The sequence below is a fragment of the Aythya fuligula genome, chromosome 1 (assembly GCF_009819795.1).
Source record: "Aythya fuligula isolate bAytFul2 chromosome 1, bAytFul2.pri, whole genome shotgun sequence".
Lineage (NCBI taxonomy): Eukaryota > Metazoa > Chordata > Aves > Anseriformes > Anatidae > Aythya > Aythya fuligula.
The window spans coordinates 38,243,637-38,531,994 of record NC_045559.1 but is presented as its reverse complement, the minus strand read 5'-3'; the positions used below and the strand labels follow the sequence as shown (position 1 = coordinate 38,531,994).

General features: G+C 41.3%; 3 protein-coding genes across 4 annotated transcripts; 2 read left to right on the top strand and 1 right to left on the bottom strand.

Moving 5' to 3' along the window:
• The first annotated feature begins 59,916 nt into the window (after nucleotides 1-59,916).
• On the top strand, nucleotides 59,917-201,998 carry PTPRR (protein tyrosine phosphatase receptor type R). Its single transcript, XM_032189212.1, has 14 exons — nucleotides 59,917-59,992; nucleotides 69,783-70,087; nucleotides 130,723-130,836; nucleotides 134,002-134,157; nucleotides 140,363-140,473; nucleotides 146,814-147,076; nucleotides 168,008-168,194; nucleotides 173,619-173,703; nucleotides 180,623-180,702; nucleotides 182,817-182,954; nucleotides 189,313-189,423; nucleotides 190,648-190,805; nucleotides 194,691-194,804; nucleotides 200,782-201,998. Exons 1-14 carry the CDS (start codon nucleotides 59,932-59,934, stop codon nucleotides 200,873-200,875), a joined length of 1,977 nt encoding a protein of 658 aa, XP_032045103.1. The 5' UTR covers nucleotides 59,917-59,931; the 3' UTR covers nucleotides 200,876-201,998.
• Nucleotides 201,999-202,720: 722 nt separating this feature from the next.
• PTPRB (protein tyrosine phosphatase receptor type B) lies at nucleotides 202,721-259,536 on the top strand. 2 transcript variants are annotated; one of them, XM_032205968.1, is made up of 34 exons: nucleotides 202,721-202,775; nucleotides 204,079-204,471; nucleotides 211,996-212,234; nucleotides 217,074-217,350; nucleotides 225,508-225,786; nucleotides 226,166-226,423; nucleotides 227,943-228,206; nucleotides 229,701-229,970; nucleotides 231,702-231,962; nucleotides 234,023-234,289; nucleotides 235,568-235,831; nucleotides 236,856-237,119; nucleotides 237,629-237,892; nucleotides 238,628-238,891; nucleotides 239,782-240,051; nucleotides 240,696-240,959; nucleotides 241,825-242,088; nucleotides 242,568-242,849; nucleotides 244,084-244,362; nucleotides 246,290-246,439; nucleotides 247,354-247,597; nucleotides 248,759-248,865; nucleotides 249,402-249,501; nucleotides 250,411-250,494; nucleotides 250,608-250,625; nucleotides 250,728-250,809; nucleotides 251,298-251,388; nucleotides 252,233-252,309; nucleotides 253,123-253,257; nucleotides 255,720-255,842; nucleotides 256,069-256,232; nucleotides 256,712-256,847; nucleotides 258,543-258,663; nucleotides 259,472-259,536. In XM_032205968.1, exons 1-34 carry the CDS (start codon nucleotides 202,721-202,723, stop codon nucleotides 259,492-259,494), a joined length of 6,633 nt encoding a protein of 2,210 aa, XP_032061859.1. In that variant the 3' UTR covers nucleotides 259,495-259,536. The 2 variants fall into 2 exon arrangements, with proteins under 2 accessions (XP_032061859.1, XP_032061850.1); XM_032205959.1 differs by lacking the exons at nucleotides 202,721-202,775; nucleotides 204,079-204,471; nucleotides 211,996-212,234 and adding an exon at nucleotides 216,884-216,941.
• A 16,220-nt stretch (nucleotides 259,537-275,756) lies between these two features.
• On the bottom strand, nucleotides 275,757-287,429 carry KCNMB4 (potassium calcium-activated channel subfamily M regulatory beta subunit 4). Its single transcript, XM_032201402.1, has 3 exons — nucleotides 287,057-287,429; nucleotides 282,045-282,172; nucleotides 275,757-276,348 (listed from the first exon to the last, which is right to left on the bottom strand). Exons 1-3 carry the CDS (start codon nucleotides 287,396-287,398, stop codon nucleotides 276,180-276,182), a joined length of 639 nt encoding a protein of 212 aa, XP_032057293.1. The 5' UTR covers nucleotides 287,399-287,429; the 3' UTR covers nucleotides 275,757-276,179.
• Between the last annotated feature and the right edge of the window lie 929 nt (nucleotides 287,430-288,358).

Genomic DNA, 288,358 nt, shown 5'->3' with positions numbered 1-288,358 from the left:
CAGTTTCACAGGGGAAGAACACAAGGTAGGAGCCAGTTGCAAGAGAGTTCAGTACTTGAGACTTGACCGACCCACTATCAGAAAGCAAGTAGTTTACCAAACTGACAATAAAAATAATAAGGTCTAGGACACTTGGTGTTGGGAGAACCAAATACGGAACTATAAGTCCTTCGGGAGGCTGCAGAATAAATCCAATTCTGTGAATTTCCTCTCACATGCAGAGACACATTATTTAAATGAACACGTGTCTGTCTTATCCTCTTCCTCCCACATTTTCCCCTTCTCCCTTCACCACTATAGGTGCAACAATAAAACAGATTTGTTTCTTTGCTTTCGGAAAGCTGGACTGCACATTAGTAACTTCCCTTTTGAAATCTAAACGGGAAAGTTATGTGCACAAGCAGGCCATATTGTGCTTTTATTCCTGAAGCCAAGCTCCCCTTGGGTACCTATATATCTCGAAACAGCAGTGACAGGATATACAGCTGGACAGAGTATTTCCAGTGAGCCACTTTCCACTGGACAGTGACATTTTGGTGGAATGTGTTGATTCTGTCAGAAATTGTGCTGGGAGCCAGTCTGGTAAGCAGGTGGGTGGCCAGAACCACAAAAAGCAATTTTTTACCAAAATTCCATTATAAATTTCTTTTGTCCTTCTGACTTTTCCTTCCAATTTGAAATAAAAAATAAATAAATCTGGAAACGGTAATTTTTCTGGGGAGCAGGAATTCCTACAGCCCTAACCAAAAAAGAAACTATTTGTTTGTTTTTCCATTTGGCTCTTTTTCTCTGTTTCTCTGGCTTCTTTCACTCAGCTACCCTTCCCACTCCCCCTTTCTCTTCCTTCTGCTCATTTTTCCCCTTTCACCTCTTCATTTCTCAGCTGAATTGTTTTCTCACTCCTGGCTTTGTAATCTATTTCACAGCTGATCCTTTGCCGAGCATGAACTCAATAACACTGGAGGTGAACTTTCACGCTCATGTTGATTCACAGGATTAGGATAGACAGGTTTGCCCCTCTCTCTGCAGTACGTAAGGTTAATGTATAAACTTCCTCTCCCTCTGCTTTATATTCTGCTCATTTTTATTATCTTAACTTACTGTTTTGTTTCAAAACCCTGATCCATATCTAAACATAACCTCATGTGAACTGCCTGGCCACCACCACCACCACCACTTCACCCAGCTTTCTCTTTGAGTAGTGGAGTTGACCATGACCATGTTCAAGACCATGAGCTGGAAATGACTTTGGTGTTCAGTGCACTGCCATCAGTAATGTAGTTCGGTAATGGACTTCCTGCTATATGCACCTTTTTTCTTTCAGCCTGAGAAAAGTTTTACCTCCCTTATTAGTTTCACTAGCAGTAGCACAGGTTGTTTTAATATTCTGTGCTGCCTGTAACATATTGCAGATGTACCTGTGTGAAATGGTCTCTCGTTATTGGAATGCAATAAAAAGAAAACAAGCTTCTCAAGAGGAAAGAGGGTAAAAGAAAAAAGTTAACCCAGTTTGGGCTTGAAATTCCCCAGATTTTTATACTAACATTAACATTTTATAATACAGCTATTAAATTACCCATAGCAGTGCATATAAAAGGGCTCTGGGCCAAATTCCATAATCTTTCCTTTGCTCAGGCCCTATATCAGTTTCTGAGGCAGTAATAGAGACTGCCTGGTTAAGTCTGAAGAATAACATTTACAAAAACACCAATGTGACTCTAGGACATCTTCCCTGAAATGTTGAAGCCTAAGGATAACACTTCAGTGAGAATGACGAAGGGGTACCTGATGTAGCAGGCACAATGCTATTACCAGCAGTGAGAGGAGTTGGTGCACCTTTCCCGTGCTGTACCCCAGCTCGGGGCAGAGCACATCAGCTCAGCTGCATCTTGCTGACCTGGCTGCAGTGCTGAGGTCTGCCCTGGTATTCACACACGTTTCTGAACTGTAGCTTGGGTGAGCTCGTTTTGTCATCTCTGCACCGCATTTCCTTGCATGATGTAGTTCTGCTGTGCATCATTTTTAAATGAGACTTAGGCTCCTCAGTTAACTGGAGACTTGCAAAATGTCCAAAGAAAACATGAGGGCCAAACGCTTTCCCCTGAAGGAATGCCCTCATCTGGTATAGATCTGACACACCATGCTTCTTCTCATTAAGCATGCAGTGTGTTAGGATACTTCAAATGGGGCAAGATATATCCATGTGTTGGCTGTCCCTAAAGGGAAAGGGCCAAGTTATCCAACAGAGCAGCATTCATGTCGTTCTGAAGTTGTTAGACACAGCACAGAACTGGTAACAAGATCAAATGATTCATCTGTGCACTTGTTCTGTGCATTCATTGCCATTTCTGAAAAGTTTTTGGTCCAACTGAACTGGCAGGTTAACTCATCCTCAAAATCTGAAGGCACCTCTAGATTGCTTGCATCCATGTGTAGGGGTGTCCAGCTTGTAACCTGAAGCCAGGAAAACCTTTTAATTTGTTTTAATCTTTCCCCTTTGTGAAACAAGACCAAGACAGATTGTCTCTCTCTCCCATAGAAGAGTACAGGACTGTGCCAGTGTATTTCTCATGTCACGCTGCATTATTTCACACTAATTTACTCCAAGTTCTGCAACAGTTTCTTGCAACCCCCCAACCATTTTTTTTTTCCTTTTTTTTTTTTTTTTTTTCATCAGGTTTCCAAGTGTGTACACTACACTTGAAAACACTATAGTGTATATAGCTCATCTCTTCCAGCTTGAGTGCTTTATTGCCCATTGACTGTGGAACTAGAAATAAGAATACTTCCTTAGCATAAGAATATAATCCATGATCTGAATGGATACAGAGTACAGGTTGAATGTGAAGGTTGCTGTAATGCTGGGGTTGAAAACAAATCGGTGGTTGTTGGCCCCACACCAAAACAGACTTCACTAAAAATGAAGTCCAGGTCAGCCCAGCCTGAGATTTTCTTGTGTTTGTGTAAATCCATAAGTCTGGTGATCTAAACATAGGCAAAAACAAAACAAAACAAACAAACAAACAACAACAACAAAAGCCTGCCTTTGGCCCTCTGCACCTTGAGAGAGGGAGCACAGTAAGAAAGAAACTGAGTTACAGTGGAAAGGAAAAAAAGCCATTGTGAAGCAGTTGTTTGTAATGGGCTAGATCATCAATTGTAATTTTGGTGCAATTTGGCAAAGTTCAGCTGCCTTCAGTGAAGCTGCCCCTGTTTATACCAGCTGAAGACCTGGCTTGCTGTAATTTATCATTACTGTCAGCAGTCCTTGTAATTTTAATCTTACAGCATCTATGAAGACCAGTACATTAGAGACAGCTTCTCTTCTGGGCCAGAGGGAATCATAAGCCTTCTGGTAATCTTGGATAATCCCTGAAGCTATGAGTCACTAGAAGCAGAGGCCCTTCATGCATCATTTGAACCCCTAATTATCCAACATGTGTGGGTGAAAAGTGAGAGGCAACAGCAGGGCCAGCAGCAGGCAGAAAACACTGGATGAGCGGTTTTGAAGGGATCTTTCTGTTAATGTAAACAGCTTCTTTCCTTCCTAATAATGCACCTGTTAGCAAATATGTTCCTGGAGAGCAACTCTCATGCATCTGCTTACGACTTTGCAGAGGAAGTAGCTAATTGACATAAGGGGACTTAGAAGTGTTTCCTGGCTATAAATGTGCAGTATTTAACACTGCTTTATAGAGCACAATGCTCAAAACATTGCCAAAAACTCCAGAGCTCTGCTAGAATTGTGGAAGAAGCAAAAGGCTTCCATGTCCAGAACAGTGACCCAGAATTTAATATGTTTCTAGGTAGAATTAACAGCACTCTGGCATGCAGCCCAGTCTCTTCCACCACACAGTGTGAGTCCTGATGAGAGCTTTTTTCCTCTCTCGGGGACTAATCGCATCCCTTTGAAAAGAGATGTAGTTCCCTTGATCATCCTCTCTTCTGCAGGGTGGCAAAATCAGAGCTATTGAAGAGAAATCTGAGAAACTGCAGGAGCATTTTAGAGGCTGGGTACAGGCAGCAACAAGAGCAGAAGCAGCAGCAGTGGCAGATCTCCCTTTGTGCCAGGCTCAACACATGCTGTGCAGAAGGAAGGAGGCATTCAGCCCCTTGGTGGCCTTCTGATTTGAAATAGCTTGCTGTCTTTGCTACACAGGTGGGGTTCACGCTCTGAACTGTGGCCTAATGATAACTCAAATGAGCTTAGGGTGTCATTTGGACTGCAAGCTCTTCTTTGGGCATTATCGTTCTCAATGCAGCAAAAAGGAAACATTTTTAAACAAGTTTCTTGAAGGAACAAGGCTAATAAGCTTGCTCATTGAACATTGTTCCCTATCTGTTGAACTTTTTGGTTGATTCCAATGATAGTCAGATCCTACATATTCTGGAAAATTCACCAAAGAGAGCGACAGGGGTTTATGACCGCCCCAAGGATGTGAAATGTGGTTGTAGAACTCAAGCCTTCGTATATGGAGAAGTTGACTGGTCCAAAGGCACAATCAGAAGGAGACATTTAATTTTATACTGCTTTATGTCTTTTAATTTAAATACTGCTTCTGCTGCATGTCCAGTCAGCCACATGACAGAACTGAGGGAATTTTTCATGGGACATGTGGGGCCTTTAAAGGTAGTGATGGCTAGGGCCTTTTTTGGTCAGTGGTGTTACTTCTAGTCATTGCTCAAGGCTAAACTGGGTGTTTATGTTTTGAGTATAGACTTTAAGAGGGGAACAGGCTGGTCAAAGTTCAGCCAGAAAGAAGGTGGAGAGCACTGAGACTCTGTACTCATATGTTATGAAATTGTTGCTGGTTTTAAGGAGTATCTAAATTGGGTTTGTCTATCTGGTGTCTCAGATTAGCTGGAACTATTTGGGCATTGCACTGTCAGAGTATGCTTCTGGGGGAAATGTGGGATACAAGAACTGCTCCACCTCTCAAAGGTATTTCCAGGTTTACCCCAATGGCTGCAGAGTGCATTTGGTTTGTGAAAATCCTGTGGATTTGGCTGCTGCCTTCTTACAGAAATTAATGCAGCAGAGCACTCCCAGAAAACAATCTGCTATATCTCCAGGAACACTTTTTCTCACTATAGATGGAGCTTTTGCTCTTTTTTGCTTTTAGCTTAGCCTGCATAATCGGTTCCCCTCTTTCTTTTTTCTTTTAGGGAACTCATTTGTGAGCAACTTCAAAAATGGAAAATATTTTAAAAACTATAAACAATTTCTTTTGTTTTCTTGTGGGGGTCCGTTAGCTGGCACTGGTCAAAAGAAGAAATCCCATTGCTCTTAGAGGCAACTTGTTTTGATTTTCCCCTTTGGTTTATTTTATAGTTACACAGGCAGGATGGGTGGAGATCAGATCAGTATCATTGTGATCCCTGTTATATCTGTCATCTCACAAGTTTGTTTGCTTTCCAGAAATGATTGGTGTTGATTTCAGCAGTTCTATCAGTTTGTAAATTGTGCTAGTCAGTGTTTCTCTCGCCAAAGCACACCTACTTTTTCCATATGCAGGAAGAAGGTTACTTATCCACAGCTTGTGTGTACATCCATAAAGCTCTAGCATATCTGTGAATATTGTGAAATAGCCTCTCCTTTGCTGTGCATAAATTTTCCATTTACTAAACAGCTCTGACTTCTTTCTCACCTGCTGGTATGATTTTGTGCAGAAGCAGCCTCCAAAATTCTACTAATTTTTTAAAAAATCTTCCAAACCCCATTTTATTTTTTTTCTTTTAAAGACATTGGAAGCAATCCTGGGCTGATGGAAATCAGCCTCAATGTTGACATATATTTCACAGGGTCTAAACTTTCTTTCAGTAATATTATACCAAAGTGTAGATCTTCAAAGAATTTCTCATTAGAGAATTTCTCAACTTCTACTTTCGTACACAGAGCCAGTCTGGGAACAGATGCTTCCCTGTTAATTTAAATGGTGCTTCTCTAGATGCCATATCCTTAAATCAAGACAATATTACTCTTTCAACTGGATGATTTTGCATATGTGTCCTCTTTGTAAAGCCCCAGAAGATGCAGACACTGGCACCATATGAAAAATAGGTAACAGAAGAAATTAAGATGTTTTATGTGTCTTGCAGCTGAGAAACCAGACCAGCTGCCTTGATCTCTGTCAAGTGGGAAAAGGCATTAATCAAAATGAAAGAGAAAGAAACCTCAGTCATCTTCATTTGACCATTCTACTACTCGGATCTTAAGCAGAGGTAGGTAAAACACTTCTGGGCATATTTAAACTGTTCTGGTTTTCCATGACTTAATTTATACCCAGATTTCTTGAGAGAGAACTTGAAGACATCAGCGATATGGAACAGGTCAGGACAGGGAGAAAAAAAATACGTGTAATGGGAATCTGCAGTAGGGCAAAGATGGTGCTCAAGACTAAGATAGCTGGTGGTCAGCCCACAGAAGAATCAGGGCCAAATTTAATGTTAATTTAAATAGTACATCAATTCCAGGCAGGTATGAATCAGAAATTCTGCAGAATAGGATACTGCAGGGAAAAAAAAAAAAAAAAAAAAAAGTATAGTTTTGGTCTTCAGGAACTGTGAATAAAAACAAACAAACAAACAACATCAACAAACCAGAAGAGAATAGCAGAAAGGGGGCTGTAGCAACAAGATGATAAAAAATAGCATTAGCAAGAAATATCACCAAAGATATCTATAGCATAGCAGGTACATCCCAGCACGTGCTGTGACACATCTGAGACTGGCATTTGAGAGCAAGACACGAGTCTTATAGAGGAGTAAGGCTGGAGTTTGAGTTCACTTGCCTATGAGTATGTCTTTGGCAGAATCTGAATTCATCTTGTACTGTATTCAGGACTGTTGGTTGCATCAAAGCTGTAGATATAAAAACAAAGTTGCTTTTCACCTAGCTGGTTGGTTTAGTATTTGACTAGAGGAAATAAAGTTGTTGATCTTCTGTTATTTTTCAGTGGCACTGCATTAAAGTGTGTTCAGAAGGCTCGATAAAGTATTTTTCATAGAACCATTATTGTGTGGCTGATTTATGTGACTACTTTGATGGTAAGGAAGTTTAATTAGTAATAGCTGCAGTTCTTGAGGAGAATTTTAACAAGGTGCCTCGCATATGAAAAGCACAGAAGTGCCTTTGTTCTGAACAACCTCTAACAGGGTGTAAAGGAGACTTTTGCCCACTCTGCTCATTCTGATAAATTAGCAGGTCTCTTTGAGCAAGTAAGCGGAACAAGATCACAAATACCACTGAGCATCAAGCCTTGGCCCACTGACGGAGCATTTGGACCATTGCTAAGTTGCTGCAGAAAATGTATCCAGTCACAACATCAGTGATGGGGTATCCTTTCTTCCTTCACAGACGTGGAATTTCCAACTCCTTTTCTAGCTGTCTCTAGCTAGGTGTCTAACATCTATGCTACATCTAAGCTGCCTAACATCTTAGCTATTCCCCTGTGAATGGAGAGAAATTGGTACAGCTACAGTGAGTCACCTCAGCCAAACACAGGGTTTTAGGATAAGCCAATTAAATTACTGTAATGAAATCAGCTGAAAACAACCTTTTGTGCTTTCTGTTACGAGAAACATAGGTGGGGCTGGTGTTGCAAGGTCCCACTAATTCAGGCTGCATACCCATTTGGAGCACATAATGTATTCTCATCTTTCCGGCTATTAGGCTTTGGAAAGAAAATGGATAAACAAGTTGTTTGAAACCATAAATCTGATATAACTTTTAATAAATATTTTGCTGTTGTCTGAAAAGTGGTGCCCATGCCACTAACTAGAACAGTCCAAGGGCTCATTCTCCACGCTACGGGCCAGCTGACGTGGCACTGGTCCTGTCTGCAGCCCCGAACTCACTGCCCTCTCAACAAGGGGATGTCAGGCTGCCTGGTGGGAATGGTCTCTGGCAGGGGACGGGCTGCAAGAGCATGAATATGCACTAGCCAGGACTGGGCAAGAGCGCACTATGTGCTTCATAGTCACCTTTAACCAGATCATGATCTCTGCCCTGCCTGTTTCCTATTTACTGGCATAGACACAGGCAAGAGGCTTTATCCTGCAAAAACATTCTTACCACTGAAAACACTTTTTTTTTTTTTTTTCTTAAAGCAGCAAAAGACCAGAGACTCAAATGGGATAGTGTGTGCTCTGGCAGAACTAAGATGTGTTTGAGGCTGGGAGGGCTTCCCAGGTAGTTGGGTATAATTTCAAATGTTCTTTAAGAAAGACCTCCGAAGGGAAAGCTACATTTTCTGTATGGTCTCTAAGTGAATCCTGATCAAACTACTTTTGATTATTTCAACAACGGCAGATAGAGTACTTGGTAATGTCTCGAATCCTTTTCTAGGTGTAGAGACAGCAGGTCTCATACATTTTGGAAATACTTAGAGAGCTTACAATAGTCTGAAAAGAGAGCAGTGGAATGGAACAATCATTTATTTCTGGCATCTTAGATGTATGGCACATAAAAGAAAAAGAAGTAGGCTAAGCATTTATCAGACATGAGGATTTATAAGACTGGGAGAGGTCAAGAATACTGTCTTCAATTCTTTCTTTTTGATAAAGTGCTCTAAAATTTTAAGGTCTAAGGCAGGTCTGAAGTCCTCAGTTTAGAGGTAATAAGGAACTCGAGTGAAAAAAACCTCTTTCTGAAACATTGTTAATGAAGTACCTCTCCAGGTTTGGGAAACCTGAGGATAACTATACCAGGGAATTAATGCGGTCTCACAAGAATTGAAAAGGAGATGGATGGTCACAAGAGAGGCACTAAGACCAGAAACTGTAAATCACTTCCAGTATCTAGAGCTAAAGTGAATTTCCAAAAGCTAGTGGGATGGTTTAGAAGTTAGCTACAGTGAATAATGTCTCCCACTTGCCATAGAGATCCACTTTGAAGCTTGTGTGCATAGAATTGGGAAGTTATTTTGTAGTATTTAGTCTTCATCTTAAATCTCCAGAACATGAAATCTCGTGACTCCATACAACTCTCACATCTGAATCAAAGAAACAAATTATTAATAATAAGGATGATTGTCAACAACGGGGAAAAATGGTTGAGTTCCTAGGTTTACTTACATTAGATACAGCCATAAACAACCAAATATGCAACAGCTGGAAATGGTTTCAGAAATTCATAAAAGGATTGATTGTGGAAGAAGACCCATTTCTAATTATGCAGACCTAATGGCTATAGAAGCACAAGCTTTAAGGAAAAGAGGTATGGATTTCTGTAAGCTCTGATGGGCTTACACTCTGGGAAAAAAAAAAAATAATAATAGCATAGACTCAAGCAGAAGTTTTTGGTCTTGGGTATATAGATCTCACTGTGAAGGCTGTGGGATTCAGATGTTCCATTAAAACAAACAAACAAACAAACAAATAAACAAACAAACAAAAATACCATGTATTTATTAGGTCAAATGAGGTAAATAGCTGTATACAGTCCCTTGTATTTGCTAAGTAAGGAAGCTTGCAGTGCCTCTTATTCCTTGGCCACAGTGTCACAATATCACTACAGATGCCCATGGTGATAAAGGTTTCTTATAACGCAACTGTTATCAGCACTTCCAGTAGGAAAAGCTGTGCCAGATTCCAGATTGTGCCAGATTGGCACCCTGTGGGCACTCTGTGCTAGACCAGCTCATGTGCTGTTACCTCTGCCATGGAGAAGGAGGTTTGCACATGGGGCCAAACTGGATCCATACTGGGGAGCTGCAAGCAGTTCTGTTCTACCTAAATTCATCAGAAAGCCGAAGAATGTCACCAGCAAAGAAGGAAGAATTAAAAATAAATAAGTAGAATACGTAGGATACTCTCCATTGCATGGCGACAGTTCATGAGCTGGTTTGGAGGGACAGCACTTTGGCATGGGTCCGTAATACATGATCCGGACCTCTTGTGGTTGTCAAACCTCAGGATGTTCTTACTAGTCAGTTGGTGTGCATTTCATGAAAAATATCTGGCATACTACAGTTAGAATTGTATTTATAAGTTGAAAATTCTTTGCAGCTTGTTGGTCTTTCTCAAATATCTCTGTGTTTTTTTAAAATAGTCTCATGCACACACTTTTATTTACTTGATTTATAAACCCTGTAATTTGTGGCTTCCTGCAAATTTTTCCTTGAAAATGTAACAAATTAATCAGAGACATGAAAACCTATTAACTACAGGTCTTTGTAGTGCATTTCCTGTCATTCATACTGTGAAGGATCCCAGGGAAATCCGCTAATTGAGAGAAATCAAGAGCAATCAGAACAGATACAAGACAAACTGGGAAAATCAACAGTAATTATGTACTGAGAACAAATTAATGAATACATTAAACAGAATTCTTTTCTTTTGCAAGAAAGAGTAGACATAATTAAGAGTAGGAACCAATTAGCATCCTTCTGTGTGACAAGGAGAAACGTTAAGGTAAAGGGCAGATGGAACAATTAAATTATGCAGGTGAATCAATCTGGGAGGCAGCAAAAGCAAATGATTAACTGGATGTCCTAATCTAACCTACCAGATGACTATAGCATGAGAATTAGACAGCAATATGTGCATAGTTTTATATATATATATTACAACCTACAGTTGTGCAAGGAGTCTTGCAAACTTGGCCTCATCTCAAACAACGGTTGCTTTGGGCCATAACAGCATGTTATCAGCAAGTATTCTGTTAGTTTATTTATTAAAGCTTCTCCAGTAAAGGCCTTCCATGGGCTCCCGCACTTCACATCTTGGTGATACCTTCAGAGCCTTCCCAGTGCATTCAGTCTGGACACTGCAGTTTGTACTGCGCATCCCACAGCAGACACAATACTCCAAAATGGCCCTTTTAGTGCTTTCCTTGCCTATTTGAAACTCCTGCCTATACTGTTTCCTAGCATTGCCCAGAAGCTAGACATTTCTCCTGAACAGCCTCCCCCAAGCACCTCCAGGGTCCTCCTAGACCTGTCAACCCCTATTATATTGCTACAGGTAGCTCTCCACTGTTCATTGCACACAGTTTTTCCTTAACGAGGCTCTGGTGTGAGGCTCTTTTGTGAGACAGGTGTACCTGGACAGTGTAATGAAGCACACCAGAGGCTGAGGTATTAAGTATTTTCCCTACCAGCAATCCTATGGGGTGCTCTTATTGCTAACTCCCCTGGGGATTGTTCAAGACTAAAACATTTTCCCTCAAAGTCTTTGGGGTGACAGGGGTGTGTGGGCACTACCCGATACCTCTAGAGCATGACATATTTTTTTTTTTATACCTATTTTTTCTCTCTCTCTTTTTTTTTTTTTTTTTTTTTTTCTCCTCTGAATGATACACTCTGGGAGGGAGTATACCACACTCCCACAGATTTGCATCTGCAGGCCTGGACACCCTGCCTTCTGCAGTTTTGAGCAATTACACCAGAACCAGATGTTCAACAAACTCACTGGAGCCCGAATTAGCACTTACAAGCTTTTTTTCTATAATGCTAATGACTTTTGGCAAAATTAAATACAACCATTTCATACAGTACAGGCCATCAAAGTACATCGAGAAAGTAAATTTTTAACTGGTGACTGGTAGATGAATTCTATATTTTCTGCTGCTGATATTTGGAGCTTTCTAGTGTCCCCAGGATGGTCTTCACTAAGGAATAGATAGTGACAGTCTTAACTAAGGTACAGATTGAAGACAGTGACAAAGACAGAAGTTTTAGGCATACAAAATTTGTTACATTTTGGGTCTTCTTTTCTTTTTTCTTTCACACTTACTGTTTTACCTGTTTTTCACCACTTTTGTCAAGGGTTATTCAGCTTTTGATTGTTGAGAACTCACAACTGGTTGGTTTTATGATAAGTAATCAACAGCTTCTGCAGGGGAAAATGAACATTTCTAAGTTATCTTTCTTTGATAAGAACATGACTCTCTTAGGATCAGATAGGGTCACCAAATTCTTAGACTACTGTTGATGATATTATTCCCGCTGCTCCAAATTTCATACTGACTTTCCCTTTATTTCAGTTTGCATACTGCATCCAGAACAATGAGAAAGTACTTAGATGGCTCATGTGTGTCCATTTTCTCTAACCTCAGGCAATGTGATCAAGTCTGACAATCCAAATCTGGGTTTAAATTACATTATAATACTGCTTTTAAAGGCAGGCATGTTTTTACATGTCCTGGAAAACAGTCGTACACATTCTTTGATATCTTCTTTCTGAGAGAAAACAATGGTGTCTGCAGCCCAGACATTACTTTTGAACAACCATAACAAAAAAGGAAAAATATATGCATGTGGAAGGAAAGGAAACTGCACAAAAGAAAATCCTTTACAGAGAAATGGTAGAGTCTGCATGATATTCAAGTTTTTCCTAATAAAGAGACTACAATAAGGTTAAGTTACATCTTCTAGGAAGATCATATCTGTAGGGTAAGGTAAGTACACTGCTCTTTTTGAGCTGAACTCAGAATATAAACTGGACTACCGCACTGGGTTATCTGCATGCCTGTAATTATTCTAACTCTCCACTGGATGTCAATACTGCTTAATACAAATGTTGGCTCAGAGTTCGCTGCTTACAGCAGAGCAAGCTCTGCTATTAGAGATGATGACTGTTTAGAGTGTAACTAGGTAAGGGATGTAACTAGGAGGGCAGGTGGAACCTTTTTGGAGGCAGGCAGAGGACAGCTGTTAATAGCAAAGGTACTTCTTCCTTCCTTCCCTAAGAAGTCAGGGTTGGAATTGAGTTTCTGTTATATAGCTGATGTTCTGTACCTCTGCAAAACCTCTGCCCTGAACAGGTTGGAAGAAATGGGAACCTGGTGTCTAAGATTTCCCCCAAAGATAGATGTGGTATCCTAGAATATAGACAGCCCAAAGCCATTGCAAGGCTACCTTCCATTTTATACAGCAAGGCGACTGTCTCACAGAGCTCAGGCACTTGACACCTGTTGCATAAAAGACACAGAGTAAGTTTTCATTAAAAAATTTGTTAAGACCACATGGCTATTATTACAGCCAAGATTACTGATTGTCTTGAACAAGCCTTGTTTAAGCTCTGAACTTCCAGGAACTCCCACCCCTTTTGCTCCTACCTCACACTGCTTGCCTGGTGCATATGATGCTCTTGCCACTCTGTGTTCCTCAGCAGAGCACAGGTGTGGTGGAGATGATGAAGGGAGAGCCAGTAGCACCAAGACTGCAGAAGCAGAAAAGTTGAAAGTAAGGAGAGAGGAAGAAGAAAATTTTGCTGTCCCACAGATACAGGGATTTGGAAGATACCCTGTGTTTCCTCTGAAATCCCAGTGAACTCTTCCTTGCAAGACTTCCATTAAATAATTCTGTGGTGGTCATGCAAAAGAATTTAGTGATTCTCTGTTATCCTCCTGTTGCTGTCAGCACAGGTGAGAACGTGTTGCCTTTTGAAGAGGAGAGGGAAATTGTGCAGATTAAAAATCTGCAGATCAGAAATTGTGCAGACAAAATCTGAGTTATCAGAGTCTAATTTTTAAATTAATATATATATAATATATATAAAAAATATATGTATATTTTTTTCAAGAGACTCCAAAAGACAACCAGCTTAGAAAGATACTTTTGGCAGAACAGGTTTTTTTTTTTTTTTTTTTTTTCATGTTTTCTTCTCCCCACTACCATATGTAGCAAATAAGATGAAATAAAATGAACAGAAATGGTGTTTCAGTGATTGAGCTCCCAAAGCTGAGCTGATGCCAGTGGCACCCCATGCTTCTGTGAGTTCGCCTAACGATGCCTGTGGTATTTAACTTTCATAAGGATTTAATATTTGACACTGTGACAAGATTTTTTTCCAGGCATGCATGGACTGTTTTTTATACTCTTATTTGGCATATTTATTCAAAATGTACTATATTTAAGATTGCTGTAATCACATACATACATTGGCTACTGGCCACAATGTTCTAGCTATTAATCATACCCCGGAATCCATGGCAGATGTAAAAATTAAGTTTTATTTATCAAACTTACTCATTGGAAATGGCAGCCCAAGAAATTTACTCCTTAGGATTTTGACTTTTCTTGCATACTTCTGGCAATGGGTTCAAGGCTTTAGAAAGGTGTAAATCATTTTTTTTTTTTTTTGCTCAGTCCAGACAGTGTTGGCACAAAACTAAAATTATTTTTCCAGAAATGCAAACCCTTTTGTTTGGATGGCCTTTATATTACTGCCAAATTATACCACCAGTGCTATTTCTTTAACCTAACACTATTTTCCATTATAATCCCATCTTTCAAGAAACAAACCAAAGTTTTCTACTCTTGCAGAAGTTTCAGACCCACAGATATGACTACCTTTCAGCTGAGTTGGGAAAGTAGTCTCCACTGACAGGCCTGGAGAATTGTGGTTGCTTTTTCCATAAATAAGTAGATGAAAAGGCAACAACCTGATACAGAAAAGCGGGTTCATAAGGAAGATTGTTTCTGTGCTATGACCCACAAAATATCCACCTTTGAGAACCTTGGTATATGGGTTTGCTTACTAAAAACATTGTCTCTGAAAATAACTTGCATGAATATTGTTTAAGTTGAAGGGTCCCCAGATGATTGTGATGCTGGTTCTATTTGCCAGTATAGGAAGAGCTCCTACAGCCCAAACTTGCTCAAGTTTTCTATTAAAAAGAACAAATTAGGTACAGTAGTGCAGAAAGAAAAGAAAAAGAAAAACTCAGCAAGGCTAGCATTATGGGACAAAAATACATCCACCATATGAGTGTTCTGAGTGCTGCAGATTTGTTCCTGGTTTTGTTTGTTGGTGTTTTTTTTTTTGCTTGCAAATTGTTTTTGATTTACATGCATTCCTTTTGTATACATATATGGTATATTAAAGTATAAGAACTAAATTAATTCCAATTGTCTTATGCTTGGGCTAAATATATGTAAACCTTATAATGTCTGGGCTTTATTTTATTTGCATTCCAAATGTTGTCATAATACATCTTTCTGTTCTTTGAATGATTATAGAGCACTGCTGGTCTGTAGAGCATGTGATTGTTCAGAAATCAGTTGCTTTGCTAAGCAACTTGTAAACTAGCTCAAACGAAGAACCTATCTGAACAACAGGATGTAAGGGAGAACCCAGTGTGGACACCATGGGAGAGCATGTCACAGTGTAACAGAGACTCCTCCACTAAGATGCAGCATGGGAAGCGTTTGGGCTGTGCTCACCCAGTCCTGCCAGCTGCTTAGCTGGTGCTTCCCCATCATGCTGGTGTTTCCTCACAGACCATGGAGAGAGCAGGACTTGGGGACCAGGAGGGCTGACCTGGTGCCTGATACTAGAAGGGGTGAATGCTCTGCACCCAGGGAAGAGAAGACTGTCCCATGAACAGTAACTTGGAAAAGTTGCCCCAGTTTGCAGCAAATGTTGTTTAGAAAAATGTACTGGTTGTTTAATCCATGCAGTTCAGGCTGGTGCACCCAGTGCTTCCCAGGCAGGCAGATATTTCCATCACACAAAACTGGCTTTTCCCCCTTGCTGGTGAGATGTGGGCTTATAGGGAAGAGATGGGATGAGGAGGGGAGAAGTCAAGCAGGAGACTCAAGTCTGCATTGTATGTCCCATGGGATGGAGATGTCCTCCACCTGCCTGCCCAGGGCTGCCTTCAGTCAGGGCACGCTGGCCAGGTGGCTGCATTAAGGGATGGGTTGGTCCCAAGGGTGGTGTGGAAGCTGATAACACCCTGTGCTTTCACATCCTGTAGTCTAACTGCCTGACCATGTGTCTGTAGGAAAGGAGCCTCTGGCAGAGGATGGAACAGAAGCTGAATTTTTCTCTGTACCGCAGGGGGTCCCAATGTGTGCTGTGGTGGGTGGAAAGATGGAGGTTCATTTTTTTGTTGTTCATTTTATTTGCCTGTAAAAAAGAACTTTTCCAGTTTCTCACTTCGGTGAGAAAAGCAAGTACAAAGAAAATCTAAATTCAGTTAGCCTGAACCAAACTGGTGTATAATTTGGCCTCCCAGCTGAAATATCGACTATCTGCAAAGCCCTAAAGGAAACCATTGTGTTGATTTGAGGTAGGCTGGTATAAAGCCAACAGTTTCAGTTGACTCCTCCAGACACTAGTGTTAATATCTGTGCAGCTGTTATGAGGGGAAAGATGAGTAGTATCTACCAGGTTCTGTCCCTGACTTGAAAAGTGGTCATACAAATTAATTAGGCGTGGCACTGCTAAGCACACTCATTATTTATTTGTTCCTAAATAGTCCTCTCAGGTTTTGTTTTGTAAGTTTTCCTACATTCCTCCTGCTTCAATGTCATGTTTTTTGCCAGCATCCTACTTGTGCTCAAAATGGCTAGATTTGTTTTCCGAAATGTCAGCATTTCCAGGTGTCAATTTTCCTCCCTTTTCAGATGTAGAAGTGCCAGTGGAAGGTTGGCTGTCTTTTTCTGGCTCTGCTGTGAATTAAGTTCAACCTTTCCTTAAGAAGGTTTGTGTTTCAGAACAGCACATTAAGAAAAAACTTGACCCAAGCCCCCAAACAAGATAGCTGATGGAAGAAGAAAGCTGTCTGCTTAGGTCTGAAAGTTCTTCAAGAGGAGGAATGCAAAGGGACTGAAGAACTCAAGCAGTTCTCATCCGTGCCCCTTCTCCATGCCAACATATTTCTTTCTTCCAACTTCTGATCACAGATTAGTAGTTTAGTAACTGACCTTGTAGAGTTTTGGACTATTATTCTATTTGGGTCTGCTTTCACCTAAATAACAACCATCTGGTGGTGTCTCAAATCAGATACGTGTGATGGACTGTGTATAATAACCAGTTCAAGGATTGTCAGGGGAAGGGTTAACATTCTTGCCCTGAGCAGAAGGACCACAGCTGCATGCCGTAAACTTAGCACAGAGATTGTCAGGGTAGAAGGCCTGGGTCAGCTGTAAAGAATTAAGCAAATCCCCCTACTACAAGAAGAGGGAAGAAGAAGAGTGGAATTAAGAAGTCCCTTTCTGTCTTTGTGTTTGGTTCATGGTGAAACAGATATCTGAGAACGTTTGAGGCATACCTCAACCCTTAGCCTCTACACAATTTTTCCTCATGGAAGGTCTTGCACCTTGATCTCACAGAACCTGAGCAATCCATCTTCTGTTCGAGCAATGTGTGAAGTTTGCACAAGGTGTGTGGAAAAGATGTCATGTCAATCTTCAAATTCTCTTGCTATTTTTCTGGAAATCTCTATCCCCACTTTGAATCTAATGTTGTGTTCCTACAGGAAAGGTGGAAGTTTTACTCTATGTCGAAATGTTTCCAGTGCAAAACTTTCTTCAAGAGCAAGATTGAAGCATTTTCTCCTAGATGTTGTATGCTTCTTCAGAACAAATAATTTCTAAATGTAGAGTTCCGTGAAAGGTTTATCATAGGGATGTGAGGAAATGGCACATCTTCCTCTTACAAATCATGGGACAGCTGGAAACAAAAGTATGTGTCACAGGATATTAGTGATGGAAAAAAAGTATTAAGGGCTGGTTGACTTTGTATATCCAAAGTCTCTTTTGTGGAGAGTAGGAATGTGAAATACTGGAGCGTCTTGAAGAAAGGAGGCTTCCACAAAAAGACAAGGCTGAGGATGCTGTTACAGCCTGGGACCATGGTAAGCGTATAGTCTGGACTCCTTGTGATGGGTGGGGAAGGCCACATTCTGCTTTCTTGTTTCTGTCTGCTTTCTCAGGTTCTTTGAATTTATTGAGGTGCCAAGGGTTGTTTATTGAGCTTTGGGCTTTTTCTTTGTTCCTTTTTAGCTGAGGGTTGGAAAGCAATTTTTCTCTATGTATATGTGCTAATGCATGGTATGTGTGTATACATACAACAAATATGCATAGATATAAATATACGTATGTGTATACACACAAAAACATTTTTAAGACTATAAATCTTTATATACTGAATTATGCTAAAGCAGACCCATATGCTTATCTTTGTAACCATAAAGAATCCCACTGAAATCAGTAACATTTCTTCCAGCAATAGAGGATGCATGGGGTTTTGACTGTTTTGACAGCTCAGAGTAAAGGTTGGCTTTTTTTGTTCTGAACCCAAATCCAGGCACTTGTTTGTCAGAAGGCTGCTGCTCCTCTTGTGTCTTTGGAGGAACTGCCTGAGGGAGCAGCCGCCTACCTGAACCTTTGCTCCTGCCTTTCCTGACTTGTGTGAGTCAACGCTTTATGAACTTACTTGTTTTCTCCATAACTGTTGCTGCACTGCATAGCTCTGAAGCTGCTGTCCATCTGTAAGATTTAAAGCGAGACTCTTGACTTTATCTGCTGTTGACAATGGAAAAAGCAGATTTGTTCTGGCTTTCTATTTTTTGTAGGGGTAGGACTATATTTGATATATGAAAACATTTTTCAAAATGATTAGATCAATCCCTCTGTAATTTGATTTGTTGGGTGGGAGGAGGGGAGATGGAGGGGAAAAAAAAGTATTGTAGAATGTTTCTCAATAAAACTGCAACAACTAAGACTCCAGACCAACAAACACTTACACATGTGCTTAGCTTCAAGTCTGAGTTAGACCCAAGGGGTCTATATTTGTATTTGATTAATGACAATTATTTGAAGAGAGATGGACTGGGTGGAATCAACTGGAAAAAATATGTAGCTATAAAAATGTATGCTTACTGTAACGTATTTTTATACTGTTTCAGTTCTGTTATATTCTTTTATCTTGCATATTTGGCACACAGCTGTAGAGTCCTGACTTAAGGAAAAGGTTGCACTGTCAAATTTTGTTCAGTTTTAATCAGAAGTGTGTAACTATGTCCCCGTTTGCTAACATGAACCCACGCAAAAACCCTGGTAACGCTAGGGAACCTGCAGGCAGGACTGGGACCTTAATTTGAATGAGCTTCAGGGGCTGATCTCCCGTCCTTCCTTCCTTCCTCTGGTAGCTCTGGTGAGTTCGGTAGCTCTGACTGTATGGTTAAAAGATTGACCTTAAAGCACGAGAGCAGGGTCGCTTAGTTAGAAATCCCCTTAACCCTTGTACATGTTCCATCTTGTCTGCACACAAACCTGGCTGTTTGCAGCTAGGTGTTTGAGAGCAAAGGCAGGCAGACCCTGTACCTTGCAAATAAGAGCTTATGTGTATGTGGGAGGAACAGAGCACCTAGAAGTGGCATGAGACCTGCTCAGTCTGATTTGTGGCTTAGAAAAGACACTACTTTGAGCTCTAAATACTACTTTGAGAGCACAACTCAGGTGAAGAAAGCATGAACATGTCCACTCCTCAACTGTTGATGCTCCCTTCGTAACAAGTGGTGAGAAACAGCACGTGATTCATCTCGGCCCTTAAGGTAAGGGTAGGATTTGGGTCTAGACTGGAGGCTGAATCCAGGATTTAAGCCTGTTCATTAAGTGTCTAGTGCGTCAGTGGAGATGGTCTTTGCAGTGAATGGTAGTTGTGCCTTGTAAAGTGAACTGAATCGTTCTCTGGTGTCCAGTGACTGAGTTGAACAGATCTCCATGACTGTTCTGAGAGCTTGGACATATTGCTCTCTCCTAGGTGCTCTTTTCCAATATGTTCTTCTCAAAACTCAGGTGTCTGAGCTGATCACGAGAATCAAGTCCTGGAAGTACCTATTTATTGCCAGTGTTTTTAAAGGATGGCTGCTAGGAGACACAAACCATCAGGCACCATTTCTGCTCTGGAAGGAGAAACAGCAGTGACAGCTCCCTGGGAAAGGTCCTGCTGAGGGTGCCAGATGTGTTTGGGTTAGGAGAAGAGCAGGCTTCGCTGGACTGTTCCTGCCTCAGGTTTATAGCTCCTTCTGGAAGTACTTTTTTAAGTGTATGGGGTTTTCTTATGCAAAATGGAAAGTCGAACTGGCTTAGTTCACTGTAAAATCCCTTCTAGAGTTAGATCCCTAACTCACCCAAGAACTCAGAGAGAAATGCAGATGGACTTGACTAGCCTAATCCAAAATTACAATTCTGCACGTGTTCAGAAGTGCCTAAGCTCTTAACATAGCCATTACCAGAGCCCAAGGTAATGCCTAACCCTGCTGTGTTACAAACTGCTGACTGATAAGTTTTCTTTGGCACCTTAGCTGCAGGAGATGGGTTAAGGCCACTGATACTGAATGAAGGTAGGCATTGCCCTCAGCACAGCATGCATGCTCTCCAATTTCCAGTGCACTGAACATCTGTTTTTGATAACACAGATTAGCAGGACTGAAGACATCTTTCTGTTTATTTTCTAGGTTAAACATTTGAAGTAGAAAGCCATTTTACCATGTGAAATCTGCTCCAAGGAGCCTACATCTCTCTCCTTAGTCATCTGTAAGGAGGTTGCTACCTGACTGTGTTTCAGAGCTAGGACACAGGTCAAGTGAGATGATAAATGTGCCAGCAGGTAAGATCCTTTGTGAAGCTGGCTCTTGGCTATGTGTCTAGCTAAACACTCACAAGGGTTAATGCAGCTTGGGCTTGAGCTGCTGCTCCAACCTCAGCCTCAAAATGTCTTCTCCTGTGAACTGCTGGGTACCACTGTGTGCTGTTTGGACAGCTGCAGATCCCCGCTCCTGAGGGACCTGCAGGCTTGCACTGGGTGAAGTCTTGTATACACAACCACGGTTTTGTGTACTCCTTTGGAATCCATCTGCACAAAAGGCACTGTATAAACAGAAGATCACCAGGGCGGTACAACCAGGATTACATGTCTAAGCTCCGTTAACACTATGGTTGCAATAGATTTTACCTTTTTTGTAGTCCTGCATGAATGAAAACCACTGAGACCAAGATAAATATCTACACAAGGCTTGGCCCTTTAGACAGCCCTCCTCTGGCCAAAGGTTTGGATTCTGCCATGTGTTCTGCTGAACTAAGAGAGTTGGTCAAACTTATATCGTGTTGGGTAAGGCCTACTGGCAAGCACCAGTTTACAGAAATGATGCTGTATCTCTCTCTAGAGCACGAGGTTGTTAGCCGCATAAGAAAATTGATCCACAACTCAATATTATAAATTCAGTGGATGTAACAACAGACACGGTAGAAATCATGCTTGCAGTATAACATCTTTGCAGGATACCCTTTGAGGCTTAGGCGAAGAATTTCTCAGCTTCTTCCTTCTGATCCCATTGAGGTATAATTCCTGCCACAAGAGTACAGGGCTACAGCTGGATAGCTCAGTAGGAGAGTTTTGCCTTCCCAGACCCTGTTGTGCTGTGCCAAAATCATACGCAAATGTCTTGTAGAGACTATTCGATGAACTGTCTGGGAGAGCACAGGAGCCATGGATAAATCATTTAGCAGAGATTGCTACGTTTGACATGTCAGGGAGATTACTGAATTATAATGGAGGGGGAGAGAGGTTTCAGATTTTATTTTCTATCAAAATGTTTTTTGTATCTCAATAAAGACTCTACAGTAAACTAACTGAATGGTGTTAGATTAGCCTAATGTAGTTGGTTTTATATCAATTATTTAGAAACATTCTTGTCTTTAACAACAAATTCCAGAGCCAGGCAGAGAAGCCTGTTCTAGCACTGTGGCATGCATATATAATGTTAATATATAAACTACTAATGCAGCACTAGCAAGTGTACTAAAAAACTGCATTCCACATAAGTTATAAAGTGAGAGTAATTATTGGGCCCTATTGAGTGCAAACTTGTGTAGTTGCCTATGATGACAACCTATCAAAAATGAAAGGTTTGGCTTCCATTTCATCATTTGCCAGCTATTGGTCTTGTGAGTTTCTGTGCTTGGAGAGTGGAATCTGTGCTGGGGTAAGGATTTGAGCCCCAGACCTCCCTTGTTTTGGGTGCCATTTGAGGGCCTGTGTTTTTGGATATTTGGTGGTGGTCCACTGTCTGCAGTTTTGAGCAGAAATTCCATTCTCCAGCAGAGAACTCTTGCCCAATCGGTGTTTCACTGAAGCTGGCACACGCTATGAAAAGCTTTATTTTCAGTGAGCCAGCATTTTCCAAACAAAATCCATTTTGTCTGGAAATTGCCTACTAGCCTTCACCCTGTGCTAGCTGCACATAATCCCTTGTAAAGCATGATCCCAGCCAACAAAGAGGTTCCAGCTGAGGTAGGTATGGGCTGGTAGGTGAGATAACCGACCCGCACTCCCTCCCATGGTTGCAATGGACTGAACACTTCTGGCTTTCCTTTGCTTTTATGGCCTGCTTCACGTGGGTGTGTGTGAGGAAGGAGGCCTCCACTAGCACCAATGCTTCACTAAAGGCATGGCCTCATGCTTCATGAGGGTGAAGCAGGGAAGAATCCTGCAGGACAAATTACACATGAACTTAATGTAAGATGCGTGCTGCTGTCAAAGCAGTAATTTCTATATGGTAATTAATTTCGTAAGTAAGATCAAGGTCTTACCAATCTTTAATGCATAGCCTCTGCTCCAGCATAGGGATTCAATTTTTAAGCTTTTATGCAAAAATAAATGTTTGGATGTACATATATATATATATATATCAATAAAAATGGAAACAAAACTGAATGCAAAGAATTTATTAAAAGAACAATTGTATGTGAACAACTGAGACAGGTTAATACACTTTAATATAAGCAGCTTGGGAAAATCATTTTTGAAAGGAAGAGGGAGGAAACATTTAAACAAGTGAATACTAAAGTAATGTTATCAGAAAGGAGTAACTGCTTAAGCAGCCTGGGAGCACAGGAATAAACAGGTGGAAGATCTGCAAGCTAGAGAAGGGAAAATTCCCATATGGAAATATCATTGGAAACAAATGGAACTGAACAACTTGCATCATACATGCATTAAACAGGCAAAATGAGATTAGACAAAATTCAAAAAGGGTAGTTTTTTGCTTATTTTGTTTCCTTTGAAGGTGATGACAAATCTCCTGGTGGTTTCAGTAGCTGGCTTGTGCTGACCCACAGCTGAGCTCTAAAGGTGGAAGGTCTCCTGGCATTGGTACTGAAGGAACAGGATGAGAGGAGATAGGGTTAATAGGCAAAGCCTGACTGGCAGAAACAGGGGCCACATCGTTGTCCCTGTTCCTCCTTTTCACTTCTTCCAAAGGAGGATTTAACACCAAAACAGTGCTGTAATCTTCACAATCTTCTTAAAGGCTGTTTGTACACAACCTGAAGGCCGGGTTGCATTAAGCTGCAATCCAGAAGCTATCTCAGTCTTACTGTGAGTGGTATGAAACAAAAGGAGCAGGAGCTGGTATGTGCAACCTTATAACCTTATATTTTTCTGATCAAGAGCAGCCTGATAGCAATGCATGCATATTCATTTCTTCTAATCTCTCTTGAAGGCCATTTACATAACCAGCTAGCTGGGAAATGAAATGTCATCATGTTATCCTACTGCCTTCGTTCATAAGTATTTTTGCCTTAATCGGGTTGGAAAGTTTGTAGCACTGCATGCAGCTGACACCACATTCCAGCAGTGGTGGATTCACACTTTTTCCTCATCACAGGAGGCCCCACACCTCAATGTTATCTTCACCTAAAGAGTCTGCGGTCTGGAAACACTGCAGGCAGAAGCTGCACTAAGCGATGCTCTGCATGGTGAGATTTTTGTCACCCCCAAGAAAAAAAAACTCACTTTCCTTTCACAATGTGTATGGCTGCATATCAGACCAGCACCTGACATGGGCATCTGATGTTAAATAAGCCTTGGTCAGCATGTATCTGATGGGAGTTAAAACTATTTTATTGCCTCAGTTAAAATGATGGTGTTAGAGATGTCAGGTTGCACTTATAATGTTTGTGTACTTGGCACTATGTAGTGCTAATCACATCGGCATTCCTTATATGTGGCACTAGTTTCTCCAGTTTATGGGATACAAAAGCTTGTATCTTGAATATTGCATAGTTCTACTTAAATATATTTCCTAAGTCCAGTTTTGGATAGAAAATACTTAAGCCTTTAAAAAAAAAAAAAAAAAAGAAAGAAAAAGAAAAAAAAAAGTTGATAAACTGGGTTTTGAGCTGGAAGTGAGAGAAACATTTATGTTGCAGATAAGTTTGAGTTTTCTTGGAATCTCATGGCAGGAATATTTCATTGGAATGCCTCTGCTCTGCATATTCAGGGAACATATAATGGGATATAAACGAGTGGAAAAAAGTCATCATGGCACTTTGAGAAGGAAATAATTGCATTTTATTACCCATTTGGGCATCATGAAGCAACTTTACTTCTAGTTTGACCCTTTAGTGTTGCTAACAAGTGTCATCTAGTTTAATAAAAATATCATTATCTTTTACTTAAACTGCAACTCTAAGTCTTTATTTGAGCTGGGCAGAAGAAGGAAATTCCATTTCATATAGTACTTGCCATTTCAAATTAGACTTTACTCTGGCTTGGAAATAAAAATAAAATAAATGTGCACATCCTCCAGGAGAAGGAATTGAGGGTTGGCCAGAACATTGTGGGACCCACCTGGTTGGAGGTTGAAGAGCCAAAGCAAAAGTGGTAGGAAGCCATGCAGCTTTTTCCCTGCAACCATTTTTATTTTGCAAACCTGTGTTTAGGTTTCTTTATGCATTTAAGTACCACCAACTTTCCAGGGATTAAATTCATATTTAAGTTTGAATGGGGATAAATCCAAGAGAGTTCATAAATCATCTCTTTTGAATGAGGAGGCTGATGGCTGGAAGCCATCACAGCTATACTGGTGGTGCTCCCCAGGTATGCATAAGGACATGCGAGGTCTGCCAACCAAGGAAAACACGGGCTCCTTCTACGTGAAAAGGGTTGACTGGAGTTTGGAAGCTACCTCATCAAGTACACTTCTACAAAATAGAACTGATGCAGGAATACCATATGCTAGGCAAGGAAGCTAATCGTAAACGCAGGAGGAGGTTTGCACACAGAGAATGAATCTTGTTTAGGATGGAGTCAATGTACTCTCTGTATTTTAAGATCTACAGGTCGCGTATGAAATTCTAATAAAAAACAAAGAAAAAAAAACCACTAAATAGTATCTTAGTGTGATCATTATCCGTCTTTCATTAACACTGAGCAAGGTACCTCTTTAATCTGTTTAGTCTGTGCTGGCTGGAAGCCTGGGAACCAAAACCTTTACGTGCTGGCAGCTTAACAGTCACTACTTCACTACCATCTTGGCTGAGTCAAATTCATTTTTATTAGCAATTAATTTATTGTGTAATATAGGCAGCAGGAGGACATTTCAAAAACAATAAAAGTCTTCAAAGATATATACCCTACTAGAGACATCAAAATATGTTTCATACCTAAGGTATGGATACAAAGAGATTAGAATTGCCTTGACACTGAAGCATAAAATAGTTGGTCGTTCATAACAGCTATTTCTTTATCTGAGTCTGCTAAGGTGACCAGGAAGAAACTGGGGTTTTATTTACATATTATTAAAATCAAACTCACAATATGCGTCATGTCATGAAAATTCTGTGATAATAGTGCTTACAGATATATATAGTCAAGAATTTCTTTTGATTTCATTGATTTCATGATTTCATGATACACTTTAAAACCTATTAAAAGAATGTTATTGCATCAAGGTAAGGACAATGAAAGGCTGAATAAAATACTTTGAATGTGAAGAAAATTTTTTCTGTCTTTGTGCATATGCAATTTCCAAAGCCTTATGAACTAAAACACAGAAAAACATTTCCTACCCTTATTTATATAAAAAAAAATAAAAGGTATTCAACAGACCAATTAAAAGTACAGTTTGGAGTTAATTAAATCTATTCACAGATTTCTACTGACAAATATTGCTACTTGAAACCACAGATAAAGAAAACAGAATATTTTTAAAAGATGGTATGCTTCATTTTCTACTTCTTGTACTAGATTTCTGTGTTGTTATTTTTATTACTGTTCATGTTTCAAAAAATATTCCTGAAAATCTTGAAAACATAATTTTTACTTCATTTCAGTGAGTAAACTAAGGGACCTCATTTACACAACAACTTGTAGGTTCAGTGCTTGGATTGTTTTACATAAAAAGCTGGACTTTTTGTTTAATGATATTCTTCCTGAACAGTGCGAGGGAAAAATGTGAACTTTTCCTTGATAAAGCATGTCCAAGTTGAGCAGTTTGTGGAGTGTTGATCAAAACCAGAAACACTTCAGTTAAAATAAACTAAGACAGTGGATTAGGAAAGAAGTAGTGTGAATACCCCTATTTCTCTCCCCACAGCTGCCTTCCCCAGCTGAGCTATGTTCTTGCCTTGCACTGCAGCCAGGAGGATTTTCAAAACACAGCTCAACTGGGTGATGGTGGGACCATCCTCCTTCCTGGGAGCAACAGTCTCAGTCTCATGGTGGAGGTGAAATCACACAGCTGTTGGGATATTCTAGGGAAAACAAAAAACAAACAAACAAACAAAAGAATACAAGAAATGGGCTATCTTCTCACCAGCTAAAGAGGACCAACAATCTGGCATAATTATCTGCACTTCAACTGAGTAGTGTGTATTTACTATGTATTGTTCCTGTATCAGTGAAATGTTTGGAGCTTTTATTGCTTTTAGAAATAGACTTGTAAATTGGGAAATTAGATCAAATACAAAGGTCTTGCTACCATTTGCAACCCTCATGCACATTTTGATAGTATCGAATGTCATTGCTAAAAAATATGTACTTAACCAAAGATTAGAGACTGTCCATAAATTTTCAGAGCAGAACCTTATTTGTCTACCCTCTTTATTTAATCTGTTTCTCCCCCACCCCCCAAAAAAAATAATAATAATAAAAAATCTATACAGTTCTGTAAGGACCAGAATTATGCAAACCTAGTTTCCAATCGCTCTATTTTTATGATTGACTAACTTTTTTAATGAGTTTTATGAAGACACAAGCTTCCACTTTATTATACATCTGGGAATCCACACAGCAATCACAAGGATCTTTTCCCTATATCTGGCAGAGAATTCTCATGATTTTGTTTGAAAGCTTTACCTTAATATCAGATTAGGTCCAAACACTGAGAAAGGAAACAAAGATAACTGACTGAGAACAGGAGCCTTGCTTCCTTCCAAAATCAGTTTAAAATGGCTCCACATCCTTATCAAAGGAATAGGTGAATTAGATATGTAGATTAGAATGTTTTATAAAGCTTTTTTTGGTGGTTTAATTTAATTCTCATGTCCTCATAATTTATTTCACCTTGAGAAATATTCAACCGTCATCCCCATTTTACTGGAACTTTTTGAAAGGAAGAAAAGGAGATACGCAATATTAAAATACCAAGTCTGCCTTTGTCAAAAGTGCCAGTGATTTGTAGTGCTGGGAAGTCTTGTGCGGCTGAGGTCTAGAGTGAATTAAACTCTGGAAGTTGACTGTATTTTAGTGCTGATGCCATCAGGTGTGAATATTTGCCTGGCTGAAAGAGCCCTCATTTGTTACTACTGGCTAGACCGTGCCGACCATAAATCTGAAGTAAGGAAAGGCACCGGCTGAACTGGCATCCCAAAATATTCAGGCTTGTAAAACCCCAAGTATTCTGTTATGTGCACCCTGAAATGTTGACGCCTGTCTGACTGGAAACAATAACCTTGAATGGCTGTTTTTTGACACAGGCAATAGTATGTGGAATAGGAGGCCAAACATCCAAGGGGCAGTTCATTCTGCACTCCCTAGCTATGGTTGCTTCAAAGTTTGAATTAGCTCTTTTCTTCCATGACAGCTATTTCGTTAAAAACCAAAAACAAAACATACCAAGTTTTCTCTGAAAACATGATTAATGAGGTTCTCAGGTTCAGGAGTGTATCACAGAGAGAAAAGCATTTACCTAGAAGGATGGAAACCCAAATTCAACTCCACTCAACTGAGTGGTTCCCTGAGGGGAGCTGAGGTTAGCTCTCTTTTTGCCCAAGGTAATCAGTAACCTACTAATCAGTAGGTTACAGATAATATTGCAGCTGATCTCCTGGAATAGGTTTGTTTTCTTGATCCACATATAACAGGAGATATTGGTTTTGTTCATGTTGGAACAGGCTCTGAAACCTCAGTATATTTCATGAGTTGGAATTACTGCCTTTCAGCCAGCCCTAATGTGACCCTTGCTTTTACTGTACCCAAGGGTAGTTATTGTGATACTGTGTGATGGGTTTCTCGTAAGTCCACATGAAGATCCAGTGGGGAGGAGATAAAAAAGTAGCCACAGAGATAGTAATGCTTTCCTTGTTCTAATATCTTGCTCAGAGCTAGAAGATACAGACCTCAGTTATGATGCTTATTCTGACCATAGGATATATAGTTTGGTTAATACATAACCAAACTAAGAAAACCAAAAATATTTACTTACCTAATTAAAAAAAAAAAAAAAAAAAAAAAAAAAAAAAAAACGGAGAGAGAGAGAGAGAGAGATAATAATATTTAGAAGTTTTTGTATGTCTGTGGGTGGTCATCAGGGCTGGCTGGTAAACCTTCAGTTCTGCTATATATGCCAAATAAATCGAAGAGGTCTAAAACAAAGGTGAAGAGTTCACTGAAGACATGACTGAACCAAGAGCTCAGCATCAACCTGCCAAACCCCAGTGACTTGGATACAACTGCTGTGTGCTCAGCTGCTTACGGAGAGACTCAAGGCAGTTGACATCTGTCTACAAAGTAGTTTTGCTTATACCACAGTTCTTTCTGCACTCTGTGGTCAGTGGCAGAGCCTGCCAAAAAAAATATATAGGAGACTACTCACCACAAATAAGCATCCAAAACCCTAGCCATTTAAACTGACTGCATGGAATAATGTTTTACCCTGTTGCTTGTTCTGTTGAGTAACAGATGGTTTGTGATAGAGATGCCATTTCATGCCCTGTTTCCATCAACAAGCATTAATATGTCTGTTAAGTCACCCAGGCTACAAGCTGCCAGACAAAGCCTGGGTTTGCTCTGGGTTATGTTCACCTGTGGATCTTTATAGATCTCAATAGTTCCCTCTATATATATTATAGAGATCTATAAAATCTCTGGATCTCTCTTTATATATTTTAGGGATCTATAAAGAACTCTATTGTTCTCTCTCTATGTATTAGAGAGATCTGTGAAAACCTATAGACATCATATGTAGATGATCTAGAGTCAATCTATAGTTCATCTATAGATCTCATTTATAGTTCATTTCTACATTAAAGTAATACTCATCTGTATGAGCTACAGAAATTAATGCACATTTAACAGAAGAAATTTTTAAGAATTTCAAACTTTTTAAAGATGCTTGACCTAGGCATCTCCCTGTTACATGATAAAACATCTGGCATCAAAGGAAAGGAACAGAAAATGGGTCTTCAGCTGTGAAAGATACAACTTTTGTGGTCTTCCTCTTTGAAAAAGAATTATCAGTTAGACACTGTGCAGTGTGTCTAGGCTGCAACAGAGGTGCCACAGCTGTGTTGCTGTTGCTTGTTTTACCAGCATCTGTTTTTAAGCTATTGTAAATCTCTATTACTCTCTCTCATGCACTCTCTTTCTCTTTCTCTCTCTTTTCTCCTTGAATTCATGAACTGGTCCTGTTTTGTTTAAAATAAAAGGAGATATTTACATTATCTTTTCTAAATGAGACAAAGGCTGTAAATAGCAGTGTCAGTGTTCTGCCATGGGGCAGTGCAGATAAATAGGAAGGTAACTTGTCCATGAAAAAAAAAAAAAAAAAAAGCCATAGATTAACTTTTAGCTTAGTGACCCTTTTGAAAAATCTTCCCTAGTTGTATTAAATATTTTTTCATTAACTATATCATTCCCAGCTGAGTGACTAAAGCTACTTGAAAAACAATGGTTCATCTTATTGGATCATTAAATGTTATTGTGCTAAACTGTGTTTTATTCTAGACATAACTGTGGATCTCAGCATGCACTGCTTATGTTTCTTCCCATACTGGATTCTTTTTGTTGTGAAGTCTATTCACACTGAGACGTAATTCCTTAAGAAATTTGTGCAGCTCCCTAAATAGTTACAGAAATGTTGTTTATTGCCTTTGGTATTTTTCCTGCAAATGGAAAAAGTAGAAAATATGATTAAGCCTTGAGGCATTTCTCTTTATTATCAACTCTCCTGTGATCTCTTTAAAGGGAGATTTCTGGAAAATTGAGGACTGAGCAGTATTTCAGTACAAGACTTCTTTCTGCTGATGCATTGTTAAAACGCTATAATTTTTTAATGATAGGATAACTAGGTTTTGTAACGTTTGTTGGATATACATTTATATATGTGGATTGGAAGTTACTATTCCTAACCTTCTGACTGTCATAATATCTTTCTGAATATATGATCAAACCACCTAAATTTCTGAAATCTAAAATATAGACCTATAGCACAAATTGTTCATTTACTCTTGCACCATAGCTGATAAAAGGAGTGTATCTCCTGAGGGCAATTCATTTATCCTTATATTAGGATGAGATTAATTACACTTTGGAAATATCTCTCCACTGATCAAGGAAGGAGCCTGTGTGATGATCTTAGATTCAACACTCACATTTTCCAATATCTTAAATCTAGAGAGCTAAGTCTCACCGCAGACAACATGCTACTTGAATAACTGGGACTGGCTTTATTGCTTCAACCGTCCACATCTGATGTGGTCACTGTAGGCTGCCCAAGCTGAGGCACTGTTCCTTCATTCTGCAGCAGCCATATAAAACAAGTTAGAGGCTCTATCTAATTCCACACCTACCTAATGGTTTCTTGAATTGTTTGGGTGCATTTTATTTTTTACAATAAATTAAGTATTTTAGGTTCTTACGAAGTACAGAAACATATCAGATAAACTAAATCTTTGTTCATCTCCCAAAACTTTTCACAGTAAGTAAAACACTGTATGTGATCTTACTGAACAGGAACAAGGGCTTGAGGTGTGTTCATGGGTAATGAAAGCATTCAAAAGATGAGAGAGAGAGAGAAACAATTTTTTAAGCAATAGAATGGCATTAAACCTTGAACTGCAGAGAAGGAGAGTAGCAATGACAGGGAAGACTGATTTGGATTACTGCAAGCAATGTTCTTATTATTTTTGGAGCATTACACATTAGCTGTCTAACAGAAATATCAGCATTGATTCTTCAAAGATCAATTCTCGATCAATTGAGTTTCAGTACATATAATTTCTGGAAAAAAAAGGTGTTTTGTTCTTGTTTTTAATTTGTGGGTTTAGCCTTTCTGTTATCTTTTGTTCCAACTCTTTTCCTGCACTGATGGCTTAAACTTTATTTTAGGGACTTGTGTTGCCAGCCACCATGTTATCTGAACACTTTCCAGGAAAGTTAGAGGGCAGCAGTGTACTTCCTGATAGACTGGCTCTTCTGGCTCTTCTCCTTTTTCAGTTCTAGAAAACTCTGTTTGCCATGGGATGTTCTTTGGGGAAAAGGAATGAGAAATGTTCTGGTTATGATAAAATGTACTCTATCGAATAAAAAGGGCTGGCAAAGCTTCTGAACTGTGGTCAGGCCCTGGATTCATTTAATCTCCTCTGGAAGTTCATTCCATATTTTCTTTCTGCAGTTGCACATGAAGGACAAGATCCCCAGCTGGTTTAAGTCAATATGGCATCACTGACATCAGCTGTCTGTTACCCAGGATAATCTGGGTGTTACAGCTCTCTGGCCCACAGAAACCTAGGCAGTACGATGGCTTCCAGCCCTGAACTAGCTCACACAGAACCAATGTGAGCATCCCTGCACTGGGCCCCCCTGGTATCACCTCAGGTGCTGAACCATGTGAACATGAGACTTGAGAGCTGAAGCAGGCTGGTCACTGCTGTGCCTAAGTTACTGAAGTTTTCCAGCTAGAGAGAGCAGAGGCTGAGTAGCAACTGAGTGGAGTTCAGCAAGGCCAGACCTACGCTGGAGACATGAGGGGGGTGAGCTAGTTTTCCAGAGGTGCGGAGTCTCTAGGGGCGTTGGATCAGTGCTCAACACTCAGATGCATTCCTCAGCTGCCAAAACCACGTCAGGCACTAGATTGCTTCTGTGGAATCAGTTCAAAAGTATCCTTCTGTAAGGACACAGTATATCTATCCCAAAGCACATCTACCTGTCTAGCCTACATACATGACCTATTCATATATAGTGGAGATACATCTGTTTGTTGGTTTGCAAGAGCTAGAAATCCTGTCCAAAGTCTTTGGATAAAGTTATATTCACCTTCTTCTCTGGTATTTGAATTAATGTCATTTTTCGTTTCATATGTATAAGTCGGCTATTTAACATCCTTGGAAAAATACTCTCCAAAGTCCTTACTGAAAGCTTCACAGAAGGGGGGAGAACAAACATTTAAAGGATCGGTTGCCTGAACACATCTCGTGCCAGAATCTCTGAGGACATCCTAGTTTAGTCTGCAGCTGAATATGGATCTTCTGTAGGTACTGAGTGCTGCAGGTGATTGTGCTACAGCAGTCCAGAAGGCACTATGGTTTTGTTGTTGTTTTGGTTTGGTTTTTGAGTCAATTGATTTAAGTGCTAAGACTGCTTTCTGAATCTGCATTTGAGTTGCTGGGCTAGATCTTATGCAAGCAGTGGTCAAAGAAGGCAGCCCACCAGAGAGTGTTGTGATTCCTTCATAGATCTGAGAACCACATCATGTTAGCTATGTCTTGAGAAGTCCAAGTGAAGGAAGAAGCTAATCTGCCAGACTTTGATTACTGAACAACATGGACAAACTGAAGAATTAGAACAAGGCTTATGTTGCCTCTTAAGCAGGATGTAGGGAAGAAACAACAGGCAATCTGTTCATGGAGCTAAGGGTAGATCTTGATTAGGGTGGCAGGAATAAAGAGAAATTCTTTGTCACAGAAGAAAACTTGAATTTTTTAATTTTTTTTTTCTCTGAAGCCTGCCTACTAGTGAGTCAAGGAAGGGACAAAGCTGAGTGTTTGTCCTCATCTTTCTAAAACATTGATATGCAAAGTCTCTTAGAAGAGAAATGGAAAGAGAGAAGAGATCTTTACCTGTCTCTTGCTGCAGTCCTGCAGACTGACCATTTCTAGTGACAGTTGTAGGCAAAAAGGGGACAAAGATCTGATTTTTTAGGAAGAACTGAGTTGCACATGCCATCCTCATCTGGACCTACCAAAACTCTACTGCCTTACAGAAAGAAATATAAGAGTTTGTAGTGTTGAGTGTTAATCAGTCATTAATTACATCTCTGGCCTTTTTTCTTCTTTTTTAGCTTCTTGAATTTTTCTAGAAAGCGTATTAATCTATCCTAGCATGCAATCCTTCAACTTTCTGGAAGTCTCCTTCTCATACTACTTTATAAACATAGCCACTATGCATCAAACACTTTGAGGCTCACTGCTTCATAGGTGGGACACAGCCTCTTATTACTCCCTTTTCAGAGACTCTAAAAGGGATTGTGTAGCTCCAAAAGGAGCTATAACTAACACTCAGAAAATGCAAATATTTATTGTCTTTCATTTGAGAGAAAATCATATTAGTTTCCAAGTTTAGGACTATTTTTGACATGCTAGCAAGTACTTGATAAATTTAGCACTTTACATATAAAAATTTCAAACCAAAGGGAGGCAGCAATAATTTAGCTCAGAAAATCCATAGAGCTGTCTATTTCCCATTGAGTTGGCAGAGAAGTCCTCCCATATCCTCAGAAGAAATGAAAACAGATGAAGTCCCGTACAGTCCTTTCTCTAGTAGGAAGCAGATCATATTTCTCACATCTGTTACCAACATGGCAGATCAGCTTTGTTCCCATCAGGATGGTCAGGATATCCATGATTTGAGGTTTTGCCTTTTTAGGAGATAAATTTCTCATCTTGTTATGGCTTTTGTTAATTTTGAAACAGTTTGATGTTGTGAAAGAGCTCCTCCTTTTCTGTCAATAATACAAGGTCACTCTATCACAGTAACATAATATATCACCAGCTTTACATGCTTCAGGCATTTGAATAGATTAATTTTGTTCTGGTAAAATTTAGTAATGTATCTTCCTGCTTTTCTGTAGATAGTCAGACCAATGTTAATGTCAAAAGTAGCCTCATATTTTGGTGATATGTGAGGCTTAAAAAAAAAAAAAAAAAAAAAAAAAAAAAAAAATGTAAAGATCCAAAAGTAAAATGTCATATTTTATTTCTAGGAAAGTTTTTTTTTTTTTTTTTTTTTTTTTTTTTTTAATTTATGAACTATAAATAAGTTGAATGATGGAAACCACCTAAACTGTTTATCCATTTGCCAATTTTCCAATATGCAGCAAGGAGAGAAATAAACAGGTTGAAGGTCTTCATGTACAAATGCCATAACGAAAGAAATTCAAGGCTGAAACCAAAGGACCACAGCTGACTGTAGCTCTACAAATAATAATAAACTGTAGAAACTGCAGTCTGAAGCACTTCAGAAATTAAAAAGTCTTTGTCAAATCCAAAGATCTATCCATTTCTATTGAAAGCTTTGGAAGTATTAAGTATAGTAGGCGTTGCAGATTTCAGAGATAGAAATTGCCAGAATAAGCCCTCATGACCTATGTTCTTGTGAATATTGTATTCTAATAAAATCTATTGGCTTCTACTTCGACCAATGGTTTAGAGCACTGAATAATATTTAATCATAATGTGTAAGACAGTGATAAAAAAGACCCTGAAAGTCTTGTATTATAAATTAAGCAGTTAAGACTGATAGATTACTTCAGAGGAGAGAGATTGCATGAATTAGATGCAAGAAAACTGGGAGATCACTAAAAGGTAGCTACAACTGTAATTTTTGTTCTCTGTGTGTTACTTGCTACATGGGTGAAGACCCTAGAGAGTACCAATGGAGAAACATGGAGAAGTAATGAACAAGCTGGAATGCTAAGCATAAGCCAACAGTTAAGGAAAAACTGAAACAAGTAGAGTGCACATATTAAAACAAGAATACATGGTGGTGAAAAGTCAAGAATACACCTAATGGTTTTACATTCCCCTGAGAAATGCTGAACAATAAGATGGATCAAACTCACAAGAGCTTGAAGGGTGAAAGTCTGCCATTTTCTGCTCTACAGAAATACTTCCTAAATATTCCAGGATGAATTGAATTTGATGTAGTATATCTTGGAGACCAAAGACTGGAAAGTATGTTTCTGGTGAATCACCTGAAAAATTCAGTCTCTGAGAACAACAGAAAAACAGAAATAGGTGTCATAGAAATACACTTAGTATACAAAGAAATAGCAATTTAGGCAATGCAATTAGTTTTGTGTAATTTATTAGGTTAATGTATAGGGCTTGTTTCTGTCTCCATTGGGAAAAAAAAAAAAAAATGTGTCCAGTTCAAGGTAAAGAATCATCAGGGTTTTTGGTTCTGAATCAGGACGTCACTTAAGGGATAAGACTCTTTATTCTTTCATGTGATTCAAAAAGAAAAAAAAAAAAAAAAAGAGATCCTTGCTTTGTATCTTAGCTTCTTAGCTTGTGGATGTCAAATGCATTTTTAATTATGATGTTCTTTCTACTATGATTAGCATTGTTAGCAGATGTTTTTGTTCAAGAATCAAGTCTATTGGAAACCAATATGTTTCTTAAACTAGCTATGTTTTTGCTCAAAGAGAATTCTGATCTAATTGGCATGTGTATTAAAGGGATTTCCTGTTCTAAATATACTGATTTCCTCAACTGTTGTGACTATATGTAACATATGTCTCCAAAAGCAGAGTATCCTCAATTACCAATGCTCCAGAGTTTATGCTGTGAAAGCTCAAAGATCTCATACAGTTTTTAAATTTCATTCTTAACTTCTGAGTTCAGTGGGATTTAAGGGCATTTATGACCTTTCATGACATGCTCGATATGTTGCAGGATCAGGCCCTTAACTATTGCCACAAGAAAGTATTCAGAATATCACTTTCTGGATTTTGTCATTCAGAATGTCATAGAATTGGCTCAACAATCGAAAGAAATTCCAAAACATCTGGAAAGCATCACGTTTCATTCTGATGGTACCTACTAGATTTAGGTAGAAAAGCTCCAGACAGTGTATTTATTTATTTATTAATTTATTTATTTGATGCTAGCCCTGTTGTAAAGATGTTGATACACACATAGCTAAGTTCTTAAAAATGTAGCAAATCCAACCAGATCTGAATACAGGTTTAACAGAAGGATTTAGAAGAGACTATTATGATAGCCTTGGGCATGTCATAAGTGGGTCAGATTGGATATAGCAGGGTAGATAGAAGGTGAAAGAACCAAGATTTGCAGGAAAACTGGAGTTTTAACAAGAAGTATTAAGGGGAATATGAAATATTACATCCATATGCTAGAGAAACCACATGTCGAACAGGAGGAATGGTAGACTATCAAAGCAGTGACTTAAAATTTGTTGGGTTTGGCAAAGCAAGTCATAATCAGTACAATAAACAGAACACTCGAATGCTTAAATAACCTTGAAGAAATGTTGTAACTGCAAACAATATTTTCCTCTTGATTAAAAAAAAAAAAAAAAAAAAAAAAAAAGTGGGACAAATTCTGTTAGGCAGTATTAGGGTTTTAGGAGTTTGTTTGTTTTGTTTTTTAAACTGAGGGTACCCAGCATCACTACACTTTGTTATATAGAAAATACTATAGTCTTGTGAGAATACTACCACTTGTTAAATATTACATTAAAAATATCTGAACTTTGTGGTCTACAAGTAAAAACAAGTACAACATATGCAGCAGCAAATAGTTGATGAATGGCAGTGCTATGTGTGTTACCTTACAGTATTATTTCATATGAAAATCTCATGCATTATTTACAGAACTGCCTCATTCTATGCAATGCTAGAAGTGTCATACACTCTTTTAGAACTTCCAGGGGCACCATATCACCTTCTAAAGTTTTTTTTTTTCAGATATTACAGTAAGTCACACTAACCAATATGCTACCCTGAGTCATAATTTTTAACCGATTCTTTTGCTTTCATGTAAACTGAAGCAAACATCATTCATGGATTTCAGACAGATGTTACAAAAAAACAGAGGTTACTTAAATAGCTTCCACACTGTCTTGTCATTTACACTAACATTATATGACGCTGCAAATTATTACTTGTATTTACAAGCAGATATTACCTCTGAGCCATAGGAGGGTACTCCTGTAAGCTGCAGCATATAGGACGTATTACACATCTTTAAATCTAACAGCTTCTTGAGAAAACATCTACTGGAGATGCTCTTTGGCTCATGAGAAATCTAGTGCTCAGGCTGCAGCAATTTACAGCTGCTGAACTTTACAAGTGTTTTAGCTACCTGTCTGTGCGTTAAAATAACGAATCACATAGGAGTCAGTCAACAAGAAGTCATCTATAAACAAATAATGTCCAGCAAACATATATATTTTTTCCCCAGTAAATCACAGTGACAATCTGAAAAAAAAAGATGTAGATGAAATTGCAACATTTCTTCTAGTTTCACAGGGATGAGACAGCACTGGGACTCAACTCCAAAGGTCCGCAGCATCTCCGTTGTACCACATCAGATGACAAGATGCCCAAACAGGAAGGTGTTGGTTGTGATCCAGTCTTCATTTTTGGCTGGAATGGAAAAAGACACACGTTGGGAATGATTTGATTTTGAAGTCTCAGGATACGGGGACTTTCTCACTCCCACTGAAGGGGTATGTCCCACATGCACTCTCTCCTGAAAGATCTTCCTGAGAAGTCTAATTAATCTATGAACCTTAAAGTTCACAGTAGCCTGAAAAGATGATGTGCCTGAAAGTGTGTTTTAGAAGGAACTTGGCCATGAAAAAGTATTGCTTCTGTTTATCAGACAATGTTTCAAGGCATCTTAATATGAAGTAGTCCTGTAACTCCACTTGCACCTCCTCCTGGCTTAACCAGTGACTGTCCATAACCCCAGTGTCTTTTGTAACAGTTGCCCCAGTCACCCATGCTGTGCAATCGAGAATGACAGCTCACTCCTGCCTCCTGGTTCCTTGTGGAATGGCCCATTTCTGGGACCCAAAGGAGTAACTGGTGTATTTGAGCAACCTGCACTGGTGGGAGGTGTCCCTGCCCATGGCAGAGCGGTTGGAACTGAATGATCTTTAAGGTCTCTTCTAACCCAAACCACTCTGTGATTCTCTAATTCCACGGCATTTTAAAGCATTTTTCTCTATCTAGTTTAGCTAGATATGCAGTCCTTTCAACAGACTTAGATGTTTTAGTGTTCTCTTTTCTCTACTGAAACCACAGTGACGCCCTCTGTTAGGGCTTCATCTGTATTTCCAGCCCAGACGGATGCATGCCTCCCCCCAGGGCAGAGGGCCCTCCTTGCTCACTCCCAAGAAAATGCAGAAAAGAGGGAGAGAAGAGCGGCTCCATTAGGATTAGGGGAGTGAGAAGGAAGTCAAGACGCAGAAGAGTTTTCATCTCTAAGCCTAAAGCCTTTCAAATGAGATTAAGGTTTCAGTTCAATAACTGGAGCACAGATTTTTCTTCCCAAATTAAAATTGGCAAGTGTGTAATGAAAACTAATTGCATATTTTGCATATTAAAAATATTCTGTTTTATTTACACTGTATAATCAAGATTTTTGGAGGCAGATACTTAATGCTGATGCCTGCTTAATAAGGGTGATTTTTAATGGGTGCACCGTGCAAATCAGAGAAGGCAGAGACTTTCCCTCAGCCCTTTTGTTCATTGTCTTTCTTCTTTGCAACATGGCAATAATCTTGGTTTGCTCCAGACATTATTAATGGTAGTACCATTACTAGCAGAGGATGATTAACAACTCCTAAACCTTAAAAGAAAGAAAACTCCTGCAGTCCCATTACTTACTATAATTTACACTACCAGACACTTTAAGCCTGTAAAAGTACTTTAAAGTATATGAAGTTTGTCTGGGGGCTTTTGCATCCCAAAAGTTGGATGCTTTTTCAGCCAGACTGCCCTAGAAACCATATCTATTTCTTGATCCCTAGACCAAAGGCCAAATCACAGCACAACTTGGAGCAGGCTGTGAAGACACAAGCTTAATCCTGCCTCCTTCTTGCTTCATTGTGGAATGGCCCATTTCTTGAACCCAGAGAAATAACTGGTATAGATGGTATAGGTATACCAAGTCAATGTTGTGGTATCTAGTTTCATGCCCACTCATGCTGGGAAATTCCCAGCTTTCCATCACCTTATCACTATCAATGCAAAGAAGACTGAATCCAAAGCCAGAAATCAAGCTTGAAATGTCTGCCTAATTTTTTTCTGTGCTTTGAGTAAAGACCCACAAAATTCATCTGGAAATTCATCTTGAGCCAAGTGAGTGAAGCCAGAGACGAAAGGAACATTCAGCATGGTGAATTGCTCAGGGTGTTCAAAGGGAAGCTCTTCCTCAGCTTATCCATGCTGGGGTCACTTATGTTTTCTGTAGGGTTTTTAAATACTCGTCTGTTGCTGGCTTTTAGCCAGGCCTAATGCTGGCGCCAGGGAGACTCATCATTTTATCAGGCTTGCCTCTGTTACATGAACATTTAATTGTTTGTGGGATATTCTTAGAACACAGAAATGATAGATCTTTCTAGCATTCAAATGAATTCATTCATTTGATTTATTTGTTTTCCCTAATAGTACAAGAGATTTCAGCTGAATATTTATTTGGAAGAGCTTGGTATATAGAGAAAATGTGAAGAAAAACAAATGTTTTTGTTCCATTCAGATTAGCTGGCTGGAGTGTTGCATGGAGAATTCACAGCCCATGTAGATGCAGAAGAAAAGCAGTATAAATGTTTGCTTTACAATATTCAATAAGAACTGCTAGGGGCATAACTTGTTCTTGGGGAAACTGCCTGAGCTCTGTTTCATGTGTTTGCCACATAGCTTTCTGTTTTTCTAACTGGGTGTCTTCCTTCAACTTGAATATTCAGAGGCCCTGATTGATAGCAGGGTACCACTTGAATGCATGCAGAATATAGAGTAATTGTACTGATGGATGTTCAGTCCTAAGAAAGGAAAGGAGAACCATTTCCAATTGATGACCCATCTGCCTGATTTATGGACTTCAGTACCACAGCATTTGCATTAAAGAGGGCAATGACTAACTCAAACTTTCTACCCTCCTGAGCATCACATTTGGATCCTTGAGCAGGAGGAAGGAGAGATATGGGAAAGAAATACCACAGCAAAATAGTCTAGGCTCCTATAATTCCTGTAATTAATTCCTGTAATTCAGTCCACCCAGTTTAGTTTCTGGGATTTCTCTCCTTCAGGTACATAGGAAGCACTGGTTGACAGCCTTTGGGAGAAGGCAGTTTCAAACACGTGCTGCTGTTTTGAAAGTTGATGTCATCGTGGCATTGGTGACAATTAAAGGATGGCCTGTAATGATTGAGAGGCAGTGTAGCAAATTGCCCACTGTCAAGAAGTCAAGCCTGTGACCTGAGAGAAAATTGTCCTGTGACTTCCTAAACCTGGCTGTAGAGTTGTTACAAAGAGAAGCAACACAGATCTAAATGATGGGCATTGCACAGCCTATGGGCATGTGCTGTGATTTGAGAGACTGGGACACATTTCTCATGTAAAAGATGGAGGCAGGGAAGAAAAGAGGATGACGTATCCATCTTCTCCATTGTATATCTGCACCTGACCATATGGTAATATTTCTCCCAGCATAATGTTGAAATGCAGCAATGGACCACATGAAGGCTCAACAGCAGTACAGATTTCTTCAGTATGTAGGAACCTCTTGGCTTAGCTCTTGATTTATGTTTTAAGGAGTTCAGATACAGAATATTGTCACACAAGCAAAAAGTTCAACTTTTAAAAATCAACATCTAGTCTCAGAGAGGAAGATATTTACCAGTATGGCTCGCACCTGAAATATAGCACCATTACAGATAAATATTTTTTAATCACAGAAAAGCCATTTCAACCTTATTGATATTGATTTCCATATTGATAAAGTTGTAAAAGTTCATTTGGACTTCATATTAATGGTATTTCATTATCAGAATGAATATGTCTGTGCTTTCATACCTAATTCTTTTTTAGAAATTATGTTCCACAACAATTTTTAACAATTTAATGGTTTTGCCTGTTGAAGACAGAAATTCCATTCTGTGACTAGCTCTTGTTGTTGAAGAAAGCCGGAAAAAAATGATCATGGAAGGCTCAAAAACCAGAAGACCAATAAAATGCAGTATTTCTTAATATTTGGATTTTATACCAGTGCCATGAATGTTGGTGGCCTAATGCTGTGGTTTGGCAGTCCTGCTTTCATTCAAATTCTAAATATTTTTCAGTTCAGTTGTGCTCTCAGCCATTTGTGCATACAAACAATTTGCATATGAGCAAGGCATCTGTGCACAGATGAGCCCATTTTTTCTTAGCCATAGTTATTCGTTATTATTTATTATTCAGTCACTTATGAGCAGCACCACATTTTGGAAACTTACATTGTTTCAGAAATAATATATAAACAGAACTTAACCAGTCCCCAAAGCAAAATTCAAATACTGTGATAAAAAGCATAACATTTCTGTTGCTGTTTAATCACAGGACTTGAAGAAAATCTGGTTACAGAAATGGGGAACTGAGACATGGAGAACTGAAGTGGCTCATTTAAGATGTTGCAGTAGGTTAGTGATGGACTCCTGTATTCTTTCCATTAGGCACTTCAGCCTTTCTTGACTTCTGAAGATGCTCTATTCTTGTGACAGTGTTAATGTACTGAAATGCTTTAATGACTTTTTTTTTTTTTTTTTTTGATGAATTGTTCTGTGTGTGCTTGTCCAAAATGGGTAACTGTTGACTTATACTGCTGCACTCATATGGGATAGATTAATTTATACGCTGCGATTTTCACAACCGAACGTTCTTTGAGTAGTAGAGGAGTAGAAGTAGCTGTTTAGTACAGTGCATATGCTAAGGAGAAAAGATGAATTTATCTAAGACTTTCTTGCAGTATATACAGAATTCTTCTGGCCTACTTACTGACATTTATTACTGTTTCCCTATTTTGACTCATGTAATTTCTGACTCCTTTTCTCTGTACTGTTCTGGTCAATGCTAACATTCAAGTGACACCAAACTTTACCAAACTCTAATCTAGAATTAGACATTGTCTCCCTATGGAGTGATCATAAAAGAAAAAAAAATCTTACTACCTATAGCCTACAATTATACATATATGTAATGAAGCTAGAAAATATATGCTCCATCTGTGACTTTTAATGTTTTCTCCATATACACTGCTAACTCCTAAGACATTACAGCCAAGACATACCAAATAATGTGTAAGGAACTGTTATAATAGGTTTTTATAAATATTTGTTGTAAAAGCTTATATAATTTTTTAGGCAAGTGTTGGAATAAAGCAATGCAAAATTAAGTCTAAATTTTACTGACCTTAACCTGAATAAGAACTGAAATTACCCCTTCACATCAGACCTGCTACGTCCAATGCACTTTTGATGAGATGACAGCTGAAAGAGATTTGAGAAAGGTTCTGCAATGCTGTCACTTAGACATTAGGGCTAATCTTTCAGACTATTGGCAAAATGAGTTTGGCTGCAATCAGGCTGAGGTTTAAATTTACATAATTCATTATACAGTTGTCTTATGGTTTGGATTGGTTAAGAAGAGCAAGTAGGCACCATTGAAAAAAATGGATATTTTTCATTCCAGTCTGCCAGGAGACCTTAAGATCAAAATCTGGCTTTTCAAGTGATAGAATTCATATGGAATCTGGTGAGGGTTTACAATTTTCACATCAGCAATAGTCAGTTTGTTTCCATCAGAGAGGTTAGAAGCTGTCATTTAATTTTTTTTTCCTGCCTGCTGGTATGCTACAGCATTCACACCTGCCAGAAAATGTCAGAATGTTTATTCCAAGAATAAAAATGTGGGCACATGTCCGCTTCCCAAAATAAATAGTACAGCAGATATATTTTGTAGCACCTCCAATACTCACCAGGTTGGAGTTAGTCATTCTTCCTGTAAGAGGGTGGCCATCAATCACTGTCAAAAGGAGCCTTGAGTTTGGAGTCAAGAATGGGGGAACTTGGATCATTGGACAAGGAGCTGTAGGGAGGATATGCCTCTTCACATGTGTAAGTGGCAGCACTGTAAAGCCCCAAAAGCATCTGGGGTTGAGAAAAGAAAAATTGCAGTATGGAGAGTTTGTTGGTTTGCCAAACAAATTATCTGTCAGTCACAACCTTCTCTTCCCACAAGACCAAAGGGTGAATATTTTAATAATAAAAATAAATAAAAAAAAAATCATTATATTTTTGTTCCTGCCTGTGGAACATATTCAGAAATCGTCTGCATTGATTTACTGGAAAAATGGAAACTTTTGTTCTATTGTGCAGTGGTACCACAATTTTAAGATGGCAAATGCAAAAGAAACACCAAAAGTGATATTCAGGGACTAATTTAGTCTGTCAAACTTGCTCTTTTCAAATAAGTTCTAATAAACTGGCCTACTTTCAAAACCTTCTGTTTAAGTGATCTGAAAGTAACACAGAACAAGTCATGAAAGCTTTACAGGGAATGGTAATTCTACCTTGCATTTAGAGCACTGGAATAGGAATTGGCTGAATTTCTGGCTCTGTCACAAACTCCTTGGGTGACCCTGGCAAGTCATCTAATTTGTCTTTGCCTCAGTATTTACAGAGAAGAAAATACTGACTTTGAACTTGTTGCTTTACAAGGCCAGTATTTTGGGACAGGTATTGTGTGAATTGAATTCATCTGACTGAGAGAAGCCAACACAGCTTTGGGAGTGAGGAACATGTTGGTTTGGGGCTCGTCTCTGCTCACAGCAGGTGAATAAGAATCTCCTTCAACAGTTAATGCTGTCTGGCTATGATCTGAAAGGCCCTTTCACGGTAATCTCTTTTTATGCATTCACACCAGAAGAAACACGGGGTGACGCACAGTCTTCATTGGCATTTGATTTAGCTGCTTGGCTAAAAAGGGATTCCCCCCCCCCCCCCCCCCCCCCCCGCCCCCCCGCCCCCCCCCCCCCGCCCCGTATTCTGGTATCTACTGCAGAAGAGTTTGCAACTTGTTTTTCTTTGTGTTTCATGGTTAAGCTCAGCTTCCCAAGAACCACTACAAGACAAAACTCCTCTCTTGCATGATCTCTTGTAAATACAAGACAATGATACCTTGCCTGTGGCCTTGGGATCCCTACGGTTGGTTATTGAGGAATGTCTAAAAACATCTGAGCACTTGATGAAATCAGGTAGACTGACTCTCCACGTCAGCTCTTCCCATGGCCTTGAAACTCCTTCATTGTCCTTTCAGGTAACTGAAATCAGAATGGAAACAACAGATTTTCCTCTACCAGCCATCTGAAGGCTTTTCCATGTGTATAATTGTTACAAATTCAGTGTTTTCATCTTTGTTTTCCTCTGAAATCTATTTTACAAGATGTCTGAAGTAATCCTTTGGTCAAAGTACTGTCATTATCAATCTCTCAACTTTCTCAAGTGGTGTTTTGTGCTTTCTTTTTTTTCACCTCAAGATGATGAGCTGAAAATAAACAGGAACCCTTTGGCTTCTAAACAGCTATTTATTAATGCAGCATCTAAGTACTCAGTTTTTCACAAAAAAAAAAAAAAAAAAAAAAAAAAAAAAAAAAAAGTTTTGAAACAACAAGGCTTACAGAGAGCAGAGATATTGTGACCAAAGCATAATGATAATCCAATAACAGATGGAAAGCTGAGGAAGAAAATGTAATTGCAATATTCACACTATTTATATATTTTACATTGAATTAAAGAGAATGAAAAAAAAAAAAAAAAAACAACAAAACAACCTACGTTTTTTCTCTGCTCATAAATGAAGGCTCAGGGCATCTGCACCCATGAAATTTGTAATGTTTTTACAAAAAAGAACCAACTTCAACAAACAGGATGGAAGATGCATAGTGTACCTGATCAGGCGCTGTCTGGAGAAGTGGAAGAATTTGGATCAAATCCCTGATGTGGCTGCAAACCAGAGGGATTTGGAACTACAACTCACACATCCTATCTGGTGTTCCAAGACTGTTCTTTTTTCCATCTTGCTTTCCTTGTATTCTGTTTTTCCTCTCCAGCCCATTGAACCTTGGTGAATCTTGACACAAATTTGCATTTCTATCAATTTCCTGTGCCTTCTACATCCCCTAGAAATCCCACAAATATGAGAAATTACCAAGTTCTTTAAGAACAAATAAAGGAAGGATGACAAAGTAGGAAACTTATTAAGTTCAAGAGATTGTCCATTTCCCTGCAATGTGAAACAAAGTCAGGCAAAATGTATTGTCTCCCATTCTTCCCCAGCCATAGGTTTATTGAGCATCTTCCATTTTATTAGGTATATTTTTATAAAGATACAGTGATATCTGAGCAAGGAATGCAGAAATAGCTTGCCTAGAAAAGCAAACAAACAAACAAAAACACTATAGCATTTTTTTGATTTTTAGCTTTCTAAAGTGCAGGTGAGGATAAAAAACTGCATCACAAACCACAGAGTTTTGTAAGTTTCTGGCAAATGCTTTCTGGCCTTCAAAATCTCTGGATTTAACATTTATTTCTCAGCATGTATTGTAACCAAGGAGACACACATTCCCAGACAGATTATCTTAAAGTAGCATAGACTCCAAGACATGGATAGGAGAAGTGCAGATTTGCTTACTTTGCTTACCTATGAATTAATGTTATGGTGAATATATGTTCCTAGAAAATAAACATCCTGCAGAAAAAGACCAGAGGTGGTTGGCCAAGGCAACCATCAGTCCAAATGTGACAACAAATTCATTAAATATTTAAAGACAGTCTTCACCCTAAGAAAATTCTATGAAATCTTTGAATTTCTTTGAGAAATTCCACATGACAGGAATTTCAATCCACATAAGACTTTTGATGCTATGGGCTAGTTAAAAGGCTTTGATTTTTGTCTTTCTCCTAGTTGCTTCTAGCAAAATCAATCTCCCACAGCACTTGGCACTTTGTAATGCAAAATCCATGAAATGTTCCGATATGTTGTCAAGAATGATGTGAAGTTTCTGAACAAAATGAGAGCAGATGATGAGTTGTGATAAGTAGTAATGACTCCTGAGTTTGGCTGATACACACATGTGGCATTCAAATGTTGGTTTGAAGTTTTTGCCTTTAATTTGTTTTTGTTGTTGTTTACTTCAGTCATCTTACAGGGAAGCAGATTTATCCTTTAAATTAAATTAGACAAGCTGTTAATGAAGACTAATTGTTTTGCCTAACTTAAAATATGTAGAGAGAGCTCCCTTGATCTGTGCAATCTGTACTTGCTTTAGCATCAGAGTTGAAAAAAGATTTCTCCAAGTCATTCTCCATCCTCATAATCTGCAACCAAACTGAGAACCAAGATGCCCCTCAGAAAGTTGTAGCAACCCAGGAATATGCATCATTGCTCTTTTACTCTGCTCTGCTCTATATCTCAGCTGTGCCTTTATGTTTTACTCACGAGGGAACGTGGCTGTCCTCTCCACCCAGTGCCAGGGCAGGCTTCTCTTTGCCCTGACAGCTACCCTTCTCCTGCTGTGCTGGAGAAAATCTTCTTACCTCATGGCAGCCAGGAGTCAGCCCCTTCCTTGTGAGTTTTACACTTCAATAGGTGTGTTTAGGGAACAGGGCCAGAGGCTGCAGGGAGGGGAGAGCTCACGTTGCCCTTCCTGGGCTACATTGGGCAGCTATGTAAACCCCTGGCAACATTAGCAAACTTCAGTCAGGGTGGCCCGGGTCTTGCCTTCCATCACCCTGGTGGTGCATTCCCATGTTCCCTACAAACTTTGAGTCTTTTCAGGGAGCTTATCCAAAATAGAAAATGAATGTTTGTTTTTGGTTTATTTTTCTCTTCCCTTCTGGGTTAGTTTTTGGCCAAACCTGCTCACCACCTACCAGACATGAGGGAGAAAGAGCAGGAATGTACAGCTGGAGGTGGAGGTGGGACTTGCCACACCACTGACTTAGATCAGCTTAAAATGCTGTTGAACTGCACACTTGAGGGTGATTCACAGCCTAGTTTCTCTATATAAAAGTAAAGGAGTCACCAGAGAGCAGTAGATTCTGCACAAGGCGAGTCAGAGCACCTAAGCTGACTGCCTCAAGTCAGCAGCGTGACCCCCCATGTAGAAACATGCTGTTATGCACTAATGATGCTCTGGACACACTTGGGTGACGTGGGTTGGATTTTTTCCCCGATGTTTATTGATTTAACAAATATGAGGAAAACAGTGCCAAATCTGGCAGTTATTAGTGAGTCCATGCTGTAGCCTGCTTGTGAACACTGGGAGTTCCAAAACATTATAAACATTCTCAAAAGAGCCCTTTTTTTTTTTTTTTTTTTTTTTTTATTTTTTTTTTTTTTTTTTTTTTTTTTTACAGCCTAGTTTAATTCAGTTATCCTCTTTACAGATGATTACCTCACTAGCAACATCTCTGCCTCTTCTTCCAGTCTGTCTTCTTACTAGTAGCATCCTTTCTGTATTGCAATGCCTGGATACAACCTGAGTCCAGTGTCTCTGGGAGTGCTCACACTTGTCAGTTTTAATCATGTAATTTTATGTGCTCAGGTAAGAAAAGTTTATCTCTTCCTGAGTGGCTGATGTACTCACTGGAAAAAAGAGAAGCTCTTCCAGCAGCACATCACTTGCGCTTCCAATCTGAGTCACTGAGGAAGACGCAGTTGCTCCCCAGTGATCATATAGTGACACTAAGGAAAATATTAATTTAGACATACAAAGTTAAATGCATAAAACTTGCATTTGGGCAAAAGCAGCATCAAAATATTTTCTTTATTTTCTTTATTTTTTTAATTTTCTTTATCTGCAGGGTGAACAACCATTGTGTACATACACAGCCAGGCAGCATAAAGCACTCCGTTGTTCATTTTGAGATCCCCCTGTCTCTAAAGCATGTATCTTAAGACAGTATAGACAGGTAAAAGATTGAAAAATGACTGTATTCCTCTCTGGCCATCAGCCAGAAGTGCTATTCAGTCTGAGTGAATTTACTCTTGGTTTACACTGAGCTAAATGAGAGGAAAATCAGACGGTGCAAGCAGAGTAGGCATTTGGAGAAATGTTTTGCTGAACTACGAAAATTTTGTAGATGAGCTCCGTTTCTGAACGTACGAGTTGCTGCACGATTTTGTAAACGATGCACTAGATTCACAGCCACAAAACAGTGCTCACACATTTATTTCTGGAGAACAGTGACATCTAGTGAGCGTCCTGACCCGTACTGAGTATTTCCTGGGGTCCTCTTTGAGGCTGAGCCTGCTACTTGGGTGCAGTTTGGTTTTCTGCTATTGGTACTTTGCAGCTCCTTGAATCTCAGTTGCGTGTGCTGCTAGTCTCTGACAGGGTTTAATGAGTATTAATGGAAGCTACGTAAGGTAAGGAATGGTAAGGGAGTGGGATAACTCCGAAGCGAGGACTTAAGCATGGAGAGTAACATGTAAGGAAGTGCCCTGCACAGACTTGCTCCAGGACCTGTGCAATGGGTAACAGAGGAGCTCAGCCCTGGACTAAGAATGTGTTGACATATCTGTGTAAGAGAAAAGATGTTACGGCTTTAAAACTAAGTGTTTCTGGAACTGAAAATACTATTCAATTTATATTGGAGCTCTGTGGCCAAGTGGCAACTGGGACAAATCCTCCAAGGACCCTTGGGCAGGGGGTGGGAGAATCAAAAACAACTGGAAATGTTTCTGTGAGGGAACAATTCTCAAAGACCACATCCTATAATTAACTTAGGGATTACAAATGATTCTGAGGTACACAGACAGCAAGGTGGAAGTCTTCAGCACCCCATCAGCATCCACAGCTGGACACCTCATTAGCACTTGGTCTTTAAAAAACCAGAGAGGTGATCTTTCAGCTGGGTCATAAATGGCCATTATATATAATCCCATCTGCCCAGGTTGCAATCATGTGTTTTATTATATAAAATACATATAGTTTATTGGTATTCTGAGAGGTATTGGACTGGATCCGGTAGTGTTTTTTAAAGAAATTTAAGTCTAAGGAAACAGTTTTTCTACATCTACACCAGTTAAAAAGATTATATAGATTATCTTGATTACCAGCTTTATCTGCCAGAATTTGAAGAAACTCAGCAACAATGATGAAAAACTCTGAACTGCTGGAAAACTAAATGTAATTAAATCTTTATATTATGCACTATGTAACTCCTAAAACTGGACGATGAGAAGTTTATTGCACATAAGTGCCTCAGCATAAGCTACTTGAATGGATGAAATCCCCACTGTATGTGAATTTTTGATTTTTTCTTGTGCTGTGGCATTTACGTTTTTTTTTCTTTTCTCTTTTTCCTTTTCCTCACTGCAAATGCTGAAAATGTGCACACATTTGAGGAAAACTTGAGCAAATATCTCAAATGTCAGTACTGGAATGTGAAGACTACCCCACTGTATCAAGCCTCTTTGTGTTTTATCTCAGGGAAAAGTGTGGTGTGTGGTCATGGAAGCTGCACCTTATTGGGTAGGCACAACAGGAACAAAGTTTTCTGACAAACTTAATTTCGATGTTTCCCAGCTTTTGTGCATTTGATTTTGCTACTGCACCATTTCTGCAACTCCATGACAGTCAAACATGTCTTTAGAAAATTCTCTAATTTTTACAAGGCAGATACAATGAATTTTGTAGAAGATAGTTGTTGAGCCTGGGAATGAGCTGGACTTCGAAGAGCACTGCTCTCTGTCCTAACTGTGCTGACACGAAAGCAGGCACTGTCCCTCAAGTAGTCTGACCCCTCTTGGCATTTCTGCAGAGATGTACTGACGAGTTGGCTGTAATGAGGGAAAGAGCTGCAATGTTTGAGAGGACATGTGGCACAAGAGACAGACTCCATGACAGTGAGGTTGTGGGGACCAGCCACAGCCAGTGATAGAAGGTACTTGATATCAGGTGTGGGAAAAAAATGTGAGGTCTTTGAAAACATGAGTGCTTTAAGAATAAAGCTACAATAGTTAAGAAATGTTGTTAATAAGCATGTGTTTTGCTGTTTCCTTCCTTGCTCCTACTAGCTCCTTGGACACCATATTTTAGCTGAAGCAATGAACTGAACTTTTTTTAATGTTAATGTTAAATATCCAAGAGAGGGTTACAAAGTCAGATGAGAGGTCTGGCCTGGAATTGTATTGAAAACAGACAGAGCTAGAACAGCGAGGCTGTATTTCACCATTCTCAGCTGGTTTAAAAGTATGTAAGACTTAGCAATGGGCTATAAACAATGAGGTATTTGACTTGGCTGTGTAAGCATAAACATAATGTTTCAATTGAAACCTTCCATATCGGATTATTTTTCTCTTCAATTTGCATTTTATAAATAACTAGGAATAGCACGGATTCCCGGGAGTCATCAACAAGTTGAAATCTTTATGCTGACAATGTCCTCCGTGACCTGAGCCACTTCGAGCATTATAGGCTATTTTCCCTCTCAGGGTATCAGCTGCTGGAGGATGAGTGATGCACTTTGCCTGTGGCTTAATAGCTGTATTCTGGTAGCAAAGTGCAGGGAAAAACAACAATATTGATTCAAAAATGGTTGTTAGTAAAATTCTAATGTTAAATCATTGCTATCTTGTCAGAGTTTTTCTCGGTTTGAAAACTTACCTGTGATTATTTTTATACCAATGATGGCTGGAAAGTGCAGAAAGTTGTATTTATGGGTTAAGTTTGGGGGCATTTATTTTCCACTAGGAAATGCTCTGGATAAATATAGAAATTCTTCATCCTTTCTTAGTTAAGGATCAGTTTCAAGTGTTAGAAGGTAAAATACATTCGCCACAAAGCATTAAACTTTTTTTTAAAGACTCAAACTCCAAATTCACAGTTCTTCAGCTTTACATACTACTTGCCTTTATGCTACAAGGTGGGCAGTGTATAAAAATCTTTGTGCTTTCTATACAGTATTTTGTCATGAATCTTTTATTATGTTTTGGAAGCGCTTTACATACCATTAAAGCATAAAAGCAACTGTACAGTGAGAAAATAAGAGTTAAACCACAAATGCATGTCACTGGAAAGAGCAAGGTCTGTCTCAGAAGGCTCCTGTTAGGTAATGGCATGATCTTTATTTCAAGAAAATAAACCTTACACCACAGCTGAGTGTCAGAAAGACTAGACTTTAAAAGAAGATTATTCTCTCTAGAAACAAAAGAAAAGGTAGGGATATATTAAGAGAAAAGGTGGACCCAGCTCTGGTTTAGTGCCACATGATGGAAATATGTCAAGAGTGTACTAGGGTGTGGAGCCACATAGTGAGTCTGTAGACAGTAAGAAGCCAACAATTCTGGCCTGATAAATATACAGGTTCCTCCTTTTCTGAAGTTATTAAAAAATGAGATTAGAAAGCAAGTAGGAGAAGAAAGCTTTTGTTTCTGCTCTCAAGTTTATTGTAATTTTCATTGTTTGTCCATTGGCTTCTACAAATAAATAATAACTAGATACATGAAAAAAAAAAAAAACTGGCAAAGCAAAGAAGCTGCAACACTCCACTTGGGAATAGTGATTTTCTTCTCATTAATGTTTCTGTAATATGATGACAAGACCACATTTCCAAAGACAAAGTGTTAAAGCATTGCCAAGACATTTGATTGATACATCTATTTTGAAGATTCTACCAGGATATTGATTTACTATTTGAATTAAAATACTATGGGGAAAAGAGAACAGCAGAAAGGCTATTTTATAAGACTACTGGTACCCATTTATATGATTACTTTTGACAGCTCCCTAAATGACTTATTTTCACAGAACCACTTTCCAGATATTATAAGTTTTAACATTTCTCTCCACTGATCATCTATAATTCTACAAGTTAGGTTATCTGCAATACTTTACATAGGTCTGATCAGTCCTCAGATGGAATTGCTGATAGCTTTCTAGACTACTTTCATTACCTATGCTACATTGAGACTTGCTGCTACTTGGAAGAAGTAAATATTCTGGACTCCATATGGTTGGACCACACTCAGTGATGTAGCCTTTGTTAAGGCCTTTCCACAAAAAAAAAAAAAAAAAAAAAAGGATAAATAAATAGAATAGGAAGAATGAAAACTGAATAAACATTGCTTTTGTTTGTGCTGTTTTTAATTTTTTTCTTTTCATTTTTTATCAATTAAAGAATCATGGTTAATAACCAGAATCATTTTCCTTGTCTTTAATCACTGTGTCCCCTAGGAGTTGGTGAGGGAGCCCATGTAACTAGAAAAGCTGGACTGGACTCCCTAAACTGACATTAAGAGAAGCAATTACTAAATGTTGGCCTCTAAATTTTTTATTTCTCCAGACTATAAATTGCAGAGATGATCTTTGTTTATTTTTTTGTTTGGATAAAATTACTCACTGCTCAGCAAATTGAAACATTTTTTTTCAGCCCACAAAGAATCTGGCATTCCTATCCAAATTATGATGTGTACTTTACTGACCACAGACCCTCATGCTTCTATTGCCATCTCCTCCTGTTTTCCTGACCACTGTTTGTCTCTCTTCTTGTGTCCTCCCCCATCCACTCCTGTAGTTCAATTTTTCCTTTTGTAAACAGACTACATCAGCATATCACCTTGCTAATACCTTGCTCTCCACTCATACCTCTTTTGATATTTCCACTGGGGCTTCTCCCTTCCACTGCTAGCAGCAGGTATAGAAAGAAGTTCTGTGCTTTCCATTCTGCTGCTTGGGACTCCTCGCTGCTACAAGCAGTAGTTACAAGGGATTCCTGCTTACCTTTGCAGTGACACACATGCTGTTGCTGGATGCCTGCTAGAACTGAAGCATATTCAGGGCAGATGAGATTTTGAGAGAAAACTCCAGATGAAACCTCCAGCTGAAAACAAAGAGCAGTCAATACCTCCAAAAATCCTCAATAGAGTTCTTACAACTTTGATGAATTTGGGACAGCTTTTTGCAATAACAACAATATGTGTAGCCTGACAACAGAATGGCTCTATCAAAAATTTGGTGATATTAGATATAATGCCTTTCTAATGGCTACATCTTGGCATTAACAGGTAGACTGAAATTTGTTGCAATAAGATTAAGTAAAATCTCTTTTAAAAATAAATAAGTAAATACATAGATAAAAAATCATAGGCTCTAGAAGCAACTGAAATGGGAAATAACTTCTGCTATAGGATGCAAGGAAACCTTAATTAGAGAATTTAAAATTGCTGATGTTTTTAAATTTTTATTTAAACATTCTCTCTCTCCTAAAGAATAAATTGCATTTTAATTGTGAATCACAATAACACTTTAAAGTCTCAACAATAAAGAGTATAGTCTGGTCTTTCTATAAAATTATCAGAGCTGTCCTAATTTGTAACAATACTGCCAAGCCTGTAGACTAGAACTTGGCTAATGTTTATCTGTAAATAATTTATTTTTAAAATGTGCACACTGGACTTTTTTTATTTTTTGGTGATTCCTTTATCACCCTCTTTACAAGTAAGGTTCACATTAAATATTATTTAAACTTTAAATTTTATGTATTTTTTAATATATGTACTACATACAGTATTTAAATGGGATACACATTTATTATAGGCTGCTGCTTTACAGTTTATACTTGTAAAGAAGCAAACAAAACACCCAAGAAGTAATATTTCTAACAATAATATGACTAATAAAACGTGTGACTACTTTAATGCTTTAGGATTGTGCTGCAAGTTCCTCAAATTAACAGTGCATAGACCCAAACTGTTCAACTTATAACAATTTGTGTCTGTGAGATTGGTCTTCCTTTGAGAATTGCATTAAACAACATCTCTAGCATCTGCTAGATTTCCTTTATTCTTTTCCCCATCTTCTAACCCAGATAAAAACTGAGAGAAATTTTGGAGTAAATATTATGTGCATAATGCTGTGCTCTTATGCTAGACAAAGGAAGGCTAAAGAAATATGCCTTAGGCTTAGAATGAAAGTAAATGAGCTTTTGCCATGGTTCTATGGAATTCATTTCCATGGTCTTGGCCACTCACTGATAAACACTTGTTTAGGACACCCATGAACTTTAGAGGTATTGTCTGTGTGTGCAAGCAGCAGTGAGTAGAAATGTCTAGAGTGCCGGTTGTGAACAATTGTGAGCATCGGTGGGTGGGTGGGTGGTGAGCAGTTGCGTTGTGAATCACCTGCTTTGTTTATTCTTTTCGTTGTTATTCCCCCCTTTCTTATTAAATTGTCCTTGTCGCAGCCCACGAGTTCTTGCACTTCTCAATCTGCTCCCCCACCTGACTTATGGCGGGGGAGTGAGCAAACTGCAGTTGGTGTTTTAGCTGCTACACCACTACATCACCACAGAGGTACGTTGTTCACTCATGTTCATCTCGGTCTCCACTAGAACCTCCTAGCCCATTTCTGTAAAGCTGTCTCTTGCCCCACTAGCCCACGGCTTGTGCAAAGTAATTGCATGGCATTATTCCATCCGAGGTGCAGGACTTCACATTTTCCTTTTTTGAACTTCACAAGGTTTCCGTCAGCTCGTTTTCCAGTCTGTCAAGGTCCTGCTGAGTAGCAGACTTGACTTCCAGCCTACCAACTTCTCGTCCAGGTTGTGTGACGTTAGACTTGCTGAGGGTGCAACCCATCCCATTTTTTGATAATGTAGACCTTAAACAGCATCAACCCCAACACAGATTTTAGTAGCAGGTCACCAGCTTTGCCCTGAAGCATTGACCACCACCATTTGAGCCTGTTGGTTCATTCATTTTTCCACCCACCTTGCAGTTCACCTCTTCACCTCATACATCTCAAATTTAACTAAAATTACTTCAGAAGACGGAGTTAAAAGCCTTGATTTGTGCTGTAATATTCCCAGGAACTGAAGTCTGACAATCAGCCTTTTCTCAACTAGGGCAATTACATTAAGATCTTTACATTTATGGTGCCTCACGTGTCTAATCCAAACTTAATCAAATGATATCCTAAAGAAAAATGATTAACAAAAAAGTGCTTCTACCCAATGAATCTCTGAACAGTGTCTGCCTGAATATTAATTATACAAGATGTTTACTTGCTATTTGCTGAGGACAACTGCTGTGACTCCCTAATGTTTAACGAAAGTCAATTCAATATTGACAGAATACAGTTTCCTGTCCATGTGTGTGTTTTTTTTTTTTTTTAATCAAGGCTAAGGTGCTGCAGCTTTTGATGTACTGAAACCTCAACTCCCAGTTGCAAGTATTTTTTACAACATTGTTTGGAAAGCCAATGGGCAGCCATGTCAAGCATATTTTCATTAAATTCAGTCTTTGTGCACATACAAGAAAATAATGAATGTTAAACTGACCTGAGATGACTGGCAGTCTATTATTGTTTAACTGGGTTAGGAGAAGAAAGTTCACTTTATACAAAATTGTGTATTCAATAAAATTCTGAATGAATTCTCTCTTATTTTCTGTTTCAAGGAGCCATACTCTTCCTAAAAAATTTTTTATCTTTTGCTGTCTGTGTTGCTGTCTGTTTTTAAGAATATGGATGGTGCTGGTAGAAAATCAGAGGTATCTTTACTGCCCTCTGGTATGAATAACATAAAAGAGAGAAGAACTTAATATCAGAGGAAATACTGAAATGGTACCTGGGCTGTATGAAATCAGAGATGCCATTTGCTTTTTCAAATATTTGCTATGAATGGATCTGGACAGAGCCAGAAACACCTGCTAACAGGGAATTATTCATTATGTCCTTGTGGAGGGTTCAACATCTCCTTGTGAGGATTATCAGAAATCCAAAGGCATGGATATCTCCAATGGGAAATCCAGAAAAATGCCCAAGGTGAGCAACTTTGTAAGAATGTATAAAGTTTATCTGGGCAAATATTGTTACCTATATGGAAAGCAATTTTCTTTATCTGCCATTACAGTCAGTGGAGAAAAATCAGCATTGTGGGTCACGATTCATCCCAAGGCAGATTTAAAAGCAGTTGGATGAAATATACTCTAGGACTTCTTATTTGTTTCTCTTTATGACAAATAGAGCTTGTCATGACTAGCTCAGAGGAAGATACCTACCTTGCAGATCTCTCAAATTCGATGAAGTGAATCCCACACCTATATTTGGAATATTTTGACCTCTGCATTCATGTCCCACTTTCAGGCAAAACAATGGAATGGCTAATGCAGCACAGCACAAAGCAAAGCTGACGTTTCTGGTACATTTGCACAATTAGGCTTCAGATGGAAACAGTGCTAAAAGACCTTGCCACAAGCAAGATGAATAGCCATCCTTATTCTTTCAAAACCACTTAAAAGTATTTTACCACTAAATACGAGATGCTGAGACAAGCAATCAGAAACCTGGTAGGAATAAGCAGCTCTCTATCACATTCACCCCTCTCCTCCTTCGTGTGGAAAAAAGGAGGACACCACAACCAGCATCTGAACCACCAACTTGATTTTCTCTCCCTATCTGCAACTCCTGAAGACACTGTAGAAAGACATAGCTTTTGGGCACTGCATTGGAAAGCAAGTTACCCAGAGCTATATGACTTCACATCAAAAGAAAATAATGAGAATTCACTAGCAATCTAAATGCATGAATGAAACATGCTGCCAGAAGGAAAGTAATCAGCATGGCTAAATGCATTTGCAAGTGCTCGTGCCTTGCCCACACTGCCAGCTGGGGCTGCCCCAGCCCCTTGCAGGTCTCATTCAACGCTTCAGCTGCTCACACTGGGGATTAACAGTTGTGTGCCTTGTAGCTTTAACAGGCAGCTTTTGCTCCCATACCCCTCAATTCATTTCATTCTTTCTAGACTGCCCCACCAAGCAGGAATGAATATATTTTTTTTCCAGTTAAGCTATAAGTAACTTCACTAGGAAAAAAATATATTAAAATGGTGTAAAATTTATAATATGGTCTTGCCAAAATCTGGGTAGAGGTTTTGAAGTTTTATATCTATTCACATAGCCACAAATGAGTTGGCTCAGACAGTAAAATACCCTTGCATCCTCTCTCTCTCTGTCAAATTTTCATGTCTATATGAGAGATTCTGCCAAAAATACACTGGAGAGTCTCAGACCACTTCAGAAGTGCTGTAGTCCTATAATGACAATACTCATTAAGGAATATGATGTATTTACATTGGTACAATGATGATGTTGCCCGCAGGCAATCTCTCAGGTCACCAGCTCGTCCCTGAGACTCTTCCTGCAGCAGTTACCTTCCTGCACTGTGTTAAAGCAACCCCTCTGCCCACCCAAAAATATCATCTTGTGCTAGGCCTAATCTTACATGCCATGAGCTTTCCTCCGCTGAAATCACAGTATACACACAGGTGCACACAGCAAAAAGTAGTTGTTTTTCTGATTTGCATTCATTTCTCCAAAGAATCCTTTGATCTATGCAGATAACCTCCTCTTCACCCTTCCTCCTCCCCCAACCTGCTTTCATTTATTACTACAGTGCTTTAATTTTCTGCTGAAGCTTGTCAAGTGACAACAGACATAAGCATCTGTATTATTTATCTCAGACAAAAATGTGATTCCTTCTTCTTCAGACACATTTCCTGCTTGCTAATCCATGTATCGCTGCCCTCTTAAACTAAAGATTATTTTAGAATTTGGCTTTTGTTGTTTTAGCTTCCTCTTAAAGCCATTTGTCAATGGAAGTTTAGGTGCAAAATGGATCCCAACCAAGGAAGATGCTTTACCCAGCATGACAGGTGAGAAAAGCAGAGCTCTAACACTTCAACCAGTCTCTCTTAATTGTAACCAACATGAAATACAACTTCTCAGCAGCATACTCTGTCACATCAGAAGAGAATAACATATTATAGAAAAAAAAAAAAAATTAGCAATATCCCATATCATTTACCTCTCTGATAAATACTGGTAAAGCTAGCATTCAGCTGAACACTTAATTCAGCTCTAGACTTAATATCCTCTCTCAACATACATACATTAGTTATCTCCGCTCTGCTAATATCATGTTCTATATTTGGAAAAGAAAATAATAATCCCTGAAGCTAGAGAATTCAAGCTAATGCAACATGTGTTAGTTCAACTTTCTGTGTAACAGCTTCCCACTCCACAGTCATGCTTCCATTTTGCATTGATGAGACTGCCTTTTAAAAATGATGCATTGATATAAAATTCAGCAAATGAGTCTTATCTTCCCATTGAACTCAGCTTAAGTATGAGTTGGATGCTTAAGTGTTTTCTTGGATGTCGGCTCAAAACCATATCTAAAGGCATTTCCCCAGTGGAAAACAATTTCCTTAACAGAGTGGTGGTGAGTCATCTGGTCTTCATGTCTTTGGGCTCTACAAGTGAGGTGAGCAGAGAGCGCTGCAGTGCTCAATCATACAAAACCACAGCTGCCTCATCTGCAACCACATGGGGATGAATCAATACCATTAGCTTCAGTGCAGCTATCCTGTTGACATATTTGACCCTAAATCATTGCCTAGAACACACAAGGGTGATGACTTGTGGAGAATAACAAAACAGCAGACGACTGTAAGTAAATTTTTCTTTTGTCTTTCCCTAGGAGCCAGCTAAATGTAACTTGCACTGCATAATTTACTCAGGGGAGTAAGTATAGCTGCCTACTTATTCCTCCCATATTCTTCTCTGGGCACACGGGAACTATTGTTGTGGTGGCACATGTGGGGTGTGCTGCACAGATACACTACTATCTTTCACTTTTTTTGGCTTTCACTTCTAGTAGTCAGAACTAGTAGGATTAAACTGGAAGAGGATGCGCTGCAGCTAGTCCATACCCACAGCAAAGCACCATCTCAGTATGAGAAGCAGCAGAGACCTTGGGACTTAGCAGGGCTTCTGCGGCACAATACCCACAAAAGTTATCACTGAGATGAAAGGGCTCAAAAGCCACTTTGCATTCAAAACCCCCTCAATCCTTTTAATTCCAGGTTTTGGGCAGAGCTCAAGATTGAGTGCTGTTTTCCAGACCAAGCGGTTTTTTCACTGAGGCTGATGTCAAGCCAACGGCCCAGCAGCCCAGTGGCATGTGAACAGCTGTGCTGGGGATAGCAGAGGAAGTTAACTTGTATATGTGCAATCGCATCTAGAAACCAGGTCCTGTGCAGCCCTTCACAGCATGAGCTGGGGGTCGGCCTCTTCTCACAGGTAACTAGTGATAGGACCAGAGGGAACGGCCTCAAGTTGTGCCAGGGGAGGTTCAGGGTGGGAATGAGGAGACATTTCTGCTCAGGAAGAGCAGCCAGGCACAGGGACGGGCTGCCCAGGGAGGTGGTGGAGTCACCGTCCCTGGGAGTGCTCAAGGAGAGTTGGACGTGGTGCTCGGGGACAGGGTTCAGTGGTGACAGTGGTATTAGGGTGATGGTTGGACCGGACGATCCTGGAGGGCTTTTCCACCCCTAATGAGTCTGTGATTCTATGACATGAAGAAAATGCCTGCACACAGGTCCGTCTGCAGACCCTAAAAGCAGCTATCAGCTCTGCTCATCCCCTGTTATCTCCTGCTTCGCCTCAGACGCGCCGTGTCCGTGCAGGACAGCCCGCCAGCCGCGTCCAGCCGCAGGCGTGGAGCTGGGCCACTTGCCGGGTGACACATCTGCCGCTTCCACTCAAGCCTAGCCTCTAGTGACTCTTTTATTCAATTAAACTCAACTTTACAAAACGGCCTCGCTACACGCCTGTTCAGTGTGCGCCCTCTTTATTTGTGTCCCCACAGTCTCCCCAACCCTTTAGGGGCGCCCCTTAGGGGTACCAGGAGGCGCACCAGCACCGCTCCGCCGCGGCAGCGAGCCGGGCTGCGGCTCCTCCCGGACCCTGAGGGGGCCGCCTGCGGGCTGGGCTCTCTCCTCCCGGCCGCGGGGGTGCGGCGGTGCCCGGCGGTGCCCCCCTTGTCCCCCTCCATCCCTTCTCCCCCCGGGTCCCCTCAGCCCGCTCGCCAGAGCCAGCTGCAGGCGCCCCCCTCCCAACCGCCGCCCCACCGCCCTGCCGCCCGCGCGGCGCTGCGCATGCGCAGCGCGCTCCCAGGCATGCTCACTGACTGGGGGGGGGGGAGCGGGACGCGGTGTCGCGGCGCTGCCCGCCTCGGCTCGGCTGCGCTCGGCTCGGCTCGGCTCGGCTCGGGGGGCGCCATGCGGCGGGCGGCCGCGTGCCTCCGCGCGCTGTGCCTCCTGCTGCAGCTCCGCGCCGCAGGTGAGCTGGGGGGGGGCGCCGGGGCGGGCCGGGCCGGGAGCACCTGTTGGGGCGGGAGGGAGGAGGGGGGGGGGAGCGGCGGGCGGGCGGGCGCCGTTCAGCACCACGGACAGCGACCGGCGGCCGAGCCCTTCCGAACCCCTCCGAACCCCTCCGAGCCCCTCCGAGCCCCTCCGAACCCTTCCGAGTGCGTCCGAGCCCCGCGGCCCGAGCCCCGCCGTGAGGGGGGCGGCGGTTGGGGGCGCCCCGTGTCGGTTACGGGCTGCCCGCGGCCGTTGGTGCTCCCTTGTCCGCTGGGATCGCGGCTCTGAGGGGGGTTTTCAGGCAGGGGGGCTCACCAGCTGCGAGTTAGACTTCGCGAAGTGTAATTAGCCGAGGCAATTAAGCACGCCCCGAAGCACGGGAAGCGACTGAACTTGGTGCCCCCTCACCCCGGGGTGTTGGGGGGCTGGTGGTGGGAGCCGGCGTTACCTCCTGCCAGAGGTCTGCTCGCCTCGCCAAGTGCAACTTGTTCCCTTGAGGCACTGAGAAAGCCGGCGAAGCTTGACCTTTACCATGAAAAGGCCTCGAAAATGACAAGGAAATAAGAGGAAAATACCCCGCAGAAGTTCATACGGTGCTACGTTGTTCCCCGGGCAGCCTTGGAAAAGAAGTGCTTCAGAGGAAGCAGCAGAAAGGCTGGACGGGGGCTGAATGCAGCCCTCGCGTGTCGGGCACGGCTCCCATGGACGGCACGAAGCGGGCTTCCTCCAGGCAGGGCTGAGCGCGGCTGGCTCCTGCTGGAAGTCACCGAGGATGTCATAACGATAACAGAACACGGCGAGCTTAAACTGCTGTGATTTCCCCCTTTCATCTGATGCGAGTAGAAAATTTGGGCTTTTCATGGAGTACCGTTACAGACATCTTTTATGTATAGCCCAAACTTATGAATTATTGATGGTGCTTTTGCAGCTTTGGTTCATGCGATATCATAAAATGCATTCCACTTGCCACTAGTGTTGGATCTCAAATTATATCCCAAATGTCATTTTTTGGTGTGCTGTGATGCAAACTGCTTGGCTTTTCACGTTTCTTTTTGTTCTGAGGATGAATATACGCGAGGCATGCTTCTGCATAAGGGATGCCAAAGAAACCATCAGCAGACATTAAGAAAATCTCCTGTAATGTCAATTGGTGGTAGTAGATTTCAGAGAAAACATAGCCCTACATTTACCTGATGTGATACTATTGCAAAAAAAAATCATTTCTAATATGTTTAAATAGTGTTTTTTAATAGAAAGGCAATGTGTGTCATATTGAAAATCTGGTTTGCTATGGAAAGGCAATTCTATTACACTTGTGTCACAGTAGCCACATACGTGTCTGCAAAAAAAAAAAAAGAAACAGCCTTGTCGTGATTGAGAATTTCCATGTCCTTAAAAAGGTATCATTTTACTAAGTTGGTTCAGACACCTATTCCAATAACACATGACAGCTGTGTATAAAGAAAATTAACTTTTATTGTGCTGTTGGTATACTGGTATATCTCTTGCTGAAATCAAAGACACTCGTGTGTGCATTTCAGGAAACAGAATTAGACCCTCATGTTGAGTACAGCAGGTGAAGTAATCAACCTATGCAGAGCTTGCTGTTAAAGGAAGACCTAAATTTGTAGCTACTGATTACAGGTCAGCATGAATCTTTGACTTCTATTAGGCATTGCATGAGAGAGTGCAAGACAGGTTATACTCTTTTTTAGTTGCTATGATCTAATACGTGTTCTTGCAGTGAAAAATTTATGTCTCCCAAGATGACTAGAGAGCATTGTTTCCTTGTAAAAGAATGGCAGGTGGTAGCAAAACCACAAAGTGATGCATTAGACTAACATGCAATTAGAGCTATTTGCGTCATCGAGATTACTCAACTAATTAACTGTTTCACCTCACTTTCTTTTTTAGCAAATTGTATGAAAAGAGTTAAAACATACGATGGATTAAATATCTCCTCATAGGAAATAACCCAGGAAAATCATTTAGACTAGAAAAAAACTTAGTTAACAATGAGCATATTAACCCACCCCCTGCCTTTTGTTAAAATCTTAAGAAATCATTTTGTATGAAATTTGTATGAAGAGGAACAAATTCTGTTCCTGGAAAATCAAAGAGGTAGCAACTGGGTATTTGGTTGGGTCATCTAAGACATGGTTGATAGAGCCAAGGCCTTACGGTAGCTTGATCAGGGCTTCAAATACCTCCTTTTATTCTTCTCTTCATCAGTGAAGAGATGCGCTGACATTCTTTAGTCAGTATGGACCACTGTTTCCCTACCAGCCTTTTCAGAGAGGAAGCCTGGAGGTCCTAGTCTCAACCTCTTGGTAGATCCATTCTCCAACCCTGCTGGTTGGATCAGGTGAAATTCAAGGTAGGAAATAGGGGCATTTTATTTTCTTGGGGCCATGCTTTGACCACAAACCAACACTTCTCTGGGCAAAACTCTCTAGGTAGAGAAACATCTTCTAAATATGCTAGGCCACTTCTCATTTAATTGCTACCAAAGCCCACAGGGTGATGTTACCATGTCCTGCTGAGCAGAAACTAGTCCTTCAGCTTTCCTGGTCAAACGTGCAGTGTGTTGCATTCTCATGGTTAGAAATGACTGGAGTAGACTGCAATTTCTAATCAGGTATTGGGGGTCCTATTTTCTAAAAACCACACAAGTTCTGTCACAAAAATAAGAAAATCTGGGGATTTTCCAGGCTATTTCTAGGGCTGAAATGTGATTTGCACAAAATCCATTTGCCATCAGATCCATATCAGTAGCCTCATGCTAGTGTGTGAATAATGCTAGTTTCTAAATACATTTAGAGTGAATGTGAAGGAGCTATTGATTTAAAGAATGTATTGGAATTCTGCTTCATTACACTAACGTAATCTAAATGTAGCTGGGACTTATAATTGCCTTCAGTGGAAAACATATTGCTGGGCTTGTGTGGGTGTCTTTACTAGAATAGACATTTGTGCCTTTTATTAGTAGACTCGTGGATAATCAGAGGGTAGTCATCTGTCCCTTTAAAAGTTCAGCTGGGGAAAAATAGCTTTATAATTCAGTGTCTGGCTTTGTATTATTCTTGAAGAAAAAGAAAAGATTCTTATCGTGTGTTTACATGTAGAAATTCTTGCTATTCACAATTGTTGAAAGGCATCATCTTCTACGAGGGGGTTGTGTTCAGTACAGCCATTAGGAAATTAGTGAGGTTTGTGAGCTTGGAATCCCTGCACAATTTCATTTGGTGCATTATGAGAAGACTGAAACATCTTAGACAGCAAAGGCTGGTTCCAGCTTCTCCAGAGAGCGAAGCTGGAGACTTGCTTAAAAGCCACAAATTTGGCTCTTGGGGGAGTCTCTCTGTCTCGAGAGCAGCTAACCAGATACAGCAGGTGGCTGTGGAGGTGGCCCCCCTCTGCGGGCATGTTCTCAGGCCTGGTAGGGGGCTAGGAGAAGGAGTTAGACTCATTCTGTAAAGCATAGTTGTTGTCCTTTCTGATTTTCAGCATGGTTTTGGAATAAGTGCTTGGAGAAGCTTAATAAAATGTGCTCAGAAATCCTTGGTGTGATCTCCTAGAGCAGTATTAGTGAAAGAGAAAAGCAAAAAAAAAAAAAAAAAAACCAACACCCACACCTGCTAAAACCTTAAGACTGAAGTTTGCTTCCCTTCATAACAGCTACTGATTTCCATGGAGATACTATATATTTACATCCACGTTATGCAGAACAGAATTTAGCCACAGCCTTCATTTGGAAAATGACGGTAATCACAAAATTAGCACATCGGTGCAGTACCTTCTCACATTTTCTGGGGAAAAAACAGTCTGATGAGAAACTATATGGCACATCGGTGCCAGGGCATGAGTGTGGCGGAATACTTAAGGGCCTTTGGGACCAATGGCTCATCCATTAACTCACATGAGTGGACCTCCTGAAATCAATGCTCTGTAGTATCCAGTTTCATTATTGACATATTAGGCAACAGGCCCATAAGATGAGATGCAAAGTGCCTTTTTGAAAAAGATACCACTGATGTGCTTAATTCTAACTCGCTGTAGCTGTGGATATTTTTGGCCAGAGCACTTTTTTTTTTTCCTTTTTTTTTTTCCCTACTGAAAAGGACTAATTCAGCAAAAACTGAATTTACAGTCGTTTCTATTTTCAGCAGATTGCTTATCACAGAAGGAAAAGAATCCCTTGCAATTCTTTCTCGCATGCTTTCTCTCTCACATATGCATGTGCTTTCCCTCACGTGTAGAGAACAGAAAATGAATATAGACCTCCAACATACCTGCATATTTTGTCCATATTGATCATCTGAACTTTTTGTTTTGGCCAGAAATTCTGAACATTTTGTTCAAGGGCAAATAAAATATTTTCCCAAAGTTTTCCAGTTGTCCTGTGTTTGCTCAGCTCCGGTGCAGGTCACTTGCTTTGAATTTTGACATACAAAGGGTGCTACTCCTTTAATATAAAACACTTTTTTAATTAAAAAAACACCCCTTTTGCATATCAGACCTTGCTAGGAAAGCACAGAGCCCTTCCATAAGGAATGGGGATAGAAATTACAAAGTATTCGTGTTACAATTTTCACTGCATTATTGCTATCACTGTGACATTTTATCTGTATAATCATTGTACCTGCGTTGTCATTCTTTGTTTTTCTATAACAATTATAGCTAGTCCTATGTTGCTTCTTGAATTAGACCTTTAAGTGTGTCCTTATGCTAACAATGAACTCTTGGCTTTAATTACATGTAGGAGGTGTGCTTCTTCTTTGCCCATAAGCAAGGCTTTGAACGTAATGGGACAGAGAAACTTCCTTTATCTGGAGGAGGCTGTGAGAAGCCATGCAGGAGCATGCCTGATGAAAAGTCATTAGGTGTAACAGCCTACTTTGGGTAGGAATTAGCTTCATTTGTATTGCTTTAGCAGTTCTGTCTTAAGAGAGGGCTGTGGTTTGAAGGAAGGACCTGATCAGGATTTGTGTTTTGTTGCGCTCTGCACCACAGAACAGTCCCACAGCCAGAAGTCCCTCCACGCCAAGGACTGCTGTATGTGGGAAAGGGTTTTACCAGGTGAATTCTTTTATCAGTTCAAACTTTCAATATGTGCTACCAAGCTAGCAAGTGGATTCATACTTCTTCCTTTTCAGCTTTGCCTGGTTGGCCTCACGGAAGCACTTTAGAAAGTCTGTTCTGTTTCTCTGACTGTTAGTGAAGTCTTATCACTGAATCACAGGACAGTAATAATTCTTGGCCTACCTTGCTAAACTTGAAGAGTAGTTTTTGATGGGCTAATGCTGTGCAGCCTATCCAAATGAGATTTAGGTTTGATTGATGTACTACTTTGCTGACGGTAAGACATGCTGTTAACTAGACAGTACAGATGCAAGGCATATTGCCTCCAGACAGCTTTTGTTTTCATTTGTGCTTTCAGCATCATTTAAAACATTTTTATTTCCCATCAGAGATGTTGACTACTCTTGATATGTTAATTTTTTTTTTCAGTAAGGTGGATGAGGCAGGGATAAAGAAATACATTGTGAGCTTGCAAGGGAGTTTGGTAGGGATTTTTCCTGTTCTACTTTCCCGAAAAGATGATAAAGACAAAGATGACAACTGGTAGCAATGGTGGAAATACTGAAATTAACACAAGCAATGAAATAGAAAATATGCATTCTATGTTACCGTGGAGTTTCTTGTTGCACATTATTTGTTGATGAAAAGTTGTTGCTGATAGGTCTAGAAGCAAAGCTCCAAAGACAAGAAATGCAACTAAAGATAATCAGAGATTTTGAGGAAGAAGAGTGTTGAGTGGAAGTATCTAAACTAAAGGAGAGTGTTACAGTGGAGGAACATGGAAGCAAAGAGAAGACAGAAATAGAAAAGCCAGTAAGAGAACATGCAAAATTGTGAAAGAGGTGTTCTTGCTGGTAAGAAATAAAACAAAACAAACAAACAAAAAAGAACAACCACCAACAACTAAGGAAAAGAAGCAGCATGTGAGGAGTTGCAGGGAAGAAGTCAAAGTCAACTGATAGGAAAGACCTGAAGAAGAAGTAGCAATATTTATCAGGAACCTAATCTGGAATGCTGACCCATCAGAACAATATACAGGTAGAAGAACTAGGAAGACAGATTCAACAAATCAGACCAGTATAGTTAGTGCCGCATCTGTTACCAAAGAGAATTGGAATGGTTATTAAGTGAGAAGGAAGGGTAGGCTGTCTTCCAGGAGCAAAGGTAGGTACAAACATGCTGCTGAGATAAGTTCTTGTACAAGTCTGGAAGTAACCACTGATTGTTGTTCATTTTGGAATAAAATAATGAAACCAAATTTTCCATTTCCCTAAAAATAACTATACTTAGCTGAGAAGTAGGCGAAGATTCAGCCTCTTTTTGATTACAGGAAATAGCATGAAATCACAATCTGAACATCTAGTCTGCTCTCCTCAATGCCAAGGCAGAATAAATGATAACGCTTTGTAAATACACTTGAGGGAGGGAGGAATTTGAGGAGAAGGAATAAAATTATTTTAGTAAAGGGCGATATAAGCGCTGGATGAATGATTGCAAATCCGTCATGAATAATGATGCTCTGAAGTAGAGTTCAAACAGGGTAATGTGACTGGAATATAAAAATTCACTTTAGGATCAAGTTTGCTAAGCTTATGGAAGAGACACCTCTAGGAATTGTTGGGTTTTTTTGAGTCTTGTCCTAAGTCTCATTTTCTGAATCCCTGTGTTTCTTGATATAGCTGAAGATTAAAAGACACCTGAATCAGTTTTTGCTGTCATACTGTGCTGCTTCAGTTCTTCATAGTTTCTGGTGGTTTCCCCAGGGACCTCAGAGGAGAACTAGTTTTTTATGTGTGGGTACAAAAGTAGATATGGGAAGGAAAAGAGACTCCCTATCTTCTCCCTCTTAAGGGCTGGAGACTGGCAATATTTACAGGTATGCATAGCAGAAGTGCTGGTGTTTCTGCCTTAACCTCTCTGAGTGCCTCGTTGGTGCAAACTGTGCTCAGAGCTGAGGTTTGGGTGGCAGGGACAAGAAAGAATATCCATCAGATTAAGAGGAAGCTTTAGGTTTTACCATAGGATCAGTGGTGGCCCACTATTAGGGTCACCTGAGGTACAGGTAGCAATCTGGGAGTCAGTCTTATCTTGTTTAGGGCCTCGTCCATGCTCTACTGAGATCAATGAAGTTTTCGCACCGGGTACTATCAATGCATGGGACTTTCTGAAATTACTGGGGCTTCATGGACTGCTCGGAAAACTAAGTTCAGCCTGGTAATTTTCTTGGGTCATGTTTGAACTTCTGTGCTGTCAGCTGGTAAAAATACATCTGTTTGAGTGCAGAGGGTACGTTGTGTAATTAGACTAGTTAATTTCTCATTTCTACAGAATGGGTCACTACCAAACTGTATTGTGCTGTCCATCTTGAAAATCTGTGGTGATGGATCGTGTACCGAATCTGCTGCAGTGAGCTGTGATACTGCCATGATTTTAGCATTACAAAGGAAGAGAGTCTGTCAGGATCTAGTCAGAAACGGTGATACTGCTATTAAAAATGAGATTTGTGAGCAGGTGAGCTTTTTGGGGAATTCCTTAAACTCTTGGCTTATCAAAAATAAGACAACTGCTCATTTTTCATTTTTTTTTTTTTCTGGATTCAGACAGGATTAACTCTGAAGTTTTACTTGGAATTTACTTTAATATTATTCAGGGAAAAAAATGGACTAGTAATTACATTTTCTTCTTCTTTCAATAAAAATAAATGAAATAAAAGGGGAACTTGGAATATTGAAGTGAGGAGGAAATGCAATATAAAAAATTCCTGGGGAAACACAGTGGTTTTTATTCCCTCAGAAACAAAGAAGCAGGAGTGAAGGGAACAATGAGGAACCACAGACACGAAGTGTGTTTGTAGTTACTATGCTCAGCTTTGGAATACGAGTTGCTTGCGATGGAGACATGAAAAGAAAGCCAGTGAAGAGGTGACTATGAGAAGTGCTGATGTTCCCTTGTTTCTACTTCGCCCTTCACGCAACTCTACAAATTGCTAGGTTAAGGCCAGCCCTCAGGATTTTATCAATGAAGCCAGCCCCCAGAAAGCTGAATGAGATCCCAGAAAGCTTAAAAAGCTCTGAAATTCAGCTATCTTTAAGGCCATACCCTGCAATTCCTCATTTTTTTCTTCTCTCAGTCATCTTCACATTTAAACTTGGCAGCAGCTGTACACGTGCCCTCAGTGGTCATTTAGAAATTGACTGTTTTATTTCATTTTTATTTTATTTTTTACCATTTGAAAGAATAGCCTTGGGCTTAGCACTGTACTTCATATTGGGAGGATCTCTAAGCATACTGCAGAATGCCTGGGTCTGTGTTCTGTCTTCCTATTGATTTTCTGCTCATGTATGATATGAATTGCCTCACCGCCTGCTGACATGGACCCACTCTTGGCAGTGAATGCAGATCCCAGTGATGCATAGCAATACTATAGCCCAGATAAGATATTGGCGTTGATTTTCCTAACTGAAATTTCATAAGGAAATTAGGTCAACAGAATGTAATTACCTACACTGAAATCTCCTAAGGGCACCGGGTAGAGCTGTGCAAATGGCTGATTATTTTGATTTGCTTACAGAAGCAAAAAAATCACAGGCAAAAATCAGTCTGAATAGAACAAAATGATTTCTTGTTCAACCTGAATGGAAACATGTAGTTGGTTTGGAGCTGTTCTGCACAGCTCATTATGAGAATTAAAATAAAGTTGATTTTTTTTTTCTTTCTAACTGAAAACCAGTGCACAAATTCACCATTCCCATTAACTCCAGCAGCTTCTGAAGAAGAAATCCCAAGCTGAGCAGAGTGAGCTCTCAGGGTTCACTTCTCTTAGAACACAAAGTCCCTTTTGTACCACAGCGTGTTTCTTAGAGCACTCATCCAGGAGGTGACTAATTCAGCTTCAGTTACTTTTTATCTATAAAGGAGATGATCCGTGCCTATTTTTCTGCTCAGAGGGACAGCCTGTCTCCCAGACGAGCAGCTGAATTGGGCTGTGGTGGCTGTTTATTTCTGCTTCCTTTTAGAAAGTCGTCATTAGGAAGTACTTTGACTATCAAAAATAAACTTATTTTGCATATCATGGCAGCAGCAGGGAAGGTTTGGAGTGTGACAGCCCCCTTCTATTGCAAACACGGAAAGGTGATGGAGGTGTTGCCTAATGGTGAGGTGGTAAATTGTGGTTATGGAGTCAAGCATCTGAGTTTTACCTTTTCTCTCTTTCCTACATGTTTAAGTCTGATTTTTTGATCTGGTTCTTGGCCTTTTTTCCTCAATTCCCATATATAAAAGATGATCATTACAACTCTCATTTTTGTTATTACTAGGTGATTAAATACATCAGAAAGTGGGCTGCCTATGTTTTGATAAAGAAGTCAGTACCAGTACAGAAGTTGAACTTGGCTCAGCACATGCTCTGCTCTTGCATATCATTTCTGAAATGTAGCCCTGACTAGACGTAGAAAACACATAAAAAAGCTCTGTAAAAATTTAAGAATTTAATACACTTAACATACTTAGTAGACTCACTGTGGTGTTGCTAAGCTATTGCTATAGAAATTGCATTCAAGGGAATTCTTGTATTCCACAAATAATCTTTCCAAATCTTGTAGAACCCAAAGTTCTCATCAAATTTCTAGAATCATCTATGGAATATCCAAGAGAGACATTCTAAACTTATTCTTTTCTTTCTGCAGGCTGCTTTTCTGGAGACAATGACCACTTTTTGGCAATTCATCAGCGAAAGAGTGGAAAACCTGTGTTTATTTATCACCATGTGCAGAGTGTGGAGAAAAGTCTGGATACAGACAGTTATAAGAATTCCAAACAAAATTTCCATTCCTCTTCCCACACCAAAATAAACAAGCTGCACCCTGCAATAATTGTTAAATCAACCTTCCCCAGACCTGCCTATGACCCGTCCCTCAATCTGTTAGCTATGGCTGGTCAAGATTTAGAAGTGGAAAATCTTCCCATTCCTGCAACAAATGTGATTGTTGTGGTAAGTGCTTTTTTCTGGTTTCTGGAGCTGTTTTTTGAATAAATATGCTTGCAGATAAATATAGACACAGATTTTAAAGTGAGGTATCCAAAGTTCATATTCTTCTGCCTGGCTGATCATCTGAATCTAAATAATGACCACACATCTTGAAGCTCTTCACTTTAGTAGAACTTGCATTCGTATAGCCTTTCTGTGGTCAACAAGCAACCTGATGAACCAGTGTAGAATATAGCTTCTCTGTAGGTAAAGAACTTACCTTTGCCTCAAATGCCTTTAATCCTCTTGTCTTGATTAATATTTGGTCTGCTTTTGCTGGGTGGGTATTAAACTTATTCTGGGCATAGAAAAATATATTTCGGTGAACAAGTCTACGGAGGCAGGGAGATTTTAAACGTCTGATGCAGACATTTCATTCACTTCTATTTCTGTAACAAATCCACCATTATGCTTACATAGTTGTCTGAAAGCAAGTCTGTTTCTTGAAAAAAAATGAGAATTATGTTTTTGTTGGTGTATGCCATGTGTATTACTCCTGGGAGATATGGTCCAGGACCTTCCTCATTTAGTAACCTGTTTGATCTTTCCCCTTCTCAGTGAGGTGATGGCAGCACTCCTTCCTGCAGTGGAGAGCACATCAGTCGAACCATACGATGATGCCACCCTGCTGCATCTTCACCCTTCATGCCAGGGGAGCAGGACAATGTCAGTAGAGTCGTCCTCTGTGGGGTGTGCAGCAGAGTCTGTGTATGTTCTGCACAGACCCTGCTCTGCCTCACCCCGGTGCATGGTTAGCCCTGCCTGATGATGCAGAATTGGGTTTATTCTTCTTTCTGGAGGGAAGAACAACCATTCGTAACGGCTCACTCACCCATTAGAGTTAACTAATAAAGATTAAATGGAAACAATGTGACTAATTACAATCAGCAGCTATTTGCCTAATTCTGTAAATTGCTTTGTACAAAAGATGCTAGATTAAAAAAGAATGGCCTTCGCAAACAAGGATAGAAGACAGAGTGTACAGCACTGGGAAATGTTAGCACTTGGAGTGTTTCACAATCAATAGTTTCTCTTACTGCTGGTGCCTCTGGAGATCGGCCCTTGCAAAGGCACTGAGTAGCTGTATGCATGCCACTGAGTTTAGTGGAGTGCAGGAAGGGCTCATTTTAATAGTTAAAAAGTAGAGATCTAGCCTCAAAAAGCAGTGTTCTGGGCATGTTTGCACTCCCTGTGAGCAAAGCCTCCTAATTTGAGATTTGATGGCTAATGTAATTAGCGGTCTAGGTTCAGTTGTATGCAGGCATGCTACTGCAGTCCATTTCAGAGCAAAATAAGGGACTGACAGCCTTGCTTCACAGGGACATATCAACTGTCCACACAGTCCTCATGCTGAATGGTACTGATCTGGAGGAGGAAATGTCAAACAAGCTGAATACATTTATGCCCCGGGCTTGCTGCAGCCATTAGGGCCAGCACGAAAGCTAAGGTGCCTGCTCTCTTCTCCCACAGCAAGCATTTCACCTCCTGTGAAGATGAAAGCTCTCTGCTAGTGCAGGGAGCTCAGAATATGCACAAGCTCTTATTTTTTTCATTAATGGTGGTGTTACCTGGGAACTATTATTTTAGCAGAGCCTTGCATGCATTTGGAGATCCACAGTGCTCAACTTTGAATGGAATGATCTTGCAAAATATTCTGGGGCGACTCCGATTGTAGCTGACCGGCTCTGTGACTGCATTAAAACTTAAGTGAGGCAGATTTTCAACAGGAGTCACATAAAAAAAGATCTATTAAATCTACATTAAGTTCTCATTAAGTGACCTCGGTCTGAAGCTTTGCTACTGCATTTGCAGGATGGAGCCGCTGCTCTGAAACCTTCTGTTCTGGCTGGGAACCATATGTGCTTTGAGGGGGGGCATCACAGCGTGAGCTAATCATGACATGAAAGCTGCTTGTTGCTTGGGATCTTCAGTTATCTCTCGGTGTGTTGAAGGACAGGGATTTTAGTTTGGTTTTAATGTCATCCTTTCAGAAAAAAACACCTTTTGGGAAGCATAAATTTTAAAGTAGAAGCACAGAGAGACTTGGGCAACTCAGTGGAGTAATCCCACAATAAAAAAAAATTGAAGTTGTTTTCCTCTAAAGGGCATCTGTCCCACAGCAGGGTGCTTGCCGTCATCCAAGCACAGCCCTGCTCCTTCCAGGTCTCTGCACTTGGATGCTTGGTTTCTCCCTCATGAATTTCATGTTAAGTAGATTGCGATCTTAATGTCATTGCCAAGGGAGTCTGTTTTGTTTTGAATGCACGTATGTCATTCCCTCTTTGTTTTGAACTAGCACTTGCCGCTTGTTGCTGCTTTTTGGATTTTATTATATAGGGCAAGTGGCAACATTTGTTGTTTTGCCCTGGCTGACCCTTTTTGTTCCAGCCTGTAGCAATGTTGTTGGTTGCTCAACTTGAAAGGGCAATTGCTGGTGTTAATGCTTCCTGTAATCCAGTTACATGACTAGTGCACGCTGTGATTTAGAACGAAAGCCTGAAAGGGGGGTTGTTTTTTAAAATAAATCAACGCTGTTGCAGCTCTGCAGAGGGGAGGAAACTGAATTCAATCTAATTTCAGTGGCTTGAGGTCCATTTTCTTCATGATGGAGGTGGAAAGGTGGGGCAAATAGATGCCTAATGTAGAACGATTACAAGGTTATATTCTGTGCTAAGGACTCTGCCATCTGACAAGCAAAACATTGCCAATGCACAGAAGAGTGCTGTGAAGCCAAGAATTCTGCAGGTATTGTGTCAAAAAAATGGTGTTTTGTGGCTCTACCAATAAAAAATGCATGTTAAGAAGTAATATTACTGAACCTGAGGAAATTGTACTGCTTGTTTGCCAAAGGGAGGAAGACAAGGGTTTTATTTTCTGGGAGCATGTTTTCTGTACCTGAAGGCTTTCTTTCACATTACCTCCCTTCAGTGCTCAAATCTTGTTGAAGGAAGTAAGGACAATCCAGAGATCTTAGAAGCATTTTGACTGTTTTGTCAATGTTTTTGTGCTTAGCCATATGTTTTGTTCAGCTGTCATTCAAAAGGACATGCGACCACTCATCTAAAAACACTTGGTTAATCCATGGAATTACCTAATTTCTTGGTAACACTTAAGATTTTCTATTTGTTTGGGTTTGTTGGGAACCCAGAAACCATGCATGCATCAAACATATTAGATAGCAGGGAAATGAACAAATTCTCCAAACAGGTCTCTGTTTATTCTAGGTCTTCTCAATACTGAATACATGTATGAGCACCAGGAAGGTCAAGGCAGTACACAGAGAGCATAAATAGTATGTGGATGAACACTTATTATTAAAAATGTTGCTGCCTAACATACTTTTTATTGAAAAAAACAAGCAAACAAAAAAACATACGTACAGATATATATGTAGTTAGGGCTGAACTTGAGAGAAAAGCAGAAGGACTCGTAGTAAAGGTTACAGCTCAGGCTGGGCCTGAAGTATCACCTCATGGAAGTGCTAAAGCATCAGCACTTGCAACCTGATATAGTTTGGTCTGTCCAAAGTCTCTCTCGGACACACAAGTGTATCGTGCTAACATTGGGCCAAGCTTCTCAGATGCTTTTTTCACTCATATACTATCAAGTGTTTCAGAAATGTAAAGCAAATCAACTTGCTCACTATATCATTTTTCCCTTTCACCTCCCACTACTACTATGCACCTTCTTATATAAATATGAAAATCTGTGTCTCTATTTCTGGTGCTTATGGAGTTGACAGCGCTGTACCGTAACCTAAAATTCAGTGCATCTCCTCAGTTTCATTTGGTTTGCATGTGTGATACTGCATTGAGCTGATTTAACTGGAGTTTCTCTCAGCTAATATCAGAGGGATGTAAGATGCACAGACAGCCCCACAGAGCTTCTCTGTGCATTGCCATGGCTTTTTGTGTGAGGCTGAATTCTTCAGAGCTGCAGCTCTGCCATACCATTACAACTGTTTTGTCACCAACGTTTGACCCTTCTACCTTCAAGCAAGCTGCAAACAAGGAAGCATTTCAGGTGGCAGTGCTCCGAGGTAGGATTCAGAGGAAGAGCAAGGCACGTGAATGTATGCAGCTATAAGTAGATACCCACGTGTGAGCTAGGTATTCAAGCTTCATTATATGCAGTGGAGATCTAGCCTGTTTGTAGCCTGATGAGCTGTCTAGCACTATTCTGAACAATTTCTGCATGATTAGGGAGTTAATATAGGTCTGGGTCCACATCCAATAGTCAAACTGGATGTGGTCATCGTGTTCTGGAGGTTAGTACTGATGTCAGCCATTTCCACATCACTTTTCTCACTGCCAGAGAACAGTGCCAGATGCATTTAAACTACCAATACGACATAGCCTTGATGTCTACTCCAGGTGAGCCGAGTATCTTATCTCTCTGGGCCCAAATGGCTGTACTGACAAGATTTCTATTGGTGATAGTGGGTGCATAAACACATGCATAAACAGTTTTGATACCAAGATAATGTGGAAATCCTTTCTGAATTGAGACACAGTTCAAGTAGGCGGGCTGCTTCATGGATTTTGGGAAGCTGAAAACCATGAGGCTGTGAAACCACAGCAGAGCTGCTTTTACATTCACCCCACTCCTGCCTAAGTTTCCTCATGATACATACTTAGAGAAGGTGCAGCTCTTGTTTGCTTACCGACATGGCCTTACACATATAAATTTATTCCTCCATTAGTTCCTCATTTCCTGATGCATCAGATTTAATTTTTTATGTCAAAGCCAAGGACCTCAGCTACCTTATTTGTTCCTACATTTTATTTCATTATTCCCACCACTTTTTCCTGATAGGAATGTCTCTTTTTCTAATCCTTTGTACTTTCTGACAAGCCGTGGCTTCCACACAGAATGTCCCATCCAAGTTCCCCTAGTGAAAAACAGGATGTCCTTCTCTCTTGTCCTTCATACATCCACCCAAGACTTGCTTTTGATAAGGGGCTTGCTTCTTTCTTTTGAAGACTGGTCAAACAAAGGGGACCAGGCCACAAAGTGTACTTCACTGAAATTACCTCTACTGACTGGTTTGTTGGAATGCCACAAGAACTGTAGGAAGAGAACCTGGTTAAAAAAAAAAAAAAAAAAAAAAAAAAAAGCAGGGTCCTTCAATCCTTCTGGTCATGTTCAGCCCCAAAGTATTTTCCTTATAGGTACATTTTTGTGGAGACATTTAATAGAGGGTTGTGGTTTTTTTTTTCATCTTTGTACAAATGGAACACTGTGGAATTTGCTTTTTGCTTTTCTTCAAACAGAAAATACATGTTTCTTCTCATTGAGATTTTGGTAATGTAAGGTCCCCTTTTTTTCAAGGCTGCGTCACAGAGTATTGGCTACTGGTTTCCATAGGTTTTACCATTTCACTGAGACCTGAGAATATGCTCTGATGATGTTTGTCCACTAATAGCTGTTCCACTTTTCCCCAACGTTCCACTCCACTGATTTAATGTTTCTCCATAGTCTCACTGATCTTTTCCCTGATATTCAATACCTTATTTTGATATAAGACCAAGTCTCTACTTTTTTTTTTTTTTTTTTTTTTTTTTTTTTTTTTTTTTCGATTTTCTGTGTTAGGAACTCTTCTGGCTTTCAAATTCTGTGGCAGCCTCTGTTGGCACAGCATCTGTCCAGCTAATACAGACCTGGACAATCCGCGTCTCTGAGCTCAGTTGTTCCTGGAGCAGGTTCAGTAAGGCCATGGTAAACAGTCTGTAGTTACATTTAAATGTGTCTGACTGATGAAAATGCATGGAAGTCTGTGAGTAACTTTGACAGCTGAGTGGTCCGTTAGACCAGAAATTTAGGACTGTTTTTAGGAGACCACAAACCAAAAGTAGTTCTTAAGTTGAGGGGCTTGGGACACAGGAGAGGATAGAAATGGATGATGGCTGGGGGATGTTCTTACTATGGAACAGAGTTTCTGAAAGCAAGTGTTGCTCATGAGCTGTCTGCCTCCCATCGTATGTTGTATGACATGTTATGTTGTGTGACCAGCTAACTACAGTTAGTTTGGAAGTTTTTCAAAATGTGAATTTTATCTTCCTATTACATTCAGTCTGGTAATGTCCTAATTTTCAGTGGGACAGAGGTAGATGTGTACTCCTCTCCTTCAGTAAAAGTAGCCTAAGGACACCCCCTCTGTAGGCCTTGTGAAGAGGTGGTTGAAACACTTTTGAAATTATAATACGCTACAAAATGGAGCAAGAATAAGGCATAAACGTGTTACCAGTCAGGAGAGCAAGTAGTCCATAAACTGGCAGGTCAACCAGTGCTGGGGCAAATAGCCAAGCTGACAGTCTATGAAATACAACAAAAAGTGAGATGTCACTTTTTGCCACTGAGCATCTGAGGCCTGTCACTGCCAACAAGAGGGATGGATTGGCATTGGGCCAGGCAGAGGAGACTTAATACAAGATTGTAGCTCTGTAGTAACTTCTCAAAAGAGCCTTCTGAGGAGTAGGATCTCCAAATCCAACAGGGTATCAAATGTTCCCTCACTGTTTCCAGGTCATGTGTTTGTCTGATGCTTGAATCAAGAGAGGACAAGTGCTGTGCTAATCGATGGTGAAGTTTTAAGATCTTAATATAATTACAGTACTGAATTGCTAACAAGTTCTAAATGTTAGTCACACATTACAACAGTGGGCACTGTCAGTCAGTACGCTTGTTGTGTCCCTTTACATTTTACATCATGACCAGATCTTTACAGCGTTCTGCTTCTAAACTCAAGTCCACCTTCTAATTAAAGACTGATGCTCATCGTTATCTTAGTCCTTTCTTAAGTAATTACTCTGCGTGCAACATATCTGCAGCAAGCCTTGCAAACAGACCTAGTTGCCTGCAGCTCTGTCATTCTGGATTTCGTTTGCACAAAGAAATCTAGAGAGTCTGCATTAGTTGGCCTCATTTGCTTTCTGCTTCCTTCTGTGCACTTCAGCAAGGATAATTGCATACTGAACCATTATCATGGTATTGTGTTTGCTGTCAGTCTTTGTGGAAAACAGGAAAGATTGCATTAGGTTGTAACATGCACTCAGACCTCCTTAAGGCACTTTTTTTGTTGTCTGACTAGCAAAAAGTTAATAGTATGTTAGTGGAATATTTAGTAACCCAGTGCTTTAATTGATTAGCTTAGTGCTGGCAACTTTGGAGTTATTTTCTATATCACGCAGTGGTGAACAAAAGCTAGTAATATCTTTCATAAATTGCCCAGTTCCTCTCTGATTACAGTTTTCCTTTTCCACCATTTTTCAGTGAAGAGAATATGTTTCTTGAAGTCATTTAGTGTTCATGAGCTGCACAGTTTGAATGAAAACTGGATTTCAGAAGCAGGCATGTCATTGCTTTCAAACTAAAGGTTAAATTTTCATTGGCAGTTAATGTTGTAAAGTTCATCTGTAAGAAAAAGATAAGGTGAGTATCAACTGTTCCCTGCTTCTTTCAGCTGCGTGTTCCTTTAATTGGCCGGTCCCAGCTATAAAGTAGATACTTGTGTGTAGGAGAAAGGAATGTTTTTCCTTTTTTTCCATTTTTTTTTTTCTCCAGGAAAAACTTTTTTAATTGATAAAACACTTTTTGGCAAAACAGAGATTCCCCATGACACTGGATTGCATTCAGCAACAGTTGCCGCCAAATCAAAGATCTACATTTTTACTTAAGCATTTTCAAGATGTCTCAAAAATGCAGGGGAACTGAGATGTGACAGAAAGGCTGTATACCCAAGTGTGAGAGACCTGGCTCGAAGCCTTGCCCTAAAGGAGGCAGAAGAGAAAACTAAACTTGAGTCTTTCTCATTTCACATGATTTAGTCACTGAGCAAAGGGGTACTGATAGCCCATGTCTCATACTCACATTTGTTTGACCCAAAAGACTTTGTTCAGTCAACTGAAAATTCAAAGTAGTGTTAATCTTAGGCTGGTCCAATACAAATTTCTTGTATGTGTTTTGATTTGGTCCTTGCAATAGTGGAAGAAAAAAAATAAAAACAAACAGCCCCCTGCTGCCTCCCTATTACATGGCCCCATTCATTTGGCCATGTTGTGCTTGTCTCCTTTGTGACAATGCACAAGCTACACTTTGGGTGTTGCAGCCTTTCAGCTTTTCAGCAGCTCTTGCTCCCCTTCCTGGCTGGAGCTGCACTGACCCCATTCCCTCTTAACAGTACACAGGGTTGCATTTCAGCAGTTCGATCCATGTTCTGTTTTCCTTTTATAATGAGCTGAACCCAGTTACTGTCTAAATGTGGCTGAGGAGAGGGAAGAGTTCACTGGCATGCACAGTTCCAGGTGCCATCACTGGAATCATGGGTGCTTGACATCCAAAATCATAAATGAACAAAATTACCCACCATGAGACTCACCCATAAATAAATGTTTTGACAATTCCCCACAATAAATCTATGCATCGCATTGGTAGTGTTCAGGAATAAAGACTGAAGAAGCCTACTTTTTTTTTTTTTTCTTCTTTTTTACTTCTTTTTTTTAATTTTATTTCTCCTAGAGCCCTCAGAGAACTATATTTGTGGAAAGCCAAGTTCCTCTACAATAACATTTAAAAGACAGATAAAGGGCACTCAGATAAAAAGACAGCAAGACAGCATGTGTTTCGTTATCAGTCAGTGTTTTGTTGGATCTGGTAGTTCAGCCTCTGGAATAATCTTTCCAGTTCTTCACTTCTGACATCATTGTTAGGGAAAGTGACAGCTTCTCAAAAGCTCCTCAATAGATGGTTCATAGTGTGTTTTTTGTGTGCAACCCCTTAAATGTTAAGCCTTTTAAAAACAGCTTTTGTAAAAGAAAAATAATGCATTTTTATATAACTACATGAATATATGATATTTTTAAAACATGATGACGTATTGAATCAGAGAAACAGTTAGGAAGCAGAAAGTGATCTTTGGACCACACTCTACAAAGCCTCATAGATCAAGTATTACTGCACTTCAGCATCTCTCTGACCAAAAATAAATATTGAATTCACAAATGAAGTGCACAGGTTGGGAGGGTACTGGAATTTGAAAATGATCGGCGAGCTGTCAACTGAACAATGTTTGTTCAGTCCGCTTGGTATTGAAACAGTTTGTGGAAAGGGGAAGAACCCAGGGAGGTAAGCAGAGAGGTACAGAGTCTTTGTTGTTGTTGCTAAAAGCATTCAAGTAATGTTTTGCTGTCCTTCCTTTGGAGGTCAGTCATGACTGACAATCTGGGATGGAGCTAATTCTTATTTGGCTCTGCACCACAGTAAACTGGTGGAAAATACTTCAAGGGGATGTAGTGCGAATGAGTCCAAAGGAGGGCCACAAAGGTGATCAAAGGGCTGGAGCACCTCTTCTTTAAAGACAGGCTGAAGGAGCTGGGGTTGTTCAGCCTGGAGGAGAGGAGAGAGGGCTCTGGGGAGACCTTACAGCAGCTTTCCTGTACCTAAAGGGGGCCTGCAGGAGAGCTGGGTGGGGACTTGTTGTTAGGGAGTGTAGTGACAGGACAAGGGGGAATGGCTTTAAAGTAAAAAAGGGTGGATTTAGATTAGATATAAGGAGGAAATTCTTCCTTCAGAGGATGGTGAGGCCCTGGCACAGGCTGCCCAGAGCAGCTGTGGATGCCCCATCCCTGGAGGTGCTCAAGGCCAGGCTGGATGGGGCTTTGGGCAACCTGGGCTGGGGGGAGGTGTCCCTGCCCATGGCAGGGGGCTGGAGCTGGGTGGGCTTTGAGGGCCCTTCCAACCCAAACTATCTGTGATTCTCTGAATACGTGCTAGAAGCATTGCGAAAAGCATTGCGGGTATACATCAAGGCTGCTAATAAAATAGCGATGAATAGTGTAGGAAAGTGTTTGACAGCTTATGTTATTTCTATGTTTATTTAAACATGAATTGAAAGAGATTTACATTTCAGACTTCATTAGCTGTTGGAGAATAAAAGTGGAATGTCTGCTTTATACAGATTTGGCTGTGGATACGCATTCTCTTTGGGAATCGTCATTGTGTAATAAACTGTAACATAGAAATCAATGACAATATAGTCAGGATTTTTACGTTTATAATATGCTAAAGTCAATTTGGCTTGATTTACACAATGTCATTGATTGAGTTTTATTTGGCTTTTTTTGCCCCTTTTCTTGTTGGTGGCCTTAGAATATGAGGTTATATTTTTGCTGGTACTAATTATACTAGAAACATTGTTGGTGTTTTTTGAAAACACACTGAAAGAAATAAGGATCACTTGCATTATAATCCTGTGGTGGTCTGGCAACATTTATCTCTTTCTGCACTGTTTAGCCAAATTGTTGCTGATACTCTTTCTTCAGGCAACACATAATATATTGTCTAATTAAGAACAGAGCTCTTGAGGCTAATACTTACAAATAAATATGATATTTTAATTTCATAGTTTCATTTCAGGTACTGTACCATGCAGTTTTATAGAAGTACCTTATTCTGAGCTGACAAGTCATTAAAACAAACGTTTTGGGCTAGGAAGATAAACACTGCTCTTTTCTTTTAAAGTCTTTGCATTTGTTGGGCAAAATAAAGCTAAAACACTATAGAAATGATATTCTTTGCCTAAATGTGATAAAAAAGAAGAAGAAAACAGAAGAAGAAAACAGAAATCCTCAAATCCCTTTCATAGGCTTTCTCTGGAAAGGTGTAGCACAATGCTCTGCCTTGTTAGCCACAATGGAAGTATATACAGGCAATAAAAATTTACCTGAAAATTAAATATACTCATTCAATTTCTTCCACTTTTTTGTGTTTATGCTATAACTACACTGGTTAAAGACCTCTCCCCTTTGTCCATTGCCTACTAAGACAGAAACTGAAGGATTTCTAGGTTGACCCTGGTAGGAATACTCTGTTAAAGGATGGCTCAGCAGGGGGAGGGAAGGTGGTTATTAGCTATGAGAATGCCTTTTTGACACACTTTATACATACTTTAGTGGTTGTAACAAGGGATTATTGACTGGAACTGGAATAACAAGGAAACATTATCTGTGAATTTAAAAGACCACACACACTGTGAAATAGCAAGAAAGGTATTGAATGTTGATCAGGAAAAAAAAAAAAGTCAACAACTGACCGCTCCAGAAATAGGTAATAGGACAATAATTAAATAGATACTTTGAAATCCATACACTAAATAAAAAATTCAATTGTAGCTTTAATTTTTAAATGTGCTCCCTAAGAAACTCCCTGAAAATGGATATAACCTTTAATGAAATAACTGTAATGTGAAGCTTTCAGTAATGAATGAATTAGAAAACCATATGGATACATTAAGTGGAATAATAAATGTACCATACACAAAAGTAGGACATTCATAAATCATTTATGATGTCCTTTCTAATCAGTTCTTGGTTCTTTGAGTCTTAATTGAAAGCCAGGGTAGCTGGATATTAGAAAAGCTAAATTTGTTAGTCAGATAACAGACAACTTTCATTAAAGCATTAATTAATTTTAGAAGGCTAAGGGCCTGATACATTACAAATACTTGCAGAACAGTGCTATTTTATTATTTTTTAAATTATTTTCATTACTGTCTTCTTTTGTTCAATGAAAATTATTCATGTTCTACTTTAACTTGCTCAGCAAGTATGTTGAGATACTACTGTGCTTATGGAATAGTGCTGTCTTGCCCAATGAATTGCTTCAAACTGCTGCATGGTACAGTAACAGAAGTAAGATGGCTATTGCTACAGTAACTGTGAATGAGCTTCTTCCCTCTTTTCAGGCAGAGATTTAGAGGACCTGTGGTAGGCAGAGTTTTAGAGGACCTGTGGCAGGCAGTTCACTCTGCACAGTCCTTCTTGCCATTAGAGAGAAGGGAACACTACAGAAAATATCTTCTTCCTTTTCACTTTTCTTGTTTTGTTTTTTTAAGCACACTAATTTAAACTCTCTTTTTATCACCTCTAGTAGTTTCCTTCCTGGAGTCTAATTTCATTAAGAAGGTGGCCAAAATAAACATTTTGCAGCACCCCATTATAAAATGAGGGCACAAAATACATGCTGAAATTAATGTGAGGCTTAAGCTACAAGTTTACTTTGCCAAAAATGTACAAGTCTATGCCAGAATTATCAGAAATGTTTCAATAAAGTACCTAAGGAAAAATTTTATTGCTGGTTTCTAAAAATAAAAAAAAGATTCAGTCTGAGAATAATATTGTTCAGTATGAATAGCACACCTTTGTGGTGGTGGTATATGTGCTAAAAAAAAAAACACGACTAGATAGGCAGCTTATTTTCAATGATCACATTTATTCCTGTGCAGGTGTTAAAGCGGGATGTTTTTATCATTAATTCTCTATTATTAAAAGTGAGGGACTAAGTGATGTTGTGAAGCCCTGATCGTGTAAAGTAATAATAAAATGACATAGAACAGTAAGATGTAGATGTACCAGACACAGTTAGCTCACATCTATTAGGTCTTGCTAGCTAGCATCAATGTACAGAGCTGGGCACCTCTAACCAAAAAGTCCCTTGGAGCCCCAGCGCCTGTCAATGCGTTGCAGAACATGAGGAGCATCAACATTAGCACTGTGTTAAGGGATTCTCCTGCATACGGACAGCTTTGGTGTCTCCCCGTTTGTATGCAGTTAGACCGAGCACTGGCTGTATTTCTAGGCCAGACTCAGCTGTTCCAAACTGTCCTACCCACACTCAAACCCTTTCTCTCATTCTCATGCAATTTACCTTTCTCCTCCTTAAATGCTACTGGTTTGCTTGGCTGGCCAGCCAGGTGTGTTCAATGATTCAAATGCTCTCATTTGGCCCACTTTAAATTCACTTTGGCTTTCTCTTGTCCTCTTTCAGAGGGCTAAAATACTGGCTTGTCTTAGAGCTGTAGACTTCCCTAGGGGCTAGCCAAAATTTCCTTGTATGCCCTGTTTGACTCATCGGCTGCCTGTTGACCAGTCCTCATCTGTTATGAGTGTAACCCCATAAATTCTTTTCATTAAAGGTAAGAGACTTTAAATGAAGAATCCAGCGCTTTTGGCATTCTGTTTGTTAAGCTCTTTTGATCAATCACTGCAGAAATGAAATACTTCAGAAATACATATCTGCTGCTTGAAAGGACTGTTCAGTCACTGTGGTCTCATTAATGTCTTGTATGTTGCCGGTCCCAGTGATCCCTGCCTTTGCCAAAGAGGGCTGTATAAATTTGGCAAAGATTGCTAGCTTTCTTTTGTTGTCTGAATGTTGTCATAATTCTCTCCATCCATTCTTCTACTGCTATTGATCTTTGCTCTATTGGCAATGTTACTACTGTTATAGTTTCTTCAGTTGTAGTAGAAAGACACTGACTATAATCTTTGGCTCCAATGCATAGTAATTTGTTTTCTTGGCTCTTCTACTTTAGCATATAAGCTACATCTTTGCTTTCTGAAGTTTTATTCTGCCTGGAGGCTGGCTTATTCTGCCTTTCTTTTTCCTTCTCTTGTCTCTAATTGTTGAATTCTTTCAAAACTGCTTTGAGTCTGATGCAATACAAAAATACCTTCACTTTGATATCACATCAGCTGCCAACCAGCTCTCTAACAGCTTGTTAGTTATGGTGTGGATCACCCATTCCTTGCAGCAATTGAGCTGTACAGAAGGCTGATCAAGACCCACTGAAGTGAAGTCTTTGGAGTCAAAAATGCAAGATAGAAATAGTCTGAAAACAAAGTTCAGAGGTTTTCAAAAAAATTAACTGGGACAACGTGGAGCTATTTAGATACTTTAATTGTGAGGTGAGAAGGAAATGAGAGTCTTGCATCACAAAATGGCCAAGAACCCAGAGCTCAAGGCATAGAGCTGCAATGGAATGTCAGGTTCAAGTGTTTCTTTTGCTACATCCTGGTTGGAGCCAAGATTCACAAGGAAGAAAGTAATTAAACCTCTCAAATCAGGTCATTTAGTGGATTTGTTTCAGTTTCTAAGTAGTCCTGAGACAAGACCTGGGAGGGGTGTTTTCATTGCACTTGAGATTGGTCTTGCCTTTGATATGGGAATTCTAGAAGTAAAAGTCTCTTCAATGTGCTGAAATGCTTTGCTCTTTTTTGCAGATCAATTTTTATTTAATTATTTGCATTGAGTGGAGTTTGTGGTGTTGGTGGAAAAAAGATTCATCTGGAAGTCTAGTTGTTCAATTAATCATGTGGCATATGGAGATTAAAACATGAATTCTTTATTCTGAGGCATATACAGATCAGGGACTTGAGCAGAAATCTCCCATAGACAATAAAAAGCTCTAACCACAGATCTGTTGCTTTTTCAGAAGTAAGTAGATCTCCTTCAGGTCTTTATCAGGTTGGCCCTTAGTGAGATTATCATCAGTGTATTATTTCTCAGCAGTATAAATCTCACAATTTTGAGAAGTTCTGGGGACAGGAGCAGGAGAAAGAAGCTGTACTTACCTGGTCTTTTGCTAAAAGCCTGGATGAAATAAGAATGCAATTTGTTGGCTCAACGCAGATTATCTTGATAAGGGTATACTGAGCTCCTCACACAACCTAGATAGCAGGGAAATTCTGCATCCTTCCTAAGGGGGGAAGAAAAAAAAGTTGAAGAAAACACTGTAGAGTGAAAATACAAGCCACTACATCTGTACAGAGAGATAAGACCATATGCAGTCTGTGTGCTTTATCTGGTAAAGTAGGAGGCAGAAGTTGATTTTCAGAGACAATACCAGATGGGTTACACAAACAGAAAATAATGAATAAAACTTTAGTGTTTTGTTCTATAAATAGAATAAATTCTATAAATAGAATAAATTCAGCCTAGCATACTCTAATGTTCTGTGTTTGGAAGTATCACTTATTATCCAGGGAAGTTTTTTAGAAATTCTCCATGAATAATTGGAAGTCAGTTAGTTAAAATCAGAATGTCAACCAGATAATAGTTTAAGCCAAACTTGCACTAATTTACTTCTGCATTGTTCATTCTTTCTTGAATTATATTTTCTACAGGGACTAATGCTGTTATACTACTGATGTGAATTGATATGAAACTTATGAGAATAAGTGTCCTAAGAGCTTGATATGTTTTATGTTGTCTGGTATTTCTCTACATTTAATCAGGCATGTAACATATTCAGAATCATTGATTCAAAAGAACACTGCTGAAGCTTTTAAACATCCTTCCTTTTTTGTCCTTTTCTGTAATGGCTAGCCATTCAGTGCTTACCATGCAGTGCTCTCTTCCCTTTTTATCCTTCTCTTTCATTCCTGTAATGAATGTACTGAAGTTCTTACCCAAAAATACCTAGTTTATGCTGCTTAATACATTTGTGTCGCTATGCATTCAAACAGTCCCTGATGGTTTTGTTCTTTCATCTAGCCCCTGACTCTGCTTCATGTGAATCATATAAACCCTTTAATCATTTCCTTATCCACCTCTTTTCTCTTTTTTAACATGTGTTTGGGTTTCAGGCTATGCCAAGGCAAACATCTAATCTTACCCTAAATCTTTAGTAATAAATTCAAACTCAGAAAAGTACTTTAAACAGCACACTCATCTTCCTTGATCATGCCCCCATATAGCTTCTGGAAGTGAAATATTTTCTCCATGGAGTGCCACTTTGTTCTTCTGCACACTTATAGCTATGCATGCACCCTTTCTTCTTCCACATTCTCATTCTTTTCACACTCTGCTGTTCTACCCTCCTTTTTGCAAATCTTCACTGTTACTTTTTGTCCCAGACTACTATCAGGGTCTGCCTTGCCTTCATTGCCTTTCATCTTCTTTTTCTTTCCATTCCTCTTTGTCTTCTGCTCCTTCTTTTAGTCTTGTAGCCTCAAACCATATTACTGATCCCTTCTTCCTCCCCATTCTTATCTGTTTTTTAGCCCACGTTTCTCTTTACTTCCCTTTGTAGTCTTCCCTTCTGCTGTGCACACTCCCTTACTTGCCCTGGGCCCCGTTCTGTTACCAGATCTCTGACAACATTGTGGAAACAAAGACGTTGTCCTCAACAGTAATGTGCATCTTCTCACCGTATATTGTGGCATTATGGAAGGTGTTCTCAACTCAGTTTTTAGTCAGATGTTTTGGTCTGTTTTGTTTGAGTAGTTGTTGTTTTTTCCCATTTTATTTCATTCATAGTATTTAACTGCTGTTGTTCATTGTGAGGATTTCTAAACATATTTGCTTGTGTTAGGCTAGGAAGAAAAACAACTAGAGAAGATCCTTCCTGTTGGTACAGGGTTGCCTTGCTTTAGCAATGCTCCGTGAACTTCTGGATTCCACGTGCTGTAAGGGTTATTGTGAAGTAGGTACACTCATGTACTTACAGACCCAGAATTACATACAAGATGTAGTTGATTTCCGAAAATCTCATTTAAACTTGGGACCAAAATATACTTCAAAGTCCCAGATAAAATTTTGCTATTGCTTCTGAAATGCTGTGGAAGAAAATATATTTTCACTTTTAAAAAGTTCACTTTTACCACATGAGTTCTGACTAAAAGAAACTAAATTAATGTCAGCTGAAAGATAATGAGAAGTTATCACAGTTGAGGTAGATATTCATTTAAAAATAATTTATTTGAAGATTTACATATCAAAAGTCATGAGATAATATAAAAATATGCAGTATTTCTTAGGTGCAGGCCATCGAGCAGATTAAATGTGTACGCTATGGAGTTTTGGAGGAAAATGTATGGAAAATACCTAGAAAAAATATCAAATAACTGTACTGTCCACCAGATGTCCCTGTACTCATAGGTGGTAATGAACAATATTCATTCAACTGTCTAATTGCTTTTATTAAAGGCAATTTACACACAGTGTATGTATTTCCCAAGTCTCTGTTAACCACTGCATAATAAGATCATGAATAAATGGCAATTACATTAACAATATTTGAGAGCTGTAGTTATGAAAATAAATTATAGGAATTCACTGGTAAGTTTCTACTTGTCATCTCAGTTTTGTGTGTGTTTCCTTCTCTTGGCAAATGGTCTATCATGCATTGAATGGTAGAAGTGATGAACATTAATCTCTTATATTTGCAATTTGTATAAATTTGTGTGTAAATATAATCTCATAAATATGAGTAAATATGCTTCATTTACCTATCTATAAAAGACTCCAGGTTACTGGAACTGGCAGAAGTAGTGAGTTAAAGGAATGAGGCTTTTAGGGATACTGCAACTTCGGTAGATGTTGGAGCAGATGTTGTCATGGTACCTGCATTCATGCCAAGTATATCATTTCTCTCAGCTGCCCACTTAGCTTGCCATGCAGCATGCTCCAGCAAAACGCTTGGCTATCAGCCCTATGTGCATGTCTAGGGACTACAGCAGGACTGCAAACTATCTCTTTGAGGGTGGGCATTCAAGCTACTACCCTCACATTTGTAGATCACCATATACCTGACCATACCCTCAGTGGGAGATGAGCAGGTCTGCCAACATCTGCCCTTAAGCATCATGGCCAGCTCCAGGACATCACACAGCTCTTCAGTGATGCCACCATACAGGGAGGACACCCTGCCTTCCTTTTCCCTGGGATGACTGAGCTGCCAGCTGCAGCAACCCAGACTGCCTTCAGTCTTAATTTCTTCAATGGGCTCATCCACAATGGTGAGCACCGGGTCCAGTAACACTTCTCCTCTGGTTGATTTGTCTAATACCCGAACCAGGGACTAATCCTTGACATGCTCCAAGAGTCTTCTGGGTTGCTTACAGGCCCCTCTGCTGCTTTCCCAGCAGACATCCAGGTGTTTGAAGTTCCCTATCAGGATGAGAGCTTGTGAGTGTGATGCTTCTTGAACCTGAAGCAAGAAGACCTCGGCTGCTGGCTCCCCTTGATCAGGCAGCCTGTAGTAGCCCCCATCCACAAAGCATCCTTTACTGGTCTGGTCCTTAATTTTCACCCACAAGCCCTCCACCTTTCTGTGGCTGTTTGTCAGTGGCAGCTCTTTCCAAACTGTCCATTCCTTAACATAGATGGCAACACCTCCACCCCTCCCTTCCTGCCTCTCTCTTTTGAAAAGCTTGTAGCCCTCAGTTGCGGTGTTCCTGCTGTGTGACTTCCCATCACATTTCTGTGATAGCAATCAAGTCATACATGTAGTTTTCTAATAGCACTGTGGTTACCAGCTCCTCCTGCTTGTTTCCCATGCTGTATGCATTGGTGCAGAGGCACTTCAGCTGGACTATTGGCCCCATCACCTTTTCAGAGAAGCCCTCCCTAATCCTTTCGGGACAATTCACAGGTATTGCCCTGTTGCTTCCTACTGTCAGTGTTCACAGGTTCTATACTGTCACTCAGTGGTACAGCCTCTTCCCCTGTTTAATCTAGTTTAAAGCCCTTCTAATAAGGCCAGCCAGCTTGCTACTCAGACACAGGTCAGGTGCACCCCATCCAGTGTCACCATGTCTGGTCTCTCTCGAAGGTGTCTCCGAGACTGTAGAATCCCAAACCCTGAGCCTTCATCCAGCTGGCCACTCTTGTGCCTGTGACACCCACCTCTGCCTTCAGGCCCTACAGGGACTTCCAGAATCTGTATCCCTTTGAGTGAGGGTCTGGGCAGCTCTTCTGGTCCTCAGGAGGTCTGTCTGGGTGTAGGCCTCTGTCCTGTGAGGTTTGTGGCTCCTCCATCTGGGTTTCAGCCTCAGCCTGGCAGTTGTGACGGGTGGACACCATTTTTGTTTCAGTAGAAGGCTGCTTCTCTTTGCTCCCGGAACAGAAGAAATACATACGTAGATTGATTCATCAGTAGGAATCCTGCCTTAATTACTGCCTTCTGGTGTCTAAGCACCGTGCGCTTGATTAAGTAAGGGGAAATCAGTGGGAGCCAAGGGAGGCAGGAAGGGAGATGGGAAGAACAAATTTCTTAACTAATTTGGAGAAAATAAGCCACTTTGAGAAAAGCAGACATCCTCATCCTGGTGGGTGTGCTAAGAGTTTCTGTTTCCTAAATTAAGATATCAACAAACACTTTATATTCATTACATGGAAATATATCTTGTATTTATGTATATTTGTCTGCACGTACTTCAAGATGGCATGTTGCATGGCAAGTTAAGTGTTTTCTTTTGATTTTCGTCTGTGATGTTTTGTTTCCACAAGGAATTATTGTCTCTCAAGGACAGCAATCAAACAAAATAAAAATCAATAACTTCCATAGTCCAGTAAACAAGACATGAAAACTTATTTCAAGTGTTGAGTATTAGGAAATGCTATCCTGATTTTCAAATCCATAGATCAATACAAAACTAATTTCATTTTTAGATTTTTTTTGTCCTAAATATATATAAATATATTTAAGATTATCAATTCACGATATACCATGATATTAATGTAAAGAAGCTTCTTTCAGGAAGAAGGTTTAGTGGAAGTAAAAGCTTTTATATGTATTTTAACCTAACAGAGTGAACTAAATTTGTTTCAGTCCAGTGAGCTAACTATATAACTTAATCCTGTTATTTTATTTGCACTTTCCTGGATTATCTCTAGCTCTTTAATCTCATAAAGTGCCATCTTTATTAAACTGCTTGCATGTGTTGAGGAAAGACACTAGATGGAAAAGTGATAGAAACAAGACAATTTCCTGCACAACTTTCTTAATTTGAATGTAGGAATGTGCACAACCTCCTCTAAAGCAAGAAATGAATTCAGATTACGTAAGTACTTGTAATTTTTAAGTAGATTTTATGCTTAACCCTAGAAGATACTGTGTAAGTATGTAAAGGTATAATAACCAACCTGCAGCTTAACTGTTTTAGCAGTATGCTGCTAAGGCTGAAATGAGAGAGAATATATTTTATAAATATGAGTTGGACAGATATCACAGCAAGAACTCTAGATTACTCTTTTCTGTAGTTACGTGAAAGTACTCAATACATCTTGTGTTTTTGATGAGCTGAATTTTAATTTACAGACCAATCTAAGTACAGATAACTCTACAACAATGATAGTTATGAAATATTACAATATCTGTGCTAATCTTCTATGAGGTGTATACAAACAAGGGCAAGTTTTGGTTAGCAGTGAGCTTTTTTTTTTTTTTATAACATTATCTTCCATAACACTCCTTATAGAGGACTTAAAATCCTCTTACTGTAAACTGTTTGGATTTTCTTTACAGACATTGAGTGTAACACCTGGTTTTAGTTTGGTAGAGCTTTATGAGGAGGGTTGACAATGGATTTTTAAAGTGAGTGAAACATATAGGCAGTAGAGGAATTGTTTTAAGTAACTATTAACCATATACATTCAGTTAACAGTGGTTCATGTGCTATAGTATAGTCAAAATAAGGCTGGAAAAAATGCAGAAGAACTTAGCAACTCTGAGTATTATCTATATGATTCCATTATTATCCTATAGTGGAAGGAAAAGGTCTTGTATAATATATTTACAATTATTTCTAATGCTCTCATGCTTATTGTATCTCCATGCATATATTTCTACTATCTTGGTATGGATCATAACACATAGGCATATGAAAAACACCCATGCATACTATGACCATGCTTTGTAGGGGTTTCTGTCCTGAGATTTATCCACATCTAGCTTGTGTCTCTGGAGATCTGTTCAAACGCTGGGGCATCTCTTTGCCTGTGCCTTACTGAGGGAAGGGAGCCAGAGATCCCATCTTGTGGACACTTGCTCAAACTGGATGTGCCTTGGATAGATATCTGCAGAGGAAATGGCACTGTGTGCATTTTTAGTGTGATGATAAAAGAAATGGCTGAAGTTCAGTGGCAGTTTCTCCCTCAACAGATCTTAGTACATGTGGAGATCAAAGATACTGGCCAACAGTGAGTTGCAACACAGCAGATGAATTACGAGCACAGAATGGACTGGACTGGATGAGTGCTGTCTGCTTATAAGTTGCATTTTGCATCTTATGAATATAACCATGAGTATGTAATCTCAAAGCTCTGATTTCAGTGAGCATGGACAGCTGCATGCAATTGTTTTGAATTGCTGTTGGGATTGTGTCGGTAGTGCCAGCTAACCTTTCTGTTAGCTCCAGTACTCGCTGTTGGTCAGCATGACACCGAGCTCTGCCTGAAAACTCCCTGACAGTCTTTGGACCACTAGAGCTGACCAGAAAGCAGATGCCTGTCCCTTCTTGTCTCGTCCTTACTTCCTATAAAGGCTAATAGCATTCATTATACCATTTTTTGAGGACAGAACTTGTCCTTCTTGAGGACAAAACCATTTTCAGTGAACTAATCTTTCTACGTTAGGCTTTGCTTCGTCAGCAGTAAACAATATTGAGTCTATCAAATAGCATCCCGCTAATTTAGAGCGTTTGCAACAAGTTTCGCAAAACAGTTCTTGAAGGGTGTTTATGCAAAGAAAAAGGCAACACTTCTAACTTAGTGTATTAGTTACTTCTCATAACATTTGGATCGAAATCCAGAATAGATGTAATATATTCACAAAGGCAAAGATCCAGGAAAAAAAAAAAAAACTTTCCTTCAGCAGAGCAGTTGAAATGAACAAAATGTTCCTGGTTCTTTAATTGCTTTTCTTTGTGTGACTTGCCATATCACATAATAACATGAAATAAAACAAAAGTGCATCTGTCTAATCTTGTAGCACTCATTCAAGCTGAACTCCCACATACTTCACTTTCAGCCTCTTCCTTTTGGCTGTGCTCCTCTCTGCTACAAAAATAGAGGTGAAAAACCTGTGACAGAAATGGCACCAGAGAGGTGGTAGGTGGGAGAGCAGTAGTTTACTTGCATAACCACAGCCATGTCAGACAGCTTGTTTGATTCAGTTTTTTGGGGAGGAGGTTTGGAGAAGAATGTTCTTGTGAAAGGTCCGGAGCTCTGCCCTGGAGCAGAGCACCTTCCTAATTTCTTCTGACTGCAACCATAAATCTGTTGTGACGCACTGATGTTTAAAAACTAGCACAATCTTAGACTTTTTAGACAAGCACATCCATGTTTCCAGCCTCTAAAAATACCATTCTCTTGTGTGTCTGCTTCCTGCTTTGAGCACTACCCCTGTTAAAAGCCAGGACATGTTTATGGTGCACGTTGCAAAGAGCTAGCTGTAAATGAGCCAGCCCAGGTATTGGGAACAGTGATGCCCTCGTAGCCATAGCCATCACAGAATTTCTAGGTTGGAAGAGACCTCAAGATCATCGAGTCCAACCTATGGTTAACTTGATCTTTTGTTTTTTCTACACTGTACCTCAAAATGCCATCACATGCGCCAGGTGGAATCTGCAGACATTTAGAGCACAGAAGGGACCATGTGGCCATAAAACCACTTTTCTGTGGTTCTTCTCTGCACAAGGTTAAATGGTACCAGTGAACATCCTCTGAGATGCAAAATTACAGAATACTTAGGATAATAAAGCCTCTGTTTAGGAAGCATATAAATTTATTGCATGATGTGTATATGCTAAATAGTATATGTTTATTAGTAATCATGATTAAGAGGAAAATTCAGTTTTAATTCTCTGATATGTATTATACATTAAAAGACGGAATAAAATACTGTTCAGGAACTTGAGCATAAAGTGAAACTAAATACCCAGGGGAGATGCTACTTTATTACTTATACATTACAAATGAGTACTTTTTGCATGTGTTTAGTTACTATTTTCTAAGGAAGAATTGCTAATTGTTAATAAGTAAGTAAAAAAAAAAAATAATAGTGGTATTAAAAAACATCTACTGGATAAAAGCAGGGAGCGGAATTGAGGACTCGCCTCCTTCTGTGCCTAAAGTGGTCACTAAATTGCAGAGTCACAGTCACATTAATTCTTTATCTATTCCTTCCAAAATCTGGACTTCATATCAATGCACTGAACTGGCTTCAAAAGGATGGATGGAGAATGCTGAAAGTCCTAAAATAACCTCAGGCTTGCTACACTAATCTCATTCTTAGGAATTGTGGCTTGAAGTCTCCTTGTAAAAGGGAGAATATTGAACCCATGTTTTTTATTCTGGATGACATCCCTAATCTCTAAATTACTCAGAAGGAGTGAAGATACAATTCTTCTGTATTGCATTGGATGTAAAAGCAGGCTGAGCATAAGCAAGCAAGCAGAGTCCTCCCCTAGACCTCTGGGTATGAATTTCACTGATGTGAAATAGGATTTAAAACACAACTGTTCACCATGATCTTGGTTTGGTCACCAGCTCCAGCACAGATTTTATGCATGGTCTGTCTGCTTATGCCTCAGTTTCCTCTCCGTTCAGTCAGGGTGCTAGTGATTTTGCCACAAACAGAGCTAGCTGCACATACATGTTCATTAACAGTCTGTGAGTTTCTCAAATACAACAGTAATTAACTTTGAAAGTTTTTTTCCTTTCTATGTTTAAAACAGCATACATTTCTCAAAAGGTGCTTGCAAAGTGAATTTTCTTGCACTAACAGCAAGGAAAATCTGTGCTCCCCAACTTTTGTGGAGAAAAGATATTGATTGAATTGCCTAGCTTTCTGTGTTCTTATTGTTTCAGCGTACAGTGGGTTTATATGACTTGGTTGAGTTCAATAGCAAGGAACTTGGTCCAAGAAGAATGTGGTAGGTGCTTTCTAGCTCCGTATTATCTGAAATCAGGTAATTCTTAGGCCACAGCAAAAAAGCACAGGATGCTTTTCACTGCAGATTTTCAGAAATTAGTTCAGTGTGTTTAGACTTGAGCAACATCACACAAAGTTTGCCTTAAAATCAGAGTTTTGGGAAACTTTTTTTTTAATGTTAGCTCCTATAGGTGATCCAAAGGATAAACATTTTACATGCAGGATATGCCTCCAGAGCTGTAACACTTAAAATGGAAACCACTATTCCCACCGCAGGTAATGTATAGACCCAGTTACTGCACATAGTGTGAACTTTCCTTTTTACCACAGAGCAGTACTGGCTTGTTGGTATTTTATCGCGAGTAACTCTTTAAGTAGGATGGATCTGGCTTTATCTTAAAAAGATGTATCATTTGTTACAAGCTCATATCTTGAAAAAAATAATAAAGTATTACTGTCACCATAAAAAAAAATCTGACATGATGAGATATGCCTCCAGTAGAAACAGATCAACATTTCCTTCCATGACAAGTTAAAGAAAGTATTTTAGTGAAACTACTGGTAAAACTGTAAATCAGTCTACAAATATATTTTATTTTGAGTGAAAGGCTTAATTTGCAGGAGAGGTGCTGCATGCAGATGTTGCAGGTAAGTCAAAGCAGGGCATGAAATTACAGGCTGCCATCTGCTTTTAACAAATTATTTTTTCTGTTCTGCCAGTCAAAAATTAAAATTCATGATTAATGCATGGTGCTCAGTTTGAAGCCACTGGAGTGACAGACTGAATTCTGCTACAGCTAATCAGGCAGGTCTGGGAGGTCAAAGCTTACTTCTTGCAGTCCTACACAGGCAAGAAAATTCTTCTCTTCCTCTTCAGTATCTCAATTTCAGCAGGCTTGCATCATCTCCAATATGTTTTCTTGAAAAGGAGAAGGCTGTGAGAAAGAGACGATTGGTGAGCCCCCACTCATGTTATTACATGTCTTTCAGTGAGTTTTAGAGGCTGATGGTTAACACTACGGATGATTGTCCTAAACCAGGGAAACTCTTTAAACAGTAGTGATTATAAATTGTAATTCTTTCATGAAGGTATTAATTGTAAAGGTAATAGGACAGACTTTTTTAAAGTCCTCTATATCTTTTTATTTTTAATTAGAGAAATCCTCTAGACTGTTTTTCGTGTACTTCTGTCAAACATTTTGTATATTTTGTAGAAAATTAAATATATTTTTAAAACTGAAATTCACTTTATCTTAGTTTCAAACCTCTCTCAACATTATCATTTATTCTCAATTTCCCTTTTGCTGTTATGTAATTTAGTAGAATTTAAGTGTACCTGTGTTTATTTCAGGGTTGGATTTTATTCATCATGTTGTGTTTTTCATTCTGAGATTCTTCAAAACTTGAAGCAATTTGGATAAGTTTAAAAAAAAAAAAAAAAACAGTTACAAAAAGATACAAAGCACAAAGAGAAAAATAGGAAAACTGGAAAGGAAACCAAAGTAAATCACAAAGCTGGAAATCATTTCTTCTATTCCAGTTGATGGCAAAGAACTTGGATTGAGGATGAGGAATCAGAGGGGGGAAAAAGATGTATCATAGTCTTTGTTTTCCAAAATTAAATCAATGTAGGAATTCCAACTGGAATTTGCCAATTTTTTTTCCTTATAAATTTCATATTAAAAACATTGAAATGTTGCTTTCTTTAGTAAAAAAATAAGACCAAGTTACTTTTTAATGGGGAAAAAAGTCAGAGAAAATATGTCATACAGCTCTTTTTGGGCTGACAGTTTTTTGCACTTGTGGATAACAATCATGGTTTGGAAAAGCTGAGGAGCTGTTCTGTTTGCAATGATCTGAGAAACATCCCCCAAGCTGCCAGGCACTAAGCTGCTGTTCTGAGGGGTTACAAGCACCAACAGCGCAGTCTGCTGTTCGGCAGCTCCATCAGCTAAATCAGATGGCACGGGGTATTCCTAGGTTTCATTTGAGCTGTTGCTCTGTCTCATATTTGACCTGATGATACTGTATGTAGGTGATGCAGTCAAGAAAGAAAAATAAAGTCTCCATTAGGAAGAAAATATGGCCATCTATATTAAACTTCCAAATGTTAGAACTGTAGACTCATAGACTTTTAGAATTATAGACTTGTTCAATGGTTTGGGTTGGAAGGGACCTTAAATGCCAACTAATTCCAAATCTCCTGCCATGGGCAAGGACACTTCCCACTAGACCAGGCTGCCCAAAAATCCAGCCTGGCCTTGAAAACCTCCAGGAATGGGGCATTCAAAGCTTCTCTGGGCAGCCTGTGCCAGTGCTGCAGGTCTTAGGCCTTGTATACTTTCTCAACAAAAGTAAGATAGGAAGCAACAAGAAAAATTACTTTAAATTATGGCTCATCTCGCAGAGTCTGTGGTGGATAAGCCATTAAAATTCTAGGTTTCCCAACTTTTCTAGGAGTATCCACCTTTCCCAAGAACTGCCAGTTTTATCTGCTGTGTTGTCAGCTCTACCTCCTTGCAGTGGCAATACCTGGGCAAAGAAGGTCAGTGTAAGCATGAGGTTTTGCACATGACTGGGCATTGTTCTGCAGTTGTAATCAAAGGCTGGTGTGTGGCCTCTAAGGAATGTGCTCCGGCAGATCGTGCACCTGGGGAGTCGCTCCACAGAGCAGATGCACATGAATGATTCAGGTCTATATCTCCTGAGTAAAAAGTTTGCAGTGGAAAGACATCTGTGATTTAACAAATAACAACAATAATAAAAAAAAGCTCATTATTATTTTTTAACTAAATTTTTGTTAATGGCATTGTGATTCTGTTTCAAATTTTCACACAGCGCAGAAGAACTTAAATGAATATGATTAGAAAAAAAAATGTACCTTCCACAGAAAAAAATTCCCTTAGAAGTCATGTTATCTTGTTTAACTCCTGGATTTATCGTGGAAACTGGATATAAGGAATTTGAATCACAGATAGTCCTCACACTGCATTACCTTCTGTAGGGTTTCTCTAGCTTATAAATTATGCAAAGTGTTTTTAAGGCTTTCAAAGCATACAATTGCTTTCTAATGCCAACTGTACATATGTGTGAGTATCAGATGTAAGGTATAGTCACTTTATGATGGAATTGAGTAGTTAGAAAAGATTTGTAGGTTTGAAAAACAGGTATCTACCTGCGTGCTGGAAGTACAAAAGTACAATTTCAGCATTCTGAGGAAAAGAGGTGAACACACAAAGCAATATTTTTAATATTGAATGTGTTCTGTCTTTTGTATACATGCAGATTTGCATGTGTATGTGTATGGCATCATTCAATGGCAGCATGCATTTTAAAAACTGTTCTACAGAGCAGACTGATTTCCCAGCGTATTTTCCTCAAAGAGCTCTGTGAACAAAGCAGCACTTTATTGCTCTGTCATACCTAACTCCCCTATATACATACAAATTTTTGTATACATAGCTATATATAAATATATATTTTTGCACATTTGTTGGTATATATTAAGTATGGTTGTTATGGTACATCTGTAATATGCTTCATCAACCTAATTTTCACAAAACCCATCTGTCACAAATTAGACATTAAACAGCCCAGATAGGCGAGTCTTACAGCCACAATGCCCAGTAAATTGTCGTGTGTTTTTTTTGTTCATTTGTTTTTGTTTGGTTTTTTTTTTTTGCTTTGTTTTTGTTTTTTTAAATCTGTTTCTGTTTCCATGTTTCAAAGGTAAACTGCAGATTTGTGCTGAAGTTAAAACCTAAGTTGTTTCTAGGCTGCTCTTTGTTTATCATATTAAAAATCATGGTGTGTTCTTCCCTGGGTGCACAAATACAACTCCCATTAGCATTACAGTAACTATCACACAAGCACTGAGGAGATGAAACAGTCCCCCAAGGCCTTTATGTTATCCCCCGTGCATTAAATCATGTGGAGCGGAACAAAATAATCTGAAAATATGAAGGCTTTTGAACTAGGGCTATTGAACTGTATTATCCTCGCTGCACTGATTCCACAGAATTGGCAGCAGCAGCAGTGCTGATACAGACAGAGTCCCCCAAAAAGTGTGCACAGATCTTTTTCTAGCCTTCTACAAGGCAGTGAGGGACAAAAGGCTGCTCTGCTCCTGTAGATACAACCGGTAAGTTATATTTGTGCATTATACCAGACAGAAAAAATTCAAATGATCAGTTATAAGGGAGAAATTTTGTAGAACTTTTTTTTAAAAAAGTGTTTTTTCATTTAATAGTTCCTTTTTATCTGTATGTACTCCGTATATATGTACTGATGACTAGGGTCTCTCAACAGGTCATTAAAGATAAATTTATAGCATGGCTCAGCCTTAAAGCTGTCAGAAACATGAAACATTCATTGTGAATGAAGCATTCCATCTTTATAGTACTGAAGAGTTTAGATAATTTGCAGAAAAAAAATTACTGAGGTGATTTGTTTTACTGAAACAGCCTTTTATAATAATAACTTGCTCTGTCAGAGAGCTTTGACTGAGTTTTTAGTTTGCTTTTTGAGCAAAAATAGAAAAAAATGTGTAGCCAAAGCTTTAGGCCAGTAGCTTTTTGCTGCTTTTGGTGTGCAGTTTCCATCCTCCATGATGTGTCAAACATCTTTTAAATGTGACTTCACTCAAAAACAACCATTGCTCTTTGTGGAAAGTTTAGAGAAAACTGAAAATTCTAATGAAAATGTTGTCTTTAATGCAATGTCTGTTTTTTAAAACATACTTTGTGTGTAAATTTTGTGCCTATCCTTATAGAAGATATCCTTAGAGTATTCCTAGCACATTCTGAATGAATGTGACAATCAGGTCGGTAATTTAGTTCTATTAATATATAATCTCCATTACCATGCCTTTATCTGTTTAAAGTTCATTTGTCCTCCTGGCTGTGATCATGAGCTCCTATGCGGTAACCATGGCTTGTAAATATTTGCTCACTTATTGCTGATTGTTGTCCTTCTTACCTGTAATAACGCTAAATAAACACCTACAGGCAACCTATGATTGTTTCGTTGGAAGGCTGCAAAATGGTGAATCAGAATGAATCATTATTTGGGAAATAAACCATTAAAGAGCAAAGAAAGCCACTCACCTTGTATCGTCTTAAAAAAAAATATATATATATATATATATATATATATATATATATATAAAAGGATACTATTGCCTAGGAAGGCCAGGCTGCTCCAAATTAGTAGGATGTAACATTTATTTGTAATGTAAAGAGACAGAGTAAAAGGTTACAGAAAAAAAAATCTTTACTGTAAATCTACCACAAGATGTAGCTTTCCCCTGATAAGGAGCAAACTGTTCTTTAAGAGAAGTGTCTTCACAAATCTCACTTTTATAGGGCTTGTTTCATTACCCACTGAATTCAGAGGAGAATACCCTGATGGTTCTGGCGTACAGCTACTTCCCTGTGGGGTGTGCTTATCTCTTCCACCAACAGGCTTTTATTCAGAGGTAATCCCACCACTGATGGTGGAGGAGGCTGGATGCTTGTTGGGTTGTCTCAATCCTGGGACATGAGGCTGGCGTGAGAGGTTCAGTATGAGGCCAGAGCTGGTGCTTGGGCTGCTGCAGGCAGGAGAGAAGCTGTGTGGCAGTGTTGGCTGGGAAGCAACAGAAGGGAAATATATATATACACAAATATATATATATTTCCATATATATCAATTTGGGAACATGAGTTTTCTCATTTGGTATCTTTACTAAAGATCAGGTGGTACAAGCTTAGTTGTTTTTAAATTATGTATTGGTGACTAAAGATCACTTCTTTTAAGACCTTTTCAGTCATTTCCTTACCATGCTACATGTCATCTTATGTTTTTTATATTGCCCCATTTCTTATCTCTTGTACTTCTTTCATTCCCTAGAATGGGAATGGGGCAGGGGTAAGGGGAATAGTGGCCATCTCTAGTAGTATTTCTTCTGGCCATCAAATTTATTCATGTAATATTCATGTAACTCAACTGCATACTCCTTCCCTAACGATTAATACTAAATTTCTCCTTCCACTTGACCAGGCAGAAATGAAGTATTGCTTTCACTGTGTAGAGCCCACAGACCTGACTGACCACTGACAGAGACTAGTAGATAAATGGAGATTTCCACTCCATCCACATCCTCCTTTCCCACAGGTTGTTAATTGTGTCCCTCCTGTCTTCTTTGCAGATGACCTTTTGTGGTGAAACTTACTGCTTTCTTTCTCTGACACCACAGGGAGCCTTGCTAGAGAAATCCAGTCTTAACAGTCTTCCCCATCTATCCCTGTGAAAAAGCTGCTTAACTGTAAAAATTCTGATCTGTATTTATACTCATTCTTCATTGTAGATGTTCTTCAGGCCTTCCTCTGCCATGTTATACCAACAAGCACTCATTTTCCATTTTTGCCATACATTTTCATAGAAAATCACCAGAAAAATTTTCAGTATCCTTCCAAATCATGTCATGATTGCACTGCCTTCCCATTCCATCATATCTTTTGGTAGCAATTTGGTAAGCATCTGTCAGGTGAATTGTTCCAGTGCTGCCATATAACTATGTGTTTATCCTAAAACTATGTGAAAGCAGACAATGAAGGAGGTCCTCATAAAGAATCATCCTGAAACAATTCCTGTGCTTTTTTGATCACTCTCTCTCCTCTTCCTCCCACACAATTCTCTAGTGAGTTGGGGAAAATGTTTCTGCAAAATGGTTTAATTTTTTATGAAGCTATTGAAAAGTGCAAGAATTATATCACCTGCTGAGAAAAAGAAAGCCCAAGTGGCCACATAACATTATTATTTGATCCTGTCTGCTTTAGCAGGAAAACATGCATTGCATACATTTAAAAATTTGTCTTGGCCTCCCAGGGAGAACCGAGCTGTTCTCACTTGTTACTAAATTTAGCATGACTGCATCGAAACAGAAAGGAGGAAAAAAAAAAAGCAAATAAACCTCAAATCCTTGCTTCCATCAATAGTTAAATGTTAATTGCATAATGTCTTACTTATGAGATTATATTGAACATTCTTCTTCGTTACAAGTGCTGTGATATTATTAGAGACAGGAAAAAAAAGATGGAAAAAATCTGCAAATAAATGTGGTCCTCAGAGAAATAAAACCTTCTGAGATTTTTCTTCCTCTAATAAAACACTTAAGCTGGCCATCAGACTCTAACAAGGAGTACATCTGGGAAAGTAAATCAATGGTAATGTTTCATAATATTTTTAAAAAAAAAAAAAAAAAGGAGCTCAGATGCTCTTTAAAGGTTTTGTGGTTCTGTATTGGTTGTGTTAATGAAGTTCATTCTCAGTAGATGATATAACTGCACATGCTAATGCTTCCTGCATTAGTGAATGAATTCCCTTTTCTCTTATGGCAAAACAAATCTCTGGTGAGAAACTGAATTCATGACAAGATATAGGTCAATATCTCCCATCTGACTAGGCAGATCCTCCCACCAGCCTGGAGATAACGTGGGTAGTAATGAGAAGGGTGCAGGTATTAGTGGAGATTAAAATAAATGAAATGAGCTCTGCTTGTTAGAGAAAGTATCAGTTATTCTGGTCTTGTAGATGTGATGTTTAAATAGGGATTTCTGTGATCAGACAGGGTAGAATGGAAAGTGGAGAAGCAAAAAAGTTGTCATCCTTTCTGCTTCAGCACATAGCTCACGCTATGCCTGAGACTGTTAGAAAGAAATAAACCTTTCAGTAAGGATAATCATTTCGTGACTTGTGTGTGGCCTTCTGGCTCTCCCAGAACTGACAGTTTCAAAAAAAAAAAAAAAAAAAAAAAACAAAAAACGAAGTGAATACAAATGAAGCAGTGTCCATAGGATGCTGGTTAGGCTGCTGTAATGGGAAAGGTGATCCATGCAGAAGGAAACATCAAGCACTCAACTGTAATTATATCATGCCTGAGATGATGGCAAGCAAAAAAAGATGTCAATGAAAAACAGAGGTTGTGATTACCCTTCACAGCATCTTCCAGCTCTCAGAGTGGGTTTAAACTGCCTCTCCTTCAAAAGTGATTTGATTTTTATTATAACTGTAGTTTCTAAACTTGATTCATACAGAGAATGTGATGGAAGGCTTTAAGCCTTTCCAAGAACTCTCTAAAATTATTGCATGAGTCAAGAGTTGTAAGAAAACATTTTTAAGGCAAGAAACTTTAATGGCTACCCATTCCTAGTAGTGGTAGGACTATTTGTACATGAACAGTTTAACTTATTTCCTAGCGATCTTATGTAAAGTAAATAGCGCGATGCGCTGATCATCAGACAGACTATGAGTAGAATGGCATTTTCATGGCTTTAGAAGATCTTGCAATGTAATGGATCAGAAACTCCTCTGTATTGTTAAGTGTTTTCATTTGCCATACAGAAATGCAGCTGACCCTGCTAAATTTAAAGCTGCTGCAACCTTTATTAATAATCTTTTCATTCTGGAGACAAAACTAGATTTTTCTGTATGGATAAATGCTCTAAGACACCCGTCCAATTGCCAGCAGAGAACAGTCACATCACCAAGCCCTGAAGAGCTACAGTGAGATGCTCACAGAGATAAGAATGCCTCTTTGCATGTTCAGTAACAGGTAATGCCCCCTGGATAGTCACCTCACATCCTCTGTAGTGCTGACAAGACTTGCAGCAACCAAACCTTCACTGTGTTTCCGCTCGGCTTGAGTCCCTTACCTGGAAAGGCCTGAAAAGCTAATTGGCACAGAGGTAATTTGGGCTCCCAAATGCAGGGAAAGATACAATTATGCTGCAGACTGGGGAGGAGGAATCCACATAGCAATGATGTTTCCCACTGTCATTAAAATGTATGGTAAATCTAGAAGAGTAGGGATCATCGTAGCTCAGGATGAGGAGAGGGAGTAGTTAAATTTCTCCCTGACAAGGATGGGGTTTTATGTTTCATAAGATCTCAAAAATAAAAATTACTGTGACTTAAGTAAAAGAGCAGTACTATGATACACCCAGGTATTTTGGAAACTGCTAATGCCGGTGAGCAACATATGTTTAAGGTCACATTTAGGAAAAAAATGATAGATTATCGTTCTTAAATACAGACTGTGTGAAACACGTCAGATGCACATAAGGCTTTTATTTCTGATGCTTGTAAATAACTAATTAGTAGGGATAATTGACTGATTTATGTTTTAAAAGGTTTAAAAAAAAATCCACCTTACTACTTTTGCCAGTGAAAAGTGAATGCTAGCTGAGTGTCTGTGCTCATTTTCCAGTTTTACATCTTGTTTTTAGGATTGTAGAGAGAATTACCTTTTCATGCACTGCCGCTACCATCTAGCGTTATGAAAAATGCTGAACAGGATTTTTATCACGTGAGTTGAATTAATATCCCAGGGTACTTCAGCACATTTGTTAAAACAGAGGACATAACCATTCAGTTACAGTTTTTGTTGTTGCAGATTTCTGGTTTTGTGACAGGAAAGAGGGAAATAACCAAAAATAGTTTCAGGGTGGATCTGGTTTGCAGCTATACCATATGCCCACCACGCACAATATGTCTGATTATTCCCAAAATTGAAGTGTAGATGGTAAAACATGATGAATGAAATACGTGGCTGGTATGGCACTACTACTTCAGAAAAATTACACTAGCAACAAATCTAGCCCAGTGACCTAACAGGTACATCTATTTTCAGGCAGCTACTTGGAGCTCTTTATCATTACAGTGTGGTCCAGTGTCATATCAGTGTAACAGAGAGGTTCTGTTCCAGTCCCAGAGAGCTTCCAAACTGGTTTTGAAACTAAATGAAAAATCATTCCTCTTTTTGTTTCCTCTTGGTTTATTAGGAAATTCATCCTGTCTGGTGTATGTCCCTTTAGTAAGAGCATCCTCAGTGGGATGCTAATCAAATCTGCATCCCAGCAAGATGCTCTGAGGTTCCGCTTACCCTCTTAGAAGTAAAAGAGTGCTTTTGTTCTCAGAGACACTTTTTACTAGATCACTGTTAAGGGTATTGAAGAAAATACTCTAGAAATAGTTCCATAACATTCCCCTAAAAAACTACCCATGCACTTTTTATGATATACATCAAACCACTGCATGCATTTCACCCCGTTAGGCTATGTGAGGACACGTAGCATAAAATCCCCCAGCAGAGGACATAGCTTACTCCATGGTTCATAAACCGAGAGACTTTAGCAGGCTTATGCAACCCTGATCCAAATTGCAACATTACAGCTGTCAATAAACCAATATCTCCCCCGAGAAGCAGCCGCAGAAGTGGCAGCTTGCCGCAGCGGCGTGCATCTGACAAAGGGCGTGATGTCTAGAGTTACTAGGAACAGACCAGGGAGGAAATGTGCTGTAAAGAGCTTTGACAGAGGTAAATGACACCCTGTGAATAGATTTTAGCTTTTTCTCTGACGGAGAGATATCAGTTTTCCTACTGTCACGTTTGCTTACTTAGTACAAGCCTGCCCCAAATCCATCAGTGTAAAAGCAAAGATTCTGACTGAATTCAGGCAGCTTTTGTTCTGGATTTTTAACTGGCCTGTGCTGGTTGGTTTGGCTAATTCTCTTTTCTTTATTCCTGCTGGAGGAGCATCACAGCTCCTTTGTCTTCCTCTCATAAGCTGAATACTTGACCTTAGCAGAGTTTAGATAGAAAAAACGAAATCTAGTTGTCAGAAAGATTAGCATGACAACCAATTATCCAATGACACATACTTGAATTTACCATACTTGCCAATTCTTTCATCTATTCTTTTAGGGCTCTGCATGATCTCTTACATATGCCTTTTCTGAAATCAGAATAGGGAATTGGAATCACGAATAGATTTGATTATTTGATTTCCAGAACAAAGAAAAACAAGTGCATTCACTCATGGTCCTAATGCTGGTTATTGGAATCTGGATGAAGCAGAAAAACAAGGTGGGACACTGAGATGGCCTGTGCTTTAAAAATGACCCAAGAACGATAAATATTCATGGAGTTCAAATCAACAAACCCTAATCAATGGATCTATGTCCCATGGCATGGTGAGGCCCCTCCAGGAGTACTGTGTCCAGGTCTGGGGCCCCCAGCACAAGAAAGATGTGGACCTGTTAGAGTGAGTCCAGAGGAGGGCCACGAAGATGCTCAGAGAGCTGGAGCACCTCTCCTACAGAGACAGGCTGAGGGAGTTGGGGTAGTTCAACCTGGAGAAGAGAAGGCTCCGGGGAGACTTCATTGCGACCTTTCAGTACTTAAAGGGGTCTTATAAAAAAAGATGGAGAAGGGCTCTTTACTTGGGTAGGTAATGATAGGACAAGAGGGAATGGTCTTAAACTAGAAGAGGATAGATTAAGACTAGACATTAGGAGGGAATTCTTCACTGTAAGGGTAGTGAGGCACTGTAACAGGCTGCCCAAAGAAGCTGTGGGTGCCCCGTCCCTGGAGGTGTTCAAGGCCAGGCTGGATGGAGCTCAAGGCAACCTGATCTAGTGGGTCACATCCCTGCCTATGGCAGAGGGGTTGGAGTTAGATAATCTTTAAGGTCCCTTCCAACCCGAGCCATTCTATGATTCAAGCCCACTTTCTCCCTGAGCAAAAAATCTGACCAAATAGTAGCAGGCTAAAGACATCTTGGAGGAATGCATCTGCCCTCTATTTATTCTCTCTCTTTCTTCTCTCTGATCTTTCAAACTCAGTCTAGCCAAGGTTTCAGTCACAGTGTGGCTGGTCAGTGTCGAAGCTGGGTCCCACATTCCTGCATAACAGCAGCAAGCAGAGAATTCTGCAGCTGTTCCCTCAGATTTTGTAAGTTTCTTTTTTCTTGAATGAAGATGAAGCGATCATCACAGTTCCACCTCTGTTGTTTCTATCTGATGTTTCATTAGACAGGTCGTTCCCCTTTTTATACTGAGAAATTCAAGACAGAATTTTCTGGGATGCTGCAGGTCAACTAGGGAACAGAAAGAGTTCGGACATCTAAAAAGTATGTTGGGACATGGGCTTGTTGGCTTCAGTAGACCGGCAAGAAAAAATCTTTAGCAGTATTTAATGCTATCAGCACTGACTTATTCATCCAGTTTCCTAGAGAGACACTTGTGGCTGTTCTTGCTTCCCAGTGAGTACAGCCTGTTTGCAAAGCTCAGGAAGACAGCTCTGCATGATACGAGGTTTATTCGTGTTGGAGGAGTGTTGTTCTTGACCTTGTAAGCCCAGAAGACATATTTTTAATAACGAAGTCATAAGTGATGGAATAATTGCATGAAGTGGTTTTAATGCACAAACAGCTAAGGAAATCTTGTTTTCTAGCAGAGTTATTGTTTTAAGAGACTCTTCCTTGACATCCCCAGAATTTCCCAGGCTAATAATTAAAGTGAGCCAGGCAATTAAAGATAAAAGATAAGAGTAGCGTGCAAATATAAAGGAACATTTCTTGCTGGGATAATAGCTGGAATAATTAACTGTGAAAGCCAAATAGCAGTGCAGAACTCAAAATATTCCAGCTTCAGGTTTTATTCAGAGACTTTGATCCTCTGGTTTCACCTGCTGTGTATATAAGTTAGCAGCACTGTCTTGCACTGAAGTGGAAAGTTCATCAGAAAAGTCAATTTTAAAATGCATATCTTTCCCTTCTTGTGTGTGTGAAAGTTCAATCCTATTAATGAAAAATCAATTTGTTTGATAGAGTACTTAAGTGCCAGGTATTCTTGTTTATTTAAGGAATCACATTCTTCTACCAGCAGGTTTCAGATAGGCTGCTCTGGCTGAGGAGGTGAGCAGTGGAGAAAAAAAATTCTGTGCACTCACAGTTTCTTCTGAACAATTCACCCCTCATAGGAAAAAATGGTAATGAGAGGACAAATTCTTATCTGTATCAGAGTTGCTAAGGATAATACAGATGTCTGGGAATTCATTTTCTTTTGGATGGATTTGGTTTTAACCCACTTGAAAATGAGCCAGAAACAGTAAAGCTGACAGAAATATTTTTGGTAAGCAATCAATTTGTCACAAAAGAAAGTCATCCCAGAGAGAGTTCACATTTAGGTCTAATTCAGTAAGTAGCTTTGTGTGAAAAAAGGGACTGTTGAGAAGGGTGAAGAAGACACCAAAAAACCTTCTCACACGGCAGCTGAGTCTCTAGACACTTCCCCCAGGGTGTGAAGACCCCTCCTCATCTTCAAGGGATTTTAAACTTAGTTACTAGACAGTCTGCTTTTCTGCATTAGATGCTTTCATTTTCTTCTGTGGACATTTTTTTTTTTTTTTTTTTTCCCAGTGTGAGCTGCTCAGAGAGGTATGAGAACAGCAGCCGTAGCGTGCACAAACTGTCTCCTGCAGCAGTGTCCTACCCGCCAGGCTCGACTGTCTTTCTCTGCCTTTTACTGATTGAATGTGCTTTATATAAAACGCAGCAGTACCTGGAAGTGAAATCAGGATTTCCTTCACCTCAGAGTAAGGCTTGGCACCAAGGGTGCTAGCTGACACTGTTGGACTCCTTTTGTCCTGGGGGCTGGGAGATGACAGTCGGGCTCCCCCTGCCCCACACGTGGCAGAGTGCTGGACCTTATGGCTTGCATTTCCCTGGGGACGCTGCTGACTGCTTTGCTCTTTCAGAGTGGGTAGAAACTCTGAGCCAAATCTAACATTTCATTTTCTTTTTTTTTTTTTTTTTTTCCTAGAAGTGTCCCAAAGTGAAATGCCAAATGGAAAATGTCAGTTAGGAGGAAACTGCTTTTTTTTAGTTCTCATTTCAGTGAAGTTTTGCCTCGTTTATGCAGTTGGTCAGGCAGGTGGAAGCGTTGAGGATTTCTGTAGCCTGGCGGTCTGCAAAGGCTGGGACAGAAACCCTGAGCTCCAAAATGCACACCTGTTCCACCTGAGCAGAAAGGAAAACTGCTCTCATGGTATCACTAACAGCAGGCATCCTTTATTCTAAGGCAGACAAGCAAGGTGGGGGGACGTGGCGAGCATTTTGCCATTTATTACACTTAACATTTCAGAGAGGAGGGCAGCTCTGCAGCCTGCTGAGCTACATCTTGCAGAACTTCAATTGCCTGTCTTTATTACAGGTCATTATTCACCGTGACAGTTGGAAAAAGAGGAAGATTCACTGAAAAACATACAGCATGGGCCTGTGGGGACAGGGTTGTTATAGCATATACTCTGCATTTCCTGCCTTCATTATTCGTTTCGCTTCTCCCAGCGATAACTGAATTTCTGTGCTAAGTAGCAGGATTTTGTATAATTAATACCATATATATTTTGTGAATCAGTTGGTAATGTACGTAGGCATCCTTTTAAGTGAAAAGTACCCACCATTATCTCTGTGAATCACAGGCTTCTGTCTTGTCAGGAGACACAGTAAGGCATAAACTTTTTGCCACAAATCACTTTCATCCCACGCCTTACAGTTTTACAAAAACAAGGCATCACAGGAGTTCCATGTTTCATTTTTAAATCATTAAACGAAACTTTTACCTCTCTTTCAATAATTTCCCTTCTACTTCTCTTCCTCAGCCTGCACCAGTCATTTTAATTTAATGGTGGATAATCTGTCCAACTGCTAAAAAAAGAACATGTGAACTTCTTTCTCTATCCAATCCATATTTTATGATTCAATCAACTGCTCAAGGTATTAACTGTTAAAATGAAATAATGGTACCTATCAACGTGATATCCGGATCTTTAAAAATTCACTAGTAATTCAGATGTTCATTACATATAGTCAGCTACTCAAAAAATTGGTCATACACATCACACATCAGTAAACAACATGAATCTTCTGAAGTCTGCTTTGGGTGGGAGAAGTACTGAAACACATTAATTCTGTGTGATTTACAGTTTTTAGCAGATTTGCACTGTATTTGCATGTCAGTCTCAGGACTGGTCAAGAAGCACAACATGTCTCTAGATCTGCCCATTGCCTCCCTATTGTATAGGTTCTTTGCCACAAGCTGTGTGGTCATCCAAATCCATCAGGCATGTTCAGGTCTTGAACGTGCTCTCCAGATGTGCTATTTGGTCATGTGTCTATGGTTTATTCGCTAGGAATAAAGGTTCTTGAGTGGTGAAATTTGTCCCAGAGCACACTGTTCAGCTGGTGCTGGTATAGGTTAGGAGAGTGGTTACATTTTTAGAACTTAAATTGCTGTTTAGTTTTATTGCCTGGATGAAGGCTTTTGAATATTGAATATTGCTCAAGTATTGCCCCAGACTGGGCAATTTATTGATTAAATGCTCTCAACAACAGTTTCCAAAGTCTCTCTGTAACCTTAATTTACTCCCACCAGGATATTGGCAGATGGAAAAACAAAACAAAACACATTTGTTATGAAGATTAATTTGTTAGTGTATGTAATGTGTACTTTGTATACAGAGACAGCTGAGCAGTAGGAGTTAAGCAATGAGTCCATGACAAAGATACCTACTAACAGTGGAGAGCTGTTATTGTACACAAACAAAACATAGATTTTTATCATTTATTTATGTGGGTATAGAAAAAGTATGTTTTAGCCAGCTATGTTTGCAGAGATGATGGTATGGTTATGAATAATTTTCTTTGAGCTTAAAGCACAAGAGTGATTTCCCATAGTAATCAAAGCAACGTTGCACTGATAAATTCCTGTTGCCAAGTCTCCATGTCTGTCCCCACATATATGAGGTACTCTACAGTACTCTACAAATTATTCTAAATATACAGAAATGTACTTTTGAAAGTTGTCTTTTTGTTATGCCATTAAAAACACTAGGACATGTGCTCTTCCTTGATTTAGGTGGAGTACCTGAGATTTGTCACGGGGCTTGTTTTCAGTGCCTGGGAGAGACATCTGAATTTTACTCAAAAGTTTCCTTTGTCTCAAATGTTAGTCACTGAAGACAAGTGTGGGAACAAAAAAAAAAAAAAAAACACGTGGCTAAAATACTTCTCTTTTTCCAGGAGCCCCAGCCTTAAACATCCTGTTATGTGGCTGTATTTTAGGTTACCCAGTTATCACGGAGGCAGACAAAATCAGAATTTCCATCCTAAAGATCGGGCAGACTCCACCTCTAATTTTTAAAATAAAAGCCAACTAAATAGCTAACAGCAACCAGGCTTTCTTGATGCCAACTTCTGCGATTTGTTGTATGCTTTCTATACTTTCTTTTTCTTTTTTTTTGGGTGTCTGAATTCTTTTAGGAAGGCAAATATTTAAATAAATAACAAAAAAAAAAAAAAAAAGAACATTGAGATCAGAATATCTATTCCTTTGTGATCACAAATCCTAATAATCTTTTTTTTTTAGCAGGAGATTTCTTATAGGAATTTAACTTCTGTAGAAAAGGTGGATGGATGTCTAGCATTTGTTCAAATTGCCATGACCATATGTAGGTGTTGAAGTTTAGCTGTTCTTGACATGCTTATCTTGCCTTACATTTCTTTGTTTGATTCCTAAAAGACCACAGAGTGTTGCTTAGTACAAGTTCATTGCAGTAATTCCCATGGTCTGGGTTGGGTTTTCTCACGTGCTGAGGCTAATAGAGAGTGCGAGTGCTTCTGTTGCAAAAAGTAACTTCATATCGTGTGTCTATTGGCTTGTCCATTGCTGGTTGACTGGAGACATCTCTCTGATTTATGTCACACTCTGCTCTAAACTATATACATTTTGCAGAGGATGTTGAGCAAAAGAGTTGGGCAACAAATGAGGTGAGAGCTTTGCCGTGCACAGAAGACCTCCTCGTTGTAGCTACGTAGGAAAATTACCTGCTTCTCCATTACCCATCTCATTACTTATGGTAATCAATGTGTTTAGAAGGGATCATGAAAGTTTAGGCAATCATTTGCCTAGAGTGGCTCATGCACATATATGGGGAGGAGGGGATATGTGTAGACCTTATTCCCCCAGAACCAAAAGAAGAGTAAGGTGGGGGGAAGACAAGTACACCTTGGCTGCCCGGCTTCTGCAAAGCCAAGAGTAGCAGCAGCTCTTCAGTGGCTGCAGGAGGCTGTGGAGGACACGGCAGGGAAAGGCAGGCAACAACACATGCTGCAGCTCTGTCATCCTCTCCTAGATGAGGTTTTCCACTCCACTGTGCCATTTCTCGATTTCTGCAATGGCTGCAAATAAAACTCTAGCAATGTGGTGTTTGACTTGATCGGCTGAATGACTAAAGTGAGTGTTTTTCTGGGTATCAGGTTGTCATATGTTTGAATTGCTCTGTTCTTGACTTGGTTTGGGTTTCTTTTTGCATATGTGAAATGATCTGAATGCATTGCACGTACAGCAGAATAACAGCTGGTGAGGGGGTGAGGAAGAGTAAGCTGTAGCTACCAAAAAAAGGGATGGCTTTTATCGTATGCCATCACATAGAGAGTTCTTGTCTTTAAAAAGCATCCTATGTTACTCTTCATCCTTTGTCTAAAAGAGCTGTGTGCCTAAATTAATCCTTTCCAGAAGGAGAAAAAAAAAAAATCTGTCCTCCCTTGCAATGATAGTAATTCTGCTGAAAGGAAGTAGAGTTAGCCCTGGTGTAAGGACCGGGTCAGAACAAGCACCAACTTAAATCAATTGCCATTGCCAACCTGGGTCTAGGTTCAGTCTCATGTTCCACGAACTGTAGAGAATTAGGACTGAGGTCTAAAATGAACAGAAAGTCTCTCTGAAACCATGTACTAGCATGTCCCCTCCCAGCTCCAAGTGCACCCCCAGCACCCTTGCTGGCAGGGCAGTGCAAGAAGCTGAAACGTCCTTGGCTCTGTGCAAGCCTTGCCCTGCAACAGCTACAACATCGGTGTGTTATCAGCACTATTCTCATCCTACATCCAAAACACAGCACCATGCTAGCTACTAGGCAGAAAATTAACTCCATCACAGAAAACAGGACACTTGTCAAACTTCAAATTATGTTTAGGCATAGAAGCTTATCCCAATCTCTTTGATCTCTAGCAAGCTCTAAGGGAAGAAAAAAGTGTTTTTTTAATGTCAATATCTAAGGAGGTAGCCTTCCTGCAGCTCCCATATGCTCTCCTGCTATGCTCCTAATAAATGAAGCGATATTTAGGTCTAAAGCCTGTATTACTGAAGCTACTAGGGGCACTGCTGTTGAGTTCAGTAGTTGCAGACTCACGCTTACATAATTGATTTAACTATCACCACTTGCTGAAGAGAAAGAGGGAGTTTTAAGTGGTTTTCTTCAAGCTATTTAAAACCTCTCACACATTGTAAAATTTCTCTTCTGAGATAAATGCCAGAATTTTGCAACTGTTTATGCCAGTAATGAATTGACAAAATGATTTTATTGTTTAGAAATAATCCTAGAATTGAGCACATAAAAAAGAAAATATGAAACATTGTGATATTAGTTAATTGTATAAGTGTTTTCTTGAAACCACATGAAGAAAGCTGACTTGAAGCATGTGAAACAGATGAACTCAGAGCATCTTCCGAGGTTTTTGGGGGGAGATCAGAGTTCTGTAGTGCTGTCACAGCACAGAGCAGCTCCGTAGCCTAAGGAGTGTGCTCTGTGCCCCCACACAGGATTAGTAGCAGGGAAGAGATTTCATATGTGTGCCCTGTTCTTGTGCTTCTTTTCACATCTTCTTGCAGCTGTGCATGAGCCACGGGGCTGGGAGAGCTGGACATGTGGGCAGAGGCAGGAGGGCTGTGCGCTCCTGTCGTGAAATGTAAGCGCTGGCACAGCATAAGTAACGCTTTAATGTTATTTCATGAGAGCTATTTTAAGATTTTATGCCAATTTATGCACAAATAAGCATGAAATAGAACACATATTTTAGGCAATTTCATGCTGTGAAGCGATATTAAGGAGGAGCCTTCCTCCTCCAAGTGTTACGTGAATTGTGAGCAGCAGTGGGGGCTGTCCCTGGATACCAAGCGTTGTCCATTATCCTACTATAAGTGCTCTATAAAATGTGAGGGCTAATAAGCAGCACGGCAGCAAAATGCAGAAGCATAGTGCTGAATACATGAATAATTTTGTGGAAGTTAATAGGACCGCAAATATTCCTTGAATGATCATAACAGCTGCTCTGGAAAATGATTGCAAAATGCCACCCTTGTTCTTGGCAGTGCTGTGCCCTGTGTTTATTCATAAACACAGCTGTTTAATATTAGATACAAAAGTAAGTTTCTCATTGTTTTATTGTCGTCAGCCCTGTAGCTTTGGAAAAATGATCTGGATCAAGCACTTAAACAGTGAGCCAGAGAGTTTCTTTCTGACAGAAAGAAACATTTTTTAAACTCTTCTACTTTCTTTACTATTTTTACTTTTTCCTTTTGGGGAAAAAAAAAAAAAAAAAAAAAAAAAAGGTCAGTAAAAGGTCAGTGTTATGTCTCCATATAGAATTACTTCCCAATTTTTCTTCTAGGAGAGAAGTTGCTGTAAGTGTGCAGTACAGGTACAGTGCACACAAAAAAAACCACAGATTCTGGCTGATGACTAATGTCTGTGTATGTGTTTGATTTCTTATCTCAGAGTGCTTGCAGCTGGAGGGGCCTCTGGTGATGGTTGTGTCCAGCCTCCTGCCCAAAGCAGTGGTCTCTAGAGCAGGTTGCTCAGGACCTTCTCCACTTGGCTTTTGGGTATCTCCTAGGATGGAGACACCACAGCCTCTCTGGGCAACCTGTGCCAACAGGCACAACTCTGGGCAACCTCTGCCCAAGGCATGGACACTTCTCCCCCATCTCCATCGTACTTCAGGCTCAACAGAGATTTAGTGCACTGGCTTATTTGCAGCCTCTATAAGGTGTAAGACCAGCAGCTAACCTCAGGAGCTCAGTTTTCCTCATTTTGACGACATGGAAGGCAGTATAAGACTGTAGCCCTAGACCTGGCTTCTAAGCTTTCTATTTTATATGACCATAGGACTGAAAGGAGAGCTTTTTCTGGCATAGATAGTGACTTCAATATTCAGGGTTATGCATTTATGGACTGCACCCACAAGCTCTGGATCAAGGACTGTGAAGCACCTATTAGTCACAGGCAAGCGAAACAGGATCCAAGGTTAAACAGAGGCATTAAAGCACTGAGCAGCCAGTGAACACCTTACCCTCTTCAACGTACCTCTGAGTAGCAAAACCTGTAAATGGTGCTCCCAAAACTTCTGTGTGCAAACTCTGCATCTTTGGGTTGTTCTGTTGGAAAATACGTACTGAGATTTACACAGAGAAGAGTTTTTATGAGATTGTTATTTGTTTACCCTGAGCCTAGACAGAACTATAGGAATTATCATTAAATGTGAGGAACTGTTAAGCTTATTCAGCAGAGGCACAGCATAAAAATGTTACGCCTACATTTATTCTTTTTACTTTAAAATCATTTATCCTTGGCATGTAATTTAGAAAATAGGGTTTGATGACTGTTTGTAATTGCCTGTGTTTTCTGTGATCAGTGTGTGCAGTGTTCAAAATTGATGTTGCTAATTAAATAACAGAAACAGGAACCAAGAGTTAATTGCAGTCTGTGCAGGTTGCCCCTCAGGTGTTTTGTGTCACCTGGTAAGCCTCAGCTCATTAGCAGAAACCAAGTCAATAAGTGTTTACAGCACTGGGAGCAGCTGGAGAGTTACAAAATCCCCATGCCCTATGGAAGCTGCGTGCATGTGTGGTCATGGTCATGGTCATAGTCATGCTCCTGACCATGAGCATCAGCAAGACTTTAATGAATTGAAAGGGGCAGAAAGTGGCCGGCTGCGTGCAGTTTTCTTTGTTGATTACCAGGATGCAATAACCAAATGCCACCACCTCTCTGACGTGGTTATACAGTTTCCAGCCAGTTCAGAGGTTGAGCAGGGATTGTTTGTATTCACTCTTCCGTAGCCCGCATGTGCCCAGGGAATATATGTTTGGTGAGCAAATATGAACCTTGACTGACTTTCTGAGTCTTTCCTTCTAGTAATGTATTTCTTTGCAGTTGAACTACATACTTTCTTCCAAGAGAGTTGTGTTGTTTTGAGTTTGGCAATACTAAGCAAATGATGTGCAGGTGAGGTTAGCTGATCGAGGCATCAGAATCACCCAGGGCATCTGACCTACTTTATAGTTTATCGCATGTTCTCTGCTTCAGAGTTATCCTCAAGCTTCTGCATGACTTTGTGTGTCTCAACAGACCTCTAATAAGGATGCTGACTGGCACAGAGCTAGGAGCAGTTTCCTGAAAGGGGTAATCTGTTCCAGCATATTTACAGGCTTACCTTTCTACTTTTCCCTTTCAGCATCCAATGTGATTACTTTTGGAATGTAATATACCCAGTATGCATCATATTAGTATCATCTTTTGAGTTCTCATCCCTCAAAAAATCCCTAGAAGTGAATTCTTCTTTCTTTTGTCTGTCATAAAAATTTTACCATTTCAGCGTGGTATCCCTGTGGATATTTAAACCGGAAAGCAAAATATCATGATTAAATTTACTTGTCCTAGATATCCTTGAATAGTTTTTCTTCCTTTAGCCATTGCCAGCATCTCATATAACGTTGTTTTTGTTGTTGTTGTTATTTTCTTCATTGCAGTATTTACATGGTTATCTGAAAGGGTAAAAATTAGCTGCCTTCACAGAAACATAATGAAACAAAGGACTTGTCTTTTCACAAGCCTTGCAGTTTTCTTCATGAGGAAGCACTTTTGGATTTTCATAAACTGGGAATGTCTAGCTGTCAGCACTCTCTGGATTTGAAAGCAGTGCAGCAGGCGTTCCTAAAGGGCCAGAGCATGTTTGTACCTCACAAAGTGTTTCCCTCTCACTCCTAAAGGGGCTGTTTAGTTGTGGCCACACTCAGTAGGAACATTTACAGGTTGGAGCTGTCATGGACAGACTATCTTTTCCACATCTGTAGGATATGAGATAAGTGCCTTAGGCTTGGGTAGCACTGCCACTCTCATGGTCACTGTTTGCAGAATTTAGAGGAAACAGCAGCCAGTTTTGTGCTGCAGATGGACAGGCAGTCCCAGCCTCAGCTTGTGTGCATTATTGGGCTCCTTAGGAAACACTGATTTACAACCTTTTTGTAGAGAGACGATTCTTATCCAAAAAAAGACAAAATTAGTGTCACTACTGAAGTGCAGATCACTGTCTTCATATCACCAATGGTGTGAAATTATCCCCTCCATCAAGTTTATGTAATGAAATTTGCATGGTGGAAGAACAGAGGAGAGTAGGATTCCACTGGGGAGGCAAACTGGATTGCTAACAAGAAACCAGATCTCTCGATTCTCTACTTTTCCAAGTTTCTAAACCAGTTTGTTCCTGCTTCTTAGTACTGTTCTCATCTACCATCTAACATCTATCTGTTCCAGCTTTGAAATAGGAACAGCACTCCTGCTTCTCTCTAAATCCAGGTGTAATACTTCTGTCTAAAGCAAAGAGCCATGTGTTCTGCTACTAGGTAAAGCTTTCCATGTGCTTCGTTGTACATTAATTTTGAATATACAGGAATGCTTAAATACCTTAAGGATATGGCCTTTAAAAGGCCATATCTTCTATCTCATATCTTATATCTATCTTCCATCTTCTATCTCATCTATCCAAAGAGTAATCTTCCATAAGTACATAGCAGCTCCACAACAGTTTAGTGAAAAACATCTTTTAATGAAAGATGTATCACCTTTCTTATCTGGATTTATATTCTTCTATATTTTATTAAGTCATCTCAAAATTATTAAAATTAAAAACTTTTGGGTCACTGAATGAAAACTGATTTTTGGTGAACATAAATTGCACAATGGTCGTTTAAGTAGAAGTTTGAGCTTATTTGGACTCCTACAAACTGGAAATAAATTGCTATTTATTTATTTATTGCATTTTGCAAAACATTTTTGCAAATGTATTTTTCTCATTTATGAGCCGTCCTATGATCTGTCTAATGTTTATATGAAGTATTAGTGGAAAAGACAACTAAAGGAAAAGAGGCAGAATACAGAATTACAGTGAAATTCAAGAACTTCAGAGTTGCAAGATTCCAGCTTAGAATCTCTAAGCGGTTTAACTGTAAAACTGATGAGTCATAAATATGTTTTCAAATTATATTAGGTTAAAAAAAAAAACAGCATTCAAGCTGACATGACAAAGTTTCCATCATTTACATTATGCAAATAATTTAAATGCTTGTCTCGTGTTTTGATATTAGTTATGTAACATATTGTGATGATGTCAATTAATTGCAATAATTGTTCTTAATGAAACAGAAGAGTCTCTAATTGTACATAGAACAGGCTTCAAACAGAAAAGAGCACACATGATGAAGTACATTAAAAATCCTCAGATTCAGTCATCTTCATAAATGGTATATAGGAAGTCCTCCGTTTCTGTGTTTCGAAATCTGTGCAAATCATAGAAATGCTGACCTCTGTTAGAGTTATAGCACTACCATTTTTCAGCATAAATTACAACAGATAACCCCAAAACCTGAAAAATAAGATAGCAAAGTATGTGGACCAGAATTCTGGGTTGGTCTCCGAATCTTCACTTTCTGACATTTGGTCTTCTTTATGTTTGCAAGGCAACAACTTTGCCTTGATGCAGTTCTGTTTCTTCAGACCCCACTGTTAAATCCCTTGTTGTGCCCACATAGAAAGACCTTCAAATGTAAGCTGAGAATTATTTACTGATGAGGTATTCTTTCTCCTTACGTGCTTTCTCTCCCTGCCACCCAACATGACACAAACCCTCACCGCGTGTCTGAAATTGCTTAGGAAGAGTACAAGCAGCTCTGTAGTTATCAGACAAGGCACCATTCGGGACCATGGTATACCTGCCATACCCAGGAAACACAATGTATGCAGTTGTAAGGGAAGAAATAAAATTACCATAAGCATGACAGAAAGATGTTAGTACAAATAACAATAATGTGGTTAATGCGGTTGATTATTTGAGATCAGTGTTGCAGCTGCCTAAAATACCTCTCTGGAAGTGCCTACTAAATAATTCATCAGGAGCTGCTTTGATCTCCCAGAAGGCTCGTGAGATCCCGTTGAACCAGGTCCTGCTCTTTGCCACACTTGCACTATACAACCTAATGTTGCAGTGATGAGGAGCATCCCTTTGGTACACCCCTGTCCCAGCAGGACCCTGAGGACTCACAGCCCACCTGCAGCCTGCTCCAGGGGAGCGCACCTCGGGAGGGCTGGGGCTGGCTGAGCACTTGCAGAGATAACTAGCACCACGTGAACGGGATTTGCCTTCCTTTCAGCTGGTTATAAGCATGCCTGATTAAGGCCGATCACTGGCAGGTGAAAATGAGATGCCTGAAGTCGTGCACGTGGATGCAAACTTAGCAGCAGTGGCTGCTCAGCTCCCAGAAAAGCAGGAGATACCAGAAGCTGACTGAGAGACAGGCATGGGTCTCTTTAATGTAGTGGGCTCTGCTGATGAGAGGATAACATGGCTAGTGTGTAGAAGATGGATTGTACTGAGTAGGTTTTGTCTAACACACCAAATATATAGCATGTATTTATGGAGCTGAACAGAGAACTCTCCCTCATATACTCTTGTATCCTACGACAAGAGGTACGAGAATTGAGGGCAAAAGGGTCTCAAGGTATGACATTCAGCCTCACTGAGTTTCTTTCTCTCGTTTGTTGCAGTACCGGTTTGTGGAAAAATCACAGCTGAAAATAAAATCACATATTGAAAATGTTTTTGCTACGATGACAGAGATATTTAAGAATTTTTAGCTTCCTCTTGCTGTTTGCTTTACTTAAAACACTCAGATTTCTTTAGAGAATGGTCATCTTGATAATTTTTTTTCCTCCTTCCTCTCCAGTCATTTAATTTCTGAGAGGTTTTCTGGCAGTGTTATGTTTAATGGGAAAAAGATCACAGAAATGAGAAACTGTAACAGCCATTTAGTTAATCTTATGTTTCTTTGTTCGTGCCAGCATGGGGTTGTTCCATTTTTTCATCTATTATTTTTGCTCAGCTTAGTCTCAGTTAGTCCAATGAGCTCTACTACCACAGACAAAATCTAATGATGAGGTTGGCACGGCAAGTTTGTCTTCAGCTCTAACTCGGAGAAAAAGCAGAGAAGCTGTTAGCCTACAGACTGTGGAAGAGCCCTGCCAGCCCTCATGACCTTGGTGATCATCTACCACTTGGCAGTCATCTACCACACTTGTCTTTGAGGTAACACATTGCCCTGATGCTTTGGTCAAGCTCTAGAGGTGGATTCTGGGCGTCCAGAAGTGCTGTGAGCTGGCTTCTGCACATCTGCAGAACAATCGTGTTGCATTTGCACGATAGATTCAGCTTGATCTGGAGAAGCTGAAGTTGCTGCTGTATGCAAAGCCACAATAGCCATGTTTTTCATCTGTAGAAATGGGGCTGAGCCCTTTGCCGTGCACCTCTGGTGCTCTGTCATGCCATCCTTTTGGGGCTTGTAGTGTTACTACACCCTCATGTTGAGTTGTATGGTGTGGGCTCTGCTGGGTAAGGCTGCCAAGAGAGTGGGTAAATGGATATCCTCTATATAATCACCGTCTTTAGAGGAGGGCCATGAGAGCAGTCCAAATGCATGATTTGCCAGCACTGCAGAAAGAGAAGGGAAAATACAGCAGGGGAATGGTAATTGAGGGCAGCATGAGGAATGAAGCTCTTGCAACCTGCAATCTTAGCAAGTATAGTGCATGTTTAGTCCGACACTGATGGGATCCACTGAATTTTGCTGCTGTGTCGTGGCCAGCAGTTTGGCAGGCCTGGCATGTCCGTGTGTAGCTACAGTGCTGGGGCAGAGGTGCCCCGGGGCAGCCTGCGTCTCCCACGCCATCAGACAGATTTCGGGGGGATAACATCAGTGCATTTTCTTCCGGGAAGCTTTTGCAGGTCAGGACCCTTTGGATTCCTGCCTTATCACAGATAAATGGGGCAACACCTTGTAAATGTTAGATCATTGAGATATTTTCTTAAAATAATTAAAAAAAAAAATAAAATAATGCTGCCATTAGCTCTTTTGTATATATAAAAGAAAAAAAAAAAGACAGTAATAGCCAGTTTGCAGTGAAATTCTTGTCTCTCTGAATAATGCTATCAAAAAAAAAAAAAAAGAAGTATGACATATAAACATACAAATTTAAATCATTCCTCCACTCTTCTTGAGGCTTTGCAGCTTTTTGCTCGGTTTTACCCGTACACTTAGCTTCTGAACTTAAGTAGACACACCTCCATTCCATAAATTGACACCCTACCTTTTAGCTTTATACCAGCTGAGATAGAAGGCATTAATCCTTTTATTAACATTTATCACCATGTCTCTCAACTGATCGCTGGCTTTCCCAGAAATAAGTTAGATGCCTTGGGTTTTTAGGGAGTCTACAAGCCCTCTTGCCATCGTTTTTAAGACTTGTCCTGTTGTGCTGTGACACGTATAACACAGTGATGCTCTGAATCTGAGCCCCACGTCCAGTTTCTGAGGAGCTGAGTATTTCTTCCCAGGCTGCTCTTCCTGCTCACACAGAGCAGCAGCTAGAGAACCACCGAGGCTTTCATGGGTCTCCAGAGTGCAGGAAGGAGGAAGGAAACGTGGAAAAAGGTGCACTCACTGCCTCCTTACAGCAGGATCTCACACACACAAATTGCATTGGTGGTGGTCACTTGGGGAAACCTTGAAGATTGCTTTTTGCATGCTTAAAGAATATTGTTAAAAAAACAAGAAGAAAAAAAAAGGAAAAGGAAACCTCACCCACCAAATTTACAATTGCTACTTCTTTCTGAAAGGATTATGAATTATTTTGCTGCTCAGCTACTTTCCTGAATGAAGGTAGAGTGGTCAGGGGACAATGTTTGGACTTGAGAAAGGGCTCTGAAGCACTCACAGTGACCAAAATCAGAAAAATACAAAGAAGAAAGAACAACAACAACAACAACAACAACAACAAAAACAGAAAAAGAAAAAAAAATAGACTTTAAATGCTGTAACATTGTTTTCTGTTTATAAAAGGGTGGAAGAGATAAGGAAACCAAGACAGAAGAATAACTAGGATCACTTATATGTCTTGAGGGAGTTTCCATTCATTTTTATGTGATGGAACTCCTGGAATAACACAGGCCAAGCAAGAGATTAAAGGGCAAAGTGAGCAAAGTACAGAACAGGCAGTTAATTAGTTTGCAAAATGTCTTTAAAATTTCAACTGTATTCATTCACTTGGATTCTATATTTAATGACAATCTTGCCACTTTTTTAACAAGGAAATAATGGAAGTATTGTCTAGCATCCCTGAAATGACTGTAGCTAACAAATCCTACACTCTTCAAAATGCTAGATTCCTAATTCTTCTTGGATGGTAAAGAAGGTGTTGTAACGTAAGAGTGACTTACAGATGCCATTTATCCTAAAAAATCAGCTGATAGTGGGGATGCAAAGGAATGTTTTTCAATTTCACTTGCTTTTGTTTTGTATATGTGTAAGAATGAGAGAAATGCATGTCAACAGTTTTTACTATTTTTAAGGGTCGTGAGTAATGAATATAAAAGGAATAAAACTGCAATTTTCCCACTCTAAACTTCTTCTGATGTTGGCTTTTACAGTTGTGTTGCATGTCTAAAAAAATGAACACAGGCTGCTGATGCTAAACCGAATAGAAAGAAGCTGAAGATCCATGAATTGGTCTCTGCCTTCCAGTACTTTTAGAGTACTAATATTTGATAATACAAGGCATCACAGCTTCTTCTTACCTTTAACCTCACAAGTGAAGTCATCTCTAAAGAAAAGTTCCTCAAACTAAATCTTGTTCCCTAGTGCTTCAGTCAGAAAACTTGTCTTATGTTAGGGCTTTTGGGACACAGTATAGCTTTCAGGTTTCTAAATCTATGAACCCAAATCTGGAACTGCTCATCAGAAATATTATATTGATATTAGCATTAGCAAGTATCGTTCAGGTAAATCTCTCCATAAACCTTTGAAGATTTGGAGTTGGTGTTTTCCCTTAATCCATACCTTCCCTTTTCAGTACTAGACATAACAGAAAAATTCTTTGTCCAGCTTCTCAGGAGAGAGGAAATTTATACCTCATCGCTTCTGGATACATTTGGTATTAGCAGCTTCAAGAGTTTAAAGATCCTGAGAGAGCTGCCAAGGTCACAAGACTGTCTTTTCATCTGCATCTGAGTTTATAGGATTCACACACAATCATTAATGGTTTTGTCAAAACTAAGACAAAGATGTAGCCAGGCATATGAACCCATGGTGGGATACAACCCAAAGTGATGCAAGTTTTGTCCAAGAAAAAATACACGCCCCCAAAGGCTTTGCTTGATTTTGCCTCAAGTTCATAATTAAAGGAATGTAAGACAGAAGTCGCCTGGGTGCCTTGTACTGTCTGCGCTCAGATTGTACTGTAGTAGGTAGAGAGTCAGTCATGTATATTTTATTCCAGTTACGTGTGATTAGGGTCATGATAATAGCTACATGTATAAACAAAATTCAGTGAGCTAAAAGGTTGAAAGCAGATAAACATAGTGGCAAATTCTGTCACGGTAAAGAGGCCTTGCTGCTGGACATTTGTTTCCAGAGAACAGGATCCTGATTTCCCAAGAGCTGAGGCAAAAGAATTGCTTCATACTTGGAAAATCTTGGCTGTGGTAGACAAATAGTCTTGGGACACAGGCAATCACACAGTCCAGAATACTACAAGAACAGTCGTCCGTGTAAGTATCTCAATTCCTGTTGAGCCAAATGCATTCTAAGAATATATATATATACACATATATATTCTGATGTATTTCAAATTTTCATCTTCATATGCTCAGGAACATCAGAGAACTACGATTATGTAAAAAAATAAATAAAAACTGGGGGAATGTGCTTCCCTTTTTCTGCAACATTCCCATTGTGCGTGTTCAGGCAGATACTGCTCATCTGAAACTATCAGTAAAGAATGTGTCTGAAATTAAAAGCCTGAGAAAGCTAAGATCTGAGCAATACTGAAGTCTGTCTTTGATTTTCAAAGCAAAGAGAAAGGTTACTAAGGGGAGTAAGTCAGTGGAAGTCTTCTGGCCACGTTGGCTCCTGTAAAAATTGGAAGTTGCTGTATTGCCTTAGGTTTCCAGTTTTGTTCTCCATTATTATGTAGTGTTAAATAATCAGCAAACTAAATTCTCAAGATAAAAAGAAGGATGATTTTGTCTTAGTTTTATTTTGCCTGATATTTTTCTGGAAGGGATTTCTATCTGTTGAGGACCATTTTACAAAGTTGTAGCAGGAATTTAAACTTCAGTAACTAAGAATTGTTTGAAACATAAAACCAGCTGAAATTAGGGCTTTACAAAAGGAGTAAGGAGTCATTTCTGATTCTTGAGCATTTCAAGCTTTAGGCAGGCTCTACTTAGAGATGTAATAATTGGACAGAAAAAAAAAAAAAAAGTATTAAAAAGTACTGTGCTCAAAGTTTCTGTTTGTTCTGAAGATTACAGCTGGCTTTGGGATGATGAAATAGGATGTGACTGGTACAATCATGCTGTGCATAAAAGTTGTACCGGATATAATAGCACTATGCATTTCTTTTGTAATGGAAGGATTTCTTTTTTTTTTTTTTTTTTTTGGTAATATTGAATAAGGACAGATATGACAACTTTGTGGAGCTCATTACGTATGCCTCTCAAAGAACAAAGAGGTTGAAATGGTGTTCAGCTAAGCTCTTCCAGCTCTCTTCATGCTTCCACCTCCTTGTGTATTGTCTTGTGCTCTTCCATCATCTTGGCCTTTTCAGCTGTCTAATGTAATCTCAGGGTAAATGAATGGAAGGGAGCTGGGAAGGGAGAAGTGGATGGAGGATGGAAAAAGCCAATAAAGCCATCAGTGCTTTGAAATGTGCTTCAGCTGTTACTTTAGGAACGCTGAAATAGTTTGTGATGAAGGGAATCCCAGTCCTTGAAGAAATGCAGCACACAATTAAACAGAGGCAGGAGTTAACTTTTGTGTGCAACATTAAAGGTGTCTGTGACAGAAGTTGAGAAGTTCCATCCTACGCATCTGTCCCACATCTTCTTTAGTATGTAAAATGCTTTGTTTCACAGGGCTCCTGTGAGACAGTCGAGTGCTATCATCCCCATTTTATAGACATAGAACTGAAGCAGATTAACTGAGGTAGCCTTGCTAAGGCTAGAGGCACAGCAAAATTTCAGCCTCTCATTCCTCCTAGTAATCAATTTAAGGTAATTTCAAATGCTCCAGATTAGGGCTCTCAGAATTAGATGTAGTATGTGACCATTTTTTTAACAAAGGAATGATATGTGGGAGGATACAGGCTCCTTTCATCAGTAGGCACCCCGTGGTACTATGTACTGGGTTCTAGCACGTGGCAAAGCAGAAAGTTCCTCTTTCAAGGAAGCTCTAGAAAGCTCCATGGAGTCCAACAGCATCACTGCAGCCTCCTGCCCCTCTTCTTTCCCCTTCTGAAGGGTTCCCACAGGCAGAGAGGTTCTGGGACTGATACTGTTCAATGACACAGCTGCTTCAAACTTGTGTCCCACGGACCATAGCCTTTCCTTCCCTCCTCTTACACCCTTTCAGCAATGACAAGTATGCATCCCACTGAACGTTTTGGATACGGGATTCTGCAACCCCCTGACTCAGAAAAGTCTCAGAAAAAGTTAACCTTATCCACAGCTCATTAAAGTTATCATTCCACAGCCCCGTCTCAATAAGGGCTCTGAGATGGTCGTCTCATACAACCAATAAGTACACTGGCTGCTCGTGAGACTCCATACGTAATCTGTGCTCCAAATATATATAATAAATGATTAATGCATTAGAGATGCCACAGGAAAGAGGTAAAAGAAAAGAAGAAATGAGTACAGTGAGCATTGAGAGGACAGCCTAACACACTCTCTCAGTTTGTCACCCCCTGACTATGTTAGGTCTGGTACAGGAATGACCCGCATGACTCAGAAACTGGAATGAAGTAACCTGAGATTTCTGTCGGAAGAAAGATAGAGGACTGTGCTGTGTGTTCACATTAGACCTGATCAGTAAATCCACATTACCTTGTCACACTGGAATAGCTGACCCTTTTCACTGGCTAGGGGATAGCAAACTCAGAGATTAATGCATAACATAGGACTGAGAGAAATCAAAGTGTGCCTCTTGGAGAGAGGCATTAACAAACCTTATCCGTAATACGCTGAGGGATTCTCATTCACTTCAATCATCCGTGAAGGTCACAGACTCTTTCTGCAGCTGACTGACTCACTGCCCAAGTGCATGTAAAATCTCACCAGGGAAATCTTGGATGGAAGCCGGACATCACAGATGGAGGGCTCCTCGCTCTTGTTTTGGTGCTTCCTATTGTTTTGGTGCTTCCTACAGGAGAGAGAAAATCTGTCAGCTAGCTGGGACAAACCAGTTTAGTCAAATCACCCACCTACCTCGAGTAGCTCTGCCAGTCCGAGCCGTGGATGCTGGTGGAGTGCCCTGGCCTCGTTTCAACACCCGGTGCAGCACCTCTGTTAATGCACTGGCCTCCAGGAGCATCCCTAACTGAGATCTGTGTGTGAATCAGAACAGGACTGGGGTGAAACCTGATGTCTAGTCCAGTATGGTGACCAGCACTCAGAGCTTTGAGAGCAAGCTGAGAAGCTTGTCTCTTCATTCAGTTAGGATCCGTCGTGGTTTCTGATAGTTAAAGGTGTGGCTTCAGCTGTATAACAAGGTTTGTAGTATCTCTGTTTTCCGTCCTATCAATGAGTTTCAACAGCCACCTAAACATCCTGTTCTTTTTCTGCATCTTGTTCAGCATTTGGCCTCAGCAAATTCCTGTGGTAACAAATTCTATGGATTAATTGCAGTGCATGAAACAAATAGATTTGGGTTTGCTCATATTTTACTGCACACACACTTGAAAATCAGTATGGGGGGAGACCATATATTTGTGTTAACTAGTGAGATTACCCCTACATTTCTAATAAGTATTATTTCTGTCTGTGATTTCTTTCAGGGAGCTCATACTATTTACATTTATTTACTTTCATGAAAAATTAATCAAGAGCCAAAACTGTTCTTTAAGGCTATATAAGAAATGCATAAATACAGGAAATATTATGCTTACTTTAAAGAAAGATTTCCCATAAAAGACATGTTTTTTATGTAGAAAAAAAAAAAATGTGAGTGAAGCTGTACAATGTTACATCTTGAAAGGCTGCATCCAACTCTACAGAACTTCCTGGAGTAATCAGGACTGAAGCAATCAAAGTATCCCATTCCTACCACTTTTTCTTGCATTTATATGGAACCAATTTAGAGTTCTTTTTCTCATCACCCAAATGCTCTCTGGACAAGGCCACATAAATTTCTGCAGGCTGCATGTGAAATCTGGGACTTTTTGGCATATCAGCGTACTCTGCAGCCTCGCTGTCTCCTCATTAGAAAATGCGTGACTTACACAGCAGCGTGTTCCAGGTCAGGGCAGTTACGCTGGCAGAGCAAGAGAGAGAGATTTGTAGAGCATTTATCAATGCTTTTCACTGGTTCCTGTAAACTCAAACATATGCCTGTAATTTTTCTGCTCTTTCAGGTGATTTTCACTGTGCTTTTGTAGAATAGCCAAGACTCCCCCTCACAATTTTTCAGTAATTGATCTCTGACCCTGGAAATATTTTTGAGATTTTCAAACTTTCTCTAGATTTCTCTTTGCTGTGGTGGTGGGGTCAGGAGGAGTTTAGAGGGAAGTAACCAATGCATGGAAGGGAAAGGTGGTTTTGAGGCGCATTGCAGAAAGGCCATCACTGGTGAGAAGGAAAAGATAAGAAAGGGAGGCATCTCTGATTTTTTCTGGAGGAGCAGAACTTGACTTGGCGGTAGACAAAAATATTATTTCAGAGTCTGAAATAATGTTGGTCTGTTTCATGACTTTTTTTTTTTTCTTTAAAATGCAAATCTATATCAAAAAGCCCCTGTAGGATCTCAGACCTGAATGGTCTTTGGTGTTTTTCTGTGCTGAGTTTTCTTCTCTGGAACTCTCTCTCCAAGACAGAGTTATCTTTTCCACTACAAGCAGAAATCTCCTTCCCTTGAAACTACCTGTTTTGCTTAGGTCGGATAAACCTAGAAACTGTCGCTACAGTAGCAATATCCAGATCAGTAATTGCTCAGGGAAATGAGTCCTCCAGTGCGCCCGCCTCTAGGCTCAGCAAGTCGCTATTGCCACCAGAGGCAGCAAATTCAAAAGTGTGACCTCTCTGGGGAGCGGGCTGCAATAGGTGGTAAACACTGCACATGAGCACGGGGTAAATGATTTGTGCTGCCTGACAGGGATGCTTCAGCCCCTTCTGTCCCGAAGCAAAAGGAGCAACTAGAGGACCATAGTAAGGCATACCTTGTGTATAGGTGCTAATGCTTTGGTTTACTTAACTCTGTGGATTGACTTTACAGAGGTTAATTTCATGTGTTATTGCAGATGGTAATGGGATATATATTGGTTCTGTCTTCCTTTCTAGGACTCTTTTTCTTAATGGAGGTTTGTATTGTTTGTCTGTTTTACAGGCATTGTTGCATTTGCAGTTCATCCGGTATCAATTTTCTATCCTAAACCCATCTTTAGGGACTTAAGTTAACATCGTACCTAGGCATGCCATCAGAATGGCACCATAATGTTAAAATAATGACATTTTAATAATTAAGTTTTAGAAAGTTTTTAATGATGAAAATAGTTAGGACTTTTTCCTTCTCTCTCTCTTTTTTTTTTTCCTTTTTCCTATTCTTTCTCTGACTAACTTTTTCGACAAAAATAATGTGTAAGAATTTGCAGAAAGACAATTCTGTACCAGACCCTCAGGTGATACTTAAACTCCACTGCAGTTCAGCACATGCCAGCATTGAGAATATAATGCCTCCAAGCATTGCCTTCATCCCAGATCTCAATAGACATGATCCCAGCCTGGGTTACTGTGTAATAATATTCATGTAACAGAGGAGCCCAGTTGACTTTCTGGGCTGAGCTGGTGTAAATTAGCCTGGATCTTGTCAGAACAAACTTGGAAATTAAAAAAAAAAAAAAAAAAAAAAAAAAGAATATGTTCTTTTCTTGTTCATATAGTTTTCCACAAGCATCCAGAGTTGGACACAGGATGTGGAACTTGATGCATCTCCAGCCTCTCCAGCCTGGTCCACTCCCACTTGATGTTTTTAAGACTCCAGTACAAACAAGGGGGTAATAATAGAGAGCAAAGAGCACGTTCACGATATGCTGCTTGCTCTAAAGTAGGTGCTCATGGGGTCACATCTGGCTTTTCTAGAAGCTATCTTTCGCTGATCCAGTTAGAAATCCTGTTCCTAAAGTGACAGATTTTGGATTGCTAAATTTTCTCTTGATAGGAAGAGACAAATGCACTCTCTTGTGCTGCTTGATGTGGAAAAGGGCAGTCCTTGTTACTTTTACCTAGTTTGCATTGTAATTGGAAGGAACAAAGCTTCACACTAACATCAAATTCCTTCTGTGGATAGGAAGGCAAGGTTCTTATTAAAAAAAAAAAAAAAAAAAAGAGCTTTTTCTTCCCCAGATACTTCTTGGGTTGTTTGGTTGTATGTTTTTTGGATGAATGGTCACGATCTTTTTTTGCTGCATAGGAAGCACCCTGAGATGAGGCTTAAAGACAAATTCCTTCCCACCCTTGCAAGTAGCCCTGGATCTGGTGCCCAGCTGGCAGCCTGCCTGGGCAGTACTCAGGTATGTGCTGGGCTTCGGAGCACATCCCAAGGCTCGTACCTGCAGCGTGGGCAACCATCAGCTCTCTGTGCAACTTGCAGCAATCCCACCAGTGCGAAGTCATGGTGTGGCCAACCTCAGGAAAAAAAAAAAAAAAAAAAAAAAAGATGTGCTGGGATGCATCCTGAAAGGGTTCTGAAATCTCCAGATGAGGCCAGATGAGCTTTCCAAGCAGGCTGAGTCCGGAGTGACAGGGTGAGCACTGTGCTCCTCAGGCTTCCCTATAAAGTACCAAGGACAGGGGCTGTTACAGAGACACAAAGACTGTGCAGCCTTTTATGACTACTTGTTGTAGGGTGCAGTGGTCCAGATTCAGGTCTGGTGGAAGGAAATGTGACTGTCCTGAAGATACTGGAGTTTCACCACATTTTATTCTCCCTGAATATGGTGAACCACTGTGCTAGGCCTAGCCACCTAGTCCTGTTAGATCTATAAGAATTTATTAGGTAGACGTTATAGCCTAATATATAATATAATCCTTATAGCCTCTTTAAACCTCTTCTATTTCATCCAAAGCTGGATTTTTTTCTGGATGTTTCATTTCTGTGTCTTTCTCAGTGAGCTCTTAACATGCTGTTTAACAACATCGGTGTTAATGTGATCTGATGCCTGGCTCAAGTATACTTAAGTGAATGCATTTTGATTTTACGCCTGTTAGCTTCGTTCAGTAACAACAGCTAGCATAATCCCCATAACTCGGGGTCATTGACTGAGACAAGCAGTTCCTTGCTCTTTATTCCATCCTGATGGATCTCAGGGGACCCTCATGACAGCTTTCCTGTTTCAGCAACAACTCCCTCTTCTCACTTACCAGGGATCCTCAGGCTAGGATGTTGGCTTTCAGTGTAGTGACAACTTCATAGCTCCACACCAGCTCTCCTCTGCTGTATCGCCCACATGTCCTGCGACCAGCCTGGGATGCAGAAGGAATGGCGCTCAGATCTGTGGGATGTCTCTGTCTCCCTTCTCAAGACATTCCTCTGTTTCAGTGACAAAGCTGGAGCAGTTTTGTAACCACTCAAGATGTCTAATTCTAGAAGAAGCAAAAAGAAGATTTTGCTTTTTGAAAATGCCAGGGTAGACAGGGTCATTGAAACTGAGGACTCCTATAATATTTGCAGCTGAATTAAAGCTCAGCTGTATGCTGAGAGCAGGTCTCAGTTGATGCACCAAGGTTTGACAATCCCATTAGTGAAAAAAAAAAATGAGATAAAAGGGGAAGAAAATGAAAAACATTCAGTACTGATGGAAACATCGCATTGACAGTGGAAGAGGAAAGCAAATATTTGATGGTTTTACATTGTAACTTATAAATTCTTAAAAATAAATAACGACAATCGGAATATATGTTGCTCATTTGCTTTGAGAAAAAAGTTACATTTCTTTCTAGACCACAGCCATGTTTGCAATGGGACGTCTGACCCATTGATATTTAATTCTGCCACTCCAGTTAGGTAGGAAGAATCCTGGCGTGGCTCCTCAGAGCAGCAGGCTGGCCTACAGCTTTAAATAGAAAGTTAAAAATAAAAAATCTTCTTCAGCTCAAGTCAACCGGCTCAGTCAGAACTTGCCTAGTTCCTAAGCCAGTGCCCTGCCAGAAATGTTGGAGGCCACCTGGTACCATCTGACATATTCCTCTTCCCTGCCTTCTCCACGATGAATTGACCACTGTGGGGATATGGAAGCAAAGAAAGGAGCCCCAGAGTGCCACAGGGAAGTACTGGTCACAACTCATCATCTGCACAGATACACCTGGGTCTTCTGGGAAGGTGAAGACTTGAATCTAAATTATTTCCTGGGCAAAACACCATCAGCTTCACAGGAGGGATTTGAACCTGAGGAAATCGCTAAATTTTGTTATTATTCTGACATGGAGAAAGAAAATGCTTCAGTGCTATGATTGGTCTCTGCTGAGAATTAACAGCCTGCTCTGCCTGAAATAAGGAAGCTTTGGAAATTCAAGCATGTAAAATGTATCCTCAGTGTGGTGGTTGGTTTTTGTTTCAATCACAGAAACTGTTAATCAAAATAAAAAATCCATAATTTTACTATGACTGACACATTCTTCACTGCAGGGAGAAACTCTTAAGAAAAATAATCAAAGCAAATTTTCATTTTGTAAATCCAACATCTCATTCTGTAAAGGTGAATTGGTGTTCAGTGCTTGCCTTTCATTTCTAATGCAGTAATTGTGTTATCTTGAGCACTGTAACTTGTCTTAGGAATTTAGCCAAAAACTTCTGGAATCTATTTTGAATGTTTTTTGAGAAAAGGTGGTAACAAAGCAGCATTTAAAATGCTTACATTTTCCTTTGGATTTGTTCTTTATTGCAGTGCAAGTAGATTGCACTGATTATCATTCTGGGAAAAAAACAATTAGTGAGACTCTCAGAGATCAGACGTCGTGAGGACTGAATGTGTTGAGCAAGGAGTTCATTTGAACTGGTTTTTCTTTTTCAGACACTGCAAATGGATGTAAACAAGCTGAATATCACATTGCTTCGGATATTTCGCCAGGGAGTGGCTGCAGCACTGGGACTGTTACCTCAGCAAGTTCATATCAACAGGCTCATTGTAAGTACCAAAAGGCTAGGTATAATAAAATTTACCTGGTTATTTAGAATGCTCTTAAATTTATTTTCCTTTCATTATGGAAAACTGCAATAAAATAGGACAGAAAAATACTTTGTTTTGATAGATTTTTTTCTGAACTGCACTACAGAAAAATAGATCTCCATTACAAAATGACTTACATTTTCTTTTGCAAGGAAGCCATTCATAGTTACAGTCTAGAGAAAAATTAAGTCAGATAAATCTCTTTTGTGTCTTATTCATATGCAGTTTTCTTATCCCTTGGTTTGCATTCCAGTGTAGTTCTTCATCACATTCATTAGAAGCTGCTTATTCCTTTTTTGTTTCTCAAAGGTTGAATCTTGCTCAAAAAATACATGTGATTCTACCTTTCACAGACATCTTCACAATTAATTCTCAGACTTTCCATTAGTAAAATAAATGTTTTCTCACAGTATTAATATTTACAGCTTGCTATTTAGCTATAACAACATATGCTTGGATGTGACCTTTTGGACTAAGGTATAATGTTTGCAAAAGATTATGAGAAATTTGTTTCCAGCAAAGACTTAAAAAACAATTTTCATCATTTTTATTTTCTGTGGATGGTAAAGAGCATACATTCTTAAAACTGGTCTCTTTTTTCTGACAGTTTTTTAATGAAACAAGAAAAAAACACAATATCATGTGTGTATTGCCAGCCTTCCATTCAAGTTGCACAGGAAAGCAGAGTTATGTTATTTTATTCGACCTGCAGGTTGAATATTAGAGAAGAAAGTTGACAGGCTCAGCATAAAAGTATTTCCTGCCTTGATAGCTTGATAGGATTGTATACATCAAAAAGGATTATAAAATACCTTCAAATAATGTCTCTGTGAGAAAGGATCACACAAGATGCACAGTGGAAAAGATCAATAGGAATGCAATGCAGCTCTTTTCATGTTTGCAAGGGACGTCACTCATTCTTGACAAGTGACGCTGAATGTCTTTTGTCCCCTGTATTAACCTGAATGAAAGACATATTCAGAGAAAAACACAATTAAATGAGAAATGTTCCAGAGTTTGGGGTGTGTATTCAACACACCACGTCACTTGGTAGCCTTCTTACTAAGCTCTGTGGAAATCATCCAACTAAGCAGATGAAAGATGCTGTTAATTTTCCTGCTGACTGATAGATTTTCACTTTCTCTTCTCATCTGTGATCCAAGGGAAGAGGTAGCAGCATTTTGCACCTGCGTATACCTCAGAATACATGAAGTACTGTTAATTAATTAGTCTTCTCAACATCCGTAAAGGGCTGCTATGACTTCTGTTTTTTAGCTATGTAGGAATAATACAAACTTTTGCCACATTTGCTCTTAAAATCACAGAGTCAAAATTTAGAAGAGAAAAATACAGTTTAGGAGGCATTATTCCCACCTTCCCATCCTTTTAACATGAGCCAGTTCCTCTCACGGATGCAAGCAAGCCGGGCATATCGAAATTCATCTCACCTCTCTTCAGCCCAGTCTTAGGTGCTCATGTAGGGTCTTTCTGAAGGCAATATAGAGAAGGGTAGTGAGAAGGAGAGGCATTGAGATCCCAGTTATTTTAGGGTGGATGCAATCATTCTCTGGAGATACCAGCCTCTCTCCACTGGCTTTGGAGGTAATTTAGATGATGGAAGGGAGGTAAGCTGATATGTAACAGCACACAGCGTGCCACAAGATATTAACTGGGCATGTCCAGCATCTTCTCAGTCTTTCCAGGAAATCCTCCTCCCATAAAGTCCTGTTAAGGCAGAGGATCTCCTAACAGAGCAAGCACAAAACACTGGGAATGCTGCACCCTCACCAGGGTTTGCTTTGTGCCTGCCACCTACACTGGGAAGCGGCCACTTAGCCATGCCAGAGACCACGTAAGGCTGTGGCCTCAGAGCAGCCGCTTCAGCCTGACAAGAAATCCCTGACACTGCAGAGCTGTGGGGCTGTGTTCCCTCCTCACGGCCCCGCTGGGCTGAGCAGGCCTGCTGAGCAACGCCAGCCCCACCAGTCTTGTTGAGCAGATGGACCCATGGCACAAGTGAGAGCACACAGGGCAGGTTTAGGGTATGCGTGTGAAAATGTCCCTTTCTATGCAGCACTAATTCTGAATGCAATGCGAGGCTTTTTAAGAACAGCAAAAGATGTCTGTTCTTTGCTTCAGTGAAGATAATGATGTGCATTGAAGGCGAGGGGGAGAGCAGGATTAACCCATTCTGATTTCTCCCCTTGCATATCAAACCCCAAATAACCAGAGCAGTGAAGTTCTTGCCTGTGCAGGCAGCAGCTCCATGCCTGCTTTGTGCATGTGGCACTACCCAGGTCTGGACTCTATATCACAGCCTCAGCCAGGTTGTGCACAGCCCTGGGGCACCCCCTTATCGTGGTTCATGCACACCAGCACTGAGCTCAGGTGCTGCTCTGGTTGTTGATAACCGAGCAGAGGAACCCTCTGGCAATTTTTCCTTTCACTGTCCTGCTACAGAGCAAGCATCACTGACATCTCTAATACAGCACCACTTCATTGAGACCGGGTCAGGAATTAATGGCGGGGAGAATTAGGCATGCTCAGCCTACTCATTAAAAGTAAGCAAAACTTTCATTTCATTGTGCTGTCTTAAGGAGTTACGCTGCAGTCAGCTGAAAGGGCATTATACTTCACTGTAGTGTGTGTTTGCAACATGTTGACGCCGGATTAGAAAGCAATGCCAAAATACCACGGCATTATACTAAGCATTCCTGTTTAAGGCCCAGCATCTAAAGCAGGACTGCACTTCAGCTCGGATCAGACCTGTCAGCTAAAAACCCCGCTGGCTCTTTGCCCTTATCCCATGCATGGCTCCTACCCTCCCCATGAGACACCGACCTGTCTTGTTCAGTGGTACTAGGCTCAGAAGAGGGGACCTTGTCAACAGTAAATGAGATAAAGCCCATCTACCCACATACGGTATTTTGCATTTTCTTGCACGGTCAGCTGGAATTTAAGGAGGCAGGGAAAATGTGCACTTTCCTCACAGAGCAGGTTGCAGCCTTTCTATTCCATGCATTCATTTCTGGACATATAGTTAAAATCTAGAGACAGAAGAGGTTATCTAATCTCAGAATTTTGTTATGATTTTGCCTTTTTTATTATTATTTATTTTCCTAGGGGAAGAAGAACTGTGTGGAACTGTTTATTTCCCCAGTGAACAGAAAGCCAGGAATTTCTGATGCGCTCCCATCTGAAGAAGTGCTGCGTTCACTGAATATCAACATTTTGCATCAGAGCTTGTCCCAGTTTGGAATAACAGAGGTCTCCCCTGAGGTTGGTTATCACTTTTTTCACCTGTAGTTTGTTAGGCAGGTTTTACAGCCCTGGTAGTTCTCAGGCTGAAGTTCTCATGAATGAGACAAGGAAGTATAAACTAAGATGGCATTACTGCTGTAAGACAATTACACAGCTAGTTCTGTTAAATTACCTTAATGGTGTTTTGTAAGGCTGTTTAAGAATTAGGATCCAGGTCCTCCTGTAGAAAAAAAGAGAGGTTGTTTAAGAATCTTGAAGATGCTTTCAGTATGAAAAATAAAATATAAACACAGGGTCATTTTAGGGCAATTTTACATGCCCTACAGCAGCCTGACATTATCAAAATGAGATGATTCTCAGGTTTTAGCTGTTTTCATACAAAACAAAGCCAAGAGATGTTGTCCAAAAGTCAGATCAGGTCTTTATATTGCTCAATGGCAGCTTGGACTAAGCTCCCTTTAGATTACAATTTCCTTTGCTACAGAAGCATATGATTGTGACAGTGGTGATAGCTGCAATTATCTCTTCCAAGTATTTCAGGTACAAGTAACACTTCAGGTAGCTATGGGACAAGAACATACGTGAATAATAGATGAGTCAATAAATGTCATCAAGCTATGTACAGATGCTGGAGAAAAAACAATGCTGAACTCAAGATCTCATCTGTTAGATGGTAATCATGAGTGCTCAGGTATTTGAATTTTCTCTCTGAAAAAAGTGTACACCAACAGAGGGAATCTCATTGAAAAGGATGATTAGAATGAAAGTTGTGCAGCCTCTACTTCCTTCTAGTACTGTTGGAGAAACAAGAGGTTATTTTAATATTTCAGTTGCATGTAGATTATACTGCTAAGACCCCAATCCTGCAAAAATCTTGCAGCTTTACACTAATAGGTATTCCTTTTGGGTCTTGATAATTTGTTTACATGTGTAAGACTTCACAGAAAACAGCAGCTAAAAGACAACAATATATAATCTTTACTTGCTCAACTATTAACCAGTAATTTACTCTTCAATCAACTTCATCTAAGAACAAATCTTTCCAATCAAAATAACAGCAAAGAAAATCAAAACAAGCAAACTTTTGAGGGGGGATATAGATACAGTTACTTTAAGACATAGCTTTGACACATTATTTTACCCACTTTGTGTGTTTATTCCTGAGCTATCAGCCCTAATTAATTCATGAGCGAATAAACTGTAAGTCTTCCACTGATGTGAATCAGCGCTTCCCAACCAGTATCACACGTGCACTAGCAGTGTATCTGTGCAGAAAGGAAGCATTATCCTCATCTTCGTAGGTGGGTGGCTGACGCAGAGGTATTAGGGCTGGATTTTGTCTCCAATTTTAGCTTTTTCATTATTAGCTGCATAAGACTTGAAAGTCTACCATTTCTCTGCAGTAAACTGAAAGAAAAAGATACCTCCAGCAGGCAGTTCAGCCCATCTTTGATGTACCTCCTCTGAGCTTGCTTGGTTGGCTCTTTCCAGCAGGGCTTAGTGTAAACTAGACTCCCAGCTGGAAGGGGTTAATGGTAGGGGAGATTGTCATGTCCTAAGAAAATTTACCAAGGTAGTGTAGGAAAACCTGGGTAGAAAATTGAAGCACTTTCCTAAAGTCTCAGCCCATGTGACACCATGAACAGTAAAACTCTCAGTGGATGTAGGTGACTGGCACTGCATTTCCATTAATTCCAGTAATAATTTTCCAATTCACACTACTGATGCATTAATCACTGATGACTTTATTTTAAATTAATTACCTGTCTCAAAACTCATATCCTAGTTTTTTCTGTTGTTGGAAGAGACGATTTCCTATATATCTTAGCTGTAGGAACCACTAGAGTCCTTTCCTGCCTGGTCTAGAATGGGAAGGGTACCTGTGGGAACGTGAAAATTTAATTTAATGGAGTTGTTGCCATTTCAAAGATCCAGGGCAATAGATCTTTTCATTTGTCCTTCCTCTTCCAAAGGCCTATTGTGGCTGTAGCATTTGATCTTTTATTATGATCTAAAATTTGTGTCTGCAGTGGAATTTAGGACTGTATTCTTATCCATAGCATGTCGCAGGGTTGGGAGCAGACTTCCCTATAACAAGCAGCTACTGAACTGGTTTTTCTTGGTGGGACTAAATTCAATCACATACGCAGTCTCTGTGAGAATTCTAATGCCTTAAAATGGTGTTGAGGAAAAAAGAAAAAAAGAAAATACTATGCAGTTTCAGAGTTTAGTAGAGTAGAAAAGGACTTTGAAGTGGGTTTGGATAAAGAAGTAATTGAAATTACAGTAAGTAAAGCAGGGTTTACCATGCTTTGTGAGATAAACTAACTGCTAGCTGGAAGATGTGGCACTAAGGAGAAATCTGCATGGGAGAGTATATTCCAAAATTATGCAATCCCAAAATGTACAATTACAGCAGCCTCTATTAGGCTTCTATTGTTTGCCTTTGAAGTGTGTGATATTAACTGCTGCTAGAGAAGAAATCAAAGGAACCAGTCATGCACTTAAACCATACAGAAACCATAAGTCAGTGAGCTGGCTGGTGCATGAAGGGGAGCCTCCAGGCTGTCAGCGTTTCCATGAGATCACATCACTTCATCGCACACACATGCAAGGAGTGAATACCGGTGTGGAGAGAATGGTCATGAAACTGAAAGGTGACCTTGGCAAAAGCAAAATGTTGCATAGTTAGTATCTTTGAGGAGGCTTTGTCATAGGGAATATTAAGTGGCAGTTATCTAGTGTTTGAGGAGACCACTGACGTTCCTGCATATTTTCACTGAAGGGGAAGTGATTTCTCATCAGACCTTCCTGCCCTGCCTTAGCTAACTTAGTTAAATAGCTGAAAAAAGCAAAGCAACCCAGTATGAACTTCGATGAACCCTGCTTGATCTTTAAGGTTCAATCCTTAGCTCCCTGGAAGCTTTCCTCTGAGCCCTGAACTGCAGCTTGCCTTGCTTCCATGATCATTTCAGCCTAAGGAACTAGGTGGGATTACCTGATGCAATTTAAGAATTCACCCTTTTTTTCCCATGAAGACTTAATTTTCCTAGCAGCTCCTGAAATCTTGGTGGGGTGTTTCAGTCCCAGACTCCTTCAGGATACTGTCTCTCTTGATATCACCAAGAGCTGGCTGCTCATTTTAATTGTTTGTAGAAATAATCCACTAGGTTTTCATAAAACCAGTATGAAAAGTAGATTCATAATGTCTGGGGTTTTAAGTCTATAAAAAGTCATTTGTCTAAACACACTTGTTCCACCGTAGAGCAAAGCAGACCCTTCTGCAGGCACTCTTTAATGCGGCTAGCAATAGCAAGGGATTGTGTAGAATATACAATGTGATTCTTTCCCACCTTAAATGATGCCAAATTAAAACTGTTTAATGAACCTGGCTAATTCTGCCTAAATCACCAAACTGTGGGGACTTCTTAGGGAATGGAGACAGACACCAAGGATGATGGACATGATGATGGCCATCCTCCCTGTAGCCAGGCTTGCTTTGGGACCTGGCAGGGCCTGAGCTACTGAAACTCCCTAGCCAGCCCACCCGCTCCTGTATTCCTCCTGCCTTTACCAGCTGTGCCTTTTCGCTGACTTTATCTTCCTGTCCTCTGATGACTGTTGTATACTCCCACTCCTCAAAAACCGGCTGCAAGCTGTAGTGGATTTGCAGGCAGGGAAAAGCTGAGTGCGAGAAATGTGGAGCAACATCAGTCAACTGAGACAGAGCACATTGCTGTGTGGGAGGCTCTGGGCCCATCACCATGGACAGAAGCACTTGCTCTCCCTTTTTTTTTTTACTTTTTCCTCTGTGTTTGGCCATCCTGTGAGCTTGTTTCCTGGGTGTTAGCAATTTGCAGTGATCGTGGCAATTGCTGTCCCTCTTATCAGCTCTCTCTGAGATCCAGGAGCAAAGTTCTGACTTAGCAGCGCTAACATTTCAGAAAGCAATTTCTTATCAGGGAAACGAAATGACTCAGTTACTGGAGGTCACAGCCTCTTCTGTCATTAGGGAGCAGCTGAAGCAAGAATTCTGCTCTCCTCAATACTGCCCAAGTAGACCAGGGGAGAGATTTTTTTTGTTGGGTGAAGGTACTGCTTCAGTGTTTTAAAACAGTGCATTGCATGTGTTAAAGGCATAGCATATTTTTCCTTTTACCTTTTTTACAGCGTTCATTAATATTCTTTGAACTTCATTTTTTGATGAATCTGGAAAAAAACATATACCGAGCACATGCACCATTAGACAGAGATCACAGAGATTAATTTGCTTAGGCTCAGTTATTTATATTGTCAAATATAAAAATATTTAAAAGGTTTTGTGACACTAATGAATTTTGGTTAATTAAATTCTTTTACCCATTGTGTCAAAAAAATCCTGTTAGCTCTTCATTTACTTTCCAGTGTATTTGCCCTTTCAGTGAAGAAGTACAAAAAAAAACCACCACAATCATTCACTTACAAAAGGTCGGCACACCCCGATCTCCTCCAGCACCTGCTTTTCTCCTAGATTTCCTCCTCATAGATCTGAAACACCAGCAAGGTGAGACACCCAGGGCCAAGCAGCCGGGCTATAGCCCACGGGGCAGTGCTGTGGCTGCTGTTTTTGCCCCGAGGAGCTCTCCGGGAGCAGCCGCGGCGCTGGGAGCACAGGGGAGCAACCTCTGTGCGCCAAGGCAGCAGGTCGCACCCATTGCTGCACCACCCTACAGCGGCTGTGTGGCATGGATGTCTAGGAACAGCTTTTGCATAAAGATTTGGCACGATTTCCAGCTCAGCTTTGCAAGCTGCGGTGTCTTAAGGTGTTGAACAGAAGCCTGATGCTTACAGCCCTTGTTAGCCCATGATACCTGTACTACTTACTGGCACAGCCTATGAAACACTGTGTAATTACACACACACACACAAATACTCGTATTAATTTTCCAAGCCTGTGTCTGTACTCTGGCAGAAGGGCATGAAGGGTTTCCATTCTGGTCCCAGTGCTGTAGCAGCACAGGTCCCACGAGCAGCCACTCATCTCTACACAAACTCTTTCCTCTGTGGGGGCACAGTGTCTGTCCCCTGAGAGGAAAGAAGGACACCTTGCAATGGGGAGGTAACTCACTCGTTAAACAGGAACTGTAATTGAGGGATAGGAATTGTCATAGGGAGCTTTGGTGAAGGAGAAACACCTAGACCTTGAACATGGAGAATGGAAACCAGGATTTTAAAATGTTGTTTTTTAACTCAAGTCTGAGAACTGTACCAAAAATACACAGTGAAAATAAAGAAAGGCAAATAGATGGAGAGGGGGAGAGCAATGTCTGCTGAACTTCTGTCGGGGAACCGCACAGCAGAAGGTTTCTGTTCTTGCAGGGACCCCTATTTTATTGTGAATAACGCATTGCTGTTAGGCTGAGGGTGCATGTGCCCTGTTTCTGCTACCAAACTTGTATTTGGAAACAGTGATATTTTGGTAATCTAATAGCCTAAGCAGGTCACCGCACTGCAACAAGGCCAAGAATAAATGCTTTTACAATTATTATTGTTTTGTAATCTGCAGGAGTTCCCCAGGAGTTCTGCAAATTTCAGTGTGCACAGCTGTTTCAGAAACACACTATCAGCAGGAACCCAAAGATAACGAGATTACTGGAAGCATAATCAGAATTACAGCTAGATGGATAACGAGATTACAGGAAACATAATCAGAGTATTTTTTATTTATGTACATATACGCGGGTAGATACTGTAAAGGTAGCAGCATCGGGGTGTCTTGGCTGGCGCAGGCGAGCCAGCGAGTCACCTGTTCTCACTTCTGTGTAAAGTGCAAGCAGGTCAGAGGCTGGTGTGTGGGTGGTGGGGCAGGAGATAAGCAGCATGGAGAAATGGGCAGCGTGAGCAGTTTCCTCAGCCCACGCCAGAGCGCTGCCCTTTTGCCTGATCAGCCAGGTAGTTTCCAAGAAGGAGCACGAGCCCTGTTTGCCTAAACCGCAAACCAGGGCACTGGCTGCGTGGGAAGAGCTTTAAAGCGGTCACAAGGAAGATCTCAGACCCCCGTGTCACACACGGGCAGGGTACTTAGCTAGGGTAGGTACTCAGAGTAAGTGCCATCGACTTGGGAATGTGAGCCCTGCCTGCTGGGGACGGTGATTAATGCCTGACGAGAGCTATTTAATCTGCACGCGCTACTGTGTAACTTTTTTTTTTCCTCTTCCTCTTTCTTTTTTACTGCTTAAAAAAGAAAAATGTTTTGCAAGACCAGCGGGAAGCAGACAAAATCTGGAGCAAAGAAGGATTTTATGCAGTTGTCATATTTCTCAGCATCTTTGTCATTCTAGTAACTTGTTTAATGGTAAGTTTGCTTTTTTACCTTTTTTTGCTGTTCTTTACTTTGTGCTTTTCTCAGTTTTGAAGGATAGAGTAACATTCTTTACATGAGAGGTGTTTCCTCAAAGCTGTTAAAAACTCAGCTAGAAGGTAACGAATGATTGGTCACTCTCATCGTGCTGAAGCCAAAGTTTGAAGAAAAATGTTTCTTGAGATATTCTGAGTCCAACTGAAGAATGTCTTTGAAGAAAGCTGAAGAAATAAACTGTGGGCTCTTGAGTCTGCAAAGTAACTCTACAGTGATGTGAGTGATGACTTCTCAACATTCTTACTAGGTCCCAGGATCCCTGAAGTCATGTTAGGCTACTGCATTTCGGTTCTGTTGGATAATAAAACAATACCACATTGATACACTCTTGGCAATGTACATTTGTTAGAAAGAGAGAGAGCACGTGTCTGTGTTCAGGTACTGAATATACAAATTTTAAACTGAAATGATTACTGAGAACACGAGGGAGTGATCGTGTCTTTGAACAGCTCTGACAGTCACACTGTGTGAGTTCAGTGGCCACGTTTCTGGGCACTGGGTGTACTTACAATATGCTGAATGTGCGACGTGCAATGGTCACACAGAACACAAACAAGGCTCCAGCACCACTGACTTCACAGGCTGTTTCGCTTTTTTTTTTTTTTTTTATCTTCTGTGGTGCATAAACCTATGGATTTACTGAATTCTGTGACAGTTCTCAGCATTTATGAATTCATAGCATCTTGGAGTGTTTTATGCTATTTTGCTTTCAAACATACTTATTTTTCTGTACCTAGATGGATTTCCCACTTACAACCTTAAGATGGAAAAAATATTCAAACTAAAAATCTAAAAGAGCATAAAATATATAATATAACCTTTTTAAAGCTTAAGAACTCTCCAAAATATTTGAAAATTACTTTTTTGCTCTTACAAAAATTGTTCTTTTATATAACTTCCTTCTAGTCATTTTCATTTCTCCTTGCCATCTCCCTCAAAGATAGCAAAGTAAATTTTTACTCAAAAGAGAAGAACACAGGATATTTTGTCCATTACTGACTTTAACTGGAAGGCTGTAGAGCATAGTGTCTGTCCTGGTCATGGTACTACATAACATTTCATTAATTATTTGGAAGATGTAGATAATATTGGGAACTGTAAACATTGTGGAGGATGCTATCAGAACTTAGAATATTCTTAGCAGAATGGGGAAAAGTTGTGAAGTAGCAAAAATGCTGTTGGAAAAGAACCCCATTGTGTGCATAAATACAACGTAGGAACTGCCTGGTGAAGCAACAGTTTTTAGGATGGGCTCCAGCAGTACAGCAGAGCCCATACTGAAGGGAATAAGTAACATCATGTTGTTGCAAAAATTGCAGTTCCTTCCCTGGGATGTACATGTATAAATTAGGTCACAATCTCTAAGATCTTCATGTTTGAGAATCGTGTTGAGAAAACTCAATATGAGAATGTGTTGAGTTTTCAAAGGCTGTGGTAAAGAAGAAGGTACTCCTCTGTCCACTAGGTATAGGACAAGAAGCAAATTTTTGAAAGAGTCACTCTGTCGCATCATTAGAAAGAACTTTGTAATCGTGTGGGTCACTAAGCCCTGGAGCGCATTGCCTGGGGAAGCCTGGGAGTTTTCATCAATTGAGGTTTTAGGCAAACATCTGTCAGGATGACTTTGAATATAGCTGATCTGGAGTTAGGGCACGGGGAAAGACTAGTAGATGCCTTGAGCTCCCTTCCAGCTGGGTTTACTGTGATGCTGTGGTCCTTTCTGCAGGCATTCGCTTTTCTGTCCCCTCCTGGCTCCAATGTGCATCTTTATGTGTGCTACTCTTCAGACCATGTAAATGGGCACTGACTCAAATTTTGCTGGGACCCACTGATAAAGGAAGTATGTGCGATCTATAAGGCTAACAAACAGTACACTTTGTTTTTCATCCCACTTCACATGTGTCAGAATGGCAGATTTGTGAGAAGCAGTCTCTTAGATCATTCAGCCCTAGTGTAAGGCATTGGAGCTGGTTATGTGTGGCTCTGGCTGTTGTCCTCATATAAGACCACCCAAATGAGGCCTCCTTTTTAAAGTTACAGGGTGGGCACCGGATCACTTTTAGGTGGTTCTTCATAGTTTAAAGGGTCCAAAAGCAGAAAGCTGAGTCCACGTCTACAGGTGACTTAGAAGTGTCCTTTAAAGCATGGTGTAGGAAGTGAATTAAATGACGGTCAAGATGATCATTGAGGATGATCAACAGTGCTTAGTGTAAGGCAGCTCAGTTGTCTGTGTCAATGCTTTGTTTTATGAAATTACTACAGAAATATTAAACCTGCAGCCTTGTCTCTTAACCAGGTTGTACAAATCACGACACTTCCCTGCACTGCAAGAGCACTGCGCATTAACAGCCTTCAGGCTTCTTAATACTTGGCTGGAATTTAACAAATATCTGGCCTCTATTACATAAAAATTTACAGTGCAGAGTACCGCTAGAGGATGAGATACAGCAGCACGTAAGCTGAACTCAGACTTGCAGATTATACCTCTCTGGTATTTACTTGGCCAGTCCTCGCTGCCACAGGATGAGCCTCGGGCATCCCAGGAGGGATTCATCCTACCAGCAGGCCAACGCACAGCTCACTGCTGCCCTCAGCAGCAGGACAGACCAGGGGCTCACTTCGGCTGGGAACATCGTGTGTCTTTTACAAAGTATGCCACGCACAGGGCTAAGTTGGGATAACTCCTTTAAGTGCTCCTATGTGTGAAATAGGGCTCTATTTTTTGCTTTACGTAGAGAAATAATAGAGCCATCTCTAAATGTAATAAATAACACAATATATGACAGTGGATTAAATTATTTGCTATTAATATTTCATACTAGTTTTGTAATTTTGCCTGTTGTGATAAATCAATATATTTTCATATCCTTTCTCTTTCTTTTTGAAAATATAACCTCTATATATAAAAAAACTCAAGTGGTCTGGAAGTATCATTTTCAGATTATGAAATATTTGTAGCTAGTTGAGATAAGAGGTTATAAATGTTGTTCTTTTTCCCACTTTTAAAAAAAATATCAAAAAGTAGGAATATTTTTTCATTTAAAATAATGAAAGGCATGGATTTTGTCTTGTCAACAAATTGTGAGAGTCTAAGTTTTATTACTGGCTCCAGTGCTTTATAAATTATGAACAGTTATTTAATGCTTTCGGGAGATAGTTACTTAAATTAGGAATATATTTCAGCTTCATGAATGTATTTTGGAAATAACAAGAATAATATTGAATAACAAAATATCAACATTTCAATATCCGATTTTTCACATGGCCTATCACTTGTTTCTAAATTTACAAGTTTCAGGATTCATAAAATGGTGCAGGGCTTCTGAGAGCAATTTGATTATAGGCTTTCTGCAGCTAACTAATATCAACCCACCAACTTCAGCTCTTTTTTTACTAGTTTAAAGATTTAAAGCAAAATTAAAGGTACACAGTTTAATCATACTGCAATAGTGTTTAAACAGTCTTGAAATTAACATTTTTGTGTATAAACTAGTCCCGGATTGTCTGAATTCTTTTATTCTCCTTCCATAAAGCCTTTTATAGTGCACTGAAATCAAGGTATCCAAGTGCCTCCCACTAATAGTTCATTAAACAACGTGACTAGCACGTTGCTCTTTCATACCCTCCCCAGGGTTTCGGGGAAATTTTGCTAGTTGGTTTTCGTCTCATGTGTACGCACACATAGAGCAGCCCAGCTCAGGCAGAGGTATGCACACGGCCGCATACACTTGTTGATAAGCACTCATTAGAGAAAACACTTTTAATTGGAGTGAACCACCTTAATTTCCTTGGTTTCGGCGAGATTTCGCTATGCAGCCCTGGGTGCCCTAAGTATCTGTAGGCAGATGAGTTTTCCTATCGCTTCTCCGCGTAACGGTTGCCAAGATCTTTATCCCAGAGACCTAATTCTCTCTTTGGGATTGCTCATTCCTCTCTGAAGAGGAGTAAAAGGAGTATCCACTGGTAGTTTGAGTGGGTAGCCAGGAGGTTCTGGCAATGCTAGCATGTCAGCTTTCTCTTGCAGACCACTGAGTAGAAATGGAGAGTGCGTATCATGCTGTCAGTACGCTGTCATTCTTCCATGCAATCCGAGTCAAAGAGGACAGAGAAAAAGGAGTCATTTTTGTAAGAACTGAGGTTTCAAACCCCAAGTCTAATGCATGAAAAATGAAGAGATGACCCACCTTGTATGTCCTGGAAAACAGCACTTAATGTTGCTCAGTTGCTCCATGCTTCTTGATAATTTGCATACTTAATCTTCTGAGGTATCAGTAAATCATTTCTTTTAGTTCAGGGGCTTCGCATCTGTTTTCACCTGTACTGACAGACATGTTTAATGTGACTTGAAATATGAGCCCAACTAAGTGCACTTTTCAGAGCTTGGCAACTGGATTGACCACTGTCTTTTTGTCCATTTGTTTTTGTGACTTTTACCTGGAATTCGTTACAAAAAAAAACAACAGGCCTAGACCACACTTTCTAAGGATCAAATGTGGTTCTTCACCTTTTTTTTTCAACTTCTGCCAGTGGGAGGCTGTCTTTTTTCTAGGTGCTAGTAATAGAGTATCAAAATGCATAGCAAATAATAGCAGTCCAGAGTTTCAGAGCCCATCCCCGTAATTTCCTGGGTCTCCAGGGGAAATAAAAAGAAAAAAAAAGAAGAAAAAAAAAAAAACTAAGTCAAAATACATCAGTGACAAGAAGGTATGGTTAATATTGTCATGACTGTGAATGTCTCAGCTATATATCTGAGAGATGACACCGAAGTGATCACTGGGGCAAAAGAGGGTTAAAATATTTCAAATCCTCTTTTTATCTTTATTGATACCTGTGTCCTTGCTTCACAGCAGGGCTGTTTTTCTGCAAAATAGTGGCAAAGAGCAGCTTATCTTATCCGTGCAATTTAATTCTAAACTCTTCTGAATGAACAGATGGTTTATGTAGCTAAGTCTTGTTTAATGGGTGTATTGCTAATGACATTAGGTCAGTTCCCAGATAAACCTCTAATGCTAATCCTTGAAAAAACAAACCCATCAGATATATCCAATCTTCACTGGAAAGCTCTGGAGTGGTAGATCTCCATGCAGTGCTAGCAGGGAAACAGCTGTCAAAAAATGCAGCAGAAAATAATGCTTTGGTCTAGGCTCTGTTTCTATGGCTTTGCAAAGCAGGATTCAATTAGAGTGCTTTATAGCAACAGATAAAGCAGAGTAGAAAGTCTATGGGTATAAGCAGGCACCATCAAAGAGCTGTGTAAGTGCCTTTCACCCACCTCCACACACAATACTTACAGTAGTACGACTGTCACAGAAGACACGATGGAAATTCTCTTAAGTTTCATGGTTTTTAGGCACATTTTTCAGGTTGCTCAACTACAGCTTGGAAATTATTTTTATGTTCCCCCTCAAGAGCGATGTGGTATGTTACACAAGTGTAACACAGGCTCCTTTGGAGTAACAGGACTGAGCACAATGTACTTGCCAGACCTTGCCAAGCCACCGCATGAGAACAACCTTGTGGAGCTCAGGGGAAGGGGATCAGTACAACTTTCTGAAAAGCTTTTGCTACACATTTAGTGTGTTCAGCTATCAGTGTCTCACTAATTGTAAAACACACTTTTCTGAACTGACACAGATCCCTAAATAGCTTCACAGACCACGTGTTGGTTCGGCTTTATTGCAGAAGGGGTTATGTTTATGTGAGGATATTGAGGAACATCCTTGGGTTCCTGAGGAGTATTTCAGGGTGGTAGCAACCATTACAAAAGTGGCCTGGTAAAATTACCCTGTGCAACTATCAGTTCCATACAAAATGAGTAAAAGCTTTTAAGATCATCTGCTCTTAAACTGAAGTTGCTGTAGTTAGATCTGGATATATCATAAGTATTTATTTTATTTTGTGCCATTGTCACTCTTGTGTTAGAAACCTTATAAAATGTTCTACAACCACTTTATTTATCAGTGTTTCCTTATTCACAGTGACTTTTGTGACTACTTTCCATTCTGTGTTCTTTGTCCCTTTAATAATACAACCACTGGTATTACAAATAATTACTGGCTCACAACAAGAACTGTTAAAAACCCTACCGCCCACGTGTACTCACGGTGATTTATGTAATGGAAATATTTATCCTGCTGTGAGAAATGCCATGCAACACAACTTGTGGCTTAACTTCTAGGAATGAAAGCCACATTTAACGATCTTACTGTATTTGTGGTTTCTTTCTTACCTTGTTTACCAGGGAATTAAGACCAGACTTTCTGCTCTGTTCCAATAGGTTCTGTACAGACTAAAGGAGAAGATCCAGTTGTCACTGAGACAAGAGAAGGAAAAGAAGCAGGAGATCCACCTCGCACCGCTTCCCCTGCAGACATCTCAGTCCGAGTATAAGACCACCAACAGCATGGTCCAGCCTGAACAGGCTCCAAAGGTTGTCAATGTGGTAGTGGACCCTCAAGGCCAATGTGTTCCTGAGCTCAAACCTCCCCCGTGTGCCAGTCCGTCTCCTTTCAGAATGAAACCTGTGGGGCTCCAGGAAAGGTAGGATGGTGCCCAGCACATTCAGAATTTATTCTGCTTTGTTATATTCATGTCACTTGATTTCATATGGCACTTCTGTCAATTGACTGGAGAGGTCACTTTACAACATCTTAGAAGTGGGATTTTAGTGTTGTTAATGTCTTATCTCATGAATATTTCCTCCTTTCCTTTCCTTTTCATATGAACAATGAGAGAGAAGTTTGAGCTGAGATAACTGCAGTACCAGAATTCTCTTTGTGAATTTGCTTCTTCCCCTTTCCAACAATTACCACAAATATATTTTTTTTTGTCATTTTCCCTTGATTTTTGCGTGTTCTGATCCTGGAAATCCTGGCAGAGGGCACAGTGGCTGCTTACATTTTGTCAGCAAAGGACATTGGTGGTGTCAGGGAATCCCTAACACCTGGGAAACTTAGAAAGGAGAAATAATTATATCAAATAAATGCACCAGTCTCATGCAGTGATTCCATTATCACCCTTAGATCATTTCTTCTTAAATACAGCTTTCCATGATGGTAGGGATACAGCCCAAGGTCTACAGACTTTACAAAAAAGAAAAATAAGTGATTACTAATGAACGCAACCCTCGTGGTCAGCTCCTTAGAAATACTTGTGCACCAGACATTGTGCAAAAACTCATTTCACCTTTAAAAAACTGGGCCGGAGTTCTTTTTATAAAACCAGTTCTTCTTCTCACAGGAGAATGCACACTGACATCTGTCTCTCCTCTGTTAGAAACCTATATAATTCCTTGCCTGATGGCTGCAGGCCGCTTTCATAAAGCATCAGTGCTCTGAGTAACTAACATAGCATGCAGCTGTGCAACTGAACTCTTCTGCCCCGGCACAGAAGATAAATGAAAGAACAGACACCATGCAAATGTGACAGGGAAAGCAGAACGGAAAAGGAGACCAAAGAGAGAGATCTCTCTGAGGACTCTCAGAGCTGAGATATAGCTCTGATTCAGCTGGAACAATGGGATTTTGGTGACAGATTTTATCAATGGGTTTATGAACTACGGACACTGCTACGGGAGGGGGATTGAGGCTTCCATAAGTAAAAGATGCTGAAAGGCAGATCTGTCATAAAATATGTAGTCGTATCACAAAATGAGGAATGGGGGAAGCGAGTAAATATTTTTTGGTAGTTGCTTTCATTCCACAAGATCCTAGAAATAAAGCAGGCACTACGGGATATGTGAGAGAAAACTACAGGGGATAGATTGTCTTCTCTTCCTCTGAAAAAGCATCTATTATCATATATATTTCTTCTATACTTCTGTATGCTGTACTGTGAACAAATTTACACACCTTGTGAAACACAGGAGCATTGGAGACAAAATATAATAATGCAGCAATACATTTTTCATCAGACATCATCTGACAACCAGGTATGAGGACAATTTTAAATCCCTTTCCACCTTCCTGCACACCAACAACCTTGCACTAAGTAGCCTTGGGCCATCGTCATTACACCTGGCAGTGGTCTGTGTCCTGCAAAAAGCACGTTGTGAAAAATGCTCTGCTCACAGCCCTTTTCTTATCGGTAAAGTGGGGTCAAGCCTGAAAGTCCCTTCCTGATCACAGCCATAGCTTGAGGGACCTCATTCAGTAGTGTTTCCTACCCTGGTTTTGTTTTCTGCCAGGGGAAGAAGCTCTTGATGGGCTTCTATGGGTACAGGGATTCGTTGACAAAGTCAGCACTGAGACTCCTGTGGCCAGTTGACTGCACAGAGGCTCCTGAGCAGTAGTTTTTAACTATTTGAACTGCCTCTTTTGATTTCTCGAGCGTGACCCTTGGTTATAAAATGCCTTTTATGGTCCAGGCTGGGCAAGCTGTCTTTCTTCAAAGAGAAATCAACAGACCATCGGCCAAACCAGGGCGTGAACCAGCTGCTGTGCCCAGCCTTTGAGATGGGAAGTTTCTGTCTCTGCTGGGGCAGGCAAGCCAGATGATACTTATGAGACAAGTATTATCTGGCTCATCTCCCTGCCCTGCACACGAGGTTCTGCTTCAGAGGGCACAACTAAATGCAAACCTGTGGTAGATCTGGGTACTCACAGAGCACACCTGAACCTTTCAGTTTTTAATAAGAATTGCATTGCCTGGTACAGAGGCAGGCAAATTGTTAATTGAGAGCTGTCCATAGGCAGTTCTGGGAGCACGTCCAGCTTCTCAAAATGCATTTTGCTCCTGACCACTCGAGCCAAGTCCACGTACATTTTTTTGCCGCGTATCTCTTTGAAGGGGCTCTCACTCAGCTGTTTATGTAAGACGCGGTTTCCCCGGCAGGTTATGCAACATTTGCATTATCGAATGCACGAGGTGCCACGCGGGATTTTTATGCCACACGCGGGTTAATGCCGCTGTGCAGCAGGCTGGCTCCCCGCTGCTGCCCGGGCCGGGGCGAGCCCGGAGCCCCGGGGCCGGTCCCGGCCGGGGGTGGCTGCGGAGCGGCGCTGCCCTTGGCCGGGGGAACAGCGACACCTACAGCGGGCGGGCGGCACGGCAAGGGCATGGCGATGCCGGCGGGACAGCGCTCGGCTGCCCCGCTGTGGGAGGCTGTGGGGCCTCTCGGGCAGCCCCCGGCTGGGGGAGGACCCACGCGGGTCGCTGAGTCCAGCTCCTGGCCCCACACAGCAGCACCCAAACATCAGAGCCGGTGTCTGAGAGCCTTGTACAAATGATGCTTGGACTCCCTCAGGCTGTGACCACTGCCCTGGGGAGCTTTTCCCAGTGCCCGAGCACCCTCTGGGTGCAGACCCTTTCCCTAACCCCCAGCCTGACCCTCCCCTGTCCCAGCTCCATGCCGTCCCCTCGGGTCCTGTCGCTGTCCCCAGAGAGCAGAGCTCAGCGCCTGCCCCTCCGCTCCCCTCGTGAGGGAGCTGCAGGCCGCCATGAGGCCTCCCCTCAGCCTGCTCTGCTCGGGGCTGAGCAAACCAGGGGACCTCAGCTGCTTCTCACACATTTTGTCCTCTAGACCCTTCTGCATCTTTGCAGCCCTCCTTTGGACACCCTCTAATAGTTTTATGTTCTTCTCATGTGTGGCACCCAAACCCTACACGGTGCTGGAGGTGAGGCCGCCCAGCGCAGAGCAGAGCGGGACAATCCCTTCCCTCGCCCGGCTGGCAGTGCTGGGCCTGATGCACCCCAGGGTGCGGTTGGCCTCCTGGCTGCCAGGGCACGCTGCTGGCTCGTCTTCAGCTTGCTGCCAACCAGAACCCCCAGATCCATTTCTGTGGGGCTGCCCTCCAGCCTTTCACTCCCCCTCCAGTCTGTACATAAAGTCAGGGCTGCCCCTTCCCAGGTGCCCAACCTGGGTAAACTTCAGTAAACTCTGAAGACCTGATGGCAAATTGGCCAGCATTTTTTAGTTCAGCATTGGCTGAGAATGTGGCTGCATAGTCAGGACCACAACTGGGCCTGTGGCATCAGCAGATGAATTGCTGTCCTGAGCACTGCTCAAGGATGCTGGCCCGTGCTCGGCATGCAGTCAGGGAATTGATGAAGCAGTGGTGGCCAAAAGCGGATGATCAGGGAGAATTGAGAGGCTTGTTAGTGCAAAGAAGCACTGATTCCCTTTCTATCACTTAGAGACATAGGCCAAACGGGCAAAAGGCTTTCTTCCAAGTCTCGTTGCATCCCCTGAATTGTTTGGTACAGAATGCTTAAAAGTTGCTCTCTTCTAGTGTTTTCACAATTGCTGCTCCTTTGCAGCAAAAACCTTTTCCATTGGCAACCCCCACGATGTTGTTCCTTACCAAAGGAGAAGGAGAGCTAATGTTTTTCTCCTGTGGGTGTCATCTGTGACAAACTGTCATATATCTTAGTGCTGATGCCTGAATTTAGGTTGTAAATGATCCTTTTCTCTTCCATGAGCATAACCATGAATACTGCATCAGCACTTTTTTCTTCTTAGCCTTTCACATGTTTATATTAATTTTATATATATATGCATATATATATATATATATATATTGTTTTTCCAGTAGAATAAGCCTTCATTTCATTCTGCTGGTTGGCCCAAAATTTATCTTGATGTGAATGGTTCCAGCCAAAATTAGAGTCTGGTGAAGTGGGATGTGATATTTAAAATTTCATTCTGACATGTCAGGCATTAAAAGTTCATAGTACAAGCAGTGAGTTGTTAAAACACAAGCACGGTGGGGATATAAATAAGTTATCACAACAGCATAGTGTTCACTTGTTTTACAAATAGATTTACGTTTTCCCCAGACAGTGCTGCTGGGTTTTAGTTACGGTATTATTTGCGACTAGGACAAATGTATTTCAGACAACTGGTGTACAACATTCTATTTTGTTCAGATAATTTAGTTACTGTGTAGCATGCAAAAATATATGGAAGGAAATAAAAGAAAATGTGGGAAATAGGTGCTCTGTTGTGTATATTAAAAAAAAAAAAAAAAAAAAAAAAAAAAAAAAAAAAATGTGTTTTGGAAAGTCTTCTCCAGCATTGGTATTCTATCCTAGCCACAAGGACCTAAAACCGTGTCTATTAAATCTAAATAATCAATGGGAAAAATCACAGCACTGTTTTCTTGGTCTGTTACACACTTGTTAGATAATGATTCTGTCTAAAAGGGAGAGCTCCTCGTGCTCATGTATCAGGATGCTAGGGGCATGCAAGACTCTCATTCAGACCATGTAATGCTTTATACTCAGTTCTTTGGGTTTAGTTTGGGGTTTGGGTTTTTTGTTGTTGGGTTTTGGTGGTGGTGTGTGTTTTTTTTTCTGTGCAAATAAATACAAGAGAGTTGAGGAGGTAACAGAAGAAAGAAGTTTGCCAATTAGAACAAAACCCTGGCAGGTGCGTGAAATACTAACATATTTTTAAAATGTGAAATAAAAGAATTCTGTAGCTATGTGGGACCACTTCTGGGACACAGAAGAACTTAAGAGCCTCTGGGAAAGGGAAGGCAGGCAAAGCCAGCATGAGCAAAGCTCAGGGGCTTGAACTCTGATTGTGAGAGAACCACATGTGATGTTGCTTTTTCCCACAAAGAAGAGCAGTACTATAAAAATCTAAGCCACGGGTAATAGATTGCAAACAGTGAGGTCTCCATTACCATCCTGAAGAAGCCTGAAAGTTGATGGTTCTTCTCCAGTTTGAGCAAATGTTCTCTGGACATATAGTGAGAATAGGTAATCGTAACTATAATGAGAAAAAAAAAAGTTAAAATAATGTGTATTGCAAAACTGATAAATGCTTGCACCTGTCTGCTTCCTTGTATTATGAGAAAATGAAATATTCTGATGGAAAAGAAAAACAGTACATAGTTAAGTAACCTAAACAAAATTTAAAAAAAAAAAAAAGTGTTTGGAAACCCATACTAGTCTGTGAGACTAGTACACCAAAAGGTAAAGTTCCAATCAGGGGTGGTGTTTGGAAGAGGTACCTTTAAAATGAATTACTATATTAATGCTACTGTGTGCCAAATAAATACCCCGGTTCAGCTTAGTAAGAAATGTTGGAGAGAGGGTAAAAAACCTGATGTACTCTTCATTTCATTACTATAATGGCAGCTGCATCTCAGGCTACCGCTGTTCAACCAAATCTCCTCTCTAGGAGATGAGAAAAAATTTCCAACAATTCTGTCTGGTTCTGTTCTGATTTTTAAATCACAGAGCCCTGTTGGTGCTGCAAATATAATTATGGTGCTGCTGATCTGCTATCTTTATACAAAACCGGCTATTGTGAGCGACCACTGCAAGTACTACTCAGAGGGTAGCACCTTGCAGTCGGAGGCCTGTAAACATGCCAGTTTTTGTAGTTTATGACACAAGCATGGGAACTTAATATATTTACAGGAAGGGGCCTTGAATTTCCTGGCTAAAATATACTAGCTTTGCATAGATTTGGAGGATAAATTTACCCTATTGTGTGGAGCTGAATATGCTTTCTGCATTCTTAATTTAAATCCTAGGGATTGTTTTCAGGAAAATGTCAGTGCAATTGTTCAAAGCACAGCTATGTGCCAGCACACAAGCAATAGCTGGAGAACAATTTTACACTGATATCCTATCAAAAGGAATTTGGAAAGCACCAGGGAGCAGTAAAGAGTTTGGAGGTGGGAGAAAGGAATTCTTGTGCTCCAGCCTGTCTCTGCCACCGACTCATTAGAGCACTTTGGACGTGCCACATAAACCTCCTCTGTCCAATGCATGGAGGCTGTCGGGCTGGCATGCCCATCTGAAGAGATGCAGCCCAGATGAGACCCTCAGCCTGAAGTACAGCAAAAGGACTACGTGCTGCTATTTGCGCACACGGATTAAGAGGCGTGTGGAAAGAAACTCTCAGAAGTACCTAAAAATGCATTCTCTAATTTGGCAGACCCCTCAACTGTGTTGTGTCCAAGTGTGTTAGATGCAGTAATGAATTCAATGCACCAAGAAGTGTTTGCTAGCACCGAGGCCAACCAGCAGAGATTAGTCCGTGTCCATGCTGCCAAACTCCCTCTACCTCCAAACGAGCAGGGGCTGGATGCTGACTGCCCGCTGAAAATGCTTTGTGTATGTGCTAGCTCCCAAACTATGCCAGGGAATTAATTGTTTTGGAGAGCTCCTGTTGGCAGAGGCTAAAAACAAGCCGAGGGCACGGCTTGAAATTCAGCAATATTGATTACCGAGTGGCAGTGCCTGAGATTGTTTCCTGGCACTGCCTCATTGCTTCTGTAGATGTGACTTGCATACTGAGAAGTGCACAGCTGGTGTGGCAGCTCGCATGATGGGAGAAGTCCTGAGCATGTCCTCTGGTAGCCCACGTTCAGCATGGGGTGTCCCCGCAGCCCAGCACTGTGGCTTCTCTCCTCCTCGGGCACCACAGAGGCCACGGGACGACCGCCTGCACCTGCACGTTGGGTGACAGGGGAAGGACAAGGGCTCTGTGCTACGGTAGTGGGAGAAAGTGGTCTGAGTAACGGGGACATGAAATGGGGTCCAGCTGGGAGGGTCTCCTGCTCAGTGGTAACTAGGCACAGAATTGTGCTTTACCTCCAGCCTGCGTTTGTCTAACAATTCTCTTAGTGCAAAGTCTCTCTGAAAACTTTCTACAAACACCGGACCTCTGAATTGCACAAATGTCTGCTCAGCCCAGTCCATTGCAGACGTCTTTGCTTATCTGCACTTTAGGAAGAGGGCAGGAATGTGAATTGTCTTGTTTCTCTGAAGGGGAAGTAAACTCAGGCACCAGCCTAACAAAGACCCTTTAAATACCATATTTTTACTATTCGCCTACTCACTGTTTTAGGAGGTGTTTTGGTTGGTGTTAGGACTCCTTGTAGCAATACTCAAGGGGAGTTAATGATCTAAATAAACAGATGCACATAACTACGTGCCGTTGCCCAAACACACATCCACAGCCCATTTCCCTGTGTCTCTAGCACCTCTTGCAAATTACTTAACATTAGCGTGGGTAGAGGAGATGTTATGTTGCTTCTCCTAGCTCCATCTCAGTTTTGTCACATCTACATTGTCCCACATCCTTTTTCTTTTTTTTTCCTCTTGCAAAGAGCTAAAAGCTCTTCAAAGCACATGACGTTCATTTCTGGGAGTGGATAATTCAGGCAAATTAGCCCACCCTTGCTCAGAAGAAATCTTCTGGTGCAGCTTCATGTCCTCTCAGACGCAGGGAAGTGCTCAGTTTAGCATGCAGCCCCTGCCTACACTTGATTTTGCCTTTTCCATCCTGTGAGGTTTAGTCAGGAATTTTATAATAATTTTATTGTATTCCCAGGTCTCTTATCTTGCGTTTATTCTTGTTACTCTAGTTGCTACTGGTTTTAGCTTGTACACAGGAAACCGCAGTGCCAATCAGTGTTGTTCCCAAGGTGACAGGAAACCCTCTTTGGTCGGATGTTGATTGTGCTTGTCTTTACTGCTCCACCCATCACATTTTCTTCCTTTTTGGCTTAAGTTAAGACAAATTAATCAGTGGCCGCCATCTGGTAGACAGTTTTGGTGGCTTTGCAGTGATTCGTCCAGCTGATCTTTTGAAAAGTAACACACGGCTCAAGAAACCGAGGGGAAATATCAATGTGAATATTTAAATGCTTCTGGAGGCTTAGGATCACACAGGCCATTGTAGCCCGGGGCTCATGACTAGTTGGAGATGTGCGAGTAATCTTCTTGTCTTGTCCAGCAGCGGGTTTGGTGTTTTAAGCACTGTTAAACAAAAGGCTGCAGCTTTCCAGTGACTGACTTCAGTTCTTCTTGGGCTCTGCTTTTTTTCATTGTGAGGGTTGGGCTGCCCCTTTGGGCAGGGTGAGCTCCACTACATCTCATGAGCCCTTGACTAGAGCCCACAGGTGCTGGTTTCAGGAACAACCCGTGCAGAAGGGAGCATCCATACCAGATATATAGGGTTTTGATATTTACAAGTAATGTTGATTGTTCAGTGTGGGGAGCTTTTCTATAAAGAAAAGTCTCCTTCAATGTCTGAAAAATGATCATGCTTCAAATTAAGACAGAATTATTCACCTTTTATTTTGAACTGGACTTCTCATTGATCATGCCATTCCTTTTGCCCAGCTGTTCTGCAGGACTGCCTAAAGCTGACTTGAGCTCAATTTCCCTTAATTTAAAACGTTAGGAACAGACACAGACACAGCAGTTAAAGAAAGAAAAGCAAAACATCAAAGTCCCTCCAAAACTGCAGTATAAAATGTGTAAGTCTGTCTCTGAATTGCAGGAAGCCACATACTGGACAATGCTTTCTGAGCATCCCGCTTGTATTGTAGCCATCAGTTAATATGCCAGGCCATGAATCTCTTCTTTGACTGCAATCATAATTCATTTTATTTCTGTGCCTTTTCAGAAGAACACTTGCAAATGATGACTGTTGAATCACACAGCTTCTTTTAGGGAGAAAAAAGAAAAAAAAAACAGTCATGGAAATTCAGCAGAGGTCTTTTACACAGTCAGAGCCAATATGTACAGAAAGCTTAACATCACTTGCTGGCAGAAATGTCACCTATTTGCAAACACACCTTTCCTCAAAGAACACTGCCTGTAAATCTGTGGGTCAGGCTATTTCTATTTCTTGGCTCTTGTGGGAAAATCTCTTTGGCATTTATATTAATATAGTACCTGGGCGCCTCAGTCGCAGATCAGGATCCCTCTGTGCAAGGTTCTGTATACACACAAAGAAGGAAAGATCCTCTATCCAAAAAGCTTACAATCTAAACATAAGACAAGGTAGTAAATGCGTACAGACAACCAGGCAAGCCTCAGGAAGTGGAGAAGCAATATCACCACGGCAGGCATGAGGATGCCCAAAATATGCTGTGCGAGTGGCTCAGCCCAAGAAACATTGCCTGTAGGTAGTAAGCAGCTCACCCCATACGACACTGACATTTCAGTCCTGTACTTGCTAGAGCTGTTTGTCTCCTTTGGTACCATCACGTCCAAGCTGCTGCATCAGTATGGTTTGACTTTGAACCTTAGCTAAGTGTGGCCATAAGTGTGTTTCAGGAGCTCATTTTATTATTTTCATATGAAGGCAAGTGTGACATAATTGGTTAAGTAACCAAACCCAGGTGATATTGCAATTTAGTGCCCTATCTTCATAAAATACCGGGACTCTTGAACTCTTCATTCCATCCTCTGGCCGGTGGAATCTGTAAGAAGCTCCAGCAGTGATATTTCTTTCTGGGGACAGGGACTTCCCCTCTGTGGCCTGTGAAAGAAATGCTTTTGATGCTTAACAAACAGCGCACATTGTTGTTATTAATTTATGGTAGCTATAATTATCCCTGTTATGTTAATAGTGCGATTTGATAACAGGAGCAAAACAGAGCACAGCAACTTCAAATGACTGCTGAAATATGTGATAGGCATCAGGAGGGGAAGTACTGTATATAATTCCCACACAGAAAAATGTCGTTATGCACAATGTTTCTCTAGGGAACTCCGTCCCGATGCTTCGGGATGGCCAACAGCTGCTGCCGCTGAGAGATGGAGCCAGCGCTGGGCAGGAGGTGGCAGAGCCTGCCCCTCCGTCAGGGCTGGTGCTTCCACTTCCCGCTGTCCCCTGGAAGCTGCTTCTCCCCTCCCTGAGCTGTCTCAAATCCATCCTGAGTCGTCGTAAATTCCCCTGGGGGACGTTCACATAGTCCAGAGGCTCTCGGTTCCTTTCCCTGGATTTGATGGTGGACATAACAGAGCAGCCTTACAACAAATAAAGGAAAACAATCAGGGCTGCAGCGAAGTACACAATAGCTAATAAATCCAATTTGCATGGTCTTGTTTCACTTTAGACTCCATTTAACTTGTTTTGCCTCAGTGGATTTGTAGGGGTATCTGCAAAGAGAATTCGGCCCTCAGAGTACCGTGCTAAATAGGTTTGTAAAAGAAGAAGGCATTGTGGAAAGCAGAAAGCTGGTATTGTAATTAATCCCAAGGGTAATCCTCCAGCTACAGAGAATGCATTTGCAATTTGCTGATAAGATTAGAATGACATAAATGTTTTCTGCTTTATCACAAGGATTTTCCCTAATGTAGATGGTCTAAATTCTGCTCCAGTCCTCGTGTCCAGGGTTGGCGATCGCCCAGCTCAAAGCCTCCAAGCTACGGAGCTCGTTGTCCTGGGGTGCTGCAGAGGTCATAGAGTAAGCAAAGAGCTGTCTGAAGGAAAAAATCATGGAAGAGAAGGCACCAGACACAAAGATGTGCGATCAGCCTTTGGCTCAGGATGTTCCAAAGCTACAGACCGCCAGAAGCTGGGGGGCATACTGACAGGGAGCACCTCTGTTTATTAAGTAATTGGTAATTCCTGCTGACTTTGCTCTTGTGTTCTTTCCCCAAACTTCCTCTTGGTGGCCAGAGTTGAAAACAGGATACCAGTCAACCTGTGGTCTTAGGTAGCACACTGTATGGCTACATCACTCCGTCAGCGAACGTTAATGTGCCCCACGTCACATCGTTAGCTAGAGGGAGCTGTACGTGTTGAGAGGGTTTGGGGTGAGATAAACACAGGGCAGGCTGGGGCAAAGAGAGCAGTCCGGTCATCTTTCAGATATGACTTCTCCTTTCTCTTTATTTCATTATACAATGTGTATTTAGAGTAACCCTGCTTTTATCAGACTCCTCACATTTCCCTTCTCTATTCAAATTCACAGAAGTGAATTTATATCAAGTGATATGAGGTTTTTAAGGTCACAAATCCTTTGCTAACAAAGAGCTATGAATCTGAAGCGTTTTTAATTATTTCACTCTGAGATTTCCAGTCCGTACTGATACATTGGCAGAGTGCATGTTGGAAGAGCAGATGCAGGAAGCCTTTTCTCAGGCCCATGCCTTCATCTCTGGGCACAGGCTCAGCTGCATTTCCCTTCTCTAGAGCCCAGGCTGTGCACTCCCCTGTAGGAACATCTCTGATGAATGAGGGCAGTGACCATGGCCACGGCCTCCATACAGAAGCCATGGGACCTGCTGAGCTCTGTAGAAAAGAGCTCCAGACCACTTACCTGGATGTTGTTCATCAGCTGCTCAGCCCGAAATGGGACTGCACAGCTTGGCAATACCACTTCTAAAGCCCTACCTAATCTCTGGGATGCGAGGTGAAGTAAACTCTGGTATGTGGACACTTACAGCTGTCTTTTAAAAGCATTCAAGCATTGCTCCATTTCAAATTGCAAGCCCAAGTGGATATCCTAAACCTCCTTTTCAAAGGGAATCCAGGCACTTTGTACATTAATAGACTGTTTGAGCAAGCCTGCCCATAGAAAGCATGGCTGGAAACTACTGAAGAAAATAGAACTGAATCAAGAAGAAATGCTGGGAAGAGAGAAAGGTTTGCATACCTAGCTTAGGTGTGAGCTCTGAAAATTTCAGAAAACTTCTGCCAGCTCAGTGGCAGACCTGAGCGTACATTCCTGGCTCCTGGCTCTGACAGCCTGAATCCCATCAGCTCACAGTATAACTCAAGCATGTAAGTCACTCTGGAAATGGGATTGCGCCTTCCAAAGTGTCTGAGCCAGAAAGATTTTTGCTCCGTACAGCCAGCCTTTGTCCACTGTGTCACTGAATGGTGCAATTTCATCAGCTACAACCTTCAGAAACGAAGGGCACTGTCCATAGAGGGCGCAGCTTTGTTGAACAATGGTGTGGGTCTGGAGGTTTTACATGCTCCAGGAACTGCTGTTTTTCAGTAATTTCTTCAAAGTACACTAACAATTCATTTGTCTGCTTAGAAATCTTCTCTGTGACACTTGAAGTAGTTTAAAGATAATGAAGACCAAGTCAAATAAACAAGGAATGTGCTTTTATATTATCTTAAGGTTGACAGGGTGTAGTAAACGCCTCTTTTCCCAGATGTTCCTTCCTGTCTTTCCCAAATGGCAAATGCACCAGGAAAGAACTCATTGTACTGATTAGTCTTCAAGTAACAATAAAAAATATTTTTTTTTCTTGCTGATACTGTAAGAACACTCTCTGCTCATTTACATGAAGCATATTTCTAGCCATGCCTTTTTCCAGATTGACTGATTTTCTCAAGAAAGTACTGAAGTACATCAATTTGTTAATGGATTATATACCTGCTTGTTTGGATTTAACGGCTGTATATTTGTTCTTTAAATGAGCAGCAGGTGCAGGCTGGAGGTAGAGATTGTGCTTAAGAGGTTAATTAGTATGGAACAAACACATTATGCTAAAGAGACTTACTGAGATTACTTCTGCTATGAAGAAAAATAAGTTTTTTTTATCTAAAGTTGAAAAAACTTTTTTTTTTTTTCTGTAGATCTGACCAACTAAATAGCAAAACATCTCAGTTAAGCAGTTGTTAAAGTATTTCCTAGAAGTTGCTTCTGTAGTGTTGCATCTCTCTGTTCCCATTTATTAGGTCACTTCTCTTAGATAGGCGACGGTTCTCTAATACTGCAGGAAGCACCCTCTGGGCACGCTATAGTGCTCAGCAAAGAACTGAGCTGGGCATGTGCTGAGAAATGCAATCAGACTGTGCACCTAGCCAAGATATCTAGATGGGAAATGACAGTGCCTGGCTACTGCTCCTCTAAGGCATCGTGGAGGCACTCATGGACTGAAACAGTAGAGGGGCAATTCATACAAGGTGGACAGAAAATGTTTTGATTTTTTTTTTTCAATTTTCAAACAAAAAATGCAGCAGACATTATATATATATATATATATATTTAATGGTTCTTATTGGTTTACCTTTAGTAAATGCATTCTGTGAACTCAATAACCTGTGCCTTTGTTTAATCTGTGCAGCCTTAACAGCTAATTGCTATTCCTCCCCATCCTCTTTTTCCTTCCCCTATTCTTTTAATCCCTTTTGTTCATATTCATTATAGCTTGGTTTAAATTAGCGTGTGCTTTAATCGGAGAGAGAACAGGTCATCCTGTATGCTTGTGCAATGAGGCCTCCAGTATGAAATAGAGCAATGCTGCAATGCGAGCAAGTAATAGTAGCAATAAACATGACTGCATTCAATTAAAGCTCTACCATCGAAAGCAAATTAACCATAAATTAGTAAACATTTATTCAGCACTTGGAAAAAACAGCTCAAATGAGCACAACAAATTAGCATCTTCATTTATTTTTATTTCTGAACACTTAACTCAGTTTTTATCTGTGCTAAAAACACATATATGTGAGAATGAGTCAGAAGCAGAGCTTTATGTTACCCTTCAAATTTTATTGGAGAGAGGAGCTTGCGTGACAAAATGCAATTTTAATGTAGAAATAATCTACAGGAAAAGATGGGAGGTTGTATAAGCTTTGCATTTTTGAACAGTCAGTTCCCGTAGCAGAGCAGCATAGCCTTATCGAGGGCAGAACAGGAGTGAATTGGCAGTACATTAGAAAGCATGATTAAAAGAGGGAAAGTTGAAACTACTCTCATGTCAGCTGTTTTCCTCTACAGGATATTGAGCCATTCCTGTCCTAACCAGATACTGATTGCTTAAAACTTAGTCCAGAAGTACTTGTCAAAACCGTTTCCTTAGTTCATTTTGACATGCTGAGCTTTGAGTAGATCCTGAGAATTGTTTGCAATTTAGTGCTAGAAGTATTGGACTGCTCTCGCTCATGGCTGTGGGAACAAGATCAGACCCTCTGGAGAGAACATCAAGTGCCTTCGCTTTCCAGAAGAACTGTTTAAACATTATAGCTGAGGCTCCTGATCAGTGTCTGTGGACTCAGAGAGGGCTGGAGGATGCTGACAGAAGGTTTCTTGCGGCTAGGAGGCTGCAGGGGTGTGGAAGTCTTGTCTCCCAGTAGCTGTATATCCCTTCTTCTCCTTTTCAGTAGGCACACAGCCTGCTCTAGTTACCTCTGGACCTCTTCCCCAGAATGAGAGGTAGAAAGCATCAGTTGTTCAAGTGTCAAATAAATAGGAAAAAATAATAATGTAACACTAGAATACTATGAGAGCAGTGTGGGAGAGCAAACATGAGCAGAAGTAGCACATCTTCTTTCTGGAAGATAGCTAGGATCAGTGTACCTTGATCAATTGCCTCCCTTCTAGTCCTGAGCTTAAATGTCCAGGTGTCAGGCTGTATCAATTCGTTGTGATGCATGTTATCCTTTAATGCAACATTATTCTGTCATTTTATATTCATAGTTATAGGTTTTCTATCAAACTCAGTTTGTATTCCTGTGCTGTTGTTGTTTTTTAAGCAAATGATTGACATAAATGATACTGAATCTTAAAGTCAGTTGAAGAGCAATTTCCTTTAGGTAAGAATGTTTGTGACAAATGACTTCAAAATGATTTAAAGTAATTTGAGAAATTTAGGGAACCTTGGGTTTTAGTTTTGCTTCTAATGCTAATTCTTCTTCCATCTTGTTAGTTAGCTCCTTGATTGCAACTTCTAAGTCTTGAACACTTCAGTTTTTGTGTTACATGAGCTTGATTTGTTTAAAAGCATTGAGAACCTCAGGTCTGAGTTGGTACTTAAAAGCTGCAATGGTTGTTCAAGCAAAAACCAAGTGGAACCCCAAAATGTCAGCCGGCAAATCTGAGATCATTTGGGAAATTGAGTTCTCATCATAGCCTTGCCAAGTGTAGAATATGTGTAGCAATGCCTCATAAAGCACCTAGGAGTTTAAAAAGTGCATTGTATGCACTAAATACTTTGTGCAGTATTTATTTATTGGGATGACATTCACATAGTTGTATCTTTTATTCACTATTTTCTCAAACTTATGCTGATGTTATTGATTGACCTTTGGTGAAAGTAGGAGTAAATAAGAGGATACTACATTTATGTGCTTTGTATATTATCATAACTTGTGGGTTTCTTTTTCTTTTCTTTTTTTTTTGTTTTTCTGTCAGAATATTCTTTAATGTGTGTTGCAGCATAACAGAAAACTGAAACCCACAAGCTCTGCATTTACAAGAAAAAAAATAGAGACCTAGGAAAAAATATTCTCTTTTCCGCTTTGGGTTGTTAATAATGGAGTTTTACTGCATGCTTAGAAGCCTTGCTTGAAATAATATACTGATGGGCAGGAAAAAAATAGAGATTACCACACCCATTAACGTAACCATAGTCTCCTTCACCCTACTTTCCCTAGGCATCCAGTAATATTACCAGTACAATGTGATACATATTTCAGGCTATTGTGTACAGAGCAAGTGTCATATATAAGCACTTGTGGAAAATGCATAAACTATTCTTATGCTTATTAGAAGTAATTATTTAATGACATAGTGAATGTTACTTTAAAATTATCAAATTATATTTCACCTCAAATGAGAGTCATCTCTTGGTGTTATGAGGATTGACTGTAATGGACATTATAAATCTGGATTTGTAAGGAAATGTCTCATTTGTATATTAGAAGAGCTGTGTTACTCTTTGCCCAAGGCTAATAGAAAATAGCAGTATGTTCAGTCCCCTTTTTTAACCCTTTTTAACCCCTTTTTAACCCTTTTTTAACAAGGGTTGTTTTTTGTGTGTTTTTTTTTTTTTTTTTTTTTTTTTTTTTTTTTTTTAACCTTTGTGTATTTCTTCTCTTCTGCTTTCTTTTTAACACAGAACCTGATTTTTCTTCATGAAGTCAATGGGAGCTGTGCAGCACCCTACTTTTATTTATTTTATCTCAAAATACAGCATTAATAACAAGAACAACGTTGTGTCCTTGTCTGATTTGCTGTGCTTTTCACATCCCCACCCCACAGCAGTTTTATCTACCACATTTGTTCATCCTCATGAACATGTTTTCTCTTAGCTATGTTAAACTCCAGCAGGAAAGCTGGGTCCTATATTTTTTCCACTGCCTTTTTTTTTTTTTTTTTTTGTGAATTTAATTTTGTTTTTCTTTGAATTATTCTACTGAAACATGAAACTAGATAAGCACGAGAGTTGTAGCACTGGAAAAGGCATCAGTAAGGCAGTAAGTGGTGGAAATGGTGTGCCTAATTGTGCTCCTTCAGTGCAATTACAGCAGCGCAAAGCCCACCTGAATGCTCATAGGACAGCCCGGGAAGAGCATCAGGACTCACGTCTAGACCAGAGGAATACCAGTGAAATGAAACCCACGGGGAAATGGCAGTGCTTTTCCCTTTGTCCCTGCAGTAAAACCCGTGGAGAGAAGCCCTGTGGAGCATCCCAGCCTACAGGCAGGATCTCAGGACGCGAAGCAGCTCCCTCCCCAGCAGCCGCAGCCAGCCAGCGCTGCTCTTCCCGCTAATTAATGGCTTCCTTCCACCTGCAGGGCTGACACAGGCCTGCCTGCGGCCCTCGGAGGCACAGCGGCAGGGCGAGGAGTGCGGGTGCGAGAGGAAGCACCGCCCGGGCCTGCAATGGCAGGGTCGGAGGGCAATGGCTGCCAGTGGGCCCCAGGCCCCAGGCCCCAGGCAAAGCCCAGGACAGGGAATCTGGGCGTCACGTTTTTCAAGAGTGCTGAATAAACATGGGAAGGTGTATTTAAAGAAATTGCCCGGCTTAAATAAACAACTGGGAGAAACATGTTGGGTAGTTGGATTTTCATAATCACCGACTGCGGCTTAATTTTAGGGTCAGGGAAGACCTGGAAATGACCTTGCTAATGATTAATAGGCTTGGGTAACCTGTTGGCCCTCTGAGGTGGACAGGTGGAGCTTCCTTTTGAGAATTTTCAAACAAACACTGCATTTTTTCATCATGTCTCCAATAAAATCTGCTTCTATAAATGCACAATTAAAAATCCTCCAGTGGATTCTCATTAGCGGACGTGTTCTTATTGCCTTATTGAAAATAGGGCCATGAGTATGTAGTAGGCCCCCCTCTGAGGTACTAGACAATACACAGACACAAGTGGTTTCCTGATTGCACTTATTCGCATACCCAGTAATGAGGTGGCTGTCCCAGCTGGTGAAAAGTCGGAAGAGTTAGTCTCTTGCTGACTTTAATGTAATGTTGTCATGAATGTTTACAATTCCTCAGATTCCTCACACAATGCTCATCCCCACCAAGACAGAACCTCGAGGGGATTCCAGGACAGGGAACTCTACTTACAGAGGAGCAAATCAATCTTCTCTACTTTGGCTATTAACACGGGGAACAGAAGATAAAGTTATTTAGAGGATTGTAGCATAGAATTGTAAATATTCAGAAATAAGGGAAAAATCATGTGCATGGCTTCTTTGCTGTAATTGAAATGGAAGGATACCAGTGTGTTGTCAGGGTGTGCATGTATATACATGTATATATAGGGTGTGTATATGTATATGTATATGTATGTTTAGAGGGGTCCAAGAAAAATTAGTTATCTGAGTAGCAGATTCATTGGTCCCGCTGATGTACTGTGCATTCTTTCCAATAACGTGGGTAAAGGATTGCTCACTACTTCACCTCTTTCTCAGGTGGTAACACCAGAAGAGAATTCCTGCTTTCTTTTTTTCTACAGAAAGTGAAGAATTTAACGATGAAAAATAGTTAAAATCCAAGAGTCCCGAGCAGGATCTGAGACTACAAGCATCTTACAGTACAGCATACAATAACATGATGGGTTCATGCCCTCCCTGATCTTTCAACAGCAGGCAAAATGCCCTGTTTTCAGCCCTTTCTCTCAGCATAGCCCTGAACGGAGTAAAGAGGTCTATATAATTAATGTTAATCTTGGCAATAGTTAACTAATATAAACATTGTTAAAATCTTTTTATTAGTATAAACATTCTTCTTAGAAGTGTTTAGATGCCTATTTTTATGGAGGAATTACCTTTAGAGCTATTATTCGTTCTATGTCTTTATAAAAAAGACTTCTATCCTTTATTTTCTGTCTTATGTTCAGTTTTTATTCACTGTGTAGATTTTAATGTGTTAAATATATAGTGAGAACTATTTTTTTTTCTTTCCAGAGTAAGTTATTTGATTCTCAACACTGGTATTCCTCAATAATCCCCATAAATGGTAAAAGCTGTAAACTCAAAGTTATAATTAGATCAGGTATATTTTCTGTTGTTGTTAAAAAGGAAATAGCCTTTTTGCCAAGACTGTCAGTTATAACAATATGAAAGCCAAAGAAAATATTAACATTTTCACTGTACTTTGTTACTAAACAATGAGAATACTTTTCCTCTATATTAGGAAATCTCAGTAGGCTCTTCCAGAAGTATGGCTGGGTCTCAGTTGCTACCCTTTCCTCAGCCAAAGGTAGTCAAAACAGTTTTGGAGATGTTCATTGCACACCTCTTCTGTGAATTTCTGGCTGGTTTTCAAAAGATCTGTTTTGTGATATCAGCCCTCAGAGCCACCTGTTTGAGGGACTGCCTTTTTCCGCGGAATAAATTGCTACTCATGGCCAGAAGAGGTGCTTAAGTGAGAGGGTTTTTATGAGAAAGCAGTCTAACAGGATGTTTTCCTCATGGAGTGGCATGGAGCTGAGGGACTGACTTCCCTGCAGACGAGAATGGTCCCTGGGGAGGTGGCTCGGCTACGTGAGCCAGAGCCCTCCATCAGAGGGCAGCCACCAGGCAGGACCTCTATGCTGTGGAGGTTGCACAGCAAGCCACAGAGCACTGCTGGTAGCCAATGCATGCAACATGCATGTAACAGCTGCTCGTCATTTCTGCTCAAGATGCTACTTCAGTTCTGCCTTCCTCCTAGCTGAATTAGCAGTGCCATACCCCTCTGTCTTCCCTCTGCCAGCAGAAATTGTCCCCGTTTACCCCAGGAGGCAGCCAGCTGCCTGCAGCCACCTCGGCTCCATCTTGCCTCTCCCACCTCAGCTCCTGCCACTGACTCATTGTTGCCATCTGTGTGCCTGGACAGCAAATCTGTCGCTGTCACCCACCCATCATTTAAGCTGAAATAGGCTCATGGACAGTATGGCACAATCTGAGATTCACAGATTCCATCAGGTGGTCTCTTTTCTTGGTGATTGTTGTTTTGTGTTTTGCTAAGTGGCAGGTGGGTGGCTGAAATCATTTCTATTCATGCTGAATGACACGATAGAAATAGTTTTTTAAAATAAAGTTACATGAAGGATCTGCTGACATGTATGAGAGGGAGGGAAGCTAGTTCAGAACAAAACAAAACCACCAGAGAAGAAAGTAATAAACCCTAAGAGCACTCATTCTGGTGGCAGGAAAAAAAAGAAGAAAAAAAAAAAAAATTAAAAATAAAGCAGCAACACCAGCCTGAAGTAAAGAGTCACAATATCAGAAAAGACAAATAGTTTACTCAAATATGTGTGCATTCAAATATCTATGGGCCACTCATGGATAATGAGAGGAGAGTAAAAGACAAGCATTAACACAACTTTCGCTGCAGACTCAAGGAAAGCATTCCCCCAGTATTGATAGCAGATGCCTCACAGATACTGTCTGGTGAAGTTTGTGTGATATTTATAGTAATATGTGGTAATATGTATTACTGTTAAGGGGATGAAACTAGTGTTGTCACATCTCTATATGCACAGTGCTGCTTGGTAAATGTTAGAGATGTGTTTACACTGACAGGGCATCTGTAGCCCAATTCAGAGATAGGTGGCTAACTCACAGTCTTCAAAGTAACAAATTCAGATTAGTAAATACAGAAGCTTTGATTAATGCCTATGGATGTGTGTTTAGTCATCACAATTCACAGAGTATGGATTTAGTGCCATTGACAAACCTCAAGTTAAGGGCTGAGTAGGTAACATTTGATCAATGGGTTGAAACTATGAAAAAAGTTTCCTAAAGTGTTGTTTGGAGAAAGCAACGAAAAGGTTAGCGCTCATACCAAACACACAGAAATGTGCTTTCTTGGTATTTGCACAGCTCAAAGGTGTGATTGAATCAAACATTGTTTTCTTGTGGAAATGTGGAAACATTGATGAATTTGATTGTCCTATGTGAGATGTTTGGCATTTCTGAATAACCGCTCTATGTCTGTGACCGTTCCTTCTCCTGGGATTTATCGTGGTTTTATGTTTCTCGCTTCTCACTTACCTCACACAAAACGTTGTCCACTGACTTGGTATACACAATGTTGGCACTCCCTTTCCACTAATTTCTATTGATTTTATCACTTTTTCCCCTTCTATGTTTTATATTTGCGTAGATTCTTAAAAATGTAAACAACATGCTGTGAATTTATTTCCAGCTTTTTATATATATGTTAGAAATAAACTCCCTTTTCTTTCTGCAAAACATTTCTTCCTTACCAACATACCACTTGCACATTTAACATCATTAAGTAGCATACAGGGAGCTGTTTCTGCTTTTAAGAATAATCCAATAGTTCCTCCCTAGAAGAGCGTTCTTTCAAAACTAGTTGTTAGATTCAAGAGGTGGGGTGATCTGTAAAATCTTTGTTTCGTGGCCACCCAGTGCTTCCAATGAAACCAATCTTTGCATATTCAAATATCCCAGTGATTACACAGAAAATCATGATTCATAACTAACTCAGGATCAGCTGCATGAGTATGGGACTTACAATGAACACTGATGTGATGTAACTTTTAATTATTTTCTAATGCAGACGAGGATCCAATGTCTCTCTGACTTTGGATATGAGTAGTTTGGGAAGTGTTGAACCTTTCGTCTCTGTGCCGACTCCACGAGAAAAGGTGGCAATGGAATACCTGCAGTCAGCTGGCCGCGTCCTGACACGGCAGCAGCTCCGAGATGCAGTCGCATGTTCTCATTTACTTCAAACAGAATTCATGGTGAGTTTAACAACAAGCTTTAAATGAGGATTTTTACATAATTGGCACAACAGAAACAATGGAAAAAAAAATTGGGCAGCATTTTATTATCAAGGTGCAAATAATTTCTGAATGGCTGATGAGATTGTTCCAAGGTGGTATTTTATGTTTAGAAATCTGAACTCACTGAGATAAATAGCTCATAAATAACTGTTCCTATAGCCGTAGATAACACAGATTCCTCCCAGTTTGAAGTTCCATTCTTAGATGGGATAAATGTTGTATTAGAGGTGCAGTACAAACAGCCAGGACTGTAATGCTGTGACAGTTTCAGAGGGATCATAAAGGATGTGATGACAGAAAACACAGTAATAATTGGAGGTTTTGTTTATCCCCATGTAAACATCATCTAGTAATGTTTATAATTTGAAGTCTACAATTTTAGGCGGTATAAATGACATTTCTGGAGCAGACAGGGACACCAAAAAAGAGAAGCAGCTCCTGAGTCAGTTGAACATTTCTTTAACAAACACTCCTTACTGTGGGCCTAGTATACTCAAGACCAAAAAAAAAGGAAAGTCTCCTACAACTCTATTTAATATTAAAAAGGGTAAGAAGGTAAAACCAAGACAGTGGCCAGGAAGAAACAAATCACGGGAGGAAAACTAACTCAGGGAAAACACACTATTAAATATTACTTCAGGAAGACCTGAAAGAGACTGGTATTGCAAAACAGCCAGATAAAAATGTCTATCAGAAAAAAGGAGACAGTCTTTACAAGGGAAATGGAATAAAGTGTAAACAGAAGCCAGTTGAATGTGGAAGCTGAATAAGGCAGGCCAAAAAAAAAGGTTTTGAACTTACAGAAAACCCTATAGCTTTATTTTTAAATAGATCAAAAGCACAAAACATAACAAAGAGTATGAGGATCAGTAGAAGAACAAAGGGTAGAAAATGTGAGGTGACAGGAGAAAAGTGTTTGTGTTATTTATATCCGTGGTCACCACAGATGAACATACGGAATTTCCTACCTGTGTGACAGAAGTAGATTAAAACAGATTGCTAAAGGGTCTGTCTGATATTGAAGTGTTAATGGAACAGAACAAATCAATAAATTGTATAAAAAGTAAACACTGGAATAAGCTGGGCCCAGAAGTCCTGAAGGACTTCATATTTATAGTTACTGATGTGTTAACAGGGCAGGGGTACACTAGCACTTGGGTGCCAGTATTTAGGAAATCAGAGGGCAGAGTTAACAAGAGTTTTCCAGAAGGGCTCCAGAAGAGATTCAGAGAACTACAGACCTGTAAGTCTGGTGTATGTATCAGAGAAATTGCAAAGAAACTAATAGTTATATGAGCAAATGCAGTACATCAGGGAAGAAGCAACACAGTGTTTGTAGCATAGGAGGGATTTGTAGCCTATATGGTTGCTTCTCAGACTGAAAGGAGGCTGTCCAGTGGCATCTATTTCAGATCTGGTACTGACCAAGATGCTCAAAAGCCATTTAGAAAAGGGAATAAATAGTAAGGACAAAGTATGATGATGATACTGAATTATGAAGAGTAGTAAAATTAGAAATGGACTTCAAAGAAGTTCCAGATGGATTATATGAGTGTAACAAGGTAGGTGAAATTCAGGATTGAAAAATAAAATGTTATGTGTCTGGGGGAAATAGTTTTATATACTTCACTTGGTTCTGAAATGGAGGGCTAAGAGTCATGGGAAAAGGAATAGAGAATAAAATAGAAAACATCTTTATAATGGTGGAAAAACCTATATGACAGTCAGAAGTGCAAGCTGCTTTGATCACTCCATTTTGAATCATGTATGGAAGTATGGTGAATATAATCACAGGCTAGAGTAGCTTCTGTATCCAATGATGCTAGATAGACTCAGGCAAGGACTCCTTTGACTAGGAAAGTCCTTTATAGGCTCTAATAGAAGCCTATAAAATCACGAGTAGCAAGAATGTGAACATGAGTGAATATTCATTATATTTCTTGCTAAAAGAATGCAATCAGGTGGCCAGGTTAAAAATAAATAAATAGATAGATAAATAGATAGATAGATAGATAGATAGATAGATAGATAAATAAGTAAAATGAAAAGCTCATCTTGTTCCTATAGTTCCTTCAGGTGTCCTGCTACTTACTGCTATCAGAGGGTACCAGATCAGACAACCCTAACACACAAAGCTACCCAACCCAATATTAGCATACTGTTTTTAACTTTTACAACTCATTAGCAAACCAAACTAAACAAGCAAAACTTTTTAAGACTGGTTAATAGCTCAGATTTAATAAATAGAGATTCACAGAAACGTGTATCCCAATGGGACATATAAGAGCAGGAAGACCTATACGACACTGATCTTAACAAAAGCATACAGACAATTCAATTCTTTCTAAACATGCCTAAGCATGTGATTCCTTGAAGTTTTACTTCCTTTACAATTTGTGCATGTAAGTCAGTAAAACAGATGAGTGCCATCTTAGTCTGAGTAGTTTTTCATTATGAATAATAGCATTCCTATAAAACAGTCCTGTCTTTTTTTCACCTTTACAGAAACAGGGTTTAGAGTGAAAGTCATTCGCTCAGGAAAAATAAATCACTAGGTTGTTTTACCAACAAATGGTCAGACAGCGTACATGGAAAGAATTTTAAGCATCCTACATTCTTTTATCACCATTTGTGCCATCCATTTTCTGTCATTCTGCAGCTTAGACAGGAAAGTTGGAAGAAATAACATTTTCATGTTTAAAGCCCCCACGTTAGAACTCAGTTTGTACAAACAACTTGGCATGTCCACAGCATCTCATTTACCCAAATCTTCTCACACAGCATCCATTCATGGCTTTGGGTCAATGGATACTCACATTTTATTGTTCCTTCAGTGGGGCACAACATAACTCTGGTCATTCATTTTTTTCAAGGAATTCTATTGAAAAGATCATTTCTTTTCTGTTCTGGTTTTAAATCTTTCTTTTAAATATGTTTTAAGAAGAACCTGTTGAACAGTTTCTGTTTAATGTCTTCCTTGCTACAGATAATAGCTTTATTAGGAACTTAAAGCATGCAAAGTTCACAATATATAACCATTGCCCGCTCCATTCACTCAGCTTGTTTTAACTAGCTAAGAAAATATAGTAACGCAGTCTTCTTGAGACTAAAATGAATATTTCCCATGAAAATCTTCCAAGTGTGCAAAAAATTGAGAAATGTTCAAAGTTTTCAGTGGAAAACTAAAGCATGATCAGTTTCAGGTTAACTTTGGTTTAAAAAATTATTATTTTTTAATTAACAGTTTAGAGAACTAATAATTATACTTTTTATTTGTAAAAATTAGTCAGTATCAAAACATTTTTCCACAATATTTATTAAGAAAGAAAAAGAACTATTCTTTTTATTTTTTTTTTTCCTTGGCTGACAGAAAGTTTGAATAGTTTTACTTGGGGGAATTGGGGGAATGCACCTGATTTGGCAATGAGGAAGATATATAAATTTCCCAGCATATATTTCTTCAATAGCCTGAGCTACTGCTATTCAAAAAATACTTGGGAATTTGGTGACAAAACAGAAAAATTCATTTTCCTGAAACACTGGAATGTCAGAAAATACAATCGTGCATGGGAAATGCCAGCTAGATAAATCTATAAATTTTTTGTCTCGCCAAAATGGAGGGATGGGTATAAAAAACATTTGCCTGAATTTTCATAAATGTTGCCACATTATCTCTGCTCTCAGAGACCCAAATCATATTTCTTTGTTTATAAGCAGCTGAAGGTCCAGTGTGAGCCAGAGTATCACCCAAATAGGTGAAGTAGCCCATGAACAAAGGCATATATGCAGGACGTGTAGTTACACGCATGCAACTGTGCACCTTATAAATTATTTATAATTATTTAAATATATATATATTATATATGTTTAGTAAAACAATTTGGTTTACTAAAACAATTAGATATATATTGTCTAGACATCTACAGATTTTGTGTGCTAATTTGCAAGTGTTTGTGCTGGGCTTATTTTCCACTGCTAGCAGGGATGTTTTCCCCATACTATCCTGAATTTTATTCTGGAATCACCTCTTGCATTTCATAGCCAGTCTCGCAATAAGTGACCCGTCTATGGCTGTGATCCACAGCCTATTGGCAGATTTCTGTCTGTGCCCTTGGCCCCACAAGTACTTGGGTCTGAAGGACAACAGCCGTGCTTCTGATTTTTGCCAAAGTCCGGGACAGGCTGTAGAGTTAAAAACCAGCTGATTTTGGAGGAAAATGCTTTAGTAAATTTTCCAGCGGCTCAAGTCAAAGGAGGTTTGCATTGAAAAGGGGAAGAGCAAATACCTTTTGTGCCTCCTCATGTGTCTGCAAGAGGCATTTATATAATATGCCACTGTCTCTTTGGATAAACGTCCCAGGCTAGTAAGGGAGTTCTGAAGTCTCTAGAAATTACTTTGCTCTTAAGTAGAAGTATTAATTTACCAAAGATCAAATTCCAGCTTACACGAAGATAATTTAAACAGTGGTGGCCAAAAAAAATCAGTGAAAAACGAAGATTTGAGTCAACTGAAGCATCTTGCATATCCTGTCTGGTAAAATGTTCCCCCAAATCATGGATAAAATAAATAAATAAAAATAAATGTATGTCTCATTTTACCATTTCCAGAAGTTTTTGTTGTTTTTTTTAAAAGAGCAGTAGCAATTTTTCAGGACCTCAGAATCAATGTGATTCTTCCCTCCTTAGACCAAATGAAGCATTTTGTTCAACAAAAAATAGGAGGAATTTTGCTCTTCATTCTGACAAACAACTTGAAAAACAGTGATTTTAAACTGATCAAGAGCAGATTGTCACATTAGGCATTTGCACAACTGCAGATTTAAAGGTGGCAATGTCTCTCAGAGGATAAAAAGTCAAAAGGAGAATGAAGAGAAGTGGGTTCATTTTTTAATTATACGTTAGAGTATTTAGACTGTATTAAAAGATTAATAGTGTCTTTAAAAAACAAATAAAATCTTTAAATGGCATTGTTAAGGGCTTTGCACAAAATTTAAAAAAAAAGAAAAAGGCAGACATATTAATATTTAATTGTTTTGATAGTTCCTGTTCCATTTATGTAAATTTTTGCTCTGTTCTGGTATGATACTGCACTTTTCAACTCCATTTTTCTAGTACTATTGTGTTTTCTAACCTATCTCCTAATCCTATAAAAACCTTGCTTTTAATAATTCATCAGAAGTGTTCCTTGGAAGTCGCCCCTTCAATATGCAACTCCTGTGTTTATTAAAGGAAGGGTGTTGACAGGCTTGAGGTGGGAACCACTTTTTTTCTTAATAACTTTGATGTCAAAAGACAGTTGTGTAACAGCAGATGGCCTTCTGGTGATAATTTCCTGCATGGCTCCTTCAGAAACACCAATCTTATTTAATTTATTTCTTATAGGAAATACCAATGAATTTTGTGGATCCCAAAGAAATTGACATCCCAAGTCATGGAACTAAAAACCGCTATAAAACAATTTTGCCAAGTAAGTGAGTTATCCCATGGTTCCCTACTATGGAATTTAGTTCTTCTTTTACAATATATTGCTGTGAAAATCTATCTGTCTTTATCTTTGATCACTGTCTACCTACTCATAAGTGTATTTGTAGTCTATGTAGAAAGAAAAGCCCAGTGTTGGAGGACTGGCCAATGCAGGACTCTACATGGATGCCTTAGTCAGTAGGTACACTTTGGCTGCATCCCAACCACTTGCGGAAATGCAGCCGGGGTGCATGCTGGTTTTCTCTGGACATCAGCTCAAGCAAAGGGGTAGAAAGAGCGCTGTGCCTTGCAATATCTTCCCTAGTCTGGGGAATGAGAAGACCAAGGCTGTTGCCTGCATCACAGCCCACACCATCCTGCAGCGTGCACCCCATCACTGAATTCCCTCTGGTTGGGTCAAGCTACTCGGGATCCTGTCTAACTTTAAGTCGCCCAGACTAAAAGAGCAGTTGCATCCTATCCTTTCTCATAGTGGACTTCCTACTTTATAAGTCCTCTGTTATTTGGGTTTTATTGGTTTGTTGTTTTGATTTTTTTCTTCTTCTCCATGCATTGCATGGCTTTGTGGGAATCTGTTTACACTAGTAAGAAAACCACTCTCACACAGTGCTGCCTCATCATTGCTGTGGAGTTATTACTGCTTTGCTATACTGCTTCTGTATTTTCATTGGCCCAAATAATTTATTTCTGACATAGTTACAATTGCTTTATTATAATTAGAGGTGATTGAAAACTTTTCAGTGGAATAGTTTTCCTTCAAAACGCACATTTCTCTGAAATTGAACTATTTTTATAACATTTCTTGGGGGATACTGAGACATTCCATTTCTCTTTCATTAATCATTTTGTTTTGTGTTCAGTTTCAAAATAGGTTGCAGAACTTTAAATATTGCACTAAATATAGATATGAGCAGTTGTGCTTTTATAATATTTTGACAGTATTGAAGTGAAAAACTTCTGTGACTCTAACTGTTGGGGGACACTCCCACAGAAAAATGTAAACACAACTTTTTGCTTGGGTTTGGAATGAAGAATACTTTCTAAATGATAGCATGTCCTATCAACTAGGAAGCTGTTTTCTAATTATCTCTGTAATGTCCTTGTAGAACTATGTTATACACTAATACGAGTGAGTATACGAACTCACACACTTTAAATTACAGGATTTTTCTCAGTGAGTCTGGATGCTCTGTAATTTGATCGCACCATCCGAAGACCTTGCAGTCAGATTAATGAAAAAGATGGCCTTCAGCTGCTAGATTGGTCTCAGAAACACGATACATGGCTGGGAAAGAAACCCCTTGTGTTGAGCCCTCGCTTCCCTTCAGCCACCAGCAGAATTCCCGCTGCCTCCAGGGCCAGTTCCTCTCTTGCAGCGAATAGCTGTGTGCGGCTGAGTGCAGTGGTGGGATGTTGAAGGGAATTAAACAAATGAAAGCAATTGAATACAAGTTATCAGTTACCAAGTAATCAGAAAATTAAGCGGCCCCGACAGTTTGGCCCAGTGTCAACAGGATGTGCACAGAGGGCGAAATCCTGACCCCTTTGACGAAAGCAGGAGTTTGCCATCGGCTGTGGCGGAGCCAGGATATCACCCAAGCCTCCCTCTGCCTGACAGGCAGCATTTTTTAAGGAGATCCCCCTTCCTACAGCGCCTAGCATCAGGTTTGCCTTCAGGAACACCTTGCAAGTGCAAAGAGCCCTGCTTCGGTGCCGCATGTGTTTCGAATTGGGTCGCAGCAGCTGGGCCGCGGTTGATGCTGATGAGTTTTGAGAATCAGAATGCCTTTGTGTTTTCACTTCCAGCTAGCTGGGGCGTGCAGCTGACTCTGAGGCACATTTTCAGTCAAAACTTACTGCCGGTGTGCACCACAGCTACTCTCTGACAGGCGCTTTGTAACCCTCCTTGACAGAAATCAAAAGGTCTGTTGTGTGTTAGCACCGAGCTTTTTCAAAGGAGATATTTTGAGGAGTGAGGCACACGCTCATAATAAATACTCGCACACCCACGCCCAGTCCAAAAAGGTTTGGAAACGATTTGCATGATTAAATAGAGCAGCCTTCCTGCTTTCCTGCTCAGATGATATCAACCTACTGCTTAGTGCGCCCGTGTCAGCTTTTCCATTCCCAGCACTGGGCGCGTCTCTTAAATCGGGGCACCTGTGGTGACAAGTGACGTTGAGATTGATGGATTATCTCTAAAAATGCCCCCATCTACCCACTCCACCCTCTACGCTGGGGAGGATGTTCTCATTTTCTAAGAGATAACTCGAACACAGATAATTCTGTCACAGGGTGCATGGGGGCAGGTTAATGTTAGTAGATACTACCCAGACAGACTCAGGCTGGTGGAATAAAATGACTGTCTCGTGAAAATCACTTCTGTATGGAAAACTGTGATGTTCAGGAAATGTTACATTTCTGTGAAAGATGTTTCAGTTGCAGTATAGTATAGCCAACGCTCAAATACAAATGCGAGGGTGCCTCTGTAAGTTTTCTAAGTGCTATTTGTTTCATAGCAATATGCTAATACTCCAAACGAAGGGACAAGGCAAGTGGTTAGACTGTTCCTTGAGATCATTCTTTCTCCATCCCTCCTCCTGACCAAGATGCCACCTTGGTCCTGTTAAGAGGGGTCCTGTTAAACCCCTCTCCATATCTTCATTCAGCTGCATTCCCCCACCATCCGCTTACAGCATTTCTGGCTCCCTCTGAACGTGTTCCCAGTCCTACAGTCTCACCATGGTTGCATCCCTGGGGCAGAACAACAGCCCTGGTACCCCCTCTTCATCCTCTCATTTCACACCTTCCCCTTCACCTGCTGCCTCCTGCAGCCCCTACCACAGCAGGACCTCAGCTTCAAAGACCTGTATCTTTCCCCCTTCCTATTTCACTTCTCCACCTCAAACCAGGTAAAATTTCTGTGGTGCTTCAGAGCATGCGTGATCTCTTGCTCACAAAGGAGCCATTGGCTTAACACTATTCGGTGGGTATCTGTGTGTGTGCAACACATACAAGGTACCTGGACGTCATTCCTTATTTCTTTTAAGAAGTACCCTCAGGGCAAAAGCCTGCATGAAAACAGTTGCTGCAGAGCAGCAGATTCACAGTGACAGGAAGGTGCAAAGCACTTGGTGGGTCAGACCCACAAATCTACAAACTGTTGTTGTTTGTACTAAAACTGGCTCTGACACTCTGTTTAAAGACAAGGTGAAACTTAAATCTGAATTGTATGAACAAAGCACTTTTGTACACAAGCTTATAGACAGATGCTGGGAAACCGTTCTCTTGCTGAGGATTTTTGAGCTCCCTTGTACTATAGTCCTGACTATGAACTCTATCCTGTTTGCCCCAGTCCTGCTCCCTAATGAAGGCAAAGGATCAACTCCAGATTTTTACAGACAAATTAAAAAAAAAAAAAAAGAATCATATTTTCACAGCAGAATGTGAAAAAAATGTTTGATCTTGGGGGAATTCATCATGGATTCATAAAAAAACTTGTGTATTTCCATGTGATTTGACAAAACGTGTCCTAGTTGTAGTCACCAGTATCATAATTGTTATCATATACTAATTATAATAACCACTATTGTAATTGATTATTTAATTAATGTTAGGCTGCATAGTTAAAAATACAAATAGATATTAGGCAAACCTTATTTCTGGAAGTTACGAGAGATTCCCTTTGCATCAATGAAGCTTTATTTTCTAGTGCTGAAATATGTTTTAAGTGTAGTAACACTCACCATCATAAATCTGTTAGGTTTTCCATTGGGAAACCCTGGTCTATAATGAAAGTACTGGGAAGTGACTCAGATGAGATTTAAAAATGGCGTGTAGTTTACAGGTATTTCGTACATGAGGTGTTTTGAGGCTGTTGTATTATTTGCATGTCTAATACCCATTCCCTGCCCTGTAGTGCTATGTTGTACCTGGCACAGATTAGGGATACAGTCTGGTATGATTCTTCCATGTTCAATGTTACAATATTTGTCAAAGAATATGAGAACCCATACTTGATTTATAGGCTGCAAGCAAAAGAAGGCAAAATAGGAGTGGGTGAATTTTAAAATGCTACAATATCTGAAAGCTGTATGACTCATTGGCTGTAAGTGTGGCAGCAGCCTGCCTCACAAAATGTTTGTTTTCCTTTCCTGGCCAGGAAAAAGAAATACCGTAAGGATAGCCCTTCTTACACCGTTTGAGTCCTACTGTCAGTAAGGTAACTGGGACTAGACTAAGAGTAACAAGTGATTTGCCTTGGAAATACTACAAGAACAGACATACCCATGCCCTAAAGAATTTAGTACATAGCAGCGGTCTAAATGGAAGATGAAAAAAACTAACAACCCACAGCAGAATAGTTTGAGAAATGGGATGAAGCTCTGAGCCTTCACGACAAAGTGGTGTTCATACAGTGGATGAAACTCCAGTATCGATGGCACTGGGAAGGCTGTCTGGCAACACCATCCCTACACGGGCTACTCTCATGGCTCTTCTGAAGCTACAGACACTTTAACTCCCTCTTATTCCTCCAGCCTGGTAAATTCATACCAGTATTAATTTGTTAAAGATGGAGCTAGAGGAAACCTCTTCCACTTTAATGGGCGAGCTATTCCAGACTTCCTAGATACATGGAAAAAACAGCAGTAATTTTGCCTCAGTCAAAATTGTAGGAGGCATTTTTTATTAGCAATTACAAGTGCTTAACAGCTCTGCTGCACTTCAAGATGTTTTACAAACATTGATGAATTCAGCCTTGCAGCCACCATCTGTGTCTTCCCACTGTAGCTTCAGACTCTCAGACTTTGCCATCCTTGAGGAGAAGATGATTACCTCCGAGGTATTTGTCATACAGAACTCAGCTAATTACTTCCATTTGTGTGCAGTGACTGCTTAGTGGCTCTAGATCTTGAGCAGTGCTCAGGTGTTCCTCATTTCTGAGCAATGTGTGCAGCAATTATCTATTTCAGAAACGATTAGGACTGTTAATTTATAAAAGATCTCTATTCCAAAGCAGTGATTGTTTAGTTGATTGGAATTGGAAGAAAGTCGCATAAATTCTGAAGCTGAGTTAGCCGCTCCTTAGTAACAGAGGAATTTATCCCAAGGTACGGTAAATAAGCTGGATGTTGAGTCTGCTTGGAAGAGGTTTTTTAAGGTAGGGGTCAAGCTACATCAGAATTGGAGGCATTGTGTGAGCTGGAGGAAGCGAGTGTTTTTTCAAGGCCACGTAGCCTGAGGCATTTGTGGAAATGGCTAATAATCACGCTGTGCTGAAAAGGAATGAGAGGTTTCCTGTCCTCATATTGTTAAGGGGGAAAAAAATGCTCTAAGTGAAAAAGTTGGGAGAGCTTGTACAAAGAGACTTGTAACACAAGCTAAGCAGGCTTCGTGTAGTGCTGTTAACACAGAGGACAAGACTTCCATGCACAGACTTTGAATTAAAAGACATTCATTCATTTGTCCATTTTAAGAAACATACTTCATAACACGGGTATGAGTCCTGTACTGGCTCCACTCCCTTCCCACAAAGCTCCTGTCACCTCTAGGGGGAAAAGGACATAAAGTATGTGTGGGATCGCCCTGTCTCTTCCTTTGATTTGCAAAGGTTTTATCTTTTCATAGGAACAGGATGAAAAGTCACAAAAGAAATTCAAAAGCAACTCTGAAAGTGCCAGTTTTTGCTGCAGCATACGTACATCAATAATATCTTTTGGTGTAAACGGCAGGGCCACCTAATAAATAGTGTTTTCTTACTACTCTCCAGTTCAGCGTCCACGTAAAAATCTTTGAGCACTTTGCCTTGATTGCACTCACACAGCAGCTATCCAGAGACCATTTCCAAACTAATAGGGGTCTGGACACTGTCAAAAAGCTGATGATTCTACTTAATTAATGAAGCAAACTCATGGACGAAATTATTATTTTTTTCCAGTACAGAAATTTTGCTATATCATTTTGTTAAAACTAGAATATTCTTTCAGAAAAGGTGCAAAGAAAACCAAAGTGTGCCCCTACAGAGCCACTACATAGGCATCTCATTTCCCTCCTCCTTTTCTCTCTCCGTTACAGTATGTAATTGAGAATTTACTGGCTTTAATTCCAAAAGGCTAGTACATGGGCAATCACATCATTACAAACAAACGAACGAACAAACAAAAACATCATTTGCAGGGGGAATTTTTTAACCCCCAGTTCTACAGTCAGCAGAACCATGCCCCATTCTATTCTAGGTCATCCAAGACAGTGAAGGGAAGAAGAGCATGAAGGAAAATGTTTCCATATTTTGGCATTTTTTTCTACAGCTTGTTACACACCAGTGTTCACAAATTGTGTCAGATGAGAACAGGGGACTGAAAGAAAAGATAAGGATCACTTAGTCCAGACTCGTACAGTGAACATTGCATTGATATAGAAACACATAGCTGATTTCACCCCAGGCGGGGAGGACTTTTCTTAAATTAAATCCAACTGTAGTCATTGAAACAGCACAGCTTCATGCAGAGGTATCTAAGCTGAATCCAAAGGACTTGGTATATTTATCTAGCATCCTGCAAAGATATGACAAGCTGCAGAGACAGTCTAGACAGGTCAGCTGGATACTCAACACAGGCAGATTAGAACTTACTTGAACATTGCCCAGACATGATAGTATTGCTGTAATGTCCACAGCTTACTGAGATACTTCTACACAGCCCAGAGCTGTGCAGTGTAGGTATTCCTTAGTTTCATGTGATGAGTCTTTGCAGCAAAAAAAAAAAAAAAATCATGCATAATGCTATAGTGCTTGACAACCCCGAATAACCATAGATTATTTTCTTCAACAAGTCTTTGATTCTCTATAGAAATCTTCTAATTATGGGTTTTCTTTTCAATTTCCGTCTTCCTTGTGCTCTTAGATCCTCTAAGCAGAGTGTATTTGAAACCAAAAAATCCATCTGACTCCTTGAGTACCTACATAAATGCTAACTACATTAGGGTAAGTAAATGTACACTCTTCCTGTGCTTTTGAGAATATTTGATTTTCCACCTGAATAGCTGTTTTTGCCAAGGTACCACTCATTTTATCCCTACCCATCTGCATTGATAAATCCTATAATCTTTTTGTCTACATTGCTGTGATGGAAGTAGTTTCATGATCTGTTTGTGCCATAGACCACATAGCCATCAATGTGCTAAAGTGGCTGCAGTAAGAAAAAGGTTATCAAATGCATATAAAGCATTGAGAAACACGTTCATCACTGTTTCTATTTAATTCAGTATTTACTGGTTTATATTGTCTTGCTGCCTTATAGGAAGGAAAAAAAGGCTACCTTTCAACGGAGACAGAAATACTGGTATTTTGGTAAAAAAAGATCAGAGTCAATAGCAATATAGGCTCTACAGTTGCTCATGGCAGTCATGTTACGTACCAACATCTTCAGTACTGATGTGGTTTTTTTCATATATAACTATGTGAATTGATAGTCCTGAAATCACCAGTTAAGTAATTAAATGGATATTGTAACAGCTTTTGCAAAGGAGCATAAACAGATGTATTAAATATACACATGGGCATCAGCATGCACATTTATTCACCTGTTTACTCCCTATATTATGTGGTTACATGGTGCAAGCACTTTACCAGTATGAACCCTGTTGGATAGTATTATTTCTAAGTGTCAGCTACATAGTAATCCTCAATGACACACATAGAGTCTTCTTAAAATCCTGGCACAATGTATACTGCATAGAATACTAAGAAACTACTTCAATAGTGTTTTAGGAGTATAGTCCTTTCCTGCAAAATTAAATGTTTTGATTAGTTATGTGCTGGATCCTCAGCTGGAATAAATGTATTTCTGCAACTGAAATTACAGCCCCTGAGCTCAATGATGATATTGCTTATTTAAGTAACAGTACATGAATATATACGGACACATCCCTCACACCTCTTATGCTGCCTCACGTTACATTCTGTACTGTCAGTGTTTTGAATGAAAGACATCATCATGTCACTGAGCAGAGCAGTTCTCTTTCGAGAGCAACAGCATGACTCTTCCATCAGCCAGGCCACACTTTGAGTCCTCTGGGATCTCCCTGCCCTCTGCCACCACCCCACATGCCAAAATACTGTGATTTCTCCTGCTGCTGCCACTGGTAGTGGTGTCAGTGATGAAATTAAATCATTAAGCTCACTGGGGTCCTGACACACTGATCTCTGACAGTACATTCAGGCAAATTGGTCAGCAGAGAGAGGACTGTTTGTACCAGCTGAGGATCTATCCTGTTAGTCCATACAATGGATAATAGTGCAGAAGAGCTCAGCCAGGGAGAAAGGCACCCAAAATAAACTGCTGTGGTTAGGGACCCCCACACCACCTCCAACTGCTCTGCAGTCATTCCCATCCCACATTGCTAGGCTCTGCTGATCTGCACTGCTGTTGGGATCCCTGTCAGTGCACAAACTCCCAAGTTCTCCTTTTCACCTGAAAAATAAGAAGGCAGTCTCATGTTTTTCCCATTTCTTCCTGCCTTTTCCTCCCTTCTGATTCTCCACTGTTTACCCAACCTTTCTTTGCCTTGTGTCTCAGGACTCCCTGTACTGATGCTGTCCCTCATATAAGGTCTCTTAAAGTTGCTTCTCCGTTAGCAAAGATTCAGAGTCCTTGCCTTCACAAGCATTCATGTATTTTAAATCCTTTTTTTTTTTTTTTCCTGTCATAAATCTTCATAGAAACAGTTTTATTGTTCTCATTTTTTTTTTTATCTGGCTTCTTGACCATAAACTACATTGTAAACAGGGTAAGCTAGAAGAAGCCAAGTAAGCAGAGAAATTTGAGAGGGACTGATGTATGCCCAGGATCATTTCAGTTCATTGAATCAGTAATTCTCAGAGGAAAAACTGTTCTACTGAAAAATTTCTGATCTGCTCTACTGTTACTCATAATTGTTTTCAATTCAAATAATTTTTTCTTCTTCTTCTTCTTCTTTTATTTATTTATTTTTTTTCAGTTCCAGATTCTTCATTTTGCTCCTTTAGGACATTCACCTGCAGTTTTGGTCAACCACATGAATTTAAAGTAAATGCTTTTGTGTCTGTTTCTAAACCAGGGATACGGAGGTAAAGAGAAGGCTTTCATCGCAACGCAGGGACCCATGATTAATACTGTGAATGATTTCTGGCAGATGGTTTGGCAAGAAGATAGCCCTGTCATTGTTATGATCACAAAGCTGAAAGAAAAAAATGAGGTATGACAACTAGCCAGACCAAGAAATTATTGCAATGGCTGCATTCTGCAGAAAGAAACTTAGCAGATATGGAAGTAAAACAGCAGATAACCAGCTCTTTAGTACTCTTGTAACTAGTAATGTGAAAAGTAATGTTAGGGTACCCAAACACACCAGTTCCAGTTGCGTAGCCATCAAAAGAGACATGTTTAAAAAAAAAAAAAAAAGACAAAAAGAAATTCCTTTTTCTAGATCTGTGCTGTTTGTTTCATTATTTATTAAGAAACACCTAATTTATCTGGTGGTCACCTCTGCAATTCTTGCTTGTTACTTTCTGTTATGTAAAAAATGGATGTGTAAATGGGTAGCGTTATGATTAGAGGTTTCCTGACATGGTTGAAGTTTGTACTTTGCTGTAATAGCAGTTTTTGAAACCCTTCCAGGTACAACAGATCATCTAGATCATCCCAGAGATAGAGCTGGGGCTCCCAAATGCCAATACTATGGAGAGACTTAGCCAGGATGGAAACACATAGCTCTTTTCCTTAGTACCAAGTTCAGGTGACAATAGCATTTTAATTGCTAATGGCCGTCTAGCTCCTGTTATGTATTCTGTGTAGTTGGATTGCTTCCCAACTACATCTTTAATAGCTTTATCTAGTATTTATATAAATTTTTACCTTGCTTTCCTTGATAGTGCCAGAGTCTGTGCTTTGCTGTCAGACATTAAGAACAAAAAACACTCTCCTGTGCAGCAGGCCAATAGAAAGCTCTGTTTTGGAAGCTTGAATGTTACAGAAGTGGTTTAAAGGGTTTTTGGACAAAAGAAAGACAGATTTAAAGGAGTTTGACTTCTTTCTTGTGTCCAAACTGATAGATGAAGGAGCTCTTCCCAACTCCAGGTAGGTGCCTCAACCACATCTCAGCACCTTGTCCAGTAAGCGCCAAGGCCATGTTGCCCCTGCTCCACTCACCTCCCTGCACTTCAGAGTCAGTTGAATGTGGTGACAGAGAAACAGAATTTATTCAGGTAAATTTCCCAGTCTCAGTGGTCAGGGGGCCAAGATCCTGGATGCATTTCCATGGTGCAAACTTACTGCCCCATTTAAAGGTGGACTTAGTCAACGCACTCTTCCTTCCTGCTGCACTTGACCAATGCTTGGCTCTTTGTCACCATGACTTTGGCCTTCTAGTATGAAGTGGCTTTAAAATCCAGTGGATTTTAAGAAAAGCGTATGCAAAATACAGGTCAGTGCTGGAAAATATCCCAAGACATATTTCCAAACCAGGTGCCATTTTGAACTAGACTGTTCAATCCAGCGTCCAGAAGCCTAAGTTAAAAGGATTAATCCTGAAATTGTAGGAAAGCTACTACAACCCAATTGTCCAAAAGAATAAATATTTCACTGAGGAAATACTGCCTGTTTAAACACTCACATCTGACACTGTACAAGAAGAATGACTTGAAAGAAGTGCCCAGTGGTTTCCAACGTGTCAGGAAGCCCTGTGTTTACCTGAGTTACGCAGTCCCTCAGCTCTGGTGTTTATCCGCATTGTTGTGGCCTGGCGGTGGTAATTTCCTCCTAATAGAAAGGGTGGAGAATCTCAAGTAGTTCCCAGGCTATATAGAGAGGCTGTGTCTGCACAAGCTGTCCTGCCCTGTCTAGAAACCTTAGGAACTCTCCCACTGTTAGTACATTTGTCCTGGAGCCTTGCTTGCTATTGAAAACAGCCTGGCTAACGGCTGTGCTCAAGAATATTAATTCAACTTTAAAGTATTTGAGGTGTATGAGGAAGGCAATAACAGAAGTTAATTAGCATAATAGTGCTTGATATTTTTTCTTCTCTGTGGTCTGCTGTATTTCTGTCATTTTCTGGGAGGTACGTTGGTAATATTCATGCATACAAATGCCTTCATATTTGAAAGCATGCTCATGTACTTATCCACGTGCACAAGCAAATTCCCATACCTGATTCACGCGTATAGGTCTCTTTCCTCAATTGGTGTAACATTCACCAACCTCCCTTTCAACTGTATTGTACTAGAATGTATGAAGTACTTTATGGGCAGGGAGCTCTGAAATAGCAGACACATGAAAAATAATAAGCTCAACAATAAATTAATTTAGCATGAGTAAAGTTATCTGGGACATCAATTCCCTAGTTGAATATACAGATGTCATGAATTTCCAAAAGGAAAGGAAATTGTGTGAAATGATTATACACACAGGTTTCTGTGGAGTTAGTTCCTTTCATGAGGTGAAAAACAGTTAAGACTCAATGTAGCAGGAATTTCTGTAAGATGGATGAAAATATAATGTGAAAGTAGAATGCTGAGTAAAATATTCATTTCAGCCATGTGAGAAAATATGGAACATGAACTTTTTGTTTAGATTCTTCTTCATTTTGATGTCTGATGAAAAAATTTAGATTGATTAGTGAGCAAGAATAATGCTAAAGAAATTATGTCTGCAGTGAGTATTTTAAACAGTCTGTAAAACTTTTACTGAAAACTGAACAGTGTCTGAACAGATTAGAAATCTAACTGGCCTAGGACAGTGCACAGCAAAGGAACTTCTACCTGTTAATCAAGAAACATATTTTGGGAAGCATAAATAAAAACTACTGTGCACCATTCTGCAAGAAGAAAGAGCTAGCACTAAGAGATGCATGAAACAATGCATGTTTATTCTACTTAGATAATGGAAATCTTGTTGTCAGTCATTATCTAGGACAATCTTGTTAACTTGTTATTAAAACCTCATATCACTTTTTATGCAACATTTTTTCCCTCAGTCTATAGGCACTCTAATCATAGCAAAGTAGATTTTGGAAATCAGAAATATTACCTTAATAAGGCTCTTTGAAGATCACTCATTATTGCCACGGTAGAGATGTCTCAGGGTTATAAAACTTGAGAAGATCTGGTCGTAACTTTGAGGATTTTTGTATATAAATGCAAATCCTGCAAGCCCTCCTAAAGTATAACTCTCATGCTTGAGTTAGAAGTGGCAGTCAATAGAGGGCAGGAGTAAAAAGGGATTCTGGAACTGAAGCTTTGCTATAATTATTCATTAATGTTGTGTGTTTGGCTGGTTATTGGGTCAGTTAATGTATAAAGTCATTGGCATAGCTATAAGGAAAAATAAACAGGAAAAGAAATGAAGCTGAACACAAGTACCTTCACACATATTTGGGGATTGTTAAAACACCTTTGTTCAGAGGGTTCAAATCCGGAGAAAGTAAATAACCAGTCAGCTGAGAAATCCTTTCTCCATTCAGCAGAATTATCTGAGGAAACTAGACTGCAACAGAAGCACTTTCTGGCAAGTCACAAAACCAATGCTCATCTCACGGACGGTGGCAAATAGCAGGTGCCAGCCCTGGTCTGAGGCAGGGCCAGATCCCATCCAGTTACGGAGACCCACCTCCGGAGCTGCCACGTCAAGCCCAGCACCCAACATGGGTGGGATGCAAGGAGATAGGACATGGGACAGGGGGAACCTAAGCCTACAGCCCTGTCACAGAGGGAAGGAAAAAGGACAAAATAAATTAAAGGTCATGTGAGATGCTGTTTGTTGTATGAACTTCCTGTTCAGGCCAGGAAATTATGTTTTTGTTTTTTGAAAAAAAAAAAAAAAAAAAAAAAAAAACAGATCAGAAATACAAATCATTAGTTGAGGGCACCATCAGGGAGCTACTCCGTGCAAATGCATCCTGAGGAGGAATTTGAAAGATGGTTGGAAGATGAGATTTTCTACAAGAAGTAAGAAGCCTCCCAGGCTTTCGACTGTCATGCAATGTGGCTGGGATTTTATTTTAATTTTTTTCTAGCTTAAGCATCTTTTAAAATATCCTGCTCATAGCTGTTACGTGTTTGCTGACTACATAGAGGATTCAACCCCAAGTTCACAAAATCTGTGACCTAGTTAGAAAGTGCTGTAGTAAATGAATGTGCTCAAAGGGAAACAAAGAGGCCTGAGAGAACAGCAAGGAAGAGGACGAACATGAAAAGTGGGGACTAGATCATGATAAGAACAAGTGAATTCTTCCTTTTCTCTAGTATATACAGTAGGTGATAAGCTGTTACTAATTACAGACACGAGGCTAGATATCAACCTTCTTAACCACTGTGTTTGGCTTTTGAGCAGGTCTAAAATATACTGACCTGAGACCAGTGGAATTTCCTTTTAGGTTCAAGTAACAGCTTGAGGCCATTTAATCTTTTTGTTGGTGGTGGTACTGCTGGGATTTCCATATTATCTTCTGTACATCTGATATCTTTATCCCTCCCACCTTCACCTTTATCCCTTTATTACAATAAACTTTCAAAAACATTTTAATTTCCCCAAATATCTGTCTTCTTAGAAGTGCCTGAAAACAGCTGATCCCAGCTCTATTTTCAAGGCTGTCAAAGCAGTAACAAATAGAATATTTAAAAGACGCATGGAGACTGGGTTAAAAATAATCCATTGTATCTTACTAAATGTAGATGGGCTGTTTAATGAAAGTTATTTTAATGGACAGCCCCGTTTCATTGTCCACCCAGCACAAGCTGCCAATTACAGTTCTGGGAAAGAGTCAAGAAAAACACTTGTATGGACTGCCTGAAGGTTTTGTAGTATGCACAGCATACTTTCATTTATCAAGAAGTCTCAGGGGTTGACTGCACTATTGTTGATTGTCAGGGTACAATTGTGTATTTAGATTTTTTTCCCATATTAGCACTGAAAACTACACTCCCAGGGAGGGGCATGAATTGCAGATCTTGCAGATAATAATAGCTGTATGTGTCACATGGGTTGACTGTGGAACTGGTGAACACTTTTTTTTTCTTACAAATTTCTGAGTATTTTATTGCCATTCTTGGTGTCTTCGGGGAGACAGCGAATTTAAGATGCTCGAATAACTCTCCAAAAGACAGCATTTGAACAAAACCAGTCAGATTGGCCAGCATTATTTCAGAAAATGTGGCTTTCGTACACCTTTCACTCTGAAGGTAATGAGCATCTATTTTTAGAAGAGTATTTATAGAGCAGGGATGTTTGCATTCAGTTCAATCAGCCAGTGGGTTGAGTAGCAGCTTAAAGATCACACCTGGAGGTAAAGCCTTGCATTTTACTGTGGCATTTAATTTGAACACTACTGATGGTGGTTTTTTTGCCTCATTTTTAGCAGGATTTTCTGGAAGCTATGTTTTACAGCAATTAATGATATTAAAGTGATTGTTTTGTTTTGCTGTGCATATTTGCTTTGTTTTGTTTTTATGTATATTTAGGCTACTGTCTAAATATATATGAGTTTCTTCAGCAAGTGTGTTTGAGGAAATGCAAACAAGTCCTTTTGGGGTTTCCTATTCTTGTGGGACTGTCTGTTCTCTCAGTGCATTTTTTTACCTTTGTGCTGCTTTCTTTAGATTACTATTTTTTTTCAATTCGATGAATGATTCAGATTGGCTAGCATTATTTCAGAAAATGTGGCTCACACACCTTATACTTTTGAGGTAATAAGCATCTATTTTAGAGAAGTACTTTTATAACAGGGATGTTTGCTTTCAGGTATAGAAATACTTTAATGGAAATGAACATGAAATTGCAGTTGATCCGAAAATAAAGAAACTTGCAGGGGAAAAAAATGACAGTTAAATCTATAACTACTATTTCTTCATCTCCTTTTCAGTAGACTCTCGTCAGATATGTCACCAAAATAGTGTAACACTACTGAGTCTTTAAGAATTCTGGATATAATTTAGTGTAACTGTAGCAAGATCGTTCATTGTATAATGCTAATATAATAGACAACTTAGGCCATGATTCTGCAAAACACTTTAATATGCACATTAAGTCCCATTGAATTCAGTAAGACCTAAGGGCACATTTGCATGGTTTGTTTTATTGTGGTTCAGGAGAGTAAACAGGACAAAAAGCCTTTTGAGGACAGGACAAGTTCTAAATCTCTTGCTTAGAAGGAAGTCCCATGTAGAAAGAGTACACCTTATAAGTCTTCCGGATTTAACTCTGTGAAATAATGTTCTAGAAAAAAAAAAATCATCTGGAAGTTTTGAATCTGTAAAATAGTTCCTTTAATTTAACTTCACTGAGCCATTAAAAATAAAAACAGTTGTTCAAAGATTTCAGTGGTAGAGATTCATATTTAGAAATTCAGATCCTGAAAATCAGGCCCAAGTCATTCAATAAGAAGCCTACAATATTTTATTAGGAATGCTTCTATCATCAATAACAATGCTTCTAACATCAATAACCTTGGCTGAATTCATCTGTACTTATGAGACAAAAAAAAAAAAAAAAAAGTGTAAAATTTAGATCTTAATGTGGCTTCAGAGTCCAGTTTCCTGATGAGATTGATGTTTGCTTTCTAGAAATGTGTGCTCTATTGGCCAGAAAAAAGAGGAATCTACGGGAAGGTTGAAGTCCTTGTTAACAGTGTGCAAGAATGTGAGAACTATACTGTCCGTCAACTTACAATAAAGGTAACAGTCTGCATCTGAGAAGCATTGTTCCTAATGTTTTATGTTTTCAATGTTAAATGAAGTTAAAATGTTTTTTAAAGGGCATAAATTTTTACAAAAGGAGTAACTGAGCTGTGAAGCTCACAGCTGAAAGGTATAATTGAGACCAAAGCTGTGGAACACATCATATTGCTGTTTTATATCATTCTGGCAATAAAAAAAAAAAAAAAAAAAAAAAAAAAAGGCTTCAAAAAGAATGCAAATTTCACTCTTTTGAATTATATTTGCTTGGAGGCCCTTTTAGCATTGCCAAGATGATGTAAAGGGATTTTATTTAATGAAAGAACTAGCACAGCATGATTCAGAAAAAAGATAAGCTGTCTGTGTTATGCGTTGAGTGCATTTATAGCCTATTTGAGAATGTAAAAATATAACGAGTGCATAAGGAAAATTTCATGCTTTCAAGGTTCTTGACTAAGCATTAACTGTCCGAAATAAGGCAGATGCTCCTCTTGTTAGTTACTCCCCACATTGGGCTTATATGCTATGGGACTCCAACATCTGCTCTTCCTGACAAAACTTTACGATAAACAACGGACTGGGAAACTTTGGTTGATTTGGGGTGATTTGGTTCAGAAGAGGCAGTGAGAAGTGGGTAGAAGCCATATTGTCCAGGTTAGAAGTGTGCAGATGACCACAGCCTATAATTACCCTCTTGCCTTGCTGAAATAAGTGGTAGCAGCTTCTGTTGGAGAGAACAGCTGCACAAACTGGGATATTTCATTAACATAGAAGTGCAGTTCTTTGGCACCTTTAACTTAAATACTCTTTTAATTTTAGTGTATGACCCTTATGATAATGTCCTTGAAAGGTAGCAGAAATATTTAATAATTTAGAGAGATTAAGGAGCCCAAATCCAGGTGCTCTCTTTTAACTCTACTGCTGACCTAACACAGACCTCTGACAATTACCTCCTGACAACACAGACAGCAAGTCTATAGTTAGATGGACAGAGCATGGCTTACATGGCTGGAAAAACAGGCAAGTTTCCAGGTGCTGAAATCCTTATTTCAAAGGTGTCCCTGGAAGCATGTCTGTTCCCCTCAAATGTATCCCCTCAGTCCAATAAAACCAAATTGTTAAATCTCTCTTAAAATGTTTACTGCCTTTTTACCATAACACCGAGAAAAATAAAAAGAATTGTTCACCACAAGTGTGCATATAAAACCTTGATGTTATGTCCAGCAAGGAAGTCAATCCCAGAGCGTGAAGCACTACTGGTACACGTCCTGGCCAGACCACAAAACCCCTGACAGCGCCCAGCCACTGCTGCAGCTGATGCTGGACGTAGAAGAGGACAGGCTGGAATCACCCGGCCGAGGGCCCGTCGTTGTGCACTGCAGGTAATTTTCATCCCTTTTCTTAAACAACTGTCACAGAAAATCACATCAAACAGTCCTCCCAAGCAAAGAGCATATTTGGGGAAGAGAAAAATTCCCTAGGTCTTCTTCATGCTAATTGCCTTTTTCAGCTCCTATCTGAGGATTTGATTTTTGCAGACAATTTCCTCGTTTCTAGCAAATCTTTTCCAAGACATTCTCCATTTCTGCTAATGAGCTCTCTGTTTGAAAGACCAGCTGGAAAGATGTTTTTGCTTCTGTTTCTTGTTCATGATTTGCTTTCTTTTTTATCTTGTTGCATTATTACATACCTAAGTCAGATGCAGTGCCCTGTGACTTGTAGACTAAAATGTTGTAAGCAGCAGACATCAGGTACAAATTTGCAGACCAGAACACATCGGTACTAAAATTTGTGAACATTTTCACAAAGGCAGTTGGTTTGACACTCAAGAGCAGAGTGTTATTAACACAAATTAAAATGAACACAATTTGCAATGAATGTCCTTGTAATCACTCTAAGTACATCACACCCTTTTATTGTTTGATGTTGATTCATTGCCCCCTGTTGCAAATTAAGTTGTCGGAAGTTGGACTGAATTTATATATTGGTTAAAAAAAGTAGGTGAAGCAAAACAGAAAAAAAAAAAAAAAAAAAAAAAAAAATTAATGTTTCTTTACTTGCTTTGTCTCATACATCTTTTACAATTGGTGTAGTACTATTTTTATTTTTTTTCTAGAAGCACATCAAAACCAGATCTTTTCATCTGGAGCCACTTCTTTTTTAACTCCATATTTTGGAGTTAGAGGAATGGAAGCCATATCTGAATTACACATCATTTTGCAAAACTAGAATGTGATGAGTAGAAATTTTATAAATTTTATGCAGCTGTTTTTGTCAGGAATTGTAGTTATCCTAAACAATCCACAAATCCATGGATGGCCATTGAGGTTCCCATTTTTCTAGTGAGGATCTTCAGTAATTAAGGTTTTCAGAGGAAGAAAGTGTCTTTCTGATGTGAGCAATGTGACAGCAAGGTCTATAATTATTCATGATTGAAGGCCTAGACCCAGGATTAAAATTACTAGTTCTTCTGCGACAACTCACCTATCTATACACTCACTACACAATGGTCTACAGCGTGGATAAACTCACTCATACTGCATTTTCTCATCACATAGTTTCTTCCCTTTTAATATGAGCTGCCAGTGATGTCATCCAGGTCTTACAGATCATGTGCACACTTTTAAAATCAGACCATGTACAAATGCACAATTCTCAGTTATTTCCAGAGAAGCATTACAGGGCATGCTCAAGCATGATCCTTAATCTGAAATAGAAGGGCTTTAATAATCTCTTAAGATTTGGAATTATAAGAAGTAAATATATATATATATATATATAATTTTTTTATGTGTGTCTTCTCGTAGTCTATCAGCACAGGCTGCTGTCTTACACACTTTAGTGAGGAGTCCATTCAGGACTTAGGATATAAGGAGGACTTTACTCATTTCAGCAAAGCAGTTCCTGTTCTGCAAACACATGGAAAAATAATAAGCACTTGTTTTTGGTCCTTGAAATCAGCAGATCTGATTCTCCACATACCAAGGAAGTAGACTTTCAAAGGAAGAAAGTTTTAAGTCCTTAAGAGTCTTTATAGTGATATTCTCTGGAAAGGTGTATAAGCTTCCTCTCTCGCATTGCTCATTAAAGCATGTGGCAAAGATGGAAAATATCTCCTTAATCTGTCCTTTACATGTACATTTAATACCTCAGAATAAGTTTGGGTTTGATGGCAACTTAGTACTTTGGGACCAAATATGTGTTAATTGATAGATTTCAGACATAGAAGGATTTTTCTTCTTTAAATTGATTGAATAAAGGAGAATTAGACACACAGAATTATATTCCGCAAATGTAAAACTAATTTAGCCCCACTTAGTGAAACAAAGCTGACCAAGAATCTGGCCCACAATGCAATATTCTACTTCCCAGAAGACGCAGTAGTTTTGGAGGACTTGTATGAGTTTCTTAAATGAGAAACTTCATCACTTAAATGAAAAAAAAAAAAAAAGTCATGCTCAGAAATTTGACACTGTTATTGCTGGAAAATTTTACTTTTCCTTCCTCACTAGCATAAACATGTTCTATAAAAAGCATACTGCCTACATCTCTTAATCCCAGAAACTCAGCAGTCTACACTCCCAATTAGCTGACCATTATGAATGAGCTACTACACCTTAAATCCTGAAAAAGAAGGGAAAAATAGAAATATATATTATAGCATTACATGTTTGAGTGCCAGAAAACACTTCAAAGTAAGTAGATCTCCAGATTTCTGGATATCCCAGAAAAGAAATGTAAGGCAAGTGAAGAACTGTGTTGCTTTTATCTTGCACTGTCTGAAATAATGCTGTGTAATAAGATAGGACCTGCATGCTTGAGCTGAGGAAGAGAATACATTAGAAAATCCTAGCTTTTGTCTAATACATATTAAGGACTTGTCCAAGAACACTTAATCCACACACACACACACACAAAAAAAAATGCAGGGAAAAAATAACCCTTCATTATAGCCAAGTTTGGTTACATCTAAATTGTTTAAACTTCTTAGTCCCATTTTCAGGGATTTCAGGATATTTGAGGAAGAGAATGGGGGTATGCATCCAATGATAGATACTTGCAGATCCCTGTATAAACTCTTCCCTCCTTTTGGATACATCTATCCCATAGATATTGATGTCCTGTGTGACACTGCCAAGCTATCAGCTCACACTCTTCAGTTTACTTGACCTTTTCTTACACTGCCAGTTTTACCTCTTATTATCCCCTCATGGTTGGCTCAGACATACTCGTATATTTAATACTGCTGAGTCCTCTTGGAAATACTCACTTTGGAAGGAGTGGGCTTGCTTTTTAATCCCAAAAGCACTCCTATCTTTCATTCTGTGGTGAGTAGGTTGTGATTTTTTTCAGCTGTAGCAACTGGACATACTCCTGGTAACGCTTTGCACTCATATCAAGCTCTCATCTGGGACACTCAACACATTCTTCCTGGCTTTAGTTTCAATAACTCTTGTAGTGCTTTTATGAAGCAGGTAGCACTCTTACCCATTGCAAAGGTGAAGAAAGCAAGGTCTAATGGCTAAGTATTTCTTCTAAAGTCAAGCCAAACAGAGACCTGGACCCCGACTCCATGTTTTAACTATTTTCCTCACATTTTCCTGGCATGTAACAAGACAAGGAAGAGCTGTACTGAATTCCACATTACTTAAGCAAGAAACAGAGTCAGGCAGAGATTGTCAAAAGTGCTGGAAGCTCAGGGAGTAAAGATAATGCCAAAATGGCTGTTTCCAAGCAGGAATCATGAAAAGCTGAAGTTACAGTATCAAATCCTTCTCCCTCCTGCAGAATCACAGGAAAGGGCATTAACTTCATCAGCACGATTCTTGGTCCTTTTACCTTTGTGGTTAGAGGCACAATTAACAAAACCCCTCTATCCTTCAAGGGCTTCAAACATAGAGCCCCATTGAGTTTTGCCTTTAGGTGGGCTTTTCCCCCAGCTTAGCACATATCTCCATCACTTGTTTGCTTTGTGCTAGGGAGTATTTGGACTTCGTGGTGCCAACAGAGATTGTTGTTTTATTAACCACACACTTTTGTGCAAACTGGAAACATGTAAGCCTCACAAATTGCTCACAACAGCTAGACTGCAGGAACTGTACCCTTTTATTTCTACCTACAAAAGAGAGCTGAGAAGTCACCCTTACTAGTCACAAACCTAGAAACTGTTGGTTCTAAAATTTCCTGCTTTGTATTTTTAGTGTTTTCGAATTAACTCCTTTGATCTGTGAGCTCCATTCACCTATTAAATTTTGCCTTCTTTTCAGTGCTGGTATAGGAAGAACTGGTTGTTTTATTGCCACAGCCATTGGTTGTCAGCAACTGAAGGAAGAAGGAGTTGTAGATGCATTGAGCATTGTCTGCCAGCTACGAGTGGACAGGTGAGTTCCAGAAGAACCAAAAATCAATCAGATAACATGAATTTCTTTAAAGTAACACTTGAAGTCTTCTACATCTTTGCAGAAAGTGTCTTGTAGCTGATACAATATCTGAAATCTGTTATGAAATTATAAGAAATATGCAGGAGTCAAGGTCTTCAGAAAAGTCTGATAGGCACCAAAATTAAATATTCAGGTTGCTAAACATCTAACGTGCATACGAGATGACATAATAATTGCAAGTAACTGTGCTAGATTTTCTCGTGGCTCCAGCTGACCTGCTTCTCCTTCTGCTGATTGCAAAGGAAATTTTCCTACATGCACCATCAGCAGCTGAACTAGTCCAACACAGAAAGCGTTTGTGTAGGCTACTCTACGCTTTCTAGACATATGCAAAGAGTTATTTTGTTTATACTTGAGGTCTTTCAGGACCCAAATTCCAGCTGCTGTTAACAGTACAAGGAGGTTACATCACTAACACCTAGAGCAGGGACCTGCCTTCTGTATGTAGGCCATGAGAAGGGACACAGGTAATGTAGACGTTAGTCCCCCAGTCATCTCTAGCAGGAGAAACACAGCATCTGCCTTTCCCATCCTGGCAGAAGAGTGGGGATTTTTTTTTTCCATATATTTTTTTAAGATATGTTTTTGTTCTACTTCATGATGATGCCTGTGTCTCAAAAGTGGTTTCAGAGCTGAAAGAAGCGTGCAGTGATTGGAGTCTCCCATGTGAATTGACTACCCTACATTGCTGTTGTTAACTGAAAGTGAGCCTGTAGCTGCTGTAACATCAAATTGTGGGTTACATCAGCATGGGGCATTCTCTGAAGGACAAAGAAGGGTACTTATGTCATCCAGATACCAGAGAATGGGGGAAAGAAACATAACCCATCTGCCCAGCATCGTCCATGTCCTAACAAGGAGAGGAGCCAGACTGAGACTGGTTTACTCTTCAGTAATGACTCTGAAAACCACTTCACAGCTGAATGCTGCTTTACATGGAGTGGCTGCCATCACTTTTGCTGACTGGCATGACAGCATTAGCTGAGTAGTCAAAATTACTTTCATATTTAGATCCTGATTAAGGAATATTGTTTTCCGGGTGACTGGGTGACATTCTACTGAATGAAGCTCTCCTGAGATAACAATCCTGTGGTTGCTGGGCGTTTGGTGCTCCTCTTTTTCCCTCCTGGAGCTTTCTGCTGACTGCAGCATCCCGTTAGGTCAAAAGAGACACGGGGCAATCTGGAGGCAAGGATCGTCTTTGAGCCTGGATTGACAGGGACATCCAGGCTCACGCAGTGTGTAGTTCACAGCAGAGAGTACCAAGTCTGATGCTGCTGCTACTTCCTTAGCTGTGCTGGAGCTCCTTTTGAATCGGGTTGGCAGACCAGCCCAGCTTAAAAAAACAGCAAGGCATTTGCTGCAGAGTTTTCTTAAGTCAGATCAATTCCCTGATTGAATTCACAGCTTGGGAGCAGGGCTTGGAAGCAGGAACGCTGTAAGCCAACATTGTTGCAGAATGCTTTGTTTTGTAAAACCATGGCTGAAGAAAGATTTGTGTTGGAAAGGAGGATGTGGGTATTGTGTACAGTGTGAGCTGCTGGTTTGGTTGGACTTCTACTTCTTATTCTGCTTACAGAAACAGGATTTTGTATAAGGTAAACAAACAGGGTTGCACCAAGAACAGCAGAGTCTTGCTGTAGGTACCAGGTTATATAATCTCCTTCCAAGAATATTAACTGTTTCTGACACACTTTTCCTCTTTACATGGAAACGAGCCATAAGGGGTGCAAATGCTGAAAAAGAGATCAGGTCAAAGGGATAATACAGGATTTTTGTGTTTTGAAGCATTCTGAAAGGTACTGGAGCCACAAACTGCAAAAGGACCAGAATCCTTATCGCTTTCTGTGTTTATGCATCACCTCCCCTGCCCTTCCCCTCCCACACACCTTCATCAGAGTGGAGAATGTAACGTGATCCTTACAGGGCAGCATGAGCCACTTGGAGGGCAGAATTCTCCAAGGGGAGTTCCTGACCTGAAAATCACAGCAGCAGAAAAAGATGGAAGAGCTGAGGGAAAAAATGCTTACTCTGTTTTAAATTATCAACTCCACGTTTCCAGTGCTCCATCCTGATTATCTATTCATCTTGTTTTAAAAAGGCCTGTAGTGTTCTTCCCCATTTTAGTATTTCTATTAAAGTCAACCTTTTTTTCTCATTGCTCTTATGCTTAATTGTAGAGAAGTGAGGGCAAACTCTGTTCTCAGCTACATCAGTTTCTATTTCAAATATTTTATTATTATTTCAACCACAGGAAAAATGTTCCAGATTTTCAGCATTATTACTGACAACACAGTTTGGTTAAGTATATCTGGCTAATGAACTTTCTTATATGTAGTATGATCCTGGATTACCTTGGAAAAAGAATGGAAATCTGACCTAAATATAAACATTCAGCACACCGATGTCAGTGACACAAAGCTTGTTATAAAATCTAAGTCTTGTGGTTTGTGCATTTTGATATTTTTTCAAGTTTCAGATTATTTAAATAGACTCCAGAGATCTTGGTGAGGGCTCCTGAACTCTACATGTTCTCAGGCATTGCCTGAGACAAAAAGTACATTTGTGTTCTAATTTTTGAAGGCATTTTTCTGGGCAAAACTCAGTACACCAGATACTCTTTTTTCTTTCCTTTTTCCCGTTGGCCATATTGCAGGATGGCTTTTGCTCACCTGGCAGTTAGTTTCTAGCAAGGATTGCTAAAGCAGAGCTTAGCAGCCACTGCCAGCCCAGCCAGACTGCAGGTTCGTAAAGTGTCACTGTAACACACACAGAGCTCTACGAGATTAACTTCTCCTGGTGAGCCAGTCCTGACATGGGGATATCAGCTGGTGGTGTGTGAGATAAGGTCACTACAAGTGGCTTGAAGCTGGCATCCCACTAGACATGACTGCAAAAGCTGGCTGTGGCCATAGATGAGTTGCATTTCGGTTGCAAGTGTGGCCAACAGGAGCAGAGCAGGAACAGGGATGAGGCTTTCATCCTCAGGAAGCTGGCCAGCAGCAGGCTGCAAGTTATTCTTTGTACATCAGATTGCCCTCACAAAAAGAGAAAACGGAGTGTTCAGACTGCAATCTGTGAGAACCAAACAAGCATACAGATAAATTAGAGATAGTGGTAAAGAGCTGTGCTGAAAAATGGATTATTTAACTGCCTATGAAGACCCTCTGGAAACAGAGTTGGAAATAGAGCTCCAACAGGGAACGGTATGGGAGAGCACTGCTCCCAATTGCAGTATGCTCAGGTGCTGGGTTCCTCTTAGCAGCTCAATATAAATTATGAGTTTGTTAAGGGGTGAAAGGATCTGGCAGCAGTCATCTGTGCTGAGCTAACATGAGGAAATGGACCATCCACTCAAAATCTTGACCCACGTTGAAGAAATAGCCGTGCTCTGTGTGGCTTCATAGAAAGACAGACCCTCAGATCTGCTCAACTTTATTTTTTTTCCACTTCATTTTTTATGTTTTACAACAGAAACAGGAAACGTTTGATGTGAGGCATCTTCAAGGTTTACTGTGATATCGAGAAACTTTGCACATTCTTAACCTTAAAGGCACATTCTTGGAATGACGTCCAATAACTTCGCTTTTGGCTCTCCAGACAGGATGAAAAGAGTTTCCAGTGTGCGTCAATTCATTGTTTAAGTGTTTTGACTAATTGCTTCAGGTTAGAAAAAAAAAAATTCCAAACGCCGCATCACATTCATTGTGGAGCGGACTGCATCCAGCTGCACGAGCAGCAAGCCAGAGGGCAGGGAACAAGCCCCTGCACCACGGCTGCGCAGGCAGACCTCGATATAGTCCCCAAACCCTCTGAGCACCGGGGTTTGTTCCTTTTGAAACCCCAAAGAAGCAGCGAGCCCAGCAGCTTGCAGAGGAGCCAGCAGTGGGGCCTGGCAGAGCACGAAGACTGCAGGCCCGGAGGTGCCACAGCTGCGGGTCCATCCCTCCTGGGCACTGGGGACACGCGAGAGGAAACCTCCCTCCCTGAGCAGATTTCCTCCTGAAACACTCTTCCTAAAAACGGTGTTTTAGGATCACAGATAATTCCTTGATGTTAGGTGTGGGCTCTACACAAGAGCAAAGAGGAGGATACCACGTGTGAGCACTGACAAGTTGTCTGACCCTCCAAGATCTGAGTGCCCCCTCAGCTGACAGCGATCTGCACTGCTCTGCCCACACGGGGTTTAGGAGCACCACAACACCTCATTTTTTCTTGGGGCAAATGCAGTAGTGCTGGGCTCGACCCCAGCCAGGCTTTTATGTGCTTTCTCAGGGATCTTGTGTTACTGCAGCTCAACAGAGGTAGGTGCGAGGGTCACCTCCACCAGCAGCCTAGTGCAGCCAGGCTGGTTTTAACCTTCCCGTCCTGCCACGTGCTGCTCCCTGGACGCCTCTCCTCCTCCACCCCTCCTCACAGCGGATCGAAACCAGGGAACTGCTCCCCGAGAGCATGTCCTGGGGGACACGGAGCGAGAGCAGCTGGGAAGGGGCTGCGTGGGCCGGGCAGGACGCAGCAGGGAGCAGGAAGGAAGGAGGCCAGGCAGCACGGAGGACCAGAACAAAGCTCCCCCGGCACCTTTAGACGCTCACTGGATCTCCAAGCAAGAGACGAGTGCAGAGGAGAGCGGCTGCAGGCAGCCAGGGGTTATGAATGTGTGGATGTCTTTGTTGGCAAAGCGGAGAGGCAGTACTGGGGAAAGTAAAAGGGCCTTATGGTTGTCGGTGAACTTCTCTAATAATAAAGGACAGCATCTGTTGAGGCAGTGTTGCCGTTCTTCACACAGCTCTGTATTGGTAGACCATTTTGTTGCTGCTACCCCTGAAAGCGATCGCATGGGAGTCTGTCAGACCTGCTGTAAGCTGCCTGGCTTCTACATCGCTCTGGATCCAAATCCCCCTCTGAATTTCATTGCAGTAGTGAAGGTTTAGCTTATGCCAGACACAATACGCATCTTAATGTCATCCTTCCTTCTAAGTCCATTCATCCCCACAAAGATAAGTAGCTGCTCCAGGGTAAGCTGAGGATGAGCTTGTTGCTTTGACTACACTGGCAGGTGAGACAAAGTGGAATTAAGTAAACCTAGGCCTTCATTCGATGAGAAGTGAGATCTGAAAGACATTAGTGCTGTCAGAATGAGGCTCTGTTCAATTTTAGAGCTGAATGGTAACACTCATAGTAAATATCATGCCTACCTCCTGTAGGACATCATCCCCTTCCTACCTCACTGCAGTTGGCACTGGACATGTGGGACTTGATCCTCACAGTTTGACCTGAAAAAGGGATTGTAATCGGTTGAATGTATTAAATGTAGGCATCTAACCCAGTCTGGCTGTTACTAGTCCTTTTTATGGTCAAGTTAAACTCTGCTGTATTGTTGGTGCTAAAATGAGTCACTGCTGTAAAATTTCTTAGGTGGCTGCTGTTCAGACAGGATGCATTGTAGGCGTTAGAAAGAGGACAGGAAGAGCTGTTCTCTGTACAGGCAATCTGAGGGTCAACGAAGGTTACATTTTTAGTAAAGGACAAAAGAGAAAGGCCAGATTCTGAATATTGCCTTGCTCCATCAATGGTAATGATGGTTCCTTGTACCTGGTCCTCCTTGCCCAAATGTCTGAATGAATCTCTCTATGAATGTGTTGAATTTGAAATGTAGGTTTTAACAATGCAAACCGTGCCAGGTGTTTCTTCTCTGTAGTTCTTACTCTGATGGTATCGGGACCGATAGTTCATGCTGTACATGTAAGGCATGAAGAATGTACTTCTGCTCAGGCAATTCTCCCACTTACTCAAGCAAACTCTAAGTCAAACATTGAGGAAAGTCCTTGCGTTATCAGGTGGAGATGGGACTGGCATGGACAGGAGGTTGTTGCATTTGTAAGAAATAAGATTTCACTCTGCTGTGTTTCCTTTCCAGGGGTGGAATGGTTCAGACCAGTGAACAGTACGAATTTGTGCACCATGCACTGAGTCTGTATGAAAGCAGACTTTCTGCAGAAGCTGTCCAGTGAAGACAAAGAGGGTAAAACCGAATGTCAGTCTCCTGAGGTAATTTATTTCATTACCTACCAGCAGCTTCTTCAAGAAGTTTACTGCAGTGGGAAGAATGGCTTTGAAGCCAACTTCTGAAGGATTGTGGACAGTTTGGCAAGAGTATAAAGATTGCTGGACCCTTAATGTATATGAATGTATTGTGAGCTTCCCAAAAATGATTTATAAAGAAGGTACCGTGCTGAAACTACACATGGATTTCACGTATATATCTAAAGGTGGGTTAATTCTGTAATACTGGTATCTGCCGTATGGAATGTATGTATGTGCTACTGCTGGAGTCAGCTGGACATTGGAACTTCTACAGAAGAAATGTTTCTCAAGTGTATAAATGCTTTAGCGTTTGCAAACTGTCTTGTGAATGGACTGTCAACTGTACTGTAAAGTGCTATTACTGATTATGTGGTGAGCTTGTTTCTTGGCCACATAATATTCTTGCTGCTAAAATTGCAAGTGTTCAATTATGGATTTAAAAAAAATTGAAAAAGAAGATGAGATAAAAGTCTTGTTTTTGAAAATATTCAAAAGCAGTCAATATTTTATATGGAAATATATGTTCTTCATACTATTAACTATTAAATGTGTATTTACTGTAGGTCTTACAGAGCAGTTGCAGAGCACAATGTCTGTTATTCAGTGTGTACGTATTTACCCTATACTGTTGATTGTCTTAGAACATGCTTCTGCTACAGACCCAAATCCAGTGTATTTGTAAATTGTGTAAGTCACTTTACTTTTGAAAGAAACTTTGTAGCATATATTAAATGGTAAGGATTTTAAATATTTGTCCGTCTTTTATTAATATGGGATTTTTTGCTTATCTTGTTTATCTGCTCTATCTCTTTCAATGTGAGATAGATGCCTTTAGTGGTATGGACTGTTCCACGACAGGTTATACAAAAAAGAAAATGCTGCTATGACTGTTTCCTTACTGCTCAGTAAGAATTTGCTTTTAAGAGAAATTCAAAGTTGGCATTATGACTTATAGCACTGGGAGGTCTGTTCACAGGGTATAATGAGTTTTTAATGCAGTGATTTTGACTTTGCTTCATACTGCTAATAAATTACACTTGATATAAAATACTTACTGAAGTCTCTATTTTTGCTTTGAGTAATGCGGCACACACTCTTGTACCCCCAAAACAGACCAGTACAATTTGGTTAGATCCCCCAAGGCTTCAGACCGCTGGAGACTCAATCCAGATGACACAGGCAAGCTCCTACTGACACTGAGTGAAGCGGATCACCTGCTGAAGGCAACATCAGCATCACTGGGTCCTCAGGGGAGTTTGTATAAGACCCAGTACAGACCTCAGAGCTCTGCCTCCTCCTCTTCCCCTCCTCCTCCCCCTGTCTTCTTGGCTTTTAGGACTTATGGAGCTACAAATATCATTATCAGGAGTTTGTTGATTACATATCAAAAGAAATGTGTGTGCGTTCCCTGGATAATACAGTATATACCTATTCAATACCATCCAGGTCACCTGTGGACTCATAATTTCACAGGCAACACATTACACAAAAGTACAATCCCTTTTCTTTGGACTTTTAGTCTAAACAGATTCATCGCCATCTCTTCTAGTGCCCCACGTATTTGTATTTTTCCAAAATAAAGCAACTAGTAAATTCTGAAGAATCATATGAAACGACGAAGTGGTGCAAAACTCCCCAAAACAATTGAATAGAAGGAAGTGCTCGTCACTGACTTTTTCCCCCTGTGAAGGCACATTTCCTTCCTAGCCTTCGCTTCACTTATCTGAGGTGTTTTTTTTTTAAGAGAAGCGTGGGGAGTTGCTAGAGGGAAAATGGATTCTTTAATTCACGTCCTGGTTTTTACCTGTTTTGCCTTGATGTCCTCAGGTAAGTGTCTCTCCCCACCTCCCCTCCACTGCATTGGTCTTTCTGCCCCTCTGGGGCAGCCGGTGACTTACAAAATCCAGGTCACTTCTTCGGTTGAGTCCATACAAAAGGAACGGGGGGCAGGGCCAACGTAGCCTGTTCTGTTTAGATTTCTTTCCACAGGAAAATAAACTGTCTTTTTCTATGCTGGATATAACTCTTATTTTTTTTTAAGAAGATCTCATGCTAGACAATCCGGGGGTTGAGCTTTGGGACAAGCTCTTTGAAAGGGAAACTCCTATTTTTTGTCCTACTTTGTGAAAATTCCAGAGGCAGGAGCTTTCTGTGATGCGTAGTTAGAAACTAGCTGTAACTGTTAAAATAGAGGGGTGAAAAACCCCAACCGAGGGAAATAGGAATTGGTTTTATCACCTTGTAACTAATGAGGCTGGAAATGTTTGAGCAACACATTATAAAAAGAGAAAAATGGGGCAGAGGGGCTGCCTTTGAAACATCCAGTTCTGCGCTCTGTGACACGTATGGGTTTTGTATCGGTAACCTCGGGGCTTTTTGATGAATGAGTTGTAGTTCTGCTCATTTAAGCATTTGTTGTATGTTTTTAAAGTATGGTGGCACAAAGAGCTGATCTGGTGTGAATCAGGGCGGTCACAGAACTAACAGCCAGAGACATTGGAGTAAATCCTGTAAGAGATGTACTTCCTATCAGTAAAGAGCCTCCATTCTTGTAAGGCATGGGCACTGAGGGACACACAGATCTGGGAATGTCCTTTTATATGTTTTCTTCACTAACACTGAGTTTTAATAAACAATTTGCAGGCAGTAAATTAGATTGTAAAAAGACTGTGCCATAAAACTGGAAAAAAAAAGGACTTGAGAGCTTTTGTAGATCTCTATATGCTTTCAAGCAGAGGAAGTGCAATATTTAGAACTGGTATTTAAAGTTAGAAGTTCTTGGATTTATTTTATATACAGGTTTTGGTGTTTTTTTGTGTTGTTTTTTTTTCATTTGTTTGTTTGTTTCATTTTTACATATAATGAAGGTCAAGGTGAGCTTTGTCACAACAGTTTGCTTTTTGCATCCTCACTCTTTACATTACCATGAAACAGTGTTTGCATCATGCGGGTTGTATGTTTGGTGTTCTTTTAAAGAGGTTCAGCACAAGGAAAGTTCATGAAAAGTTCAATGTGTAGAAAGTGGGAAGAGAGCTTTATTCACTGACATATTTTTAATCATCAAGAATTTGCTTTTTGTTAAATAACCATGTGTAATCTATTGTGTTTCTCTGGGATTTTCCTCTTCCAGAGGGCTTTCTGATTATCCATGTGCAGAAACAGCAGTGTCTTTCAGAAAAGAAAGGAGTCATTATGGAAAAGTGCAGTATGACCAGCCCCAACCAGCAGTGGCAGTGGATGGCCGACGACAGGCTCCTCCACGTGAAATCTGGCCAGTGCCTGAGCATCTCCACGCGCTCCGCGCTGTCGTCTCGCAGCATCATCGTTGATTGCTCTCAGGCAGTCAGGTGGACTTGCCACGAGGAGGACGGGCTCCTGAAGGTGGCCAACAGCTCACTCTTTCTCACAAAGCAAGGTCAGAAGGTAATGGCCAAGCAGAGTAAGAAATATCTTCATACGTGGATGCAGCTTGAAGCCAGAGAGATGGGAAAACCTGTCTATGTAAACCTGTGCTCAAAGCAAGGTGAGCTATGCCTTCAAGGAAGTATCCTGGAAGTTTTGGTAGCAAAAATGTCTCTTTTATATTTAATCAAATGTTACAAACTATGTTGTTTTATTCATATGGAAAAGCATTTTTCATAGTCAAAAATGCTTTTAGAGAACAAAAGAAACAGCTGACAATTGGTGTGTTTTGTAAAGCCATTTTGCATTTTCAGGATGTCCCTCCTCTTCTCTACTCCCAATCTTTGGATCAAAGTGGCTTATGTGCAATCTCAGCTCACTATTTTGTCATTTCCTTTTACATTTTTAAACAGAAATGTGGGTTATAATTCCTAATAGTTTTTTAAATATGGATGTGTACAAGTCCTTCTCCTCCCCATTCATTTTATCATCCAAATGCATATTCAATCTTTCAAGAGCAAGAAGACATCTGAAAATCAAATATAATTATTGCTTTGATTAACCCAAATCATGATTAGAAGAATCATTAATCCATGATTAGAAGAGCCATATGGCTTACACATTCATGCATTTACACAGTGTCACTCTGCCTTTAAATGAAATATCTGTAAGAACAGTCAAAATCCTGAAAATAATGATCTAAATCAAAAATCTCAGAAATTCTTGCAATAACACTTTGATATGAATGGGTCTGTGCACATCCTTCTGGACCTGTGAAGTTTTATGTTTACATATCCACATCAAAAGGGAAGGTAGAATGGTTTGAATATTACTTAATAATGTTTTCCTTGATGTCCTCTTGTCAATCCTTCATTCCGACAATTTCATCCTTTTGATATTCTACTTGCACACTTTTAAGCTGTTCTTCATGGTAAATAAGAGCAACCTGCACAGCTAAGTGTTTTACTGGGAAATGCACCATTTATTCTTGTCTTTACAGGATTTCAAAAATGTTTCGTGATCCAATATTTTTGTACATGGCCAAGTTTTCAGAATGTTTGAAACAAATTGCTTCTTCTTTCTAACCTGAGAATCTTGAGGCATGACTGACAGCTGATGCTCCCATTCCTTGTAAGGCTGGATATCAATTTTTTCACCCAATTTGCACTTGTAGAAATCTGCTCACAACAGCAAGACTACTCACACAAGTGGAGGTCCAAAAGGACAGCTTGCAGAATCAGGGGATGGAAAATTGGCCAAGATGCCATCCCAGCCCTCCCATACATTTTAGAGATTAAAAATGCAAAATCATTTGAAGTCCTGATTACAGGGTAAGAATGGCTTGCTTACTCAAAGACACCATGAAGACCCAGGCACTATTAATTTCTGTAGATAGCTGGCTAAAGCATAGCTAACATTTAAAACCTTGCATCCTGTTCTTACTCATCCTCAGAGGAGGAGCAATTTAAGACCAATGAGAACTGAGTTAGAAAATTGTCATGTAGTATCAAAACACCTTCTCATCTATTTACTGTGCACAGTTCTTTAATGAATTTACCTTAATTTTCCTGAAATTCTCCCCGTAAGGAAGCCTGTTGTTCAACTTTCAGAGTCTCATTGTATCAGTTATCTCCTTTTGGACAGCTCTGGGAAGCTGAGAAATCAACAATACATTATGATCCACAGTACCTAACTAAGAACTCTAGGTATGTAAGAAGAAGCTCATATAGGACAGAAGTAGTGCAAAGAGCTGCATTTTTTAAAATAATAAGGATAAGTACTACAAGAAAAAAAAATGCCAACAGTGCTGGTCTCAATGGTCATATGAGTATCAAAAATTTCAATGTTGAATTCTTAAAATTAGTCTTCCAAACACATCTGTCTAATTTCACTGAAAGCTGCTGTGGATCAGCCTAAAATAACATATTTGGTCTATATTTAGATAAGATAGTAAAAAACTGAGCTAAGTCTTTGGAGCTGAAATGGCTGTATGTTTTTCTATTCCTGAGTAACACCATATTTTATTATAATTTACCCTTGTTGTTTTCATAGTACTCATAAAAAAAGTAGAAATATTTTCACAAAGGAATAACTTACTGAATTACATCCCAAACACCTTATCAGCTCAGATTAAGTACAAGCTCCAAACCCAACATCTGCAACTACCTTTTCGTACTGGAGCTACTTCAATTGCAAAGCGTGAGTTTTCTGAGCTTGGGTAAAGTCTGGGCTTGGATTTGGATTTCAAAACAGACGTCTGAGATGTGTTTGGGTATATAGTTTTTGCTACAATCCTGACCTAAATGACTCTGTGGAAATCACGATCAGTTTACACGTGTATCCCAGCTTTGTTCAGCCAGAGATCACTTTAAGTCTAGCAGCAGACAGCCTGTCTCACGCAAAGCCACGGCTGATTCTGGCAGCTGGCTGAAACAGCTGACACGACGAAGGCTCGCCAGGTAGCATCTCCCTTGATTGAGATGGTGAGACTTCGGTTCTCATCATGTTCATGAGGAGATTATGGGCGGAGAGATGCACAGTCCCAAAAGAGCTAGGGCCTTCTTTTCAGCAGCAGGAACCTGGGGTCAGAGCTCCCCTAAGTCCAGGATCCAGGAGAAGGAAGAGGAGTGTAAACAGGGAGGAGGAAAGCATGGAGGAGCTGGACGAAGGCAGGATGATGAGGGAGTGGTGGCACTTGGAGAAACAGAACACACCTAAGGAGCAGGGCAGAAAAAGAAAAGAGAGCTTCAACTCATTGGAAGCACAATGTGTCTGGGACAGAAGGAGATGTACATTCTGAATGTTAATTATGATAATCAACGAGTAGTTGGAAGTGTCCTCATAAGGATAGTGGAAAACTAGGCAAAGTATGGTTTTACACACAGAGAACTGGCAGACTCAAAGGACTCTCATGCTCCTATTTTGTATTTGGAAGTATTAAATATTTGCACAGGAACTTTGTGCACAGTAAATTATGTTATCATTACAAACTACAGGCTATGTTATTTGAGAGGGGCTGAGATCTTCACTTATGCCTGAGAAGAGCAAAAATCGTTGCATGCAAATAGCAGATAACCCAGGGCATCGCAAATAAAACACAACAATGCTGTTGTCACTTCTGAGAAGGGTGAGCAATTCTCACCAGTCTTTTTTGTTCTGGGAAGATTAGTTTCACTAAAATATGCAATTACAGATCAGAGGCAATGCCGTCTGGCACCTCAAATATTATCAACAAACTTCAAAACCACCGCAGACCAAAAATTTTTCAGTCAGTGGAGAATGATTTCAAAGAGGGAAAGGCGTATGCTGAAATTACTCACTGAGCTCCAGAGAGTGACATGCAGCCTGTAGAGCAGTGTGGACAGAGAAGGTGACATGAACTGATCTGTAATGTAATACTCTGTGCTGCATTTCCCTTCTGCTGTATCATAGACAGTCGGGACATCTCCTGAAGTAAGTGTAGCTGCAAAACCCTACAAGTGTGGTTACCGGGACTATGCCCCGTTCAGAAGAGAAGCTGACTTTGTGGAGGAGCATGGCTTTGTTATTCACTGATATGTGCCGGGTACTTAAAAGCCATAGTGGGATCTACAAAGACTACAAAGACATAAAATAAAATAGACAAGGAAGTCTGAGCATGAGCTTACTCAGCTCACATCCCGTTGCTCACATCAGTGGGTGGGATGGAACGAAAAGGAGACCAGAGCAGTGCGTGCTCAGAGCATGCTCCAAACAGCCGAGCAGCAGTATCACAGACTCACAGATAGTTTGGGTTGGAAGGGACCTTAAAGCCCACTCAGTTCCAACCCCCTGCCATGGCAGGGACACCTCCCACCAGACCAGGTTGCCCAAAGCCCCATCCAGCCTGGCCTTGAGCACCTCCAGGGATGGGGCAGCCACAGCTGCTCTGGGCAGCCTGTGCCAGGGCCTCGCCACCCTCACAGTGAATAATTTCTTCCAAATATCTAAGAGCAGCACCAAGGAAAGGTGGCAGACACATAGAAAAAGATGCAACTCCTAATATTTTTTGCAATCATGTTAGTATCTCTCGGCCTTCATTTTTCTACACCTTCATTGTTGTCAATAACTACAACAATCCATCCATGGGTTCATAACAAGTTGGGCTTTTGTATGTGTACCCTTTACACTTTTCTCCAGAATGAAAAAGACCAGGAAGAGTGAGCATATTCATTCTACCTTTGAATTGACTCAAAACATTTTTCCTAAAAAACATTCAGTTAAACCTGTTTTGATCTCCCTAAGGTGTTATTTTATAGGGTTTTGTAAGTAAAAGAGTTTGCTAACATCTATGTGAACCCATGAAATACTAAAAAAAATGCTTGAATCTTCTTTCTTTGGTCAAAGCAATGTGTGGCTGACCATTTTTTCTCAGCTCCTTCTGGAAAAAGAGAGCCTTTATTTTTTGCAGTCTATTTATGAGTTAGTAGACAGCTAGAAAGATAATCCATTTTCCTGCATGTACAGAGATCTTAGAACAACCCCTTCAAGTTTAAAATCTTGCTGTCAGCAAGTCAGATTCAGCCTTACGCAGCATTTTTTTTTTTCTTATACAAGCAATATCTGAATCATTTGTGTTTCAGAAGCAATTCAGCCTCCATTTTCTGAAGCTGTGCTTTAAGGGGTGGGCAGACTGGTGGGATGCAAGCAGTTTCAGAAAGCTGCCCCACGCTGGCTCACCCGAGTCTGAAGGCACCACCCCAGGTTCTCAGTACCCGACGAGTAACCAGGGATGGACGCACGGCGCTCTTGCTCATCGTGCATCCATGGTGTATGGATTTCCTTGTCGTGTAAGCATCCTGCTGCTGTGCAGATGCTGCAGTACATCCCATGGACGAAATATGTGCTCAGTCGTCATGCCATAATTTCTGCTGGGTGTGCTACTGGTGATTACAGTGCAGTGATGATTACAGTTCACACGCTGTACATCATCCAGCCACTAGTGATCAGTGTCAGCTCTGCAGCCCTGCTCCCGTGAACGGTTTCATGAGTGATTTCCACAGAGACTGCCAGAACAACGTTAAACACTTGCGAGAAATCCCACTGTTGCAATTCCTGTGTACATTGCTGCTGTACAGATAGGAGGTGAGGTTTTTTTCTGGATAGAAATTTGTGCAGAAAAGTTGTGCAGAAATCTACGTGCTGGGATCTTATAATACACAGTTTTCTTCCGTAAGTGCCTGCTGCTGAAGAAGGGATGTGAGGGCCTTTAGGCTAGGGCCGTAGTGGCTTTCCTTAGAAGGATAATAGAAAACCTCATTTGCTTGAAGTGAGGGCAGATTTGGACCCTGTTAATCCAGTGTAGCATGGATGAGAAGTGCTGGTATGTATACCTGAAGCTCCAGTGCTATGTTCAAGTCGTTTCCATCTGCAGGTCGTCGGTTGTCAGCCTCTGCCTGGAGAGATCCTTTACCTTACAATAAGGAGCCAGGTGGTGCAGTGACTGTTCATTCATGGGACCTCCTCAGGCTGGTGGCACATTTCTGAGGGCCAAGTGTTTTGCTGCCAGTGGGGTTTTTGGGTCAGGCTCTCCCCTCGGCTCCTGCACCAGGAGTGCCACTTACCCACTGGATGCCAGCCCCATAGGTGCCTCTGGCAGCACCGTTGTCCCTTTTACAGAGCAGCAGCTTTCCTAAAACACAATTGGCACAGGAATGTAAGCGTCTTCCTGTTGGAATAGCTGCTATTTGTCTGTAAAGAAAGCCAAGATTTTTTTTTTTCCAAATGTGCTTTTAAGTTGGGTGTGTAAATCTATATTTAGGAACCTCGCTGCGCGGCCTTTTTTTCCTAAGCGTCTGCTGACCACTCAGATGTCCTTTTTGTTAAAGCTATCTTTCTATCAGCAGCCTACTCCCTGCTGAAGCTGGAGATATCTGAGAGGCACGGAGCCAGCAGGCCTAATTCTGTCCTAGTCCTTGGGGCTGTCATTTCTGGTTGCCTACTGCAGACTTTCAGAGACCCCCAGCTAACAGGAGATCCCCAGGAACAAAGACCTGAGACTAAGCCTGGACTTGTGTCAGCTGAAGGGCTTACTGCAGTAGCTGATGACAACTTGAGCCGACAGACTCTTCTCCATCCTTTTGATGTGGGACATGAAGGTGTTGTGGTGTGGGACCACAGCAGACTTCACACCATAGGCACCCTGCGGGGGATCCTGCACATGCAGCAGCAGCAGGAGGATGATCACACAGTGTTGGAGCAGACCTGAGGGTCTGACAAAACCCTTTGCACTGTAAAGGGTTATTTCATTGTAAAAGAGAGCAGAATTAGGTCTATAGTATTATTTTCAGTGCCTTGATTTGGAAAAATATTTGATCAGCAATTTTTGTAATGAATTGGATACCTGGTCGTTTTTATTTCCAGAGAAACACAGTTAGATCGTAACTGTGGATGTGAACGAGAGTACTGTGAGTTTCAGTAAATAATCATGTTAACACGCATATTTACACATATACGCAAAAAAATAATAATGACTTCATATAAGTTTACCCACCGATCCTTTGGGTAAAGAGGTAATCACACATCGGCCTGCTAAGACATAATTGCCCACCAAGTAATTACATTTGTAAGCTTCTGCTTCAATTTAACACAGTCATTACTTTTTTCTTTTTTTTTTTTTTTCTTTTAGAGGACTTGTGAGCTAAAATTGTTGTAAATGGCAGCCAGCCCAGTGGCTCAGCAGCAAAACAAGGCTCTGTCATGCTGGAGACCCCAGTTCAAGGACAGACAAAGTGTCTTGGGCGCTGGGCCAACACACACGAGCGGTGCTGCAGCGATGGCAGGGCAGCTTTTTTGTGAGAAGGGGCCAGCGAGCGACTCCAATCGCTGAGCTGAAATGTGATGCTACCAGATGTAGAGGCCACCACGGATTGAACCCTGCCCTCCCAGCCACAAAGAAAGGATATTAAATGCATACCAATGGGGAGGAAGAGCCGTGAAAATGGGGAGGAAAAATGTGTAGTAAAATCTTTCCTGCGCTCTAATTGCAACTTTGGCGTTCTCCGAAGCATACGTGACTAAAAATGCAAAGCCACGGTTATATTTGCAGGCACTTTAGTTCACTGATACCATTGTTAGCTGAACCTTGGGAAGGGAGCAGCCAGGGGTTAGCGTGGTGTCTGCATGGGGCAGACCTGAAATGCAAGAGAAATGTCCCATGCGGGTGCAAGACACATCGGTATCCCAAATAAAGCCATGATTTGAGCTTACACCAACAAGAGGCAGATGAGAATCTGTCCCGTGTCCGTAAACCCTGGACTTTTTATTGGCCATGTAAAGCTGAAATTGTGGGCTGTTTGGTAAAACTGATGTAAGTTAAAAAGCAATGAGTGAAAACACCATGCTGCTAATGACAAAACACAGCCTTTCTCTTTGCTTTGGACCCAGCGACGGACTGCTTTTAAAGTGAATGGTGTGAATGTTCGGGATATTTGTTCTTCTGTACTTTTCTTTTGCACAAAAGCTGATGTTGACACAAAATAATATTTGTACTGAAAGTAAGAAACTCCAGAGCTGACTGGTGCACTTAAACTACTTAGAAGCCTTTTCAACCCCATTTATAGGCACGTAAAGAACCGGTTATAAAAATGCAGAGCTGATTTTAATCACTTTCCTTCATTTATCTTAGATCTCCAAGATGCAGACACTTCTGTGCGGAGTACTACAGCCACATCCTCCCCTTTAAGCACTGTCACCTCTAGGCCTGAAAATCCGCCGGAGAGTAGCACGGAGGTGTTCGTCAGCAATGTGACTGAACACGTCAGTAAGAAGTTAATTGAGAACCTCTACTTCGACCTCAAGTCTGCCGTAACAGAGAAACCCTGGATCCCAACAACTACTCCTCAAAACCCTAGCACAACAGAGGAGGTAAGGCAGAGGAGGTATTGATTGATTTTTATTAAGCCTGCTCCACTCTGTGGAGCCTGATAGCTATTACAGGTGGATGCTTCATAGACTTAAAAAAAAAAAAAAAAAAAAAAAAAAAAAAAAAAAAAAAAAGGAAAGAAGGAAAAACAGCTGCAGGACTCAGCTTTGTTCTATATTCTGATGGGATTCTTTGTTCATGCTGATAGTCCCCTTTGCTAGAAGTCCAGCTGCAGAAAAAATCTTCCCCTTCCGTACAGCACAATCGTGGTGTGCACAATGCACTGGGAAAATCTCGGAGCTCCAGGGAAAATGCTCAGGATACGTGAGGAGCAGTGGGAAGCTCATGGGTGTAGCAGGAGAGACGGGAGCTGAGGTATCTGTTCCCAGTGACAGCCTCTGCCGTTGGTTTGTTGCGTGACACGAGGGTCTAGCTCTAAGTATGCTGTAAGAAACAGTCTGCTTTGTGAACTCCTTTAGGAGTTTTCTGTGGGCGAGTCACAATTTAGTAATTTGAGAACAAATCTGGTATCATCATTGGCAAAATGTCCACAGGCAGTTAGACCTAAAGCACTGAGGAGATCATTGGCCACTTTATTGATATTGACACTTGGGTGTTAGAACTAAAAATCCCTAATTTCCCTGTAGCTTCTTGTCCAGGAGACCCCACAATGTACTGGGGTAGGCAAACGTGTCAGTGACTGCTTTGGGTGTCAGTGTTACCGTGGATGAGACAGAAATATGTTCTGTGTTTAGGAGGGCTGTGGGATGGAGTAGTCTTCAACAGGAGCTCATTCTTCAACGTATCCTGATTATTCTAAGGAAATCCTGTACATTCTGGTTCAAACAGTGTCACTAGAGACTCCTTCAGACAGGGGGAGAGAAGAAGTAGTGTTACCCAGGACTATGCTGGCCAAAATTACTAATTTGAACATTTATGGTCCCTGTCACAGCATGGATTTCTCCATGCCTTCTGCTCATACACAAACCTCCTGCACAGAATATCTGTCTCCTCCAAATGGAAATACCCTATAGAATACGTTATTACCCAAAGTGCCTCCAGCACTCCTACTGAAGTCCCAGTGCTGCTGGAGAAAAGGCGCTGTTTGCATTGAAGCTCCCACCTCCTGTGCTCCTACCCCAGCCCATCTCCTCATTCACACAATTTCCACTGAGCAGGTTGCTTAGTTCAAAGCTTCAAAACCAGATTCCTGATGATAAGCATGCTAGGCATCACCATTAAAAAAATAAATTAAAAAAATAAATCACAAGTATCTGTCCCTTGGAGCCTCCAGCCAGGTCTGGACATTTGAATCTAGGTACTCCATCAGATCCTCTGACATACAAACTGAAATGTTTTTGGCCTCCGTCTTTCAGCTTCCTTGTCCTTAGAGTGGAATTAAAAACATCTTTGTCAAGCTAGCAGAGATGTTTAAAAGATTAATCGGAGTTAATGTGATACTTTGAAAACAGGTAGACTGATAAGGGCTGTTAGGAAGACAATCCTTCCCGTGAACTGCGTCTGCCCCAGGCCAGGTCCTCCTGTTTGTAGAACTAAAGCCTTGATGTTATTTGGCTGTGAGCACACCGGTTCCAAGGGGACAATGGTGACACTTCAATCACACAAAATGTTTGGTTTAGAGCAGCCTTGGATTTCAAGTAAAACTGCAGCTTGCACTTTCAAGCCGTGACAAAAGCTATGCAAAGCCCATTTCCTCTTGATTAGAGAGGCAGAGAGAGAAGTTGGTGTAAAAAAAAAAAAAAAGTCAGGAAACCTTGGGAAAGTGTCTGAAAGAGACTTCGGAGCCTGCTATTAGAGACATGTCCGGCCACTCCCAAAGCTCACTTCCACTTCTTTTTTTTTTCTTTTTCTTATTCCTTTTTTTTTTTTTTTTTTTTAATTAGTTTCTTGGCTTGCCACACAGATCAGTAAGTGTTAAAGGCTGTGTGGCTGTTGATTTGCTAAAAGCCCATCTATTCAATACCATTCTGGAAATAATTGCTCATATTATGTTGGCTATTCTATATACATACATTGCCACCAGTGAATGATGGATCCCTCCTGTTCTATTCCAGTGCTGGCATGGACGTCTGTGGCAGACATTACCCCCAGAGCAGTCTTGTAGTGTATAATGTACAGAAAGAAGTCTCAAACCCCATAAAACTGAATTTTCCAACTATATAAGAGGGTAGTTTTAAAGATTTTATGATAGTAATAATAAGGGAAATAAAGTAGAAACTTCAAAATTACGGGCAATGCTGAGAAGCAGCAATATACCTTTTCTCCGCACATTATCTTATGTCAGCTGGAGAAGGCAGACAGACATTTCCAAGAATCTTGAAATTTCACTTTTGATAGGTTAAATTTATTTTCTCAATTCTATAAGTGTGCACAGACTTGATTTTTTTTTTTTCTTTCATGTATCACATCTACCTAACTAATTTACACCTATATGTCTGAGTTATCTATTTCAGGTTATGCATATGCATTTAAAAGTCCCTAAAATGCAAGCTCCAATTTTCCAAGAAAATGCAGCTTGCTCTGAATATTCTCATTTTCAGAGAGGAGTCTGAAGTGATCCAAACATCTTGATAAACCTTCATATTTTCTATTCTCCAGTGCTGGGAAAGTGTTGATATAGTTTATGCCGTTAGGTCCCTAAAACACAATTGTCTAAAGATGGTTTTATGCTGCAAAAATCTTTCACTTTAAGCTGATTACAAGACACTTTTATAGTTTTAGTACCAGTTTACATCCAATACACACACTTTGTGTTTTCTGTCAACAGATTTTTTACCACTGTAATAGCTCTTAGAGGTACTCCTTTTGTCTGAAGTATGTAAAACATTTCTTCCAGGAGATATCTTGTTCTGCAATGGGCTTGACAATGACATAATAATCAATATATATTAATAACATCAAGTAAGATTATTGATCCTAAAGTTATCAGTCATCCTGAGCCTTTGCAGAGTAAAGCACAGTACTCTCTGTGCTGGGTCCCTAGGACGAGGCATGAAACTCCAGAGACCAATGAAGCTTTCCACAGGTCCAAGTCACCACTCGAGGGTGCCGAGACCTCTGGTTTCTGAATGAAAGAATAAGAGCTAAGCATTTTCAGATATTTATATCTTGTTTGACCGATTAAGGGCCCCCCAAATCCTACAGTAGCAGTTCCCTGAAAGGCAGAGTAGCCTTTTTAAGTGCTAGCACCTTTTCTCCCTAAATATCAAAATGGGGCAAAAGCGAAACAGGGATGGTACTGAATTTGCTAGAGATGCTGCTTTTCGAAGTTAAACTTCTGTGTACATCTTGCAGGACAGAAAGATGCAGAAAAGTGCCACTCCCATGTGAAGAAAGTAAATGATGAAATCCTCCCCCTGTATGCAGCCACAAATTTACTCGGTAGTTGCTAAGTTATCGCTTATCTGAGTATCTGATGGTCTGAAAAAATCTTAGCTGTGTTTCTCCTCCATCACCCCACCCTGCATACACATGCATAAGAGCTTTATAAGGCTGAAAACTTAAATAAAAGGAAATGGGTGTGCATGACAGAAACAGAGAGCTGTGCCGCAACTAGAGCCGAATTTGAAATTGCGCACAGCTTGTCGTGTGCTGTCTAAAAACAGAGGTTTCTTTGCCTTTGCTAGTGTGTAATTTTAGCTTGGGAGTTATTCCGGGGAATTGTTTCAAGGACAGAAGTTGATGCAGAGCAAAACAAAGAGCTTGGGCACTGATACACGACCTACTCCTCCGCTGTGCATAGGTGGTGGCGAGCGCTGCCAGGGTGCTCCTGGCCTCATGGCTGTGGTCATGGTGTCACAGGGAGCGGGCAGAGGCCTCGGTGGTCCAGAGCAAACCCCACACGCCCCTCGGGCTGCCGGGTTGTCCCACAAAAAGACGCTGAGAGGGACTTTTGGGGCTGGCTGGGGTCAGAAGGAGGCAGGGCAGGCGTGAGGCGCTGGGCGTGAGGCGGGCGCGGGGCGAGGCGCGAAATGGCGGCCGCCCCGCCTGAAGGGGGCGAGGGGCGCGGAGCCCCCCGGGGGGCATCAGGAGAGGGAGGAAGCGGCGAGGAAGGAAGGGAGGGAGGGAGGTGGGAGAGGGGGGAAAGCCGGGGGGGCGCAGCGAGGCCCCGGGAGGAAGGAGGGACCGAGGGGCGGCCGCGGGGGTGGCGCCCCGGGCAGGAGGGCGACCCTCGCCCCGCGGGGACCCGGGGGTCGCGGCTCGTCCCCGCTCCGTGCCGCGGGGCGGCGCCGCCCCAGCCCCTCCATCCCCCCCTCTCCTCTCCCCATCTTCGGGCGGCGAGGAAATCGCCTTTTGATTGCGGAAGCCCGGCCGGAGGGCTCCGGCGGAGTCAGCCCGGGTCAGAATGGCAGCGTGGGAAGCGGCGGCCGCCTCCCCCGCCTCCTCCGCCCCCCTGCTCCTCCTCAGCCGCCGCCGGCCGGCCGCCGGGCAGCCCCCGCGCACCCCCCGGCCCCGGCCCCGGCCGCCGCCCCCCGGCGCAGGCGGGCAGGGAGGGAGCGAGGCAGGCGGCCGGGGCGTCCCGCGGCGCATGCAGCAGGCGGGCGGCCCGGCGGAGGGGGCGCCCCCGGGACCCCGCCGGGCGCGCTCGGCTTCTCGCCCCCCTCCCCGCGGGGAGCGGCTGAAGGCGGGCGGCGATGCTGAGCCATGGAGCGGGGCTCGCCCTGTGCGTGGCGCTGGCCCTGAGCGAGGTGAAGCGGGGTTGGGATGGGGGGGGGGGGGGGGGGGTGCGTGGAGGGGGGCAGCGCTCGGCGGGGCGGCTTCGCGCAGCGCCTCCTCCTCCTCCTCCTCCTCACCGCGCTCCCCTTGCCTTCTCCCCGCAGGCAGCGCTGGGGGAGGCGGCGGGGTGCAGCGCCAACCTGACGGAGCGGCGGGTGGCCGGGCAGGGCGCCTGGCTGCGCTGGCGAGCCCGCGGCCCCGCCTGCAACTTCAGCCTGAGCGGGCGCTCCGAGGACGGGCTCCCCGCCGCCTGCCTGCCCGCCCGCGGCAGCGACGGCTCCTACGGCTGCAGCCTGCAGGGCTTGGAGGCCGGCACCTGGTACCACCTCCGCATCCAGCCGCTGGCCGGAGGGGAGCACACGGCCGTGTCCCTGCAGACAGGTAGGGCACGGGGGCGGGGGTGGCGCTGGGGGGGGGTGGGGGGGTCCCGGTGCCTCTGCCGGGGGATGGGGAGCGGGTGACTCGCTGCTCCGTGCTGTCCGGCACTGTTCTGCTCTAAAAGTAAGGCTGAAGCTTCTTGCATGAAGTTTCTGCCCTTGGCTTCGAGTGCAGCCGCTGAGGTGTGGTGGTGGACAGCAGCGTAAATGCTGAGTTCGGATGCACCGCTTGTTGGCCGTACACGGACAGTAAATAAAGGATAAGCTCAGAAAAAGTCTAGCGGCAGATCTGCTGGCGTGACAGCTCTGTGTTAAGCTCAAGTTATGTCACCAGATAAAAACAAGCAATAGTTTCTATCTGGTGATTTAAGTCCATGTCATGCATCACGCCAATTGTTTTCTGTATTGATGACCTGTAATTTGAAAATTGGAGGAATAAATCAACCATTATCAGAGCGACAGGCATGAATCACCATCGTTCCTGGGCATTAGAGTTATAATAATGAACACTCAACACTAATGATGAGGTAGAGGAGAGTTATAATAATGAACACTTGAGATGAGGTAGAGGAGAAGAGAGAACCTTAGACCACATTTTGAATTAATGTGTGGTCATTTATACAGTAGTTTGATTATGCCATTTATGAATTATTGGTACATAGATTTTTGCAAGACCGTAAGATGATAAAAGTCAATGAAGCAACTACTGACTGGAGTCATGTTATGTAGCTAACATCAGTGAAAAGACTGATTAAAGTACAAGTTGACATACTGCAAATTAGTTGACAACACTTGAAGTGTGGTTTGCGTTTCGGTTCTGGATAGCAGAGATGAGTCAAAGCAAGAAATAAGAACAGAGGAGCTTTAGAGGTTTGCTTCAAAGACAGCTAGCCAGGTTGGTCTGTGGTTCCTCACTTTCCTTGATTCACATCTCTTGCATTGCTTGATAGTATATAAAATACACAAGTAGCTCTAGAATATGACAGTTTTTTTGTTGTTTGTTTGTTTTTTTCTAAAAAATACGTAGGGTTTGTTATGCCTCTCAGCAACCGATGTTGTGTTCTCGATTCCATGCATTTCAATGCTGAAGGTGGTCCAGTACCTTGTTCCCCTGTATGTTTCCACTAGGGGCAGCATTTTAAACCATTTTTTTGGGAACTCTTCACCTGTTCCTTTGTGACATAGCGTCAGTAGTTTTGCTTTACGATCTACAGAAACTGAGTGTCTGTAGGTGTATGTTCCTGGAAACTATCTGGTGAATACGGAAGTATGAACAATATTTTCAGATATATTGTAAACAGAATTTCCACTGATTGGATGGCAGCGGAACTGAGCTATCGTGAGCCATCTAAAAATACGATGTCTGACCTTGCTACTTGGTGAGGTTCCCTTCCTGAGCAGCATGTCTTAAGAAAGATGGGATAAGCTGGCCTTTGGAGGTGCCCAGCTCGTTCCACCGCCTGGGAAAGGAGCCTGGGTTAGACTAGGCACCTGAGGTTTTGGTGGTTGAAGTTAAGTGAGAGAGATCCTACCTCACATTTACTTTTCCAAAATGATCTTTTGATCATCTGTATTGCCTTGACACAATAAAGCTACACAAAGAATTTCATATATTCACATTTCATTGAGAAGCTTTAACATTTTCCTCATATTCAATCCCATTAAAACGTTCATGTGCTTATGTCTGTTGGAAGTTCAGTTTTTCATCACATTTCTTATATAAAGTGCTGGGCACCTAAACCCATAAAATCTGAAATATTTTGTCAAGTTTTGAGTGTGATCTGTTCTGATCAAGGACTTCTGGTGAAAGTGATGGATAATGCATATGAACAAGCATACTGCATAGTTACTGTTACAATGTAAATATTTGGAGAGAGCCAAATCCTTAACTGAATTTGGCCTTTTGTGTCTTTATTTTGCATTGTTCTGCATTGTCATAACTACGATTTTTTCTGTGCTATGTATAAGTTTGATATTGTGATAGAGTGAGTGCGCAACTTGCCAGACTCCATAACTCTTACATAATACCTCAGTGAATCTTTGAGTAGAGAAGCGGCTTCTGTTGAATTTAGGGATACAGATAACTGAAAACTAATAATGTAGGAGTAGTGATGCAGTAAACCATGATGGTCCACCAAGATGGAGTCTGTTACATCTATTTACTCAAGAAATGTTGACCTACAAATTACCAATATGAAATGTTGAATATTTAATCCTCTCAAGGAGACGTAAAATTGGTCCTCAGAAACGATGGCAAATGCAATCATATATGCATCGTATAAGCCAGGAATACACAGACACGCAAACACACATGCAGTGTTGGTTTTGCTATTTTGGTAGAATAGGAAATGAAGAAAAGGCTGATAATGCCATTTATCACCTCTGAGCTACAGTTAGATTTTCCACTGGAAACCTCAGATTACAGATGTTAGCGGGCACAAGTCTGGATATTTAGTTTATTTCAGGTTAATATTTGCCATTTGTTATGCTTTTAGTGTGCATATTTATATGTCTATATAAAATATCTCTATATATCTATAAAATCATGTAACTAGTCAACGTGCTTGACATTCTAACATCAGAACAACACATGCACCTGCTGGTCCTTTCTTGTCTCCTTTTTTGATCTCAGTAAAACTTTCTGTGACTAAGAGCTACTACAGTATGACAAAAAAAAAAAAAGGTAGACTTGTGTCTTTCTTGATTTCAGAGAAAACTCTTTTAAGTCCTCAATTTTCCAAATGTTGGTGCATCACCATCACTATATTTCAGTAGTGTATTTTCAGTGAATGATTAGATTTTTTAAAGTAAATTTCCAGTTGAAAAAACAGTAGCACACGAACATAATCTAATTTACAGCTAAATTTATTAATTTCAATTCTGAATTGAAATTCAGAAGTAAAACTAGTCTTGAGAGCCATGGAAAAACAGCTTGAGAATTCCCCTGGTTTCAAATAAATCTTCTAAAATAGGCCTAAAAACATGATTTTCAACATTGTTTTCTAGGAAAGCGTTGCAATGATATGTTTTATTACTGCTTGATCCAACCTACCTGCACTGAGAGAATCACAGAATCACAGAACTGACAGATAAATAAAATTTTACCAGAAAAATTGCAAAGTATTTGAATGAAAAGAGGTTAATAATTTTATAATTTAAGACACAGACTGGCAGGGTATTTTTCCATTGCACCATGCAACTGTAAGTGCCAGAAGCATGGCTTGGCCATGTGTTTGCTCCTGTAACTTTCAAATTGTTTGGGATAAATCTGATTTATTAGCCATCTGTAAGAACAACTACTGTGACGTGGCTCCAACTATAGTCTGTATAATCCTATGATCCATAATCATGTAATAATTATGATCATTGTCTCAAATGCAGAGTATAAAAAGAAAATAAATGACAATGTAGGTTGTTCTAAAGATTTTCTGTTGCATATCATCTCAAAGAAATGGGCATTTGTACTTAAAAACGGTGAAATCAAGCCCTTTGAATTAATTTTCAGAAGAGTCCTTGTGAAGTAGGCCATGTTTACTGTTTTACGAAAAGGAAAAATGAAGAAAAATGATTTGGTAGGAGGAGAGCTGAGGCTGAAGTCAGGAATTCACAGTCCTCAGACTGTATTTGGGGGGACTGTGTGAAATATATATACATTTCACAAGTATATATTGTTTCTGTAGAATACCCTTATAGCACCTGTGCATACAAAACAGATTCTCCCAAAAGTCAAAATGAAGATGCAGTATAATTAAAGCAACATGAAGCCTTCTGGAAGAGAAGACCAGGAGACATTAATTCATACGGTATCAAATGGTATATAAATATCTTAGAAAATATTTTATTTCTGTGATATATCAGTGTTGTATTGTTGCCAGCAGAGACTTGTATAACAATGTAAATGGCTTTTTAAGTGTTTGTTTCCATCCAGGGCTCTTTCAGCCCAGGCACTTCCCAATCTCATTGTTCCTTTGTTCTAACGGATGTACAGAGCACTGAGTGTTTTGTTTTCTGGACCAGATAGATTAGATAAAGTCTGAATTTCTGAACTTCACCTTCCAGGCACGCAATACTTTCTTTGCTTAATGCACCTTGGAAGACAGATTGCCTAGGACAGTATAAGCACTTCCAAAGATGTAGGAGGTGTCTTCTTTTGTGGAATTTGACAAATAATGTGGATTACAAGGTTGATTACTTTTGCAGGACAAAAGAACAGTCAACCTGATTCTAACTTTGTCAGGGTTGAACTTGACAGTTATCATGACCGTTCGCTGGGTATTAGTCAAATTAAAACTGTTTCAGCCATCGGTGCATCTGACCATATATAGTGCTGAAATTCACTTCTGACTGACAAAGTTTGACCTTTTCTGGTTAGAACAATTGCCTTCAAGGCACAAGTTTATACCCCTGCTATTCACTTTTGCCAGCATAATAGCCTTTAGTGACTTTGTGCATGTTATAGGTGGAGCTGGTACTCAAGCCCATTGTTAAGATTTCCTGATGCTTTTCATTAAAACCTCCTGTTTCAATTGCTGTAACTGAGTGAAGTTTTAACTATCTGGCCTGAAGTTTGATGTCTTTGACTTCAGGTTTTTTTATTTATTTATTTATTTATTTTCCATTTTTAAGCAGAAGTAGCTTGGCCTTAAAGAAGGAGGTCAAGAAAAGAAGAGAGTTACTCTTCTTCATTAATCATATTAATTTATTTTTCATCCTTTTTTCTTTTTTTTTTCTTTTTGAACACCAGAGTCTTTTTGGTCCACACCAGGAATCTGGATTTAATCACGGAAGTAGGTTCAAGAGGGGTAGTATTTTACCCCTGAAATTCCTGCTATATCTTCTTGACAGAGTGTACCACCAAAACCTGGCACTAGTACATCTCAGCACAGTTTTGTAGGAAGGAATTAGACCTTTGGAAAAGAGTTTAAAAGGCTCCTAGCCCCATGATTCCCCTATCACTGTGTTCCTGGTTTCCTGGGGCTGACTGTGATCTCGTACTCTTTCATCTGCCTTGTTCAGGGAACAGTGCAGCAGTGATTGCATTGGAAAAACAGTCTTGCTGTTCTGTTTTTTAAGGCACTGCTGACATGCAGACCTCACTTACCAGCCTGTTTCACAGGATCACAGAATAGCTGAGGGTGGAAGGGACCTCTGGAGGTCATCTGGTCCAACCCACACACTCAAGCAGGTCCACTTAAAGCGAGTAGCCCAGTTCTATGTCCAGGTGACTTTTGAAGATATCCAAGCAAGGAAACTCCACAGCTTCTGTAGGCAACGTGATCCAGTGCTCATTCACCCACACAGTATGGAGGTGCTTCCTGATCTTTAGACAGGACCTTCTGTGCTCCAGTTTTTGCCCATGCCTCTTGTCCTGGCACTGGGCACCACTGAAAAGAGCCTGGCTCCATCTTCTTTCAACACTCCCTTCAAGTATTTATAGACATTGATGAGATCCACCCTAAGCTTCCTCTTCTCCAGGCTGAACAGGCCCAGCTCTCAGCCTCTCCTCATAGGAGAGGTGCTCCAGGCCATTGATCATCTTGGTGGCCCTGCGTTGGACTCTCTGCAGTATGTCCATGCCTCTGCTGTACTGGGGAGCCCAAAAGTGGACACGGTGCTCCAGGTGCAGCCTCACCAACAGTGGGAGGAACAGAAGGATCACCTCTCTTGAACCTGCTGGCACTAATCCACTAATTTTTGAGGATGCGCTCTACCCCATCATCCAGATGATTAATGTTAATCATCGGGAGATGTTAAACAGGGCTGGACCCTGGGGTACTGCGTTTATCACTGCTCTTCAACTAGACTTTGCACCACTCACCACTGCCCTCTGGGCCCAGCATTCACCTCACTGCTCATCCAGCCCATACTTCAGCAGCTTCTTGATAAGGATCTTATGGGGAACAGTGTCAAGGCCTTACTGAAGCCCAGGAAGACAATATCTGCTGCTCTCCCCTCATCCATCAGGCTGGTCGTGTCATCATAGGAGCTTATCAGGTTGGTCAGGAATGACTTCCCCTTAGTGAATTCATCCTGACTGCTTCTGATTTTCTTCTTTATGGGCCTGGAGATGGTTTCCAGGATTAGCTGCTCCATCTCTTTCCCAGGGACTGAGGTGAGGCTAACCAGCTTCCAGTTCCCCAAGTCCTCCGTCTTGCCCTTCTTGAAGATAGGAGTGACATTTGCTTTCCTCCAGTCTTCAAGCACTTCTCCCAGTTGCCATAATTGACATACTCTCTAAAAAGATTTTAGAGAGTAGACTCACAATCAGATCTGCAAAGTCTCTCAACACTTGTGGGTACATCCCATCAGGGCCCATGGACTTGTGAATTAATGTCCAGTTTGCTCAAGTATTCCCTGACCTGAGCCTCGTTCACCAGGGGGAAGTCTTCCTTGCTCCAGCCTTTCACCTAGTCTCTGGGACCTGGGATTCCTGGAGGCCAGTCTTGCTGGTAAGACTGAGCCAAAGAAGAAGGCATTCGGTACCTCGGCCTTTTCACTGTCCTGTGTAACCAGATCTCCTGTAGCAGGCCTGTATTTTCCCTACTCTTCCTTGTGTCACTGATGTGCTTGTAGAAACCCTTCTTGTTACCCTTGACATTCCTGGCCAGATTCAGTTCCACTGGGCTTTGGCTTTCCCAACTCCATCCCTGGATGCTCTGACAGCATCTCTGCATTCCTCACAGGAACCTCTGTAGGTTTCCGTTTTGTGTTTGAGTTTTTGTGTATGGCCAGGAGCTCTCTGTTCATGTTGGTCTCATGGCGATGTATCACTCTTAAGCTTGTAGCAGGTCATCCTTGAATGATGACCTTGGAGCAGGTCATCCCAGCTTTCCTGGGCTCCTCCTCCCTCCAGGGCCTTATCCCATGTGACTCTACCAAGCAGATCCTTGAAAAAGCCAGCGTCTGCTCTCTTGAAGTCCAGATTTTCAAGCTTGCCTTGCACCCTCCTCACTGCCCTAAGGATCTTGATCTCCACCATTTCATGGTCACTGCAGCCAAGGCTGCCCTTGGCCTTCTCATTTCCCAGAAAGCCCTCCTCGTTGGTCACATCGAGGCCCAGCACAGCACCTCTCCTCCTTGGCTTCTCTGTCACCTGGAGAAGCAAGTTGTCTTCACTGAATTCCAGGAATATCCCAAATTGCCTATGCCCTGCTGTGCTGGCCCTCCAATAGATATCAGTGGCTGAAGTCCCTCAAAGGACCAGGACTTGTGAACACGAGGCTGCTCCTGTCTGTCTGTAGAGGGCTTCATCTGCTCAGTCTTCCTGGTCAGGGGGCCTGTGGCAGACCCCTAATATAATGGGAGTCTAACTATATAACCATATATATTTGCATGAAGTCTTGTGAGTGATGAAGTATACATGGAGAGTACAAACAGCCACAGTCTTTTCTTTTGGTCATCTTTTGTTTGCTGTTTCTTTAGATTGTATGATATTTTGCAGGTCATTTTACTTGAGAGCTATTTACTAAAGACCATAATGAACACAAAGAGTTTCTCAGATAAATAGCTCTAATTAAGTTATTAAATTGTTATTACATTCTTTCCTAAAAGCTTGCCCAGTGTACTGTTTGTTTGTGTTTTTTAATTTAATGAACAATACTACACCAGAAGAGAAGCATGCTTAATCTGTTTGAAGTGGTTGAAGTTAATATGAAAAACAAAGATCTGTGGCACTTGAAATGGTGTAAATGCTCATGCCCATTAGTGATAAAGTGTTCGGTGTGAGTGCTAGGAAATGAAAGCCAGTAGTACCATTGTATCTATAAAGCTGTGTTTCACTGAGGCATTGGGTGTAATCTTTTTTTTTTCAATGTTTGATGTTTCTTATTAGTTGTTACTGTTTTACTATCATCAGATTTCCAAGGTCACGATTTACATCCACAACTGGAAGTGCTTTTCCAGAGGGGCATGTGTATGTATGTACACATACGCACAAGTAACATTGCTGAACTCCGCAGGAGTCTCGTGAAGGCAGATTTCACTGATACGATGTTTTAGAAATGGAAAAGACTTCTTGAAAAGCATTGACCGTATGATGATGAAAAGGGAGAGTTTTAGAAGTTTTTGTAATGCTATGTAAAGCTTCTTTCAGTCCCAATGTAAGAAATATCAGTTAGTTTTCTGTCTTATTTTGTATTTATTTATTTATTTTTAACTACAGATCCCTTACCGCCATCTCATTTTGAAATTAATAAGGAGAAAACTACATTCATCAGCTTACAAGTTCAATGGGTCCGTTCCTCAGGAAAGGTGGACTTATACAACCTAGTATTATTTGATCACAATAATACAAAGATACAAGAAGTCTCTGTACCAGGAGGATCTTCAAAAACAGAAAGCACTTTCACCAGTCTAATCCCTGGGAGTAAATACAATATTGTCCTCACTGCAGTTGCTGGAAATAAAAGTACCCCAGAACTTCACATAAGTGGATCTACTGGTAAGACTTCTTTGACTCATCAAATGACTTCTTTGTTCATTTAAGTAAAACCACTTAGAGAATTTTGCAGTTCTGCATTTTGAAACTAGCAAATATGTATTTCTTTTACCTTGAAATATATATATGTATATATATAAGTATCTATTGTCAGATAAAAAAAAACAGATATAAACAAAGCATGGCTGACTAACATGAAGAGTGATTTGCTAAGAACGGAGGAATGTTTTTATGACTTATTTGGCCATAAATATGAGGTTAGGTTTTCACTAACCCTAAAGAAACTCAACATAATTGAAAAGTAAATCCGTGCAAAGTTGCTGAAATTGTGGAGATAACCACTAGACCTTAAACATGTGTTTTGTTTTGTTTATTCCAACAGTGCCATCCCCTGTGAAGAATATTCAGGTCAATGTCAAGACAGACACTATTCAGGTTTCGTGGTCTCCTGGCTCTGGGCATGTGGATCTATACAGGGTGGTGTTACTGGATAATCAAGTTCCAGTTCATGAGATTCAACAAGAAGATCCTCTGACTACTTACACTTTTTCTGGACTTACAGCAGGGCACGTGTATAACCTTTCTGTCATAACCCAGGCTGCAGGATTGGAGAGCACCAGTTTCCAAATAGTTAGGACAGGTATGATTTCAGAATTTGTCACAACAGAACAAGAAGTCAACGCTATAATCTAGCAATATTACAGGACATACTTAATGATAAATGGATCATGTTCCAAATGTATCTTCCCAAGTCAGTGTCTGACTTACCTTTGGCAGGTGTTTCTCTCGAAGGCTATAGAGGGAGTTACAGACACTGTGACCTAACTTACCTACTGAAGTTATCATTAAAGCAAAGTTAGCCGCTCAATTAGCTTTTAAGGTGACTGCAGCTAACTTAGCTGCACTGCTTAGTGTAGGCAGCTCCATCAAGTGTTTAAACTGATTAACAATTTGAGTCCAACTCACTGGTATCACAAGTGCCCTATCTGTGACATAGTTTCATCTGATTGCTGTATCAACTTTGTTAGTGAATTGAGACAGTATGTAGTCTGATCATTTCACGGTATTGAAGAGGGTTTAACTCCATGATTCTTACTTCTCTTGGTTGCAAAATAGCTGCACTTCTGAAGAAGAAGTGGAAAAAAAACATAGAGCAGGTTAAGGGACTTTAAAATTAAACACCTTTTTTTTTTTTTTTCCCTCCACAGAGAAGTATTGATTCACAGAACTAGAGTTTTAGAGATCTTTTTTTTTTTGTTTTCTAATAAGTTTTTCAGAATGGAGTTCTCTGGTCATAGGGTGAAAGATAGGACGATGCCCTACTAGAGCCCAAAAACATACATGTGTGCACAACCTGGGTCACGTCTCTGCTTTTTTGATTTCTGGGAAACTGTAGGCCCAGTTTATCTTTCAGAAATCTCACCACGTATCCATAATTTAATATTAAGTGAATGATATTACAATGTCTGGGACACAGAGATGTGTGCTGTTGTCATCTGGCACTAGTTGTTCTGGGGATTATACCCTTATTTCATTTTATTTCTTCAGAATCCTTGATTTCTTCCTCTTGTGGGGTGCAAAAATGTCTCACAAGTTTTTCCAATATAAAAGCATTCCATCTAGCTTCTGGCATGGTGCTCCATTTCAATACGTGGAGTACCCCTAGCCTGCAAATGAAGATGTTAAGAGGTGGCCATACTTTTCTTTTGATGAGGAGTTGGATTAAATGAGCCTTATTCCAATCCCACTGATGTAAATTAGGCAGAGCTTTGATGATGCTGTAGTGTTCAGTAAAATCTGTGCAGACAACCCCATTCTTAGTAGCATCTGCCTTGTTTGGTTTATGGTCAAAACAACTACTGCGACTACAGACATGGCTCACGGGTTTTCTATTCTGTGAAGTGAGAGTGGGCAGCATAACAGGTGCCACCTCTGGGGGAGATTACTTTAAGCGGGGCTGAGTTCAGTTGCACTGTGCTCAGGCTTTGCCCTTTTCACCATTGATACGCAGTCATTCATACTCCATCTCGTAACAAAAAGCAAATCTTACTGTTTAATTTATTTAAAAGCAAAACTCACTGTTGCAGTTTGGAAGCAGTAACTCTCATATGTTCTTTGATTGAAATATTTTATTCTCTTTCTTACTATCTTTTTTTTAGCCCCAGCTGAAGTCTTAGATTTGACAGTGACTAATGATGACAGCTTGGATACATTAAAAGTTAAATGGAGAAGACCTCCAGGAAACCTCGATTTCTATAATATCACTCTGTCTCATCTTGGATCAGTTAAAGAAGTCAAAACTTTACAGCCAGCGGTCACAGACACTCATTTTGACAAGCTAACTCCAGGACGTCTTTATCAGGTTACTGCCCGCACAATCAGTGGTGAACTGTTTACTGATAAGATGGCAACTGGCAGGACATGTAAGTCTTCTGCTTCAGTAAGAACATTTTAACCAATGCTATTTTTGCCAACACTGGCCTTGTAGAAAATCATTGCAGGAGACAAAGTGATTTGGACTCGAGGCAAAATAGGCTAAAGAGCACAGTATCGTTCCGGGAGTACCCCTTCCTGACTCTCTGGCAACAGTTAATCTGGCAGTCAAAAGCAGTTACAGCGTAGTTTGGGAGCAGGAAGCAATAATGCATTTTGGGACCGTATAGTTGGGTGAGTCTGTCACAAAAGTGTTCTATGCTATTCCACTTCTGACAAACTTTATCTTGAATTCAGCTCAGCATAGTATATAAAATGATTTACATTATGGGGAAGTCTGTATGTAGTCAAATTGTTAATGGAGTTTTAAATAATTTTGCAACTTCTGATAATATTATCCCTCGCTCTAGACACAAATCTACAAATAAGAAAAAATTATGTCTCATCATTCTTTACTAAGGAAGGCATGTGGCAGTCTGGGTAAAGCTGGGTTATGTTTTATTTATCTTCTTTCTGAAGTATAATTTCCTCTCAGGCAACTCTTGTATGAATTCTCAACTTGAGAAACCCTGGCATAATTCTCCCACAGCATTACTGGCCACGGAGACATTTCATCTCCTCCACACCAGCTTAACCCAGGTAGAATTTAGATGGGAGAAATATAAAAGTAGTTGAAGAATACCCACATAAATTGTTAATAAACTCAGAGCCAACAAATACCAATTGTGTGTGTGTATGAGAGAGTATTTATTTTAGAGAATATTCATAATTTGCAACTTAACCCATGTGAAAGGCAGGAATATCCTTGGCATATCTAGCTGCTACCCTCAGTGCAATATCATGTGGCTGGAAGATGTGTGAAAAGCCATAAAGCCATTCAAGTCCAGTAAGTACAGAGCAAGACCTGTTTTATGTGTATTGGTTTTGATTGCCTAGCTCTACCATTAAAGACCTTTGAGATTACCTTTTCCATTTGAAGGAACAGCTTCAGGTCCTCACTTCGAACTCAGTGCCTTGTATGTGGAAGGGACTAGGACATAAAAGGCCTTTGTGGCAGAAGCTGTCAGGCTTTGCGTTTCTGTTGTTGAGATCACAATTTGGCCCACAGTGTCTGAAGTTTTGGCCTTAGCTTTGAAAAAATCATTGACAATTTCTAAGTGAACTTAATTGACTCCAGAAAACAGCTGGGGAGCTGACTGAAACATTCAGGACGCATTCTGGAGGTGCACGGGGGAGATTTTCCCAACCCTAAGGAGGGTTCTCTATTTCTGATGTCAGAAACCAACAGTCAAAAAGTGAGTGAGTGGTGTGTGGGGAAGAGCAAAATCACCTTCAAACTGAACTACAAGACACCTGATGGTGCTGTAACTGATGCAAGTCCTTCTACAATAGCTATGCTGTGAGGCAGGTTTTGCCAGTGTCCAGGTATGTCTTACCAGAAATACCCCGCTTCAAAATTACTCTCCCAATCTCTCTTATTTCAGATCCCCAAAAAGTTTCTGAGCTGAAAGCCGGTGGTGGTGGCTGGCTGAGGTCTCTGCGAGTGAGCTGGCTGCCCCCTGCGGGAGACTGGGAGAGGTACCGCCTGCTCCTCTGGAACCACTCTGCCCTGGTGCTCAACACCACGCTAGAAAAGGAGGCGACCGAGCACCTCATCCACGACGTGGGCCTCATTCCAGGCAGGCAGTACGAAGTGGAGGTCGTTGTGGAGAGTGGCGATCTGCAGAGCAAGGCTAGCTGCACGGGGAGAACAGGTGAGCAAGTGTGAAAATACAAAACCTGGCTCTGTGGACAATCAGAAATAAATAGCACTTGGGAATCTACAAATAAATTTCGTTTTATTATTACATTAAAAAAGAGCTCCCTTGTAAGCAACAGAAATAGTTGTTTTAGCAGTTCTGTGAAAATTTTCAGGTGTTATTTTCATGATAAATATCTTAATGAAAGTTTTGGGAATTACATCGCCGTTCTGTCATGACCGAGGCATGACATTAGATGTACAAAATTTCACTGTTACATGTTGTAGCTGGTTGCAGGTACCCTATATAATTCTTTAAGCAGGGCAATATAGAGCTTCCTGAGTTGTTGACCAGTATGTTCAATGGCAAATTGGTTTCCTTGTCAGCCTGAGCAACATAGTAATATAATAACAGTATCAACAGCATTAACCAAAGCTGGCTGAGGTGCATGTTTGCATGACTCTTCCATAACATCACATTTCTTGTTGCTGAAAGAAAATGGGGTTAGTTCAGTTTAGCCTTTCCAGAGGAAATCCATATGCACTGCAGTGACATTAATGGATTTTTTTTTTGGAACGTGTCAGTCAAAGCCACATCTGATTGCTTCAAACTTAAGAAATAGTTGCAATATAGTTGTTAATTGTTCTGCTCTGTGAATGTAAAAAAGTGCAGTTGAGAGGACCAGAAGACTTGGAGGAGAAGAGTATTTGGCAAGGATCGAGGCAGAGCCTTATCTTACTGGAGAACGTGTGCTAAGATGGGACCACCCTACTTTATCCTCACACTTCCTGGTGGCCACCTTTCCTGCTACACCCTTACCTGTCACTCCCCAAGGGTTTCATTTTGTTAGTTTTGCATGACAGAAGGGCCAGTGGAAGCTGAAGTTTTCTCTCACTTCTAGCCAACTTGATCAAAGCAGGGCAGATCCTCATCTTGCTTACTTCAATGTAAATTACAGATAACTTAAGCTCATGGTGATAGTTTTAATGGACACAGCTAAGAGATTGAACGTGGTCAAATAAATAATATATGGCAGTGGGTGTATCACTATTGTATTTGACCTCAGGCGGATACATAATGTGCGTGTTAGGAAGCATAGGGATTAGTCCCCTTTCTCACTTCATTTTCTTTTATATCAGCCCATAGGCTTGGAAAGTGAGTTGGATTTCAGCATAACAGAGACAAAATCGGATCAGGGAACTCAGGTGACAGAAGCCCTCTGTGTGTGCGTGCACACACACACATGCACTGATAAAAGTTTGAATTCTTCTTTTATAGCACTGTAAATCTGGAGTTTCTCCCAGCTTCACTGAGATACAAACCAGTGCAAAATCAATGTCACTCTGAGCCTGTAATTTACATCCTTGTTTGTCACAGCTAAATTGACCTAGATGTATTTTATGGTACAGATGTTTTATGGCCCTGTCTAGCACCCACAGTTCAAGAGAGGGCTTACTAATTTCACTGAATTTCTATTCACACTAAAATCAACTGGCATCAATTTAAACCTAAGCATTGCGGCCATAATGCATTACTGAAGTCTGCTGCTACAGCCCCTTACTTGAAAGAGCAGCAGAAATAATAGATTTGTAAGATTGGCTTCCTAGAGGAAGGTAAAGAATGTCCTCTTTGCTACAAATACTCTGTTGCTGTCACATTTCTAGCTTGATTCCTTACAGCAGCTTGAGATATGCATGTGTGTTCACTACAGAGTCATGTTCTTGTGATGTTTGTGTACTTTTACAGCTCCCGAGCCTGTTCTCCAGCTCCGTGTGAAGTATGCTAATGAATCCTCACTTAGTGTCATGTGGATGACCCCCGTTGCAGAATGGGACAGCTACGTGGTTTCACTGGGAGACAGGGATCTTACTGTCATAAAGAAAGGGCTTGCAAAAGAAGCTAAAGAATTTACTTTCACTGACTTGGTGCCTGGAAGGAAATACACAGCTACCATCACTACCATTAGTGGGATATTAAGCAACTGGACTTCAGTGGAAGGAAGAACAGGTACTATTTTGTCAATCTCTTTTGAACTTTATTTCTGTTAACTATCTACAACTTTGCTTGCTTTGTAGTGAAAAGAATGAGCATGGTGTCTAAATATCAAGAGCCTTGAATTTATGTTTGCTTCCTCAGTAGAAGAGTTACTTTTCTGAGTCTCTCATTCCTAACTCTCAGATATCTTGCAGTATTTATTTAAAGTTTTGGAAAAAAGTGGATATGTAATTCTCAGCAAGATTGCTTTCTGAAATATTATGTCATAACTGATCAATCTACATTAGCATAAGATTCTATATATGAACAATTTTTACTGCGTATCTTAGGGAAGGTCACTCCCTTGATTCAAAGCATGCATCATCTGGAAAAAAACACACAGGAAAATGTTGATTTAGGGCGAACATTCCAAGGTTGACAGACACAAAACATATGTGACCTTGCAAATGTATTTTGAATCTCTCTGCTCTTCTGATTCCAAAATCTGTATCTGTTACTTAGAATGATGACTGTGACATGAGGAAAGTCCCATTCCCACCCCCTACAGGGTGCTAATTTTGTGCACGTGTGCAAGTTTTAAACCATATGTATTTCTTTGCTTGACTTATGCATTCTCCAGTGCATACGAAGTCTTGAAATACAGCTCTGATCTGGCACAGCCCACAAAAAGAAAGAAGTTTCTAGTGTATGAATCTAATCATGCCTATGCCTTGACAGTGGTCCTTACTGAAGTGTTGCAACTCCTTCCAAGGCCTGAAAAGTTTGACTTAAACTTTCATTTCTCTGGTATGTGATTAAGTAGCTGGGATTTCACTTCCTGCTGCCTTACACCCCTTTAGGAGCCCTGTTTAGGCATAGAAGTTACAGTGGCCCACTTCACTAAAATGAATCAGGGCCTGAAAACACGTCAGGCAGGGACAACATGCCAGCAGTGCATTCAAAGCGACAAAGAACATCGATACATCTGAATATAGGTCTCAATAAGCATTCCAGACCTCTGGATCTCCTTCCCGGTAGGACAACCTACTTGACTTTCAAAATAATGCTGTGAATATGGCAGAAATAGGTTTTACATGCACCCCAGATTGGTCAGCTTTTAGTGAAGCCTGAGGTATCAATAAAAGTGCCTTTAGCGGAGCCATCTGGCACTTCTGTGTTGGAAGACCATGATAAGGTGGACACATCATGTTGTGACGGTGTTATAAAACACGTGTGATTTTTGGTTTGCATTTATGTGAACATTGCCTTTTTTCATCTATGGGTCTAATTTTCTAGCTTTTGTTAACAATTGCTAATCCAGTAGTATGTATGCAAAAAGGCTGATATGGAACAAGAGGCTTGCAATCACATTTTCCAAAGTCTGAGGGTTCTTGATTTCAGTTTGTTCCTATCAGAATTTTGAGTAAAATCTGTGGTAAATACTACTTTTTGTTTTTTCTTTTTCCTTTTGGTTGTGGCTAAGTTCACCAGCTTATGCTTAGATAAAAGTTATGTTTGTTTAATAGTTAATTCATCTTTTGATGCTAGAAAAATTATTATTCTGCAGACCTTATGACACAAAAAGTAAAACCCAAAACCTCCATCTCAGTACATCCTGACATGAAAGAGTCTGATGTAGAGTTCTCCAAGGTATAGATGGCTCTGAGGTATTCATCAAACAAGTGTGCCATTTAATATGAATGACAGATGGAGAACAGGAGAGGAAAGGGAGAACAAAAGAACAGACTATTTGAAATTGTCATAACAAAAAGAGGTGATTTCCTATATTTTGTTCGATGGTATTTGTAAAATGCTGCCTCTTCCAGTTCTCTGATCTGGCGTCATTTTGGTCTGACCAAGGAAAGCTGTGCTGAAGCCTGAAAGACCTTTCTGTGCCATAGTTTCCCATAGACCACATCCCATCAGACAGGAAGCAGTCTACAGATTATTTTTAGTCCTGTTTGAGTCTGGCTTCAAACTGGAATGTTCTTTTGATGTATTTCCTCAGTGTGACTAAACTTGGGTTATTTGGGGGGTGTTGCTTTGTTTTATTTTGTGTCTCCTCAGTAACACAGTGACAATTTGCTTTGCAGTGCCAGCCCAAGTGACGGGTCTGACTGTGGCAAGTCAGGGATCAACCAACAGCTTGTTCACCAACTGGACAAGAGCACTGGGAGATGTAGACTCATACCAAGTACTACTGATTCACGAGAACGTCGTCATTAAAAATGAGACTGTTCCCAGTGAGACCACCAGATACCACTTCTACCCCCTGAAGCCTGGAGGACTCTATTCAGTTGTAGTCACCACAGTCAGCGGGGGGATATCTTCAAGGCAAATGATCGCAGAGGGGAGGACAGGTAAAAAAGAAATACTCCAGCATGTCTTTTTTAAATTCCTAGAAGCTGAATTTTTTAAAGAGAATGGTCTTGCAGTTAAGACACGGGACTGGGACTTCAGAAATACATGGGTTTCAGCCATGTACTTCCTGTGTGTGACCTCAGACACATTATGGGTCGAGATTCAGGTTACGTTGCTTTATGGAGCCAGCTGCTCTGCCTACAGCAGGACAACTCTGTAGCAAAGATAAAAAGATGTCCTGAGGTTGATGTACAGCTGTGGTGGGTGAATTGCTCCTTGGAATGTCCTTTCTTGTTGCCTTGACTAGATGGCAGTATAGGGCAATTGCTCCTCACTGAGGTGTGCAAATCAGCTTTCTAAAGGTGGTAGGATGAATTTGGCTTGCAGTCTCTCAGGAACTATTCTTTTTCTCCAACATTAAATTATGTCAACCAATGATGCTTACTCCTTATGAGGCCCTCCTGTACAGCATAGGACAGGTTTTACTATTGCATCAACTTCTCTAAGTTTAATGACCTATGACATATAATAGCAATTCTTTGGGTATTTAACTAGAGGAGAAAAGTTGACACCACAGTGCAATTTCACCTTTTATATGAAGTTGGCAAAAAGCAGACATTCTGCAGTTTGCTCCAGTGTTCTCATTGAAGACAACCATTTTCAAGCAGAAAGAAAAATAAAAGCAATGGGAGAAGAATAATACTAAAAGACTTAAATCACGTGGACATATATTGTGAAATCTAATAATTTTGATTCTGAGAGCTGATGACCAGCTCCTCTACTGTGGTAAGTCAGTTCATTGTAGCAGAGTTCAGTGAAGATACATTCCTTATGATCAAGGTCTTCCACTGTAATAACTCAGGTAGTTTTGTACCTGAGACTGATGGTGTTCTGGCTGTTTGGAGACTGTGAGCCTATCTTGCTGGATGGAGAAACAAAATGAATTCACGTTTTGGCCACTAGGCGTCAGAGAACTCATTGTAAATGAAATGCATTCTGTGGGCCTTAATTTCATACAAGCATGGGTGGTTATTGCTGTTAGTGAGAAGTGGCACTTTGAGCAGATAACTCATCTTGTGGGATTTTAGGAGTGATGCGGTGATGCCACCACAGACAACTTCCCTCACTGTTCCAAAAGGCAGACTGCTGCTGAGTGGGAGTCAGTGCAGAGCTCCCTAGTCCTAGGTGGTTTACCTTGTAGCATTGAATTGCAGGCATTCTCAACAATAGGAATGAGCTAGTTACAGCTCTTCTTTTTTTTCCTTTCTGTTGCACAGTTCCTTCCAGTGTGACTGGAGTAACGGTAAATAACTCAGGTCGCAGTGACTACCTCAGTGTTTCTTGGCTGCCAGCTTCTGGAGATGTGGACAGTTATTTGGTAACACTCTCGCACAATGACCAGATTGTTCAGACTCTCACCATTTCCAAATCCCTCAGTGAATGCTCCTTTAGCAGCCTTACTCCTGGAACACTTTACAACGTGATGATAACCACAAAGAGTGGAAAGTATGAAAATTATTCCTTCAGCCAGGAACGCACAGGTAAATAGAGTCGTTGAAGAAATCCAATCACCATAACTACATTTGATAGCCATTATTAAAAACCTATGAATAAATGACCAAACTAAGATGGGTGAGTAGAAGTTGGAGGGTCAAACCACAAAATTACAGCTTTACAGACCTAGTCTTATTCTTATGCCCCTACCACTGCTAGAAGTGCTACAAAATGACCTTAGCATTAATAGAAGTTGAGTGTCAGTTCTTGTGAGTGACAAGAAATCATGTATCAGCTGTGGCTCAAGTGTGTTTCATTGCTCTTAACCTCTCTACGTGGCTCTTGAAATACATCCTGCAGAGCACCCTCCAAATCAGTTATTCAGACACTCAAGGAAGGGGATAGGAACTAACTTCTAAAATATTAGTAAGATGTCACATAAGTGAGTAACACCTGTGGCTATTGTTTATGCAGTGTTCAAGGAGATTATAATAGAATAAAGAAATTGCAGAGAAGGGTGGCAATAATGATGGAAAACTTTTCCAAACTTCCTCAAGGATTGAAAAGAGGGGGATTTTACACTTGGTAAACCAGTAAAATAAAAGGAAATATGGCAAGGGGTGTTAAAATGACAAAGTATTAAGCTAGCGCAATAAATGCAATTTTGGACTTCTCATGATATAAGTGAAAATCCAGGGGACAGCCATATAAATGAGAAGAAGCAAATTCATGACCAGTGTCAATCTGTGGAACTCACTGCTGTAAGCAAAACTGACCAAGTTGTTCCAAAAGACTGAAAATGAGAAAGACAGACCATTGTCATATGATGTAAAGCATCCTGGAAACTCTACAGTTACTATTTTAGAGGGTAGGGTATTGCTTAAATCCATGTTGTGGTCTTTTTGCAAGTTCCTCAGAAATGCCTGGTAATTACCACAGATATAATCCCACTACAGCAACTCCCATTATTTCAGGAAGTTACTGCTTTCTGAATCTTTAATTATGTTTTTTTTGTGTGTGTGTGTTTTTGTTTTTTGTTTGTTTGTTTGTTTGTTTGTTTTTTCCTTTCAGTCCCTTCAAGTGTTCAGGGACTTACTGTCAGCAATTCAGCCAGAAGTGACTACTTGAAGGTGTCCTGGCTACACGCCTCTGGATATTTCGATAATTATGAAGTGATCATTAAGAACAACAATGATTTCATCCAAACAAAAAGCGTCCCAAAGGATGAAAATGAATGTGTGTTCACTAATCTGGTCCCGGGGAGGCAGTACAGCGTCACAGTCAGCACAAGGAGTGGGAAATATGAAACCAGCGAGAGGGTCTATGGCAGAACAAGTAAGTAAATACCCCAGAAACATCCTGAGACAATCCAGGATTATTTTTTTTTTATTTACTATATATTGCTCTCAGAAATACAGTATGATTTTAGCATAGGATGACTCTTGAGTGTGACTCTTCAAATGCATGTCATTCCAAAGATGAAAAGCAGTATTGAGTTTATGAGTGATGTTTAAGTTACAGACATACAGAAAGTTAAAAAAGGAGACTTGTGCTGTGACCTTGGAATGTTAAATCTTGAAACACGGAAAACTGAAAACGAGAGCTGTACAGATTTCCACATCAGCTTAGTATTTATACTTGAGCTAGGCCAGAATGTACAAGATGAGGATTTTTCTTGTCATGGAAATGTACAAGGATGTATAAGGAAGCTAAGTGCCATCTGCTTCTTTTAGTAAGGAACTGAATGAAAAGTTTTAGCTCAGTGATGTGGCCTCAGAGCTGTTATCTTTTTTGCTGTGATCTGGTAAGAAGTACTGAGAAGTTTTCTTTTCTCACCTCTTCAGTGCCAGAGTCAGTGAAGGAATTGACTCTTAGTAACAGAAGCACAGAAGATCTGCAGGTGACTTGGTCAAAGGCTGAGGGTGATGTGGATAAGTACGAGATTCAGCTCCTCTTCAATGATATGAAGATCTTCCCACCCATTTTCCTCGGAAACACTGTTGAGGAGTATTGGTTCACAGCTCTGACTCCAGGACGTCTATACAAAATTCTTGTCTTGACAATCAGTGGAGATGCACAACGTGCTACTTTCATAGAAGGCCTGACAAGTAAGAAATAACACGGTATTTAAAATGTGTTGGGGCTCTTCTAGGTGAAAAAATGAGGCACAGAAAATCAAGGCTGAAAAATGATCTTATTTGAGTTCCTGTAACAGAGGCATGAACACAAATCTTATTGAAAACCACACTACATCAACTAACTTTATCTGCACTTAACAAATGTCATAGTTGTCAATATGTGATTGTTGGCAGATAATCTGATGTGCTGCATAGGAAGGGTGTTGAGATGTCAGTGCGAGGGTTGCTGTTATTCTCACACATGCCAGTTTTTTGCTTAGTATCTCTGGGTAAATCAGTTAAGTTATTTTACACCTCTGTTTACCTACCTGAAATGAGTGGGTGAGATGATAACTGCAAAATGGCTAACTAATTCAGTGTACATAAAGAGCTTTGATCTTCTGAGGTGTTTGTAAAGCATCACTTGAAAAAGAGGGAAGTAATCCTGATAAGGAACATTTTAACTTTTTTCTGTTTAACTTGCTTACATTTTCTTTGCTGTTGTTGCCATAAACACTTAGAATTGCTTTTCTAAAAGAGCACAATCCAACACAAATGTCTGAAGCTTTACTTGTGTTTACCCATGAGTGAAATTGTTTGTACCTGTTAATGCTCTTTGTCCTTTGAATCATTTGCAATGGCCATAAAAATGTAGGAAACAAAAAGTCTGAATGAACCAGGAACTTTGTGAGCAGGTGTCTTTATGTTCCTTTTTTTTTTCTCCAGTTCCAAGTGCAGTGAGAAACATCCATGTTTCACCTAATGGCATGACAAACAGCCTGAAAGTGAGCTGGACACCTGGAGGTGGAGATGTTGATTCCTACACAGTGACTATATTTCAGCAAAACCATCAGCTTGATTCCCAGAGTGTCTCCAAACACGTCTCTGAGCACACGTTTCACAAGTTGGAAGCTGGGGAGCTGTACCGGGTGGTGGTGCAATCAAACAGCGGTGCCTTGCACAACAGCTTAGAAGCTTTTGGGAGAACAAGTACGTTTCTTTTGAGACAAGGAGCAAGTTTTATTGTGTCCACCCAGAAGCTGACTCGTATGAAATAAGTTACACACTGCCTGTTTATGCAACACACCATTGAGTGTGGGGAGACACGGACTCATGAGAAGTGTTTTTATTTCAAAGAGCTTGAGTCCTTGCTCTTGCAAACACTTAGGTGTGGCTCCATTAACAGCAGTGAGATCTGTCACATAAGTAGCTTTACCTGGGTAAATGTGTGTGGGATTCAGGCTCCCAGCCCAAAGTGTGCCTTTGTAGGAGGAATGAAATTTCATCCCTGCCCAGTCCTGTGCCTGAATCTTTCCAACACATGCACCTGTGGGACTCTGCAGTCAAATGCTGTGTGCTGGCAGTACCCATTGCGTGGTCAAGGCTTCTTAGGTGATACAATGCCCCAATACACTACTTGTCAGGATGCAAAAGACAACTTGTTTTTAATCCGTCTTCTCTCTTTCGCACCTGTATGTTTGCTGTGGCCTTGACTTTTGTGCAGCAGTAGGTGGCTAACATTTTCTATTTTGTGCCACTATTTTGAAACAATTTAACACTTTTTTAAATCAGTTATTCTCCATACACCTTTTTAACCTGCTTCAGACAGTTCATCCAACTCTTCATCCCCCTTTTCATTGTAATTTAAGTATATCTTTGGCTTTTCCATGCCCATTTCAGAGATCCATGATGTTCTGTAACTTCGCCTGACTGTATTTATGTCTAGGGATTATTTACTTGTGCAAATACATGCACAGGCATCCATCGCTTTTCCCATGAATGAACATGCAAATGTATATTCTCTATTAATTACTCAAAATTGTGTACTGAATGGTCCGTATTTCACCTGGTAATGTCATGCCTTTAATTGTTGCTTCCAGTTCCAGCATCTGTCCAAGAATTATTAGCCCACCACGCTTACAGCAGTCATTCCTTGTTAGTAACCTGGCAGAAGGCTCCTGGTGTAGCTGAAAGATATGACATTCTGCTCTTGAATGAGCAAGGAGTCCTACTGAGCAACAAATCAGAACCAGCTACTGCCAAGCAGCACAAATTTGAAGATTTATTAGCTGGCAAGAAGTATAAAATACAAGTTTTGACAGTCAGTGGTGGACTCTTCAGTAAACGAGCAGAAACTGCTGGCCGAACAGGTAATTAGAACATCTTGGTTTATTTATAGCTCCCTCAGTAAGATATCATTGAATACATGAATCATCTGTATGTCTTGATACTGGAAAGCTTCTGATAAGAACAGACTCCAGATATTCATGCATCATTTTTCCTGTTATGTGCTTGATATGTGACTTTGAAATTTGCTGGCATAATAAGGTGGCCAAGGTGGCCATAGTTCATATAAGAATACTAAAGCAGAGTTTAAGTGCCTCCCTCAGTCTATCCTCTATGGAATGATCTGAATTCCATATTGTTAAGAAGTTTTTAATTCACAGTCTTAAGGCTCTTAGCACAGGACTTCATGTAAATAAGAATCTCTAAACTTTGAGCCAAGTCTTGCAGTCTTCACTCTAGTAAAGCTTCTTGTGAAGTTAATGGACAGTTCTGTGCTGAGCACAGGCCGGAGAGCCAGGCCTACTGGGAAATACAAACATTATATTGGAGAGACGCAGTGGCACCTCATAAATGCTTTTTCCTTGCTTATGAAAGTTGCTGTTGACATTACTTAGCTACTTGTGGCTTAATTGAAATATATTACAGCCATGAGTTGTTACGTTATTTAAGGTTCTGCTTAGTGCATAGTCACCCTGATACTTACTCTTGCATTTATCCTTCTTTTCAGTTCCAGCAGCTGTCACAAACCTGAAGGTCACCGAGAACACCACTGACCGCCTGTCCTTTAGCTGGACCACCTCACAAGGAGAGCTTGATTCCTACGACATCTTCCTGTACAACCCAGACAAGTCCCTTCATGACAGGATTTCAGGAGAACAAAACCTTCAGCAGTGTTCATTCCTGAACCTGCGGCAAGGCAGGATGTATCGAATGGTGATCGTTACCCACAGTGGAGACCTCCGTAACGAGTCATCTATCTTTGGGAGAACAGGTAAGAACATGCAAGAAAAGCAAATGTCTCGAGTGTGGTACTTGTGAGAGTCACCAGTGAGCTTGTCTGGGCGTGATGCCCATGCTAGATACAGGCAACTACTAGAAGTATGTCAATTTTCTTATACATGAAAGCATTAGGCAAATAAGAGGGAAAATTCTAAGTTATGTACTTACAAGAAGAGAAACGTAGCAAAAAAGGTTTACTATCTGTGTTTTACAATAGTTCCCAGGTACTCAGGTTAGGAGAAGGGCATCCCAATTTATGCTGCATAAGCTTTAAAAGAAAACACGTGACTCCCTCCCAAAAACCCATACTGGTCTGTGAGTGGAAAAGACAAAAAGACAAAGCAAGAAGGGTTAATGGAGTAGGCAGTCTTCCAGTGAAATAAAACTTGTTTCCCATGGGGAGCTCTGGAGGCATCTCCATATTTGCTCAGCCACATGTGGGAAGCAGTCTCCGAAGCAGCTCTAGCAAACCTGACCATCTGTGAAACCTTCCTTTATTCTCTGATCCTCAGCGTAGTAACACCTGTGGACCACTGCTTCTGCACAGTGATGCACTTTCTCCAGCTCCATCACAACTGGATGTTTCCAGACACTGGCTAGGAAAAAGCTGCTTAACATTTGCAAAACTATCTATTATGAACATTTCAGCTCCTTTTGGGGACAATGGCTGTTCAAAATATGAAAGCAAAGTGCTGAGATGTACTTCCTGATGCTTCCTGCATTACTGGCCAGCTGCGGTGTCTGTCTACATTACTACATGGCTGTCATGATGTGAAACCCTTATATCTAAGTATAAGGTCTGTTTGTTGCTTCTCCTCACCCTAAGGAAGTTCAATATCCACTCCCTTTTTTTTCAGTACCAGCGCCAGTTGTTGGTCTCAAGGCATCCAACAGAAACATGACAGACAGTCTGTGGTTCACCTGGGGGCCAGCAGCAGGAGACGTCGACTTCTATGAGCTGAATCTTTACAACCCGAATGGGACACAGAAAGAAACGTGGCAAAGGAAAGACCTGAAAGAGTGGCATTTCCAGGGGCTTGTTCCTGGCAGAAAGTACACTCTGGTTGTGGTGACCCACAGTGGTGACCTGACCAACACAGCAAATGCTGAAGGAAGAACAGGTAAGACCCAAAAGGTTTGGGATTTTGTTTAGTCATCTCTGTCAGGATTCAGATCAGTTCACAGCTATGCAACAGACTTTTTTTCTGATGATGAAGGATTTATTATTATAAGAATCATTTAAGCTCTAAAAGATAAAGGATATCCCTGAGGGTATTAAACCAATGGCGTGTGATTTTGTTCAGCACCATTTTTCACAGAAACAGAATGGTTTAAGTTGGAAAAGGCCCCTGGGGTTCATCTGGTCCAACTTCCCTGCTCAAGCAGGGCCACCTAGAGCAGATATTTCTTTCAAAGACTTAGGAATCCATAAAGATTCTGGAAGTAACCACAGTCAGTGCAGATGCAGTGTATCCAGGATAACATCAACTACTTTGTGATGCATGAAGAAAATAGTAGATGTTTCATCTTACTTGGTTTGTGTAAAAGTTTGGTAAGAATCCCTCTCTCTTTTTTTTTTTTTTTTTTTCTTTATATGTAGCACCCAGCCCTCCTAACTCTGTCTCATTCACCGATGTTGCAAACACTTCTCTATCAATCACATGGCTGGGTCCTCCAGACTGGACAGACTACGATGATTTTGAGTTGCAGTGGTTCCCGAAGGATCCCCTCACCGTATTCAATCCCTACAGCAGCAGCAAATCAAAAGTACGCATCATCTATGGCCTGCGACCAGGAAGGCTCTATGAGTTCAGCGTGAGAACGGTCAGCGGTGACAGCTGGAAGACATACAGTCAGGCTCAGTCTGCAAGTGTGAGAACCAGTAAGTAACGATCTCCATTGCCCCCTAACACGCAGCTAGAGAAGTTGCAAGGCTGTTAAATCTTACCAGTTCCTTTCACAGTTAGTAATTTCCATTAACAAGTTCGTGAATGACTGGCAATGAATTCAGCTGGACTCTAAAATAAGCCTTTGCTGTGTACAAGGTCAGCTGGTCAAAGATTTAAAATGGGCAGATACTTGCAAACATCACATCCAGAGTGGGGCTGTTTGGTTGCAGAGTCTGAACTGATCTGTTTCAGGGGTAAAATAAGGCTGAATATCCAGACTTCTCTGACGTTAAGGACAGTAGGATATTGAAATTGTCAGAATATTTCTGAACGATCAGAGGAAGGCTGAATGAAACCCTGCTGTACTAGATTTGAAACTGGAAGGAAAGTGTTTCATTGGTGTGCATTTCTGACAGTCAGTGAATGTCTGGGGGTTTTCATCACCTCTGCCTGTCACTAGCAATCTTGGTAGCAGGCTGATTTGAAAAAGTGACGTAGAATTGTAAAAATAACTGAGCCTTGGCAAACTTTCCTGTCACATGGTGTGGGGTTAAGCTCCAAATTCACCCCAATGTTTAGTATGCTGAATAGCTCTTTAGACTACATTCAGTATATTCATTAAAAATGACAGCATAGCTACCTTCTTCACCTGTATTTAACTGCTCAAATGTAGGTAGGAGCCTGCCATCTGAAAGTGAAATCCTGTTCTTGCTACATGTCGTGTTATATACGATGCTCCAATTTTACATGGACAAAATATACTTATCTGATATGCTTTAGTAATATGGACACACCAAACACTATCCAGAAAATCCGATCAGTCATGAGATAACAATATCAGTCCTGATTGATACTGTTAATCAGATGGAAGCTCCAAATAAATTGTAACACTGCTAGAAATTCATTGCTTTCCAGTGTTGCTTTTCTTAACACTTTGGCAAGTAATTTTGTTTGTTTATTTTTTTCACAATTAATTACTGAAGCTTAAACCTGATGAGGCCAATGGCACTAGCTCCAATTTCAGATGCCTGAAATGAGCTAGGCTGTCTTGCTTCATAATCAGGCAGCACAGGGTTGCAGGAGAGAAATTTTGGCTCCCAGCCTCCTGCTCTGATCAAAAAGCTGATGAAGAATCTGGGGCTGCAGCCTGAGCCATGGGGTTAGTAAAAGTGTATATGATGCTTGTCCCTTTTCTCACTGAACTTTAATTTCTTAACATCTCTCTAGAACCAGACAAGATACAAAGCCTTCACTGTCGGCCCCAGACCTCTACTGCCATCGCGTGTTCCTGGACTCCTCCTGACTCTGACTTTGATGGATATAGCGTTGAGTGCAAAAAGCTGGACACTCGGGAAGTGGAATTTTCTAAAAGGATAGAAAAGGACAAATCTCTGCTTAATATCATGACCCTCGTTCCCCACAAGCGCTACCTGGTGTCCATCAAGGTGCACTCTGCAGACATGACAAGTGAAGTAGTTGAGGACAGCACCATCACGATGATCGACCGTAAGTGGAATGCAGAATCACTGCGAAGGGCGGCAGTGAGCAGCTATAAGTAATTGCTGGTGTTAGCTAGACAGCAGAAGTTCTGAGCTCTGCAACTGCCAGTACGTGGCACTCTTAATTGGGTAGCCGAAGAAGAGAGAACCTGTCCTTTGGCCCCCGTGGTGACAGGCAACGTGGGTTTTTAACTATCCTGCCTCTCAGTACATTGCCAAACCTGCTTATTAGGTTCATTCACGAAATACAGTTTGATAAACAAGAAGAATTATCCTGTCACTCTGATGGTCAGTCAGCACCGAAGATGTCCTCATTATTACACACTTTTAATTGCCTTCGCTGTTGCTGCTTGGCTTCTTGTGCCTGGCTGTTTCCCCTCACAGACAGCAGCCATCTTCAGCACAAAGATCCCTTAATAACAGCGCTGGGTTATGGCTCTGGGTCCTCTGTGGGCTCTCTCTACTCTCTTCTGAGACGCTGCCTGACAAATCACCTGTAAGATTTAGACCTGAGGGAGGATTGTAGATTTCCAAAGCGTGTGCTTTGAAACAGTTCCTGCAGTTTCTCCACCCCTAGGCTGCTGATATTCTTATTTCTCTTGTGCAGAGCAGAGGGCAGCACCTGCTGGTGCCTCTGTGCTGCCCGGCATCTCTGCGGTCAGCAGCACGCAATGGCTGGCCCTAAAGCTGCCCCAGTTCTAGCAGCACCTCTGAGTTCAGTTGCATGGTGTAACACAGAGGGCCTGAACAGCTCCAGGGCTGAACTTCTTAAAAATGACAGGATGGCCAAGAGGCCTATGCAGAGTTCTCTCTCTGGCTGCTTACTTAAAGCCACACGTGTGTGAAGCGCTAGATGGTGAAAGTTATGTTTGCTTTGGGAGAGTTCGGTTACAAACCCACCTTTTCCCCACCCCAAAGCAATTGCCTTTTAATTGTAACTGTGTCCATCTCCCTCCTGTACCACAAAGAATGGTACAAATTCAGACCTAATAACAACCCATGCAACAAGAAGTTGGGCTGAGTCCTGTTTGCAGGTTAGCTGTTCCGTGTTTGCTCTCGATTGTTTTGCACACTGCTGCTCTCCCAGTTCATCACTGGAGGCCCTTCCCTAAGGCAATACAGCTCTTCCCCCCAAAAAATGAAGCTTGGCTTTATAGATTGAAGAGATTTAGCTAAACACCATAAAAATGTGATTTTTTTGGTTCTTTTTCCAGTCTGAAACCCTTTGAAGTTAAGCCACCTGCTTATGTATTTAACGTGTTTTCTGTACGTGCAATATAATTTCAGTAGTGCAGATTTTTAAACAGTTCTGCAGTGTAGATCCTTAAAATCCCTACTTTTGCGGCGCTAGTTCTCTGAAGGTTTTTCCCTACGTTCTCTGCTTTCCAGTTTAGTTCTGCAGTGTCACAATGCGAGGTATAGTTTTCTATCATACAAAGAACATTTCCTGTAGAAATCCTGCAATCAGCCTGGGAAATGGTACTTTGTAGTTGAATGCTGTGTCTGACTGGCACAGTGCTCTTCATTTGAAAAGGGAAGCAAACATTTAGATGCTTAAAATAGGCAACTTCCTGTAGTGAGTGTGCTAACTGGCCTCCACATACCTGACTTGTGTCATATTTAGCATCTGCAAATTCTAATTTCCTAGATTTAGCAAGACTTTAATGCATTTCCATGTGGCCTTCTGGAGGAATTCCTGCTGAGGAGCTGCCACTGTTATTTTAGTTAACTCATTGCTGGCTTGTTTCATCCTTTGGCAGTTTTGCTGTGGGAGATGAGGACACTTTCTTGATTGCAAAGAGAATAGATTCAGAAACTTGGGTCCAGTCAGCTGAGCTTTATTAAAATTGCATTTCCTTTGCTAGGCGTAGCTCACAGCAAATACATAGGCAATGCTTTTCCTTTTTTCCCCCTTATTTTGTTTAATTTTTCAGGTCCTCCTCAGCCACCTCCGGACATACGAGTGAACAAAAAAGAGGTGCTGATTACCAAATCCTCCATCAACTTTACTTTTAACTGCAGCTGGTTTAGTGATACCAATGGAGCTGTGAAGTACTTCACTGTGGTTGTCAGAGAGGCTGATGGTAAGTGTCATGGTTTAATACTGTTCTCTCTGTGGCTTGTACAAGTTACATGAGCTACACTCCCATCACTGCACAGCAGAGTGACTTCTCATATAGTTGCTGAGTTTCACAGAAGTTTTGGACTTCCTAGCCTGGAATCTTAAGCACTCAGTCTTCTCCTCAGAAGGTCAACAGCAACAGCAGAGCTCAGCCAGAAGCAGCCTTTTCTGCAGTTGGCCTATATGTGACAAAGCAGATGGATGTCTCAACAATTAATATGCTGTTTTTTAGAAGTGGCTTCATGTACTGGCATGCCAGGACATATTTTATGATCCCTAATAAGATTTCTTAATCCCTCTGTCCATCAGCCCTTAAGTGAAAAAGCAGAGGTAGTATTTCCACTGTCTACTTTGTCGTGCTTGTGCAGACTACAAAACTCTGAGAAAGTCTTTTACATGTTACTGTGAGTTTCCTTTCAGCAGACTCCTGTCGTTTCCTATTGCAGTTTTTCTCTGTATACACTAGACCCTGCTAGTCCATTTGTGGGATTTTTTTTACTTGCTTTTTGAAATAGCTGGTAGTAGGATCCAGGATTTCGGACCACAGATTGCCACCACCAGCACAGGAAAAAATGTCATAGCACTGAATTTAAGCTGTGCATACCTGTTACAGTTTTGTGACTGGAAATGTTACAGCCAACTATTCTGAGGTCTTCTGAGGAAATCTATTTGAAGTTCCCCAGAAAAGTAGTACCAGCGTTGATCCTAGAAACAAGGTACCCAAGATACTCACTGGACAGCCAGTGCAGCCCTCCAAGGAATGCTAGAAAGCTGGATAATAAAAATTTTGTCTGTCAACACTTTGAGCTTATACTGCTGCATCACATTAGTGGCTGTGATATGTACATCTTCTCTCTTTCTCTGCACGTGATGTAGGTAGTGAAGGAGCAAAGCCTGATGAGCAGCACCCATTGCCTTCCTACCTGGAGTACAAACACAATGACTCTATACGCATCTACCAGACAAATTATTTTGCCAGTAGGTGTGCTGAAAACCCTGACAGCGACTATAAAAGCTTTGACATCAAGCTTGGAGGAGAAATGGAAAATCTAGGAGGAAAGTGTGATCCAGATCAGCAAAAATTCTGCGATGGACCCCTCAAGCCTCGGACTGCATATAGGTCAGATTTATGTTGGTAACTGTGCTCTGTCACGTTAGTAGGCATGGTGCTATCTGAATGCCTGATACACTTGAGCTTCTGCAGGTTGTGCATTACACAACTGTGTTGTGTAATGTTCTTTCTGTTTCACTTCACAGTTTATAAAACCTTTATCTATGCCCAATTCCATAGGTATAAACCATTCTTTCATTAGCATGGGAATGATACAGGTAATTATGCATAGTGAGTAGGTTTATTTATTTCCTTTTGATGTGAGCTTTCCTGTAGTTACTAAATCTTTCTTTAGAAAGACTTAAGACTGTCATCTAAGTCAGAAGAGTATTTAGGAGAAGAAGGCAGGGATGACACACTGAATTTGTGTGGCACTACTACCCATACCAGTCCTTTTGAGCAAGTTAAAAAAACCTAGAGGTTATTCTAACCCATGGCACAGTTCAGAGACTCCAGAGCAAGGCCTGAGTCAGCTGTAGGATGTAGAAGAGCACTGCTGCCAAGACCAGGCTCAGCAGTTAAACAGGCTGTGAGACCAAATGGGAGCTCCAGTGCAGCTCAGTCACACCTTTCATGCTGGCAAACACTTTGCAAAGAGGTCTGCAAGATGCTCACCAGACAGCCACACGGACAGAAGGCACATGCCAGGCAGTGGACATCGGGCCTGTCAGCTTCTTCATAGTCATTAAGACATTGCTGTGGAGCCCGTACCACTCTCTGCTCTCATTAGGGCACATTTCCTAAAAATTCAGTTTGGGAAATACCAACGTTACCAGGAGAACCAAAAGGATTGTAACATTTCTCCATTAGCACGGCCCAGCCCCCACCACCTGAAGGGAAAACATCTCCCCACTGAGAAGCATTTCTGAGTCCTCTCACCACCACAGCTTCTGCTGACCCTTCGAACTCTGTCAGGCTGCATGTGCCAGCAGCAAGGGCCCCATCCATCACCTCAAAGGGTACCTCTGAGCCTTCCATCTGTGTTAGCGGGGTTGGGATTCACCTCTCCCAGCTGCTGTACTTAAGCACCTGCATTAAGAGCTGTCTGTGGTCGATGGACAGGTTTTAGTGTTCCCTAAGAGGCAAGTTCTTATCTGAATCTTTTATTTTTCCACTGTTGGTTCTGAACATCTGATAAGCTTTAACTATTAACTGTACTGTTTTATTTAGGATCAGCATACGGGCTTTCACCCAGCTCTTCAGTGAAGACCCAAAGGAACTTCCCAAACCACTCTTCGCAGACACCTTCTTCTCTTTACCAATCACTACAGAAGCAGGTTAGTTTCAGGCTTGTTTTTCATTCGCTGTAGCAAGTGATTATATATTGTGCCTCGAAACACTCTGGTGTCCAGGGCTATTTGCAAGGAGTGGAACAAAACCAGATTGTTGTGCAGTGTCCTTAAGGTTATTTTGAAATGAGTCTGAAGACATGACTTATACGTGGCCATTATTTGCCATAGATAAGCCATGAATTTGAAAATTGAGAGGACTGCTTGATGGAGCTGCTGACAGTGAAAGAAAGGGTTAATGCTCAGTGAAAAAAAATAAAATTAAGCTTTGAAGTACAAGATAAACAAACTCCCATATGATGGGGCTGTGTTTTCTTTTATTCTGGTTGAGAGTGCAAAGTTTTGCATAATGTTTAGGAAAAATAAGAACAGAAAATCAAGGCCTGTTTCAGTTACATGTTTTGAATTTCCATGAGTTTAACCATTTTCTGTAGACAGTAATAACATATCCCCTGAACACTGTTGATTCTTTGGTTCTTCATATCTTTTCTTCCAAATATTTAAATGTGCTGTTTCATTTCCAGAGCCTCTCTTTGGAGTTATCGAAGGTGTGAGTGCTGGCTTGTTTCTGATTGTGATGTTAGTGGCTGTTACTGCTTTGTTTGTCTGCAGACAAAAAGTTGGGTAAGTAGAGTCCTTTAATCAGCCTCTATTATGAGGCTAGGGCAAATTAATTTGATAGAAGCAACACAATATTTAAAGCATAACTGTAAAATCAGAGTAATGCACTGAACTATTCAACAGTTGAAATATGTGTCCCCTAGCGTCTATGCACTCTGTAGAACTAATGACTTAAATACTAATAGATGAATAAATTCTGAATGGGAGATTCAACCACCCACTGATGTTAGTAAGAATTGTCACACAGAGGATCCCTGCAACTTCTAGTTTTCAGTAAGAGTCTGAATATTTCTGAAAAACTGGTTTATCTTGCAAACTCAATGTCTTTTGTCAAAAATGAAATGTTTCAAATTATTTTCATTCCTGTTTTAGATGAGTTCTTGAAACTGTTCATTTAGACTTTATTATTTCAGTTCAAAAATTTTCAAGTGTAACATTACCTCGGTGTCCAAAACATTAGTTCAAACTTTACTTCCCCATTTTCTGTTGATGGTAATTTTAAATTTCACATTATAGATGAATTTTAAATAGTGAATTTATATATTTTTTTTAAAAAGCGAAATACTGTCTCAACTTTGAAAAAAGCTTTATCCATTGAAACCATTTTGCATGACTGAAAGAGATGCAACATTATTCGTAGGAAATAGGACGCTCTCCTTAATGATAAGCTGGGAGGAATGAAGTCTTGTTGCCTGTTCACATTCATGTGCCCAGCATCACTTTTAGCAAACTAAAATGCAAGAAAGCTGCCACAGCTAAAAACAGTATCACATGATCAGAGCCATAAATCAAAGCAAGCTTTTTAAAATTCTTTTTTTCCAGCTTGCTGCTGTAAGTCATGCTACTGGCAGCTCTGATTGGTGTCGGTCTGTTGTAGTAAAACAAGTGAAAATACCTTCTTTTTTGTTCCAGCAATGGCCACGAGAGACCTACAGCAAGGCTGAGCATTCGCAGGGACAGGCCACTGGCAGTCCATCTGAACTTGGGGCAAAAAGGGTAACATCAAAAGTTTTGTTTCTAAGAGCGCTATTTTAACATGGCATCATGGATGAGCAGCCCCGTTCAGCTTACTGATGAAGTGTTTCTTTTTCTTTTAATACCATTTCTAGGAACCGGAAAACTTGCAGGTAAAAAAAAATAATAATACTTTAAAAAGCTTGATAAACCAACTGGATAAATTATGACTGTGATTCATCCTGTGATTTTCTTCCTCCTGTTGAATATTTCAGTCCAATCAAAGTCAGTCACTTTGAAGCACACTTCACCAAACTCCAGGCAGACTCCAACTACCTCCTGTCCAAGGAATATGAGGTGGGAACCAAATCTAGTCAAAACATCTTGCTTTAGGAACATGCGGGCTGCTTGAATCAATGTGTTAATGCATTTGATAGGCCTACATCTGTGTGTCTCACATAAACCAACATAAGTTTGAGAGTTTCACCTGAACTCCACTTGTGCTAATACAGAAACCAGCTCTTCCGTTGGCTTAGCATCTTCTGGTTGGTAGCCTCCGCCTGATGCCTACCTGGCTGAGGTCAGGGGCATTCATCTGTGTGCCACGTGTGTGTGACAAAGCATGGAAAGCATCTGCCAGCTGTGTGCTTGCCTTAAACCACTGTGGCTAGCTATTTAATTTCAGTTTTGTTTTTTTGTTTATTTATTTTTTGTTGTTGTTTGTTTGTTTTGTTTTAAATACACCTTTTCCCTGTTCACAGCCTTTGGCAGCTGAAAAGCACAGTGCTGTCAAATCTCATCCTTTAATTATTTTCACCTCATATTTTATTTCTAATTTTTTGCAGGACTTAAAAGATGTGGGTCGAAACCAGACATGTGACATAGCACTTCTGCTAGAGAACAGAGGGAAAAATCGATACAATAATATATTGCCCTGTGAGTTTTACTTTTGGTTGTGTAATATTACATCACGCCAGCTATTTTTCACTTTCTCAGCAAGCCTAGTGGAAAAGAGAGTGCAGCCAGTCCTTTCCCTCCTTTCTGTCAGAGATGAAATACCTTTGCCAGCTCAGGTCCTGGTGCTTGGAGGCAGATGATGTATGGCCCTAAGCACGCAGACCAGTAATTTCATTTCACACTAGAGATGTAGCAACTGGTGTTCAGTCTAGAGAGAAAAAGCTCAAGCTATTATTGGCATTCGGTCACTGCTGATAACAAGGATAGTAGAAATAACAGTAGAGTTGTTTACATACTGGTCTCATCCATTCAGTGCTGTCTGACATGGCTTTGTTGACTGTTTCTTTTTCAGAGGACAGAGCAAACCTACTACACCCTGTAGAGCTAGTGTGGGTCTGCATGGTGGGACGTGTGTGAGGTTGGCTGTGTTCTCTTGGGGCAAAACCCCTCACTGAAAGCTGCCCCCTTTAATCACCTATCGGGCAGCTTTAAAGTTAACAGGTGCTGTGCAACTTCTGGCTTTTTTTTTTTTTTTCTGTGCAGTAAAATTCTGTGCAACAATTCTGTACAACTCGGCAGAGAAATTTTTGGTTATTCACTGCTCCCATCTCACCTGCCCACCTTGTAGCCTTTGGAACACTCCCCAGCCCTCCTGGATGAAAGAAGCAGTACAATCATAAACAGTTTTGCTTCTCTATTAGCCCTCTGTATAACATCCCTGTAATAATCTTGCTGGTCCTTTCACAAATGCGCTTTTATAAATGGGAGAGGGACTGGAAATCAAGACTTAGCCATAAACCTCTTGTCATCCTTTTCTTCCTAGATGATACGTCAAGAGTGAAGCTTTCCAACGTTGATGATGACCCTTGCTCAGACTACATCAATGCAAGCTACATACCAGTAAGTGACTCAAGGATGTTATTTTACAGTCCTCCCTCCAGTGGCAATTTGTCCTTTATCTGAAACTGAATACAAAGCTGGAGGCTTAAGGCTCTCCTCCCCCTTCATTTATGCATTTTAGCTAAAAGTCTGAGAACTCAGTTTGTGGGTGTGCTGAAAGGCTGTGTCTGACTGCCATTAAGTTAGCTGTGAGTGATTTAGCCAGCACTCAAGGACACTTTCTTGGATTGCTGTAGTTATGTAAGATCGCAGGTCTAATTGGCCAAGGACACATTTTCAAAGGTCACTGATTTTATGCACTGTCCACAGCAAGTGTAGCTATCACTGCAGGTGGCATCCATATTGTGAAGCTGTAGCTCATCCTGACAGTGTTGGCATCTTGCAGGATGGGGAAGCTGGCCGAGATTACAGTAATGCCCTTTGCCAGAGAGCTGTGATTGATAATAGCAGTGCCTTTAACAATATAAATTTCAAGCCAGCACTCAGCTAATTTATTAAAAACAGTAAAAGTAGAACAAAAGCTCGTAGTAGTTCCAAATTGCTTGAGACCGTGCTGTACACAATAGAACAATTAAAAACTTTGACAGTCACAAAAGGAAGAGTATTTAGATACACTGCTGCAGTCTCTTCCTCTCTGAGCTCCCACCAGCCTTCTGCTTCAAAGTCCAAGGGAACACTTTAGCTTTCAAAACCGTTGTCCCAGCAAGGGCACCATTGCTGCAGAGCCCTGGCTGTAACCCCGTGGCTTGTTCAGTTGTTAGAAAATCATTTTTCTGCCTTTATGGAAACTAATGGAGTTCTCTTTACTTGCAGGGCAACAGTTTCCGCAGAGAATACATTGCAACTCAGGGCCCTTTGCCTGGCACCAAAGATGAGTTCTGGAAGATGGCATGGGAACAAAATGTCCACAATATTGTCATGGTAACCCAGTGTGTTGAGAAGGGCCGGGTGAGCAGTGACTTTTCTTCATTATTAATAACTTTATTATTGTTTTAATGTTTTTTATAATGCCATTATTAACGTTTTAATATTTATTAAGTGTTCACGCTTATTATTCACATCACACTCATGCCAAAGGCCCCACTCAAGGAGATGTATGGTCATACACAGTAAGAGCTGAAAGCTGTAATCTAAAGACTGGAGACAGATTGTCTGTGAAGTGAAGGATGCAGTGACCATCCCAAGATCATGCAGCTTGTCAGAGTTAGAGCTCGGAACAGAGCTCAGGGCTTCAGGTCTCCATTCCAGCACTTTGTGCACTAGTACTAATATCATTCCCTTAAGTATTCAGGACAACCACTCACAAAAGAAAGCCAGATTATCACATCTACTAAGTCAAATATAAGCTCTAGAGAGCAAATGTTCATCATTAAATATATGGCATTCTTTTTGATGCATAAGCCCTGATGTAGTAAGCAAAGAGAGCACTCACACACTTAGCAGCATTTCTGAGCACCAGTTTAAGGAGGTTGTGTAGCTGCCTCAGCAACCCACCTCAGCATGGATGACCATATCCTGCACCTTCTGTAAGACAGGGACTAGGTCTGTAAAAAGGTTCGACTAACTTGAAGTAGTGTTCATCTAGTGGACATATGGGGATATTTCCTTTTAGTTTATCATTTTTCCTTGCAATGGAGAAAGCAGATGCAAGCAGGCAGCAAGCCATCTCTTCCTGCACCTCACTGGCTCAGGGTGGGACCCTGCTGTCATGTCTCAGCAAGAGGCAGGGGAGCATACATCAGAGGCCTAGTTCTCATCTGTGCAGAGCTTTGAGAAGAGCGAGCACAGAAACATTGTGATATCAGTGAAATGCTTCCCATTCCACCCACCACAAACATCTATGATGAGAACTCTCACTTCCAGCCCCATCCAAGTCGCTTCCCATCCCAGCCCCTGTTTATTGAGCTGAAAGGGCAGGAGGTGGCATCTCTCCCTGAATTCAGCTGATCTTAGTATCGCCTTTCTTGGTCTCGTGAGGAACTTTGACTTCCCAGATGTCTGCAGGAAATACAATGCAGCAGAGAGGAAACAGTCTCGGAGATTCCTGGGGTGCCTGGAGGAAAACTTTCTGATGCAAGTGGTGAGGGAGCCAGGTGCCCCACTTGACCCGTTGTTTGCAAACAGGGAAGCACGTCTGGGTGATGCGATGGCTGGAGGCTGTCCTGGGCACAGAGATTATGAAATGATAGAGTTTTTGATCCTTGGTGAAGTAAGGAATGTGGTTAGTTGAACTGCTACCTTGGATTTCCAGAGGGCAGACTTTGGCCTATTGAGAGACCTGGTTGATAGAGCCCCCTGAGAGGTGGTGGTTTTGAACTGTAAAGCCTGGACCTTCTTCAAGAACAAAATCTTAAAAGGTGCTGCAGCAGGCGGTCCTAATGCACCAAAAGGCGAGCTGGCAGGGGAGATCAGCCTGGCTGAAACGCGAGCTGAGTGAGTGAGTGCACCTCAGTAAGTTTGCAGATGGCACCAAGTTGGGCAGGAATGTCACTCTTCTTGAGGGTTAGAAGGATTTGCAGACAGATCTGGACAGACTGGGTCAATGGGACACACCCAACTGTGTGGCATTCAGCAAGGGTAGGAGCTGGGTGCTGCACTTGCATCATAACAGCCCCACGCAGTGCTACAAGCTTGGGGAAAAGTGGCTGAAAATTGCCCATCAGAAAAGGACCTGGGGTGCTGGTCAGCAGGCAGCAGAACATGGTCCACCAGCGTGCCCATGTGGCCAAGAAGGCCAGCAGCATCCTGGTCTGCATCAGAAATAGTGTGGCCAGCAGGACTAGGGAAGTAACTGGTCCATCAAACACTGTGTTCAGTTTTGGGCTCCTCAGTACAAGAAGGACATTGAACTACGTGACCATGTGCAGGTGAGAACAGTGAAGCTATTGAAGGGACTAGAAAACAAGAGTGATGAGGAGCAGGTGATGAAATTGGCTGATAAAGCTGTTCATTCTGGAGAACAGGAGGCTGAAGGGGGACCTCATCGCTGTATGCAACTACCTGAAAGACGGTTGCAGCAAAGACAATGTCAGTCTCTTTTTTCATTAAGTGATAGGATGCAAGGAAACTGTCTCACGTTGTGCCAGGGAGGTTTAGATTGGACATTAGGAAAAATTCTTCGTGGAGAGAGTAGTCAAGCATTGGAACAGGCTGCCCAGGAAGTGGTGGAGTCCCCATCCCTGGAGGTATTTAAGAGACGTGGATGTGGCACTGTGGAGCATGGTTTAGTGTTGGGACTCAGTAGGTCAGGACTTGATGATCTTGAAGGTGTTTTCCAACCTAGATGATTCTGTGATTCTTCCTTCATCCTTAGGCACAGGAGGGCTGAAGTCTGCTCCTGCTGGTTCTGCGTGGAGGCACGGTTTCCAGCTGTCACTGACATGAATCAATCTTCTTCTGTGTCCCTGCAGGTGAAGTGTGATCACTACTGGCCCCTCGACCAGGATTCCTTGTACTATGGAGACCTGATCGTTGAGATGCTGTCAGAATCAGTGCTCCCAGAATGGACAATACGAGAGTTTAAAATCTGCAGTGTAAGTTTGCATTCATCTTTTTTGGGGGGCGAGAAGGGGAATGGGGGGATAATTGGCTATTGGGTTAAAAATAGCTGCAAGGCTAAATCAGGAAGGTTTATTTTGCTGTAGCAGAGCTGCATCATGCCCAGCTCATCTTTGGTGGTAGCTGTAGCATTCTGAAGGTCCATGGTGTGTGTGTCCTCCTCTTTTGGCTGTTCTGACCCCCACTTTTGTACCCCGACAGGAAGAGCAGCTTGACTCAACAAGGCTCATTCGTCACTTCCACTACACTGTGTGGCCAGATCACGGTGTGCCAGAGACCACCCAGTCCCTGATCCAGTTTGTCAGAACTGTAAGGGATTATATCAACAGGACCCCAGACACAGGACCGACTATTGTGCACTGCAGGTATGCACAGCAGCCAGAAGTCAGCAGCACAGAGCCTTTGTGCCTGCCATGGGGAAGATCCCAAGTATTCCTACCTGTTAGGATATGGGCGGCCACAAAGGGATGACCAATGGACTCAAGTCCCCAGATGCGTCAGAGCAGCATTCCCAAGGCACATGCAGTCACAACCGTGCCCTGGAGATGTCCCAAAAATGATTCTCAGGGCACTACTGTGTCTTTGTGGGACCAATGGAGAGCACTTCAGAGTGTCAGCAGCTGCCATTGCTCAAATGTTTTTGTGTTCTTAAATTGCCTTTGTGCTGCTGGTTGTGGCCCAACATCTGGATCACAAAGGAACTTTCTGAAAAGTAAATATATACCGAGGGATGAGTTTGGCTACATATGGACCTGACAGATCCATCGTTTACCCCCTTCTGACTGAGATCTCTCCCCTCCCTCCCCATCTCCTTTGAAATCTCAGGGTTTGTTTTCTTTTTCAGTGCTGGTGTTGGCAGGACTGGCACATTCATTGCACTGGACCGAATTCTGCAGCAACTGGACTCAAAGGACACTGTTGACATTTATGCAGCAGTGCACGATCTAAGGCTTCACCGGGTTCACATGGTTCAGACAGAGGTAAGTTTTGGGTAGCCTGCAATATACAGCAACACCAGCTGCAGTATATAATCAACAGTCTCTCATCTTCAAGCACAGCACAGTTACTCCACTGTGAAATACTAGTTAATTCCTACTGATACTAGTTAATTAATACTACTATAATTCTAAAACTCTAAGCACAGTGACCTTGTAGCTTTGAAGTTTGTGTTTTACTGAGCTGCTCTGCCCATTTTCATTAATGGTACTGGAAGAATCGATCACCCTTCTAACATATTATGCAAGAGGGAGTATATACATTCTACAAGTGCAGAAAAAGTGTTCAGGATTTCTTTCTGTTCTTTTAAAACTGCAGGAAAATCACTTTAAGTTAATAGCAGCTAAACACTTTAGGAGCTGATGTAATGAAGGAGAGTTGTTGAGGCAGTCTGCGTTTTGCCTGGGAACTGTTAATAGAGGAATCAGAATGTTTGATGGGTCTGCCTGTATTAGCTTGATGCTAACGGAGCTCTTTGTTGCAATTTGGAAACAAAAATATCCCTGGCTGAGCTTCTTAGCAGAAGTCACACGAGTATAAAGAAAGGTGCCATTGGGAATGTAAGAGAGATTTCCCAGAACTGTCTTAATTACAGAACGCCTCCTCTTTTAAGGGAGACAGATTTCAGCCTGATCTGGGCATCCTCAGAGAGGAATACATTTCACCTTCCACATGTTCCCACCATCCATAGTCAACAAAGGCAGGCAGCAGGCATCCTCCCTTTCCTACTGCCAGAGCACTGAGAAAAATGCACAGAGCAATAGCTGAATTTATTATGGAAAATAGATAGATAGAAAATGTGGGGGGAATAAACACATGCTTATTGAAGTAATTTTATCTTTGACATGAAGTAATATTAAAAAAATACATCTTGATATAAAAGATTCTCAGCCTAATTTGGGAGTACCCTGCTACACTAATCGCAAAGCAGTAACAACCCATTTAATAAACCCTGAAGGGTGGCAAAGCATGGGGATTTAACAATCTGTTCTGTAATGGTAGTTGATAGTCAGTAACAACATGCTGATCATCTCTGCATTGGTTGTGAATGTCATCTTAGCTCCCTTCTAGTGAAACACATTCTAGTGAAACACAGAAAAGATGATCTGTCATTCACTGCATATTCAAAAGCAGTCTTATAACTTGTATTGGACCAAAAAACACAGTTTTTGCCAACAAAATCTAGATCTTGAAAGTTCTAGGAAATGTTGACATATTTTGATAAAATTATGTGGAAAATACATCTTTTCAGAACAAAAAATCAGGAACTTGTCTCTTCCCTGTGCTTCCCTGTACATACCAGTTGCTAGTCACACAGGTTATCTAAGCATTCAGAAGTAGTAGCTGTGCAGCGTAGCCTCAAGTCAAATTATGCCTTACAGTTGGTAAAGCTTTCAGTCATGACATAAAAAAACATATTATGACAGTCAAAACATATTGACAGTCAAAACATGTTATGTTAGTTTATGTTTTAATGGTACAGTTTCTAAAAACAGATGATCTCAAAGTTCACTACATTGCCACTGTGAAAAAGAGATTGATTCCAGAAGTACATTTTCACTTTTAGCACCGCTCTTGATTCTGTGGGAGTCAGCCTGTAGTGATTTTTCACAATAAAGCAAATGAAATCATGAAATTTTCCAGAGTGACTTAAAAAGAAAAAAAATAATCTTTTGCAGTGTCAATATGTGTATCTACATCAATGCGTGCGAGATGTGTTAAGAGCCAGAAAACTTCGCAGCGAACAAGAAAATCCCTTGTTTCCAATATACGAAAATGTGAATCCAGAGTATCACAGAGGTAAGTGGAAGTTTATCAAATTATAAAGTATTTCAGATGTAATAGATCACTGACAATGTAATTAAGGGGGCAAATTGCTCTATCCCTTGCCATTGATGTTTGTTCTCTTCTTGGACATTCAGTTCTTCACTGCTCTTTTCTTGTGACTCTTGCAATTTCATCTGCTTTGTAAGGGGCTTGCCAACCATGTTTCAGCAACTTCATTTCCTTCATTAGTAGTATTTATAGCATCTCTTCCTGCTCTTGCCTTATCTTCATGCTCTCCCTGTCTCACACTTCGTGATACCTATGTCGTTGGATGAACTGAACCCCTTCCCTAGCCCGATACTGGCCTCCTCCTTTACCTCACAGCTCTTTACACCATCTACTTTTAAGCATACTGAGGCCACTGGCTGGGATCCCTGGTCTCTGTTGTCATCCATGGTGTTCATATTCTGTCCTGAATCACCCCCATTTTCTGTTCTAAGGTGGCCTTAGGGGACTTTCTGCCTGTCCTACCTGTATGTGTCCAAGGCTGGGCTCTTTCCTCCTCCCACAGCTCTCCATCTTTACAGGCTTTTTTCTTCCTAGCCTATATCCAGTTCCTTGGGCTATTCTTTGGGGAATTTAGAGAATTAGAGAACTCCTGTAGAGAACTGAGAGCTATACCCACTGAAAGCACTGAAAACCCTCAACCCATTTGGGTTCCTGGACTGCCTGTACTTGAGAAAGAGGTGCCAGGAAACTCAGTCTTACTTCAGGCAGAGATGAACATGAAGCCACCTGTGTTGTTTTATTTTTTCCTAATCCCAGTTTTCCTTCTTTTCAGATGCTGTTTATTCAAGGCACTAAGAATGTTACAGACACCTGCATTTGTGACCACATTTGTTAACTAGGGGCTTTGTTTGTTGTTGTTTTTTTTTTTAAATGTATGTATTTCATGCACTAGAAAGGTGCCAGACCTTTCTATTGAGACTGTATTATTTATTGGTCTGGTGTTTTTTTAAAAGATATATAATTTAAGTGTAATAGATGTTAATGTATATAATTGTATTTTGGCATTATGTAAATATGTATTTTTTCTATAATGTTTATATTAATATTAAGCTTCAGATAATACTATTTTTTCTTATCACAGTTTTTATGAACTGTTCTACGTAAACTATTTTAAATTGTATGGCTAACAGGACTGCTGCCTTTTGAGCAGGTTATGTATTGGCATTGAACACACAGGAAAAATCCTACAAGGAAAGCCTCATTTTTTATTTTTTTTAACTAGTTCAGTGTTTGTGAGATGAAATAAGCTACTATTAGGAAAGGGAACAGTAGTCCTGCATAAGAGTTACAATGCTACTTTTCACTTTAACCTTACTGCTTATGATCTGACCAAAATGGATGAAATCCATGCCACCATGACATATCTTTTACAGAACTCATTAACAGCCAAGTAAAACAGGGTCCACCTCACTAGAAGCAACTGTTTCAGTCTAATGTGACATAGTAGAAAAATATCAAACAACACATGCTGCCTTGAAGTCTAGCTGGCCTTTCCTCACACACTTGCTTTGAGGGGAACAGGTCCCATCCTGATTTCTTTACACTGGTTTAAGAGAGCAGAATCAGACCACAGCCTGTGTCTGTGCACTTTTACTTGCATACAATTACAGTAAGAAAAGGTTTCAAGAAAACACCTCATACCCTTATGTTAACAGATCCGTGAAGATGTAAAAGCTGTCAACTTCCATAGGTCATTAAAACAGTGATGTACTATGACAGTGCAGGAAGTAGAGGGGTTAGAAACTTACTGAAATAAAGACACACAAAATACATATCCCACAGTTTGCACAACTAGCTTTGGCTTTGAGGTGCTTGTAGCATAGCTGCCTCAGCCCAAGTGCAGGTCTCCTTTGAATGCTGTTTGCTTTCACAGAGGGTAAGCATGGCCCCAGGATGTCCTCCCAGGACTCCTCCACTTAGATATTGCCTGATCTCACCGCTGCAAGGGCAGATGGAATAGAAGAAGGCTCATCATAACCCAGGGGATGTGCTCTCATGATAATTAGCTCCCTGTGCTAATCATCAGATGCTCTCAGAGCATCCTGTGATTAGCAAGAAGTGTAATCCAACAGCACCCACCAGGTATCCTGCCCAGCCAAGCAGTTTAGGAACATCCTCTTTCCTCTCCAAAAGAGGCTTTTCCTTCAAGGAACTGATTTGAACACTCTGCTCAGCTGTTCTTTGTCTTTGAAGAGCATTTTATAAATAAATAGAAAAGAGGCAGTGCGCAGTTCATCTCCTTCACATGTAGGAAGCGTTTGATAGTTCTTTTATCTATTCATTCCTTCTTTGCTTAGAAAACCCTTAGCCTGCTTCTGAAGACAAGTGCCTAGATTCCACTTCTATTTTGGAGAGAAATCAATATTTCTGAAGGCCTCCAGAGAACCAGCCAACGCATCCAAGTGCCTTAGTTAGAAACTGCAGTGACTCTGGGAGAAGATTACTGTGACTTCACCATGGAAGTGTGACTTCACCATTGGAGCCACACTCTCCCTGTGTGATGATGGGTGAAGAAGTCTGCAAGGTTTCTCTGTCAGAGTTTTCTTAAACCATTCTAAAACAGAACCAGAAGACTGTGCACGTCCAAGTCACTCAGGTTTTCCTGCAGAGAAAGAAACATCCTGATAGTGCCTTTTCCTTATTCCAGCTGGAGTCTCATCCTTTTTTGTCCAAATGCCCTCAGCTGCCTCAGAAGCAACCTTTCATATCAGCTTTCACATCTGCTCAGAACACGTAGGCTCAGATAAGCTTGTAGGTATCTGTATGAAAAAGCTGCTTCTTCCTCCTGTACGCCCCTATTGGCCCCCACACAAACCTGATTCACCGCCCTTAGTGGGATCTGAAGAAGGGACCAACATTGCAGCAGAAGCCACCTTCACAGAGGGAAGTGTTGGCAAAAGCACAAGGAGGGGCGCAAATTTTCTGCAGGCCTCTTCTCTGTTTCCTGTGCTGCAGAGACTCCAGGTTAGCAGGCAAGGACAAACAGGCATGGCAGCAGTAGATTGATCATTGGGTCTGCTAATAACAGCTGAACTTAGGGCATGATGGAAATTGCTTTTGTGCTACGTGTGCTGCATTTAGCCCTTTCTTTCTGCGGCAGTGGCTGCAGAATGAAGCTCATGTTAGTTACCAGCCGTACAACAGCACCGTGAGGTTGTACCACGTGTGCTCTGTAAATGAGCTCAGGCGATGTATTACTGGGTCATTCTGTACGCTGAGGGAAATGGAACTCGCTCAATAACGCACGATTGGATGGCAGCAGTCTGATTGCATACTACTATATATGTATGTTGTTCGTGGTTTTCAGACGGGCACATCATTCAGCTCTTTATTTCAGTGTTGTTTCTCAGCTCCCTTCTCAGAGGGAACTCTGTAGGGAACACCTACAGAGCTCACAAATCTACACCCAAAGTGACGGTGTCGTAGCGAACACCTTTTCTCTCAGCTCATAATGGACACAGTGCGTAAGCCTCTTCCTCCTCATCACTTACTAACATGACAGATGACCTTAAGCACTCTGGCACAGTGCTCTTGAACAGCTTCACATCTCTGCCTAGTTAGGTCATGCAAGAAACTGTACATACACTGCATTGCTCTGGTTCTGCTTTCTGGCCAATTCTGGTCCTATGAAACCAGTGTAAATCCACTGAGAATAAGTATAAAGTATCTATGTAGCATTTTTTTTAATGTAAGACACTTACTTACCAGTTTAATTAATTATATTTACTGTGCCTCTAAGCTAAACAACAGAATCAAAGGGAAATTATTAATATAACAAGAATGGACTTGAAGAAGCCGGTGTACTGAACAAAGATGGCTCTGAAGGAAGGAGACATCCTCTGCTGAAGAGGGTGCTTCTGTTGTGAATGTCCACGAATGATGTTCAGACTTCCCTTCTTGATGTTTCCCAATAATAATGTTATAAAGCAAGGCTAGTGTTATTGCTGATCCATAAGCTAAGATTTGCACACTTGGAGCCCAGTCCTGTGAATATCCACATTGTCCACAAAGCTACCTGAATACCTTACTGAAAGTCAACTGGAATGTTTGTCTGAGAAATACCATGCAACTTGTGAAGCACTTGCAGGGTTGGGCTTTTAGGTTAATTCAAATTTTTGTATTGAAAGTTATTTAATAATGAAAAAAATATAATTAATGTTTTTAATCCGTGCAATACAATTACAAGATCCACTACCGATCATAGAAAAGAAGTAGATTTTGCATAGCTGGAGTTGATAAATGATATTTTTTGTTACTAATGGAACACAAAAGTGGGTGAGAAATAGGCATACTGTGAAGATGTCATAAAAGTGCAACTTTATACATTTTTCTCTGCTGCTATAGTTATTTATACAGCTTATATACGTGCCTAAAATTGCCAGAAATATTATTTTATGCCATGATATACTATGAATTTTCTTTCAGTTGTAGAACAGAGAAAAGAATATGTGTGAGCTTTATGTTTATATTATGTATTGTATACGGTTATCTGTGCTTTAACTTAGAAAGCAGAAAGTCAAATACTGAACAGATCGGAGTACATGAGCACTTAGCTGTGCTCATCAGCCTGGGAGATAATATGTGGGCTAAAGGAATGAGCAAATAACCATCTAATCACTGTATTAGCATCTCCTCCCAGGGTCACAGATCGAGAAACACGTCTGACATTCAGAGATGCAGCCTACAGCAGTTACAGCTTCGATACCAGGGAGCGGCATGTTGGGTGCTTAGGTTTATTCAGATTTCATACAGTTTTTTTTTTTTTTTTAACAAAATACATTATGAAATGACAACCCCACCCCTCACGGTCCTGTCACAAATGTGTGGGCTCTGGAGGCTGCAACTTTGAATGAAAGGTGAGTGTGCACCACTGCATGTAGGCAGCTGGCTTTGGACCCTGTGCCCTTCACTGTCCCTCCCAAGCTGACCAAGTCAAACTCCTGACCTGTTGGTATGGCTAAAGCAAAGAGGTCTGTTACCAGTGACCCCACAGATCAATAGCTAGTTCAGACTGGGATATGTTTTGTAAGACTGGCAGGAAATACTGGAGACTAGGGTCTCGCTAAATTTAGCAAATACTGTGGAATTTGGGCACAGACAGTGTCAATGATGCTGGTAGATTGATATACATGACTTGGTTGTTTCTTGGTTTATTTGAAAGCTAAAGAAATACTATAAGTAATGTCAAGTAGCTAAATATATATTGCTCTCTACCAGGGCTGTATGTTATAGTGAAAAAAGCCATGATTTTGAAATACAGCTAGCCATAAATTCTTTGCCAGTGCCTGGAGTAAAGTGACTGAAAAATTCTTCAGCACATACTCCATTGTCATATGCTATATAATTACATATATTTGTGTTCCAAACAAACACTGGGTGAACACAGAATTGTGCTACTCTTGTCAATTTAATTTATGCATTTGTTAAGTATATTTTTATATTTTCAGCTACAGTCAACAAATCAAATATATTTGAGTGTATTTTACACATTTTTATAAATAGTTCATGAATAAAACATTCATTTAAAAAAATCACATCTTTCTTTGTCTTCTGTTTGACTGCCTTTGCATTATGGATTTTGTTGTCCTGCTGCTCACAGAAAAGGTCATAAGTGAGTTTGATTTCAAGTGAGATGGTCTTCAGAGAACATTAAATTCATCAGAAGCCTCAGCCTGTTGGGGAAAGGGGCTCTGTTATTGCCTGTTGTCTGGATTAGTGCCCATGCAGAAAGATACAGTTGTTCCACCCCTCAAGTTCTCTGCCCTTATCCCCAGACAAATTGTCTGGATTATACAATGTGCATTTGAAACAATGGTGCAACTCAGGAGCTTGAGTGCCTGTTATTTTAGAGATGTTTTGCAAAGCAGTTGTGCCAATTAAGACTGCACTGGAGCTACATCGCTGTCTACCACCTGAAGATCTGAACCACTCTTTATAACAAATACATTTTTTTCTGCTCCCCCTCTCCACAATGCTTAAAACCCATTAGCATTCTCAGGGATTTAGGGAACTCAGCAGTAGTATGTTTATTGCCAGTCCTGTGTGTGTCCATTAGTCCTTATTTGTCACCAAAAGTGTTTAGAACAAAGTGATTCAGTTTGTTTTAAAGGAAGAATGATGTATTGGGTTACGCATTGTACTGTGAGCTATTTGCTGAGAGGCTGTGTACTGAAGGCTGTGTTGTTAGATATGTCCTGAGGAAGGTGTTAGATTTTTTTCTTGGTGATGTAAAAGCTTACCTCTTCAGCATACTCCATCCTGAAGCCAATGCAGGCACAGAAAAGCAGCAATAAAGATAATGTATGGTTAGTATCTCTGTGCAGGAGAAACATGGCCAGCACTGCAGACAGGAATAAATACAGATGGTTTTACAAGGTGCAGCAAGGAAACCGAAACACAGAGGGTCTCCGGCACTTCTGGTTTCCCAAGAAGACAGCATTTGGTTGGCAATACCAGTACATCAGCAAATGCCACAAGTGAAGATGCAAAGTGCTGCTAACCAAGCCTTTACACATCGCTCATTTAAAATACCAGCCCTGACCTATGCAGACACCCCCCAGCAACAACAAAAGACACATAAAAGAGAAAAACAGCATTCCAATTAGACAGTGAAATAACATCGTATTGCGGAGGAGTTGCAAAAGCCGGGCATGCTGTTCCTGTCCCAAGGGGGCTTGGTAGCTGTTCTTATCTGCATAAAGAGGCGTGTGGGCCTCCTTCTTGGGGTCTGCCACCTGCAGGTGCCTGACGTTACATCAAAGCGAGGTGCTAGCTGTCATTTGCGTCTTCCAAAAACCTCTCCACCACAGGCAGCTGTGCTTCCTGCTTGCGGCTCGGGGTGGCTCCCCAGGGCTGTAGGGCTGAGCAGCACTCTGTGGGCGTGCAGGCACCAAAAATCCAAGGAGAAGCTTTTCTGCAGACCTCAAAGTATTCAATTCTCCATGCCAAACATCAGCTCAGCACCTACAGCTTTGCTGTTGTGCAGGTCCCGGGGCCCCCAAAAAGGCTGAAGTGCCCCGAGTGCTGTCACTGACCAGACAGGGTCCCTACTCAGGAGGGTCCCAGCTGCAGGCTGCCCTCCCCACACACCCCCTTCTGACCCAAATTGCCAGCCACACAGGGTGGCAGGAGGGTGTCCAGCCCCTGGAGGTGCTCCCAGTGGTTGCACACAGCTTCAGGGGACGAAGAGAGGGAGCGAAGTGCCAGTAGGCCCAGCTGTGCCCAGGCTCAGCACCGCCTCACTTCCTCCCTCCACACAGAGGCCTCAGTCACTGAGCCTCAGGGCCTCGCACCCAGCGCTTGTGGGAACAGCAGCAGGGACAGGCGAAAAGCTGGGGCAAAAAGGGCAGAAACCACCGGTGTTGCTGCAGCCCTGCTTGCAAAGCAGCTCAGAGGAGGCTGAACACTGCCAGGAGCCCGGCCGGGGCTGTGAGAGCCGCAGCCTTGGGCAGCAGCCGAACGCCAGGCACTGAGCGTTGCTGGCAGACGCCGCGCTGGCAGGGACGGGCGCCTGTACATGGCCTTCCCCGCGCTCGTGCCAAAATCCCTGCCAAGTTTCACACCGTGTCCTTGCTCGTCTTTGGTGTTCGAGCACCCAGTCCTGCTTATGCTCCAAATGAGCGGAGACCTGCAGCAGATACCTTTCACTGAGGGTAAAGGCGGAGTTTTCTTGCTCTCCCCACAGTGTTGAGGCCACAGCTGGTAGCTGGGTGCCACCCAATCTGAGCCCTCTCAATATAAGAAAGGGCCAGAAACCAGGTATTTCTGCTCCTACAAGCTACCCCATTGTCTGAGGAGAGGCACTGTCCTGCCTAAAAGATGGGGTACAGGCAGAAAGGGTGAGCTGGGTGAGCCCCTGCATGAGGGAGGTGTCTCCCAGCTGCCCTGTTTCATGTGCTGGCTCTCATGGATAATTTTTCTACATGCGTGTCTTGGCCAGGCCGGTTTGCACCGGGCCTTAAAACTGGGCATGTTTTGCTGAGGGATGCTGTGGTGGCATCTCAGGTCCAAAGAAGTTTGCTCTGGAGACAGAACAAACACTAGAAGTGTTTGCATCTGCTCACACACAAACTTTTCTGGTACAGAGATGTCTGGGGCAGACTTCCCCTATGATCGCCCATCCCCAAATAACCAAAAGTCAGAAGAACCATACCCCAGTCCTCAAAGACACAGAAAGTGGTTGGGCTGACAAAGCAGATAGCAAGGCGGATAGCTACAGTGCCTATGTAGATATCCATGGGCTTAAGTAAACTGATTACTGTCCCTGTATCCTGGTCATGTTTGGGATGGATGAGGAGCTGAGCTACTTCACCCTGCCAAATGGCAGTGATGTGGGGCCACCTCGGGGCCTTCAGCCCCTCACAGCTTTGCTGCTCAGCATTTTCTGAATGAAGCTCTGAATTCACAGCTGGTGAGAAAGGTGTGCAGCTACAGTCAAGTCACTGATCATCAGACTAGCAGAGCGCTGTGGAAAAATTACCAAGGGTTTCTAAGGGGATGAAAGCAAATGCATTGAGTGGCTCCACAGGACACTACCACTAGATCCAAACAAAAAGGGCTCTGTAAGAAATTCCTTCCCTGTCCATGGCATAGCACACACACAAGTCATTGGGGTGGGGATATATTCCAAATCCATTTGTTTGAGTTGTCAGACACCTACTGGAAGGTGCAAAGATAAGAAAAAGTGTTTCCACTTTGCAAATTTATTGCTAGCAATTTTGAAAGTGATCTGTTGCAGCTATAACCTGAGGTCTCTCCTGCTCCCATTGTATATGTGGGACAAATGTGTCTGGTTTTAGCCCAGACCAGGTTTGAGTCTCTAGTGCAGCCAGCACAGAAAGAAGACCCTTCAATTTTGTTTTCCATCCTACAGAGAGTAAGGAAACCTGAAGCTGAAGAAGAGACCAGTGGTATTATGGATAAGAAAACCCATACTTGCTGGAGATGGCACGTAGTAAAGCCACCAGAATAGAGTTGGTATGAACTGAGCCGCACTGTAAAAATACAGAGTAAAAATAATCAGATGCAGACAGTAAAGTGAAGGTGCTCTGAATGCTCCGCACAGCCTGGCTAGGGAGGAAAATGTTATGCAAATAAAGGACAGATACAGAAAGGTCCATGTGTTAATTGGGGGCACTTCTCTTGCCTGTCACTGACTAAAGCAACAGTAATGAAACCACTAGGAGAAAAATATGGGTACTTGCAAAGGCAATAAAGACTTGTATAATGTCCAAAGTACCAAACAGATCAGTAAAGATAGGCTCAAGACACCAAGCATGATAAATGCCAGCCTCCTGTTATCTTATCACTGGATCTAAAAGACACCTGGAGCCAAATTATTTGTGAGCCCAACTTGGATAGCCCGAACTGGCAGACAACTGGAATTAATTAATGCCCTACAGATCTGTGCTAGAAAGATTGGGGATCACTAAAAATAGCTGAGGAGCCTGTTTCTTACACATCATAACAATTAGATCTGGTTGGGCTGTGACAAATTTTCTGTAAACATCCTGATGAACAAGCAACTCCCCCAAGCCCCCTCCAGGAGCTCCTGGGCAGCTCAAACCTTGCGTTAAAAATGCCCAGAATTTCAAACAGCAAAAATAGAGAGGGGAAAAAAAGCAAAAGGAAGCACTGGTGTCAAGTATGTTGTGGTTGATTAGCCAGGGTAGGTGGGAAGATTTCTGATGCTTGACTTAATGATGTTCTGGAGCACAGATTTCTGTTTGCTTTGGTGGGATTAGACCTTAAACATCTGGTTGTACTGAGTCAATTAGAGGAAAAGAAGAAAAGTCAGAAAATACGGTGAGTGCACTTCTACTGCTCTCGTCTAGAGAGCATGTTACTCACCTCTGTTGGGAAAATTGCAACTGGGTAGAAGGGTAAAGAGGGGTAGATGCCCTGGTCTGTTTCGGGAGAGATCTGTTGTGGCAGAGCCTGGCCTGCCCCTCACAACCCCACCAGGATGCCTCAGGTAAAGAGGCCCAAACCCAGCTCAGTCCCCAGCCTGACCTGAATCCACAAGGAACAGGGATGTTGGATTTGGAAAAAGGTGGGTCTAATGCTGGCCTTCTCATAGCTGCGAGTGTGCCTGATGGCTGGGAACACCCCTCGGGGAAGAGAGGAGCACAAAAAGGGAGAACAAATCTTTGGGCAGCAGGAGGATGCTGGGTTTGGGCCCATGCTCTGTGTTAGGCCAAGTGCATGAGACCCTGGTGTGGTGGGACTTTGCTGGCCGCTCACACCTCCTGTGTGGAGGTGGGGAAGCTGAGGGGTTTGTTCATGTGGTCAGGTCTCCTTTGCTCCTGAAATGCCACTTTGCACCTTCAAACCAAAAGGGAAAATGGGGTGCAGAGCCTTCAGAAAGAGCTTTTCCCCTAGCTGCATCTCCTCATCTTCCCCTCTACTAGCACTTATCTTGATAATTAAATTATACAGCTGAGGAGAGTGATTTGGAAACAGATGGCATGCAAGATGCTGTAGAAAACAGTGGTGCATTTCAGTCTTTCACAGCAGTGTGCAGACAGATTTGGCTGGTATATCGGCCTTGAAGTAGTTGAATTTCAAAATCTGCTTGTGCAGTGGCCTTCAACCAGAAGAAATGAATAGCCCTTTAGCCTCCAACTTGATACTCAATTAAGTTTTAAAATCAAAAGTGGTTTTCCCTGAACAATGTGGCCAGTCTAGTTTGCCACACCAGTCGGTGTGCCCTAAGCGATGTTCCCAATAAACTTCAATGACAGTGTCCAAGGTAGGAAATACAGGATTTGGGCAAGGTGGGATATTGAAACAAGCAGTTTGGACAAACCTAGTCCACAAAGTATGGGAGAATGGTCAAAATAAGAACAAATTGTTAAGTTGTGTGAGAGTAAAACATTAGACATGCGTGAGGCATCTCCTCTTCACTGCAACATTTCCCTCCTTACTATGACTGCACATCCCAAGCAGGCCCCATGCTCCAAGCCCATTCTCTTGCTGTCTTCCTTGTTTTAAGACATGTAAGACCACTGCATGAACTCAGTGGGGTGAGGGGCAGCTGTCCTCAGCCCTGCTGGCACAACACCAGGCAGCAGGAGCCCACCGCTGCCTCCCAGCCATGGCACACACTGTGGGGAAGGAGACCGGGAGATCTTCCATCGATGTGGGCAATGGAAGGGGTGCACCCACTGCATCTGCTGCTGGATCACTGCTAAATGGGTCTTCACTCAAAACTTTGAAGGCAAAAGAGATTGTGCTATTTGGGGCTGCTGCCTCCTTCCAGGAAAATAGCATGGTCCTCAGATCCCACCCTCTGACACGATGCTGGAAACTGCCTCGTCCTCGCTATCCTGGTAATGAAAACCATCACGAGAGGAGCCCTCCTGGCAGCTGTTTCCACCACTGAGTGTATTTCCACACAAAGCTGGAGGCAGTTCTCAGAGAGACTAATAAATTGGACATAAAGAGTTTAAACTGTCTGGATAAATAATGACAGATGCCTGGGGAAGGAATAGCAGGCAGAAGTATGAGTTTCGCAGTGCCCGCAGTTCAAAGAAAATTAGTTCAGAATGTGGGGGCATTGTTCAGTTGAACAGCAAGGGATAACGCAGCGAGGGGCAGGAGAAGCTGTCGCCTTCCCTGTCATAGTGATCCGCTGCTCCGTGCCAGCACCATGCCAGCACCATGCATTGGGTGCAAGGGGATGGATGCAGACACTGTCATTTGTGGCGAAATGCTAATCCACCAGCAGAGGTAGGGACCAAGGACGTAGTATCCCTACATTTTGTGTCCTTCTTGGCTGCTGTTTCGTGGTGTAACCCTGCACACAATGCTGAACTCCCGCATGCAGCAGTTCAGCTGCATGTAAAAGAAATTCTTGCTTCCTGGGGATCTGAGGAGACTTACACTCCAATTAAAATCCCTCTTTGAAAGAAGCTATTAAAAATAACCAAGCTGCCAGCCCTCTTTTTCCTCACCCAAGGACGGAGCAGATTTTAATACGGCACATTTGCCAGAAAAGGGAAAGCTCTCCTGAAAAGGGAAGCGAACTCCGCATTGTCAGAAAGGCTGCAGCACTTCTTACGGGTTGTGGCTTTTGTTTTTGTTTTTTTCTTTTCCTTCAGATTTCATATTTCATAATAGCTGCTATTTGAATGGAGAGGGCCAAATTATCAGAACTCTTTCAAGCTCCATAATGAGCGATCCTAACAGCAACATTTGACTTGGCAACATGGTCTTCAAGGTTATTTAGCGAAGCACAGAATGTACATCGAATTTAAAAAAAGAAAAAAAAAAACAGTGAATTCTAATGTGCAAAATAAATATGAAACTAATCAATCCGTCACTTCTCTTTTTGTTTTGGCTATCAATAAAAGCAACCTTGAAAGTGTAACTGGAGTGTTAGAGAGCGATAGGGGAACAATGCTACGAGGAATGTGAGTTGGTATGGACTGTTTTAGATCATTATAAAGCTAATTATTGAGAGAGACAACTCAGTGTGCATGAATACAGAATAACGATGAGATTAGTAAACATCTACTGCACGGTGTGGTGCATTTGTGTGTCTGGAGAAGGGTGCTTAAGCAGGAAGGAGCAGGGTGAAACCAGAGCGTGTGTGCCATGCCAGGCACACACAGGCCTTGAATATCTCCAGAGAAGGAGACTCCACAACCTCCCCGGGCAGCCTGTCCCAGTGCTCCGCCACCCTCACTGTGAAGAAGTTCTTTCACGTGTTGGTGTGGAACTTCCTGGGCTCCATCTTGTGGCCATTGCCCCTTGTCCTGTCCCCACAAACCACTGAAAAGAGTTTGGCCAAATCCCTCTGTCTCCCACAACTCAGGTATTCACACACATTGATGAGATCCCCTCTCAGTTTTCTTTTCTCCAGGCTGAACAGGCCCAGGTCTCTCAGCCTTTCCTCACAGGGAAGATGCTCCAGGCCCCGTATCATCTTTGTGGCCCTCCACTGGACTCTTTCCAGGAGATCCCTGTCCTTTTTGTACCGGGGAGCCCAGAACTGGGCACAGTACTCCAGGTGAGGCCTGGCCAGGGCAGAGTAGAGGGGGAGGATCACCTCGCTTGACCTGCTGGCCACGCTCCTTTTAATGCGTGCCATTTTGCTCGATTACAAAGCAAAACAGGCTAAAAAACAACACATCAGCCCTGTGTTTCCCCAAGAAGTCACTGAGTGGCAGCTGCTGAAGAGAAGGCCAGGGCATCGGGGCAGGCAGGTGCTCTCAGCGCTTCCTGCACCACGCTGCTGAGCGGCATCACCCCTGGCAGCTTTGTGGTCACATTTCTCCTTGCTAAGAAGCTTTCTCCCCCCAGTATTTGCTGTATTCCTCCCATCCTCATTTACTAGTTGGTATTTTTCAAAAATAGAAAAGACATTTTAGTCTTCTGATAACGCTCTTAGCTGCTCATCTTTGCTTTTGCTTCCTCTGCCCATCAAACTGCTGCTCATAAACCTCCTGAGCTGACGTATTTTAAAAATTCAATTAATTTGCCCTTTACCTTGCCATGTCATATCACGAGTAAAGCTGCTGAGACTCCTCACCCCACACCTGCGCTCAGCATCTCGCAGTTCATTATTGCTTTGTGTTGACACTTCTTCGGCCCATTTTCAGTCTCCCTGAGCTTGTTGCCAGCCTGATATAAATTAATTTCTTCAATAAGTTCCCGAGGCATTATTTAAAATGCTCCCTGTGGTGTATTGCTTCCCGTATGTCTCCATTAGTCTCCAGTTTGACTGTAAAGGAGCAGCAAAGTTCACAGGACACTGCCTGCTTTTAACGCAGCAGAATCGCTGGCTGCTGGGATCCACTCATCTGGATGCTTGTAGGTTCACAGCATACCCTCAGTGGCTTCAATGAGGAATGAATATTAATCCATCAAAAGCCAGACAAGCTAGCTAATTCCAGAATTTGTTTTTTTCCTTAGGTATCAGGCCAATTTTTCATGATTGTTCAGGAGAAAAAACACCCGGGCATGTGAAGTGCTTTGCCCAGAAACCACCACCAGCTGCTGGGGTCTGCTGAACAAGCAGTTACAGAAAAGAGCTGAACATTTGATTTTTTCCTGCTCCTTTTAGTGAATGACAGTTGGCATGCAAGTAGGAAAAGGGACAAACAGTTTGCCAGCCAAAATGTTACGGAAAATTTATAGGTTGCGGGTTCATGTTTGACACTGCATTAACTCATTAAATTAAATTACGGGCGGATTACTTTTTTTTTTTTTTTTTTTTTAAGCAATACCAAAGGTGATTCAAAAGGTGATTCAAGTAACTTTTACTGCCTTTCTGGGAAAGTAATTTCAAAGGGATTGCTGTGTGTGCTACATACATGTGTGCTACATGCTGTGTGTCAGGTTACCAACACCGTGCAGTCTCGCAGGCACCAGCTTGGGTCTGATTAGTCTGCTGGGGCCCTGACCTGACAAGGCAGCGTGGTGAATCACACACATCTTCCCTCCAAGGTTTCCTCACTCACGCTTTCTGCACTTTCTGCAGCAAAGATTAAGCTCCGCATATCATCGCAGAAAACCCCTAAGAGGGCGGAAAGGGGAGAGCTTTGCTTCTGACTGGAATTTACTGGAGGAGCAGCAGCTGTTCCTTGCTGAGGAAGAGGTGGGTTTTGACTCCCAGAGATATTACACACAGAATTTGTTGCTAACTCCAGCTATAGGATTTTTGTCAGAGACCACAAGAAACTATTCACTGGCTACACTGAGCTTCATCATAAGGAATTCTGCTGTGCTTCATTTTGTCTGATTAATTAAATAAAAGCCATCACCTAAGTTTTGTGTTGTTTTGCCCTCACTTTTCTTATTCCAGGTGTCTTCTTCCATGCGGACATTCTTGTCTTTAAAATATTTATTTCTGACCATTTAGGCGAAACTGAGCAGAAACACCATCTCAGTGTCCAGTTCCTGCATTTGCAGTGCTAGCAAACAGGCTTGCGCAGCACATTTCTGCCATTAGCAGGCAATCTGGTGTTGTGTTAGACCCACTCAGATGTTGACTTTGTGATTTAAAGGAGTTTTGCATTTTCAAGCAGCCCCTAAAGTGAAAGTTTTTTTAAGCACTGGCCAAACTTTCCCCTTTCACATCTTCCACCTGCGCTCACAGGGGACAGCCAGTGCGGGTTGAGTGCCTTGGTCCCAGGGGTCTAGGGACACTGGTGGCAGCGGGAGCAGCTCTGCAGTCCCCGCAGGGACAAATTGCTCGACAGACAACGCTCCAGTGACTGCTTCTAAAACGAGCCTAAGATGTTAGCAGAGAAAGATGCTGTGTCAACAAAATGATTTAATTGCACCACATGAAAGAGAAAGCGGGGCGTGCTAAAGCTGAGCGACAGAGAGCATGACAGAACAAAATTCCTCAAAGCAAGAGCACAAAAATATTGAATAAAATGGAAAAGGCAACTCTGTGGATGGCTCTGAAGAAAGCAGACATGCTGGCTGTGGATACACTTCAGAGAATATGCCACAAAAACTGGAAATACACAAAGCCAAGGGGGAAATCAGTGTATAATCCTCTGCAAGGAAATCCCCAGCTTCCACCAAGTATGGGGATTAGAAAGACGTTTCTGAATCAACAAAGTGCAGGCTGTGACAGAAGAGTGAATTTTAGGATTTTTTTCTCAGCATCACACACCCGCTTGGCAGAGATGGGTACAGCCTGACTTCGTGTGCCAATTTAGATGTTTAACTTGTGATGTTAATGTCTCTGCAGAATGATTTAATATTATCCCTGCAGCCATGACTGACTTCCAGAGGCCCTTGAAAACCGTGTTTCTACCACACTTAAAGACACAACTTACAGTTGGGTGAGCTGCATGAACTCAATGAGCTTCTTGCCTTTTGCTCAGAGAACCAGTCGTACAGTTCATGCACAAAAGCTTCTGGAGGAAAGACAGAGAGGATTTTGTTAATCTGGATTTGTAAACCCCAAGTTACTGGTTTGACAGTCTGGGTGAATCTGTGTCACCACACCTCTCCTTCTCTTTTAGGAAGACACAGGACGCACACGTGCAGAAAGCCATGGCCATTCCCCTTACCTGTAAGAGGTTACCAATAGGGAACAGAGGAGGTGAACTTGGCACTGCTTACACACAACACAACACTGCCCCTATTAAATGTTAGGGGTTTTAAATTTGGGGGCTTTTTTAAAAAATAAAAATCCCCAAACCACACACATATAACACATGTAATGTTTCAGAATCACAGAGGATGCAGGGAGGCCATGCTGAGAAGACGTGAGACGTCAGCACACTCGCACACGCCAGGCTGTGTGCCCTGTTTACCCTGGCAATACATTTTCTGCCCGTCTTTTCTGCAGGCCGAGATGGCACCTCTAAGTAACAGGCATCCTGGTAGGGATGGGCACCAGAGGATGCTCCAGAAATCACCTGAAGTGCTCCAAGGATGAGGTCAGGCAAATCTGGTTGTATGGGCAGGGGCAGGGAAAGCCCTGCAGGGAGTGAGCCCACAGATCCAGAGCTCCAGTGGGGCAGGGCTGGGGGCCCCGTCGTGCTGGTGTCCTTCCCTTGTCACCCACAGCCCGGTGGCATGGGTGACACCAAGGCTCGTGGCCCTCAGGAAATGCTTGGGCACCCTGCTGTTTGGGAGAGTCGCTGGTGAAACACATTGAGGTAAAACCACGCCAACAAAATGTCTGCTCCTTAGGGCCAGAGAGCATTTGGGGGCAACTGGGAGGGGGTGAGAGAAGCTGTAGGGACTGAACACCACTGAGGCACTGAAATTAGATCCAGTATTTAATCACCTTTTCCAGTAATTTAGGTGTTGGTTTTGTTTGTTTGTTTGTTTTTGTTTTTTTTTTGGTTTGGCTTGGTTAGGTTTGTTTTTTTTGGGGGGGGGAATATTTCTGAGGGGTTTTTACATTTCATCACAATATGTGTGGGATGGTGAGGGATGTGAGGTGATGATGAGGGATTCTGTCTAGACAGAAGAAAAGTTTGAGTTTTAAAGTGATACTCTTCTACTCCATGAAAAATAACAAAATCAGCACAGTGATATTTTTGTCCCAAAACTTTTCTTAAAAAGAAAACAAAACACAAAACGAAGGTTAAAAAAAATGACAACCAACCTTTATTACTTTGGAAATACAGTCTATCATAAAGGAAATATTTTAAATAGTTGATATTAAATCGTAGCAAAGATCACTTTGCAGAGATGAAATGAGCCACGTCGGGGGTTTTTAGAAACTGTCTCTCAGTACCGCTAGGAGCCGGGCAGCTGCTGGTGAGGACTAACAGAGCACAGCATATTGGTGCAGAGTAGGGTTTTTTTTGGTAGCATATACTTATTTACTGCCATAGCAGAAGAAGCAATTAGCTGGCGTTTTGTAGGGCGGTCTCCCAGGATTTATCCTCAGGCAAGAGCAGCTCCACCACCAGACGGGACGCCGGGAACGCGCGGTGTGTTGGGCCTCCCTGTGTGAGACTTGCGGCCCAGCTTCTCCATTCCCCTCACAGCCCTTCGGATTACGAGTGCTTCTTCTTCTTGATGGCCTCCGCCCTCGCGGCCAGGCTCCTGGCGCAGGCGGTCAGCAGCACGATGAGGACGCCCACCAGGAAGGTGACCAGCGGCCAGAGGAAGCAGTGCAGGAGGACGGTCTCGTCGTGGGTGCGCTTCAGCATGACATCGTCCGGCCTGCAACGGGAAGAGATGAAAACCCGCCTGATGTCACCACCAGGGGAAAGCATCTGCCACAAAAATAATTAAGGCGCCTTGTTTGCAGCAGCGCTGGGTGTGATTAAAAGCGGCCTGCTGGGCTCCGCTCACCGCCTCGGTTGGCCTGCCTCATCAGCACCCATGGCAGGCTGCGAGGATGTTGCCCTTGCAGTGCTTACAGACCAAAAAGTTCATTCAGACAGAAATAAATAAAAAAGCGCTGGTACTTTAGGTCTTTCTGGGGTCATGGTAATTGCAAAGAGATATAATATCACACTGCGGATTGAAAAAACACTCCATAAGACAGCAATTACACAAACCTACCTGAAACGGCCTCAGACACCACCCGATGAACTCAAAGTGCAATTAAAGCTTCCCTCCCAGCTGTGAGCCCTGGCGTGTCTGTGGGGCCGCACGGAGGCTCCTGAGGGAGCCCTGGCTGTGCTCTGGGTCTGGGTGGAGAACCAGCCTGGGTGGAGAATCACTTTGGGACCCCCCTAAGGACCTGCCCCCACGCCTCTGCCAGGGGTGGCTAACACACAACCACATAAGTAAGTGACGTGCACATTCCCAAAGGGAAACAGAGGGAAGGGTGAAGGAGGAGAACAGCAAGGAGGAGGCATCTCAAGAGGTTTGGCAATTCAGCCGGCCCAAATGTCGGAAAGACCAGCTGTCCACCTGCCTTCCCCCAGCTTGGGAAGCTGGTCTGGACGCCTGCAGGTGGGTTTTCCTCAGCTCTGGCTCTGTCTGCTTTCCCTGCAGTTTAACTGTGCTATTAGCCCCTTTTTGCCTCACGGAGAAATTAATTAAGGGAGGTGCCCGCAAATAGGCAGATGCTGGCACAGCACATCTCTGTTTGTGTAGGAACCAGCAGAGTAAGTCTCTGATCATGAGCAGCTCGTCTACATACAAGTTGAGACTCAGCTACATACAAATTGATCAAAAGAAACCCAGGTGTATTCAACAGGGGAGCATGTGAAGGCTGCTCAGCCAAAATCCTCCAGACACATAATCAGGCACATGCGGAGACCGCAATTTGAATGAAATAATATTAGTGTGATGTGCACAAACTCACCAGTCTATGCCAAACTAATGACAGCACCCAAAGAGGAAATCCTTTCCCAGGAGGCATAATACTGCTTCCCTCCTGTTTACTGTATCATCACCTGTGAATTACAGAGTGCTAATTGGCCAGGAGACCATAAATAGACAGCATTCAATCCTCTTGGCTCCAAACTTGTAAGAGACATTGAATTTTAAGTATTTTTTTTTAAAGTGGGTACTAATCAAAGAGTTTAAAAACAAAGGGCATGCAAACAAAATAGAAAATTGGATTTGATTAAAGAAAATAAAGTGTGGTTAGGGAGACCTAGATATCCTTTTAATTGAATCTTCAGAGATTTTGGAAAGCATTTGATGTGACAGCAGTAATGGATTCCAACCTCTCCTTGCAGGTGGGATTGTGACTCTCGTGGCTTAGTCAGTTAAAAGGGTTTCCCTTTTGGAGAAGAGGTGTGTTAGTGAGGTCTCGGGATGAAGGCTGCCTTCAGATGTATGTTATGATTAGTGTTATTGCAGCAAGAGTCCCTGTTTAATTCATAGATTGTGGAAGGTAGGCAGCAGCTCCCTGTTAGCTGCTCACAGCACCTCTTCAGACATCGCATTGTCAAAGCAGCTGTCCTCAGGCACTGGAAGCACAAACAGAGAGCGTCTGCGAAAATCCCTGGGACAACTCATTCTGCAGCAGACACTGAAGATAAGGAACGAAGTCTGTCTGTAGCAAATACCCTGAGCTTGTTGGCAGAGCTCTGCACCAACCCTCCTCGTGGCCCAGCAAGAGCTAGGCCCATCCTTCTCTCCCGGTACAAAAACCTTCAGCTTTTGCTCCACAGCTTACACAGTGGGACGTGATTAATACAAGAGAGCTGCCTGCAAGTTTTTTGAATCAGAATAGTGCACCCAGATGTAGCTGTCAGGAGAACATGCCTCTTGGTGTTTACCACCTGCCCATGACTCGGAGGCCCACAGCAGAACGAAAATGTTGCAGCCATCCAGAAATGGTGCACGTGGACCAAAGGAGCAGAAAAATGTAGCTGCAATCTCTGGATTCCACCTCTAAAGCAATAGCTCTTGGCAGTAGAAACAAGGAGAGCAGAGCAGAGGCTACCAAGTAGGAAGGGAAAACAAGAGGATGGTGGAAGGGTGAAGGGAAACAGGAACGGGAAGGTGCCTCCATTCCCGGGGGAAGCCCTGACTGCACAAGGATGTGGCTTTGCTGGAAGTCCCCCCAGCATCACTCCCCTGGTCTGGAGGCAGTGATGATGAAGCCCCATGAGGTGTGTTGTGCCTGGAAACATGTTTATTTTCCCAGTGAAAATCAGGGGATTTTAATTACTGAGTGAGGGGGAGCTCGTCCTACCCCAGTGCACGCCACCAAGCCCTGGAGGTGCTGCAGACAGTGATGGATGCTACCCAACACCACCCAAACAACTGAACAACCCCAAACCACCACAACTAAAGTCTCTACATTAACTGAAAACATACCTCCCCTTTTCCTGCAGAGACAAGGACAGCATAAATCTGTTTTCATTGTTAAAAGGTGAAAGCAGCACTTATTTTTAGCGAGACTTCTTGCTCGGGGTTGCAGCCTCGCTGGCCCTGACCAGGCGCTGCACGATGAGATGTCCTTTCCCTCTCTGGCCTGAGAACAGCTCCACAGGCCACACAGTGAAAGAAAGAATAGAAAAGAGCAATGCCGTCATCTGACTGCAGGGAATTAATTTAGAAAATTGTGTGGTGTACCAAGGCAAACTGAGATTTCTGTTCCACCCTTTATGGATGAGCAGCCCGATGGCCACAGCGCCCTCGGCTTCTGCAGATAATTATTCCCTCATAAATGGCCTGAAGGGTAGACCCGACACCATGCAGGTGGTCACTGCTCGCTAAATAGTGTTTGCTCTTCAGATCTGGCATGAATTTGTGTACAGCACCCTGCAGCAGACACTGACAGGGATCAAGCTGTTCTGCAGCAAAGCATTCTTGCTGTCACGCATGAGCCCAGAGCTGAAGAACAATGATGCCACATACATGAGCCACTAATAAATGAATTGACATATGTTGCTCTGTCTATCTCTGCATGGCACGAGATTGAGGGGTCTGAGCTGACAGAGATCCTTGTTTATTGCTTTTTAATTGATATCAATGTCACCTGTAACTTGAAGAAATTAATCACAGAACCACAGAATCATCTGGGTTGGAAGAGATCTTCAAGAACATCAACCTGACCTACTGAGCTCTATCAATACACCACACCACCTAGTGCCACATCCATGTGTCTCTTAAATACCTCCAGGGATGGGGACTCCACCACTTCCCTGTTCCAATGCTTGACCACCCTTTCCATGAAGAAATTCTTCCTAATGTCCAGTCTGAACTTCCCGTGATGCCAAGTGACAGGATCTGCTCCATCCTGCCCATTCCCTCAGACCTCCCACTCCAGGACATGCAGATGTGACCCTTGTTTGCACGTGGTCGGGACTGCAGACCCCTTGGGGCACTCAATGGGAGATTTGAGGTGCCAGAGCTCAGTGCTTTCTCAAACCTTTGCAGCAACCTGAGAGCTTTACCTGAATTTGCTGCTTCTTTTGTGCTCTGCAACACTGGGAGCTGGTTCTTGCTGGGCAGCTCTCCCCACACGCCGGAGCATCATCGTGCCAACAGATTGGCACCTTCATCAGAAAGCCAGAAAACCTAAGCCCTGCTTTTGGTTGCCTTAGCTAAATGTCAGGCAGCAAGTTGTGCTGGGCCTTGCTATTTATATCAACAGAGAATGATTGAAACTGCCAAGCTTGCTTCTCACCCCTTTTGTCTAAATTTGAACCGTACTCATTGCATCACTTTCTTCTTCTCAAACAAGCCTGTTGAAATGTGCCCCACCAAGCTGAAGAGGAGCCCAACAGCGAGCTCCACACGTGGCAACAATCCTGACAGTGTTACTGAATTAAGTCTGATGAAGGGGAGACAATGTTAATTCATCACCTTCGTACTTACCTAGAATTTTATTCTACTGTCTCAAGAGAACATTAATATTGTGCATACTACTCCATCTAAGGGACCTGCCACTATAATTGTATATGTTTTGGACAGACTGAGAAGGAGCAGTGAGCTCCACCACACAGTTACTAAAATGCTGACAGAAAACGTGCACATTTCTATTCTGAAGTGAACAGAATTTTCCCTCAGTTTGTTTTTGGCTTTGTTTTTGTTTCCTCTTTTCCTGCTTGGCAAGCTCCTTAGTTATCATAGCTCCAGCAGTACACCTAAGCAAACACCTTTCTAGTTAGCAAAACTTATCTTTCGAAGCTCGCTCCTGTCTCCAGAAGAAAATGGATGGTGTGCACATTTCAGCTTAGGCTATCTTCAAGTATCTCTGGCAGTTAGCCTCCCTTCTAGCATATATAAATTGTTGTACAATCAGCAAAAGGCAGCGCTTCAAGGCAGCCATAACATTTGGCAATAACATTGAACAATATAGGATGCGGCAAATATAAGGAAAAAAAAACTTGCCTGAGTGCTGCACAATTGGCATTTTACAAATGCTCACCACGACAGCGGCTGCCTGCCCAGTGGGGCCAAAGCCATCGCTTAGCTCCTGCTCAGCAGATCCGAGCACTGGCAGCTTGTTGACCAAAGGTGTCCCAGCAAGGGCACTGCCAGGCATGATGCCACTGCCCCGGGTACCCTAAGATTCAGTTTCTTTATGCTCTAGACAATGCTTCACCCCTCCCGTAAGAAGCATTTTTTTTTGCTACAAAGCACTGGTAGTTCCCCTCTGCCAAGAGCTAGCCAGGGACACCAGTCTAAACCCCTCAAAACCCGGGCTGGTCTGAGGATCCTAAGTATCATCTTTCCACCTCCCTGTCTCCATGGACCTGTGATCCCCTCCACAGCTGTCCTCCCACACTCCTCCCAGCGTGCCCGCACACCGTGGTAGCACTCAGTTATAGCCACCACGTCACCTTTTATTTCCCAGCACATCACTACCAGAAGGAGACAGGCAAGAGCACTCCTTCCTAATCCCATGTACTGAAGGGAGGAGACCAGCTATGACCCTGGTGCACGTGTAAGTCCCATCAGCACTGGGAGTAAAAGGAAGAATTGAAACAGAAGAGGTGATGCTTCCAGTTACAACTTTCTACTCTGCAAGCAGTATGAAAACTGACAGTTCTGTGAACGTTTATTGAATGTATCCGATTAATTAATCCTCTCTGAACACAATTCCCAAGTTGGTTTGTACTATTTATTGTCTCCCTTTTTCTTCCAGCCCCTTCCTTTGAGGGAATGAACATTTACATGTATATCCAAGCCATAAAGTTGCCACCAGAGTGTTAAAAACCAATGTGTACTTTGCCATAAAATGCCATGTTTAAAGGAAACTTTCCTTAGAGTTTTGCATTTTTACTTTAAGTGGTAAAAGCCCTTTTTCACTTTCCTTGTTGCTTTTCATCAACAGAGTTTGCAAAGCTCTGCGCCAAGCACTATGCACTAAACCACATCACTACACGTGTGTATGGGCATACATTTGTATATAGACGCATTTTTTTCAGACAGAACCCATACACAGCTGTTAAACAGATGTGTAAGCACATCCGTCCATGCAGATGTGGATTACTTACCTCAAGTGCTGGTTAAAATAGCATGTGAAGGGTTGCGAGCCCACTTTCTCCTTCCAGTACTTCTGCTTGTACGTGACATTCTCTGAGTTCTCCTGATCGTCTCTGGCGCAGGGAGGGATGTACGAACACTGCCAACACATGTGGGAGAGCAGAGTTACTTCTGCGCTCAGTAACGATGCACCACTTTCTCTGCATTTTCCCCATAATTATTGAAATGGGCAAAGAATAATTAGTGCAAGCTCTAAAGAAACAAATCCGAAATTTTACTTGAATCACTGGTTACATCCTGCAGGTAGCGGAAAAGAATATGCCAGCGTTCACAAACCAAATAAAGGCTTTATCACATTTTGTTCTGTTATCAAAGCAACCTGCCACATAACATCTGCTGTGTTTGTTGGTTTTCCTTATTTTTGCACAATGAATGTAAGAGCAATCGTTTAATTTTGAAGTACTCCTACCAGCTGCCCGGACTGGGTTTGAAGCACTTCCCATTTGCAGTGGGACACACAATCACCAGTTCTGACTAACACCATGCTAATAAATATTCCAGCAAATCCCAGATGACGGGATATCTGATATCTAGTCGATATCTCTTGGCACAAGACACTCATTCAGCCACTGTTATGACACGGGTAACAAGCACAGACTGTTCAAAGCCCCAGTTCAGCAAAGGTTCAGCGTCTGCTTCTTCCATGGAGAAGCCAACAAAAGCTGAGCACACAGCGCGCTGGGTGCAGATCCCAGCCTCAGACATGTGCTGCAAAGCCCAAGGACACCAAGGGCAGTCTCTCCCGTGCGAACAAGCTGAGTAACAGCTTAACTTACCCCCACATAACATGAAGCACGGGCAGCAAGACTACCACTTCTCTGCTGGCAAAACTTTAGCTGGATCCTTCAGAGACCTTCCACGTCCCCCAAATGTCGTGTGGATCCTCCACAAAGTTCATGACCTGGTGAACCACTGTATTCCCGTTCTGAACTTCAGGCTTAGGAACAGCTACAGGAACAACTATCTTCACGGGAAAAACACAAAGGAAACACACGGGGACTTGCCATAAATCATTGGGACCTCATTGCTTGAACCTGTCGAGGACTGGCCATCTCAAAGAAAGGAGCAGTCCCCACCTTACGCTACTTTGATGTTTTTTCTTAAAAAGTTACAAAGAAGTTGGAGAACAGCACCTAAGTTTATTCTGAATGTCTCAGCCTAACAGTGTGGAGACCTTTTCAGAGGATCTATTGGTACACGGTGCACCTCCTACACCATATCGTAGCAACAATAACATTATTATGCAATTCAAATGCAGCCCCAAGTACACAGCTCAGAATCAGTACCGGGCTGATAATATTCTCTCTTCAGTCAAAGCCACTGTTTAGATAGATGACTCAGGATTCAACTCAGCATCAGAGAGCAGCTAATACACCTTCACACCAAGGTTTTTGTGAGCTTTGTATCTGGCATGTGTTTGCTGCTAGGTGCTCACCCTCCGGTGTCCCTGCAGATGCCTGAAGCAACTCTGGGTTACTCTGAGTGCTTCACTGGAGCCTCCCATGGAGGAGGGACAGAGGTGTGAGCTCTGGTTTAGCTTCCAGTTTGCATTTCTTGCTTTTCAAAGACTAATTCTTGCCTAATTCAGTAACATTTTTAAGAAAACGAAGGCAGACTTGGTAAGCTCTGAGGGGAGGTGTCTCAAGCCTGGAAGACGTCAACTACATGAAAAGGCCAAGAAAATCTCAAGTGCAAACAGACATCAGGGCCCAAAGTAGAAGCAAGTCAATGCCTCAGTGACTCCACCACTTCCCTGGGCAGCCTGTTTCAATGCTGCACAACCCTTTCAGTAAAGAAAGCAAACACAAGCATGAAGCAAACATGATGTTCTCCCACTTGAGCCCCTCTATAGCAGGGTGATAATTAGCTCCTAATTTATCTGCTTGTATAAAGACGCTCTAGATAAGTATTGTTGAGAAAGTGCAGCACACCACTAGAACTAACACCACCCAACTCCTCATCTCCAGGCAACGTATGAGCTCCTCCTGACTTGTGCAAGTACCTCCACAGGTTTCTGGGTTATCTTCATGGCCTGGGAGCAAGGAAGCGCTGCTGTGACCACCCTGCTGGTGAGGAGTAGCGCTGGGAGATGAGCAGGGGCTCATTCGTAAGCACAGAAAAGTAAGTCCCCACAGCTCATGGTGCTGGGGGTCATGCCTGCCTTTCACCAGACAAACCCATCAAGCAAACCCTGCTTAAGACCTGAAGAAGGAGCAGCACGGTGTACTGGATTGCAGACAAGTCTCTGCAGCCCATGCCGTGCCCTCGAGAAGAGCCACACAAAACGGCAGAGTTTAGGAAGACCCCTCTGGGCAAGACAGAGGCCGCTTGGAGCCAGGAATCTTGCCGTGACTCAGGCTGAAAAGGCTGATCCTACAGACCTAGGTGTTGCAGTCTAAGCCGAAAAGTCTGAAGTCTGAGGAGCAAGAGAGCAGATCTTGGTGGCGGTGACGTGCTCCACCACAGCTTCACCCAGCTCACCCTCAGCCCGGTCCCCGCACGCCCTGTGTGTGCTGCCATCTCGCTCCACGGCCTTCGCAATTAATCCCCCCTAAGCCTTATCTCGGAAGTGATTATTGCTATCAGCGCAGCTGAAGAAAGGTTACCGCGGCCCTGCTGAAATTTCTTCCTCTGAGACAAAAAAAAAAAAAAAAAGAAGTCCACAAATCACTCAGACTGAACACAAATGTAATCGTGTGCAGTGCTTTTTATATACATTGCTGGATTAACTCTGACCCAGCTACATAATCTTTTAAGAGCTAAATGAATCCTGGGCTGTACAGCGATGTGATCGTCTTAGGACACAAGGGGAAAAAAAAAAAAGTCTTTTCCTGCAGCCTGCCCTCACTGGAATAGACAGATTGATAACCACCATGTGTATGTTTATACACCAGCCCACTCTATTACGGAAAGTGGAATAATTTTAGTCTGATACACTGGGGATGTTTTTTTTGGTGGAGTGAAGCTAGCAGCTGATGCAGCACAGTTGGGTGTTGCGAGGGGCCTGAAATATGCACAAAGAGCCACCCCAGGAGGAGAAGCAGCTGAACAGAATGGAAAATCCTAAGACCCTCCAAAACAAAATTGTTCAAATATGTATTTTCTTCCTTCTAGCTGGGAGCTGATCAGCCCGCTGTATGTCTAATCACACTAACACGAGCCAGCGTGCTACAGGAAGGTGAGGGGAGCAGGCAGGGTTAAAAGGCTCCTCAAGCACTCGTTCATAAGCATGTACCAGACCCAGATCATTAAATCCATCAGATTCCTGGCTTGTTGCTATGACTGATCTATTTTAGCATAAAATCCCGAAAGCTCTTGAAGACGGCGAGACCTTGGGACAAAAATAAAAAGGAGACTCTCAGTGCCCGGCTAGACAGACGCTAAACCCAGGGAACGAAAGGAAACCAAAGCACCGGCTACACATACTTCACTTGGTTTAACAGGATATAAGTTCCTAATGAGACCTAAACAACCCTTGAACTGCTTGAAACCCCCTGCCGCACCCATGAGGGTTGCAGGAGATGCTCAGCCCGGGCACCCCACACCCATCCCTGCTGGACGCTGGGTTTTTTGTCCCTGCCCGTTGCTGACAGCCCCAGCCCCAGGGAAAGGCAAAGTTTGCAAAGCTCCCTCCCGGGCCAGCGCTTCGCCGCCGTCCAGCACTGCAGCCTCATCGCTCATCGCGTCTGAGCCGTGCCAACAGCTTAATCCAAATCCTGTCAGATTTACCGTCCTGCTTCCCGCTCTGCTGACTTCTGAACGTGGGGAAAAAAGCAACGCGCAGCCCCTGAGCTGACTTAATCCTTCTTCCAAGGGCCACGCAGGTGTGAGCGGGGCTGTGGAGGCTGTGAGGCTGCGTGTCCCAGCCTTGACACGTGAGCCCACTCCCACCGTGGCCCCTACATGGGGGCCAGCCCGCTGCTCTGCGGCCACATCTCTTGTTGGAGAGCCAAAATCTGCTTCTCCGGTATCGCACCTGGGCTTGGGTGCTCCTGGGGACAGGGATTTTCTGTTTTTCTGGGAACTACTTAGCAAAATCTCCTCCGCCCGGGTGGAAGGCTGCCAAGAGAGACTTTGCTCGGTGTTAAAAGGAGAGAGCAGGGTGAAGTTACTGCCTCTGAAGACAGAAAGAAGCAGCACGCATCGCCTTCACGCTGTCGGGGCGTGCTGGAAGCTGCAACTTCTTCCCGGCCCGTGTCCCTCTGCGCGATGCAGAAGTTTAAGAATGAAAGGAGCAGGGAGGGAAGTCTGGCTTAAGCGCAGACCCCCTGGGTTTCGGGGCCACGGGTCAAGACGTGTGTGAGAGTGTGCGTATATATATAACGTGCACACGTAGATGCTTATAGAGATAGATATGAACATATATGTGCACATACACACTTATAGAGATAGATGTGTATATATAGGTACATATACACGCTTATAGAGATAGATAAGAACATGTACCTGCACATACATGCTTATAGAGATAGATGTGTATATATAGGCACATATACACGCTTATAGAGATAGATGTTAACACATATATGTTCAAATACACACTTGCAGAGATAGATACGAATATATATGTGCACATAGATGCTTATATAGACAGATATGAACACGTATACCTGCACATACACACTTATAGGGATAGATATGAATACATGTACGTGCACATACAGGTTTATATAGATAGATATGAGCACATACACGTGTCCATACAGGTTTATATAGATAGATATGAGCACATACACGTGTCCATATGCACTTCTATAGGTAGGTATGAACACATATGCGTGCACATACACACTGACAGGGATAGATACGAACACACAGACACGCACACACCCACTTTTTGCTGACTAACAGCTCCGGGACAGCCCCGAGAGCCCCCCCACGACCTCCCCCTCCATCACCGGGCCCCTCGGCGCCGCCCCCAGCCCCGCGGCTCGGAGGGGGGTCCCGGCGGCTCGGGGCTCACCTTGGGGTTGGAGCGGAGCTGCCGCTCGTCCTCGTGGAGCAGCGCGGGGCTGGCGGAGCGGGAGGTGCGCACCAGCACCTGCAGGCAGGGGTAGCGGGCCGTGCCTCGGCAGGCGGCCCCGCAGGAGAAGGTGCAGGCGAAGCGCTCGCCCAGCTGCCGCACCGCCAGCACCGTGCAGTTGGCGGCGCCGCCGCCGCCCCGCTCCTGCAGCGCCGGGCGCAGCCAGCAGCAGCCCAGCCCCAGCAGCGACAGCAGCCCGGCGGCGATCAGCAGGAAGCCCAGCCGCATGCTCTTGTCCTCCGCCTCCGTGTACTCCGTGTGCGCCGCCCGGCTGCGAGCCATCCCCCCCCCCGCCTGCCGCCGGCGGCCATCGGGGGAGGCTCTGCACGGCCCCGAGCTGCGCCGGCACGGAGCGGGCACGGCCCCCGGCACGGCACGGCCCCCGGCACGCCTCCGCCCCGAGAGGGGAGTGGAGGGGTGGGGAGAAGGAGAGGGGGTGAGGGAAGGGAGAGGAGCGAGTGGAAATGGTGAGGATGGAAAATGAGGGAGGAGAGAGGGGAAGAAAAGGAAAGAGGAAAGGAAGAGGGAAGAAAAAGGAGAAAAGAAAGGAGGAAAGAAGGAAGGGGGAAAGGGAAAAGAAAGGAGAAAAGGAATGAAAGGTAAATGAGGGAAGGAAGGAAAAAGAACAGAAAGAAAAGGAATAGGAAAGAGACAAATAGAGAACAAAAAGAAGAAAGGAGAAAAGAAAGGGGGAAAAGGAGAATAAAAGAAAGGAGGAAAGAAAGAAGATAAAGGAGAGAAAGATAAAAGAGACAAGAAAAAGGAGAAAGAGTACAGAAAGGAACGAGAAAAGAAATAGATAGGAGACAAAATAGAGAACAAAAGGAAGAAAGGAGAAAAGAAGGGAGAAGAGAAAGGAGGAAGGAAAGAAAAGAAAGAAAAAAGACAAGAAAAAAGGAGGAAAGAAAGAGAAAAGAATGGAAAAAAAAAAAAAAAAAGAAAAAATAAGAGATGAAAGAGAAGAAAAGGGAGAAGAGAAAGAAAAAAGAGGAGAGGAGAGGAGAGGAGAGGAGAGGAGAGGAGAGGAGAGGAGAGGAGAGGAGAGGAGAGGAGAAAAAAGAAACAAGGAAGGAGAGAAAAAAGTAATAGGAAGAAGAAAGAATTAACACAAAAATTAAAAAAATGGATAAAAAGTAGAAAGGAAAGAGGAAGTAGTAGAAAGAAGAAAGATAAAAAACAGATGAAATAAAAGTAAAAAAAAGTAAAAAAAAAAAGTATAATCGCAATTTAAAAAATAAAAAT

What these genes read in the sequence shown, in the direction of transcription:
- PTPRR (XM_032189212.1), top strand. Translation starts at nt 59,932, where the DNA reads ATGCGGCGGGCGGCCGCGTGCCTCCGCGCGCTGTGCCTCCTGCTGCAG. An exon ending in GCTGCAGCTCCGCGCCGCAG is followed by an intron (nt 59,993 to 69,782) that starts GTGAGCTGGGGG and finishes TTCTTTCTGCAG; the next exon opens with GCTGCTTTTCTGGAGACAAT. An exon ending in TCCGTCAACTTACAATAAAG is followed by an intron (nt 189,424 to 190,647) that starts GTAACAGTCTGC and finishes TGTTATGTCCAG; the next exon opens with CAAGGAAGTCAATCCCAGAG.
- PTPRB (XM_032205968.1), top strand. Translation starts at nt 202,721, where the DNA reads ATGGATTCTTTAATTCACGTCCTGGTTTTTACCTGTTTTGCCTTGATG. An exon ending in GATCGCAGAGGGGAGGACAG is followed by an intron (nt 234,290 to 235,567) that starts GTAAAAAAGAAA and finishes TCTGTTGCACAG; the next exon opens with TTCCTTCCAGTGTGACTGGA. An exon ending in CTTCAGCCAGGAACGCACAG is followed by an intron (nt 235,832 to 236,855) that starts GTAAATAGAGTC and finishes TTTTCCTTTCAG; the next exon opens with TCCCTTCAAGTGTTCAGGGA.
- KCNMB4 (XM_032201402.1), bottom strand. Translation starts at nt 287,398, where the DNA reads ATGGCTCGCAGCCGGGCGGCGCACACGGAGTACACGGAGGCGGAGGAC. An exon ending in AGCTCCGCTCCAACCCCAAG is followed by an intron (nt 282,173 to 287,056) that starts GTGAGCCCCGAG and finishes ATGTGTTGGCAG; the next exon opens with TGTTCGTACATCCCTCCCTG. An exon ending in TATTTTAACCAGCACTTGAG is followed by an intron (nt 276,349 to 282,044) that starts GTAAGTAATCCA and finishes TTCCCGTTGCAG; the next exon opens with GCCGGACGATGTCATGCTGA.